At 40.2% G+C, this 288358-nt stretch overlaps 4 protein-coding genes across 6 annotated transcripts in view; 2 read left to right on the forward strand and 2 right to left on the reverse strand.

Annotated features, from left to right (window-relative positions):
* Positions 1-23933: 23933 nt before the first annotated feature.
* On the reverse strand, positions 23934-32529 carry FBXO4 (F-box protein 4). Its single transcript, XM_030470148.1, has 7 exons — positions 32323-32529; positions 31991-32226; positions 30095-30315; positions 28997-29072; positions 28287-28465; positions 27188-27363; positions 23934-25650 (listed from the first exon to the last, which is right to left on the reverse strand). Exons 1-7 carry the CDS (start codon positions 32503-32505, stop codon positions 25561-25563), a joined length of 1161 nt encoding a protein of 386 aa, XP_030326008.1. The 5' UTR covers positions 32506-32529; the 3' UTR covers positions 23934-25560.
* Positions 31594-36543, reverse strand: CZH5orf51 (chromosome Z C5orf51 homolog). 2 transcript variants are annotated; one of them, XR_003989158.1, is made up of 7 exons: positions 36347-36529; positions 35729-35829; positions 35178-35324; positions 34675-34806; positions 34363-34471; positions 32323-33074; positions 31594-32226 (listed from the first exon to the last, which is right to left on the reverse strand). XR_003989158.1 is itself a non-coding variant. In XM_030470150.1 (6 exons), the coding sequence occupies exons 1-6, from the start codon at positions 36474-36476 to the stop codon at positions 32785-32787; spliced, it is 909 nt and encodes a 302-aa protein (XP_030326010.1). In that variant the 5' UTR covers positions 36477-36543; the 3' UTR covers positions 31594-32784. The 2 variants fall into 2 exon arrangements, 1 of the variants encoding a protein (XP_030326010.1); XM_030470150.1 differs by having other exon boundaries at positions 31594-33074; positions 36347-36543.
* Positions 36544-50469: 13926 nt separating this feature from the next.
* OXCT1 (3-oxoacid CoA-transferase 1) lies at positions 50470-142663 on the forward strand. Of its 2 annotated transcripts, XM_030511885.1 has the most exons (17): positions 50470-50794; positions 53380-53488; positions 54922-55012; positions 67911-68046; positions 70692-70841; positions 72539-72645; positions 76131-76191; positions 94566-94673; positions 97290-97401; positions 97891-97985; positions 98650-98698; positions 101935-102007; positions 102770-102845; positions 124834-124923; positions 130151-130231; positions 131699-131800; positions 138834-142663. In XM_030511885.1, exons 1-17 carry the CDS (start codon positions 50711-50713, stop codon positions 138867-138869), a joined length of 1560 nt encoding a protein of 519 aa, XP_030367745.1. In that variant the 5' UTR covers positions 50470-50710; the 3' UTR covers positions 138870-142663. The 2 variants fall into 2 exon arrangements, with proteins under 2 accessions (XP_030367745.1, XP_030367746.1); XM_030511886.1 differs by lacking the exons at positions 124834-124923; positions 130151-130231; positions 131699-131800; positions 138834-142663 and adding an exon at positions 117056-118022.
* Positions 142664-204375: 61712 nt separating this feature from the next.
* The window catches only part of PLCXD3 (phosphatidylinositol specific phospholipase C X domain containing 3), a 90351-nt gene continuing 6368 nt past the window's right edge, over positions 204376-288358 (forward strand). Inside the window, exons 1-3 of the mRNA XM_030470235.1 lie at positions 204376-204610; positions 255744-256452; positions 288190-288358. The exon at positions 288190-288358 is cut by the window's right edge and continues 6368 nt beyond it. Of these exons, the coding sequence (XP_030326095.1) occupies positions 204508-204610; positions 255744-256452; positions 288190-288346 (969 nt within the window). The 5' untranslated portion in view covers positions 204376-204507 and the 3' untranslated portion in view covers positions 288347-288358. The remainder of the gene's footprint in view (positions 204611-255743; positions 256453-288189) is intronic.

The following is a 288358-nucleotide window of genomic DNA, read 5'->3' on the forward strand; positions in this document are numbered from 1 at the left end:
TCATGTGCAACACAATTTAACGAATCAGCAACCAGCAAAATACACTGTAAGATGCTTGGCAGTTTTTTATGATTAAGGAGCACTTGGAGATTGCTGGACTTAATACTTTAATTTTCTGATTCTTTGAAAGTATTCTGATGGTAAATTATTTGAGGTAGAAAACCACAACAGCCACTTCAGCTGAATTCTGACTTCATCTAGGGTCTTTGCATTACATAAGTAAAGCTGGTACAAGTAAAAGTTAAAGCAAAACTTTTCCAGACATTCACTCTGTTGCTTTTATTTATACTCACAGTCGTGTGACTATAATTTTTAATTTAACATACAAAACCAACTACCTATAACAGCAATTATTGTCAAGATGAAATAAAGGTTCCACTTTATATTACATCATTAGCTTTTTAAATAAGATGACCTATAATTAATTAGTATGTAAGAATAACAGTTGTGACATGCAGCATCCTAACACTTTTCTTCTGAAAATTTAATTTCCTGCAAAGCTTCTGCACTGATTACAAAAACACATGAGGAAGATGACCATGCCCAGTCCTGAAACACAAAGTGAAGATATCTCATAATAGTGACTGGGACTGTCTAGATGCAGAACCAAGAACTCATCTGAAAGAAAAACATGATTTTTTTTGGCTCTATGAAACACAATGGCAAAATCCGCTAACATGACTAAGGTCAGAAATTCACCTACATTGAAGAGATGATTAATAGTACTGATCAATATTCAAAACCAGCAAAAGCTTTTGGAAGCCTGCTATGAATATTTACAAAACATGTAAGCTTCTGCCAGTTTCCAAACGAGGTTTCTATTTTAGCCACAAAAAAAATTTAAGTATTTTAGTAGGTTTGTTGCAGAGCTGTGAAGTGCCTGAACTACTGACTGCTAGCCGGTAGACTTCATGCTTAAAGAGAGAGCAAGAGATTGCTAAGTGCTGTTAACATCTGTTAAAGTGGATTACACATATAAGGATGCTCACTCAATGAGTATGACTAGAAGGAAAAGGAACTGTTGCAGACTCTATATTGCACATGTGAAGTGAGGACTGTTTTTCGACACATGTCACTTTACCTCTACAGTTCATTTACTGGTTTAGTACCTGGTCATTATTACAAGACTTTTCTGTGAGTCTTTGCTTCACTTTGTTTTCAATAGCCTAATACTAACAACAATCTAACCTTGATACTCATCAACAGAAATTTCTTATTGCTGTATCACAAAGCTCTAACATTTAACTGCCAAGAATATATATAGTATATCTGGAGATGCTCAGATGGATATAATTTTATCAAATCAGATCAAATACAATGTTGTGTCTTTCTTTATACATAAAGAGGTTTCCACACTTAAAAAATCACAGCCAAAATCTCTGAAGAGCCCAGCAGGCTACTTTTCCATAACAACAGCAGATACTAATGGAAGCCATGAATCCAAACTCTTCCCTTTCACACCCAGACAACGCCTGTTTGCTGTTCCCTTCCCCACCCACTCTAGGGACTTTTCCGATGGTGGGCTCTCAAGTTCTCCACCTTAAAGTAGGAGTCATGGGAGAGGGACCCAGAGTGGACTATCCATTTCCTCATGAGCATCAAGACAATTTTTGTTCCCATAAGGAATAAGTCATATTTACATTATTAGCATTTACCAGCTATCCCCAGTGAGTTCCATTATTTTGCCTAGATTAGATATAGGTGGTGTGAATGTTGCTGAAAGTGGCACCAGTTCCAGTTTTGGTTTCTTTTTCCAGTGCTTAGCCAGGAAATTTAACTAGAATTGGTAGCCTCCATATCAGAAGAAGTTTAAGATACTTGAAGCCTCTTTTTCTAAGAACAGATTGGTCCCTCGAGAGAGAGTGTAGGACTGAGAAGTGGTTTGAAAGCACATGTGAAAACAAATGGGAGGAGTTCCTCCAGCTTTACCAGGCTGTCAGTAGAGAAGAAATCATTGAGAATAGCAAGGGGAGAACTACTGACACTGCACTGTTATAAAGAGGCAGTTTAGGGTGACAGCTGTTCTGTCCTTCATGCCCTTGGGTGGAGAAGTGCTGAGTATATACACTGCAAGCTGTCCTAAGAGACCTGCAGATATAATTCTATGATTCTATGCTTCTATGAGTCTACTCTACGAGGATTCTGTGACTTGTAGAGGGTGGGAAAAGGTACGAAAATATTCTAACTAGTAGCTCTTAGAGATAATCTGATATTTTTAATGTGTGGTCTCCAGGCAAAACCGAAAATGAAGTGGAAATCATTAATATTTTTAAGCTGTGTGTATGTAGACATGTCTAAAAGGTTTTATACAGTTTTAAAATAATGCAGAAATAATAGCACTCAAATTGACATTAATTCACTTAGGAACTCAAAAGGAATATAAATTCTGAAATTATAGTAAGGTTAACTTCAGATAGGAACTCTGAGAATCTAGAACTCAGGAAGGGGAGAGGCAGTCTGTAGTAATTTCCATAACATTAGAAAAAGACCATAAAACCCCTGGCTCATAAACACATGAGCTGCTTCACAAACTTACACTGAGACCTGGACTCTTCTACAGGTCAGAAAAGAAGGTATGCATGTTGTGTGAATCCTTCTTACTTGGTATAACTTACCCTATTCTATTAAAAAGCCTGCTACACTAAGGTACCTAGGACTTACGATGTGAGGGTTCAAGACTTCAAGAAACAAATCTGAGCTATCCTGACAGGCCTTTCAGGTTCTCTCTCTCCATAGTCAGAGTTGAATTATTCTTCAAAGTGAAAGTGTATAGAGCAAAATGCCAAATAGATACACACTAGCTTTGCTTCATATTCAGCTGCCTGAAGATGAGCTGGCAGCATGCCCGGGTGACCAAGAAGGCCAATAGCATCCTGTTTCGTATCACAAAGTGTGGCCAGCAGGAGTAGGGGAGTGATCATCACCCTGTGCTTGGCACCTTGAATACTGTGTGCAGCTTTGGGCCACTGTCATGGCTTAGTCCCAGATGGCAACTAAGCACCACAGAGTTTAATACGTAAAGCAAAAGCCAAGCATGCAAGCCAAGCAACGAATACACTCACTACTTCCGATGATTAGGCAGGTGTTCAGACATCCCCAGGAAAACAGAGCTCCACCACACGTGGTGGTTACTTGGGAAGACAAATGCCATCACTCCAAAATGTCCCCCCTTCCTTTTTCCCCCAGCTTCCTACACTGAGCTGCCCCAGCAAAAACCAGCAGAGCCCCTCACTGCAAGCCAGAAACTGAGGTGCTGAAGCGGGTACAGAAAAGGGCAACAAAGCTGGTGAAGGGTTTAGAGCACAAGTCTGATGGGGAACAACCAAGGGAACTGTGGTTGTTTAGCCTGGAGAAAAGGAGGTTCAGGGGAGATGTTACTGCTCTCTACAGCTACCTGAAAGGAGGATGGAGTGAGGGGGGTGTTGGTCTCTTCTCCCAGGTAAGAAGTGGTGGGAAAGAGGAAACAACCTCAAGTTGCACTAGAGGAGGTTTAGGTTGGATTTTAGGCAAAACTTCTTCATGGAGTGGGTTGTCAAGCGTTTGAACAGGCTGCCCAGGGAAGTGGTGGAGCCACCATCCTTGGAGGTATTTAAAAGACACGTAGATGTGGCACTCAGGAACATGGTTTAGTGGTGGATTTGGCAGTGTTATGTTTAAGTTTAGCCTCAACGATCTTAAAGGTCTGTTCCAACCTAAGTGATTCTATTTTTCCATGATTCCAGAAAAAGGAGATTTTTTGTCTTATAGAATTGTGCAAACAACCAGGAAGCATCTTCCTGGGCAAAACTCTTCCTTTAATTTTTAATCTTATGGAACTCTTAAGGTAAATACAGTGAAGGAAATTCATAGAAACGTTTTGTGAAGTCACCACTGTAGATGAAATTAATGTGTCTTGGCCTAAAGAGTCACAGTGCTGCACAAAAGGATAGAAAAAGCAACTGCAGGACAGCTCTCAGGGGTCTACTCAAGAGTTTACGAACTATGATCTCTCTTTATTAGCTTGAAAATATGAGCATCTGGAGACCAAGCTCACTGAGTTGTCTCACCTGCTAGTCCTTCACACTGTTTGTTTCTTGGCAAACAATCCACATTAAAAAGAAAATGTACCTCCGGCATGCTCTTCCATGAGACAATTTACAGACAAATGTGTGTAGACCCACTGTGACTGCCTATTTTATGAAATTAACATGCCACAGCAGAATAGCCTATTTTGTGTTAAAAACCTGTAAAGCTGTATTCAAGTAATAGGAATGAAAAGATTCCTCTAAGCTGCAGTGTAAGCTGAATGGCATCTCACTACAGGGGCCTGCTTCTTATTGTGGCTGGACTAGGTAGGTGTTTTCTGTAGCTGAAGAAAATCTGAAAATCATTGCAGCTCACTGTACCAGTCTGAAAACTACAAATAAAACAAAAATTCTACTGCCTAATTAGGCAGTGAGCTGGATAGCACCACAATACCAGGCACACATGAAAGCTTGGGCTTCTTTTCACTGTGTTCAGAGCTCTGGAAGCTAACCAAACACCTGAAAACATGACTAAAGTTTTGGCCTCCAGCCAGCTGTCTTCAACAGAGACCCCTGTTGAAGACAAGGCACGAAATCTCGAGCATGCTGCAAGATGAGGCAGGAGTACTGGATTTTTCAGTATCTTGCAGATTCAAGGTCTTTTGAAGAGGTGAAGCCCTAAAGCCATAGTAAATGAGAGATGAGGAGAAGGTAGGAAAAAAGAGAGCATTTAATCTGAATTTCCAAAATAGGTCACCCAAGAATCTCAGACTCAAGTCAGACACACTGTTCTGCTTGTCAGGCTGGGTGAACAGGTTGCTAGTCCTATCCAGTACTGACTACAGCATCCTTCCAGAAGTTATCACTCAGTTCAATGTGCCATTTTTGCTGGTTCTGTAGACACTGTGTGGTGTTTCTTGGTGTAGGTTTAGGAAACCTGCTACTACTGCAGATGCATTAGCCAACCTGGATTGGTTTAATAGAATCAGGTGAGGCAGAAAAAGCACACCAGATTCTAGAAAGGAGCCCAAAACCTGGTGTGTTTGTAATATCCAAACAACAAACTGCAATGCCACTAAAATAATAGATAACATGTCATCGGGGAAGGTGTCCCTGCCCATGGCAGGGGGGTCGGAACTAGATGATCTTTAAGGTTCCTTCCCACCCTAACTGTTCTATGAGTCTATGATCTCATTTGAGTTATAGCATCTGATCTGCAACTGGAATCTTTTGAATTAATCAAAGAGATTTAAACCAGTACCTAGCCTTTTAAATGACAGCAGGGATCTCTTTCTGTTCCGTTATGCGCACCTAATTGCAGTCCAAGACTGCACAGGCTTGTTCATCAATTTATGCTTTGCTTTTCAAACCATTCTGAAGAGTCAGAGAATGAGTCAGAGAAGGGAAAAAGGCATGCTGATTGATCCTCAAATCAGTACTTTTTAATGTTCAGAGAAGCGGGGAGTTTGAAGGCAAATACTGCACAGTAGAAGCCTCCTTCCTTGTTTCTTTTTCTAGAGAATTACCTGATCTGACTTAGAGCAAGGCCAGTAAAAATAAATGGATTCCTGTAAGATGAAACAGAAAAGGAGATGTTTAAAGTATTCTCAACACTGTTTGGAAACAGTGTAGAATTTAATTTCAGAAAGAACAAAAGAATCTTTCATCTTTAATAGGAACAGAAAGATAGGGCAATTCCAGGCTCCAACCAGGAGACAAATGAAAATAAGAAGAAGAAAGGGTAAGAAATGGTTAATGACAATGATCCCAGTATGAACCTTTCCTTTAATGACATTAATTCAAAGCATAAGGTTTGAATTAAGCCAGGTTTGCTCTCACCCTCAAGTATCTCCTCTGTTGGAGAGTTTGCTGCTTCAACAGTTTTATTAGAAATAGTTTGAGGGAAATTTTCCTTGAATCATTTACGTATTCTTTACCACCTAGGTTATGAATCTTGGTCCAGTACCTGAGTGTGTCTATGCTGAAGTTAAAGCAGTGACCATGGAATAATGGAGAAATTCCTGACCTAACTCTAATTTTACTATCTTGGATACTGCTCTTACCATAAATACATAGAACTCAGAAGGGTCAATTTAGACAAAATTGTTAGCCTCAGATAAATCTACACTGAACTTCAAGCTAATTTCCCATTATCTTAAAGGAATAAAGGTGATTTTGCTTTTTGAACTTGCCATTCAGAAACTGATCCAAACAACTAGTTTGTTTTCCTACCTAAGTCAGGAGAAAACAGTTAATGTGCCAAAAGACTGCAAGAATCTCAAAGGAAGCAATATAACCTGTATAAATGTCATTCTAATCTCTCAGACTCGTTTAAGCATATTATATTTGCCATTTTATTAATTTCTTATGGCAGCAAACTCCACAGTTCATATAGGTGTTAAGATTCCAAAGAGTTAAAAAAAAAGGGTAACATATCAAATTCATCATAAAGACAAAAGATAATGTCTCACTAAGTCCTCCTGGAAGTTTGGAAGAGAGTCAAAATACCTGATTGAGAATATTTAGGCCAAATACTTACTACACAAATTATACAGGATCTCATGTTCATTAGATGTTGCATTATGTAAAGCATGGTGCATCCACACAGAGGTTGCTGAATATTTTGAGCTAGACTTCTAAAGTAGGAATAGATGTACTGGTTTAAATGTGATCAGTAGTAAGTAGTAAGCCTCTGATGAAAGAGGCAAAATAAGCATTTAAGTACAAAATTTATTACAGTTTTGCTAGAGTACTTCTAAATGTGAAATGAACATAGAGCAAGTTCTGAAATACTGAACTGATGAAATCTTGCATGCCCATTCCCAAAACTGAGACCAAGAACTGCATAGGTTAGCAAATTAAACTTCTATTTTGTTTCCTAGCTTTTGCTTCTGCTTATATTTCTACTAACTTCCTCCTATGAAAACAATGAAAGGCAGATTTTTCTCTCTTTACAGGCGCAAACTGAAAATAGAGAATAAACTTTGTATAAAGTTGTGATATGCTCAAGCTTGGTAAAACTGAAATCTCCTTCTTGGCCAGCAGCAATTAAATTGGAGATTTACAGCACTAGGTCTTTTATTAGTGTGTTCTTATAATTTGTAAATGCATAATAATAATAATAATAAATATCTATCTTGCATTTATCTTCTAAACATATTTGTTGTAGAATATTCATGCTAGTAATACTTTCTCTTTTATATGTACTCCTTTCATTTATGGGTTTTTTTTTATAATCCTTTTACTTTTTATCCAGTCTTTCAAAATAAGACATATTTGCTCAATGAATTTCACTGAACACTTTTCAATGTCTTGTCATTCAACAGGTCTTTCTCTGCCTTTTTTTTTATTTCTTTTTTTTTTTTAGTTATAATTCTGAGTTATTTCTGAGGGTGTGCTGTGCATACTGAATGTGAACATTAGCAATGCAGGGTATGTGTTCCAGATATGCATATAGTCACAAGCACACTTCTTAATATTTAAAGAATTCATACCATTTTGACATGAATACTTTGTTTATAAAATAGACCCTGGAAATTAAACCATCTTGCATTTGCAAGGTTTTAATTGGATCAGAAGTTAGGTCCAATGCCTGATCTGTGAGCAAAAGCTCCCTCTGCCTATGCTTGTGAAAGACAACAAATATATGAATACATCAAAGAATTTACTTCCTGTGTTGTAAATATTTTTTTCTAAAACCACTGAAAAGTAAGACATACAATCCCCTCACTACTACTAATTAAAGAAATCTCTAACAGGCATTGAATGTGGGCACCCACATACCCTTTTCCAAGGGTTAGGGGAAGATAAGAGCTGCCCCATGACCACAGCTACAACACCTCCACCCCTCCAACGTGAAAGGTGCTCAGCAAAACTCTAGTCATGTGTCCTCCTCACCCAAGCTGAGCTTCGTCGATTGTTCTAGCTGCCAACGTTCGTACATGACTGTAAGCCACAATAAAGTAAGCATATAAACAATGCAGTCCAGCTTAGCTTGCTCAGCTTGGGAGCACCAAACTCATGGCCTGGTGACTTCATTACAGTTATTACTGCATTATCAAAGCTTGAATATTTTCCTTAAAAATAATTAAAAAAAAAAAGCATGAGGCACTCTTCCCCACACCCATTCCTCTCTTCCCCACAACTACTCCTTTCCAGGAAAGCCAATCCTTATAAGATTGAAGGTGGACTGAACATCCATCTGGTGCCAGAATATAAAATAAATATATCCAAAGAGAACAGATTTCCTGGGCTAGAGGGGTAGGGACAAAAACCAAACCCAGCTTCCGTGGTGGGTAGAAAAAATCTGAAGTTCTTTAGTACTAACAAAATGTTTGTCACAGCTGAGGTTCTGAAGTAATTAGTCTCTTAGAGCCAGGAATACAGATGAAAAGTCTGCCCATGAAGGTGTTATTACTTTGATCCCTTCACAATTCATAAGCTTTTTTTTCCCTAGAAGATAATACTGAATTTCTAAAGTCAAAGTTTCCTATTAATGCCAGTTAGAGATGCAGGCTTCTGAGGAAACCCACCAATTACGCCTTCAACATCCTGTTACATTATCAGTAAATGCAGGTATTACAGTGTTAAAGAAGATCTTGTCTTCCTTGAAAAATATTAGATAACTAAGAAAACCCCATGAAAATTATGCAATTACTTAAAATAATATGCAGTCACATTGACATATGTACATATCTGTCCAAATAGGAATGTTAAGCACACACAGTAAGTGCCTTAGAGCTGCCTTATATGCATACAATTTATTTAGAATAATGGTTTGTATCACCTATTTCACTCCAGAAAAGGAGAACCGCATTTCTGTGTGTAGGACAATTCCATCTGCAGTGACCTCATGGGGCCAAACTGCTCCCACGTCTGTTGTCAGATGATTTCTGTTGTCTAATCTCAGACATTTGTGTTGCACGTAAGTTAGAGCTTTATGGCAGCTTCTGGCTTTCTGATACCCATATAGTCTGACAGGTATTCCAGCAGAGAAGTAGAAGTGGCACTGCTTTCAGCCCTTAAGCTCTCTGCCCTTTAGACCTTTATGATTGGTTTAAGTGAGTGTAAGTGATGTGGCAGGAGCACTCAGCAAGGGTGGGGGATGCATATCTTGACACCCAGCTTTCACATAGTGCAAGAAGGAAGGAGAGGGAATGTTGGGTCTGTGTGATTTGAGAGGCTGCTGACATGTATTTGAAAACTTTATAGTGAGATTTCTTTTATTGGCATTCTCCTCTTGCTTTATACCGGGTAAATGCAGAGCAGCCTTGAGAACTATCTTGCAAGCAAAATTATGGTTTTAAGTACTGCAATTAGTAAAAGATCTCTGATTTGCTCATTTTAAAACACCTCCACTGAGGCGCCCATGGTCTTCTGTGTTACTGTCACAAATTACAAGGGCTCTATAAATTCAGTCTCTGACTGTACCTTAATCCAGTGAATGGGATTTTGCTGCCTTCCAGTACATCACCACCTCTGGGACATCATTGCCACAAACCAGATGTAGTGCTCCAGAAGTAGCCTCCAAAAACATGGCACAGGAGGGACACACCACTTCCCTCAGCTTGCAGGTTCCTGCCTTGCACTGCAGCACAGTAAACAGGTAGTCTTCCTCACTGCAAGGGCATGCTGCTGACAAAGAGCCCATACAGTCTTTTTTCCAAATTATTTCAACTTATTTTAGTTCTGTGTGTAATAAACAGCTTTATAGCCTCCATTGCTCTAGAGAAAAGACAGTAACACCAGAAGTGAGTCTTGCACGTGCCTCACTTCTGAGGAGATTAAATGGTGCAGCTGAATCTTTCAATTTTATTACTACTTGTTGGTTCAAAGTGCTAAGATTCACCTCCCTTCTTTTCCATTCCCCTCTGCCTCCTTAGGTGCTGTCTGAAGGCAAAGCAGAGACGCCGGTCAGGAAACAAAATGGACGAAAACCAGGCTCCTCCACTCTCTAGCTGCATTGCTTTAATACTTGGCAAAGCCAGCTAATACTTTGCCTTTGTAAAGGCGTCTGTGCTCTGTGCGAGCCCTGGAGAGAGCAGCAGTGGGAGTGCTGCCTCACTGGGAGCGCCATGTCGGCCGTAGTCACTGCCAAGAGCTGCCTCACAGGGCGGCTGGGTCTGGTACCCCTCACAGGCTTCGTGTGAAAACACTCGATGGAACATTCCTGGCAGCCAGCTGGGACCTTTGCCACCTAAACACAACACTTTCTGTCTTTTAAAGCCTGGCCTCTTCCCTCAGCAGCAGGGTCTGCAGCTCAAGGGGAGGCTGCAGCAAGACACCACAGCCAGCCCGGGGCTCGCTGAGGCAAACTGAACATGGCAGGTCCCTGTGGGGTGGCACAGGCCAAGGGCCCTCACAGGAGCAGCCAGGAGGCAGCTGTCTTCTGTGGGCTGCATAAAAGGGCCTGTTGTAAGCAGGCATAAATTTAAGTAATGTGATTTCTAGCCAGAGTAATACTACTACTGTGACAGAGGAATGGTCAGACCTGTGATGTAAATGGGAATGGGGCAATCAGTCTTCAGAGCAAACTTCTGTATATCTGTCACTGCAAACAGGCCAAAAGGAATTTATTACCTCTTTCCTCTCTCTGTATTTGCATTTTTCTCACTCATTAAGCTTTGTAACCTAACATGCAAGTCAAATGAAGATGACATAGTCATTTCCCATACGGCAGAGAAGCCATAGGCATAGCGAAGCACAGAAAGTGCGCTGTGTTTTTTTTTCCCTTTTGCAGTGGGGCAGTTGCAAGTTTTGGTGGTGTTTTGTTTGGGGTTTTGTTTAACTTTTGGTTCAGGTGGTAAAGATTGCCTCAAGACAGTGCTATTCCCCTTGAACTGGTAAACAGGAATCACTGAGCCTCTCACCCATGTCCCTGTCCTCCCCACAGCCAGCTCCAGCTCCTGCTTTGCACTGTCTGTCATGGGGCCTCTGGTGCAGACGAAGGTTTGAGGTCCTCTTCCAGTGAAATGTACTTTCTTCTGTAATTTACATAGTATAGCATTTCCTCTTTTGGCTAAGGTAATGGCAGGACATGAAATCACGTTCTGAAGTTTAATTAGTGTTATAAGAAAATTGGATAGAAAAGCAATTTAAGATTCTGCTGAGGGAAAAACTCCTTGCTGACAGCAGAGAATTGGACTCATAATGTACTATTCACATAACACTAACCTCCCTGCCTCTGAACTGACAAAGATGAGTTTTCCGTAATTTGAACACCAGCTGGAGTCAGGATTTTGAATAATATGAATACTTGTAATACAATTCTTATTGTGTCTTATTAGCTCCTTTGCAGTTAAGCGAAATTTTATTATGGGTTGATACCTACTTTCTCTACAGCGAGGGAATCCAACTTGTCATTCATGTTTTCACTTGACATACTGTCTCCAGCTGTTCAATAAGTCACACAAATTTAAACTGAAAGTATAAAACTGCCACTGAACTCTTCAATTCAATTGTGTGGATTCAATTCATTGCTCGTCTTGCTCATCTACAGACTTTCTGTGCTACCATGAGCAAACTCAGGCCATGCTCAAGTGTCACAGCTGGGACTTTCTAAGAGGTGCAAAACAAACCAATCACTGTCAATCACCTCCTAATTGTTAAAGTTGCCTGAAATGCATTGTGTCTAAGTTCTGTTGCAATTCAGACATACATTACCTACATCCCCTTTTACATGCCATCAGACCCTGTTCAAATAGAACACACTTAAAAATGAAAGAGGAGGTTGACAGGACCTTTCCAAAGTAGCTTAGTGGCAAAAGACTTGCAAAGGAAACAGGAGATTAAGGATCAAGCCCTTCAGCTTGGCATGACAGTGTGTGAGAGTGTGTTTCCTCATCAGACTGAAGCCAAGGAAGCACCAATACACAACCAGAAATGCAAGAGCCTGTGATCAACTTACTCTTTTGTCTGGTTCGGTAGATAAGGAAAGAAAACGTTTTCCGATCTCTGGGAGAAGCATGTGTATGTTTTCCACTTAAAAGCAGTTGAATAAATAAGCTCCGGGAGTAAGAAACAGAACTCAGACAGTCTTCCCACTGAACGGCTAATTCAGAATTTCTCTTGATTATTTTCTCTTCAGTGCCATGAGTTTTGCATTCCCTTTGCACTGGCTTAGCCTTGCAGAGGGTCGTCTTGTTTCTTTAAAGCTGGAGCAATGGGGTAAAGTCTCTGCAGGCAGAGGGTCAACAGTGTGCTTCCTCATGTTGGGACACATGTCATAGCACAAAACTATTGAACTAAAGAAATATTTCTCCTCCTTGAAAGCTTCTCCAAAAAAGAAATTAAGTTCTGAGTCCCAAACTCTTTGTTCTTCAGTCCTATTTAGCTCTTTCCATTGGAAAGTATCTCCCTGCTCTCTCAGTATTGCTGAGTGGGACTGCTTTAAAGACCTTACAACTGCTGTTTGTACCACATATGCTAGTGATGCACCTGAAATACCTTATTTCATGTATGTTCAGATTTTTCAGTTGTTTGCGAGACCCATTTGAAGACTACGGTTTGTTTAGAGAAATCTGTCTCGTGCTTGTCTAGCCCTGCTTGTCTCTAGCCAGACAAGCATGGCTAGACAAACTGATTTTTGTTTTTAACTGAAGTTTAGGCATAGTTTATTTGACAATGATTTTTTCAATCTCAGTGATGACTGGATTCAGTGAATAGTATTTGCCAAAGGGAAAAAGAACAAGGAATAAATGTCCACGGTGGCAAAACAATTAATTTACAATTATCATAACAGAATATTTCAAATGTTTAGACCGTAACTAAAGAAATGAAGCTGAGGAAGAGGCAGTTGCATCAACGTTGTTGCTGTCTTTTACACAGTATAGACTTTAAGAAGTTCACCCAGTCTTCAGAAGAAACAGAAATTCTAGCTCCTTCTCTGCCTGACTGAGTGCCTGGTTTGAACCAAGATTTCCACCTTCCGGAAGAACAGGCCAAAGCTGTCATTAATAGAGAGGTTCGGCTCAACCCTTTAAACAAGTCATACAAATTCTTGTCATACAGTCATATGCAGCCCTAGAGACGTATATATGAACTGACAACTGCATGAGACATGCAGGGTCTGCCATATCAGAACTGTGTCAGCTACTTCTGAGTAAGCTCGTATGCCTACATGGCATTCCATGAAGAAAATACCACTGGGTTCAATCAGGTGCAGTGACGTAGATCTCTTGAGGTACTCAGTCTGTCTTTCTGTTAGGGCAACAGGATCCTGTTGTGTCATACCCTGATATTCCAGCAATCACACTTCGTGACCCAACAGTTTCTAATGTATCTATGCCCAAGGTTTAAAAAACTAAATGGAGACAGAAGTATGAACTTATTTTTCCAAAGAAACCTGAAAATACATTGTACTTAGAAGGCATTGAAGTCTGATGACCTCGCCCAGCTCAAAGATAAAAGCCATGTTTTCCATTTAATCCCTGTCTTTTTCCTCCTACTGGCAATGAAGACCTCCAGAAATAGGTTGGAGTGATAATTAATTGAATTTATGTTGTTCAGATTATTAAGTTTGTTTGGTTTATTTGCGCTTCAGGAAATCTGTATGTGAAAGGACTTTATAGCACTGTCTGCAGTCAAGCAGCCTATTTACAATGCTGGTATTAAATTACAGGTGGTTGTTGTTGCAGTGTTCCTATACAACGTGCCAAATTTACAGCAGATGTGATTTAGCTAAGACTCAGAACTGAAACACAGAGTAGTATTCTTAAATTACTAGATTTTGCAGTCTTCCATCACAGGTCCTTACTTATTGAGTGACATAGGCATGTTAGTGACACTTAGGATCAATAAAGCTACATGTGAAATACAAAGAGAAATATTTGAGGATGCACACGAAATCAGTAACAGCAGCTCTGAGTGCTCTGACTTTTAACAACCAGTTTCTTTACAGACCCAAAGACAAAACAAGGAGCGTGCTCTTGAGAAGGCAGAATGCCACCAGGCCTCTTGCGTGGTGTAGATATGCATTTTCTTTCCCATTAATAATGCTGCAGGGTATCTATCTCTACACCTAAAATCTAAGAACAAAATAACCAAATAACAACATCCAAAGCAAGCGAACAAGCAAACAAACAAACATCCTGCTGCAGGTAGGGTATTGCTTTAGTTCTACATCCTTCATGAGAAAAGTCATCTAACTTATTCTCCCTCTCCCGTCTTCCAGTTCATCGTATTTGTATCCTTCCCAAATAGCCTAAACAATATTATAAAAACTGGAATCAACACACTGCCTAACATATCAGCCTGTATGTGTGGAAAAAAAGGCAAAAAGCCTCTTTATTTGTTTGTAACTAAGTGGTAAGTTTTACTCAAAATTAATTCTAGGATTTAATAATACTCATTGGTCTGGTGGAATTGGTGCAACTTTTGGCTTAAACCACCAGTAATCAATATGAAATAGTAAGCATTCATAAAGTAGTTAAATCTATTTTTATGGTAAATTCTGCCACTAGTCACACAAGAGTAGCTGTACTTGGCTAAAAAATAAATGCAAAATGTTCCCCGCATTGCTGCACTGCTGTTTGTACGTTTAGTAATAAGCATACCAATCTCAAACTCTTCAAGTTTCTTTTTTACTTCTAGGTAAATGAAAGAAAACACTGCAGAGCCAGTACTGAATTACCTCTTGCCATACTGGTAATGACCCCTTTGAAGTACTGGGGCTGTTTTTTACAGTACTCTCTGAAATACAGAGTCTTCCCTGTCCAGTGGTACTGTTCAGGCTTATTAGTATTCCTCCTGCAACATGAGGGCTGGACTAGATGACCTTTAAAGATTCCCTCCAACTCAAAACATTCTATGATTCTATGGCTCTGTGTCACCACAGCGGCAGCTATTTGGTTTAGTGCTTTCTGCTCTTTTCTCAGTGGCAAGCACATCCACTGTCATTTCTGCAGCAGATACAGAACTAATTAGGCAGCAGTGATATTCTCCCTCAGTGTCAATAAGGAGAGAAATATTGATAGTTTTGTGTAGAATTCTGTTAGAAAGATAGGCTTGAAGCCTGTGGATGTCTGGGTGTTGATCCTCACTTCGAGATGTGCTGTCTGCTATTACAGATTGCCCCAACATTTCCATACTCCATTTTCCACACACAGTTTTGAAGATGCATATTCTTTCCATCAAAATGGCTGCAGACAATGGAGGAATTGTTACCATATCTTTAAAATTCATTTTCCAATATTTTCTGCACCATTTTGCTGTTTTGTTAGTTTTGGGGAAAATTACCATAAGCAAAGTCTTTTTCTGGATTTAACAAAATAAATGGAAAAAAAATCCAAAAGGATAAATTCATGTATGTCCCTTATAAGAACGAATTTGTAACTTCTTTACTGAGTAGTTTTCATTAGGAGTATCACAGTTATTTTTAGGAGCACAAAGGAATTTTCTTGTGTTCAAGAAAGAGCTATATTTTCATATTTTCGTATGAAAAAAGCACATTTGATGAAATTGTTTAAAATAGCTCACAGATTTTCTGGAAATAAAAATCTATTAACTGACCTTTTACCTAGCAAATAGAAATAAGCAAATAGAGCAAATAGAAAGTAAGAGATTGTCAATCTGATATTTTTATAAGAATTCATTCTGAGCTGAGAGGGAAGACTCTGCTAAGACATGCATGGAATACATCTGATTTTGCTTGCCTTTTAAATTCTAAGAATTCAGTGAATCTCAGAGCAGCACCACAGAAAAAAATATGTCTAGACGATCCAGTTTCTCTTCCAGCCTCCAGCTCATGTTTTCACTTAAGTCTTCAGCTTCAGTTTTTATGATTTCATATTAGCCAGCAGATCGTTATATGGCCCAGAAACCCACAAGCTCTTTTCAAGGGCAGTACATGAAAAGGTTCTCCTCATGTACTGTGTAAAACTGGTGATCATCAAAAGAGTGGGACGTGAAAGGTCTATTCAGATAGAACACTTCTAAAGATAGTCTTCAGCTATCAAACATAAGTAAGGTAGGATTTTTTTTAGGTAGTAGAGTTTCCAGCTTCTTTTCACGGCCCCTGATTTAGTGATGTGAACAGGAAAATAAGCTTTGATTCTTCTCAGTGAAAGAAGCAGCAATGGAAGTTTACGCAATCTGGTTTTGCAAAGAGAAAGAAGCCATCATGAAGATAACTAGCAAATGAACAATCCTGAAACACAGAGGAGGTGAGTACTCAGAAAGGAAGTGAGTAAATAAAAAATGTCTTTAAAACTCCGGTTTATTGTGATGTCTGCATCACTGCACAGAGCCATTCACTCTCATCCTACCCAAGCACTCCCACTTACTTTTATCTACCTGTGTTTCTCATCTTATAATTAAATGGTGAGTGCACTAGATTTACCTTGCTGCTTTGTGTGTGAACAATACCTTGCACATATTGCTCCCATGTGTCTGGCTGAGAACAGTAGATGCTGCAGAAATAGAAATAAAATCTGGATCCAGAGATGCTGATAAAGAGATACTATGATTCACCTAGACAAAGACATGATAGATGAGCTTGGTTTCAAGAACATGTAAAAGGAAAGGAGACAGCCATATAAGAAAGGGGAAAGAGGATAAATTATTACTGCTAATAAACGCAAAAATATAATGACTGCTTCAGAATGTCTGAAAAACGAATAGCTGAGGGCTAGGAAAGCACATTTCACATCCAGCCACTATAGATGATGCATCTATCTGCTAGAAATGATGGGCTGATCCAAAACAGCCATTTTGATGGCCTTATGTAAATGACGAAGAGATACTTGAAGAAAGAAACAGAGCTTTGGTGAGCAGTCAAAGAAGGAAAAGAAAACTGAAAAGTCTGGAAAGCCCAGGAAAGGCGCAATTCTGAGAAGTACAGGTAATGGCAAAAAGTCAGAGCTCAACCTAAATTGCAACTGTTAGAACTGAAAAACAACCAGAATATCTGAGATAGGAGGAAGAGGGATTGGGGACTGTCAGGTCAAGCCCTGCTAGATTTCACCCATCTTGGTATTGAAAAGTCAGATAGACTCTGCATGGAGAGAGAGGAGAATCAGAAGTGATAATCAATGTTCTCCCTGGGCTTGGGAGGCCAGGATTAGGTCTGGTGGGAGAAGGAGAAGGCCAGAGGAGTTGTGAGGCTAAGTGCGAAGCACGGATATTGCGTGCTGGAACAGTACATATGCTGAGGATATGGAGAATGCGAGGAGATACACCTCTGTCTACTATTCAAACCCACTGAAAGCAGGTTGGAAGGAAGGAAGGAAGAGGAGAATGATGGTTACTTGAAAAAGGGTCCATGCACAGATCAATAACAATGCATTTGGCTCTTGAATCAAAGTAAACAGCCTTCAGTAAATAGTGCCTTGAGTAGATCTCTTTCCCTTACTGGTATCGATTTGTGTCCTCTAGCAGAAAATTATACTGCTAATTCACTTTAATTATAAAACCTAGTTCTTCTATCCTTCCCTGATTAGAGAGATTCCTCATTATGCTGTTGACTGTTTGGGTTATGCCAGTAACCGGCTGAATGCAAAGCTAAAGCTTCGAAATCAATCTAATTAGAATACTTCAACTGAACAAGGAATAAATTTAGTAAATTATGACATCTACATATATATATATCCCTTATAATTTCTAAAGGACAACCAAGACACTCATTTGGCAAAGACTCACATACTAAATTTAAGGCATGTGAGTGCTGTTGACTTTGATGATCCTTGCCACATATGTAGTACTTGAAGGATTTAAATCTGTAGTCAGATTCTAGAGCATATTAAGCATACTAAAGGAGTAATAACACTGACCTCACTACATTTATGGCAAAACTGCACTCTGATGTTCTAGACTTTAAAATAAACAGTCTGTACCAGAAGGCCTTATTATTCTGCAAACAATGGGGTAATTTTCCGGAGGGAACAGCACTGTGACCTCTGTGTGTGATTGATAGCAAGGAGCAAGACACGATATTGCCAGTGTCCAGACAAAAGCAAAGTATTAGCTGGGAGAGACTCCAGCACTATTTTACTCAAGACTTTCAGGCTGTCTCAAAGAGATAAAACAAAAAATAATTAAATATCCTAAACCAAATTCTTTAGGAGCAGTGATGTTGCAACGTGCTAAAGTAAAACAGGATCTCTAAAATGTTCTCTGGGGATACACCTGTCTCTCTCTGCCCCCTCTCTGTCTCTCTCTCTCCCTCTTCCTCTCCCTCCCCCTGCACCCCCCTTTCTCTCTGCATAGGGACTGTGGGTTACTAACTTTAGATAATCTCAGCACCACCCTACTTATTTACCCTTGAATAGTGGTGTGATGAAAACCTGTCTTTAGAAATCTTGCTGATAAATATAAGGGGGCAGGGGGGAGGAGAAAGGAGGGTAGTGGGGTGACACACTATTTAATGATTCCTTAATCTAGACTAGCAACCCTCTCTTAACTTGAGCCAGAAGGAACATGCTTTTAGCGGATTCAGGCCATATCAGTGTTCTATTTAGGCACTGGCTTACTATCACTATGACTAAGTTTTAGGTTTTCAGGGAGTCTGGTGCTCTGGTACCTCAGAGGAGATAAGACCAGGTTAGTCCTTGTTATGGCTTACTGTCACCCTGGAGGGACTGTGCAAGCTGTGCCTTCGGGACCTGCGTGCACAAAATTACAGCTCACAATGCACTCTCTTGACAGTAAGCAACCATCCAGGGCTGTCAAGCTGCGAGCGGTGCTGCAGTACATCTCTCTGGGATGTACTGCAGCTGATGTACAGTGCAAGCATGGCCTGCATGGGGCACAGGACAGGATGTGTGCTTCACAGGACCCTTGTGATCACAGTGTATCAAACAATGATTCAGGAAGAAATAGAAAGACTTAATTCAAAGATTTAACTCACTGCATTTGTATTTTGGAAATACAATATTTGTTGATCTTACAGGACATTATTATTTGAGGCTTATCTTCTGTGAATTTATTCTGGAAATATTTCATGACATTTTAATCCTGAGTTAAATCCAGTGTTCTGATGCTCTTTTCCCAGGATGGGAGTATGTTGTTCTTGTGTAGTTTGGATGAACAAAGTGCTCTTATTTTGGAATAGTCATGCGGTAATAAACTTGCAGTTGCTCAAGAATAGCGAAATTTTTCTGAATTCACTCTACAACTGGAGGCAGCTTTCAAATGTGGACAGTCTGTTAAGATTTTTCACAGAGGAGGCAGCAAGATACCCTTTCTTAAGAGTGGTGCCCTAGCCGTCATGCCAGCTTCTACCTGCGCTCAGATAAATATGCAGCCTGACACTCTCTCGGTATGTTGGCAAGTGCCTCTCTGGAGCAAACTGGCCTTTCTGCCATGCAGGTAATGGTGTGACAACACTGATATTCCAGCATCCAAATATCTCCATTCCACCTGGATGTGCACAGAAAGAAATTGAACTAGCAACATACAAATGCACAGAAATACCTGAGCAGCATTTTCACTATGAATACAAGATCAGACTTTTGGAATTTCACAGGATATTTTGACACGCTGTGGATTTGGCTCAGTTCTGCATCTTCTTCCACTCCTTACTTCAAGATCATCTGCTCAGCAAATCACAGGTCAGGCCAATGAAACTAATCTGGTGCACAGAATAACAGAGCAGGAAGGAAACTGCTGTGCCATACTGCTTAGAGATCAGAGACACATGGAGTATACCCCTGGGGGAAAGTGAGGCAGGAGCTGACCGTGAGTCTTGTACTCAGTGTGTGAGACATGGCGGGTGACTCAGGTGGCAGTAGGGACACCCACAGACAATGGACACCATGGAAATATCAGAATCAATGGTTTGGATGTTAGGCAGGATTTTCCATTTTTGGTGATTTTGGGCGCCTATCATGAATCTTGTCGGCAACTGTGGCAGCAGTTTCCAATGCCTCCTTTTAAGTTGGGCCCCTCTGCATACTCAAGCATACCAAGACACTCCTAAAAATCTTTATGCCAATACTTCTTTAAGCTTATGTAAGTTTATCTCTAAATGATTAGCTACTTGTGACTGGAACAAGTGGTCAGAGAATTGCTAGGGGGAATTATGTGTCATTGTGTGTCTGTACACCAGCTGATTTATATCAACCGACTTCCTGTGGTGAAAAGCAAATTAAAAAACATACTTAGTGGAAGTTTTTGGTTTTAGTGAGTCCAAAAGCAGTTCAAGTCTATCAGCTGAAAAGAAGGATACTGATATTTGCTCAGCAGCAATTCTTTTCAACAAAATACTGAAAGATGCGTGAATTCAAGCGCACAATTCAACCACATGTTAATTATACTCAAGAGTTGCCCATCTTATTTTATATAAATGTAGCAGTAATCAGGTAATTAGCTTCTTTGCTCTCAATAATTTATGTTTTTACAAAATTTGAGTCTCTAATTGCAGAAAAAAATACAAGATTCTTTTAAGATTTTTGTTAGTTAAAATTGTAATTTGTATTTATTGTCTTGCAAACAGCTTGTGATTTTTAGAAAAAGCATAACGTGCAGCTGTGTCAGTGCATGTTTATGCTCTACTGTGCAAGGTCTGGACATGTGAATTAAGTTTATATTCTAAAACGAGGATTCCCAGGCATCTCATTTACTTAAATCCTCGTGATTCCGATTCATGGCAAGATTTGGAATAATTTATCCCACAGAATTTAATGTATAGCACATATGCAGGTTAAATTTAAACTATTGCTTTCATATGAATTAAAGGTAATCGCTCTAAGTCTCCACAAAGTATAAGAAGAAGCCAGCTAAATTTCAAAGTTAACTGGCTTTGAATACTATCATTCTTACAGGAGAACTTTCTAAGCTACTGCTGTTTCTACATTCATTTCCTTAGGAAACCTGTATAAAAACCTTTCATAAAAGACAAGCTGGATTTGATTCAAAGTAGAGAAAAAGGCTTGGTTTTGTTCTTGGCAAGTAGCCCTTGTATGCTCACATTTGTAGAACATGTCTCCCCTGACACCAGGCTGTGGAATTGCCTTTGTAATTCAAGTCTGTGGAGAAGATATGAAAGATGCTACGCTGAAATTATACCCTTTTATCAACAGAATATTACGATAAAGAAATACAGTCCTCTCCCTCAATCTTTCCCTATCTAACTAAGTTCCTTGATTGTGATTCCGGAGAACAGAGAGTTTAGTTTATGGTTATCATTTTGCAGACAGTAATACTAAATAATTTAATGAATAAAGTAGGTGTTTCTGAGTTGTCACCAGGATCATTTCACAATGCAACACTTTTCAGAGCTTGGTGAAATGTACTTCTGGGACAATATCAGCCTTTCATACTCACAGCTCTTATCTCCCTGTTTGCCAAACTATGGAATTTATTTTGAGGCTCTAATACTAGTATTGTTCAATCTTTTTGATGAAGCAGATGGCTTGATAAGTTTTCAGCCATCTGGAAAAGACCGAATGCCTTTTTTCTCTCCCATCAGGTGACTGATTCTGCATGCTGCCATGTGCACGGCCAGTCTTCCCAGAGACAATAGGGTCCTTGTGCATGGACAGTCAGAAAGATTGTAAGCATGCATTCAGTGGGCCAACAGGTGCTTCAAGAACCTCCAGATGTTCAGCAAAGATGAATGTGAAGTCCTGCATCCAGGAAGGAACACATTATGCACCAATGCAGGTCAGGGACTGACTGTTTTGGGAGCAGCTCTTCAAAAGGTACCTGAGCTCCTGGTGAACCAGTGAACCTGAATTCAGCAGTGTGCCTGTGCGGTGATAAAGGCTCACCACATACTGGGCTACATTGAGGACAAGTTCTCATTCTCCTCTGCCCAGGGCTTGTGGGTCTCAATCTGGAGCGGGATGCCCAGTTTAAAGGCTGCAGTATGTGAGATATAAACTACACAGAATCCAGCAAAGGGCTACTAATGCGGTCAAAAGGCTGGAGCACCTGCCCAGGGACCTTGGCCAGCAATGCTCAGACTGGTATCTGCAAGCAGTTGCACAGGACAAACAGACAGGGCTTTCTGCCTGACCATGGACCAGCTGCGACCTCCCTGTTGGGAAGGGTAAAGATAGCAAACATAATGCTGGAGTGGGGGTGAGTTATCATGGGAGATAATCTAATATCACTGGTTCCTAAATATACCCCTCTATCCAGACCCACTTTGTTTTGCTGCTCGCTCCGTCTCACCTGTTGAACATGTCTGCTATACGCCTGCCTACATTCTTGATTTGTAGTTTCATCCTCCCAAGGGAACTGAGAGCAGCTTGTGTGCAAACATCCTTTGGCCTGAGATTTAAGCATAAGTTCTAGCTATAATATCATCTTCTGCAACTGGCTGAGGAATATTCTTTCTTTTCTCATACATGAGAAAAATAATTTATCCAGAACCACTAGTGCTAAAATGACATAAAAGACAAACTAAATTACAGATGAAAGCATCAATCACCTTGCAATGACGCCAGCAATTACTTCCATACAGCTTCCTGACAGTGACTCCAGCTATTTTCTGTTCTACTCATCCTACCATACAAATTGATATTGATACCCACCAGAATAAAAGAATAGGCAGCACATCCCCTGTCTATAAGCCTTCGAAAAGCATGCTGATTTTCTCACAGGCTTTTCTGCAGCTGCAGCTGCTTCTGCCACATCTGAGAAGGGATAAATTGATTACTTGAAGCAGTTTTGGCACAGGGTGGTATAGGGATGCTGCCTGGAGAGCGTTAGAGGCTGATGTGGATCAGGAGTGCCATCCAGTGGGACACAGGGAGACACAACTCCCTTCTGAAGCTGCAGTGGAGCACGGGGTCCCCACTGCTGCTCCCAGTTGGACCCCCCAGGTCCTCCCCATCAGAAGAAACGGCGAGACACCCCGCAAGTTTTGGGAATACTGCCAGTGTGCTGCCGCCTGTGACCTGTCAGCTGGGCAGGTACCCTCATGTACTGCCTTGGAGATGGCAGCAGGCACTTTGGTTATTCAAAGTTTCAAAGACTTGAAAATTAGCATCCCCACAGCCCCTTTCTTTTTGGGAAAGCTGCTCAGGTGAAGCCTCAGTAATTGAGTTTTATAAATCACAGGTATTGTCATTTTAACATTTTGCTTTTATTTTATTACTGCTGTTTAGATAAATGTCCTGGCTTAGTGGGTAGGAAAGTGATTTTCTTTATAACACCATTAGAATCCTTCATCACAAGGAGATTTCTGGGCTCCAGATCCTGATTTTTTTTTTTTTTTAATTTCACACAAACCCATCACAGTTGCCTTTACTGTGATAAATACAAATCCAAATATATTTAATATATATCTAAGTGTTTTAAAAGAAATTTTGGTGATGTTCTAATCCCATGCCAACTAATTTTGAATTTGTAAAAATTTAAGTGGCAAGCATAACTGACTTACACTTCTGAACTCAGCAGACTTGGGAATTTAAATAGTAAGAAGGCTTTTAGGTGAAATCAAAGAGGTAGTGCTAGGTGAAATCTGCAGTGCACCCATCTCTGCAACTATCTGGCACATGAATTCTTACTCTTAACAGGCCGGTTGCCTCTTCCATAGCATACCTCTGTGCGTGTAAGCTGTTCCTCTGCACAGCACACACACTCATCTTCCTTGCCTGCACTGATCCACCACAGTACTCAGTCACACAAGCTACCGCACCATCAGCTCTGCAATGCCGACGAAGCTGGAGCACCATCAGCTCTGCACGGATTTCCTAGGTTTGTTTCCTAGGTTGCATCCTTAAAATTCGCAATTCTTAATTCTTTAAGTTATCCTATCTTTAAGCTAATACAACTGATGTTCTTTAGATTAAGAAAAATGAAAACCCCTACATTAGCTTGACCTTTTAAAATTAGTGAATTAATATGTTAATCAGATAACGTACAACAGCATTGTTCATTAATAACTAATGATGACAATGATAATGTTATCTGACAACACAACTGCAGACATTGTGAGTGTGCACACATGTGTGCGGGGCTTAACACACGCAGAAAGACTGTAAATATATTCTTTAAAAAATAATTTATTCCTTATGAAGAAAGCAGAAGGAGGATCTTGCATAAAAAAGTGTATTTGTTGTAGTTAACATCGCAACTGGTTGCTGGTTTCAACCCTCTACAGACAGATCATTACGGAATTATGAGGACCAGCAGGAAAGTCCCATACACCCAGTCACAAAGCACAGAATTTTCCCCCAGATACTTACAAGCTTTTGTGTCTTCTCTATTTTGAAGGGCAAAGCACCTTCAAAAGAAATACCCTACTAAAAAAAAATTCCCAAAACCAAAACAAACGAACGAAGGATAAAACACAGAATTACCATATTACAGCTTCCCATGAATTTTCCCCTGAAACTCCCTTATGTCCTGGTTAGAAAACATACAAAATTATCTAGAAAGCTGAGTTGTGCAAAGATGGAAATAAAAAAAAGAAAAAAAAAAGAAATACAGTCAGTTCCTGCGTCTGTCCTATTTCATTAAAAAATAAAAAACTTCTCAAATGTCTTAAATGGAATGTTTCTGACATAGCTGTGTTGCACATTGCACATATACCAGATTGAGGGCACTTACAGCTGAATATAGTCATGTATTTAGGTACCAAGAAAAAATGGTAAGATTTTTATATTTCCATGGATAGAGATGAGAAAACAACAACAAAACACCAAAAAAACCCCACAAAACCAGAAAAAATAAATGCACAGGCAAAAAATCCAAGGTAAGTTTCGAAACATTCATCCAATAATTAAAAAACATTAAAAAGGTGGAAGACTAGGACTATTCCAAATGACATTAACATAGAAAACGCAATTCCAGCTCTAAAATGTTGTTGCCCTTTTTATAAAAATATTTGTAACTATGTAGAAAATTTCAAGCCACAACTATTTGAGTAACCGATAGGTCCTATGTATTCAATGAATGTCCTGAAGTACTAACAATTCTATTCAACATTTACTCATGACATCAAAGGTTCAAGCTAGTAATTTCACTGCCACAGAAAACATAAGATCAATTGAAGTCTTTTGTGGTTGGTTAGTAAGATCACAAACAAGAAACAATTCATATATGGTAGCTTGTTTGTTTGCTTCTAAGAATTTTGGTCTGGAATAACTTATCGTGTAGGTGCTATTTCTTGTCTTGGTATTGTTTCTGGAAAAATATATGTGAATTTACTCTTTTGAAAGAGATAGTGTCTTTCTGTCAACCTGTCACTGTACAACATACAGGACATCTTCTTTGGTTGGGAACCAAACCCAACTTCTTTGGTTGGGAATTGTCAAGATCTCCACTGGAAGTATTTACTAAATGAGTGATGCATGCCATAGTGTTAGGTATACTTACAGAAGAGATTAGATTATTAGATATACTGAGGAAAGAATGAACCTTAAATGCCCCATCTTGAAAGAAAGAAAAAAAAACAGAACACCCAGGGTGCCCCCCAAATAACTTCTGCATCAGCTGCTGGAATTCAGGTAATCCTACTTGTACTTCTAATTCAGCACTACAGTTGGAAGATCATGTGTTATTAAAGTACGTGCAGAGAAATACATGCAGGTTTGCCTTTTAAATCTCCCTCTGACAGTGCTCTTTCAGGAAATGAAGTCTCTACAAAGTAAAACAATGCACAGTTCCATTACTGTGAATTTTTACAATTTGCCTCTTCCAGGAGCCACTCAATTCCATTTAGCAATCCAGCTAAAGTTGCAGCTACAGTGTCCTGCACCTGTGAAAATAAAAAAAGCTATAGTGGAGATCACAGAACTACAGAATGGTGGGGGCTGGAAGGGACCACATCTAGTCCAACCCTCTTGCTAAAGCAAGTTCATTTGGAGCAGGTTGCACAGGATTGCATCCCGGGGGGTTTTGAGTATCTCCAGAGACGGAGACTCCACAACCTCTCCGGGCAGCCCATTCCAGTGCTCGGTCACTCTCATAGTGAAGTCCTTCCTCATGTTCAGGTGGAACTTCCTGTGTTTCAGTTTGTGCCTATTGACCCTTTTCTTATTGCTGGGCACCACTGAAAAGAGCCTGCCCCCACCCTCTCTATGCCTGCCCTTAGGATATTTGTATGCATTGATAAGATCCTCTCTCAGTCCTCTCTTCTCCAGGTTAAACAGACCGAGCTCTCTCAGACTAGAGAGACAACACGTAACAAGATCTAACAGCATTTTTGCATCACTCCATTTATCCTAAAAGTGAGAAATACTCGTACCACGTCTAAATTTTTATCACTGGTTTAAAGGTCCCTTAGACAAAAGAGGTTTCTTAAGAGTTAGGTACAAAAAGAAAACACTACTCCACAAAGTTAAATATAAGATCCATTAGACAAGCCTTGCATTCCTGATACCAAGGTGAATTTTCTCTCATTCATTCAATCAGCTATTCTGGAACATTATACTTACTTTACAAATGAGAATCTACTTGAAAATTCTTCTCATAACTCTTAAAGCAAAAGTGCTGCTAGCTTTACAATTCAATGCACATTCTTCTCAGATTTTGTAATGTAGTATAAAGAGGCTATTAAAAATGGTATTTTTTTTAAAAGTCTGTAAACATTTTCCTTATGAAAACAAAGGAATTAAATCAGAATTTTGGGGGGTTTTATTAAGTATTATTCTTCAGCTACACATCATCACAAGAAAGAAATTATGTGTGGCTGAGACATACTGATACATACAGTACTTGACAAGCATAAAAGAACAGGTTCAGGGCCTCATATGCTAGGTAAAAACTGATATGTCAAAAATTCATCAAGTGAGTGACAATTAACTGTCTCCTCAAAATGGCAGAAAAATCTACCATGTGTCCAAGACCTTGGATCATGACTTAGAAAATTCATATTGAAATTAACTGAAACTCCCTTATAGTTTCTTCATGACCAGCATTTTGTCCTCCTTTACATTCTGGGTCCATCTGAACTTTCTTGTGTGTACCTGGGCAAGCCACTTAGCTCCCCTACGTTCAGCCAGGCTAATGCTTCACCCCAGAGGACCAGGGAAACAAAATTCTTCACTTCAGTAAAGACTTCACATACTAGTTTTGAAAGCTGCACACTTGCTTAGGCAGGTACAGTTCAGGAAATACCATAAGCCTAAATTAAACTCAAGCCAGAGATACAGGGGGAGAAAAAAAAACAAACAACAAAAAACCCCCCAAAACAAAACCACCAAACACACCCCCCCTCCAAAAAAGCAAAAAGCAAAACAAACAAACAAACAAAAAACCCAACAAAAAAAAAAAAGAGGCTTAAAAGCAAGTACCATCCAGGGCTGATGTAGCAGATTTAGTTGCAACTGATGTGCCATGTAAACACATGGAATTCTTTTCACATCAGTGTGAGAGACACAAGACAAAACCAGTAGAGGTCTGTTCGGAGGTCCGAGGGCTGGATCGATCATTGCCAAAATACGAGCCAGTTCCTCTTGACGATCATGCTCTAAGAAACAATTTTTAATACAAGAGTATTAAATACATGCAAATTACAAGGTTTAATTTTATTTTTTTTTTTTCACTTTTCAAGTATTTACGATTTCATAGGTGAGGAAACAAAGGGCTGGAAGGGAGATGACCTTGCTAACCACAAGGGTGGATCATCCACATTCATGTCGCACAGATGATCATGTCACACTTAAGATGTATTTAAACATCTCCATCGATTCTACAGGCAGCCTATTCCAGTCCTTAGCATCAGAGTGTTTCCCACGTACCTCAAAGAGATCAAAACTGCAATAAGCCACTAGGAAATACTCACACACTGCAAAGTCAGCAGCCCTTCCCTACTGACCATACTTTTCTCCTTAGTACATCCCTTCACTGTTTTTTACCCTCTTCTTTTCTGAGCTTACCCTTTCTCTCCATTTAAAGTTTATGAATGTAAAGATAATTACCAGAATGGGTATTTGGCTTATCCTCTTATCCTGATTTGGACTAATTGCATCTTTACTGCAGTTTGCCTGGTGAAGGTTCTGTTTCAAGGCTATTAAGGCTATTACACCACCACCAGTGCATTTCAGGCTGCTTCTCCTAGCCATGCGTAGGTTTTTTGGGGGTTGGGTTTTGGGTTTTTTTGGTTATTTTGTTGGTTTTGTTCTGGTTTTAATCGAGATCATTTCCCACACGTAGCTTAGATAGCAACTGTATCAGTATCTGCCATAAAAAGGGGCCATAAGTCCTCGAAGGGAAATGAGGAAGAGCGTCTCAGATAGGGAACCTCTTTTACCGGATAACCCATGAAGGAATAGCATTAGTGAAGCAAATTTTTAAATAATCAGAACATGGATTTTGATGTATTGCACATGCTTTGTATCTTTTATGATGTTCCAATCATTTGCAAAATATGAATAAAGAGAAACCCCTTACTTTTATGAGCTTCTGCATTAGCAACGTAAATGAATCCATCCACTACTTCGCACACCTTTTTCACTTGAGCTATTACACTGTAGTGCACGGCTTGCTGGTTCCCTACGATGCTGTTCTCTTGGTAGAACATCTTATTCACAGCAACAGCTTGCTCTGCCCTTGCTCTCCTCCTTTCCACACTGAAAGATATTTCAGTATTTCAGTAGTCAGTTTATTTGAGAATTCAAAAACTGCATTTTGTGAGTTTAGGCAGCACAGGAGGGGGAAAGAAAACTGCCTGAGCCAGCAAAACAGTTTCCTTTCTCCCTGCCTGCTCCCATCCTCACTTCTTTTCTAGTGTACCTACGCAGATGGTTAGCAATCTGAAAGATGCATATGAAAATACATCCCAGGATGAGTTTATATAGTGTTGCAAAAGGGAATCAATCAAGGTATCAGGTGAAACAGAAGCACCTGTCATGTATTTGTCATACCAACCTGATGCATATAAGGTTTGGAAAAGCTTTTCATGGACATTTATTATGTCCACATTAAAATTTAACAGTTGGAAAAAGTGAAGATACGCACTGAAGCTTCAGTTTGTAAGGGATATCCATGCATGTGAACGCACACATAAAAATCACATAATGAAAACATGAGGAAAAGTATAAACTAAACTAGAAATTGTACTTTGTAGTTTGTTTTTTTTTTTGGTGGAGAACATATCTTACCTGGTGGTTGAATACAATGTCAGAATATTGAATTTTTGATTGTTATTAAGCTGAAAACTGACTCCTGATCCAATTCCTACAGGGGAAAAATGATTATATGAGGTTACAACTATTTGGTTACTGAATTCAACTAAGTGGTAGGCTGAAAATTTCAGTGGTGCTATAAAATGGGTTCATCCAAGCCTAGGTGTTGCTGTTAAGGGTAGCATAGTTTCTATTTTACAATTAAATTTTATACGTGCTCTAATTGATCAGACAATTTAACTAAGATCAACTAAATGATATTAAATTATCACAAGGAGGCATTTCCATGTTTCTAATACTCAGATTGAACCTTGAAACCTAAGTCAGAGAGGAGCTAGACTTGGTTCATTAGCTGAAACAGATACATGAAAGGCTCTAGTCTGTTTACTACAAGCTGTATTGAAACGGACATGAGAGAGAAAAAAGATACTGCCACTAAGAAATCAAATTCTTACACCTTCTATAAATAGTTTAATTATTAAAATTCTGCTGTGCTGAAATAAACTTTAGTTAAAATTAAGAAATATTTTACTCTGGTTTGAAGTAAATTTATAGGTGTTCAAAACAATTTTTCAAACACTGAAAAAAATCCTTCTCTCCTCCTGTAACTCTTCTAAATTAAATTTACACCATTTGACTCCAAAATATTGAATCATATAAAAATCATATAAAAATAAAGGATGAGTCTTGACTTCCCGTATGAAAACACAAGTGCTGTCTTCAGCCACTTATTGCGAGCAGTATGTAAAGAAAGTTCTGCCTACATTTATCCATTACAACAGCCACTGTGACGTGGAATTCAGGATCAAAATAGAACTACAAGGAGCAAAATGAATCCTCTGCCATTGTCCAAATTTAATCATAAATTCCCTGAAGCTATAATTTTATCCCAAATGTTCACTGCAATTATCCAAAGCAATACAAAGATAGATTATGTTTCTACCATTATATTTTCTACCATTATTATGAGTTTCAAGTGAAGAATAAAGCATCCTTTTTTTCCATTTCTCCCCAAAGTTTTTTGTGCTACATGTATTTATGAAATAAAAAAGCTGAAAACAAAACCAGCATTACCATGAATTTGTCTTTGAGGTAGGCCAGCCACCAGTAGAATTTCTGGGCATGTCATCATCTTTTGCACTAAAGAGTCGTCTAGCTCTTCCAAACCTGGCCCAAACATAGCAAAGCGAGGTTCTGCCTGAGTGACCAGTGATTGCAAAAAGGAAGTCACAGCCCCATACCGGGGACGGCTTGATTTCAAACTTCTTCTGCTCTGGGGACAGCTTTTTTTGTATCTGTGTAAAATAGATGCAACTAGAAATTAAACACAAATACAAAAGAGATATTAACCAAACAACATAAATTGATTTATGTCCCACACTTCTCATGATTTGTTACAACTCAAACACACGTCAAAAATAATGGAAGTTCCAAACTGATGGTTTCAAGCAGGTAAAGGCATCAGTCTTTCTCAAGTCCAAATACTGACTTCGCATACCTTTGTGCACTTCTTTCTATGGATCTTTTAATTTTCTTTAAAATAGAAAATCAAGTTTCAAATTCCCTCACCCTCACTGAAAACAATATATTGGTAAAATAACATCAAAGCTGATGAGTCACATACAGTATAAAAAGTATGAGACTTCTTTCAACCTTAATTAGACTGCTTTTGAACGTATGAACCAGGAACCAGGTGACTCCACCTAAAAAGGACCATTTGCCCTGTAGGCACAGAGAATGCACGTTGTGAAAGGAGACAGATGTTATCTGCAAGCTTATGATGTGCTCATTTGATGCAGAAACTGGAAGGCATGGAAAGGCTTTGGTAATCAAAGGGAAGAGGTAACAGTCATGCAAGTGACATACATCCTACAGAAGTAGCTTCAGTCTCTGCTTCTGTGGTCACAGTAGGCTGCTGCTGGACAAACCTGTTCTAGGAAAGCTTAAAAGATGTGCTCCCCTACACCTAAACTGAGATGCTTCAGTTGACATCAGCAAAATCATTAAGTGCTCACAGACACAATGGGAATCAGTGATAGGTGGTTCCCAGTATGCGGTTCAGCTGAACAGTATTCAGGCCTGTTTGGCTGAATTTAAAGAGATTTAAATCCAATGTTCAAAATCAGTAGATACTTTGCACTTCAAATTCTGGTTGCGTCTCTCCCATCTGTAAAGCACAGGTGAAGAGCAAGAGATTGCAGAGGGTAGTGCACTTATCCTGAAGCAACAGCTTCACGAAATCACTTTTGGAAAATTTAACTGCAAATTTAAAAAAATCCAAAAAACAAACCAAACCTGCAAATTAATTAAGAAACACCCCCCCCCCCAAAAAAAAAACCCCCACCACACAAACTAATCTGCTTAAGAGATCTTCTCAGTCATCCAAATACACTAGGAGTGTTGCTACGCTGTTCAACTGCACTAGCTGAAACCACAGTCTGTCTTACACCCATTGAGCTAAAGCACTACTACTTGTTATTCTGTGCACATTCAAGGAAACCCTCTTTTTTTTTCCCCTAGGTCTGCCAGGTAAGATGAAAAAAAAAAAAAAAATGAAGATTCATTCCACTTGCTGTAATTTTAAGACTTCTTAGTACTTTTATTAAAGTAAGAAATCATGTCATTGTACTGAGAGTGAAGAACACATTTTTACCACGATTAACAGTACACACAGCTTCTGACAGGACTGTATTTCTGTGGTATAGTAAACATTTTACAGAAGGTTTTAATTTTTTTGTAACATTAGCTTTGACTGTTCCAACATTTTACATTGTTTTATTCCAAACAGAGCTGAACAAACTGTCAAACAAAACCAGGCAACTGTATTTCCAAATTAAAAAGTGGATTTGAGACATATCACAAATTTAAGCGGTGGCTTAGAGCACAGAGTGTTACTGCTGCAAATACAAAACATGCCTGTAGGCTATCACTGCTGTAGTAAGTTGTGCAAGAGAATATGGAGATACTTACACTGCCATGTAATCATACAGCGCATTATCGCTGACCTCTGAAAAGGCTTTATTAAAAATCTCCACATCTGGGAGCGATTTCCAATCAACAGATGTCCAAAAAGGGAGATCCCTCAGGAGAAAATACCTCCATAACAACGGATCTTGCACAGCAGCCCTCCAGTAACAACTCGTGCTTCCCAAATGGCACAAATCTTGGGGCGAGAGATAGGACATGATGTTCAGCTGCACGTCGATCTGAAAACCGTCGAGAGTAGCGGTTTAACAACCCGAGAGGTGAGCAGTGAAGATGCAAGAGGCTTTCCCCCCTAACCCCGAACGGGCCTCACTCACCGGCAGTGTCTGCAAGGCGCTCACCTTCTCCGCCTCCTCCAGGAACGACGGAGGCGAAGGACCCGCGAACGCGGCGCTAACGTTCGCGGCGTTCCTTCGCCTCCATCGTTCCCTAAGGATATGGAGACGACCCCGCACGGCAGCCTCCAACCCGCCCCGCTCCTCCGCTCCACCAGCCGCCATCGCATCGAGCCCCACTGCCTCTGCCACCGCCCCTCGGAGCTATCGCGCCGGCGCTGGGGCGGAGAGACAGGCGGTCACCCGGGTGTGCCAGCTCACTGCGGTCGTTTGTGGTTTTGCTTTAGGAATAGTTGATACGGACCTGTATTCCGGGAGCTCTCTGAATGCCCGTTTTTAATGCAACAAAAGTGTAAGTTTTTATAGGAGGATGGTCAGATACTGAAGCAGAGAGCTCTCTAAGCGAGCTCTCCAGACATAAGGTTTCTTCCAGCACAGCCTATTTTAGTTGTGGGGTTTCATGAGGTAACACAACATTTGTTTTGCAGCTGCTGTGTTCCACCCTTGGCCTTTTAAAGGTCCCTCGCATGCAACCACATATTTCTGTAACATGTTTTTGCCCGTTTCTCGGAAATCCAGCGACACACTCTTTGATCTGCAGCCCAGGTCACTGTTAGAGGCAGGATCTGTTGTCTCAAGGCTTTCCTGCTTCCCTTCTCCACAGTGTTGCAGTCCCCAGTAGCACATTTCTCCACCGTACATCATTGCCAGTAAGTGAGTGTCACTAAATATACCTGCAAAAGCAATTTAGATCAAGGACTTCATTGTTCTAAGTCAGTACACAGCTTAACAACTTCAATTTCTCTTTCCAGTTAACACTGAAAAAAAAAAAATCCAAAAAGGTAACATAAGCTTATTAAAGAGGTACACCAGAAAAACCCAAATTTTAACCATGGGATGACTGACTCTGCCCTTGGTCATTACTTTATCCATTTTGCCCCTCCATAATGCTAAAATGTTTTAAGATTGCCATACAAATGTTGTTCTGGTAATTGTGTTTGCCTATTCATCTTAGAGAATTTCAGTATTTCTTTAAAAGCCATTTAGCACAGGCACGATTATGCGTATTTATTTTAGAATACTTCTGTGCCTTCCCCAATTTAAGCCTAAATGATGCTGTTTGATCATCATCTTAATTCGGGTCAATCAGCAGCAGTTTGAATATTTTAACAGAAAGCCACATGTGTGTCCATGGTCACTGAAAAAAAAAAAGAAAAAAACCAACCAAAATATCCTGCCAAATAAATCTACAAATCAGTTACTGAACTTGGCTCTGTCTGTGGAGCTGAAATGGAGCAATGCCACTTCCAGATGAAATTAGCAAGGTGGTGCTCCAACACCCACAGCTAGAGTACAGCTCGTTTTAAGCGTGTGCAACAAGGGCACCACGTCCTCAGCACCAGCCCTACAAATCCCCTCCTCCTGCACCACCCTACCTGCATCACACTGATGCAGCCGCAGATCCTCATGTACATGTACTATAGTAATGCAACTTACCTAAAGCTACGTAAAGTGCATATAGACAGAATAAAAGTTTGCCAAATCTAACCAATGCTGTGTGTACTTTCTTCCTGTGTGAAGTCAGTAATTCTGTCCTTGTGTCTGTGCTTCCCTATATGTAAACAGGAAGGCCAATATGAGAACATCTAGCACCCTCTGCAGTCATGTTCGTGCTTTCGACATTTGTCAGTTAACATCTGGATGGCTGTAAAACACTCATGCTGCGTATAGAACATTCATTTCCTCAGTTCATTTTCCTGCAGTGCACTCAAAAACATAGAGAAAATGAGCACTGCCACCTCCTAAATTCTGTGAGTCAAAAAGAAAAGGGAGAGGCCAGGACAGAGCACTGCTGGCAGCTTATCCATTTCATGTGTTTTGTTTTGTTTTAAAAAATGACAGTTTTCGAACACAAACGAAGTCAAACAACAAAAATGTGCAATAAAGCATTTCATAAAGTGGAGCAGTTAGTAAGAGCAGCTTAGGGTTGTGGGGGTTTGGAGTTGTTTGGGGTTTTTTTACCTTCACTGAGTAATCTAGCTGTGTCTTGAAGTAAGACATCTTCATTTAGCTGAAGAGGGCATCTAAAGCTAAGCATCTTCATCAGGTAATGAACTCCATCATTAAGACACTGTGTACAGTTAAAATAAAAAAAGGCAAAAAATAAGTTCTAATTAGTTTAATGACAGCCAGAAATACTTCTTGCTATAGATTTCCCAAAATACTATTGAAAGGGGGGGGGAGAGGAAGGGGAGGGAAGCTGTATTTTAAAAGCAAACAGTCAAATTTTAAAACTGTATTCACATGCTCATAGAACTTTTCAATCTCCTTTACCTTCTTAAATATGTCAATGTTTTCTCGTAGCCACTCACTCCTTTCTTTTGCTGTATGACAATACATGTAAAGCAGTGCTCCTTTTCTCCAGTAAAGACATTCTAACAACTCTGCACCAAGGATGTTCATGGGCTGAAATACAAAATCCAACAAAGTGGTCTAACCCCCAAAACCACCTGAACTGCTCATATACACACTCACACATGCAAACAGCATTATATTAAGCCTCTAACTTTAGAGGCTGTACTTAACAGCAACAGTCACAGACGCAAGCCCAACAGTTTGGATTTAAACTGCCTAAAGCGCATGGAATCATGAAATGTTAGCAAGAAAAAATGTGAGCATTCAACTAGTTGCTTGGAAAAAAATATTTTCAGGAATTTAAATACAAATAAGACTTGAAAATTTTTCAAAAAACCTTAAATACTGCCATCCTGTTTCAGATTTTTTATTTTAAAGTAATGAAATAGCTAATTCTCTAGCTGAATAATGTCGGTACTCACTTCTTCATTTATGTTGCATTCTCTCACTAGGACTTCTGGATCTGAAAGAATACAAGTAAGTTCTTTAACTTTCTGCAAGGAGGATTCTTCAGGAAAATCTTCATCCACAAGCTGATTCTCCTCAAAAAATGTAATGTCTAAAACAGCCTGTGAAAACAGGAAGATAAACAATGTATAAATGCTACCACCAAAATAATCAGATGGTAGCATGTAGCAACATACAAGCTTGTTACAGTTTATAGAATGCTATGATTTTAAGGTATTTTTTAACATTTAGGTTACAAATGCTCAAGTTAGAAATATTTTAAGAATGTGTCAGCGAACGTAAACTCAAACCCCTTTCTGTCCTTCAGTACCAGTACAATTATTACCAATTCTAAGTTATCTTCTTCTTGAGACAAATGCAGCCCTGCACTTCATGGATGTGCACTGCACACACCAACTTATAGAGATGCCTTTCTGCTATACCCTCTTTCCTACTCCCAACCCTCTCTCACACCCTACACAGCAGACTTCCTTGAAAGGGAGTTTTTAAGTCTTACATATACTACCTGTGTATAGAGGTGCAAAAGCGTGCAAGGATGTTCTTTCCCTTCGTTACAGAGGTCCTTCAATTTGTCCAGAGTAGCAGAGCCCTTTGCTAAGAAGGTATCTGAAGGAAGAACACAATGCTTCCTTAGCACTGGAAAGCACTCTGAGAAAGCCTTGCTTACCCTCCCGTTTCACTTCATCTGGTTTTATCCTCCCTGGCGCTATCTACAATACAGCTCAATACAGCATTTCAACGGGCCCGCTGTCCTGTCAGACTACACCTTTCACTACTTAAGGGCATTCATAGCTGTGGTCTGATGCTTCAAAACCAATTCCACACACTCCGTCCCCAAGCAAGTCGTGCCCTACAGGCACGGCTCGCACACTTCGGGCCTCAGCCGCCTCGCTCCACAGCAGCCTGCAGAGGGCGGCCCAGGCCGGCACCAGCCGCGCTGCTCCCGGGCCGAGTCTCTTCCTGCAGGAGGGAGGCCCGGAGCCCTCAGCCGCTGCCCCGGAGCGGGGACCGCGCCTGTGCCCGTCCCGCGGCGCTCCGAGACGCCCCACAGCGCGGCGGCAGCAGAGGGCGGAGCCGTCCCGGGCAGGGCCCAGCCCGTCCCCTTCCTCCTGCGGCCCCTCACCGTCGCCGCCCGCTCCCCCGGGCGCCGCCACCCGCCGGCCCGGCGCCGCCACCCGCCGGCCCAGCGCCGCCAGCCGCGGCCGCAGCGCGGACACCGCATCCTCCGCCTCAGCACCGCCCGCTGCCGCCATCGCCGCCGCCCGGCACCGGGAGGGAGGGCGGGCCTGCCGCGGCGGCGGCCGATAGGGCGGGGGGAGGCGCGCAGGCGCGCGGGGGCCGCGGGCGCCGGGTGTTCGCGCTTCACCGGTGGTGGGCAGCGCCTGCCCCGGCGGGGCGGGACCCGGCCGGGCGGCTGCTGGTGCAGCTCCGCTCCCCGACCCTGGCGGCTCGGCCTTCCGCAGCGGCGGTGAGGGCTAATGGGCCTCGCCTGACCTCCAGGGCGAGGCCGCAGGAGGACCAGGGCAGCTCAGGCCACCGGCAGCCGGGCCTGCTGGGCAGGCCTTGCGCGGCCTGGAGGCGGGACTTCGGGATTGGTTTTATGTGGGCTTTAAAGCTCTCTTACAGCAGACATCTGTCTATGGTTTGTGCAGATCTGTTTCGGGGCCCCTAGAAGCACATGGCGTGTCCGTGTGTTGCCGCCAGAAGGATGCTCTCCAGCCCCACTGTGAGATAGGTCTTCCAAATAAGTGAACTGAAACGAAAGGCAGCGGCGTTTTTAAAGATCAAACCGTATTTTCTGTCAATAATTACGTTGGTGTTTTTAACTTACATTTTCGTATTGGATTACTTAACAGCTAGAGGTTCAACTGTGAACGTACACTTAAATCATCTTGAAACTGTATAGCTTTGGTTAAAGGCATGAGAGTTTTGCTCCAGTGTTTTGTCCACCTTTAAATAGAACACCTACTGAACTTGAGAAGTGCCGAAGTAGATTCCATATTATGAGAGGAAATTAATAAGTTTTCCTTTTGTTTTTGACAAAGTCTTGTTAGTACCCCCTCATCAAATCATCTAACACAGTTACAAAAATGCTATAATTCACTACATTGCTTCTCTAGCTTTCTCCACCTCTTTACCTGCCTGGAAAAAACTAATGCCTCACTGTCCACTGGAGTAATGTGTCAGCTCACACAATATTCTGGATTTTGTTAGCTTGATTATTTTAAAAGAATAATTGACCAAAGAATTTTCTTCAAGTCATAGTGTGCATTATGCTTCTGCCTGTGTCCTATTGAATTACTTAAAACCAAACTAAACCCCAAAACAACATTAAAAAGTGCCATTTACTGGGGTACTTGAGGTAGTTTACTTACAGACATAGATGTTTTTGCTATCGCCTCTTATTGCCTCTTACAAAAGAGTTGCCAAACAGATCAAATTCAACAAAAAGTAAAACCTAAAAGGCAAAATTGTGTTTACTTCCAGAAATGATTTATTTCTAGAAGAAATCTCTTAATGTTTTGGTTGGGTGTGTATTGTCATTTATTCCTGCATAGTCTGTAGCCAGATAGAAGTTTTCATCTAAGGAACAGCTGTGTTGCCAATACCAAAAATATTATGGTAGTTAACCATATGATACCTAAGAGTAGAGGAGGTGGTGCTTCATGTTTGAAGTGAAATACAAGACTTTTCCTATTGTCAGTTTTGGGACTGAAGAATTGCTTTTCTTCAGATCCTTTGCTTGCTTGGTCCTGCCTGTTCTTTTCTGTTTCAATACCCAGGTATGATTTTGTGTTGCTTTGTTAGTTTCTTTCTTCGTAACTAGTCGAATGAGCAGGTGAGTCATCCCTTAATAGTGAAGGAGATTTCGTCCAGCTTTCAAGATGTCTCTTGAAAGACAAAACAAAACAAAACATAAAGCTAAAACTTTGTGTGCTGAGTCATTTGATTAAGGAAGTGGTATCTTTTTTTCTTACTGTGCTTCAGGCACTGCTGCAGTTTACTTTAGCTGTGTTTGTGGTAGATGTTTGTGCAATAACTTTTTTCTAGACGTTGACATATACTCTTTGTTTAAATATACAGTGAAATCTGGTTTTGACATTTCTCATAAGTGACTGAGATGAGAAGTGTGTTTCTGTAAATAAGCTGGTAAAATAGAACTGCTACAAATGTTAAAAAAGGAAGCAATGTCCACTTCCCTGAGGAAAAGAGGACCTGGAGGATTTTTAGTGAGTTGATTTGTTTGCTTGTTTTTTGTTAATTTATTTACACACACACACCAGCCTGATTTTGCCATGAAATGTGTGAGGGAGCAGTGGAGGAGCATCAGAGCTGAGCAGGCTGGGGTGCTGCCTCCTCACTGCAGAGGGTAAGCCCTCCCCACGGGCTGTGCCTCCCTCCAGGCTGCAGTGGCCTCTGAGCAGCCCCCTGACCATCATTCCTCAAGCTGTAGTTCCTCCAGCACTAGGCCCCCTAACTGCATTTTGTAGTTTGTGAAGCTGCTATGCTAGAATTCTCCCCACACCTTACAAAGTGCTTTGGTCTGAAGGCTGGTGAAAGACTAGGTGTCTGATATCCGAGAGAACAGTGACCTCGGTTTGCCTTATATTTTTGTTTTTGCTTAGAACCTATTTAGATATAGAATCCCTGCTAAATATTTGAAAGAGAATGGTCTGTTTTGGGATCTGCTACCTCTTGCTGTTCTTTTCCTAGCTGGGAGATCTTAAAATTCAGATTCTCAGAGCTTCATACAAAGATTTGCATCCAGTATTTCTCTGAAGAAACAGTCTTTCTGGGTGATACTTCACATAAATTATTTTGAAGCAGGAAACTGCTTTACTGCATAGAGTAACTTTAGGGAATAATTGCAGTATGGTAAAACGATCTGAGACGAAAGGATTCGTGTGGGATTTATGATGTTTCAGTTCCTGGCACTACCTGTTTTTAAGGCCACTGTTACTAACAAGGGAAGGCATAATGCGTTGGCTGTTCAGAGGCAGGCTCTATTTCTGAATTGGTGGAAGCACAACAGGAAAAGTGTTGTGGTGTGTAAACAGTTGTGGTTGGTGGAAGATGGAAAGCTGTTAGGATTTTTCCTTCAGAGCCAAGAATATGGCATTGCCACAGCTGTTCTGTTATTTTTGGATTTATATATGAATACATCTCTGTGTGTATGTGCATGTATGTACATACAGTGTGAATGTAAAGTAGATTCTGGAGATTGCTACAGTAGACTCTGTAGCAATCTACAAATCTTTTTCCTTCCAAACCACATATTCTGTGCTTCTGAGATCTGTGTGTGTAAATGTGTATGCTGCTAGAGAACACGTCGTAGCAAACAAAGGACAAGACGAAATAGCCTCAAGTTAGTTGCACTTGGGGGAGGTTTAGATTAGACGTTAGGAAGTATTTCTTCACAGAAGGGGTTGTCAAGCACTGGAACAGATTGCTCAGGGAAGTGGTGGAGTCACCATCCCTGAAGGTATTTAAAAGATATGTAGATGTGGTGCTTCGGGACTTGGGTTAGCTGTGGTAGTTGGTAGTGCCAGGTTAATGGTTGGACTTGATGATCTTAAAGGTCTTTTCCAACCTAAGCAATTCTATGGTTCTATGATTCTGTACACTTTGGAATCATTTTTGTCCTGTAGTATTCCATAAACACTACCTGTCCTGATACATGTAACTATGGAACTGGACTAGCCTCACATCTCTGAATATTTGAAAACTTTGAACGAGCAGCTAATGTCTTGGGTATACATAATCTACCTTGCTATAGATGTCTGTGACATCTTTTATTTCTGAAGGTAGAGAAACAATACTTAAACAGAAGTGTGTTGTTGCTCTATGTTTAGTATTACCCAAACTAGATGTTTTTAGCTTTAATCAAAAATACATAATTGTCTAGAGAAAACAGCTTTGCTTTTTTCTATTTGCTTTGGTTATGAACTGACTCTTAATGTTTAACAAAAAAATAAAAGAAGGAAAAAAAAAGAAAAAAAGGATATTTGTGGAGGTGGAAGTAATAGTGGAAAAATTGAATGGAAAGACAGAGATGGAAAAATTAGATTAGACCTGGTCAAACAAGACCCAAAAGATGTCAGAAATTATCTCTTATGTAGCAGATTCCTAACAGTCATAGAGTCTGTGATCAAAGTTTGTCTTTGAAATGAACAGGGAAGACATCATGGATATTAGTACAGATGTATTATTTGAGTTTATAGCAGCATGCTTCAAGTCCTGTAGAACCTGGGAGAAATTATAATGCTGTGTGTGGTACAACGTCTTAGAATGACACTGAATTACTATGATTTCAGAATGAATTTATGCCCTTATTTTGCAAGCATGACTGATGCGTGATCCTTGTAAATTTTTGTAGGTAATTTAAGTGTCAGGCAACTGTTTCTGAATTTGATACAGTAATTGTAACTTGAGACAGATGTGAGTTGACTTAGGAAAGACGAGGTAGACTTATTCAGGTGTGCAATAGATTTCACAAATGTATTTGATATCTGGTGAATTAATTAAATTAAGGAATATTTGTAAAATTTTAAGTAATAATGGTATATTTTGGTCAGCAAAGAAATTAGAAGTAAATGACCTTTGGTGGTTTGGTTTTTTTTTTTGGGGGGGGGTTGTTTTTTTGTTTTTTATTTTTTCGGTTTTTTTAAGAAAGTTACAAACTTTGATAGTGTAGAAAAGCATCATTACCTAAATTAGGGACAAATTCCATTCTCTTGGGTGTTAGTATGAATTCAGGATTTAATCACAATTTTTGTGTGTTGTGGGCATTATACTGACTTGGCTGTCTTAGAAATGAGGCTTTGCTATTGTGGTGTACCTCTAGTGACTAAGGAGCAGTTTATAAAAATTAATCCAAGGTACATGCTCTTTTTACTGGTTTATATGGATTAATGACATTTAGTCATACTTGTCTCCTGTGAATTTGAGTAATAGAAGTTTGCTCAAAATAAGTGTGAAGTTTTCTTCAGGTGCATCTTGTTTCATTTTGCATCAGCAAAGGAGCTTTAGCAAGCAAAAGGTGAACTGAAGGAAGGTGCCAGCTTCAAAATCTGTTTTGTGGCTCAGCTGGTCAGAGCTGCCTCACTAACAGCTGGATTGTTGTACTCAGATGTCAGGCTTGCACCACAAACTGTGTTAGCTGAGGATTACAAGAAATGTTGTTTATATAAGTACCAGAGAGAATCTGAATTTATTAAAATATGTTGTAAAGTATTCTGTCCTTCTCATGACTTTTATCACTGCATTCTTGGAATAAAATATTTCTGCTCTTGGAAAAAAAAAAAAAAAAAATTACAGAAACTAATAAGCAAGGGTATTTATTGTATGTGAGCTTTGTGAGTTTATCATATCTAATAATATCTGTAAGGTAATTATGGTATTACCTTTCAAATGTTGTTCAGATTCAAAAAAGAAGCATGTTCTCTCTCTTTCACTGTGTGGCTTTGTGGCTACCAGAGAAGGTTAAACTGGAATTTATTCAGAATAATGCTAAGAAAGTGGAAGATAGTTACCAAAGATTGCCTCCATGTTTGTGAGATTAAGCACTATGAAATAATTTCCAGAACTCAGTGTCGTAGTGGATAATGTCATGGCACTGAATAAAGAATTATCAAATTTAGTTAGTTCTCTTAAAATAAGGCTATCTATTCAGTCTGAAGTATAGCCAAATCAGAGCATTTGATATTCATACTGTTGATGCCAAATGTGAAATCAGGGCATAAGTGTGATCTGTAATGGAATTTTCCCTTTGTGTCAATAGATGTGAAATATATTTGTTCTGGAGGGCCAACTATTAGTAGACATTGTAGGTGTGTGGTGTATTTGTTTGCATAACCTGGCATGACTGTTCTTTGTTCTACCTGCTTTCTGCTCTGTGTATAGTTCGAATGGTGCCTTGGCAAAATGTAAACCAGCTGCTTTCTTACAATGTAGCCAACTGTGACCAGGACAACCAGGTATCTGATTCACATTTGGATAGGTTCTGAATGTGCAAAATGATTTAGCAGTTTGATTTTTGGTTAAAAGTAGCATACACTGAACTTTGATGTTGGAACCACTCTCTTCTGAAAGTGACCTCCCTACAGAAAGAGAGCATTAGGGATGGACAGACAAGAACTGCTTCTTGCTGCTTGAGGGAGAGCTGAAGTAGTGTCTTTGCGAAAAGCAAGTATAAAGTGTACAATATGCTATAAGGGAAGGAAACAGTTTATTTGCAACAAGGAAACCTGTGTTTTTCTATTACAGTGTTAATAATCAAAGAATGGTGTGTACTGTGGATGCCTTCATCCAGAAGAATGCTTGTGTCTGCCACATCTTATTTATGGTGTATGTGTCGGTCTGGGAGAACTTGCTTACAAGCAATCTTCACCCCAGTCTCCAGCTGATTACTGTGTTTGTAATTTAGGATGTATGTATGTAATGCATGGCTGACTTCTAGCTAATGCAGAAGTAATGTCAGTAGGTCACAGTGTCCAGACTCATGTCCCTAACTGCATGTTCCCATCTGTGACTGTATTAATCCCAGAGTCATGTGTTGGTTTCGTGTGTAAGGTCAGCTTGCTTATCTGGCTGAGTGCTGCCCATTTTTTCCACAGACCTAGCCTGCAGTTGGATCACCAAGCTGATCTGGGTGGCTGTAAGCTGAGACTTTAACTTTCTTCTGAAACTGTAATGTGTAACGTACCCTTGGAAAACCTTCAGCTGGCTTTTAGTAAAGTTTTGTGCCACCATAGGAGGCTTTATAAAGTTAATTCTCTTGGATAATAGCAATATTAAATTTACTAATTGGGGTATTGTATTAATCTGTGTAGGATTATATTAATCTGTGTAGCATTAGCGCTTTTCTGGTTCTTCTAGAGTTTCTCTTGAGAAAAAAACCAAATGCCAAAATTCCTGAAAGGATCATGGGATGGTTAAGAAGCAATGCGTACTTGAGAATGCAAGACAGATGTGTGATGCTGTAGTTTAGCAAGCGTTTATCTTGAAAAAGTACTAGTTCAAACAGCTGCTCTGCTCTCCTGCCCCTCCTTCCCACTCTTTACGATGCTGCTTTTTAAATTGTTCTCATGTAATTGTGTCGTTGAGATGAACATGACTGGGAAGCTCAGCTGAGTTAAAAGTTTCCCCACCCCTTTTCCTGTGCTGCAGTTGAATGTTCAACCATGCAAATGCATGTACTGTCCTTGCTAGGGCAGGAAGTCCATGTTTCTTGTATGTTAAGCATGGAGGGGGATCTGAAGTGTCTGGAGCATTCTGGTTGGCTTGCTGGAAATCTGCTATCGGGGAGCGTAACTGTCAGGACAACTCACTTAGACCTATGTACAACCAAATACCCTAACTTTTAAAGGCATAGGAAAATATATACAAGCATACTGATTTTGAAGACCTATTCTTGTCACAGGTAATTCCTCTTTTATGATGCTCAGCTGCTGGGGTTGCAAACCATGTTAATGGTAATGAGGGTTTTACCCTGTGAGGTAATTGGGAAATCCAAGATTGTTGACATATGTTCTGATTCCTTGTGTAGATAACTTGCAGGCTGAATGAAATTCAGGAAGCACTTGCTTTAATTTATTGACAATTTAAGTGCACTACAACCAAAAAGCATCATTTTTATCACTTGGGTAAATAATCTACGGTCATGTGAATGATACATTCTAAAGGTGCTTTGAAATTGTGAGGGATCTGAGACCTCTTTTGACATTCACATAGTAGTTAGCTTCAAAAAATCTCTGTGCTAAACTTGCTACAATAGTAGCACCTTATTATGGCCTTCGAGTCTCAACTGAGGAGAGGCATTTGTGCTGAAAGAAAACGAAGTGTCCAACACCTTGAAGCCCTTTCTGTTTGAGAGTTCAGCAGGATGCCACAGGGTGTCACCAGTGCGCTCAGTATCATCCAGCTTTTAACTGGGATGTTCCGTGGTTGTGATGTCAATATGAAGTGATTGTGTTTCCTGAAACTCTGCAAAACCCCAAGAGCAGGGTACAGAAGTCTTCAGTGACCTGTTAGGATATGGCTTCAAACGGGCCCTGAAACAAACCATCTGGACCTTTGACGAAAGCTGGTGAAATCCAGAGCGAGAGGCCCCAAAGCTTTGCAGCAAGCAGCCTTGTGCTTGTAAATGCAGAGAACGTGCTGGTTAGGCTTAGCAGGCTTCCAGGCTCCTTTTGAGTGTGTATTTGTAGAACTAGGTTAGAAGTCAGACAGATAAACTTTACCAAAACTGGGGAAGAGGCAAGGGAAACTCCAGACTGACTGATTCTAAGAGGCCTTTTAAAAAGACAGATGAGTGAATGGTAGGGGCTCATTTTAAATAATTTTATAAAACATTTAACAACAAAACTTTCATATTTTACCATACATCCCATGGAAAAGGTAAGTTACCTTCATTACTAATTTCTGTTCATTCAATTGTGACAGAAATGAAATGTCACAGGAAATGACTGTCTGCTTTTCTTATTAGTTTTGGACCATTGAGAATATTAACCAAGCCGTTGATGAGCTGCCCACTGTAGGGCGGAAACTCTCCTGAACTCCAGCCAGCTGTTCCTCCAGCAGCTGGATGGACTAGAAGAATTAGACACATCAATTCAGATGAGAATGGATTGGCATTTGTTTTTGTCAGTGCGTGCAGGGAACTGTCTTCCTAGTCAGTAGGTGGTAGTTACAAGGTAGTTACAAGGGCTTGGATTGCATATGTGAGTTTGCATACTAGAAGACTCTTGTAGCCAAGAAATGGTGCTTGCCAATAAAGCTCCACACCCATGAAATGGATGGCAAAGTCCAAGTTTCAGAGAGGAAACCAGAGTTGGGTGAAACTTGCAGACAGGCAGGTGTTGCTTTTCTTCGTTTCCGCGAGCCCTGGCAACTGTCCTGTAGTGTTACTGTACGGCACTAGCTGCTATGAGGTACAGGGGTTGTGTGTGTGATCTGTTTACTGTGTACATCTGCAAACAAAGTTCTGCATTATCATCTTAAGGCTCTATGTTTGTTTTCCTAAGTTGTGCAGTGAATAAAAGAAAGAAGATTTCTTCACTAGTAATTTTACAAAGTCCTCCTAGGTTCTGCATTTAAAGTACACTTTAAATGTGTACACATTAAAGTACATCTCTTGCTGATGAGGTTTGTTTGAAAGCTCATTAATGTAGAGTTCCATTGCAGAATCCAGAAAAGCTTGTTACAGTAGTGCTACCAAACATGAACTGACTTGCAGTGTGACAACTGCTCAGGATTCCTGTTTGCAGTTCATTATTTCTGTAGGCCCTTTTGCTATGTTTACCTTTACTCTTTTACAACACTGTTAGTATGGACTGTAACATAATCCCATTCTTGCGGTTTGGCTGAGGCAGTGGGTGAACAGACTTTCCTGTTCTGCTGCATATTCTTGCAACAAAAAAATTCCTGGCAAAAGTGAGGAATAAGAGATTAGTAAGGTTTTCTGAAAAAGAGTTTAGAGCAGCCTCTGTAAGTATCAGTACGCAAACATGTGGAACTTGTGCAGCTGTTGGCTGCAAGTATCTGCTGAATAGGCATTTTGTTTTTTCCTCACTCCTGCTGTAAAGGAGTGATAAGTCCCTTATCTCTTCTTCAGAACTAGTAGGCATACTGACTGTCACTGTTGAAGGTTATTACACTTAACTAATTTAGACAATGTTGACGACAGTTACTAACTAAGCAGTATATGAACATGAATAGGAGTGCCAAGGATCATGTTGAGTAACAGACTTTGTGGTTCTATTTAAACAAAAATTACTCCTTAATTTTAAGTATTGTATAATTACACCTCGAAATACTGTGGTTTTGAATTGAGGTGCGGCATTTGCAGTGGACAGAAAGTCTGAAGTTTTGTATTTTTAAGACTACAGAATTGTTGTAACTACTTAACTTTTAACTTCTGATATTTCAGTGGCTATTTCTCAGTGCTGTCCAGGTTAGTAAGTGAGTAACTTGCTGCAGTAACTTTAATTCTCCGATCTTGACCAAGTATAAAATGTTCAGTGGCTTCTAAGTTCTTCGTAGTTGCTTATCTTAGCTTGTAATAATGACATGATAATCTAACATGATCTAGAAACTTCTGTATTGTTTATATGAAAGTAGGGCATCCTGCCTAAAGTATAAGACTGCTGTAATGGTAACTGGATTAGTATGAAACAAAATCATGCCAGATTATTTTTCACAATGTCCAGCTCCTCATCCAATTAGGTTTTTCAAATGTTCTTAATTAGGTGAGCTCCTGTCTTCTACTATGATACTCACTGTAACAAAAGTAATTGTTGACCTTCTATTGTTTGCTCAGAGTTCCCCCAGGGATAAAGAACTTCGCTTGCCAAAAAGAAGGTTATTAATTCTTCTTATTATGTAGCTTCAGGATCCTTTCATAGTTTGGTGTTGCCTTTCATCTTAAGCTTAGGACTGTGAAGAGAAAATTGCCAGAGTTAGTCAGCAACGGGATTCCTCAATACCTCACATGTTGTTTCCTCTCAAAAATCTTGGCTCTGTGGTTCTCTTATTTGCTTTACATTTCCATAACTGCCTTGAGGATGTCTTTTGAGTATTTTGTTTTGTTAGTTTCCCAATTGAATTTTGCCTTTGGTGTTTATATTTAATTATGTATGAATTTTCGTTTGCCAAATTCCTGCTGATTTTTAACATGTATAGTTTTCACTAAACCTGTAAATATCCATTTTTCTTTGTAATGACGTTCCTTTCACTTGAACCTTGTTAATAAGTTGAATATTTAAGTTCATGTGGCTTACTTGTGTAATCATTGGTGATGCAGGTGGCAGCCCTTTTGTCTTTCCTAGTTAAATATATCTCCTGTAAGCACTCTGAGTTGATCTTAAAATCCTTGAATGTATCACACAGGAGCTCGTAATTATTTCTATGTTCTCAGCTGGAATACATTTATAACTATATAATGCTTTTAGGTCTGTATCATAAGTTTTATATTCTTTCTTTATTTGTTTTCCCTGTAGTACTCCATCCTTGCTGGAAGATGAGGATGCTGTTAAATAATATTTCAATTTTTTTTCCATCCCATACAAGGGAATCAGGTTCATTCCACTTTATCCAAAGATGGGTTTCAAGTCCTTTTAAATAATTAATATGAAAAATAGTTTAGTATTTTGAGTAATACTCAGAAGTATTTAAAACCCCTTGTTTCAGGACTGGGGTCTGTTAACACATTGCATGTAAGTTTAGGTGTTCTCTGTGTGTTCTGCATAATTAAAAGAACTTTCCCTTCTATGTGACTTCATATGAGATTTTCTTGCCTCAGTAACTGAATTTCCTTGCCAAATTGCAATGGATCTGAAAGAAAGGTAAATTGCTAAATTTCAATTAACTAGAATCTGTGTTGAGGATAAACAAATTTTAAGAAATTTGTCTAGAAACAAACTTGCTAATCCCAGAGTTTTGGTTCCTTTCCCTTTACAAGTGAATCAAATGTGTAAAAATAGCCTGCCTATCTGCTGACTCTTTGGTGGCTTGTTTGGGAAATATTATTTCACTGTATTGGAGTGCTGACTTTGACATTTTATTATGCTTGGTAATAGCATAAGTAAGCTGGGGTTGTACAGTGTATATAATGATTAACCTGTGGGAGCTCCAGAATGTCTCCCTGCTGACATGTTTTTGGCACCAAAGGCTAAAAACCCTCCCACTACTCATTTGTAAATGCTATTGACCTTGAAAAGTGTTTGACTTGCATGCTACCACTGTCATATGATTTACTTCAATGAATAAATAAGATCATATTTAAGTATTCTTGATCATTTTAGAGGTTGTTTCATGTTGGCTGCTTAGTTGTAGTCCTTGTATGAAGAGCTTTAAGACATCTTAAAAATTAAGACAAAGTAGATGATCTACTATCCTTTATAAACTACTCTAGAACAAATACTTTTATCTCCTCATTCAGGTATGCTTGAAGCTTTTCTGAGCCAAAATAAGAGGGCTTGCAGTCTGAAGCATGTGGACTTTGCACAATTTATTATTTTTTTTTTTTTTAATAATTTTGGATTTTAGGTAATCCATAGCACCTTATAAGGAAAAGGTATATTCTCCCAATTTTCTAGTTCAAAACCTGTAATTCGTATAAGCAGAATTACCAGCTTTGCAAATAGTTGTTACAGGGAGGTACTAATACTCACCTACTGCATGCAGTTAGCCCCCTTCCTCCAGCCTGCAAGGAGGAGTGCTGTTGCAGTCGCAAACAGCCCAAACCCCATGCAAAATAAATGCTATCAGGGTATGTAACAAGTACTCAGGAGTGAACGCTTTGGTAAGTTTGAGAATGCACACTGTTGGTTTAAAGGAAGATATTTATAGAACTTAAGAGAATAAACTTATTTTACGCAAGTTTTTCAATGCTCAGGATTTTTTTTTTTTCTTATGAAAAGAAACTTGACTTAAGGAATATACGTGTTTATATGAAATTTAGGTAGAACTGAGGTTCAGCAATCCATCCTGTAAAATGTTTATGCTGACACTTAGCCCTGGAAGAATACAAGCTGTGCTGTTACTTTGTTTTTCAGTTCACTAAGGCTGTGTGATTTGTAGCTTTTTACACCTGAAACTGCCCCAGACTTAACTGACTGGTTAGGTACAGTGAATATCTAGGAAAAAAACTAACCCCAAACCTTCCTGACAGCAAGGGTGAATTCACCATGCTTCACGGGTATGTGCAAGGTTTGTCTATGGGAACTGTAACAACTGGTACCACCACCTTTTAAAATGCGTATGGTGGGGGCCACAGACAAGCACCTGCAAGGCTTGACCAGTGCTCTGAATACAAGGGGCTGGGTGTGCACTAACACTTTGGAAACTGGCAGCGCTCTTAAAACCTTGGCTTCCTCATTGTAAACTATCCTGCTTCATGTTCATATCTCAATGGCTAAGTACAGCAGCTGTGTTGGAGACAGGCTGGAAACAAAGGAGAAGCAGCGTGACCTGCAAGAAGTGTGACCTCTCATCACGAGTGTGAGGGGAATTGGGTCTTCTCCTGCTCACATTTTTCTGTGAATCCTTCTGTTCCATCAGGCATCGTTATGGCATGCACTAATAATTTGGGGTATTTTTAGACCGCGTAAATGGTGGCAGAGGCATGCTTTGAATTTTCCTTCTAGCAGCAGCAGAAATGCCAGCAGTTCACGTCACGTGCCTGCTTAAACGAGTATACGTCTATTCTAGTAACATTTTCCCACCCAAACATAGCATACAAGTGCCCTGTGGAAGACCGTGTGCTTACTGGACCCTGGCTCACCCCGAGGGCTACAGGGTGGAAACTTAACCATTCAAAGCTCCTGTCCTTCCTTTGTCTTTTGTGATGTTAGTACTTAAAGGACTATGAGCTGTCAGTGTGCCCTTGCGGCCAGAAGGGCAAAGAGTGTCCTGGGGTGCACTGGGAGGAGTGTGGCCAGGAGGTCGATGGAGGTGATTGTCCGCCTCTACTTGACCCTGGTGAGGCCACATCTGGACTACTGTGCCCAGTTCTGGGCTCCTCAGTTTAAGAAAGACAGGAGCTACTGGAGAGGATCCAGCAGAGAGCCACAAGAATGATCAGGGGTCTGGAGCATCTCTCCTATGAGCAGAGACTGCAGGAGCTGGACCTGGTTAGTCTAGAGAAGAGGAAACTGAGAGCGGAACTCATGAATGCATATAAACGTCTCAAAGAATGGTGCCAGGAGGATGGTGCCAGACTCTTTTCAGTGGTGCTCAGTGACAGGATGACGAGCAATGGCCATAAACTAAAACATGGGAAGTTTCACCTCGGCATGAAGAAGAACTTTACGTTGAGGGTGGCTGAGCACTGGCACAAGTTGCCCCAGGGGGCGTTGTAGAGTCTCCCTCTCTGGAGACATTCAAAACCCGCCCGGACACGTTCTCATGTAACCTGCCCAAGGCGGCCCTGCCTTGGCAGGCGGTTGGACCAGATGATCTGCAGAACTCCCTTTCAATGCTAATGATTCTGTGAAAATGATAGGGCAGAAATTTAAACCGCTTTGGCTTCCCAGGGGGACATCTGCACTGCCACATCCGAGTTGCCCGTGAAAGTAACGGAGGGGGAGATCCTCATCCTTTAGAATTGAAGGGACTGTAACACTGACGGGGTTTTCCACATGCCTTTTCCGTGGCTCTGAGGGGCTTATAGAACAAACCGGGGGTACCCGTGGGCTGCGCAGCTCCCGCGTCCCGGCCTGGCCAGGGGGGGCCGCCGTCGGAGAAGCGGCTGTCGCGTCCATGGGGGCTGCTGCCTTTCCTCCGACGGCGGCCCCCCGCGTCCCTCCATCGGCCCCGCCTCGGTCGCAGCCGACGTCAGGGCCGAGCCCCTCACCCTCCCTCCTTTCCGCCGTCCCGCCCGCCGCCGCTCCTCTCTCCCGGCGTCGGGCAGCAGCAGCCGCCGCCTCGGCCCTGCCCCGCTGCCTGCCCCTCCGCTCCCCTTCGCCGAGAGCCCAGCAGCGCGAAGATGGCGGCGTACAAATTCCTCCTCCCGCCGCTCCGCCGCCGCATCCTCCTTTCCGCCGCCCGCGCGCGGGGCGCCGCGGCTGAGGTAAAGCCGAGGCAGCAGGCACAGACCACGGGCCAGCGCTCGGCCCCGCGCTCCTCCTTCGCGGAACCCTGCCCGGGCGGGCGGCCGGAGCCCCGGGGGAGGCGTTCATGGACAAAACCGACGCAGGGGCCTGGTTTTCTCTATGAAAACAACGGGTTTGGTGCCGGGTTTGGCCCGCGGGCGCTGCGGGAGTCGGGCGGTGGGGAGGAGGGCAGAGCGCAGCCCCAGGACAGGCCCGGCCCCGGCGGCCTGTTGGGATGCGGTGACCTTGGGAACCAGCCTGGAGGTTTGGCTTTGAGGTTTAGTTTATTTCCTTCCCCCCCCGCATTTGAAGTCGCTGCACCACTGCAGTGTGTTGCTGCACATTCCAGTCTCGCCCTTTCACCACGATGGTGTTTCCTGAAGGTAGGCGCAGGTGTCCGGAGGGAGAGCCCCGGCCAGGAGCACAGCTCCCTGCAGCCCTCCGTGCACTGCCATTCATACCGTGTGGAGTTCAGCCGTGCAGCTTGCTCCTTTGCTCTGTTTCCTCTTCCTGGGGGAAGCTTCTGCCAAACCTCACTGATATAATGGTTTCCAGCCCACGTGTAACCATAGCCAAGTTAATTTTCAGTCTCTTCAGCCAAAATTGTTCATGTGGCTTTTCTTATTTTACTTTAATTGAAGCAGCTCATCTGCTCTCCTCATGCCTATGTTTACTGTTCCTGATGTCTTTATGGACAAATAATCATAGCTCTTTCAGTCTTTTGTTTTGCTAAGTTGTATTTTGCTCTTCTGTAAAATTTGTTTAGATTTTGTTCATCATTCTAGAAGCTCATCTGTCCCCATGTTACTTCTCTTTTACGGCTGGGATGCCAGAATTGCAGCCAGCTCCTGAGGTCTTAGCTTGCTGCCTCGGTGTGCGGGGGAACATGGGTGATCCCTGGCACCTTGGTTCCTTAAGAGCTCATTGCTCTCAAAGAGCAGAGTGGGTGGGAAAGGGACTGGGAAGAACCTGTTTAGTGTGGGAGGGCAGGTACCCTCATTAGCGACACCCAACCTGGGAACGCACGCATATGTAACACATGCTGCTCTGTTGTTCCCCACTGTTGCGGGCATTTGGGAAGATTAAGGAAAAGGTAACACGTGGTCTCTTTAAAATATTTTCCGATGTGTGGGTACAGTGACATAGCAGTGGCCTGGCCTCTTCCCAGCCCTGGTCCTCATGCCTACTGGAGCCCTCTTGGTACTAAGTCTCCCAAGGCTGTCAGCACTTAATATTAATTTTGTCCCTTGCCTACTGAATGTGACCAGAAGAGATGTGCTTTGCAGCCTTACTGTCCCTCTGAGAAAAATATTTCTGAAAGAAACGTGCCATAGTTGAGCATGGAGAAGAGTCTTTTACTCTTGCTCACCTGGCACTATTCCTTATGGCCCATGTACTGACTTTTCTTCTTATTTTTGAGCCCACCAAAGCAAAGAAACACCAGTGTTTCCACTGGGAAACAGATAAGCCTCCATTCAGAAAGGTTTTCTTAATATTCAATATAAACTCTTGCAGCCTTAATTTTTTTAAAGAAGGAAGTTTGTGTCATCTTGAAACTGAGCCAAAAATTACTGCTCTGGTTGCAACCGGATCTTCAGGCAACTCTTTAGGGAAAAATTAGGCTATTGTCTTTAAACAGTGTGTAGATTAGTTTGTTTATTATATATTTACTCATTCTTCACCCTCTTCCCCAGTTTAAAGAAAAACAAACAGACAAACAAAAAAAAACCAAACCATACCACATAACCGTGACCTAAGAGTTCAATAGATGATTTATGATGGTTACTGTGTAATTGCTTTGCACTGTGAAGTCTAGTTTTGGGAGTGGGATCTGTATTGGTTTCCCTTTTGCCCTCCTTATTTCATTAGTTTGTTAGAGTCTTCCTGATTCTTCAACAATGCAAAGATCTATAAGACTGTGTTAGGAAGCTGGGGAAAGATTCACCTGGTTGAAAGGGATCTTTTATTACTGTGCTGCCATCACAGTGCTGTACTTCATGTTGTTCCTTGGCCTCCACTCAAATTTTGTGGTGGTGTTGGCTCTGCTTCAGCTATTTCTGGTTATGTCTGGTGTCTGGATATCTTTGAAGCTAAAAGTAACAATATATCGTTTAGAGCAGCCTTTGTGTTGCTCTAACTTGTGCTGAAGGGTTGCATTTGTGGACCTGTACACAGTAAGTCACAATTTGTCAGCAGTTTAGAATGGAATTCAGAAATATAAAATCTGTTTGGATATTGTCAAATCTGTGCAGCTCATATTAAGCCTAAAGCCTTCGTTATGCATGGAAATGTTGTAAAATATGGGTGCAGGGAGGAGACATTAGAGTCCTTGTTTTGGAGACCTCAACCCTTCTCCTCCCCCCCAGTGTTTACTGTTTATAGTAGTATTTTTTTAATGTTTAATATTTTTAATATTAAACATTAAAAATGTTTAATATTTTTAATTAATGTTAATATTTTTTTAATGTTTTCCCACTTATCTATCCAGAGGGATGGTCATCATTGTAAAGCTACTATGTAATGCTTTTTATTCATTCACTTGTTTATTTTAATATTGTTCCAGATTTTTGGATGCTATTTTTCCACCAGCTGTCATCGCAACACCAAATTTTACACTGATCCTGTTGAAGCTGTAAAAGATATACCCCATGGGGCAACTATACTTGTTGGTGGTAAATATTTAAGTTCTTTCTGGATGCAACTGCATTCTATTAATGAGATACTTTTTACTGGTTTACCATGTTTGTTTTAATATTAACGACTTTGAGAATCCATATACTTGTGTGGGTATTTTAAATAAGTGATTTCCTAATTGTGCTAGAAGGAGGGCAGACACTTTCAGTGAGAAAATGCCACTTTGTGCCTTAGAGGAGGGAAAAAGTCTTAGAAAAATTATTTTTTTTTTTTTTTTCCCTGAGTAGTGAAGTGTTAGACTTCACTTATGCCAGTTTGAATGCAGAAAACCAACTTAGGATTTTTCAAGTTAGCATTGTTATTTCAGATGGTGAGGAATTAAAATTTAGTTTGATTTTTCTTTTTTTCTTGTGGTAGCATTCTCTATATTCTATATCTGCGAAGTGGCTGGATCTCTGTGACCTTGAACAAATCATCTAACCTGTTTATGGCTATAGGAAGTGAAGATAATACTTATCAAAAGTATTAACTTACACTAAATGGTTATGTGTAGCGTTTCCACTGGAGTGAAGAAGTTGTGTCATACTACTTTCGCTGTGACTTGAGCTTTTGAATATTCTAGATGATTTCCACAATTTCATGCTATTTGCTCTACTGAGAGGAAAATGATCTCTCTATGTAGTAAGTTATAAGTGATTTTTAATATTGAAGAAGTAACTAATACAATGTTTTGAAGCATGGGAAACCTCATTGGAGATGTGTAATGAGGCAAAATGCCTTCTAGGAAGAATTATTGTATTTATTTTTTTTTGTTGTTGGAGCAAAAGAAGGCCTGGGGCTAAGTGGTTGGGAGGAAAATGTTGGTAGTTGTAGTGTTAGGACCTGGTCTAAGACTTAAGCACCTCAAATGTGGCATGGTGTTTCATTTTAGGTGTACTGGGCTCTTGCATAATAGGTAGGAGTGTGAGGCACCTCAGCCTGGGTGGAGATCTGGGTTACTGTGCTTCCAGTTACACATCTTCCTGAGAACATTAAGTTTCCCAGATTTTTATCGCCTAATTATAGGCTAGGCTGTATGGAAGAACTCCTTGCTCCTCCTGTTTGATGTCGTTATGTGCAGCAAACAACTGAAGGTTAGTTGGGTAGAAAGGGAACAGGGAATAATGAGTACACTAGATAAGACACAAATCAGGAGAGCCAAGGTCCTGGAGCCCTTCTCCAAAGGCCACTTGTGTGTGAGCAGAGATGGTTAAATGGCTTTCCTCCAAACTGGGAACCATCTAGAGACTGGAAGATTCCAGTACTAGGGTACAACTCTTTCCAGAAGTGTTGTTTTATTGAAGTCAACTAGAAGGAGCTTGTTCTGCTCAAAATAAGTTTTTAATTAATCAGTGCACATTCTCAGACTTCTGATTAATCTGTGTTCTTTCAAACACTTGTTACACGTTCAATTTTCTTTTATTTTACATAGGTTTTGGATTGTGTGGGATTCCTGAAAACCTCATTGCGGGTTTACTGAAGACTGGGGTAAAGGGAATAACAGCAGTCAGTAATAATGCAGGGTAGGTATTCATATGTCTGTGGTTTAATAAGTACAGACTAAATATTCTGTTCACATGAAAAGGCTGATACATATGAAAAAGTCTTACCTTTTTTCATAAGAATTTTCATGTTAATCACATGCTTTGTTTGAAAGTGTTATTTTGGAATGAGCCCAGAAAGTTCAGTACTTTATGTTACTTATACGGAGTTTGTCAGGGAGCAACAATCACTGTTGTAGACAGTTGCAATTATGTATATTTGTATATATAACTGTTTGACTGTAACTGAAAATTCTGACTTAGATGCTTTAAATGTAGTATCAGTGATTATTTTTTTTCTTTTTGTATGTGTGTGAAGTTCTAAATATGGATTTTATTTATTTATTTATTTATTTTTACTACAGTTTGGTGCTTTCTGACTTTCTTATTGTGATTCTATTGCTCAAAAACCCTTCCAAACAGCTTGTCAGTGGAGAATATCTATGATGAAAGAACCTCTTTAGTGGGCCTTGGAATTTTTTATTTCTTTTAAATGTTTGCCCATTAAGAAATTCATGTGGGGTTGCCAGTGAGAATAATTCTTTTACCTATAATCCCTCAGCTTCTCATTAGGGTTAATTTTTACAAAAATTGTTCATTGTATTAGACTCCAAAATACCTAACCATCTTTGTATAGAGAAATAACTATAGCCACTTCTGTTGAAGTGCATTGATAAAATATAATAAATAATGAAATAAAAATATTGATATGCAGAATATAATGACTTGTATTTAAAATCAGCCTTGTCAAGAAGACTTCTGTTCTGTTCCTTGCAGTGTCATTGGATGACTAGCTTATGCAGCTAGCCATAACCTCAGTTCATTTATCCTATTAAATGTCACCTTCAACAACATAACAATTCCAGCGTAAGTTAGTTCACTGTAGATTTAAAGACTATTGGAAGACTGATGTCTCCTAATGGCACTGTACTTTCTTTAGCAAATTTTCTTGCACCAGGGAGCTCATCCTAAACTCTGTCTTGTGAAGTAAGAGTCTTCTCACAGCTAGATGTACTGGGGTTACACACCCCAGTTGGTAAGGAAGGTAGTTTGAGAGCATTCTTTCCTTTTTTCTGTATTTTCTTTTAAAAAATTTTTAAAATGTTGCTGACTTTCATCAAATATTAGTATCTGTATTATTACATTTTCTGTGAAGTTTTTCCTTTTGAATTCTGTATTTCTGCTGAAATAATAATGATAATTTTGTATTGTTTCCATGGAACTTCATAATGCTTATAATTATGAGCTATTTCCTTATGTAGGTAGTCTCCCATCTGTTCTGTAGAAGCTCAGCCTTTATCCAATTGCAGAACAAGAGCTGTAGGGAAAAAAAAAAATCGCTGGGAAACTGTTTTCTTCTGTACCTAGATTAGAATAAAAGAGAGACAAGTTTATGTGAGCCAGCAAGGTTGTTTGGGTATAAAGAACTTTGTTCTTCATACAAAATGAAAATAGATGTCAAACCTTGCTCCTTCAATTCCTCCAGCCTTGCCAAAGAAGTGAATTAGGTAGGATTTATCTAATAATGCCTTGTGCTATTTTCAGCTGCATCATTACAACTCCCATACACTTTCTCCATAGATTTGCATCTCAAACTGTTTTGTCTTAACATTTTAGCTTAAGTTAAAACTGGAATACCATTCAAAACCCAAAGATCTAGTTTATATGTATATTTCAGGCTTCTGAGGCTGAAGTTCACAATATGTTTATCTTTTTTTTTTTTTTCAATCCTTCCTGCTCACTCTTGCACACTGATTTGGGTAATAGATATGATTTGTATTGGTATTTGGCACATGCACTGTCAAACTCAAACTCCTTAGACTCTTGTGGATGTCCTGGGTTCAGCCGTAACAGTTATTTTAATCCTTCCTAGTAGCTGCTGCAGTGCTGTGTTTCAGCTTTAGCCTGAGAACAGTGCTGATAACACACTAGTGGCTGGGACTAAACCATGACAGTGGGGAGCTATTTCTGCTGGCTGATAAAAAGGAGATAGAAGGAGACAGAAATAATTTGAGTGGAAATATCAATCATGTAGAGATCATTCACTTTCCTCATACTCTTATCTCTGAACGACACACATATATGTAGATAGAGAGATTGCACAAATCCTCCTGGATTGGAGGTGAGGGTTTGAGTGTGAGGAAAAGTGAAAAGAGAAACATTGTGGAATAGAATGGAGAAGAAGGCATTTTGTATTTCATTCTGCATATTGGTGGTGGTGTTACAGGTTAGAATAAATTTTGATTGAAATAATGTTATCTTTTCTGAAAATTCTTCGGAGTTTGAGGCTGGAATGATTACTGTAAAATATTTAGTTGCTGGCAGAAAAACAAAATTTAATTCCTTTTTTCTTGAGGCTAGTTTTCCATGATCATTCCTGCTAGTCTGGTAAGTTCCTCACACAACAGTGTATTGATCTGAAAATGCCTGAGGGCGTTTAGGTTTTCATAAAGTCTAGTTTGTAAAAGTCCTGCTTTTGCTCTCACGTTGAACAGCATAATTTATTTTGAAATTTAACTCATAATAAAATATAGTCTCGTCTATTGCTTGTTTTAATTGTATTACTGTTATATGGAACTCAGCCTGCTATAGTTCATTAGGGTTTGGGAACCAGGTTAGAGCACCAATGTCATCATTAAGAGGGTCATAATCCTTATCACAGCATTTTATACCATTTAAGCATCTTCTAATACCATGTCAAAAAGTATAATGATATTAAAAAATATTGCAATATTAAATTAAAATTTGAAGCTGAAGTAGCACAGCAATCATGTACCCTGCAGCAATAGTATTCAAAGAGTGAGTTGTCAGGTACTTTGTGGGATGAGTAATTTGCTACTTTCCAACATGCCTCAGGATTCAGTGTGTTTCCTTTTGGTGCTGTTGTGCTGCACTTGGTGCCCTGCTGTGTTTCATCTTCCTGACTTCAGCTGTTTTCTCCAGCTTTTCCAGCAAGCAGGAGGTAATTGGTTGTGGTTGGGTTTTCTCATCCTGCAGCAGGGTTAGCAGGCAGCTTGAAATTGGAGCAGGGAAGGAGCCTAGTGCATAGACAGACAACCTATTCTGGAGAACAGTGTAGCTGCATGGATTAAGTCACGTCTTTCAATATGTGTGAACCACAAAATGTGTTACAGAGCTATCTGTTCATAACTAAAATAGCATCAATGAAGACAGTGCTTCACTTGTATCTAGGGGAAAGCAGTAATTATAAAGTCCTGAAGCACTCTTACCAACTCTCTTGGTCTTGGAAAGAAGGTTCAGCAAAGCCTAGAAATGCTTGGCAGTGTCTGGAGACAACTTTAAAGGAGTAGGGTGTTCTCAAGTTCACACCCTACTGTTCTGTGTTGCAGTGTAATAGGAATGAAATTCATCCTGCAAATCCTTGTTCAAGTCACATAATTGCTGGCAGGTAAAGTCCTTGTTCCAGCCTTTGAAAGGCTTGCCAAGGACAAGTTGTACAGTAGTGTGTGGAGTGTTCTTAGGTACCCTAAGTTAGAACATCATACTGCTAAACTTACTGTCTGTTGCTGTGGATTATGTTAGTGAGTATGCTTTGTGCTAGCTAGTGAAACAGCACCATACTTACTCTCTGCAAAGCCAAACAAAGCAAAGTGTTTGAAAAGGAAGCAGTACAAATATCCAGTATCTCTGGTATTTACACAACTTGCTTCAGGAGAATCTGGAGCTTGTGAACCAGGGAGATAGTGAAAGATACCATGGTGGGTGGTTGTGCTTCTAAAATACCACCTGTCACACCTTCCCTTATAACTTCTTTTGCCTATGTTGTTCATATTTTAAATACTTCCTTGATACTATGTTATTATAAGCCCTTTAAATTTAGAGGATTCTGTCTCACTAAGCCACGAAAATCCATCTGATTACATTTTTTGCTACATTATTGTTTAAATTTGACTTGCTACACATATGTCAGTAGGTCCTTATTTTAAACCTTGATCCGGATTAGCATACAGTACCTTCTCACACATGGCTGTTTTTTCATCTGCTTGATGATCTGCTTGTGCTATCTTGTTGCATACTGATTTCAAGTTAGAGTGGACTTGGACGTTTCAGGTCAGCCTATGCCAAGACTTCCCTAATGCAGGCCCATTGTTTGAGGATCTTTGCTGCAACAAAAACTATGTTCTTGTCAACACAGCCAAACATTTAAAATGAAATCTTAATAAATTGGCACCAAATTATTATTTTTAATTAATTTTGTTTGACGAAATGGATAACTGATTTTAGCTGTAATCACATTGAGATCAATACTTCCATTCTGTCTCTACCACATCAATAGGTTGAATTTGTACTTGGTAAAAATGAAGTCCATCACTCGAGTAGCTGCACATGTGGTCTGACTGTGTATCAAATGAGCTACTTCCCTCTGGACTTTGTCTGCTTTTGGCACTTAAATACACATTCTTCTTGAACAGTAGATCTTCACTTACAGTAAAAATAGAGAACTCACAGTTAATATCTTAATTACTAATCACCTGAGTGCTCATCTAAAGGGAGATTGACAGCATGCTGTCAGATTATCACAGGTTCAGACTGTCTTCTTAAAAGGCATTACCAGCTTTTTGAACCTTTGGTCTGTGAGCTGTTTTTGAAGTTCTTTTTATCTTAAAATGTTATACAATAGAAAGGAGAAAATGGCTTTGAAATAAACATTTGAACTGTTGATCATGATGCCTGAGTGCACTGTTATTTAGTTCTGTTGAACACAATACCCCTGTTTTCCTAATGGGCTATTTGCCATTGCCAAACCTCCAGGTAATGCACTACATGGCATAAGATGCACTGGTAGACTTGCTGGACCCCATATTTTGAAACATAAAAGGTATTTTTCTGTTCTTAGCATTTATCAATCCTGTCTTAAATTCAAAATATTTAACTGCTATTTGTGTTAAAGTTTAAGGTTATCTTATCTTTGAGTCATTACTTTGAATTGTATATTTCTGTTAGAAACAAAATGTCAGCCACCTTTCCCACAGATTCCATATTTGTTCTTGCATCCTTATTACTACTTTTATGAGGGTATATATATCTCTCTCTATATCTGTTATGTATACATACGTATATATACACAGGTATTTATATTACTTTATATATATTAAAATATATTAAAAATATATGTAAAATGTATGTTCAGGTGTAAGTTGCATTCTGAATTCACAGAGTTTAGAAGTTTTTTCACATAAAGTAAGGTGGCAAGTGGTTTTAATGGCATGAATTTGACGATCCCTTGATTCAAACAAGTAAAATATTACTGAAAAAGTCTCTGAAGGACTGGGGAAAAAAGCTTGTATGTACATAAAGATGTGATCAAGGTGATGCTCAGAGTCTCTTACCTTGTGTGAGTCATTTTTGTATATGCATAAAGAAATTCTTTATACATCTCAAATATACTTTCTGAAGTGAAATCCAAGGTCCCCAATACCTCTTATCTCTCTTGATGGAGAGAGAAAAGTGAAGTTAAGTGAAATCCTGCACATGGCAAGTTGCCAAAACAATAAAGCAAGATATTTAAGATATTTTCGGTGTTGATTACTTGAAGCCATTTACTTTTTTATCAATTGGCTTAATTCTTTGTAACATATCTAATCAGATGCTTTATTACAGCTATTAAATTAGTGGCACTGTGTGAACTGCAAATCCCTGAAAATCTGACTAGGTCATGTTGCTGATTTTAGTATGGAGGTTAGTTAGGATTTTAGCAGCGTGAATTGTACTAAACGTTGCATTACATGGAACATGATTGAGAAATCATCTGTGCATGTAACTTTCTGGTTGTGATTACAAATGAAAACAAAATAGGTATAGAACTCAGCTTTGTTGAGGAGCTGTTTCAGCTTGGTTTTAGAAAAGTGACAATAAAAGTTTAACCTAGGTTTCAACCAGGAGACTTTTGAAGTATGATGCATTCATGATGAAATTAAAATACCTATCAGGTTAAGTCTATACAATATAACTTCATTGAGAAGGAAAAACATGGTAATTTTTTAAAGTTTTGAATAGAGCTGTTTAATTTATTGAACTAAAACCACAGAATGTGATTTCATAGCTGAAATTTATGTGGAAAGAGGAGACTTTGCTACTGACCTAACCATGCATCATATAGTACTTGTCCTCTTCAAAAATTGCCTGCCTTTGCAGCCTTTTGATGGACTTGACCTATATGCTTCCATCATTCCCACAGGAGTGGAGCATTGTTTTTGGGGGAGGATTGCAGGGGGAGAATACTATCGTTTTGCTGTGAGGCTGGAGCTGAGATGAAGTTAGTGGAGCAGAGAGGACAGAATTCACCTAAGAAGCTTTAGTAGTGGAGGCAGAAGAGTGCAGGGCAAACACTGCGGAGAAGGAGCAGAGGGAGTTTAAGGCTTGGTCACTCCGACTTGCACACAGGGCTTCATGATTCCCACAACCATGGGCTCCCTTATTTTCGTTATTCTTTCTCTCCTCGGGAGTGGAAGAAGTCCCAGGCTGCTGAGCTGAGAGACATTCAGTGCACTGTTTCTTTTGTCCTTTGCCATGGGCTGAAAAGGGGGTAAGACAGCCCCTGTGTGTGTGCCTGTGTCTGTGGCTTCTGGGACCCACTGTGGCCCACTGCCCTGTTTTCTGTCCTACCTCTTCCTTCTCCTGACCAAGACTGCCTTAGCATATGGCAGCACCCATACTTCTCTCTTCCTTCTCTTCTCTTGGTCGCCTTCCCTCAGAGAGATTCTATCTCTCCTTTCTGCTTTCCATTAAGAAATTCCCATTAGGACAGGTGGGAAAATGTCCTAGGAAGAAGGGAAGAAAAAAGGTGCCTAAGACAATGTCTCAAGAGTCAACAGGGCAAATAAACATTATGCCTTTGTATAGTTTACCTTCCTATGAACTGAAACTGCTTTCCTCTTTGTGTTAGTTGATTGCCGTTCCTCATCTTGCTCTCATTCTGTTCTCCACTTTCCGGAAGTGGGGGACAGAAAAGGAGGAGAAATGGAGTATCTGAGCTGGTTCCTTAGTAATCTTCTAGTGTAACATGGGGGTTATTGTGGGACATAGTCTCACTGTTAAGAACCAACTAGAAGACGAGTAATGAAAAACTCTTATGTGGGTGATTGTTCGCATTTATTTTACTCTTGGTATGCCTGCACTTCCGTGCAGTGTCTTCTTGCAATCACCATCTAGTAGGCATCTACTCATTTTCTGCACAAAGCCTAGAAAGGATCACTTTGAGGTGCTTCCAGGATTATACTTTAGGATTATTTTTGTGGACCTATGAATGTGCATCACTATGAACTTGGATGGTATCTTCCTTCATACCTTCTTTCATGTTGGTAAAGTTTCATGCTATAGTCAGGCACCCCTGTGAGCCTGAAAGCTTAAAGCTGTGTTACTGAGAGATGTCAATCAGGTAGTGATTGAAGCATTCCTTTTAGCTGGGGGACATATCTGGACTTCCGCAGGAAGTGTGGACCTATCGGGAAACATGATTGCATTTAACAGACCGAAAAGTTGATGTTGCAAAGTAAAGCAGACAAGATGAAGACTCTCTTAATTGGAGAATGATAGAGGGAATGTTTCCCTCTCCCAGTCCTAGCCTCTTGCCAGGAAAATGTCTAGCTCTGGAACAGGTCCATCGGTTACCAAATCTCATGCATAGTTCTGTAGCACTCGAACCTGCTGAATGCCTAGAGAGACTGCTCATGGTTCTCCAGAAGCTAACTAGTGTCTTTACATGAAGCAGTCTCCAGGAGTAGGACTAAATATAAATATGCTTTTCTGCATCAACCGCAAATATCAGGAAACTTGAGTTTCTGCCTGAGGTGGAGCCTCGCCCCAGGATTCTTACTGCATTCTTTTCTTAATCCATATTCTTCAGGGGTGATGTAGTTACCCTCCTGTCCCTCCAATCACCAAATTATGAGATGAGCAAGGTCAGGTAGGTCCTCATGTTATCTCCTCTTTGGGCAACATTTTTTAATTCTCCAAAACACATATATTTATATTAATCTTTCATAATCAGTGACTTCTGGTCTTGGTGGGATCTCCCAGAAATGTCCACTGTGGGTTCTGGAGAATCTTTGAACAATGAGTATAGAGGAAGACTTCTCTTTAAGAGATGTGGAATGAAGCCTTCGTGCTAATTGATGCTGCTCACCATTGTTTTTCAGTGTTCCCAGTAAGGGCAGCCAGTCTGTCCTGACCATCCCCATTTTTCTTGGGCACATATACATGTCTTTACAAAGGCAGAGAGAGAGGAGAGCATAATTATCTCCTTTTAGTCACCCCCACCCCTCCCCTTAAGCCATCTTGTGTCTCTTGTCAGAGTTAGCATGACATTCAGGTCTTTTTTCTGGAAGTCATCTCTGCCTAATTTTTTGTTAGGAAAGACAGACATTAGTTTTTGACAGAAAGGTTTTCTAGGTGTAAAAGGGACAAAACAATTGGAAGGAATGTGTCACTAAACAACCAGATGTCCTTAATGTTTCTTGTCCACATCAGTAGAATGGGAAAATTGGGTTACCTATGAGTGCCAGGTTAGGTCTCTTCTTCTATATGTTTCATGTATTCTCTTGATTCAGATTTCATCCTAAGGGGTGAAAGGGGAAAGGGGAAAATTCTAGAAATCTTATTATTTTTGAGAGCTGAAGAACGCATTCTCTATCCAGCCCTAAGGCATACTTTCCCTCCCAACAGCACACAACTATACCAACTTCCACCATGCCTTCTTCCTTCCTATCTAGGGAAACACGGTTTTATTGCACTCACCTTTGTTTAAATTTTTAAAGGACTCAATCCAACTTTTAAAATAGATATACAGGATGCATGCCATCCATGCACTCAGTAAAGGATCTGGTTTTCTTTTTATGGTTACTATTTGATAGAAAGGGCATTGCCTGCAAGACAAATATTTTAGGGGTAACATTTTCAGTATAAATTTAATTTAAGTTGAGAAGTTCAAAGACATTTCTATGCATAAAACAACAGAACCACGGAAGCAGCAAAATATGGAAAGGGAGAACAGGTAGCTAACAATTGCCATGAAAAATGTTATAGTGAAAGAAATTTTCCTAAACCAGGAATTGTTTTTTGTTTGTATTCTGGGATATCCATGTCAAGTGAGGACCAAATGGAAGGAAGAATAATAGTGTCAACAGCATTTTCACTGCTATGTGAAATGTTTGTTTCTTAGAACATTTAAATATAAGAAAAAAACGTAGGAAGTGTGAAACTGCCTGAAATGCTCAGAGTGAATTTTTGGAAGGATGAGCATGGAAAGCAAAAGGGTTATTTTAGCTGGAAAGTTGAATGAAGATTGAGTCCTTAAAAAGCTGGATAGCGCTATATTTCTTTTAAGAAATTTGCATCTAAAAATAAATATATAAGATGAGTAACAGCAATTGGATTTTGTGATGCTGCTCTGAAGATGAAAGGTGCCTGGGAGTTGAAGTAGTTTTGTGTTGTCAGGCAGTCAGAGCCTCTTGGTGCATGACTTTCTGAAAGTAAAATTCCTGTCCTCATTGTGCTGGGGAAATAAGGTTGTACTGTGTGCTCCATGACGGCTCCTCACTGCAGTTTTGTTTTTTAATAAATTGACAGCCTTTGAGGTGAGGAGCAAGGTGAGGACTTAAGATGTGAAGAACAACTTGGGATAAGTGTGAAGAGAATACCTTCCTTACAACTTTCTATTTCGTTTCTACAAGGGACTTTGTAACAGTCCTAAGTTTTGTTTGAGAGAAGATACCTGCCTGTAGCAGATGATGAAATCGAGCGTATCCATGTGGGATCCTGGAGGATGATAAGCAAAATCCTGTTGAGGACAGTGTACTACAGTAGCTGCTTCTGAGACTGCAGGAGGGTGGATTGTAGATCTTAATAAAATGAGGCAGAAATTTCTTTAACCATTATAAATCTGCTGCTTGCCCTTTGTTGCCATCCCTTTCTCATGTGAACACACACTTAGAATTTTGTCCTCTGCATGCAGAAGTCTCTTGTCTGCCTCTTTCTATTCAATAGCCTGGAAATTTGGCAGTGATAACAGGAATGTTAACCACCTGAGTGATATGCAGAAGTGGCAGACTGGTTTGTAACTAGTTCGAGCTGCTCCTACTTGGTACTGCACTACAAAGCACTGCACAGCTTTGTTTGATTTCTGTACTTTTGCTACACAGTACTCTAGTTATACAAATCCATTAAAATGCCATCAGATATTAGCTAGTCTGCTACATTTGCTTGCTACTTTTTATAAGGACAGGTCAGGGTTTAATGGTTTTCTTGTAAGAGAGATTGTCCTGCTATGAGTGACCCTATACAGGAAGTTTTGGCATTTTTATTTTAATTCATTTTTTTAAAAATCCTTTTCTTTGCTCACAGGCTTGTCTTTCTTCTCTATTCCCAGCTCCTGAAACTGCTGGAATCTTTTCCTGTGGGGAGTTAGAAATATAGGTTGTTTCCAGGCAACGCGCATTTTAGTCTCAAGGCTTTCGTACTGAGGCATTTTAAATGTTGCATCAGAGCTAGATTATTTATTTATTTATTTATTTATTAATAGGTCAGAGTTGGAGAGTGGAGCAAGCTTTCATAATAAGCCTTTTTCAAATTCTTTGCAACTAAAACACATAGAATAAATTCAGAGAACCAGGTCAGAGAAGCTTGTTTCATTTCCTCTCATGCAGTTTTCAAAATGCCTGAGTATGCATAGAAGTGGGCTATCTTCTTAAAATAGTCTTGACCTTAAAATAGTCCTCATTCTGCATGCACTTGAGAAGTCTTTCTGGTTGCACGTCTGTCCATGCAGCTATTGTGAGTATTGCGGTAGGAGGTAAAGAGCTGATGCTGATACTGCTCTGCTCAGCCCCAATCCCTTCATGTGCAGCACTGCAGCATGTGATATGGGACACTGATGCTGGCAAGCAATAGAATAGTGGTGCTGTTGTAAAACTGGGTTCATCATTACCACTTTAATGTTTAAAAATGAATATTGCATATCAGTAAACTTTAATCTCACATTTTGAAAGGAAGTTGCAGCTCGGATGTCTGACACAGATCCTGAAGTGGTGGGGTATTAACGTACGTTAAATGAGATTTCGTTGTGGCTTGGTGGGTTCTTTCGTGTGATCTACACTGTTTCATTATGCAAAACACATACATTTCAGCTCACTTAGCAGCATATCTTGGTTTGTAAGTTGTTTTGTTTTGTTCCCCCCTCTTTTTTGAATAACATAGGGTTTGTTGGGTTTTTTTGATTGTTTTGTTTTGTTGTTTTTGTTTTGATGTTTTGGTTTTTGTTTTTTTGTTTTTTTGGTTTTTTTTGTATGGGTACTATAGATTTGTATTGCTGTACTTATACATGTCTCCTTAACATTCTTTTTTTTTCCCCATCACCATAGCTTACACAGCAATGGTTAGGAGGTATATTTACTGATAATTTGGGTAAGGCATAAGGAGAGATAATAGAAGGAAAGCAGTCTGATGCACTACTTTCTCCATCTGGTCATTAGTGGAAAAAGAGTTCATTTCTGATTACATAGAGAAGGAACCAGTATTGGAGACATGATGATGTAAGACTGCAAAAAGGATAACATGTGTACAGGAAAGGGATATATTTCATTAAAGCTATTAATAGAATTACAAAAATACGGACAACCTTTTTGGAGCTCTTCTTTGGAGGTAGTGCTTTCAATAGGATGCATATGTTATAAGTACATGTGCATGCTAATTACAGCATGCTGGATACTGCGTTTGGTTTCTCAAAGGATTCTTTTGCTATTTTTCAACATTTCATATGCTGAAATCTCAAGCTATTATGTAGATAATGAAGTCATACTGAGTTGAGACACCTAGTGGTAGATATACGTCACTTTTTGTGGGTGCTTCTGGACCATGACATCTTTCCTGTAGTGCGAGTGGAAGGTCTGAGTTCTCCATTCTTCTGTTGCAGAGAGCAACATAAACGTAGTGGAGCTTTGCACACATATGGCAGTCTGCCAACATCCTGCATAATGTGTTGGGAATGTGAGAGAAACACGCCTTTGCAATATAATCTCTGATTTTTCCATTTTTGTATTTTAACTCTATGTTTTTTCAAACTGAAATAGATTCTTTTACCCTTGGTCACAGGAACTCTTGAAATATCTTCTTGTCCCGTCAGCACACGATAATGGGTGACAAGCATCACAAAAATTCGAAAGACTAATAGAGAGTAATGTCTTCAGAATATCAGAATTTAGAAGCACTGGGACAAGAAAAATGTAGTGTGTTACCTTTGGCATTCAGTTTAAGCTGATATTATGACACAGACAAGAAAATCTTGACCTCAATGTTAATATCTTTTGCTGAAGTAGGCAATTTCAGATAATTTACTGTAATAAGAAAATTTAACTGCAGATATTCTCTTGCCTTGTATACAGACTAGCACTATAAATGTGAATTTTCTTTACTCATTGAGCTGCTAAGCAATCACTTGCCTTTTTCCCCAGGAGCAAGAATCTAAACAAAATACAACTCTTTGTTCACTCAAAGCCAGATTATGCCATGTGTGACTTTTTATTAATCAGTAAGACTTTGTAAGGAGCAGGTATGTAAAATAACGCCTCTTGTTAAGTTGGTATTTGTAGCTGTTACATGTTACTTGTTAAAGGCATATGAAATGTCTTTAAAAGGAAGTTTTGGATGTATTCAGTGCCTTGGAAGAGGTGAGGTCTGAGCATTGGACTCCTAAATTTTAATTGTATCTTTGATGTTTCTCCCCTAAAAGCTGGAATTTGGTTTTTATCTCCAATTCCTTATGTCTAAAGTGGAAGGAGATACCTTTGTTCTATCTTTTTAAGTCATTAAAATATCCCAAATCTCTGTTATAAATGATGAGTATTGTCTGGCTTTTTCCACACAGCGTTGACAATTTTGGACTTGGTCTTCTGCTTCAGACTAAACAGATAAAACGCATGGTGTCATCATATGTCGGAGAGAATGCTGAATTTGAACGCCAGTATTTATCTGGTGAGCTTGAAGTGGAGCTTACACCTCAGGTAAGAAGTGTCTCTAGGAGGCTGGTGATTTCTTTTCTTCTAAAATACTGAGTAGAATAGTGCTTAAGTGTTCTTACAAAACAATTTTGCAGCCTAAATGTTTTGCCTGTGTGCAGATGTGCAGTAAAGACAGATAGCATTTGCTGTCTGTGGTGGGTTGACCCTGGCTGATGCCAGGTGCCCACCATAGCTGCTCTATCACTCTCCCCTGTCAGGTGGACAGGGAAGAGAAGATATAACAAAAGGCGGGTTGAGATAAGGACTCAGAGAGATCACTCACCTGTTACTGTCACGGGCAAAACAGGCTTGGGGAAATGAGTTTAATAGAGTAACAGCCTCCTTCACCATGGTCTTCACCATGGTCTGCAGGGGTGCCTGGAGCAGCTCCTCCCCTCCTTCACTGACCTTGGTGACTGCAGACCTGTTTCTCACACACATTCTCAGTTGTCTGACAGCTGCTGGTGTTGCACAGTTCCCATCCCCACCCCACCCGTCTTAAAAGTGTCATCCCGGAGGCCCCGCCACTGCTTCTGATGGGTTTGGCATTGGATAGTGGTGGGTCCATCTTGGAGCTGGATGGTTTTGGCTTCATTGTACACAGGGGAAGCTTCTAGCAGCTTCTCATAGAAGCCACCCTTATAGCCCTCCTGCTACACAAGCCCAGTACACCTCTCAGGCTCCTGGGAGCTTGCTGCAACTGGTTTGTTAAGAATTGAGTGGTTGTATTGTGTGAATTCCTTTTATGGCTAGTTATATTCACTTTGAGTGTATGTGCATGTATGTATATACACACACACACACATACACACATGCACACACATATATATATTATTGTACAATATTTCATTTTTGGTAGTTCTGCTCAGACTGTAGAAAACCACATAAAGTATGCTTGCTACTGTGGCCTATGTAAGGGGAAAATAGGGAGCTCGTGAATTCGCAATATTGGTGGCAGCTTGTGTGTGTGTAGGGGGGACGTCGTGTGCGCAGTGTCTGCCATCTACTGGGTAGACACCAAATTGGATTTCAGTTCATTGTGAGACGTAACTCTGTTGGGCTTGGTCATTAAATCTGAATTAAATCTCTGCATAGTATTATCAGCCAGTATTTACAACTTTACTTTTTAGCAACATGGTTTTAATTATTTTTAACACTGCCAAGCTACCCAGATAGCCTGAATGCAATGAGATGCTAAAATGATGAGTATCAGTCACATTCTATTGAGATCTAGTTTTGTGAAATCAGTGCTCTAACTTTAAAGCCTTACAGTGTGTTAGTGTGTGGCATTTCCAAAGGTGACACATAACCTTTGGGCTTTAAACAGGTATTGATTTAAGCCTCTGGATAAAGCAACAGTCCTGTGTTTTTATGGAGAAGAATGTCCATCTCTTGAGAGTATCTCTTAGAATCGCAGAGATGGACAGAAAAGCTCCTTTTATACCCAGTCAGCCAGGAAATAACCAAGCACCTGTCACTTCCCATGTTTCAAAAGTCACCAATCTCACAATTTTTTTTTTTTCTTTTTCCCTACTTAATGTTGAGCGCTTTCATCTAGAAGACCTTGAACTCCTTAGGCATGTAATTGGTTTTGTGGACTGCACAGACAAGCTGTGTAGATCCAGCATGAAAATAGTGGGTCTACAATGTGCAATGGTAAACAGGTGAATTAATGACCTGCTAGAGTATGTGGGATTTGAAATATTTATGTCAAGATAAAATAGCCTTTAGGAAAATGCTCTTCAAGTTTGGTATGACTTTAGGCAAAATGGGGGACTGTTGTGTCCTTGTTACACCATAAGGGAGAGGTCATGGTGAGATCTTGAAACGTGAAGGCTGCTTGGAAACATGTTGTGTTTCTTGCAGGATAACTGGTGAAAATGCAGTCTATATTTTGGAGGCTGCCAAGCTAGATGATTGACCATGACAGTCTTGTCTTGCTTGGAATCCAGAAATATATATAAAAAAAGAACAAATAATTGGGAACGGATAGTAATGAAAAGCAGACAGACATATCTTTCGCCAGAAGTCTGTAATTAAGACTGATGAGGAATTTGGGCTGTTAATATCCACGGTACAGTTGAACATAGAGCAGAGTGCAGATTTGGTGGTCAAATAGAGCAGAAATGCTGTTCTCTCACCTTCTTGGTATTCTTAGCATGGACAACCCAAACCACTGGACTCTCGATCTGCTGTGTGTGCCTACTCAGCTTGGAGTGAGGTATGAAGTCTTTCTGAAGATGTTGGAGAATGAAACATATTTATGTAGGGCTGTTAGAAAACAAAAATCTTCTAGCATATTTAGCCAGTTGGGAAAGAGAAAAAGAACTCTGTGCTCTTCTCAGAGTAATGAACTAGGAAACAAGCTGAAGGAGAGGAGGTACAACAAGTGCCACGGCTTGGGAGCTGACAGCAAGTTGTGTGCTCTTGAGCAATGTATGGCCATGTGTGAAGCATTTCTTGCCATATCCAGTACCAATCCCACAAAGGAGAGCTGAAACAGGAGGAACAAATAGATGTGATGGTCTGCTGAGTTCAGAAGGAAAAGCTCCAAATGACAGGATATAAAAATAAGTTAATGTTGATCATTCAGCAAAGTTTGATTTGTTGTTCCCAAGTGACTAATTCTTAAATATGTATTCCTGTAGGGTACGCTTGCTGAACGTATTAGAGCAGGAGGAGCAGGAATCCCAGCATTTTACACCAGTACTGGCTATGGGACGCTGGTGCAGGAAGGGGGTGCTCCTATCAAATACAACACGGATGGCACCATTGCTATTGCCAGTCAGCCAAGAGAGGTAAGACATCAGTTGTTACTAGGAAGCTTTCTTCTTTGAAAACTGAATTTCTTACATATTTCCAAGATAAACAGTAGTTTAAGCACCTCCTGTCCAAGTTTAACCTTGGTATATTGCATTAGGAGGTTGTCTGTGGTACCAGATGCATTAGTTTTGCTGCCACTGCTTCTGTCCTCTGTGATGTGTTAGGCATGTTTTTACAGCTTCACGATGACTGATCGAAGGCTGATCCAGGTGAAAGCCTGCCGTGATGAGTTACTCTTTTCTTGACAGTTTTCTGACCAGATTCCCTGTGTATTCAAAGAAAATCTTATACCAGGTCACTGCAGTGCACAGTACGGATTGAGAACAACATCCTGCTAGTGGGGCAGGTGCTTCTTAAATACTGTGGTACGGAGTAAGGAGCCCTGCCGCTATACATAAAGCTTTAGCACTAGCAGAGATGGGACGTTTTCCTGTTAAATGGGGAAGAGCTCAGCTGACACAGACTTTCGGAAAATACATTTGCCCGGTTGAAGTGCAGGTTAGTCTGAGCATTTGAAATTTCAAAGAAAGAATAAAATGTGTGGCTTCCAAGTGAGAAATAAGGGGTTCATATTGAAAATGGATTCTTGGTGCTATAACTGTACTTCAGGAAATGGGTGGGGCTAATGCTGTATGTTCCAAATAGGCTGCAAACTGCATTAAATTCTACCTCAAGAACATGTCTTGAGGGGGTAAAGGTAATTTCCCACCTCATGTTTTTTTATATTTTATATGTGGCCATTTTCAGTATCCAATTAATAACTTAGGTTTTTCCTTCCCCCTTTAATTTTCCTACTGATTATGTCATTATGATGTTTTACCATTTGAAGGAATGTTTTGTTTATTAAATAGCTTATAATTTTTATAACATTTTTCTTCTGCTTTTAACAATTGTGGGATAGTCATTCTTACTCTCTTCAGGCTTTTGGGAGGCTAATAACGTGACTAGCATGATTTGATCAAATCAACTTTGAATACAACTGTCAATTTTAAAAGTTCAGATCTTCTCTTACAGAACCAAAAACCTGACTTCTGACTTTTGTCATACTTCCTCCACCTCTCAGAAATTTTAACCAGCTCTCAAGTATTTGTGTACATTCTAACCTTCTGCGTTGTTAAGAGAAATGCTGTTTCATGTTTCTATATAGGATTAAAGTATGAGCTGTTCATCAGTTACATATTCTCACTTCAGGCACAATATCATTACAAATATTGATCATAAATGCAGACAAAACCAAATGAAATTCACCCATCACATGTGATTGAGTACTCTGTCTCACTTTGTCCACTTAATTTTACATTTGAGGTGTCTGGTGATGGTCAGTGATTATGAACTTACTCAGTACTTCTGCTTTAGCACTTCAGTTTTTGGTTAGCTGGGAGATGTGTAGAAAAAAGCAAGTCTAATTCCAGCAGGTCGAGCAGCAGCAATATGGATCTGTTTCTCTTACAGTTTCACTAAACAGAGATACTGTGATAAAACCGGGATTTATAGCCTTTCCGTGCTACTCTGTTATTATAGAGCTGAGCTACGGTTTTTTTCAGATAAAACTTCATGTAGTACCAGAAGAGGTCTAAATATAATAGTTTGTAAAATTAACCCCATGAACAAATATTACACGGGAGATCTGTTCAAAGAAACCTACATCTCAATAGTGTACTTTTCTCTATAGGTGCGAGAGTTTGATGGCCGTCACTTTATTCTGGAGAAGTCAATTACAGGAGATTTTGCTCTTGTGAAGGCATGGAAGGCTGATCGTGCAGGCAACATAATTTTCAGGTATGACTTGTTTACCAGTGGGAAAAGATTCTTTAACAGTTCAGATAATGAAAGAGAAGGAGAATCTTGTCTTCTGTGTGATGGCAAAATAATATTTCACTGATTTCATTTTCTTTCATATTGCCTTTCCCTACTGTCAAATTGTATTGCTTTAAAACCAAAATATAATTGCTTTTTCTAATGACTTTTGAGAATTCAAACATAGCTGTCAAATAAAGTATTGGTAGTTAAAAATGAGACTTAGCAGACCAGAGTCATTATGATGACTGTGGAGAAATGTAGTGACATTCTTTTAATCTCCATTTTCATGTTAGTTTGGATCTTTTTTTCTTGCGCGACTGAAGGCTGACCCAAGAAGTGCAAGTTTATGTATGTCAGACAAGTCAGTGTCCTGGCCAGTAAGTAATGGTAAAACTTGATTCTGCACCCAGAAAACTGTATTTACAGTAAAATTGATCTCAGTGATACAGGGAGAGGCATCATATGAATTTAAACATCTTTTTTAGTGAAAAGTTTGGGTGTTGCACTAGTGATAACATCATGTATCTGATGTTATCATTAGTTGATATTTGACTTGTTGATTTATTAAGTTGCTGTATTTGTGCCCTGGTTTGTCCTGAACTGAAGCAGGAGAGGTTTACTTGTGTTTAATGCCTGGTTTTCATTTGTTTGTTTATGGTTATCAGATGAAAAAGTAAGTGTTGTGGTAATCAGTTGCAGTTTACTACAAGATGCTGAATCATAGAATCACAGAATGGTTTGGGTTGGAAGGGACCTTAATGATAATCTAGTTCCAAGCCTACTGCCACGGAGAGGGACATCTTCTGCTAGACGAGGTTGCTGAAAGCCCCATCCAACCAGGCCATGAACACTGCCAGGGATGGGGCAGCCACAGCTTCTCTGGGCAAGCTGTGCCAGTGTCTCACCATCCTCACAGGGAAGAACTTCTTCCTAATGTCTAATCTATATCTCTCTAACCTAAAACTCTTGACATCCTGTCTTGCCCACTGGTTTCCGATTGAAAACTGAACTTTCTTGTGTGTGTGTACATAAATTTGATGGCCACTAAACTTCTACTCTCCTTAGGGTCTGGGACATGGAATACAGGAAAGTCTTCCCCCTTCGGCTTGTCTTTGTTTGATCTTGAGCCTCTGATGTCTGTGCTTTTACCCCTGATACTGATACTTATCTCTGAAACACTCTTTCATTCTTCACAGTAACAAACTGGCTGCATCTGTTCCCCACCTCCTCCTTCCTTTATGTTCTGTTGGTCTCTTTTTATGCCTTTTCCTCTTCCCTCCCGCTCCTTTCAGAAGTCGTCATATATCTCCAAGTTCACACAATACAGTTGATACCAGATACTACTTCCTCCTGGAGTAGAGACCTGAAAATCTTGATTCCTTCTTTCAAGTGTAACTAATCAAAGGTGGGAACATCATCACCCAGTGTCTTATTCCATGCTGAGTATTGCTAGCTTAAAAGAATTTGCTCATAATAAGCAGTGACCCATTCTGGTTTTGGATGAGACAGATTGCCTGATGGCCTAGAACAGAGAAATATAGGCTCATCTGAGATCCTGTGGGAGACAACAAAGGAGTAAATTGTAATAGATAATAATGTAACAACAATATTTCTGTGATCTGCAGGATGAAAAGGAAAATGTGTTTCTGACATCATGTCACATGGCGACTATATATTCACTGCCAATGGGACTCTTACATACTTTCTTTTATTGTATGACTTCTGTTTTTGTTTGCTGAGATATGCCTAGATAGGCATAGGCTCTGTTTACTCAAATCTGCTACCGCTTTCACAGCAGTGTGGGACTTCTTCTAGAATGTTTCCCATGACATGATGTGTTCTTTAGAAGTAAGACCTTTGATCTTGTAAAAGACTGCCGCTTCTAAAACAACTTTACTAACACAAGAAAATTCTGAATTGAATAAGCTTTTATAAATAGTCAAAATCAAGCCCATTAACTCTTCATAATTTGACATTGAAATGTTTTATTGTAACTTTTTCCCCTATGTAAAAATAATTTCACATCAGTTTCTTTTACTGGCAGACCAGTTACTACTATCTTGATAAAGTCTTTGGCTCAGAAAAGTGGTCACATCTGCCTTCCCCATCTGTATCCATTTCCCTACTCTTTTAATTCAGATTTTGTAATTCTGTTTTTCTTCTCATTTTCTACTTTACATAGTTTAGGGTGGCAACTTACTACTAGCTAGAAGAATAGAAATTCGGGTCTTTTTTTTAATGGTTTACTCTTTACTTTTAATGGTTTACCTCCCTTTGTGTTTACACACAGAGGAGACCCATGTACAAAAGATATTGTCCCTTCTGTAGCCTCCGTGGGAGACTTACAGCTGCTGCATATGGCCAGTAAAACAGGATTTTCCCAAGATATGTGTCTTTGGGTTTAGCTTTGATTCTGTAGGTCTCTGCAGATTTCTCTAGAAATCCTGTTCAAACTGCACGGTAGTCTCAGGGGTTGGCCATTTCAATTCGCTACCTCTTCCGAAGCCACGAGGTGGCAGCAGCATCCCAAAGTTCAGGATGGCTATGGCATTAGGCATGATCATCACGCAGAAGGGTGAAGAAAGGAGGAGAAGGTGTTAAAAAATAAGGATGTTCAAGGAAAAAAATATGTTTGTGTGGAAAGGGGATGGAGGGAAGGAGGTTTTGGCTTCTGAGCCCCTAGTTTCATGATTTTGATGAAAATTTTTCAAGAATTCTACCTTTTAAAAGAGAAAAAACCTAAGATGGCATCAGTGGAACCCCATTAAAAACATTTTTTCTGAAATATTCTGAAAAATACATAGAGGTGTTGGCACAGCTCACTTGTTCTTCCTTGTGCCTTCTAGAATCTTGGTGCACACCCCAGCACTATTATACATGTCATACGTTACTTTTATTCCCTAGAGGTTCTTTTTCCTTGTTACAGAAATAGTGTGTGGGAATACTTAGGATGAATGCCAGAGTTTTGCAGTGAGTGCCAAAACTGGCACAGCTTTTTCAATCAGAAGAGTTGGATTAAATTTACTACTGCGAAAAGCGCTATCCCAAGTCTTAGTCTGAACTATGAAGGCATATGTGGGATTTGAGAGGTTGCTAAACCTTGTGCTGCCCCCCCGTGGAGATTAATTTCATTCTTTGTGCAGTGAAATAATAGGAAGGAATTTTGTGCAAAGCCCAGCTTGCTGCTGCTCTTGGATCTAGTAAATGAAGTTATCAGTAACATACCCAACTCCAATCAGAGAAGGTGCTGATTGAAAGTCAAAGAGCTGTAATAAATATTTTCTAATGTTGCAAAATATGGTTTGCTTTCATATGTATTTTACACAAGTCCATAATACTTTTTTCTCCTTTCTGTTTATTAGTCTTCTAGCTATTTGTCAAAAAGAGTTGTGATGTTTATATTACAGAAATACCTGTAGTAGCTTATCTCTTATAGTATTCATTCATTTTATATTCTTTTGCAGGAAAACTGCAAGAAACTTCAACCAGCCTATGTGCAAAGCTGCCAAGACAACTGTGGTAGAGGTAGGAAATTGAAACATAGTAAGCCCTATACCCCTATAGTCAACATACCTCTTGGTTTTGCGTGGTATTCTGAGGACAGAGTTCTCCTTTTCTTGACTCTTTGGGGGATTTCATATCACGGACAGTGGTATAAGCTGTATCCTTGGATTGCCTACTCCTAACACTATGCTCTGTTCTAGTAATTAGTTCAGCATGATTCCTCAGTTTATTATTGTTCATCTTATCCTGGCCAGGACTTTGTGTTCACTGTGATCAGCCTTTGAAAGGGAAACAGAGCAACAACCTTCAAATTTGTTAAATAACATGTGGATGAAAGAAGAAACAATAGTCTTAGCCTGTGCTTGAGAAGATAAACATAATACCTTATGCAAAACTTCCTGTAAATAAGTACATAACAACATAGATAGGGCAAATCATGGAGGTATCACAGCTGTGGGCCCTAAAATTTCATAAATTACATAAATGTAAGTCCAGAATGAGATACAGACATTTGATTATGCCTTGAGAAAGGGACTGGACTAGATGATCTAAAAGTTTCTTCCAATCTTTTTGTTCTTTTTCCTTGTTATCTAAACCAATAATGTTTAAAACATTGGAGCAGCCTACACTGGAAATATATTGGTGACCAAGGAGTTGCTAAGGCATAGCAATATCTAAAAGATAGAATGCTCTGTTTGCTTTTTCATCTCTGTTAAGTTTTTTTACATGCCTAATGAAAGCTACATAAGATTTGACAGTAAGATCAAGAAAAACTCTTCAGTTCTATTTGTCATAAATTCTAAATGGAAGAGGCTTGTGTTTCTTCAGGAGTTCTGTTTTGGTTTTGTTTGGGTGTTGGGTTTTGTTCCGTTTTGGGTTTTTTTATAAAATCTTACATGGAAAACATATTTGTTATATAAACATCTCTGGATAATTGGTTTTGGAACTTGAGTTATTTCTTTGTGTTTAAAAGAACTATGGCAAAAAGTACCATAGAATTTATCCCATGATTTACAGCGGCAATTGAGCAGCAGTACATGAATTTTCACAGTTGGTTTTCAAGAGAGGTTTAAAATATTTTTCATTTAAAAATGAAATAATTTTCTATCATTCCCTTTCCTTCTAGACAGTTGCCCTTCATACTTTGCTCAGTCTGGCATTTAGAGAATTTAAGTAGATCAAAGCCTTCCACCTACATTCCATTTCATTCTCTCTGTCTGCTCTGCTATCCACGTGTGATAGGGTAGAATTTTCTTGTCAGTGAGCAACAATTATGAGACATCCTTCTTGCTATAATTCCACTTAGTAATCTTAAGCAGATCTGCTGTGAACAGTGTCCACCCTGAATCTTGTTGCACTTTCAATACCACTAAAAAACTGACAGGTGTCTTGCAAGATGGTACATTAATGTTACTTCACAACTCTATTTTTTATGGACAAATTAATGGGTGAAGAGGCAGAATCAGAGATGTAGGACTAATATATATTTTGAACCAAATGCAGTGCTTTATTTGCTTAACTGTTAAATGGCTTTCTTCTGAAGTGGAATTCAGAATGTTGTGTTTGGATTTAAGAGCTCGAAACCAGGGAATCAGAAAGATAGACCTCGTTATGGCATTTAGCACTTTCTCAGTACAGAGCATTGTGAGCTTGCAGCTGTTTAGAGCTAATCGCTAGGGAACTGAGGTGACTGAAAAGAGTTTTGCCTGACTCCTTAGTTAACGTTGTTCAAGACTGAAGTGTGAAATACTCAATACCACTTACAGGGAGAAGAAGAAGGTTTGTGTAGGGTAGTAATTCAGATACTCTCTTGTCAGAGGGATTTCTGATTTCTGGTTCCTGTTCCCAGCTCTGTTTCTCTTTATCACCCACTGACCATTTAGCTTAATTCAAGCAGAGAGTCCTATAAGCAGAGATTTGAAGTCATCCATGCTGCTTTCCATAAAACTAGCTACAGGTCAGGCTTGTCTTCAGAGTCATGTATCGATTAATTGGGATTTGCAGGACTGTAGTTGCTGTCTGGCATTCCCATCCTGATTTTGATGGTGGAGCTTTCTACCTGTTATGCAACCAGACTTACGCTGTCGACATTTGCTTGTCTAGCATGAAGAACCAAGCTGAGATATGTGGCTAGGAAAAATTAGAAGCATATCCCTCTAATATTTGATTCTGATTTTTGAGTTGCTGAATTTTTTTCTTTAAAATGAGTGCTATAAATACAAACAAAAAAAGAACTGTTTTTGTTTTTTTTGTTTTGTGGGGTTTTGTTTGGTTTTTTTGGGGTTTTTTTGGGGTTTTTTTTTGTTTTTGGGGGGTTTTTTTGTGTTTTGGGTTTTTTTTTGTTTTTGTTTTTGTTGGTTTTTTTTTTGTTGTTGTTGTTTGTTTTCTTTTTTTTTCCTCGTGGCTACTCTGATAGCTTATTTATTTCTCTTTTCTTGCTTATTTGCATACATCAAGTTTTATCTAGTCCTTTAGAAACAATATCTTTTTCAGAAACAAAACTTCATTTGTTAAACTCTAAGTTAGAAGAATGGGTGCTAGGCTGTTCACTTATGTCACTATTAAGCCAGTAAGTATATTCAATCAGAGTATAATTTGAATTTTGGATGATAGGTTTAGTCAGAAAGTTATCCTGCCTTGATGCAAATAAAACAAGAGGTGGAATTAACATCCTTCTGTTTGTGCTTATTCCAGTGGTTAATCATCCTTGCTGGTATAAATATGTCTTCTTGCTGTAATTAGTTTGGCTTTAGGTTCCATCCAATGCTTTTACTCTCTACTGCTAGATTAAAAAACTTTCTGAAGCTGGCATTTCCTTCCCACTGAGTGACTTCTCAGTGCTGTTAATATGATGAACAGATTGAGGTCTTATGGATTCTAACTATAAAATATTTTCTTCCGCTCTCTTACCCTTTTTATGCCCATCTCCTTCTTGCTCTGTTTTTTCTGAAACTTTACAAATGTGACCAATTGGTGTGTCTTCACCAATTGTAACACTGCTGCCACTAATGTCACCTGAAAAGTAGAGTTACTCTTTGGTCCTGCTGCTTCCTTGTTTGCATACCTGCACTCTTTGCTGATCATTATATAGGGACTCCTATAGCGTTGCTTACATCTTGTTGATCCATTTCCAGCATTCTTCAGGAAGTGTAATCAGTGTTTTCCAACATACATGCTGTAACTATGGCAAATATTTCTTCATCACAGATGTCTGGCTTTGTGTTTCGTTATAAAACCTGTTATAGTTGAATAGACCAAGTTTACCTGTATGTCTGGTTATTGTCACTTCCTTCTTAGGGTTTAGTATTTCACCAATCTTTCTCTCAATTTATTTTAGTTTCTGATACTTGATAAAAATATGGAATGGCACTTGGCATAGTAAGATCCCATAGCAAGGCAAGAATAAACTACTGGAAATCCAATCTCAAGGTATCTGTGAATTTGGTGGAAGTGGGACGTGCCCTAGGAATCAATTACATTTGTTAACTTGTCCTTCTAAGTTAACCTGGGGACCTGTGAAACCTCCTGACATGCTTAAACAGTAAAAGACACTTTTTTCTTTAGTGTAAAGCTGCTGGTTTCTTAAACTAAAGTGATTGTGGCATTTTGCACTGTCGTAGGTGAAGTATGTGAAGACAATTTTTGTGACAATTCAGACGTGGGAGAACTTGACAGCATTTCTTGTAGGTATGGAGGATAAGAGTAGAGACCAAAAAAACCCGACCTCACAAACCTGCAAACTGATAGCTATTGCTTGCTTATGAACTATCCCGTGTTGGGAGGAGCAGGGCTTCTCACCCTTTTAAAGGAGGAGGAAATCAGGCTGTATCATCACCAGCTATGTCCATGGCAAACACTGGAGAGTTATTAATTTTTAAATTTCCCTAGAATTAATTTGGAATTAAAGTGTCTGACCCTCAGCCTTCTTTATTTTGACTAGACAAATGGTCAGAAGTAGCTGTCCAGTACCCTTTTTAGGATCAGAGTGAAATGCAAGAGGTGTTTGCTGACCTGAACTAATATTTTGAAATGCTACATGCATTTCTTTTGTTTAAGCAATAGGAAATAGAACCTGTTAACATTCAAGATAATAAGGTTATATGCTGGGGCACAGAAGATCCAGCTGTGGCTGAGACCAGTCGAATTTCTGCTTTAATTTAAAGATGACTAGTATTAAAGGTCAAAAAGAAGTTTTCAACTGAACTTCATGATTTCTGTTATTTGGAAGATAACCTTTGCAGAGAAAAAGGTTAAATAAACCAGTATTGGCAGCATTAGTTAGTTCAGTTTTATCTGTATGTAGGCAAAATTATGAAGGGGTTTATTTGGTTTTTTAGTCACACAGTGTTGCACTTAAAAAGTTCTATGTGCACCTGCTTCTCACTTCATCTTGCAGAACTTGTAAGAGCTAGGTATGCAGAGCTGTATCTTTGTCTGGCCCTCACACACTCAGCCTGAGGCTTTCAGTTGATTTTCCTATCTATAAACACTTTTCTTCTCCTATTGCAAAAATAGAGGAAAGTTGAGAAATCAGCGGTGGCAAGTTATACATGAGCCACCAGCCCTTGAGAAAGTGCAGAGAAAGGGCTTGGTGTGTGAAGAAACTTGAGGGCTTGTGTGGCCTTATGTATGCGGTAACATTTCCAACACTCTCTGCTGAATGAAGGAGGCATCTGCTGAATTCAGCAGCCAGCACTGCTGTCAGGCCCCTCAGCAGACCTGTTGAATGATGTGATGGGAAATGAAATGAGTGGCACCTCAGAGTTATGGGGAGGCCTCCTGGATGTGTGCCTAAAGTGCTAGAGCAAGGGCTGTGACATTAGGATGCTCCCTAACATGTGCCTGTTCCTGTAGAGGCACCTGTGAGCAGAGCCCCACTGGGAAGGTCAGCTTTTGATGATAATGCCTCTTTTATGGAAAAAATAGGGGCAACCCAAAGCCACAGGAAAACACATGGTGCCACCTTGCCATGTGTGGGCCTTATGACAGCATGGGAGAGGTGAAGAGTGATAGAGACTTCAGCTTGATCTCTGTCATGGAGGAGTACATAAACATTCATAACAGCCCCAAACGTCCCTCAGCTGTTGTCTGCTTTCTTGCCCTTGCTCTTCTTTGCGGTGAGACCTACTGAATACTTGTTGTTAGTGAAGTGGTTTGAGATCTCAGCCACTACCATGATGTAAGTGTTTGATAGTGGTAATAGTCAATATGTTTAGAAATATTTATTGACTGTTTGAATATCCAGTTTGAATAATTTTCTTGTTCAGATTGCAGAGGATGGCTAAATATATCTTCCTATGTAAACAGCGTTTCCACCTCAAATAATATTAGGGGAGGTAAAAAGAGAGTGTACTTTCTCATAAAAATGCATTAAATAAAAATCATTAAACCTGGCATTTTATCTCTGGTTGCCTAGTGACAACACAGCCACGTCAGTGAATGCCATTATTTCAGGTACAATGAACTGCACCACACTAAGGGACAGAAGTAGACTGGAATAAGCTATTTGTATCCTCTTATCTGTGCTAAATCATGGCATTGTGTTTTATTGAGGAGACTAGAAAATGAATGCCCTTTTTTGGTGTCTATTCTATTAAGTACTTCAACAAAGGCAAAACTTTCCTCAGATGCATAGCTCTATTCTGAGAAGTTCTTCAAGGTTTTTACATAGAGGCAGTTTACTGTGAAAAGCCTGTAAGTACTATTTAAAGTGGAAAAAAGAGTCTAAAAGAATCTTTTTCCTTACCTGGATGCCCCAGCCAAGGAACTTGAAATTGAACCCTGGTACAGGAAGTGGTTCTGGATTTGGGATAGACACAGACTCTGCATTAGGATGTATTTGTGGGAAACCACAGATCAAGATTTGAGGCCAAGAAGGATACAGAATTGAGGTCTTTCTGTGCAAATGCTGTAACCGTTGTGTTGCTGTAGCCTTTTCTGATATTGTTTAATTGTTCAGTGATGAGACTGTGTGTGCTGAGGCAGCGGTTGCTGAGGGAGTGTCCCACAAATCTGAAGTGGGGGAATGTTTCGTTTGAGAATCATGTTTGGCACAGGATGGATACTGATCTATTTAATCCTGCCACCTTACTAGAAGCATTTGGTACAAGTGACAGTAAAATTATAGTTGCCATAATACATTAGTATAATATATGCAAAAGTTATGTTATATATATAAATACATATTATTAACACAAGTAAGGAAGTCTTTGCATCTGAAACATCTAGGTGGTTAGTCAGGTCTTTTGATTGCGTGATTGGATTTACATGCCTGGGTTTTGGCTAAATCCTGAATCAGAAATGCTTGTGGATCTGAATTTAGATGATCAATTTATATAGACATTGCAACATGTTTTCCTAAAGGAACCTTAGATAAAAGATTTGAGTGAACACTTGTTGAGAGTAACTGTGAACTGCAAGCTCATTATCCTTAGAAACCGTAGAAGGGAAAATGGCAAAATATCTCTTAGGAAAAATGATTTAGTGAGCTCAAAGACTTGGTAGATGAAGGCTTCTGAGACATATAGCTAAGCACAAATGAAATTTGAGAAAGACTGTGTTTAGAGCTTGAGAATAAACTTTTGCAGCATGGAGAAAACATTGGAAGAGCAGTGGGAGTTTGACCTTGATCACAATCATTGCAATCTCAAACACAGAAAAGAAAAATGACAGAAAATAAGATCAAGATCAGATGTCTGAGGCTAAGCATTACAAAACCCAGACAAACAAAAAAACAGGCATAAAGGAGCAAACTCAGAAATCTCCAGCAAAATAAAGTAGACATGAAAGCAGCAAGAAACCTTTCTAAGACTACATACCAAGATATTGGTACATCACTGCTCCATGAGGAGGGTAAAATTACCAATACAGAGTACAAAGAAGGCTGAAGGGTTTAATACCTTTTCTACTTCAGTATTCAACAACATTAAGAAGCAGTTTGGTGGCTATTGTGGCTCCAGTTGTAGAAGGTTACAGAATGAGTCAGAGAAGGATTGAAATTGAAATCCAGGGGCTGCTAGCACTGATTTGGAAAAGCAGCCCCTAGAAACAGTTGCACACCATTGCCACAGTAATTTCAGTTTTCCAAAAAGAATCCCACCCCCAGACTTGAATGCTCTTTTGTAGTTTTCATTTCACTTCATTGCTTTTGATTCCTTGCTTCTGCGTGTGCATATGTTTATTATAAGACAGAACAGAAAAACAAAATAGTTTTACAGCTGTTGTGCCATCCATCTTATGATGATTTGAGAACCACTTTAATAGGCTGGGCTAGAAGGGAGTTCTTTTTACATTTAGTTAACATGCTTCTGACTTTCTTTTATAGTTAATTTAGGTATGTGGTCTTGTTTTATTTTGTTTTGTAGTTTGTTTGTTTTTTTAATTTGTTTTGTTTATTTTTCTTTTTCTTTTTTCCCTACAGTTGCTTTTCTTTTATGTATAACCTCTAATTATGTGGGTACAGATTTGGCACTTCATTGCTGGAGTAGTGAATGTTAAGTGGTTAAAATTCATAGCAGATCAAATTCTTGCTGACTGCTGTTCAGATAGTTTTACCTTCACACAATATTGTGCTGGAAGATTTGATTTTTTCAATCTGTCTCTCATGTTTTATTCCTTTCTAAATCAATACTTTCTTGAATGAGTATCATGAGCTCTCTCAGCATTCAGCTTCAGAAGCTCATTGCAGATGTGAATATAATTGTCAGTGAAAAAAATCCTTTTATCCTTGTCACATATGTTAAGAACAAATATGACATTCAAAAAGCACAAGCTAAGGCAAGTCCATGGTTGATCAGTAGATACTGCAGATTGCGAGGAAGTCCGTGTGCTGGGGAAACCGACAGAAAGCCTCTCTTTGCTTCAATAGCTAAATTTAGTTGGGGTTTTTTTATAACAATTTGTAGAAAGCCTGATATGCTGTGCCTTTGAAGTATATTTCATTAACAGTATTCATGTCCTGCATCATGGGAATTTGAAAATTAATAGGATTTAAAATACTCTAGATTTAACTTTTTATTGCATATACTAATATGTACAATAAATTAATGATAAATCTTATCCCCTGCTTTGTGTGTAAGATGTGTTAATCAATGATTTATCAGTCTCTGCATTTTAAATCTCATATGATTATATCAGTGAAAAGATGGTACAAAGAGTTTTAGGCATGATTGAAGGATTTTATATGCATCTATATTTTTATTTATGTCTTAAAGCAATAATTTCTTTTCTGTGCTATTAATAGTCCTGATGGAGATTTGTAGTACAAAATGAGAAAGATTTGACATTCAAACTGAAAATCATACAACAAGCTCACAATGTGAGTGCCGACTGACATGAAGCAAATGCATTTTTGCAGGTGGACAAATGTGGAGATTTGAAAAGCTGCAGCTTTGTAACTATTGCTGCAGTGAGAATTTTAGAGTAATGGTTTGAACCAGTAGCTCAGAGTTTAGTCTTCTTTTGCAGCATCCTTCCCTGCAAATGCTATAGAATAGAATTATTCAGTGAAGAAAGTGATGATTTAAAGAGAAGTAAAAGGATTGAGATACCAAGACTATCTTGACTTCAAATCATGTTTATTTTTCAGGCTGCAGAAGATGGTAAGAGAATGGATGAGGACCACAGAGTAGTTTTCTGTTTCTGTCTCCCAAACAGTTTCCTGGTGTTTATTTGAAAGTCCTCTAGTCTTCCATTTTTTTCTGAAACTGCATTACATTACTATATAGAAAACCTGCGCTCATGAAGTCCAGTGTGTGGACATGCACTCCCATTGATATTCCCACAAATTAGATACTAAATTCCTTAGTTTGCCACATGTTTTATATGTGTTTTATAAACACGTATTATACCACATTTTTTCCTTCTTGTTGAAAGAAGCAGGGGAAAGCAGAGAGGAGAGCTGGGATATATTCTGGTTGAAAATGGGGGATCTATGTAGCCAATTGGCTGTGTAAGCAACATGCTAAGGAGCACTTATGTCCCCTAGGCTCTCAAAGTGCTAAATTTCTCTAGCACAGAGCATCAGGAGCTGCAAATAAAGGTACAAACACTACTAGCAATTAGTTGTTTAACTGATTTTTATTGAGAAATCTAGTAAACTGGATTTCTCAATAAAAATAGTTTGTATTACTAATTTTTCCACAGTACCTTCAAAATACAAACTTGCTTTTTTATGCCAAAATCTTTGCCTATTTGAATTCCAGGCTGATGGAAGTTGTACTGATGTCTCATGGTTCTCCTGTGTTCTTTTAAGTGAATTAGGCAAGTTCTTATGCACCCTTGTTTCTGCTGCTTTTGCGCGGCTGTTTTTTTGGTTTTGTTTTTGTTTTTTTAAATTGTGTATTTTGAAAAGTCTTGTAGCTTATGTAACATTTTAGGATGAGGCCAGCTGAGATAGGGGCTTCCTAGCCTGGACAGCAGCTCATTCTCGATGCTGTGGTATTTGGTTACCTCTTGTAAGGCATTTAGGAGGGGTGGTGCTTTGTGTTTGCCTTTGCCACCAGCAATTAGAAAAGATACTGTCCACCAAATCAAAGTAGACTATCCCTTGATTTTCCTCAGCTATGTATACTCTCAGTGTCTCCTGGTGTACATGCATTGCATGGTTTTGATCTTAAATTTTACAGAAATGTGATAGTAGATGTGCTTCATTTGTTCAAAATTAGAACTAATTTGGGGTTTTAAGAAAAAACAGATTTAAGGGACTAAATTGAGTGATCATACAAGTAGGCATGAATTGCTGTTTGTTACGGATTCCATCACATTCCATTAAGGTTGAACATACACCCAACTAATATATCCTATTTAGAAGACTGCCAGGAGGCTTTTGGGAAAGGGGAAAACCATGTGGGTTATATGAAGTTGGCCACTTAACTTTAAATCATCACCTATCATTAATATGCTTCTATTTTGAGGGGCCTGGGGAGGGAAGGGTTGCAAACCCAAATAAACAGTTTGTATAAAAATAAGTTTAAATAAGTTGCAGAAGAGTTCTGTTTGTAATTTTAAGCCAATTAGTATTGGCTTGATGTGCTTCAAGGTTATTCCAACTGATTTATAAACACAGAGAGAGAATGGAAAACTTGATATAATCAGGAGATTAGAGATCATACCTGTTATGACTGAATATCAGGTGTGCTAAAGACAATTTTTCACCATTGCTAGAGGAAAAGAAATGAAAACTTTCTCATTAGGGTGTGATAAGCAAACACTTCTTATTTTTATGGTGTGAAGAACTGATTTATGTTTCTGTCAACTTCATCATCAAATAACATTTTTGGTTTTGCGAAGCACTTTATTCTTGTTTTTTATTTCCGTGCATGTCTAGTGCTTTGCTTTCCAGGCAGATTTTAGGAAGGATAATGATTAAGTATATCTAAGTTTTATTTTTCTTAAAGTTTGTTATTTGCAATCTCTTGATACCCACATTCCTGTGGTTTCAGATTAATCTGTTGGAAGTGTCGAAGCCACGTGACATACTACAATCAGTTGTTTTCTTTCTTCTGATCCTTTCCTTTGGAAATACGCTGACTACCTTCCTCCTTAACACTGCAGAAAAGTTGCATTATGGATATTTTCGGGTTTGCGGGTTTTGAAGGTGAAATGGACCACAGTGATCCCTTGTTGAGAAAGTGGTAGCATGTAGTTTTCGAAAGTCTTTGTAACTACCACTGTCTATAATGAACATCTGAAATAAGGATGATAACTAATACATATGTGCATGTAAAATGCCATTTAAAAATGATGAGTCTCTTTATTGCCTTTATTGAGGTACAAGCAGGGTTTCTTTTGCTTACCAGAGAGAACCTGCAACATATTTGTTGCTAATAATAACTCATAAAATAGCTGCTATATGGTTTTGCCCTGATTACCTTCCTATATGTCTCCTGCTTAGTGTGCTCTGGTTTGATTCTGAGAGGTATTCCTTGAATTTGAGGGTGGTATGGTTGGACTTGCATAGCCTGGAAAATACGAAGAATTCCCTCTTGGATGGTGCAATTATGTCTGATTTATTTTGTTGTTTTATTTTTTGGTTGGTTTTGTTTTGGTTTTGGTTTTGTCTTTTTTTTTTTTTTTGGCTGTTTTTTTGTTGCTTTTTGTGTTTTGTTTTGTTTTGTTTTTTTTACCTTCAGTACTTAAATACCTCTTAGTTCATGTTTGAAAGTAAAGCTTAAATCTACCTCCTGACCTTTAAGTTATATTTCCTTGAATGCATAGGAGATGGGATCTCTTTCAGTCTCTTCATTTGTCATTTGCCAGTTATTTATTTTTACCTTCTAATAGCTCACAGGCTTTCAGTCTTCATGTATTTTAAAAATAAGTACAGGAATAATGTATTTAAAGCAATGTACTTTTTTTTTTTTTTTTAATGTTGAATTATATCATTCCAGTAAAGTTAATTCTATTAGCAGCCCTTCTGGAGTGGAGGAATTAGAGATGTGGTCAGTTACTGTATTCAGCAGGGGTACCTAACACAGGTTAGGCAAGTTCTTCTGCCATTAGCTAGCCCTTAACAGATGAAGCTTATGTTCCACTGATTGTGGGGTTTTTTGTTTTCTTCTGGCTCTTCTCCCATTAATTAACTAATTGAAAAATAATTATATGATGTAATCTAAAAAAGTATCTTCCAAAATTGCCTTTTCCAGATCTGAGAAGGTAATTTTATGTATTCTGTGTGGATGGTTATGTTCCATTTTGTGTTAAGAACCTAGGTTGGATAGAAATTTGGCAGTGTGTAATTAAGATGTAAGAACAGAGTTATGTTCCTGGTCTTGTTGTCAGTACTATCATGCAGTTCAGTATAGTAAAAATAAGCACTGAGTACTATGAAATCACCTAATTTCATCAAGAAAGCACAAGTCACAAAACATGGTCACAACCAGCATGAGTTCACTGATGGTTTATATAAAACCAACCAGATTTTAAGAAGGGATTAGGAAGGAATCACTACTTAGGTGTGCCTGCTGCAGGAGGCTGGGTTGGTTAGTAATATGGGACTGAGAGTTTGCTCAGGTAATCTAGGTAATTTTACAGTAGAAAAATAGTGTAAAATCCAAACGAATGAATTTTAGGAAGCAAGAAGATTGCTATCATTTATCACTTCAACTTTTGATGCACACAGATTTATATAGACCTACTCGTGCAAATTGTCAAACAAGCAATTCCATCAACTTAATGGAGTAACTTTAGTGACCAATAACAGTTCGCAGACTTTGGTTTTTTCTTTATTATCTACTTTATTATCTTTATTATGTACTTTGCAAACATCTTGAGGAAAACCCTGCAAGTTTCATCTTATACTTCGGAAATACATTCTTACAGTACATCTTCATAGGCATGGTTTATAGCTACTCTTTTATAAGATCACTTCTATTGTGATTTAAGTGAATCTGCCTGAGTGAGTTTTTGTTTTGGGTAGAACTTCCCAGTTAGAAAGAAAAGAAAGATGAAAATACTTTGTTTTGAGAATGTTATCTTCTTAGGGTTATACCTTTGAGAAATCTCAGTATCTTCTCACTTTGATGATGTTCTTGAAACAAGAATATTGCCTATTCTGGCTGTGCTAAAATGTGACTAGCTAAAAAATCTCTGAAGAAATGTAGTTCTAGGCTTATGGTAGAACTTTTTCAGAGGCTGGTGTTTAAATTTTTCATACTCTTTCATGCATGCACAGAGCTTTACATATAGATAGTTTTTGCAGTTAATAAGTATGTTTTCTCTTTCCTTTGCAATTGTTATTCCAGAACTTAAGTGTGTGAGTACCTAGAGCAGGTATTTTAGTAGAGACTGTTTTCTTCTGTCAACAGTACAGCATGGAGGAAGATATGAAATGCATGGAACAGAAAGGGTGGTTAGAGGAAACCAGCAGCAGGTGCAGAGAAGTATGAGAGAAGAGATTAAGCCTGAGGCAACTAGAAGTGGAGGTAATTGAAGAGTTTTAAAACAGAAAACAAAGGTGAAATGAGTATAATCTAGCAGGGGCTCCTAACTTATGAGGATCTATAGCAACATAATAAAAAACCTGGAGACAAACCTAGGAGGCATATGTCAGCCTTGCTTCCCTGATGATGAGATATGACACACTGGCAACACAACCTACTGTTTTTCTCTGTGGTATTCACAGAGGATAACAGTCTACTAGGAAACAGGAAAAAGTATAAAAGTGCATAGGATCTTTATTGGTGTAGAACAGTCAAAGAAGGAACAGCTGCATGCTATTCCTGTCTTGCAAAGAGAAGGAAGCACACAGTGAAATTACAAGAGCTACTGAGGAATGTTTTTCGTACTACTTTAATTGTAGGAATTAAAGTATTGTAGGAATTGTAGGAATAGGGTCTCTTAGGTTCCAAGAAAACTATTGGACAAGTTTATGGTCCATTAGAAGCTATGAAGCAAGGTGGTCTATGTCCAGCCTCTGATAGGACGTCCTTAAACTGCACATTGCTAGAAGCTGGAAAAATATAACCAGAAGTACCACACTTTTAAGCTCCCATTCTTTGTCAAAAAGAAGGGTTACTACACTAAATGGACCTTCAGTGTGGCCCAGGTCAGTCTCATTAGGTTATTCTCTAATAAACCTGAACTTTATTTTTTTTTAACTGATTTTTACTGTTCCCTTACCCCTCACTGTGCTCATGAAGACATTTATTCCAAGTCTGATGTGAGTATAATGTGGTGATTATTGACCAAGATGTGCTTTTATCAAGACTACTTAGTGGTTGCTTGTTTTTTAAAGTTGTTGAAAAAGTCTCTTCAGGATGACTTCTGACTGACTGTCATTTCATTACCATAGGAGTTTGGCAGGAATAGAAATTTCACAATCTGACTGATTTTATAGTCAGAAAAGGACAGAAAGGAACTCACAAGATCCTGTTTCACATCACTGCATGCAGGCAGAACTGAGTAAATATTAATCTGCTTTGCTCTTTCCTGTAGTCCAAGAAGTATATATGTATAGTGTGTTTTTAATTTCCAGTGACCTGTTTTCAGAGTGTATTCCACTGTTTTGCAATATCAAAGTTTCTTGTGAAATTCAGTCTAAAAAATTGACTTTGTACCCTTTTTTTTTTTTTTTTTTATCTTGTTTGTCTTTAGCTATGGGAATGGTTGCACATTCTGGGATCTTGAGTATAGCAGACATACACAACTTTTCCTCATAGCCCCTATTTTGCTTTTAATTTTTCTTTTAAATTTGTATGATTTTATAAATGTTATGATGAATTTTGCAGCGACATGCTGACTCTTCCAGTAGTGAAATGGATGACTGCTCTAATGAGTTTGTCTTGAGCATCTAATGGCTGAATTTGATTTCATTCTTATGTTGTTTTGAATATTTGACCAGTTGTAATGTTTTATTCTACTTATGTTCTGCTGGGTAGTTTTATTATTTCAGTTTGAAGATCTGAAGTGTACTAGGATAATTAAGATAGTGATAGAGAGATTTAATAAAGCCAGTGTAAAAATAAGCTACTTAAAAATGCATAGGTTTTGCTAAGCTCTCTTTCTCCACCAGTCTCTTTCTCTCTGTCACCCACCCACACATGCACGGTTTTGATTCCCCCCCCCCCCATAATAAAGAATTATATTGTCATTTCTGGTTATAGCTTAGTTTTACAAAAACTGAGATTTAAAACCTAAACAGCTGAAAATATTTCATGTATCATAGCGGACCTAATTAGGCTGCAGAAATAGGTTGAAAGGTACATACTTAAAGGAAAGGCCTTTTTATTTTCACCTATTTTGTCATGAATATTTGTGTCCTCGTAATTTCCTTGCCAATATTTGGTCAAGAACCAGAGTTTTTTGTCTTTCTAATGGAAGTCCATAACCTTTGAGGTTCCTTTTCTCTCTCTGGAAGCCATCAGAAATTCTGAGATAAAACTGTAGAAGTGTAGCTAAATTTCCATAAGCAAAAATAAATCAAACTACTTTAAATAGGGAAAAGTAGATGTAAATTACAGAAGGAAGTGATATTGTGAAACAAATGACCACTAATTCTATGAGTGCTGATACCAAAAGGAATGGCAGAAGGCTCTTGTGAATCATAGCGGAGAACAGCTTTTGTGTTCTGGGTGTACTTGCAGATAAACCAGTATTCAAGAATGATTGAATTTATTCATTCTGCTCCCATTGTCAGCAATCAGACAAGATTTGCAAGAACATTTATGCCCAGGAAGAAAACCAATACTGTGAAACTCTTGAAACAATGAAAGGACTTTTGAATCACGCACGCATCAGAGCCTTCCCAGAAGAGGGAACTCAGCCTATATGGTCTCTTGATATCACTCTTTATCTTTACCTGTGTAGCAAAGATGTAAACATTTTCTATCTTCTAGCACATTGATGAAGTTAAGATTTAAAATTAACAAATGTGATCAAAGCAATCTTGAGTATATTGATTTGCTAATTTAAAAAAGTGCAGGAGGTGGTCTGCCCTGATTAGTTCCCTCTTTATGCTTTCCCAGACTTTGCGTCTTTTGAGTGGGATGCCATAGAATGATTTTTGATGCTTACAGGGATTCTTCTGTACATGACAAAATAAAGCCTGAGGCAAGGTAAGTAGAGAGACGAAAGTACAAAAGGATAGATAAGACGAAGAGCAGGTCAGGAAGAAAACTCACACACACCCTTTTAATTATTAATATAAATGCTCACCTGCATGTCTCATTGATGTTTAGCAGCTTTCTGTTACAGAAAACTCAATAAAGGAATATGAAACCTGAAAGGGAAATGAATATGCCCAGATATGAAACTATTTTTGCATTATCATTCTTATCTAGAAGGGTGCTTGGGGTATGTCTTGCAATGGTCACAGATAGTTAAGTTGCTAATTCCCATAGCCATCAGATTTCCTGGTTTCACTTTTGTTGGCACAGCTTCATTTGTGGTAGCAGAGCTGGCAATACTGATGAGGTTGCTGGCAGCCCACCTACAGTGTCTCAGCTGGAGTACCTTCTAGTTCCCTGTGAGCAGAGTTGGGAGAGAGGGTTGGAGCAATCAGGTGACATTTGTACTTCCCCTTTATGAATTCTTTCTGTTTCATATTAACATGCTGATTAATTTCACTTGCAGAGCTGCATGATATGTATTCTTGCAGAAATTACATGCAAATTTTTAATCCATTTTCAAAATTCCTTTTTATTGCTAGATGGATATTTGAATATTCTTAATTTTAATTACATTTGATGCTTACTTCACATAATTGTAGAACATGGAAATTGCGAAACACCAGTAAAAATAGTACGGGGGCTACCTGTGAACACAAAGATGGTCCAGTCTGTAGGGATCCTTAAGTGCATTTGAAATCCCTGGAACAAAATACAGTTTGTCTCTGTTACGTTCTTTTAGGAAAACATATGGAAATAATAAATAATTATGTTAATGGATCTTGAGGGGAAAAGCTATCACACTGACTGCTGTTTCCAAAGAGACAAAATACTAACCAATTAAAGGAATGGGGTGACTAACAACAAAATCCAATTTATTGTTGAATAAATTATTTATTCTGTGTATTCTATAGGGAAAAGATACAGTGTGTCAAATTTTCTGATGGCATAATTCTGTTGAAGTTGGTTGAATTGTGCCAGCAAATATTCTGGTTTTATAATCTCAGCTACTGCAGCAAATAAATGCAGGTCTTTTATGAGAAAGTTTGAATCAGTAGCAATTAGTATTCATCAGGCCTAATTTTCCACCTGATAAATGAGCACAAATTTAATTAAAAAAGGTGAATTTTGGAATTCTGCTGGTAGCAGATCATCTGCTTGTGTATGGCTTCATTGAAAAGTCTTTTCTCTGAGCATGTTCTGATAGTAGTCACTGCACCAAGAGTGCAGTGTCCTTCAGCTGCTGAAAGACTTCAGCTGTCCTGAAGCTGTGTGCTTCAGGACTTTTTCATTTTACCCTGTATTTGACTTGGTCTCCATCTTAATTTTAAGATTCATGTATAAAATAATAAACTTCAAGTGAGACGGGATGAATGCGATTGCATCATTTTTCATGAAAACAGTAGTTTGACTTCTTAAAATACTCCTTCTGATTGTCTCTCCTTATCTTGTGGATAAGGACTTTCTGGAAGTGTGATTCTGCTCACCATGGACACTGAGGTTGGTGTTGCTGTTATTGCCTCTTCCTTACAGCCTTTGCCTTACAGATTTCACAACTTGTCTCATCCTGTCTGTTTACTCCAGGGCTTCTTTTAAGGGTCATCTGAACCTGTTCCTCCTTGTCTTTAGTTTGTTAAGTTTTACTCTCCCTCGGCCGTTTTTAGTGTGGATTTGTTTGTTTGTTTATTGTCAAACTGCAAGGCACAGTAGGAAGGTAATTGTTTATCAGATGTACTATAGATTTTATTTTTGATCATATTGTGCAGTAACAGTAGGATGTCAAACTGAATTTTAAGCTCTTTAATGTTGCTTCACAGGTGATGGCTGCTAAATAATGTCCCCATATGGATATGCCATACCCTGGGTCTTGTTTTTTGGATTCTTAGACTTCAGGCATTTCTGAAAGCTTAACTAGTTCTAGAAATTTGATACAGCAGTTTGGAAACTTACTTAATTTCTTTTTTATTAGCTTGTTTCAGATGTTGTCTTTGACCTGTTGCTTTAACATTATACATTGTCTCTGTGGTCAGGTGCAGGTACAGCCCTAACAGTAGTGTCTGTTTCATGTCAGAGAGAAGTGATGTCTCTGCACTTAAGGCTTGTGGGGAAAGCACCAGACATGGCTGAGGGTCTGTGCTGCAGGCATCTGGCCAGAGCAGGGTCTTCAGATAGACCACCCTGAATTTGTATATAGAAGGAAGGAAAATCTTATTGTCTGTGGTGCCCCAAATAGGTGACATTTCAAATATACTGTGTGTGGAGTGGTGTAATTTTTGCTGAATCTCTGCTTCAGTAAATGTAGAGACTTCTACATTTTCACATCTTTCTTGCAATCAATTATTACAGTTCAAATATTTTCAATTTTATTTTCAAGTACACCATAGAGAAACTTCAAGCCAGCTTCTTTCTTTGTATCCTTAAAATTCACACTTCTGCTTTATACTCTGACATTTTGTTACCAGCACATTGTTTCTCTCTGTTTGAATGGAAATTATTTGTAGGTAAAACCAATTCTGATGTAACTGTGTATTGTATATTTTTTCAACGTGGTGATATAAATTGTCGTTTTAAAATGTAAACTATTTTCAATTTGTATGTAGAAATGTCCTTTGAAAGAAGAGGAAATCTAAGCATCTAAGCCAGCTTATTTTAAAGGGCATATCTATTTTGTCCTATTCCTTAGTTTTCTTGATTTGATCCACTGTACATTTAATATTTGAAACCTCATGGCTAATCTCCTCTTGGACACTTCTTTTTTAAATATTTTCACTTTCCCTTTTCTCTCTGTAGGTAGAAGAAATTGTTGATATAGGAGCATTTGCCCCAGAAGACATTCATGTTCCCAAAATCTATGTTGATCGTCTGATACAAGGAGAGAAGTTTGAGAAGAGAATTGAAGTAAGTAGCTGAGTGTTTGGTTACAACATATTTCAGCTTGGTGGGTATTTTAGAATTTACAGTGTTTTTACTCTAGCCACCAAGTCTTAGCACTGAGAAAATAGTGTGGGAAACGCCTGTTGAGTTTTGATAGGAGCTTGTGTAGGTACTTACGTAGCTAGTAGTTAGGTCCTGAGAATCAAGCATTGTTTCCTACACCTCAGCCTCTCTGGTTCATTCCCCGAATAACTGAAGAGCAACAGCCTGTAGTCCTGGGGGCTCTAATGCAGCTGAAATTTTGATGGAAAATGCTACCTCGTTCTCCTTCCTTCTCTCACTTCACCTTCTGCAGACACAACAACGGGAACACGTAGACTGTATGAGCTGTCTTTGATGATCAAATACTTTCTTTTCTACTGGAGAGCTTTTGTCGTAGGCATGTAGGGCCCCTTTTGTGCTGTGTATTGAATTGCGTTACATTGCAAAGACCTTTTTCTTTTTCTTTAATCAGTGGCATTTCTGGTCTGAATAAAAGATGTCAATAGCAACATCACAGCAATAATATTCCGTCACTGAAAATACCCAAGAAAATGAGGATTACATAATTGTTCTTTGTTTCTGTGGCTTTGCCCACTCAAGCTGTGTCCCTATATTATTCATTTTGGTGATTTGACAGTGCTCTTAAAGTGTAATTGAAAATTCTGTATTTCTCCTATGTCTCCATACTCTGGAGGTGGGAATTATTCAAAATGTCATAAGAAGAGCTGGTGGAGGGGGAGATATATGACACAAGGAAAAAAACATCTCAAAAAAAGTGCAGAAAAGAATAGTAATCATTAAACTTTTATTATTAAAATCAAGTCACAAAGTCCTAGAAGTCATATAAGGCCTTTTCTCTGAGTAAACTCTTTCATGAATGTTAGGTTAAAAAGCTTTTTTTTTTTTTGTCCTTCCATCTGTTCATTCTGTAAAAGCATATTGCATGTTTTTGAGTATTTCACTGGAAACAGATGTGTCAAATATTTTTTGTTTCTTCCTTTTTTTTTTCCCTTTCTTTGTGCATATTATGTTATACTGCAATTAATGGCCTGTATTCCTATTGAGGATGCAATATGTCGCATAAAAGCTTTTGCCTTTTGTGAGCAAAAACCATTTTGCATTTATTAAACTGCTGTTTTTACTGCAGTTTGGCAGTGGGTGAAAAGGTGACTCTCTGTCCAGAGAAGACCTTTGTACAAACACCTGATTTTCTTTGGGGTAGCTGTTTAAGTGAATACACCTACCTAGTCAACTGCCCTCTTCCCTATATGCTTAAGGAAAAAATGAAGGGGTGGGGGAGGAGAACTACTATAAACGGCACAGCAAAGTAACAGAGATTATTTTTGTTTGTGTAATCTTGTAATTCTGGCAGTGGTGCCTTTCATTAATAGAAGCATAGGAAGGAAACAGTAGATTTATTTACTCTTCCATAAAAGATTATATGCAAGGAAGTGGCTGTACATACAAAAGTGTGGAGGATGATAGTGGTAAGAAGAGAGATGAGAAATAAAGAAAATAAAAGAAGCTAGTCTGTTGTAATTCTTGCTGGATTTAAATAGCAGTTCCTTCCTAATTCGGCCTAAACGTGGTCCCTCTAGTGCAAGTCATCCTCTCTATCCAACCTTCTCATTGCTGCAGAGAAACTCTCTCTGATTGTTCTTTTTCTGTAACTTGCAAGTGAAGCAATTCTAGGGAAAATAGCCAAGGCATAAAAAGAAAGTCTCTGGGGAATTCAAGAGGATTTATACTGACTGTTTCTGGCTGCCTGAGAGTAAAGTGACTTCCAACATGGGGAAAAAAGACCCTGCAAATTTTTTTTTGTGGTGATAAAAAGTAACAGAGGATAATTTTGCATGATGTGTTCATTATGGCCTGAAGTAGGAAAGGATGTGAAAACATATAGGGGTGCAGGACATGGTGCTGCCCAGAGCAGTTTTATATGCATGGGAGAGACGTGCAAAGAACATAATCTATGTAAACAATAATTTTCAAAAAGGTCTTACGAACTTCTGGTATGTCATGACATTTTCACCAACATGTGATTTAGATAGCATCAACTTAAGGGCAGAAAATCTCAGGAAAAAACTTCAGGCAGATTTTGCAGGATTATACAGATTTTTGTTTGAAAATTTAGTTGTTTATCTCCCAGTATCTTCAGATGACTGGCATTTGTCTGTCTCATGCATATAAATCTAGAATAGCACCACTGAATTAAATGTAGAAAGAGAGCAGTATTTGTATTTTAGGCTGACATTTAACAGATCTATTTAAGTATCTCTGGGGTAATGAATCTCAGACTTGCTAATATTTGCACTAATGCTTGGTGCCTTCTTAACCAGTTGTCTGTGTATTACGTCAGCCATGGCAATACAGACAAAGAAATAACATTTTGCTCTAAGGCCGTCACTGGGCATAGTTGATGACTTCATTGGCTTAGATAAACTGATAGAATAAAAGGTTGTTTTTTTTGTAGAAGATGTATAAATAATTTTATTCTTAGACTAAGTATCTCTGAGCAATCACACGTCAGCCTTTTGTGTTGTTAGAAGCAAGAATCTGGATTCTAATCTTTACTTATGATTACTTCTTTTTTTCCAGCGCTTATCAATTCGAAAGCCTGAAGACTCAAAGGCCAAACAAAAACAAGGAGACAATGTGAGGGAGAGGATCATCAGACGGGCTGCTTTAGAGTTTGAGGATGGCATGTATGGTATCCTTCAGCTGTGTTGTAGGTTAAAGTAACGACTCACTAGAATAATACCACAGCTAGTTTGTTTAAGACGGGCTAATTACCATGCTCATTGTCTTTCGCAGATCCTGGGCTTCTGTCATTTTATTAACACCTTATTGAAATATATGGGATGTTAAGGCACAGGGTACATGGAGTGTTTTTCCAAGCATATCTGAAAAGTTTGTTGGCAGTTGAATGTTTTGAAAAATTTCTTGAAAAAGTTACGTGCATTGGAAATGAAGCTTACTTGCACTGTGGATTTTTATATCATGTAAAGCATTTGACAGAATGCAGTTAGACAAGCCAAATGATAAAATAATTCATCACAAATATGAGGCATCTAACTAAAAATGAAAGTGTTTCTGAAGAGAACAGTTCTAATCTAATCATAGGATAATGATAACTTTTTTTAATTTACTGGTTTGCAGTAAGTATGTTCCTGTTTGTGCCTTAACCTATTCTCTTCAGCTAATCTGGGTATCGGAATCCCACTGTTGGCCAGTAACTTCATCAGTCCAGACATAACTGTTCATTTACAGAGTGAAAATGGAGTCCTGGGTTTGGTAAGAATATATCTCGGTTCCTTACTGCGGTGTACTTACCTTTCAGGGGGCGGTTTTATTCCCCACCCACCCCCAACTTGATAATAATTTTACTAAAAATCATGTTCAAATATATGCCATGTTTCATGATCATAAAATTCTCACTGTAGTGCAGGGAAGTTTTTCAGGAAATGTTCATTTCAGGATTATAGCGCTACTTTGCTAAATATGTTCTTAAGCACATGTTTTGCTGGAAGGAGTCAGAACCTTCAGCAGTTTTCAAGACCAAGCTTGTAAGCCTTATTAAACATAATTTTAAATAAAGCTTAAAGTGAACATTATTTTCACTGTTGTTTGGTTTTATGAAGTTGCACCTATCTACCTTTTCCTGAAAAATGTCTGTCACTTTGGTTAAAATCAAATCAAAACAACCAAACAAACCCCCAACTTGCTGGTTATCTAGTCATTCTAACAGTCTCTAACAATATGTCCATCGGTTCTCATATTATAGTTGATGTAAATTGTGGCTTCTCTTGTCAGGGACTTTGTTCTGCTGAAGATTAAAAAAATGCATGTCTGTGACGAACTCTTTTCAGTAACAAGCATTAGAAATAATAAAAAAGTTATGAATTCTGTCTCTGATGTATTTTAATATAAAGCAGAGATATATCTATGTTGTTTTCAGGGTCCTTATCCGCTAGAAAATGAAGTAGATCCAGACCTGATTAATGCAGGTAAAATATTTTAAATAAATTTTATTTATGGAAAATGATTAATCATTGTTAATCTAAAAAAATAATTCTGATTCAGACTACTGAAAAGACTACTGTTTTATTTGTTTATAAATATTAATGTATTTGTCTTGTTTTAACTGAAGGTTGGTTTTGATCAATGGAGATGTTTGACATTCTAGTTAAAGAGATTATGCTTTGATGCATTCTAGTAACTACTCAAGGAAGCTGTCCTCAAGGCCAGGCAGTAAAGGGTCAAATCTTCCTTTTCAGAAGTGAGATTGTTTTGTTAAGCCTAGATGTGAATGCGGATTTGTTCTCCCGCTATTTTTTGCTTTGTGTCTTCTAGAAAATGGTTTGCAATGATTTGTGTTTGGCAGATGTTTTAAAATATCCTGTGTATGCTGGTCTGCTTTATTCCAGGCTAGTAAGTTGCAGGAATGCAACTCATTTGCATTTAGAGAGAGAACAGTGGCCAGGGCAGGGGGAAAGCGCTCCTCAGAACAGGACCTGGCCACTCAAGGACTCTGCTGCAGATGGTTGCTTTTGCCACTTTAAGGGGGAAATGCCAGTCCTCACATACTGTTTTCAGCCAGCTGTTTGGGCGCATGACACCTCAGAAGTAGCCATACAATGTAAAAATGTAAGCTTTTTATTGTTTAATGTGTCTTTCTGATTTCTTTTTCTTCGTGGAAAGTTGTGACTGCATCTGTTCTCTGTTTCCATGTAAAATTGCACCTATATATTGCATTGTGACAAACAAAAGTAGGCCTTGGCACCGTATAAATTCTCACCAAAGTTAATGGTATAGACCCATAGCTGTCACCTTAGAGCTGGTTTTTTTCACATGGAAAACATGCATTTTATATTTTTTAGTTATGTATACATATACATACATACACATGTGTGTATAGGGATGTAAGTATCTATCTAGACAGTACCTTTGTCAGCGGCTGTTAACAGGTACAACTAAACTGTGAAAAGTCAGAGGAGATAAAGCACTGACATCAAACAGGCTTTTAATTTAATATGAGGGTGCAGCCTAGCAGTTGTTCACTGACTTGAAACATTTGCTACCTGGCTTAACTAATTGATACCATTATCATTCTGCTATGTTATTGCCCCTCTTTCAGTATTATGTTTTAAATAAGGAATTATTTAAGGCTATCGTCTGATTTGAAATAAGAAATTATTAAGGAATTGAGTCCAGCATTTCACCAGTAGCCAGGTAACTGTTGTGATAAGCTGCATGAAGGAAAATGTCATAGAGATATGAGAGCTGTGTTAATGCTTGAACTGAAAGTGTTTTGTTTTGTTTGTTTGTTTTTAAAATTGAAGGTATCACTGGAAGAAAAAAAAATATTTAGAATAAAAAACCAGTTACTATCAAAGGTGACATTATATGCATGCACATTAGCATTTAAGTTCTAATATAGGCACATTAGAAATAAACACATTAACAAAGTGACGATGGGAAAAATATCCCAGAACTTGATAAATGCTCTAAAAAATCATTGAGCTGTCAAATAACAAATCAAGATCATCTTATGGATGATAAATATTTTTAAAGAGATAATCTTGCAGGGATGAAGCTAATTTAAAAGGTCAGAATGCAACATTGGAAATAAGATTATTTTAGTATTGTTAATCCAGTGTTAAGCACCTTTACATCTTCCTCTGAAGCTGCAGTAAACAGGACACAGGATAGGTGAAACTCAGCTCTACCACCAAAATTATCGTTATCATTGGTGAAACATTCGGTAGCTGCTCACTGACACTTAGTTGGATTAAGACCATTCTAGATGCTTTCCAGCTAAACATACAAAACCATGTGAAGAAAACAGAAGCTGCATGGCAAAGCAGTAGGATTTAATTCTGTTTGTATTGATCTACTGGAATGGTCCTGTATCAGCCCCCAAAGTCCACATTTTCAAAATACACTCCTGGTTTAGGTTTTTGCCAAATATTTATCTGCAAATGTAGTTGTATTTCTCTGAAATATGTATGGGTTCTTTGTCGCAAGGTAGAGTTCTATCTTACAGGGAAATATGGTACTGTTGTTATGTTATTCTGTGGTCCTCAGCTTGTGTCTCTTTCTACTCACCATTGTCTTAGCTTGTCACTTTATCCCAGGGTTCTCACTCCATCTAGCTGGTTGCAGGCTATGTTGCCTCTCCCACTGCCTTGGGTGGGCTCCTGGTAGGGAAAGACAATTCAGGCAGTCTTAGCAGGTGTGGATGTTAGCAATGTGAATTCTTGAGGTCTGACTGCAGGACTGTTGTATAACCTTAATTCTATACCCTTTTGTGTGCCGAAATACAATTCCCATGCAATATCTTGGCATATAATATACACCAAGTGAACTCAATAAATTAAACCAGGTAACTTGGGTCTCCATTTTAATTTCCTGAGCTTTTCCCTTCCTTTTTCCTATCCTCTTAATTAATCTCATTGTCTTTTCCCCTGTTTTCTGGAAACTTTAAAGATTTCTCATTCCTCTTTCCCTTTGTTGTTACACTAACTTTTTCTTCTCAAGTCATCTGGTGATAAAGACTTGCTTGGTTTATATTTTCACCTTCAGCTGTGTTTCTTATGCTTTTCTAGAGGCACTCTATATCCATGGTTGTTGCTTAGGCTGATTCTGTGCTGGCAGGAGAGGACAGAAAGGGCTCTGGACAGAGTCAAAAAAGGCACTTCCGTTTATGCTCCATTGCTTGATCCAAGCACTGTGCAAAGAACAGTACAGAACACAGAAGCACATTCTCTGGTATCCTTTAACAAAGCAAGAGTAGACTAGATCAGTAATTTATTTTTCTCTATTGTACATTGTTATCACTCTAGACTGTTCAAAGTGGTCTGCTCACTCTTCTTTGCAACCTCCCTCTCTCCTGACGATGTTCTTTCTCTGTTTCAAAAGAGTTATCTCTCACTTTTTCTGTAGGTAGAGCAGAAAGCTGAAATGCAGAGATTTCTTTCTTAGCCTCTGGTATCAGCAGTGTCTTGCCTGGAACTGTTGGTAGTCAAAGAGTGGGCAATCCTATCACTAAAAACTGTAACAAACTGCTACGAAATTCATTATGATTGATTAGGTTTACATGTGACATAGTAAGTGTAATCAGGTCCATAGTTGTACAGAATCCAAAGGAATTTGATAAAAAACCCTTATCTTGGTCAATAGCTGCGACTTCATTTGTCAAAGAGACAAAATACGTACATACTATAGCTTATTTCTTTTACAGGTAAGGAGACAGTCACTGTTCTTCCAGGTTCTTCCTATTTCTCTAGCGATGAATCATTTGCAATGATAAGAGGGTACGTAACAATACAAACCCTGATCTTTTGAAACATGAAAAGAATAAACTGAGTCAGTGACTGAACTCATTAGTAATTCTTTGAAATGTGGTTAGCATTTAACAACCTGTAAAATAAACATGGACTTAATCAGTGACGGTTTACAGAGGATTAGGTCACGCTGTTGGAAATAGAAAAACACTGTAACTAATAGATACTATAGTGATGTTCATGTCTACCACCACCTGGCCATATATAAACACATTTGTAACTATGTTTTAACAACTGCTTTTTGGTCATTTCCAAGTACCTAATCTGTACTTGCACTCTGTATATTCTCTTTGCTCAGCTTGCAACTGTGGTCATCATTCCACCTCCCTAATGGAAATTCACCGTCTGCACCTGTTTTTTGTTTGTTTATTGGGGAAGGAGGTTGGATGCAAACAAACACTAAATCCTAATGGCTCTGAAAAGATAATGAGTGCATGTAAATATGCGAAGGAGTGCACTTAAAAGTATGAGTTCAAAACTGATTGACTGTGCGTGCAGTAACCAAAACCAGACAAAAAGTAGTAACATTTTTGAGGCTCAGTAGAAAATTTGCATCAGCAATACATCTGCAGGGGAAAAAAAACCAGCTACATGTGGGAGAGAATGGTTGCTACCTCTGTGGTATGCCACCTTTTTTATATTGATGTAATAAGAATGCTAACAAAAGCTTGTTATGATCTGTAGGTTGTTACTTGAACATGATAATGCTAATTACACACTTTCTGTTGCCAGAGGCCATGTTGATTTGACAATGCTTGGAGCTATGCAAGTGTCTAAGTATGGTGACCTGGCCAACTGGATGATTCCTGTAAGTAGATGTTTGTCCTACTGTCAATGCACTATATTTAGGATAATATAAATGTAGCTGAGGGTCAGGCAAAGGAGAAAAGGGCTGAGCATAATGGGTGTTGTGAAGCTCAAAGCATTAAAGTATAGGATATATTCAACTTTAAGGTTAGTAAGTTTTCTTGCCTATTTCTCGCACCAAGCAGCCAAATATAAGGAGTGAGCCCCCTAAAATTATGCCTATGCTAAGCATTGTGAAAAGCTAAACACTATTTATGCAAGCCTTTTTCCTTCCTCTTGGGTCTATGTCTTTCAAATGTTACGTTTCTTTTGCTAAAATCTGATGCTTTTTCTTGAGAGTGTCAACTCTTGTATAGTTGTACCTGGAGCAAGAACTTGAAGGGAAGTGTAAAATAGCATGTACCTCATAATAAAATTATATAAAAAAAAATCTGCATTATTTTTCTCAGTGTTCCTGTCAGAGGATCACAGCATTGCCATGTTGAATAAATATAGAAGGCAGCAATACTATTGTGTTCACCAAAAAATTCCTACAGGTTTCAACCATAAAAATACAAGCTAATCCCAGTATTATTGAAGCAGTTGATGACATTAAGCCGTTCTTTGAACACAGTTTATGTTTTAGCATGAAAAAACATACGTATCTTTCACATGGTTTAAGAGTTTGATATTTTCAATATGAGACTTTCTGGTACAGTTTGTATCAGAGACGTCTAGAAACAAATTTTCTTTTTAGCCTGGTTTAAAGTAATATGGCATATTTCCATCTGTCTGAGCAGTGCTAAAGGTTTCAGGAGAGTCTTTTGAAAACTGAAAGCTGGGTACAGGAGGTAAAAAACCCAAGGAATGTCCTGTCTCTTGGAGGAGTGTTAGTTGAGTCTAGCAGTCTGTGTGACTTTTCCAGCAGGCTTGTGAGTGTACAAGTCATGGAGCAGTGGCTGGAGCATAAGCTGCTTTTAGGAAGAGGGGACAAAGAAACGACCTGTACAGGCAGACGTGGGAGAATGGAATTTGTGAAGGGTGATAGCACAGAGGAGATAAATCCATAAGAAAACAGTCTTCCTTAGATGTTCTCACAGCATAACATGATTATATGGCCACACAGCTGAGAACAGACGGATTAGTGCTGCCTAGATGTTTTTCAGACCCCACTGATTGAAGTGCTAGCTTTTCAAGACTCTCCTACTTGTGCTGTCATCAAGTTTGTAGTATGAAAAATGGGGTCTGAAAATTAGTGCTTCTGTTAGTGCAGCACTCTGAGATCCTGTGTGTACTCCTCTATTGCTGTTTTATGCATTTTAATGGAAGTCTGTGTTTTAAACATAATCTGACGGTCAGATACATTGTAGGAGTGCGAGTATGACATGCATTAAGATAATACTGGTTAGCTTTGCATTGTTCAATTCCAATTTCTTTTTTTGTCTAGAGTTAGAAAAACTTGTCACTAGAACCCAGACTAATGAAACCAGCCTCTGTGGTGGAATCACCACGCATTTTGAAATATAAGAGGTAAATCAAATTAAATTTTAACCCTGGGTTTGCTGTTTGAGCCAAGGCAAAAGTGTGATAGTGTATGTTTTCAAGGAGTTAAAACCTTGGTTAACTAAAATTGGATTTCACCAGATTTATGCATGGCTTTGTATCTCAAAGGTGTGGTAAGTCACCCAAACTCAAATTACATAATTTAAATAGCTAACTTTAAAACACTTACATTTAGTAAAATGTGTTTTTTTCAGATGATTGACATAAATAAATGTACTCTGTCAGTCCAGTACTGTAAGTACATGTCACTGACAAGCTGAGTGGGATACTTTTTCTTTCTTGTCAGTGTGAGAACTACTTCCTTCTTTCACTGGATGAAATAGTTCTGTTTTTGTGAAAGCACTTCTTTCATGTTAATTTGGGGTGGCCGTAGTGTTTTATACAAGTAGAAATTACTTGCTTCCATAGTGGCTTTTAAAAATGATTCTGGATTATTACATTCTCTGTCAAAATTTTAAAGATAGAGGAGAAAAAATATTTAAAGGTAGGTTGTAATGTTGTTATAGTATAAACTTTTTGTGGGGGAGGTTAATAGTATTTAGAGTTTTTCTTATTGGCATAGTTCAAGATTATTTTAATCTATGCATCTTCTTCTTTCAATTGTCACATAAGTTCTAGGTTTTGTTTAGCTGGATTGCCTTAAACTGACGTTCTCTTTATACTTTTGCAAAATGAAAGTCACTGTACATATAAATGTGTCCCTAGACTATCTTTTGTATTCAAGATTACTTAACTCCTGAGATTTTCTTCTTTGACAATCCTTTGGTCCTGCAAAAGCAGTGTTAAATGTTCCTGCACCTATTAAAGCCTTCTGTTTACTCAAGCTGTTTTTGAAAGACCTAGCAGAAAGTGGAAGGGGGTAGGCTGAATTTTAGGTAGGAAGAATAGCTTTATTTGCTTTTTTGTTGATTTTGTAAATTGAAGTGGCAAGAGAAGTATTCTTCAAAATACCCAGTGAACAAGTAATAAATAAAGATTCCTGCACTAAAGTGTTCCTATTAAACCAGCAAATATGTACCTCTGGTGAGAGCTCATGAAGCTGAAATGTTTGAAAAAAGGCACTCCTGAATAGGTGAATAGGTTTTAATGCCAAAAAATCCCCATAATTTCAACTGACCATATTGGTATCTCAGGATATGAAATTTTATGCAGTTGCATAACAGCTCTGAATCTAAAAGCTATTCACTAGAGCATTCAATTTTGAAAGGTAATGTCATGAGCCAGAGCAATTCACTACTTGTTTTCTTGCTTTTACTTGGGGTGGGTTTTTTCTTTCTTTTTTTTTTTTTTTTTTTTTCAATGTCCTAGACTTACACTGAACAAAAGCACAGCATTCACAGGCACCGCAGGCACAAATAATATGTACAATATCATACAATGCTTTCAGGATCTATGTAATATTAACTTTTCCAGTAGCTTTGTGCAATTCTTACTTTCAGAATACTTTTTGCCATACAGAAGTTAAACTCATTTTTCTGATCATGATGTTGAAATTCTTTAACTGATAGTTTTTGTGACTTGTCTTTCAAGATCTGACCTATCAAAAGATGAAGCTAGCATTTAGCATTAGTAAAACAGGTTCATTTACAAGTATATTTCGTGAAATATTGAAGTTCAGATTGTATTTTAAATTTTTCTTAAAACTATACAGACTTACATATTCCTATCTTAAATGCTTTATGTTCTTGTCGTGGTTTGAGCCCAGCCGGTAACTCAGAACCACACAGCTGCTCGCTCACTCCCCCCCCCCCCCTTCTTCCTCCCCCCGCTCCCGGAGGGATGGGGAGGAGAATGGGAAGAATGTAACTCCCACGGGTTGAGATAAGAGCAGTCCCGCAACTAAGGTATAACACAAAACCACTACTGCTACCACCAATGATAATAACGATTAGTGAAATAACAAGGGGAGAGGATACAATTGCTCACCACCCGCCGACCGATACCCAGCCTGACCCGAGCAGTGATCTGGGCCTTCCGGGTAACTCCCCCCGGTTTATATACTGGGCATGACGTGCTGTGGTATGGAATACCCCTTTGGCTAGTTTGGGTCAGGTGTCCTGTCTCTGCTTCCTCCTGGCTTCCCCTCCTCCCTGGCAAAGCATGAGACTGAGAAAGTCCTTGGTTGGAATAAACATTACTTAGCAACAACTAAAAACATCAGTGTTATCAGCGTTGTTCCCAGGCTGAAAGTTAAAAAACACAGCACTGCACCAGCTACTAAGCAGGAGAAAAATGACTGCTATAGCTGAACCCAGGACAGTATCCACCCCTTATTCCATACCATTCACGTCATGCTCAGATCCCACATCTCTCAGCACACCATCACCCCTGTCCCATATATACACATATATATACACCCACACCCACACACAGAGAAAGATATCGTTCCCTAGTCCATGGACCAATCCCTGTAAAATTGCTGAACTTATCCAGTCCATGATGTCAGGCTCCATCTCTTGTAATAGTCTTTCAGGGCAGGAGGGACGGTACATAGTGTTGGGTTGTTGCCTGCTGATGATACCGCCAAACTCATCTGGTCACTGCTGAGCTCGTCTGGTTTCCTCAAAATTCATTCTTTGTTGAGGTGATGATCGGAGGGAAGTCAGGGTCAATGGCTGGTGACCTGAAGATATCTAGCTGGTGGGCTATAAAAGTGTTATAGAGCAGGCAACAGCGTACAATTGAGTTCATTGGCTGTTTTCCCCCAAAATCAAATCCCCTTGAGGTACACATCGGACTTCCCCATCTTCCCGCATTACCCACCAAGTATATCCAGGTCCCTGAGCAAAAGCAACCCCACGAGTGGGTTTGCCTTTACCTGAAGCAGGAATAACCCAGACTGTCTTCCCCAACAAATTCTTTATGTGCACCACAGGAACTTTATCCCCCTCTACAGTACGTAAAAGTTCTGATTGGGCTGGGCCAGCCCTGTTGGCAGATCCCCTACTGTTGACCAACCAGGTGGCTTTTGGTAAATGTGTATCCCAGTGTTTGAAAGTCCCACCACCCATTGCTCTCAGTGTAGTTTTTAACAGCCCATTGTACCGTTTGATTTTCCCAGAGGCTGGTGCCTGGTAGGGGATGTGGTATACCCACTCAATGCCATGCTCTTTGGCCCAAGTGTCTATGAGGTTGTTCCGGAAATGAGTCCCATTGTCTGACTCAATTCTCTCTGGGGTGCCGTGTCGCCACAAGACTTGTTTCTCAAGGCCCAGGATAGTGTTCCGGGCAGTGGCATGGGACACAGCGTATGTTTCCAGCCAGCCGGTGGTTGCTTCCACCATGGTAAGCACATAGCGCTTGCCCTGGCGGGTTGGTGGGAGTGTGATATAGTCAATCTGCCAGGCCTCCCCATACTTGTACTTCAGCCATCGTCCTCCATACCAGAGAGGCTTTAACCGCTTGGCTTGCTTAATTGCAGCACATGTTTCACATTCGTGAATAACCTGGGCAATACTGTCCATCGTTAAGTCCACCCCTCGATCACGAGCCCATCTATATGTTGCATCTCTGCCTTGATGGCCTGAGGTGTCATGGGCCCACCGGGCTAAAAATAATTCACCCTTATGTTGCCAATCCAAGTCCATCTGAGCCACTTTAATCTTAGCAGCTTTATCCACTTGCTGGTTATTCTGGTGTTCCTCAGTGGCCCGACTCTTGGGTACATGAGCATCTACGTGGCGTACCTTCACCACCAGGTTCTGCACCCGAGCAGCGATATCTTGCCACAATGCAGCAGCCCAGATGGGTTTACTTCTGCGTTGCCAGTTGCTCTGCTTCCATTGCTGCAACCACCCCCACAGGGCATTTGCCACCATCCATGAGTCAGTATAGAGATAAAGTACTGGCCATTTTTCTCGTTCAGCAATGTCCAAGGCCAGCTGGATGGCTTTCACCTCTGCAAATTGACTCGATTCACCCTCTCCCTCAGCAGTTTCTGCAACTTGTCGCAGGGGACTCCACACAGCTGCCTTCCATCTCCGATGCTTTCCCACAATACGGCAGGACCCATCAGTAAACAAGGCATATTGCTTTTCACTCTGTGACAGTTCATTATATGGTGGGGCCTCTTCAGCACGCGTCACCTCCTCTTCTGGTGACATCCCAAAATCTTTGCCCTCTGGCCAGTCCATGATGACTTCTAGAATTCCTGGACGACTGGGATTTCCTATTCGAGCTCGCTGTGTAATTAGTGCGGCCCACTTACTCCATGTAGTATCAGTTGCATGATGTGTAGAGGAGACCCTGCCTTTGAACATCCAGCCCAGCACAGGCAACCGGGGTGCCAAGAGGAGCTGCGCTTCAGTTCCGATCACTTCTGAGGCAGCTCGAACCCCTTCATAGGCTGCCAGTATCTCTTTTTCAGTGGGAGTGTAGCTGGCCTCGGATCCTTTATATCCCCGACTCCAAAAGCCAAGGGGTCGACCTCGAGTCTCCCCTGGAGCTTTCTGCCAGAGGCTCCAGGTAGGACCATTCTCCCCAGCTGCGGTATAGAGCACATTTTTCAGATCTGGCCCGGCCCGGACTGGTCCAAGGGCTACTGCATGAACTATTTCTCGTTTAATTTGTTCAAAGGCTTGTTGTTGCTCAGGGCCCCATTTGAAATCATTCTTCTTCCGGGTCACGTGGTAGAGAGGGCTTACAATCAGACTGTAATTTGGGATGTGCATTCTCCAGAACCCCACAACACCTAAGAAAGCTTGTGTTTCTTTCTTGTTAGTTGGTGGAGACATTGCTGTTATCTTGTTGATCACGTCTGTGGGGATCTGGCGGCGTCCATCTTGCCATTTTATTCCCAAAAATTGAATCTCCTGTGCAGGTCCCTTGACCTTATTCCGTTTTATGGCAAAACCAGCCTTCAGCAGGATTTGGATTATCTTCCTCCATTTCTCAAAAACTTCTTCCGCTGTATCACCCCACACGATGATGTCATCAATGTATTGCAGGTGTTCTGGAGCTTGCCCCTGTTCCAGTGCAGTCTGGATCAATCCATGGCAGATGGTAGGGCTGTGTTTCCACCCCTGGGGCAGTCGGTTCCAAGTGTACTGGACGCCCCTCCAAGTGAAAGCAAACTGTGGCCTGCATTCTGCTGCCAAAGGGATTGAGAAAAATGCATTGGCAATGTCAATTGTGGCATACCACTTGGCTGCCTTTGACTCCAGTTCATACTGAAGTTCTAACATGTCCGGTACGGCAGCACTCAATGGTGGTGTGACTTCGTTCAGGCCACGATAGTCTACTGTTAATCTCCACTCTCCATTAGACTTTTGCACTGGCCATATGGGGCTATTAAAGGGTGAGCGGGTCCTGCTGATCACTCCTTGGCTCTCCAGTCTGCGGATCAGCTTATGGATGGGAATCAAGGAGTCTCGGTTGGTGCGATATTGCCGCCGGTGCACTGTTGTGGTCGCAATTGGCACTTGTTGTTCTTCGACCTTCAGCAACCCCACAACCGAAGGATCCTCTGAGAGACCGGGTAAGGTGGACAGCTGCTTAATTTCCTCTGTCTCCAAGGCAGCAATACCAAAAGCCCATCTATACCCTTTTGGGTCTTTGAAATACCCTCTCCTGAGATAGTCTACGCCAAGGATGCATGGAGCCCCTGGACCAGTTACAATGGGGTGCTTTTGCCACTTCCTCCCAGTCAGGCTGATTTCAGCTTCCAGCATAGTTAACGCTTGGGATCCTCCTGTCACTCCAGAAATAGAAATGGGTTTCACCCCTTGATACCTTGATGGCATCAGAGTACACTGTGCACCGGTATCTACTAGAGCCTTATACTTCTGTGGGACTGATGTGCCAGGCCATCTGATCCACACAGTCCAGTAAACCCGATTATCCCTCTCCTCCACCTGGCTGGAGGCAGGGCCCCTCTAATAGTGATCACAAAATTCTCCACTTCTGTCTTGTAGAAAGGGATTAGTATTCCTTATCACAGGAGCTGGAGTAAAATCAGCTCTTTCGCTCCATCTGGGAAACTGCTCGCCAGAGACTGGAGCAGCAGCTTTCCTGGGAGGATCATCCTTGACCATTGTTCTCCTCTTCAGTTCACGCACCCGTTGCTCCAGAGCTGAAGTAGGTTTTCCATCCCACTTTCTCATGTCTTCTCCATGATCCTGCAGGTAAAACCATAGGGTGGCCCGTGGCGTGTACCTCCTATATTTTCTTTCTCGAGCAGTAGGGCGCCTTCTGTTAATAGCTGAGACATCGGTTGGTACGCGTGGAGAGCTGGATAGATCGGATAAATCGTCTCTCAATTGTTTGAACTCCTGGGACAGTTTTTCCACAGCTGAAATGATGGAAGGGGTGAGATTGTCTTCGAACTCTCGGAGTTGACGAATCAGGCAATCCACTGTTGGTGATACTCCGTCATTCCAGGTCATTGATGCCAATGTGTGGGCATATGATGATGGCGCACTCCGTGTAAGTTTCCGCCACATGGGTCGTGTACATTCGACTTCATCTGGATCTACGGATGTGTTCCTGGAATCCGGCCTACGATAGATCATCTCTATAATGGCTGATTCCCTCAGGGACTGGATGCCTTTCTCTATCGTGGTCCAGTTGGCTGAGCGATTCGTAATATCGTCTTTGTAGGGAAACCTTTCCTTCACAGCTGCCAGGAGCCGCCTCCAAAGACTGAGGGCTCGCTTCTCTCTTGCAATCGCTTTGTCAATTCCTCCTTCCTTAGCAAGTGATCCCAGCTGCTTGGCTTCCCTACCTTCTAGTTCATGACCGTCGGCCCCATTGTCCCAGCACCGGAGCAACCAGGTGACAATGTGCTCCCCTGGAAGACGGGTGAAATCTTTTCGCATATTCCGTAGTTCGGTTGAGGTCCGGGGTCGAGAAGTGACCTCTTCTTCTTCTTCCTCTTCCTCTGACCCACGTAGTAGTAACTCTTGTTCAGGTGCTGTTGCATATAGTAATGGCACTGGGTCTTCATCTTTCTTCGCTTCGCGGGTTGCTCTTTGTGCCTTTCGTTTGCTTTTGCTTACAGGGGCAACAGACATTGTCACAAACTGGCCATTTGGTTTAGCTGCAGTGTTTGTCACTGTGGTTGGAGTGGCTGCAGTGTCTGCCACTAGGATTGGAGTGGTTGCAATGTCTATTGCTGGGGTTGGTGCAGCTGTTGTGCTTGGGAGTTGAGTAACACCAACAGCTGCATTATCTGTTGCTGTCGGGGTTTGAGTAGCTGTTGTGCTTGTCACTGGGGTTGATGTAGCTGCTGTACTTGGAGTAGCTGTGTTGACTGTTGTGGTCAGGGTCTGAGTAGCTGCTGTGCTTGTAGTTGGCATAGCTGCGTTGTCTGTTGCTTTGCCATCAGATCCAGAGCCATTTTTTTCCCTTTGAAGGTGCTGGATAGTGTTGAGCAGGGCTCTGTAGGCATAGGCCAAGCCCCAGCACGTTGCCAAAATTTGTCCCTCTCTGGTATAACCAGGACGACAGCACACCTCGTTTAAGTGTTTTACTAGTTTTTCCGGATGTTGCACTTGTTCAGTGGTGAAGTTCCAAAGCACTGGAGGGGCCCACTGGCCTAGGTACTTGCCCATACTATCCCACACACCCTGCCACTCATAACTGTCCAGCCTCAGGGAAAATCTCCTGGTGGTCCTCCTATATCGTCGTCTAACCCTAGACCAGATTCGAACCTGATACTGCTGAATTTTTGACATTAAACAAAATAGGATGTTCCTACGACGGGATGGCCGTGGGTAAAACGCACTCCGTATGTTTGCCAACATGCTGATCCCCAGCACAATCAGCAGGCAGGTTTCAAGGGTACTCAAAGGCCATCTAAAACCTTCAGAACTCTCAATTGCTGTTGCAAATAGGCTGGTGGGGGAACGGGGGGTGAAAGAGAATGCTTCCTTCGTAAGTTTACCCCCCGAGGAGAAAAAAAAAGATATGCAATTGCTAAAATATTTCATTATATACCTCCCAAAGTATAGAGGTGATGGCCACGCTGGAAGCACAAACCAGACCAGTTTCATGATCAACGAGTCTATTGTATTACAAGTCATTACCATGAAGTACAGTGAAACAAGAACCTTAGCCCAGGCCCCCCAGCCGATAAACACTAAAACAGCAAATAGTGGCTGTAAGTAAGGTACAACATGCTGAAACTCTGAGATCAAGCGCAACACGTCTGAGAGCCAAATAATCACCATTGTGACGAGTAGTAACAATGAATGCTTATCACAAATATGATTAAACACACTCTGGTCAGATCTGTCATTATCTCAACCTTTCGAGCCCCACGTTGGGCGCCAAAAAGAACTGTCGTGGTTTGAGCCCAGCCGGTAACTCAGAACCACACAGCCGCTCGCTCACTCCCCCCCCCCCCCCTTCTTTCCTTCCCCCGCTCCCGGAGGGATGGGGAGGAGAATGGGAAGAATGTAACTCCCACTGGTTGAGATAAGAGCAGTCCCGCAACTAAGGTATAACACAGAACCACTACTGCTACCACCAATGATAATAACGATTAGTGAAATAACAAGGGGAGAAGATACAATTGCTCACCACCCGCCGACCGATACCCAGCCTGACCCGAGCAGTGATCTGGGCCTTCCGGGTAACTCCCCCCGGTTTATATACTGGGCATGACATGCTGTGGTATGGAATACCCCTTTGGCTAGTTTGGGTCAGGTGTCCTGTCTCTGCTTCCTCCCGGCTTTCCCTCCTCCCTGGCAAAGCATGAGACTGAGAAAGTCCTTGGTTGGAATAAACATTACTTAGCAACAACTAAAAACATCAGTGTTATCAGCGTTGTTCCCAGGCTGAAAGTTAAAAAACACAGCACTGCACCAGCTACTAAGCAGGAGAAAAATGACTGCTACAGCTGAACCCAGGACAGTTCTCTAGAACATACTGATTTTAGTTTAGCATCCATATCAAGGGCATTATTTTCCATATCTGGAATTGTATATTTTGCTTATGAAAATGCCTTTTCCTTCCGTTCAGTCCCAAATTTACAAATAATGTGTACATTTTTAAAATAGGAAAGTGTAAAATATAACTTTTGGCAGCTTTTATGTATCATTTGTTGTCTTCAAGGTGTACCTTTTTACTAGCATACATGCCTATATGTGACTTTTTGCTGTCTTCATTTGCCACTTTTGCCAAGCTTTGTCTGTCTGCACATTTCATTTGCAATGACTTTGTATATACTTCTGAGTAAATATGCCATATGACTCTCTCTAAATCCAGCCTTTCAAATCATCAATCATTTCCCTCTGGTTACTTTGTTTTGAGATTTGTTGTTCAGATGATTTTTAATCTGCTTTACTGGTGTTATTACTATTCTACAGTACAGATTTTTAAAATGGGATTAACCAGCATGCAGGCATTCAGATCTTCCCGCTTTTCCTGTAAATAAGATGATATGTCATTGTCAGTTAAGTTGAATTATGAGCATGATGTGTCTTTTTTTAGTCACAAGATTTGCGTGGGGTGATACAAAGATTGACTTTGCTGAAAGCTCATGGTGTAGCAAAACTAAACTGTATTATTGTAACATTTTTCACTTCGCTTTGTATTTAGGTCTGGTTAAGTATTTCTTATACACTAGTAGCTTTTGGATTCTTGGGTTGATGGTATTCACCATTATTTCAAAGGCAAGTAATAACTCTAAATTTTGTGTTTTGAATAGTACCATCAGGAAGCTACCCTTCCTCTCCCATAAGAGTCCCAGTGCGTGCATGTGTGTATTTACTTGCTCTTATTATTAGGAACTGAGCTAAGGAGGCTCATTGCAATAATAGCCCTTTCTTTGCTCTCATATGCTAATCTCTAATGCAGAGGAAAATCCCATGAGTAAAGGAAGAAGAGGGTGAGAATATTTTAAGCACATGCAGTAAACAATGCTGTTTGCTTATGCAGAAGTTACTTCCTAAATACTGTCATTTATTGGTAGTTTTATTCTGTTAAGCACTACTACTTAATGGCTTTTTGTGTTCCTCCCTTTGGTATTTCTCCAACTAACAAGAGGGTTTCTGGGGAGGGAAAGGAGAAGGAGGTTGCGAAGAAGCAGGTTGTTCCCTGGGGAGTCCCTGGGAATGTAGTGCAGCTGGGAGAAGGTGGCCAGGAGAGGCGGAAGATAAACGGTTAGGCCGCAACCATGTAGTAGGGCAGAGAGACCAAAGCAGATGGGAGCCCATGGCTGCTGGGAGCCACTGGAGGGAGCCACGTTTCACTGTGTGAGTGACAGGCACAGGATCTGACCTGTCTGCATCTCTCAAGCAACTGTCAGAAATTGCTGCAGGCAGGGTAGCAGCATGAACCTGTACTGTCACAGGAGTCCTGGCTCCTGTGGTAGTTTACATTGTGTCACTTGGGATTTTAAAAGTTGTGGGATTGGCTGCACATCTCCCTGCCTTTACTTGCTTTGTCTGTAGTTCCTTTCTACTGGTGACTTTCTGAGACCCTCAGAATAGAAACATTTTATGAAACAGGTTTTTGTGCCCTTTTCGTGGCTACACCTTACTACGAATGATGGCTTTATTTGCTACAGCCTTCCTAATGGAAGGTACCTGGTTGCCACTGTGAAGTGTCAAGAGACTGGGCATTGGTCGAAACAAAACACCAGAGCTTCTGAAATGTTCCCCTGTGACACCAGAGCCTCTGTCTTCTTAATATGCATCTCTGAACATCCCTTAGCCATTAAAACATACTAATAATATATCTACTGATACAGCTGACATGCTGCACCAGCAGAAAAACCTTTGAACCAGGCAGAGGAGCCTTGCAGCTGGAAGTTCATGAATATGAAACAGCAAAATGGATGAAATGTCTGTGTTGTCATATTTCAGTAGGCAGAAACTTGTTATAGGTGAAAAGTATACCTATGAAACATATCATTAATGAGAGGGTAACATACTCAGGAGGACTACAAGGTTGTCATAAGGTTATGCAGGGAGAAAATGAGAAGGGCCAAAGCCCAACTAGAACTTAATCTGGCTACTGCCACAAAAGACAAGAAAAAGTGTTTCTATAAAAACATTAGCAACAAATGCAGGGCTAAGGAGAATCTACATCGCTTATTAGATGGTGTGTGTGTGTGTGGGTGTGAAATTTAGTGACAAAGGATGAAGAAAATGCTGAGGTACTTAATGCCTTCTTTGCCTCAGTCTTAAATAGTAAGACTGGGTACCCAGCCCCCCTAAACTTGAAGACAGGGACAGAGAGCAGAACGAAGCCCGGTAATCCAAGGAGAAATGGTTAGCAACCTGCTACACTTCAGTGAGGGAGGGTGTATAGTGACCATTGTACAAGAGGAATGGGGACTGACTGAGTAAGCTGAACACGTGTAAGTCCACAGGGGCAGACGGGATACATTCAAAGGCGTCAAGGAAGCTGGCAATTTCCTAAACCACCAGGTTCACAGCCTAGTGGCTTGCATTTCAGTTAAGAAGCAGCAGCCTGGGAGGTGTTACTGAGACTGATCCTGTTTAACATCTCTGTTCTCTACAAACAGAATAAACTAATTGCAATTCTGAGCAAGAAAATGAACTCTAGCTTTGTATATTCTTCTGCTGGATTATAAAATTCATGTTTTGATAGGCAATGTAATGCAGTCAGGGGGCTGAGGAAGAGGGTGATGTGATTTGAGCAGGATGATGCAGTTTGGATACATAAATCTTGATACTTCTAGGAAAAAATAAATAATCCTGGAATTTTAGAAGCAGCAGTCTTAGTTTTTAATGCTCTGACTTGTAACAGTCAAACCTAAATGATTAAAGCATTAACAATAAAATAAATTACAAGAAAATTATATAAAAATTTTAAACATTAACAAAGAAGATTATCTGAAAGGAAGGCATGAGGGAACCCAATTCAAATTTAGAAATAAATATTTTAATTTGTTAGCTGTAAAGGTCAGTATAACCTAAGGTTAAGAATATAATTTTATACATTTCTGGTAGTTTTTCTACAGAGCTTCAAATTACATCTTCTGGGCAGTTTTGGACACGTTGGCCATGAGGTGAACTGCATGTTCATTGGTAGACACATTTTTAAAATGATAGTAATCTGGCAGAGGCCAGCTGAGTATGTGACTGTGGGATGGTTTTTTGGAGTTGGTTTTGGTTTTAATTACTATCTGTAGTGCCAAATCTGAGAGGAGGGGGCTCCACAGCAAGAGATTTTCTGACTTGAATTTATAATTTTTAATGATGGGAGAAAGGACATGTATCCCTGAATGCCTGAGAACACTGCAGGTCTTCTCCAAGAAGCGCTCTTGCTAGTTATTTGCCACTTTGCTTGAATAGAAGAGTCTTCGCACAAGGCTTATTATACTTCTGACTCAAAATGCACTGTGTAGTAACTCTCTTAGTTCTGTGGCACTGAGTGCATCAAACTGTTGTTTTAAGTTGTACAGCATTACAAGAAATTTTAGAAAACATTTTTGAGCTATGAACTGTAAGATGAATTAAGCACTACAAATTAGCTAAATTCTGTATGAATAGAAAATGTGCAGGTTAATTATGCTCAATGACTGTGTTTCTCATAGTAGTAATGTGAAGTTGGCTGATGTTTAGGACATGACTGACTAAGGGATATACAGCAGTAGTTGAACAAACAAGGACAGGACCTGCAGTTACTTATTCTCCTTGGAAATCTACATTTCAATGGGGTATTATTTTAATATGAAAAGCTATTAGGTATTTACAGGCACGTGTCTTGAAATAAAGCCTGCAGTAGTATATTGGCTTACTGCTTCTCTCCCAACAAACATGTGCCTGGAAGCCCTGCAGAGCTCTTGCAACACATAATTACCACCACTGAAGAGTCCTGGAGCCTCAAAGGAGAAAGGAAGCGTATTGTGTTAGCTCTACTTCTTCCACCTTTTTGAGGGCTGTTCTACCAATTTTATTTTTATTGATTTCTCTTCAGACTGCATGGAGGGAATGTAGGAGCTCACTGTTGGTGTTTTATTCATACTTTCTTAAATTTTCATGTGGGAAGTGGCTGCTTTGCATTAGGCATCTGTAAAATGAGAGCAGCTGAAGAAATTCTGCCAAAAATACAAGCATATGTCAAAAGACTCCTAATCTGTGGGTTAGTGGTAACAATTGTGACTATGATATGGAACCATCACTTTCAAGTGAGACTAGTATTATGCTGGCAGTAATATTTAATTAGTGCACGCTATGCTGTGTGTTTTGGAAACAGTATGCAAAGGTAAATGGAAGGCTTAACTGTCCTATTATTACACTGAAATAACATTCACCAGTGTGAAGCACATCCACTTCAATAAGCATGTCACAGACTGTTTTGAGTTGCTCTTGAGATGCAGTTTCTCAATGTATTAATTTGAATTTCATTCAGTCATTTGAATATGCTGCCAACGGTTATTTCAAATTAATTTTATGGGAGAATAAAGGAATAAAATTTCACCAACTAATAAAGGAATAAAATTTGACCAACTTTCTTTGCTCATATTTTATGCTGCCTTAATTTTCTGGTTATAGCAAGTAAAAATATAAATATAGTTAGTGCACATATTTGTGTATATTACATTTTCGGGAACAGTTATTAATAAATTTTGCCAGGAAGTATCAGTCACTCAAGAACTTCTGTTCCATTCTTTAAAAAAATTGTATTTTATTTTCAAATTTTTTTTTCATTGTGTGTGTGTGTTAGGAGATATCTGGTTAGCATTCTGGAAAACCAGGTAATTTTCTGTATGGATAAGCCATAGAACTAAATCTTTATTTTGGCCATCCTTTAAAAAATATCTTCACCCTCATGCATGTAGAGTCTGCTCAGCTTTGTTACATACAGCCAGTATTAACTCTTTGTTGTGTTGTTGAATTGTCAGCTCTACTGATTCAAAAATCCAGTTAATGATTTCCCATTGTTTTTTGGTAATGTTTAGTCAGTCACATTCTTGGAGTAAAATCTAATCTAGCTGTCATAGTTGACAGCATAATTACAATAATTCTGTAACTGTGCCATATAAGGACATCAAATCAGTGGAAAATAGGACAAGGAAGTATATTTTAGAACACTTAATCTTCAGCTTTATCCATCATTTTTAATACAGTCTTTATCCAGTCTTTTTCACTGGAGAAATGGGAAGTGAAATCTGGAAGAGTTGTGGCCTTCGTTTTAAAATCAACTATAAATGTACCTTTCCTTTAAACACTGGACAGGACTATTAACAATGGGCAAAGGATTTTTATGTACAGTCTTATGTAGTTAGAGCAGATTTATGCATATGTATTTTTTTAATATTACCTTCTGCTTGATATCTTTTTTGTACAAAGCTAAGCTCTGTGCTAATATGCAACCCCCAAACAACAACAACAAAACAAAACAAAACAAAACAAAACAACCAAAAAACAAACAAACAAAAAAAAAAAACCCAAACAAAAAAACCACAACACCCAACAAAACAAACCAGACACATCTAACCCCACAACAATTAACGAGACACTTTTGTTAATAATTATTTATGCCTCTGGTGACCTCCTAACTTGTCCTATGCATGTCATTTGAAGTTGGCACATCTGTGAAGACAGACAGTACCTATATGGATAGGGGAACCTATGTGACTAAGGCATGTTAGTGCATACACAGCAACTGCAGGGAGGGCCGGAGCAGGAAACTTTGAAGTTCATCCTGTTGACTGCAGCATTAACACCATTGATGCTGGTCATGGAAGTACCTTGTATCTACTGCATTGCCTTCATTTCTGTTTCCCTGCTCATGGCAGAGGTGTTGGAACTAGATGATCTGTAAAGTCCCTTCTAACCCAAACCATGGTCTAATTCCATGAAGTTCATGCAGTTCCAGTTCCTGTGAATTTTAGTAGCCGTCACTGGCACGATGTAATTATTTCCTTTCATAAGGAACTTGAGACTGGTGATGGATTCCATACATGCCACTTAGTCTGTGTTTGTAGCTGTCAGAGACCATACTGACATTTTTAAAATCTTCACTCTCTCATCCTAAGTAGCTTGTTCAAAGTCTTCCAGGGTGATGACTGAAAATTCAGATTGAATGGGAAGCCTGCATGGCAACTGTAGTTTGAACCAGAAGCATTCATTATCTTCTGTAAGAGTTTTTGAAATAGTTTTTACTAACTTTGAGCATAGTGTAAAGCATATGTATTCTTTCATTTAATGGAAGGAAAGAGAAATTTCAGACTAAATGGTATTTATTTAATACAGTATTAGGACAGTTGGCAACATAGGCAGGGACTCAATAGGGAATTACCTTAGTTCCTTTTCAAACAGGTGTACATTTTCACCTTGGCTGTTCTTTGATATTCAGTTTTAAATGGAATTATTCAAGCTTTTGTTTCCAACTGCATACTAATCCTTCAAACTCTGCACTTACCACAGTTTTCACTGTTCCTTGAACATGTCGTTAGCGTTTGCTTTGCTGTACAGTGATGTGATATCTGTTTGTCTCAAAAGTTCTCTTAACACAGTCAGATCAGTTCAGGTGCATTTTATCCTATGATGTTTTGAGTAGTATAAAATTCAGTTATGGAAGAAAAGTCCTTCCCCCTGGGAAAATAAAGTAAAGGTGTAAGACATCAGCATGGTTTCAAGACCTTCAAAAGCTTGGAAGGCTCCTGAGCTTTCCTCTTTTCTCTCAGCCACTTCTTTTTAGTTTGTTTGGATTTTCATATAAGTTATTTCCTGCATGCTATACCATTGTGAAAAAACTTCACGTTCTCTTGAAAAATATCTTTACTGTCTCACCCACCTTCAGGTATTCACAAGCTTCTGCCGGGATGCCACAGATTGTCTTGGGTGCCACAAGTGACCAAACCAACAGGAAGGTTTCTGTTTACGAATTGCTATTAAGCTAAATTATTTTTTTCAGGCTCTTTCATAGAATCATAGAACGATTTCGGTTGGAAGGGACCTTAAAGACCATCTAATTCTAATGCCTCTGCCACAGGTGGGGAAACCTTCCACTAGACCAGGTTGTCCAAAGCCCCGTCCAGCCTGGCCTTAAACACTGCCAGGGATGGGGCAGCCACAATTTCTCTGGGCAACCTTTGCCAGTGTCTCACATGCTTATAAAGAACTTCTTCCTAATGTCTGATCTAAATCTACTCTTTTCCAGTTTAAAGCCATTTCTCCTTGTCCTATACTTACATGCCTTTGTAAAAAGTCCCTCTCTAGATTTCTTGTAGCCCCTTTAGGTACTGGAGGCTGCTTTAAGGTCTCCTAGGAGCCTTCTCTTTTCCAGACTGAACAACCCCAGCTCTCTCAGCCTGTCTCCATAGCAGAGGTGCTCCAGCCCTCTGATCCTCTTTGTGGCCTCCTCTGGGCTCACTTTCCACATGTCCACGTCCCTCTTGTGTTAGGAGTCCCATAGCTGGATGCAGTACTGCAGGTGGGGTCTCACGAGAGCAGAGTACAGGGGAAAAATCACCTCCCTTGACCTGCTGGTCACGCTCCTTTTGATGCAGCCCAGGATATGGATGGCTTTCTGGGCTGGAAGTGCACATTGCCAGGCCATGTCTAGCTTCTCATCAACTGGCACTCCCAAGTCCTTCTCCTCTGGGCTGCTCTCAATCCAATTTCCATGCAGCCTGTATTTGTGCTTGTGATTGCCCCAGCCCAGGTGTAGGACCAGGGACTTGCCCTTGTTGAACTTCATGAGGTTGGCATTGGCCACCTCTCAAGCATGTCAAGGTCCCTCTGGATGGCATCCCTTCCCTCCAGCATATCAACCAAACCACACAGCTTGGTGTCGTTGGCAAACTTGCTGAGGCTGTATCAATCCCACTGTCCATGTCGCTGACAAAGATGTTGAACAGGATCAGTCCCAACACCGACTCCTGAGGAACACCACTCGTTACTGGTCTCCAGTTGGACATTGAGCCATTGACGGCAACTCTCTGTGTGCAACCGTCCAGCCAATTCCTTATCCATTGGGTGGTCCATCCATCAAATTTCCATTGATGTCTCTCCAGTTTAGAGACAAAAATGTCGTGTGGTACAGTGTCAAATGCTTTACAGAAGTCCAGGTAGATGACATCAGCTGGTCTTTCCTTATTCACCAACACTGTAACCCTATTGTAGAAGGCCACGAAATTTGTCAGGCATGATTTGCCCTTAGTGAAGCCATGCTGACTGTCACCAATCACCTCCTTATTTTCCATGTTTTTCATCAGAGTTTCCAGGAAAATCTGTTCCATGATCTTGCCAGGCACTGAGGTGAGACTGACAGGGTTGTAGTTCCCTGGGTCATCCTTTAAGAGTGTTATTTTGACCACTCAAATGATGTTCAGATATAAAGATATCACATAAGAAGATTCGTACCCTTCTCTCATATTTTCTTAAAAATGCTGCATCACCACAATAGCAAAATAATTTATTTTGTAAAAAGTAGGTATTATATAAGAAATTCCACTAATTTTGTGTGTTTATGGCTGTGAGGCTGCAGAAGATATAAATATCTCAAATAAAAAAACGTTTTAAATTAATTTCCACATCTTGTATCCCAAGATTATTTGGACTGAAGCTTAACAAGAACTGCTGATTAAGCGCAATGGGAAAAGCAGAATTCCTCTCTGCAGTATGGACCTTTTCTGGAACTGAGAAGCTACAAGGAGACTGTCAGCTTTTCTCTGTCCTTTTCCTCTCCCTCTGTGTAAATATTGCCAACCTTGGACCCCTCAGGAAGCACATGGCCATTTCAAAAATCTTTTCTTCTCACTTCAAGCTCTTGCCAATGAAGTGGGCTTTATAAGAGTGCTTCAAATTAGCAGTGATCTGCCACAGAATTAAGTCTTCCTTTCTGGTTTCTTAAGCTAGCCCCACCAATGTAATTGGAAACTAACAAAAATAGTCTTAAATAAATAAATGGGGGTGTAGGGGCATGCAAACCTTACCAACATGGTAAGAAGGAGCAGGAAACCTGCAAATGAGTTGCTTATTTGAAATACCTCCTTTTATTATAACTTTTTTTAATTATTAAAACAATTGAACTTTGTACACATTATTACATTACACTTAAACGCCTTATTGAGTAACCAAGAGTGAACAGTTTTACTGTCTGCAATTTTCCCTGTTCAATAAAAAATAAATAAAAATTAACACTTTATTGAAGTGAAATGTGTAGTTTCCACTTCAGCTAGTATCTAGCACTATAAACCAGAGATTTCACCTCAGAAGTGGCTGTTGCAAGCAGTCTTCAGGAGGAGAAAACATTTATTTTTATGACAGACTGCATATCACATTCAAAGTATTCAAATAAAACAGTCTGACTTATGTCAGATGCAATTAAATATGCTATTAAAATTTAAAAGGAACAGAAATTGCTTGTTGCTTGTAAATGTGCAGTGTTTATAAATATCAAAACTGTTTTGTTCTGCGTACTTATCCTAGGCAAAAAGGAACAAAATGTCTTTGGGGAATCACTTTGAGTCTCAAGCATTTTAATTCAAATATAAAATGTAGCTGTCCCCTAGACCAGGATGGTGTGGCGGAAAGAGCAAGTTGTGGGAGTTTGGTAGATGCACTGAGAGTGATGTAAACCTCTTATGCTTTGGATATTCCTCAAAATAAAAGCATGTAATTACTTGGCTAGTTGGAGGTAATGCTTAATTGATTTGCTTTACCAGGCAGCCTACAGTGATGAGTATGTTTGCTTAAAAAGGAGGAGTAGATGTAGCAATTTAAAGGTACACGAGTCCTACTCTTGAACTTAACTTTCATTTTGTGGCTTCTGCATACACAAAGGGATGACGTCTTTTCTCTGAGTCCTGTATGACATCTTCTCCAGAAGTAGATTTGTTGTCCTTCATCGTCACGTATTTCTTCAGATACTTCCTACTTGCTGTAGGTCTTTACTAGTTAATAGAACTAAGAGGCCTAAAAAATGAACTAATGTCAGGTCAGATGTATTGATAGCATAATCCTCAATGCAAACACATTCTGAGTTACTAGGGAGATAATCTGTTGTATTCAGCTATTCTGCATTATCTTGTCAGTGAGCCTTTGGCAGACAGGTGAGAAGTCATTGTAGTCTCTGTAAGAGCTCTGTATTTCCAGGTAGGATGGAGAATTATCTGAGTGCTAGGAAGTTAAGGACAGAGGTAAATATTCTCACCCCTTTCAGGTTTGTATTTGCAAAGAAATACTTAGTGGTAATGTTAATTAATATGATTAATGTTTAATATTATTCTGATGAGAGAAATTCCAGAGGGGTTGTTTATAGATACAGGAAGATTTTATTTATTCTTTACAGTGCAAACAGTAAGAAAATATGGTTGTTTTTTCTTTGTTTGTTTTGGGTTTTTCTGGGGGGAGGGGGCATGCATATTCCCTTCATGATGATCAAGAGACCATATGTTTTATACGTACCTATGTACATATGTACCTATGGACCATGGGTACTGATACTAGTAAAGTACTGAATCACATATAGCTAATAAAATGAAGAGAAAAGGTTTGTATTAGCAAGTTTTCCAGTCAATTAACCATTTACTTTTAGGTTATAAAACGTAAAATAGGATACATGCTATTACTGTCCATAACTTACTTTAATTACAGAAAATAACCAGTCAAAAGAGAGCAAATATATGATGCTTGAGACAGAAATTGATTTATTTTAAGCTGTAAAATTCCTTGCCTTGTGTTTCCTACTGACCTCCCCTATCATGAAGGTACCTTGATGTTTTGCTCCTCTTTTGCCCTCCTCAGCAAGTGGAATATGAGGTTATTGCTTTGTTTGTAGCATTACAGAAAGTAAAACTAGAGGTAGTTGAACACCAAGCCATAATACAGCTGCTGTGATAACAGGTGAAATTCTGACACTCTAAGAGAAGAATGAGTCACAGATGCAGAAAACATTGTGTGATTTGAGGGACAAACAGAAGTGAATACTGATCCACATTCATTTATTTGCCCATGTTCTGAAATTACATCCACAGACATCTGGAATAGAACGAAAAGGTCGGTTTGTGCTAATACAGTGATAGAAGCTATGGGTTTCTAAACTGGCGGGTGGAGGGTGCTCAGATGTTCTTGTTGCTATATTTCATAAACGAAGGTTTCTTTTGAGGAAGTAATGACATTTCTATCAACAGGAGAGTGAATATTTTGGTTTTTTAATGTCAGAGCCATTGGAACTGAATTCATCGTTCCTCATTGTCAGGGCTTCCATTAAGCCAATAGTACTACTTAAATCTAAGTTACACACCAGGGCACTAGCCCTGGCAGTAGGTCCTTATTCTACACATCATTCTTCTCCTATTTGCATCAAACAGAGCCTAGAATGAGACTGCTGGTTTTGCTCTGGTGAAGCTCTGTTAGTGTTTGAATATAGTTGTGATGAAACAAGTGGGATTTCTATTCAGGAAAGATAAATATCTTGTGCTGTCTTTGCAGCCAGTATGTTCTATCTTTTTTCTTTTTTTTTCGTTTTTTTCTTTTTATAGTCAAAATGTTACATGTCCATTAAAAATTTAATTTTAGGGTAAGATGGTGAAAGGAATGGGAGGTGCCATGGACCTGGTATCCAGTGCACAGACCAAAGTGGTTGTCACCATGGAGCACTCAGCCAAGGTAAGGCTCTGTCATTTCTTTCTAGAAAAGTGTTTTGTACTGTATCAAAAAAAAAAGAAGGACAAAAAGAGAACAAAAAAAAATAAAAAGACATCTTACATTCATTCTACTACTTTGTAAAGATTTGATAGCTTTGCTGTTAGTTATTATGGAGGTGCAACAGGGGGCTAGGTTAGTATGGTTCCTTTCCTCTTGTAAGTGAATCATTCACTATGAAAAAAAGAAGAAATATTAAGTTGATGTTCAGAAGCTGCACACAGTTTTTTACTTAGTTTATACAAGTTTAATGAGGGTGGCAATTGCCAAAGCTACAGTAGATGCTACCCCAGAGGTTTTACTCTTTGCCTTAGAGTAATTTGAAAAAAGAGGTTCCCCATGATTAAATACTTGTTATGATGGAAAGGTATTTGCCTTTGAAGTTGCCAATCCAATTGGTACTGACAGCTTAATAACACAGATCTTTTTGGCATGATGAGATGCTGACTGCCTTACAACATTATGTTGTAAGAGGTTAATCTAGAGACTTCTTTGTTGAGGGAGTTTTATAGATATAAACAGTTTCCTACAGAAGGTCAAAGAAACTTGTCATTTGAAACTTCTAAAATGGCACTGTCCAAACTATGAGAAAAATGTAATGAAGGACAAATATCTCAATTTTCAGGGAAGTATACCAAATGTTTAGGAATGAACTTTTTTGTTTTATTCCTGTGTTTTTGTCATTCCAAGTTTGTGGAATATCTGCAATAAGAATTAGTTGTGTGTTGTTCAAGATAATATCCCTGTCAGCATGCATAAGGGCAAGCATAAGGAATTTACATGGTAAACTATAGTAAATATGTAAATATGAAAGCTAAATATATTAACAGTTATGTATTTTTACATATTGTTTGAAGAATGAATTTTCACTTTAAAAAAATGTTATAAAATATAGTAGTTTCACAGTTTATAGTAAGCTGTGATCTCAAGGAGCGCATTTTTAGTAGAAGGGCTGAGTCTGACCCAATAGTTTCTGTGTGCATCTGTGTAAATAAGTAAATTAATGTACAAAGTAAATTCATTTATATGATTCACATCCCTACCACAGCAACCCCAAAACTGGATATGTAATTATCCATTTACTCAGAGAGGTACTTCAGGTACGAATTCAGGTACTATGCTCTAAATAAATATTTATGCTAAATTTCTAGTTATTGTGGAATTTGGTTAAGACTCAGAGTCCACACCAATGTAATTATTCATGCCAGTTTTTCTCTTAAAAGTAGTATTACCAAAATCTTTTTTTCACTGCAGTTGTTTGGAAGTTTTTGTCAGCAGGAGTACAGAAACCTGAAAAAGATGGAAACATAGATATGTTCACTGTTACAAACAGTCCAGGCACAGACTTATTTTTATTGGTATATGTATACCTGACTTGGGCTCTTAAGTACATGGGATGCCTGGTGAGCCAGTTGTAGGCTTTCAAAAATTATTTCTTCTGCTTTTGTGAGAATGCACTGCAAAACTAAACTATATGCATGATTTTTAATTTTATTCTTATTTTCAAAGAAGGTATTCTTAGCACTCTTTCCTCTTACCTAGCTGTTTTGCGGGTCTTCATACTGCTGCTTCTTATTTGCTCATAAATGAAGATGATACGAAATATGAAAATCTTATATTTGAAATCCAAAGCTGCTCTTAAAGTTTTCAGGTGCTCCTGTTTTGTTTTCTTTTTCCTCCATTTTTTTTTTTTTTTTTTTTTGAACACAAGCAAATATAGCACATGTGAGACCAGTTCTGAAAGACAGAATCTTTTTGTAGGGGTGACTGTTCGTTACAGAGCTGATTTTATATTCACAGCTTTCTAATTCTTTACACCAAATATTTTCTCACAAACTTACTGCATCTGTATCTATGCATCAGGGCAACATTCTTCCATCCTACTCAAAGCCCAGCATGCTACAGAGTGAAAGAAATGTCTGCATGTACTGTGACAGTCTGTGGTGTCTGCTGGTTTTTTAGCATAGGGGCATTTTTGTCATCTTACTCTCCAAATAAGTAATAAGAAATCTGTCATTAACACCAAAGTCTCGTGTAAATCAACAGCAGTCAAGATTTGATGGATGGAAATAAAGTGAAAGGCTTGGGATGTACACAGTACTTTCAATGGACATATTTAAGAATGGCTGCAATAGGTAGTTCTTGCAGCCAGTTTTGTCTGATTTGTGATCTTGTGAAGAATATTTCAATCCTTTTCAACTTTTTTTGTGTAATAGTAATGGATTGTTAAAAAGTAAAATAAGTTTTTAAGAGTTTAAAAGTGCATTCTCCTTTCAGTACACGTTACAGTTTTTAAACATAGGGATAGGCTGAGTCCTTGCAGGGGAGGCAAAATGTCATTTAACTTAATTATGAGGGTGAAACTAGAATCTGTCTTAACACTGATAAACTCTGATGATGATACACAATATATTACAACTAAACCTAAATATGCTCTGCCCCAAAATATTTGCATTTTTAATTACTAAAATTTTTACTTGTAATGAAAACCAAAAGGTACAGAAGAAAGATGACAGAGCATAAAATTAATTTTGTATAAGATTCTTTGGCTTAAGAAATGCTATTTTGGAAGGGTGACATACAAACAAAAAAGATAATAACGGCATGGAGGAGATGGATGCAGAATGCTAGTCACTGCCTTATAAAAGAAGTAGGAGTAGTTGACTGAAATTAGCAACCACCATGTTTAAAGAAACAAGAAACAGTCAGCTAATGAAGTTGTGGATGATTGGCAGGACAATGCAGGAGCTCAAAGAATTGAGTTTATATGAAAGGAACTAAACTGTTTTATGATCTTAAGTTCATCAGTGACAATTAAATAGCGTTGCCCAAAAGCAGTCTCTAGCTCAGAAAATCTATACATCACAGCATGGCAGGAACCAGGAGCGCATGTCTGTGGAAGGATATCTCAATTTTTGCTCCATATGCTTAGGCCACTGTGAGACACTTTGCAAACAGACCTTAAGTTTAATTCATTAAGATATTTCTTCATGTACTTTTTGCTAAATTAGTTTTTTGTTTATAACCATGAAGAAAAATAGTATGATGTAAGGTTGTTATTTGATCTTTAAAAAGTCACTGTGCATCTGTGTCTAATCTGCTAAATACTGCCTAAGAGAAATAACAGTCAAGTTCTTACCCTCATAGCATTATTGACATGTTTTGCAAAACATAGTAAAGTAATGGCTGGTAATTGTTCCCTGTTGTGAAATGAGTTGTCTACACTATTCAGAAAAAGAGAATGAAAACTAGTTTTAAGCACTTGATTTGGACGTGACTGAAACATGGAGCACTGAATTGAAAACTCCTTCCTATCATTGTGAATAGTTTTGATTTTAATGTAATGTATTGTGGAAGATTAAGGACAGTTTTGTTCTTCAACAACAGAATTCTTTAGTTAAAAGAGACTAAACACCTTAAGGCTTTACGTATTTACACAACAGTCTTTTCCTTTATCTGAACAAATCCTGTATAAACTCAAGATGATAAAAAATCATGCAGTTCCATTTGGATTCCTCTTCTGTTAGTGCCCTGATGAATGTCTTTCAAAAATGGCCTTCTATGCCAACTGGTAATACAATGATCTTCAGCTGAAATGTTAGGAAGATGGAATGTATCAGTTCTCAGGGTCACAGGAGATATTCAAGCTGTCACTTCTGCAAGTCCATACATTTCAATCTCAGTTGAAGATACGCTTCATTTCATATGACTGAAAAGTATACCTGATATCTTTCTGAAGATATTACAAATAGCACAGGTTAATCTTGGCTCTCAGGCAAAGCACACAGGAAGGTCCCCAAGATGGATGAGATATAAGTAGTTCAATTGAAAGTGACAGTGGCAAGTCATTATTTTCATTAAGAGTGAGGGAGTTTCATCAGAGTAGTTGCCTTGATACCTGATGTGGATCTTGCCAATATAATTAGAATTAGAATGAAGAAATAGTTCTTCACAGAAAAAGATAAATTCAAAAGCTCGTGGATTGCTCATTTTGTTATCACTCAGGAGTCAAACTGGCTGAGAGATGGTTCCTGAGTTTATATTAAGCCTTAAGGCAAACTGATGATTGTCAATTTAGAAAGTATTGGATTCAGATGGTTAAATGAGACATGTAATACTCTGAGAGTTTCAAAATGCATAGATGAAAATTGATAATTAGGGAAAAAATAAAAGCATATGATACTGGGAGAAACGTGTACTTAATGCTACCTCTGTAAAACGCCTACAAATACTGACTGAAAATATAATGATCCATCACTTTTATATCCATTCAGAGCTTTTGCAGCCTACATTCATTTAACAGGATGTAAATCCACTTGTGAACTCCTATTAAAAAAAAAAAGAAGAAAAAAAAAGGAAAAAAAGAAAAAAAAAAACAAAAGAGAAGGGAAAAAACTCCCCAAACTCACCACCCAAATCTTGATGTCAGAAGTTATTCCTTCTCAGTATGTAGTATTTTTTCCAGGGTTTAGAGGAACTGGTATTTAATGCCCCATAAAAAGAAATGCCTTAAAATAAATCCAATTATATATATATATAATATTTTCCTTTATAGTTGCATGCCTATTTGTTCTGTCTAAAATGGAGATGTAACTTCCGTGTAGAACTTGAAGATGAGCATATTGCACTCATGTCTTATGCTTTTGGGCTTTCCTGGAGAGATGGAGAGACTGGGAATGCAGTGTGGGTAAAGAATCTGGATTTAGTATTTTCAGAGCATGACTATGCATTTGAGTCCTAGGGATTTGAAATGCTTGTGTGCATGGCTGATCGTGCACATACTGTTTGTGATAAAGTGTAAGACACAAAAATGTCATACCTGTAATGTCTTTCCCTAATTTTTGTCCTTCGTCAGTGAGGTCTTAGCACGTATCTCTTATCCTCACATTGCAGCAGGAAAGAGAAATTATTAAACAGAAGAATACAGAAGTTCTAAACTCAGGAACCCACTCAGTAGTACAGTGAGATTCTTATTACTCATCTCCCTCTATGTGGGATTTAAGTAATAACTGTCCCAAATTGCCAGAGATGTAATCTGCCATAGAAATTAATTCAAAGAGTGTTCTGAGTATAGTGGATGTTTCAATAACACTGAATGGCTACAGCTGTGATTTTCATGTACGTATTTGAATTCTAAGTAAGTTGTGTTGGTTTTTAAAATTAACATTTGTCTTTATATTGTTAAACACAGGGCAATGTCCATAAAATCTTGGAAAAGTGCAATTTACCACTTACTGGGAAACAATGTGTAAACCGCATCATTACAGAGAAGGTAAAGTACTGTTCTTGAATCCTTGTCAATATTTTCCTTTTCTCCAGTGCAAGTACATGTGAGCATCTGATAGTGCTGCTGCTCAAAGTACATTAGTGGATCTTTTCAGCAAAGGATAAGTGACTTACTTAAGTTTTTTTCTGCAGTCATACTTTTATTATCAGTGTTTACATTTTTAAGGGCTTAGAGTAGTCCCTCTATGACCCATCTGTCATACTAAATAGAATTCATCAAAGGTGCTGATGTAGAATTTACTTTCTCTTGGTGGTATATTGCTATTGTAATTTGAAGCGTCAGTTTCTTTTTTTTTTTCTCCTCCACAAAGTAAGGGAAAACAAATGAAAACTGAAGTTTTTCCAGTCTTCTACTAACTGACCTCATACAAATGTAAGGTACAAAAAAAATTAGAGGGAACGAGGACTGATTGATAGAAAATAAACAGCAAACAGAATTTTCTCTGAGTTCCCAGTTGTTGTATCTGGTTGCCTTATTAGATGATGACACAAACATACAACAATATTTAAATAGTGTTACAAATTCTGTTTCTTTTCTACTAACTTTCTCTTAAAAGCTCAGCTTTTCTTTTAAAATTTAGAGGAGCTATTGTTTTTCAGTCCTATAAATCAGTCTCATGCCCAGAGGACAGCTGGACTTAAGTACAATTCTGTGATAAGCTTAAGTCTTTGCTTTAATTTCAAGTTCAGTCTTCACCAGTCTTTTGCTACTGACTCTTTTTTTTAAAAAGGAAAATCACTATAGACCTTATGGTTTCCCTGGCAACTAGCTTGCAACCTGTCTATTTCCCTCTGATAGGCACCGTTAAAGTGCACATCATTTTACATGTGTTTTTATTTGATGCACTTGTGAGCCTTGCAAGTGGAAAGAACAACCTTTGCTCCTTCAGCCACTTCCTCCAAGGCTTTCTATTAAAAATACAGCAAGAAATCTTCTCTTCCACTGCTAGCTTATGGAAATGCTAAAACTTGTACTGGGTGTGCAATAGGTGTTGGAAAATCTTATAATCTGATGAAGGTGATCAACCACACTGTACCTCTCTACTGGCCTTAAAATGAAATAGAAGAGTGAGGAAGGCATTGTCTTTTCCTGTTTTCCTGCATGATCTCCTGGTGAGCATTATCTTGCAGCGAAGAACGTCTCAGCCGTTTCTTTTGGACCTAACATTTCTTACCAGATTGGTTGCAAGCATGGTCCTTATTTTGTGCAGTTGCACGCTTTCCCCACAAATCTAGTCTCAGACTCTAGATTATTTCACGTACAAATAAAGGCAGCAGAAATCTTAACTGGTCAGTCAGAAAAGTGAAAAGTGAAACTCATTGATAATGGCATCTTTTGTTACTGGCAGAATGCTGCCTACTTCAGCACACCATTTTGTACAATATTACTACTTACATCCTCATTTTCTCATTATTTGATAATAAAAAATTGTGTGCTATTTGAACCTGACAGGCTGTGTTTGATGTGGACAAGAAGAAGGGCTTGACCCTTGTGGAAATCTGGGAAGGACTGACAGTGGACGACATCAAGAAAAGCACTGGCTGTGACTTCGCAGTAAGTAATTTTACAAACAGATATAGTTAGTCTGGTGTCAGAACGTATACTCTCCGCAAATACTCATCACATGAAGTCTTGGAGACACAGTAAGTTTCCTCCTTACAGGTAAGGGCTGGTTAGATTGCCTGTGGGATTTACAATGAAAATAGGAAGACAATTTAGGGCTAATCTAGTATGATTATATTGGAAACATTAGAAGCTAGGATGAACAGAAGAGGTGGAGAAATGACTAAAAGGATGAAGTGTAAATGGAACTTTCATGATGCTTTGAAGAGAGGAGCTTATTCATATCTGGGAGGTGGATGAATATTTATTTTTCCACTGTGTAAGTTAGTTTACCTGACTCTGTTGCTAAGTTTTCATGCTATCTTTGGGTGGGGTTGTGAGTCTTCTCAACGGGTAGCTACACATCACTCTCTGTTACTGGTGCCAATCAATTAAGTGCTCTGCTGTTGATATCTTTGCTTTTTCTCTCGCATTGCCTTGCACAAATGAAATGTATGCTCTGCATCAGTCTAGAATGCCACTGACTTTTGACTTTCACTTTCATTCTGAAGTCTTACTCAATGCTAACATAAAACTGGTTTATCAGTGGGAAAGCCAGTGGAAAAGCTGTAGCGCACTAGACTGTAACTGATGGTGTATGTGTGTTTGAAAACATGCAGCTTCTTCATGGTCTGCTACATGCATATTGCAAAATTTTTTCTTCCATGATGTGAAACCTCTTGAGGCAGGTCAGCCCTCCTTCGGCAAGGACAGAGCGTATGGCAGTGTACAAACTGCTCTAAAAATAGTTGGGGAATATCTGGTAATGAAGTGCTAATACTCTTCCTGTTTGCAGTTACTTGGCAGAGCTAGGGCACACAATTGAAAGATTGCAGAGCAGTTAGTATGTGAAAGAGTTTGTTATTAAGGGTTAAGCATACTACTGGTAGTAAGTAAAACTATCTGAGGAATGAGCTTGTGGAATTTCTTACATTTCCTGTGTTCATAAAAGAGAATTTCTGATAACTAAATTAGATAGTGTATGGTTTTCTTAAATATTCTAAATAAAGGACTGTTTACTTCTGAAAATACATTCATTTATCTGAGAACAATTGTTTAGTTAGAGACAAGTGTCCTGCAATCGCAGAAGCAGGAAACTGCTACAAAATCACTTTGCTTTTTTATTAATTTTCCATGTAACATTTTATAGATGTCATTGTTATTTTTTAATTTACACTGGAAGCAACTTTCCATGTTCAGCAATTCTGTGTTCAAAAGAAATTATTCCTTCAGCATCTGGGAAGGGTAGGGAGGAGAATGGAAAGAATGTAAACTTCACGGGTTGAGATAAGAAGGATCCAATAACTGAAGTATAATATAAAACTACTACTGCTGCTAATAATGATAAGGGAGATAATAAGGGGAGATAATGTAAGACTAAAATGGGAAAGGAAAAAAACAATAAACACAAGCGATGCACAATAAAATTGCTCACCACCCGCTGACCAATACCCAGCCAGACCTGAGCAGCTATTGGTCCCTTCTGGTGACTCCCCCCAGTTTCTATACTGGGCATGACGTGCTGTGGTACGGAATACCCCTTTGGCCAGTTTGGGTCAGGTGTCTTGTCTCTGCTTCCTCCCGGCTTCTTATGCCCCTCCTCACTGGCAGAGCACGAGAGACTGAAAAATCCTTGATCAGTATAAGCATTACTGAGCAACAATTAAACCAATCAGCATTATTCTCGGACTGAAGCCAAAACACAGCACTGCACCAGCTACTAGGAAGGAGGAAAAAAAAAACAAAAAATCAACCTGTTACAACTGAAACCAAGACAACTTTCTAGGTTTGTATCTACTGCAGTCAGGCACTTTGTTTTGTCCTTGTATATTTAATTTGGAGATGAACTTCATGATTTAAAGGTATGATGTTTAGTAAGCATTTAAATAGACTGAAATTACAGTAGACACCAGTCCTTTTGTATTCCAAACCTGCTTTTTGGAAGCAGTGAATTCTTTTTGGTTCAGGTGACCAGTATATACGTCTTTAATTGAGAATGAGTTACTCAAAATCCAGCAGCCTATGCTCAAGACAGTGAAAGCAGAAGCAACCAAAGAATTCAGAGAAAGGAATGATAAGCTTAAAATGATGGGCTATGAGATTAAGCTTTGCAACAGCATGGCGGCTATGACAGGGGAAGGCTATTAGGACCAAAGAAAAGATTAGCACCACCCACTCTCCCTTAGTACTTTACTGTAGATGTTGCAAAACAGTGGTATAAATTTTGAATCTTCAGGGTAGCCTGAAGTTAGCAACTGATGAGAGGTATTGCAACAATCTGCCATTTAGGTCCCTGGGATCTGTCTCACTGGGATCAGAAAGGGACATTTCACAGGCACCATTTCCTAGTTCTCCTGGAGGCAAACTGGTGCAGTCTGTTTTGTACAGCTGCCACGGTCAAGCATGAAATCATGAGCTGCACTAAAGGAGATGTGGGCATGAAAAATGTAGATACTGCTTGGTTTATGCACTTTTATATACTTATCTTAAAAGCATGCAGCTTGCATAAATGCTTGCGAAGCAAATCTTGCTTGCAGGGCATGTGCCTCTGCCAGGAAATGTGTGTGGGTCAGTGTTACGTACTGATTGCTAAATACGAAAGTGCCTGAAATCTCTATAGCACTACAGATAGAAAGCATGAACCATAATGATTTCTTTAATAAAGCAAGCAGCATCCTTGGTCCTTTTTTCCACGTTTCAGGACTCTGCCTTAGGCTTCCTTGCAAGAATAACAGTTGTGCTTCTGATTATTTATGTTCACTGAACGAGACATCTTGTTCTTGTTTATATCAGTGACAGGAACTTTAGTGATACTGTGTTGCTACAGTTTTTTGGATCATATGTTTTGCTAGTTTGAAGCAAATGATGGGTGGAAAATGAAGAGTTGACTCTTTTCTAGCAGCTTTGTTCCATGGGTGCAGTGAGTGATCTGAACTGAAACAAACATCTCTCTAGGTTCATTACAAGTGAGATTGTAAGGGATAGCTGTAACTTAGTATGTAACTATCTGCCCCATGCAGACTACTCTTTTTTTATAGCCTATATAACTCCTATAGTTCCTACTTTACAGCCTATATAGCTTTCTTAGAGACACATTCAGCTGTACATTCCCATTTTCACAGCCTGCTTACTTATTTGGAAAAACATCTCCTAAAGGATGTTTGCAGCAACAGAATCTCAATGAAAACGTGATTTAGAGTTAACAATCTTTATTAAAGACTGGCATCACATAAAAAATAAACAATTCACCCTCAATTTTACTGTGCTGTGAAGACAAAGATAAGACTGGCTTATCTTGCATGCTTAAATCAGATTTGCTGTAGCCTAGCATATAGATCACCTTGGCAGGTAATCTGTTTGGGCTAGTACTAGTTTACATAGTTGAGGACACCATGAGAAAACCATACTTCTGAATTTGTATTTCATTATAAAAATAATCACGATAAGTCTATCTGGGTAAACATTCTCCTCTTTTTTCTTTTTTTTTTTTTTCTTTATTTAAAAACTCAGTTTTACAAAATGATCTTAAAAGATAATAGAGTTCAGGAAAAGCATCTGCCAGTGACTAAAAGAAACCCAGAGGATATGGTTTTATTTTCTAGAAGAACATTTTCCTTTGAGGAAACAGGCTGTTGAGGGTTGAGTCTATCTTTAAATGAATGTTGTATTTTTTCCTGATCAATCACCCTGTTCCAGGGATCGAAGGATTCCGGGTGGAGAAGGACGTAAGCCATGCACGCACACACACCAAATTGCTAGAAAGTTTATTACAAGATCCAGAACAGGTATAAAATCCAGACATATTGCCAGCTAGAAAGAGAGATACCTAAAGGCTACCAGAAACTAAGTTAGGCACAGATTCTGACGGACCCACACACTTATACAATGACCAAGTGGCCAGCTCCAGGGTTCATCATGACGAGATGGGGTGGCCGGCACTACTTTGGTGGGCGTCCCCACAGAGGTAGTGATGACCATAAAAGATAGTTGGATCCGCCTCCTTCTCGATCTCTTTTGAACCCCGGGCTTTTTAAATGCCAAAAGTGCAGACTCATCCTGATGCAGGGGGCCAACCTGTGTCAGGAGCAGTGGCCTTGCTTGCTCTTTTTCCCCGCGCACACTCGTGCTAACGCAGGGGGCCAGTCTGCGCCAGGAGGAGAGCCCTTGCCGGCCCTTTGCTATACACACTCATTCTAGGCGATCGGTGTGGTCCACCATGGACCAGTTTCACAGTGTTAGATCCATCTAACACACACTCCTACTGCAAAAGTCAAATTAGGAACAGAGTTTTGTACAAAAGTTGATGTTGGAATTGTGGTTTGCTTTTATCTGCTATTTCAAATAATTAGAAGGGATAATAATTAGTTAATAAATAGGAGGGATAATAGTTAATAAGGGATAAGCAACTTTATTTTAACAAATATGCTAACGCTAGTCATCCTTTTGTTTTGGTTTGTGTTTTTTTTCTCTGATTCTTTACATTCCTGAACAATAACTTGCTTTTGCACACCTGCTGAGGTCATTAGAAGTTATTAGGACTCAGCATCATTCAGAACCAAGTCTTGAAAGAACCGGATCTTTATTGCTATAAAGAAACAATCGTAAATAAGCATAGGGTTGTGTTGTGTAGCCGAAAGGGTAGTTTGGGTTTGAAATCAGAGTCAATGAACTTGAATTGCAGGAAATCGTGGAGGCTCTGTGTCCTCTTACCAGTTTGAAGGCTGTGTACAGGACTGCCCAGGCAAACTCATGCCTACCTGTTTAATGTAGCAAAGTATTGTGAAGCTTCCAAGATAAGCTGTTCTTCCTATAGGCGAAATAATATTAAGAATGTGTTGCTTAGGAGGTACTGTAAGAAAGTAGCAACTCTGCGACTCTGTGTTGTAAAAGAGACGTCATTAAGCACATTCAGCCCTTACCAAATTGACTGACTCTTCTGGGATTTAAAAGTCAGGGGGCTTTCTGCATTTCAGACTTGATTAGCCCTTATTTTCCAAGCACAAACCATCCTTTTTTTTACATTAGCAGTTTTATGCTTATTTAATCACATTTTATTTAGAGTAAACAGTTGCATTTGGGTCCAGTTCTGAGTGGTGCTGGGCTCTCACCACCTCTACTATCTTCAGCAGACATTGTGGCACTTCAGCAGTCATGGAGATCAGACCATGTCTGAAGCGGACAGTGATACACACAAATGACAGCTGTTAGCATCAGATGTGCAGACATTACATTTAGCATAATATGCTCATTCAAATGTAAACGACTTGAGGTTTTGATGGCACCAAAATCTACGTCAGCAGAAAAAGAATGATCTCCTCCAGTAATTGGCTTTTGTCATTATTTGCGGAATACAGATTTTAATGGTGCTATCCTCATCCTCTAGTTTTTGCCTTTACTTCAATGGAACTATCCCTGCGTAAGGCAGAAATAGGCACAAATTAAGTGAGGCATGTAAGCATTTAGAGTTAGAAATGTTGAAATATTTCTGGAGTTAGTCTAGAAAAGCTGGTGCACTCAGGGAGTTTCTCCATCTCCTCTGCACTTGTACCTCTTACATCTATGTATTATCCTAGTTCAGACACAACTTTGAAAAATCAATGAACAGTTTCCATCTACAGTTTCCATCCAAGCATTTCATTAGCATTTGATACAGTAAACACATTCTTCATGAACTAAGCTTTTCTTGGTGGTTATTCTCAAAAGATTATAAATAATGATAGATAGTGGCTAGAGGAAGGAAAACACAGAAATCTAACTGATAGAGGAAATACAGCCCTGTACCTCTAAAAGAAGGAGTCTTTAATGCTTGGAAAGGCCTTTATATATCACTTTTTCATGAGTTAGCTTGTTCAGTACTCTTACGTGAAAAAGATGGGATTAGGAGGGAGAGGAATGCAGTATGTCATATTTCACAGGAACACATTAATGAACTAGGAGCCAGATTATCTATGGACGTGTTTTTCATCCTGATCAAGTAAGATCACAAGTTGGTTTTGTTTTTGATCCCGGAGCACATATTTAAATAGGACTGAGAACAGGAGATATTTAAAGAGGCTTGGATCTTCGGTGCAGAGCTTTTCCTCAGGATATTTGTGTAGACCTGCGGTCCAGGTTCAAACACTGCTACTCTTCGAAGTCTTGTATTGTTTCCATTTACACCTTCTTTCCTCATCTAGTTTCCTATTTAAGCTTACTGTCTTTTATTTTTGTCCTGCTGGATGTCTTCCAATATCACTAATTTATTTTTACAAGTATATGGGATTAAAACAATAGAACATGTGTGTTGTCACACAAAAATGAATATGAATGGAAAAAGGCAAGTGTTTTTAAAAAAGGTAAAATTAGAAATATTAAACTACATTATCATAAAACAAATCAAATGTGACTGAAAGAAGGCAGATTTTTTTAAAAAATGGTTAAGAAGTACTAAATTATCAAATCAAAGGTTACATATACTGTAAGTACAGTATATGTATTGTATATATACATTTGATTGTATATCCTCTGCTAATGTGCATGTCCCAAAAGTCAGTTGACTACTTCTGCACCCATAACCATTTATGGGCCAGTGCAATTAACTAAGTCAAGGCCTATTTTTGAGTGATGTCCGTGCAATGTACACATGAGTACAGCTATCTCTTCTGCTGGCATTGGAAGCCATGCAAGAAGACCATGCAGGTAGCGGGGGCAAGTACAGGTTCAGCTGTCCAAGTTTATTTAATCTGCTTGCATTCTTATATCAATAACCCAACTCAAGATAAATGAAGTTTAGAGGATGGATACTAGCACACCACACATATCTTGTATTCCTGCATCAGAAAATTTAGTGGTGGGAGTGTTTATCTCAGAAATACTGCAAATATATCAGTTTAAATAAATACAGTATCTCTAGTCTTCAGTGACACAGTGTTGGTAGAGGTTGGTGGTGGGTTGTACTGCTATTTCTGTGTGTCAACTGTTGTGTTTTTTCCCTCCTTTTTGCTAGGTTTCGCCAAAACTAATACCAATGAGGCAGATTTAAACATGAAATACAGACTGGGCTTAACTTGCCAGAAGGCTTGTTTCCAAACAGGAGCTCAGTGAAGAGAAATCGATGTCTGTTTTGCAATTTTTCTTGTTCTTTGTCTTCTTTTTTTTTTAAGGGCTTTGTAAGTAGTTTCCAGGTAGTTAAACTCAGGCTATGATTATCAGAATTGTATTTTACTTTCATTACATTACCAATTTTAATGGAAAGGTGAATTTATTCCCAAAATTTTGAATGATGTTATGCTAAAATGTTAACATTGTCAAAAACCAACAACAAAAAAAAAGCCTTGTAGTCTCTCTGCCAAATATTACATTTTTTACACGAAACCAGAAAATGTCCATGCAAACTTACAATTGCTTCTGCTTTTCCTGATGTCATTAAACTTACAAGTCACTCCATTGCTCTGGAACTACAGTACTTAGGATGTCCATTCTCCTGTACCTGTAAAGGTGTGTTGTTTTTTTCTAGAGTGGTCTAGAGCAAATGTACACATCTGTAGAGAGATATCAGGAATATGGACTTCCCTCTTCCTGAACCTTTCATGAGTGACAAAACTCTTTATACTGGTGGAAATAAGTAGGTCCTTAGCCCTGAATGTATCTGATATTTCACAGTATGTGTCTGTTGACATTAAGAGTCCTACACCTCCCGCAGTCCGACTCTGATCCCTTATAATTAAATCACACAAACTGGAATGGGGCTAATGTGAAGGAGGAGGATTAAAGTCTCTATCCCCATGCAGACACATGGTAGCTGCACAACTGTCCCACTTGTACCACTCTTACTTTCCAGATACAATCCTTCTCCCTCGCCCCCATTCAAAGGCAAATTAAGATTGTTTCTGGAGTGAGGTCTGTCCTTGCAGTGTTACACAGAGAAATGGGAAGATAATGTTCTGGGCACTTGGGAGATTCTTTTGAAGGGAATACAATTGGTGAAGTGTAAAAGCATTAAGTTTGCACCACTTGTCAATCAAGGAATCAACAAAAATTAAACAGTTTGGAACTTGAACTCATGATAACTAGAATGAACACCATGAGAGAATCAAAATGAAAAGTCATTCTCTCATACTGGTTCTGCTATTTGATAAAGATTTTCCTTTCCCTGTTATTAATTACAAAATTACTATTATTTTTGCAAATAGGTAACATGACAGCATTAGATCTCACATCCCAGATCAGCACAATATGTCTTTATTATACAGATCATAAATTGACTGGAGATCTGCATTTACTAAAATACAGTGTTCTCTACAAGTATAATGGTTTCTGTCATTCATGTAAATAGGAACATGTTAAACACTTCAGTTAAAATAGTTCCTGACATAATGTTTGGCATCAGGACTGGAGCAGACTAAGTGACTGAAAAACATGTGAAATGTCGATGCACAAATGAATATGTATATATATATATGCCTATCATACCTGTGATAAGCAGTATGGGGATATGGTATGGAAGGCATTCGAATACTAGATAGGTGAGGTATTCACCATAGACAGTGTTTGTTGTGGAAAGAGTGTAACTCATTTCTAGGGAACCAAAAATTGAATATGAAAATCCAGCAATGTTTAGCTCCTGTACTAGCCTTTGTACTGCATTTTTCCAGTCTAAAATAAGAAATGCTTCTCTTTTATGGGACAATTTTAACATTTGTCTTGATCCACACATGGATTTTATAGCAGTAAAACTGTTTTAATTAGAGAGCTTATTTTGTTTAGTTACACTTACTCTAAACAGTTCTTTTAAAATCTCTTGTCAATACCAGAATAGGTTATCCCTCTTCCCACAAAGGAATAAACAAAATGCCTTTGCAAGCACTTCTATGCTAGTGCAGAATTTGTACTCCCATAGTACCAAGTTGTATGACCAGACCTGGTGGGTGCTAATGGGTGATAGGCCTTTGTACAGCCTGAATGTGTAGGCAATGCCTGATGCTGAGCCCATGGCAAAGAAACGTGTTGTACAAAGGCTAGCGCTAAACATATGCTAGGGATTTTGCTGATAGCTAATTTGCATGCAAGACTTGAAACTGCATTGATCAAAGTGCTTTAGAATATCTTAACACAGGATTAGCACAAGTTAGTTTTTACCTAGATTTAGTTTTCACCTATTATTTTCTCTGTTTAGGTGTATTTGCTATGTTACTCACTCATTCCAAACAAGTGATATTCTTAAAGTTTGGCCATTTCTTTTGCTATGGAGGTGGTCTGAAGTTCTGCTTACAGAGGTTTTGCAGATTAAAATTCTCTATATAACAAAAGTTGACTCCAATCAGTATGAAACAGTTTTGGTTTTGGATAGAGCAGACCAGAGGCCTCTTCCCAATCCATAAAGACACTTCAGTGACAATTCTAACCCTTGTGGAGTGCTGTACACAGCAAAAGGTGCCTGCCTTTGCCTTCAGGGCCAAGGATGGGTGAAAAGCTGCTCTGATGGGATATGTGTGATCCCTCAAGGTGTCTTGTTCGTCGTCCCTCAAAGGTCTCATAAAGAATACCCAGAATGGATGCTGGTTTTAGGGGAGTATAAAAACTATTATACAGGGGAAGGGAGTAACTGTCAATGAATCCAAACAAACAAAAAAAAAAAAAAATTATGTATTTAAATAGCTGGGAAGTCTTTAAGAAATCTATAAGTGAAATGTGGATCTGTTGCAATTACCTCTGCTATATTAGTTGTAGGACTGATAAGTTAATTGCAGCGAACTTTTATTGACATATATAGAGTACAAGAGAAGTGGTTAAGGGCAGCATCAGGAGTATGCTGCTTCTGCCATAGAACTATGCTTTGCTGGCATACGCACAGAAGCCATATCTGTTATTAATGTATGGCTATAAAAAGACTGATGACCTGATGTCTGGGAGTTTAGCACCTTGGTTTCTGATGCAAAGAATTAAGAGCCAAGAACTCCTGAGTTTCAGTTTTTCCAGTTCTCCACATGCTGCCTTGAGAAATGTCATCTGTGCTCTCTGCCTTGTCTCCTGTTGCTGGAAAAGGAGATGTTTTAATTCCTACCTCACAGGGATGTTGTGAGAAATAACCAGCAAAGGTCTGTGCAACAGGTTATTTTTTCTCTTCAGCTTGCAGATCGCACTTGACCAAGAGTTCTGTGTCTTCCCTTGTTTGTATCAGTGTTAATTCAAAAGAGTGAACATCACTGTAGTGCTGAAAACTGGGGAAGAAAGGAGAAAAGGCTATCTCCATATATAAGTGGTGCAAATATCTGCATGTCACCCTTGAATTTTTTTATCTTGAGAGCAATATGCTGTGGTAGAATATTGGTATTGTTATGAAAATCTCATGTGTCCGCACAAGCTAATTGCAACAAGCTGTGACTCCAGTTTTTTAGTTAATTTGTAAAGTAGGATTAGATATTAAAGCACTCCTAAGTATCTCTCTCTCTGTGGGGGCAAGTGTGGTTTGTAGGTGAGGTTTACTCTGAGCAGTAGTTGCGATGATCGGTATTACACGGATGAGAGTGTCTCATTCCTCTTCAGTGGTTGATGATATCCATGAATGTTTATTTGGGACGTCACTAAGATATCCTGTGCTTGACAGCACTTCACAAGACAGGACAGTTGATATCATTTGTCCTGAAGAAGATGATGATTCTGCTATATTATCACATTGGACTTAAGTTTATATTTTATTGACTCTTGCCCTGAAAAAGCAAAAAATGAAATATTATAGAAAATGTAGTTGTACTGTAAACTCTGCAAACTAAATGTTGAAGTCCTTCTATGTATTTGAAAAACAATCAATAAAATAAAGATTAAAAATCTTGGGTTTCATCTATTACTACCATTTTTCGTGATGTACTATTCTGTCATTTGGGGCAGTAAAACATTACCTCATGTTCACACCAGCAAGTCACATCTCCACACGCACAAAAAACTTGAGATCTTGCCTGAAGATGGAGGGATTTGATAAACAGGAATAATGAAGCTTGAAACTCAGTTTACAGCTGGATTCTCCATGTCCTCTCACCTCACTGATGTATCTGTTGGGTCAATCTCAAACATAATTATCACATTCATTTTTGCAATTACTTGTTTTTCAATCAAGTCAAATAATGGACTACATATGTAGTGATTTTTTACCTTTTGATTAAAACTGCTGTAGAAATGGTAGCAGTTGAGATGTTAATCATTGATGATAGTGTGTGGCTGCACTCTGAAAATAGTACTACATGACACATGAAGACGAATTCCATTAACCACCTAGTGAATGACAAAGTAGATGATTGCAAAGTGATGAAAATGCTTGTCTGGGTTATCCTTCCATACGTGCATAAGGTCATGAGTAAATATGTCATATTTTCATTTTATCCTTAGTATCATCAGAAAGCAGGTTGATGAATGTGAAGAAGAATGTTTAGGCTCAGAAAAAAAACCCTTGATGATTTCCTCTGAAATGAAACTGTTGAGTAATTTATATGCATGGTCAAAATCCAACAGTCTGTCACCCCCGTGACAGAGGATACGAGGTAAGTGCCAAAACCACTGAGACAGATAATGTAGCAGTCTTGCAGCTCTAAAATCCACTCATGCAAATGTTGAAAGCAAAGTTTTACTGGACAAGAGGGAAAAAAGTTGATTACAGCTATATCTGGGCAGTTTTGCTCTATTTTGTATTTCTTCTGTTGTTGCCAATTGTTCATAGTAGCTTGTGTGGGGCTATGTTTTAGATTTGTGCTGGAAACAGTGTTGATAACACAGGGATGTTTTCACTATTTCTGAGCAGTGTTTAGGCAGAATGAAGGCCTTTGCTCCTCACACCACCCTATCAGCGAGTAGGCTGAGGGTGCACAAAGAGTTGGGATGAGACATAGCCAAGATAGCTGACCCCCACATATCCCACACTGTATGGTGTCATGCTCAGCATGTAAATCTGGGGGAAGAAAAGGGAAGGAGGACATTTGGAGTGGTGACATCTGTCATCTGTCTTCCCAACTAACCACTACACGTGATGGAGCCCTGCTCTCCTGGAGATGGCTGAACACCTGCCTGACCATGGGAAGTAGTGAACGAATTCCTTGTTCTGCTTTGCTTGTGTGTGCAGCTTTTGCTTTACTCATTAAACTGTCTTTATCTCAACTCATGAATTTTCTCAGTTTTACCCTTCTAATTCTCTCCCCATCCCACTGCAGGTGAAACAAGCAAGTGGCTGGGTGATGCTTAGCTGCTGGCTGGGGTTAAACCACAACAACTGTTCTACAATATCCCATGATTTCTTTGATACACTGCAGTATTCTGTGCCTGTCTTCTGCCCATATCCATCTGCTGCTATAGGCCATGGGGTTTTAGCTCTGAATATACTTACACCACAGGACGTGTAGCAGTTTTTAATGGAACAACTTCAGGAGACACCTGGGGAGAGGGAGGGGGGTTGTGGGAAGAGAAATTCCTTTCCCGAAAGCATTTACGTAACATGAGATTTTGAGGCTCCAGCAAAGGTAAAAGTAGCTGTTGTGTTTGTGTTGCTCTGCCTGGGTCATGTATTTATGTACATATTTAGAATAAGTGAAAGCATGGAAGAAATGCTTGCCTTCAAGGCCAATGGCTTCTCCATCTGCCTCCCATGGTACTTTGATTTTATTTATTGTATTTTATTATTGTAATGGCATGCAAAAGCAAGTAGAACATTACTTATTTGTGGGAGCAGTAGGGTCTAAAACTAGAATTTCTATTTCCATTCTCTTAAACTGCCCCCTGAGCATGCAATAAAGAGAAAAACTGTTAAATTTGTGTAAAGCTGTGATAGATGCTTAGACTGCAGCTGCTGCAATGCTTTTGGCATTGCCAGCACTGCTGTTGCACAGGGTGAGAACTGCTGCTTTTGGTGCTGTGCAAGTCATTACGTTTGTCTCAAACATGTGCTTGTATAATATTCACAAGCTGGTGTCCCTCCAGCTGACTGCTGAAGGCTCTCACCAAGTAGGTACATTTGTGCAGTTTTCAACACAGAAGTGGCACAGCCATAGCTCCTTTAAAACATGGCAACACTGCTTCTGTCCATGTATTAACTTAACAAGGAGAGCATGTGTGAACGTTCAGTTCTTAACTCTGTTGAGAAAGATCCAAAGCTCATCTCACTTGTTGCAGGAAAGCAGCTAGTCTGCCACACTATGAGGTGAGCTGGGTAAGAGAGCTGCTTTCAGGGGAAACAGCTTATTTTACAGACAGGATTGCAAGGGCTACGACGCTGTGAATAGAGAAGTAAAGAAGGAGCAGGAGACCATCATCTAATGTGTAAAAGTCATTCACCCAGCAGTGGCAAGGTCTGAATTATCCTGTGAAGAATGGCTTTCGTTTTATTGACATGGGCTTTAAACCATGAAAGCAACTCAGTTCACCTCTTTTCTGGGTTCCCTACACGTGGGTATCTATCTGCATTAAGCCAGGTGTTTCAGGGCAAATGCAGAACAGAAACGTGAAGGCACCTGTATAACTGGCAGGTCAAGCAGTGTGGTGCTCTGGCACCTCAGCATGGCACAGAGTGGGACTTTACCTTTCAAGACTGGATTGCCCAACTTGTTGGTGCCTATGTCAATTACTTTTATTTTTTGGATGAGTTCCTGAACATTCCCTTTTGTTCTGTCAGCTGGAAAGTGCATAATACATAGGTAGAAAAGGAAATTGGAAAAATTTTTAAATGCAGGGAAAACATGTTACAAGAAGCACAAAAACTGCAGCCAGGAGGAGAATTAGTTTGCATAAATTGGGCAAAAGCAACTTGGATGGCAAATTTAATATGTTAACCTCAAAATATAAAGGCAAACCACAGAAGCAGCACATTGGCACCACCTACAGAAAGCATACATTAATTCTACGACAAATTTAATCTCATCTCTTTGGCTGGTTAGTCAATAAAGACTATAAATTGGATCTGATGCCCATACCCTGCAAAATAGTGCTTCCACCACCCCTTTGGAAAATCCAGCTCCATGAGGAATTAACACTTTCTCTCAGATCTGTCCAAGAGTGAAGCAAGCAGTGCGAGCCTATAGCAAGCAAAGCTGTCTTGTCCAATGGACATCCCTAAAAATACAAACTTTAAGGCTATAATAGGGCACTCTTGCTACCAGTCATTTCTGTCTAGTTCCATCTTGCATTTGCTTCTATAAAATCCATCACCTGTGCTTTCCTCCTTTTGGCACCCTCCTAACAGTAAAGGAGTAGCTCCCTTTGACCAAGGAAGACTGCTCGATTTTCATTAGTCTTCCTGCTTGCCTGGTCTCTTTCTCAGCTGAAGAAGAGAGGGCAGAAGCATGTTTCTGCGCATTAGCTGAGCTGTGCCTGTGGGCGAAGCAAAGCCAGAGGAGCGGAGCTCGTGTGTGCAGCGCCTGGCCGGATGGCTGCAGAGGGGCAGTGATCAGTCTTTGTGCTCTCAGCCAAAACATGGCTGCAGTGGATGGTGTGGGCAGAGATGGTGCTGGGGAATGGCGTTACAGAGCTACTGCTGAGATCAGCATGTCTGGTTTGCTGACCTGTTTATAATGCACTGCTACTCATGCGCCTCCTGCCAGGTGCATGGTATGTTCTTCTCTCTGTTCTTCATTTTATTTCGACTTGGAGATCACATGGATGCCTGTGTTTGAAAATGAACAAAATGCCGTCCTATGAAGTGGATGCATCTTGGCGAAGAGCCAGGAGCTGGCTGGCCCAAGCCCTGGGCATGCTCCTGGCTGCAATGCCGGCTGAGGTAAGGGGGATGATGCCAGGCTTGGACATGGTTCTTCCCAGATCTTAGATGCTTATCATATGGGACATGCTTAAACAGTGGTAGGGCACAGGGCTATACCACTGGGTCTGACTGCCCTGACTGAGGATGGCTTGGGATGTCTTCGGAGCAAAGGGCAGGGCTGAGATAGGGACTGAAGTGGCACAGAAACACTTCTCTGCTCTGTGCGACGGACCTGCTACTGAAGCTTTGGCTTACACAAGAAGATGCTTATGGTATTGATGATATTCTCTTCTGCTTCAGGCTTACAGGCTCATATTTGCTGATTCTGTGCTGCTGTATCGATTAATACCGACATTTTCAGATTCTTTTTCAGGCAACCTACAGCCCGGAAAACTAAAAAAAAGAAAGAAAGCTAACTGCATAAATCCAGTAGCTATAAAACTGAAGGATGGTGGAATTAGTCTGCAACAGCATATCCATGTTCTCATTAAGAGCAATTCAGCATTTTTAGGACATGTTAACTGCTGCAGTAAGGAGAAGAGGCTGCAGATCAATATAAAACAAAACACTGCCTTGCAAAATCCCATTTATAATTTCCAAAGTACTTTCCCTCAGTCGTGTAGGAAAGTCATTCTCAGTACATCAGTGGGGCAACAGTTGCAAAGAACACGTTGCAGACCAGTTCGGGTGTGGAGTTGTAAAATTCATCCAATCTGAAAGAAAAATCCGTATGTTCACATGGACAAAAAATGAAGGTAATGTGTATTATCACAGAGAAACTGAGAAAGGGTAACAATCACTGATAACTTCACTTCAAAAGCAGGAGAGGTCACTCCCCACTAGTGGCCTCTAGTAATTAATTATCCAAATCACCGCTTCTGCATGTCTCTACCTAACAACCTGCCTGACCCTTTGCAAAACAATCCCTCTGAGTAGGTATCAACTTGAGAGCTTGTTTCTATGGGGATTTTAATTGTGTGGCAGATTACTTTCGCAGCACAGCTAAAAAGGGGTAGAGGGACCAGGGAGCAGCAAATGAAAGCCGAATGCAGCAGATGGGTCACAGGCGAACAGCCCCACGCATCCCATCATGGCACTGCTGGTCCTGGGGACCAGTAGGGGGTCCAATAGGCCCACCCTGCAGAAGTCACTACTCATGGCTATCGATTTAGATGGAATCCTTTTCGGGTGATCTCTACAAGTGCATGTTTAGTTTAACCATAAATCCAAATCTAATCAGATTTAAACGTGTGCTTGCAGACCTCCAGGGGCATGGGCTTGGAGGCAAAGGCCAGAGGAAGGCAGGTGGCGGGCATCCTGTCATAAAACGGCTTTTTGGCTGCAGCAGACCTGCCAGAAGCCAGGGGGCACTTGTTTGCCATGTGTGCAGGACATGCCGCTGCCCTCGGGGCAGAGCAAGTGACAGTGGACAGGAGAGCTGGGAAGCGCTGTGCAATGCTGCTGCTGGTGTGACAGTTGCAGCATGCTGTGAAAGCCCATCTCAAAGTCTCATCAAGGCTGTGCAGAGCTGTTTGAAAAGAGGAGGCACTTCAGCCTGTTTTGCAGAGATTTTGCATCTTCCCCGTGAGAAGCTGAGTGCTGAACTCTGGCTTGCGTGGGGCATTTCTGAAGGCTATCATAAAATACTCAGAAAGCGTTCAAGGCCAGGTCGGATGGGGCTCTGAGCAGCCTGGTCTAGTGGAAGGTGCCCTTGCCTTAAAGGCGATGAAGATCTTTAATCATTATGGAGCTGTTGCAGAGATATTATTCAAAGCAGAGGGTCTTACTTCTATTTGAGTGGTTCAAAGTAAAATAGCAGAGATATTTGCTAATCCCAGTAAACAAGAAATCTTTGCAGCGGAGAACCATCTCCAGAAAGCACAGGCAGAGTTGGCTCTCCCACGCCATTTCCTCACAGTTTTCCTTCCCTCTCAGTCATGTACAAACAGAATATTTATTTTTCACCTGTGTAGAGAAAAAAAAAAAATCAATTTTTTTCTTGAAACAAGAGATAAGGGGGGTTTTGTACCTTCTCTTCCACAGATGATCAGGATCCACAGCATGTGTGCATCTGCATGAGTGTAAGACAAAGGGAGAGAACATTGCAGTCAAACATGTTGCAGTGATACTAAGAGGCATGGGGCTAGATATGCTGTGGTTAAGGATAAATTTAAAATCTCTTTGCCCAGGTCACTGCCTTGCTACCAGTCCTAGAAAAGGGACTGCACATCATGTTAAGAGCCATAGTGCCTGAAAATCCTGTGGCTTGCTGTTGGAGCCATTTGAAATGAGGGAAGAGTGAGGCAGCAGGCAAATCTTCAGCTTTCAGAGTCTCAGAGCTTTTTAAATAGCCAAAAAGCATACATAAAGTTTGCAGCTTAGTATTCTGGACAACGCTAGAGCTGACGGAGCATGTGAAGTGCTGGCAGGGCAAGATCTGGTTTCGGTAGCGGAGACGTGCACTGCTCCCCATGGATTATATTTGGACAGGTGAAAAAAATTATTTCTGATTACAAAATGAGGCATGTGTGCGGTGTCAGGGCCATGGGTACTGATGTGAGCTGCCCCTGGGGCAGCTGAGCCTGCAAGCAGGGACCTGCTGGGGCTAGGGCTTGGGGCAAGGATGCTCTGTGTGCAGGGCTTTGTCTTTTAATCAGGTTCTGGAATCATCCCCAGAACATCCGGTACAATAAAAAACCAAAGGAAAATATGATAATATCCAGGAGAATAAACTCGTTTTAAAATTCAGATGAAGCTTGGGAGAGGAGTGGCTCCCATAGTCCCAAGGCCAGGAGAACAGTTTGTTCACTGCCCATGCCAGTAGCTGGAAAAAGTCTCATTAAACTTGTTTTAAAGGACATTTTTGTGCAATGGTGGTAGTTTTCCTGTTACCAGAAAAGTTATTTCCCATCAGTTATGTCCCATCTGACTGCATCCTTAAAAGCTCATCCTCTCGCTTAACCTTCACTTCAGCTCTTAATGAGGGTAAAGTAGGTTTGACCATCTGTATATTCCCCCAATCAAATGCTCTTTTCGTAACAAATTATACAGTAACTCCCTCAGGGGTGGTAAGTCTGGCACAGTAACAGTTTATTCCAATGCAACCATTCTTCTGATAGAGCAAACCTGCCCCAAGAGAGCAGCTACAAGGGACAGTGCAGCCTTCACCCACGACCCTACAATTGGCTTATTTCTCTGTTGTTTATGGCAAAACGGACTTTTGCCAAAATGTTGTTCAAGGCAATTTCTCAGGCTGCTCACAACGGAAGTCTTCAAATAACCCTGGAAAAAGATGAGGATATGACTGTTTCTTGGGATTTACCATGCTATATATATCATTACAGGGCCAGAGAGAAGTGCTGCATGAAATGCTGGGAGAGGTGCATGTTCCTGAGTTATCAGCAAGGGGGTTCTAACAGAGAACAGACCTGCTCTGCCACAAGACAACGCAAGAGGGAAGCCCTCTAGTCAGGCAAACGGAGACTGGTCTCAGCAGGAAATGTAGAAAATTCCTGATTTTTTCCCTTATCAAAGCTGAAAGCCTTCAGCCCTGCCAAAGCTGTGCCACCTGATCTTGGGCACCGACCCACCTCAGCCGTGCCTGGCATATCATTTATCTCCAGCACATGCTTCAGCAACAAAGAAATATTCCCCAAGGAAGCTGCAACCCTGGTAAAAGCCTGGGAACAAGCACTGAAGGCAAACAAGTGTGATTTCAGACCATATTTTTCCTTTTAGAGAGTCACTGGAGCGGTTGATTACCCTCCCACCAGTTTTCAGCACAGCTGGCCCAGGACCCTCCTCCATCACACTCGCATGGCTTCACCCCTGTTTGCTTCTGTGGTCGGGCCCCAAAGGTGCCGGTTTCAATTTTTCCTCTCAGTGGCCTTTCATGAAATTATATTATTTATAGTCCTGTGACCATTCACATCATCTTTACTCTCTAACAATAAACTTAACAATGCCTTTGCAAGCCTTTGTTATTTGCTGAATGCTGTGGGATGCTGTGTTTCTGAGCTAACAAGCACTTCAAAGAGCCTATGATTTGTCTCTCGGGCATGTTATCTTGCTATTAGCTGTAAATAAGGATGCAGATAATGTTTTACATCTGTACCATTAAGAAGCAACAAATTAGACTCTTCCCCAGCCTCTTCCCCTAGCTCACAAATCTTTGTTAACTCCAGGAAAAACAGAATAAAAAAATCATTGTTTGTAAAGATACAGGCAAAACTCTGCAATTCATATTCTTGTGATTTTTAACAAGATCTGGTTGAAATTCAATATTTCTTTGCCTGGGAAAGCTGCACAATATTGGTACTTGTTTTCACAGCAAAATGAATAGTAAGCCCAAAGCATCAAAGTTTCCTTTAGAAAACAAGATAAAAAGCAATTAATTTCAAATCAACCATTTAGAACATTTTGTTACAACGAAACAGATTTTCTCTTTTCAGTAAGGTGCAATACGAAATAAAACACTTCAGAATGAAAAGCCACTTAAGAATAAAAAAAACCCCAAAATGTTTCTTTTCAGTGCAACTGAAACATTTCTTTTCAATGCATTTGCGAAATAAAACAAGCAGTTTCTAGGTACCCTCTGGAAAGTTTTGTTTCACAGTCTCAGCTTTCCGCTGCCCTCTCCCAAGCCAAACGCCTGGCAAGCTTCCTCCACAGGCAAACTAGAGGGCAAAGGCAGGTAGCAAGGAGTTGCAGACACTCGAACAAATAGTGTTTCAGTTCTTGCCAGAGAGCTTTTGATCAATGTCCAAAAGGCAGGGGAACAAATGATTGTTAGATTTTTACTTTCACATTGACATAACTCCAGCGTTTTGGCTTTTCGAAAGCAATGATTTGGTAGGTGAGGTTTTGGGGCTGGAAAGCACAGCTTAGTTTTGGAGAGAGGGGCTTTCCAGAGACACAGCCTTTGCTGGATGGTATGCTGAGGTGGTGGGACAGACAGACTGCTCGGGCTCCCAGCTGCCCTCCGGTTCCTTGCCCTGTCAAGAGGCCAATGTTTTCCCTGGCCTCTCTGCAAGCGTGCATCCCACTCAGTATAGTGTTTTCAGAAGTGATGTTTTCAGAGGTTTGAAATCCCATCTGAGCGCTCCAGAATCTGGTTTAAACACCATGGATAGTTTTTGGAGACCCACAGGGGTTGACATAATCTTATTGCCTGACCTCCAGCTTCTTCCATAACTTCTGCATCTAACCCATAACATGTCTTGCTTAGTCTGGGAGTTCATTTCAGCTAAATTGATATCTCAAGATTAACCTGCTATCAAAGAACCCCTGTTGGGGTTTTTCACTAAATTAAATTGCTTTTTGAAACTGATTTTTGTTAAAATAGGGCCACTTCCCACATGCACAAAATTTCCATGGCTACAAACATGTGTTAACCTGCCCAGAGACTCCCTAAGCCTCCCTCAGTAACTGCCTGATAGACCCCCTAAAGCAGGACAGTTTCTACACAAATGCTATGTAAGGAGACGTGCTCTCTTTTGCACACACCAGAAGTTTGTTCTGAGAACACCTCCCTCCTGCATGGCTAGGTGCAGCTTCTTCTTCCTGGATCACTGGATGAGTGTGAGGTGTCCCTGCCCATGGCAGAGAGTTGGAACTGGATGATCTTTGAGGTCCCTTCCAACCCAAACCGTTCTGCGAGTCTGTGGTCAGCTCTCTAGTCACCAGGAAACACCCCATGAGCAGTTTTTTGCCTCTTTCTTCCACACTTGATTTCCCCCCTAAGTTTTTCCAGCCTGGTAGCAGTCTCATGACCTGGCACTGGTGGAAAAGGTCTTGGGAATACACTGCCAACCCACCTGCTTGCTGGTGGGAGGAAAGGATTGCAATCCACTAGATATGCTGTTTTTTCAATGAATTCACATTTGTCCATCTATGAACACATTAACCAGTGGTAAGATTGACAGGAGCCAATCTCTCTGCTTACAGCAACAGACTGATTTTTTTTGTTGGAAGCCACCACCAGGATGGAGAGCAGATGTGTTCACAGCCAAACAGACATTGGTGCCTGTGAATACCTAATTGTGGGTGAGAGAAATTTTTTTTTATCACAGGACCATTGAAATAGCTTGAATAGAGCCATGGTTGCCCAGGGAAGGGGCATGACGGGGGAGGCGGTGCTTGGGGTAAAGCTCTACCAAACACAACGAATGCCCACTCTCCTGGTGTCGCCTGTGAAGGCAGATGTGGTTCAGCATAGCTTATCAGGACCTCGCAGTGCCAGGCACAGTCGTGCAGCACCGCAAGCTATGGACAGAGCACAAAAGTTGCCATCTCAACTCATAGGCCCCAGTGACGTATAGGATTGTACCTGCTGTAATGATGACTGATGGAAGCAAATCAAATTTCTATGCAATATTCATAGCTTTCTGAACTGTTCCCTTCCTACCACAAAGTGATCTCCTGACATACTGGGCTAACTTTGCTGTTCTGGTTTTACTCCCTTCCAGTTTTCACTGCCAGATTTCAGCTGCTCTTCCCTCTGGCTCCACAGTGTTTCTTTCTCATTATCGGGGGGAGATCTATTTAGTTTTAGTAATTGGGAGACTTGCTCTTTGTTGATTTTAAGTTGTATTTTCTGTGTATCCAAAGCTGGTGGGATTGGCATTTCCCAGCAAATTTTTTATGACACAACGATCGAAATTCAAATATTTTAAGAGAAAATTGGAAATATCTGTGACAAACGCCATGAAAAAAGAATCTGCCCAGTTATAAAATCATAGAATCATAGAATGTTTTGGGTTGGAAAGGTCCTTAAGATCATCTAGTTCGAATCTGCCTGCCATGGGCAGGGACACCTCACACTAGACCCAAGACTTTGTCCAACCTGGCCTTGAACACTGCCAGGAATGGAGTATTGTTAAGAGTTGCTGAAGTTTTGTGCTTTGGCTGGCTGTGTGTTTTGCTCTTTTTTTTTTTTTTTTTTTTTTTTGTTGGGGGTAAAAAAAAAAAAGAAAGAAGACTGTCAAGAATCTTCCTAGAAACTGTGCAAATTTGCAAAAGAAATTCACAACAGACTTTGTGGAATATAAATCTTCTCTGAACAAGTATTACTATGGCCACAAAACAATAAGAAAAAGGTAGTGTGATAAAAACAATTGAAAAACTCCATGAAACTCAATTAAAAGTGGAACTTTAAGATATTTATGCTTTTGACTGGGCAACAAAAGTTACTGTAATAGTAATGAAAGCACAGAACCAATTTAAAATATTAAAAAGTTACTATTTAATATCCTTAATTTCTGATGAATTCAGTTCAAAACATTACACACACTTTAAAAAGAGCTCACTCTATGCAAATAAACAACAAAAGCACATGCATTTTCAAACGGTAATCATACTTAGAATGGGAAAGAGGGTGGCTGCAATGGGGATTGTGTTGTGGACTGTAAGTGAGCACCTGAACTTGAAATGCCGTGCAGCCTCCTGAGAAGCAATAGCTGCAGGAGTGCTGCACTTCTGAAAATCACATCACAGGCTGCGTGCAATTCTGAAATGTTGTAAGGATGCCCGTGTGAACTTGTGCAAGGTATCTGACACTGTCCTGCACAACGTCCTTGTCTCCAAACTGGGAAGACATGGATTAAGCAGATGGACCACCAGCAGATAAGGAATTGGCTGGATGGCCACATGCAGAGTTGTGATCAACAGCTCAATGTCCAACTGGAGACCAGTAACGAGTGGTGTCCCTCAGAGGTCAGTGTTGGGACCGATCCTGTTCAGCATTTTTGTCGGTGACATGGACAGTGGGATTGATGTGCCCTCAGCAAGTTTGCTGATGACACTAAGTTATGCGATTTGGTTGACATGCTGGAGGGAAGGGATGCCATCCAGAGGGACCTGGACACGCTTGTGAGGTGGGCCGATGCCAACCGTATGAAGTTCAACAAAGCCAAATGCAAGGTCCTGCACTTGGGTCAGGACAATCCCAAACACAAATACAGGCTGGGTGCAGAACGGTTTGAGAGCAGCCCTGAGGAAAAGGACTTGATTGACAAGAAGCTCACCATGAGCCAACCATGTGTGCTCACAGCCCAGAAACCAACCATGTTCTGGGCTGCATCAAAAGGAGTGTGATCAGCAGGTTGTGGGAGGTGATTCTGTCCCTCTGCTCTGCTCTTGTGAGACCACACCTGCAGTACTGCATCCAGCTCTGGGGGCAACAACATAAGCAGGACATGAACCTGCTGAAGTGAGTCCAGAGGAGACCATTGAAGATGCTCCAAGGCCTGGACCACCACTCCCATGCAAACAGGCTGAAAGAGTTAGGGTTGTTCAGCATGGAGAAGAGAGGGCTGCAGGCACACCTTATGTCGTGGTTTAAGCCCAGCTGGTAACTCAGAACCACGCAGCCACTCACTCACTCCCCTCCCTTTTTCCCCTCTGCTCCTGGAGGGGTGTGGAGGAGAATTGAAAGAATGTAAATCCCATGGGTTGAGAAAAGAACAGTCCAGTAACTAAGGTATAATACAAACCTGCTACTACTAATAATAACGATACAGGAAATAGCAAGGAGAGAGAATATAAAACTATGAAGGGAAAGGGAAAAAGGAAAAATGAAAAACCAAAACAAACACCAGTGATGCACAATACAATTGCTCACCACCCACCAACCAACACCCAGCCCGACCCGAGCAGTGACCAGTCCCTTCTGGGTAACTCCTCCCAGTTTATATACTGGACATGATGTGCTGTGGTATGGAATACCCTTTTGGCTAGTTTGGGTCAGGTGTCCTGTCTCTGCTTCCTCCCAGCTTCTTGTGCCCCCCCTCACTGGCAGAGCATGAGACTGAAAAGTCCTTGATCAGAGTAAGCGCTACTTAGCAACAGCTAAAACATTGGTGTATTGTATCAGCATTGTTGTCAGACTAAAGCCAAAACACAGCACTGCACCAGCTACTAAGAAGAAAATTAACTGTTACAGCTCAACCAAAGACACCTTATAGTAGTCTTACAATAACTAAATGGGTCTACAAGAAAGCTGGAAAGAGACTTTTTAGAAAGGCGTGTAGGGACAGAACAAGGGGGAACGGCTCAAAAAGGGTAGATTTAGATAAGGTATAAGGAAGAAGTTCTTCCCTGTGAGGGTGGTGAGGTGCTGGCACAGGGTGCGCAGAGAAGCTGGGGCTGCCCCATCCCTGGCAGTGTTCAAGGCCAGGCTGGACAGGGCTTGGAGCAACCTGCTCTAGTGGAAGGTGTCGCTGCCTGTGGCAGGGGCGTTGGAATGAGATGGTCTTTAAGGTTCCTTCCAGCCCAAACCATTCTATGATTCTTTTAGGCACGTGATGAGCTGTGCGTTAATCCTGCCTCCATGGGTACAACCTCTCAAAAACCAGCTTAGAGTAACTGGCTTTTTCTCACTGAATATTTGCTAAAGGAGACTCACCCCCACTGTAGAGCCCTAAGGTGCTTACCTCCTGCTGCTGTTTTCTCGAAGACAAGTTTCCATTTATTTACTCCAGCTGTGCATTATGCAATTAAAAACAAGACTAAGTGATGCTTTTTCAGTCCTTCTTCTTTAAATCCTGCCTCTTCGTTTCCATCTGTGGTAATTGGTCATATCTGCTACTCAATTTCTGGCTCATATAAGCCAACAGTCAGAAGGGTTACCTGTTCTTTTACTCCCTTCGCATACCCAGAAATGTTTCTAGGAAAAGCAAGCTAAGGCTGTGATGTTGCATATCTGCATGCAATAAGAAAAAAAATGGATTTTTCTTCACAGAAGTATGTGCTATCTCATCCACAGGGTAAGTTATTGCACAGTGCAAGAATATTGTGGCACTGGGTTTGCAAATGTGGAGCTGAAACCATAATTTTTGTACCCTAGGGGAAAGCAAAGCCAGCTCTGGATGCGAGCCTGTGCTTGCTGGATGTGTTAGAGCAGGAGGGACTGGGCAGAAGTTCCTGTTGTTTTAATAAGTCCAAATAGGCTTCTTCACAGGGATGCCATGGAGCATCTCAGAGAAGCATGAGTCAGGATAGGAACATGAAAAACTTCAGGCTCAGGTACTGTGTTGTCAAAATTTGAAAACAAAGGTATAACTTTTTTCTGTGTCTTTTGTTTCTTTGCCATCTCCCCACCACGACCCTTTTGTAAAAACACTAAATTAAAAGATCTCTGAAAGATCAGGGGTAAATAAACCCACAGCAAATGTTAAGGCTTTAGCCAGGGGTTGAATTGTGCTGGGATCTGGTGGAGGTGCTGTGCCCACTCCAGCCTCAGCAGCCTGTCTAGGGAAGGCAAACTGTCCCATATATTACTGCTCCTCACCAGCTTCTGCACCTTGGTCTGCAAGCCAAAACAGCAGGAGTTGCCCCAGGCATTTATTAACGCACAGGCTTTGTACAGATCCCCTGCAGAAGGCACCTGTACTCCATGTCAGGCAGAAGAAAGATCCTTCTTTTAACTTAGATGCAAACCTCAGCAACCTTAATGCTGTACATCAGGAATCACACACTCCTGTACATCCATCAGCTGTGCAAGGATGTGCCAGTGAGCAGGTTGTGCTCTCCCCTGGTATTCACTTAGAGGTGCTCGCAGGTGAGCTACAGGCATTTAGGCAATATTATTATTGAATTAAATGAACACCAAAAGGGATTCTAAGCAGACCATCTGCATTAGGTGATATAAGGACAGTGATAAAACTGATTGGGTGCAGCAGGGCTGGCATGGTTGGAATGGCTCTGGGGAGAGCAGTAGAAAGACAGATGTGTTGGCCCCTGCTCTGCTTCCTCCAAGCATCCCTTCCCCTGCAGGTGAAAAAGCTAAGGAAAAGAGAAGCAAAGACTGCCCTAAGCTCACAGACTGAGGGCCTTGCTTTTACGGGGTGTTAACGATAGCAAGCGCCATGCCCAAGCTTTGCACTGACATCCAGACTTCAAACTTTCCAGATCACTCTGTCCAACCAGCTGCTCCCAGGGGCTGGGCTGAAATGGTGGGCTGAAATGGTGGGGATGCAGCAGCGGGCACCTGGTTGGAAAGGTGTTAAATGTCTTTCCCAGTATTTCGGGAGGGCGCTGCTGCAACAAACTGAAATCTCAGCCGGCAGCTCCCCCTGGGGCTGTTCTGTGTGGCACCAGGGGCGGCTGGGTGCTGCAGAGAACCTGACAGGCTTTGGTCCTCTGCGGGCACATGTTTACTGGGCAGGCCACCGAGGCTGCAGCCACCAAGCACACTGCCAGTGAGGGCAACGGGATGGGACAGTGCTTGAGTGTTCCTGCTTCTCCCTGGGGCAGAAAGGCACCGTGCATGGAGGATATTCTGGTCCTCTCTGGTTGGTATCATATAAAGTATTTGCTGGTGCTCAAGTCTCATTGTAAGCAAGCAAATTCACAGAATAACAAAAGGATTAATATTTGGAAAGGGCAAGCCTGAGTAAAAGACAATATGTGGTGTTTGTAGTCTGCTTGTGCTAATAAACCCAAGTGTAGGATCTCAGCAGGTCACGGTGACATGCTTATGTGCAGCAGAGCCTATGCTTGTAAAGGGCAGCCTGCTCTGCTTGCTTCAGGGCCTGGCAAAGGGGTCGGCTGCTTCTGGAAGTATTTTCATATAAGAGGAATCACGGATTGCACACAGCAGCAGACACTTTCTAGTTCTTTGTATTCTTTCATCTATATCTCTTACAGTTGGACTGCATGATCTTAAAGGTCTTTTCCAGCCTAAATGATTCTATGATTCTAGTCTTAATTTAGTGGGAAAGATATTTCATTGTATGCATCTGAAGTTGGTGGAAACTGACTTTTCTAATGGTGCTAAGCATGAGCATAGAGAGAGAGAGTTTCTACTTTTTATATTGCCGTGTGTTAGAAAAGCTGAAAACTGAAATACTTGTGATAATGATATCAATCATACCTGTCAGGCCATGCCTGATGCCATGGGCAGCCCAGAAAGGGTGTGCAGTCTCCACCTTGGGAGAGGTTCAAAGCCTGACTGGGTGCTGCACTGAGCAACCTGTTCTGGGTGAACTGCTTGAGCAGGGGTGTTGGACAAGACGATCTCCAAGAGGTGCCTTCCCACCTCATCCAGTCTGTGATATTACAAATTATGAGCTTTTAGAAGCTTTAGTATTCTTTGTATTTCTGAAGTGCCTTCATGTTATCTTTGAGTGAAAATGAGATGCTCTATGGATCAGACCCCCCTTCCCTCTGGTGAATGGCTGTGGTGGGCCTCTGGCCAGTGGCAGCTCTGAGGGCAACTGCGGCACCTCTCCAAAAGTCAACCTCTGAGCTCCAGCAGCAAACTGAAAATTGATGAAAAACCTTAAAGTGAGACAGAAGAGTTAAACAAATGACCAAACCAACCAAAGCAAGGAACAACCAAGAAAAAAACAACAAAACCCCCTACCAAAATCCCTTTGCTCCCTAGTGCGCACTGCTGACTGGTCTTTTTTTTTCAGGCTTTACTCACTTTGTATTGGCTTTACCTGTTTCCCACAACCTCCTGAGTAAGTGATGGCCCTATCCCCAAAATGTGTCCTGCCATTCCCTTTGATGGAACATGATCAGCTTGACAAACCCATTTCTGCTGTGGATTCGATTGGGCTGTCTGCAAAAAAACTTGGGATCTTGGAAGTGGTCAAAACTGGAGTGTATTCCCTTCCAGCTGGGTTTGTGCCTTTGCATACAGACTGCACTGAAACTACTTCATTAATCTCTTTTCTCTCTCACACCCACAGCTCACAGGCAGGTGCTGAGGGAGAGTGTTTGCTGCAGGAGACTTACAGAAGCAGAGGAAAGAGCTAAAAAGGACTTGACTTCTAGAGCGGCAATAGCTGAAAAATCAGACTATCCTGTGTAAAGGTTTACCTGATTTAAAAAGAAAAAGATATCTTAAGAAAATAAATGCATTACAGACTAATATTTGACATTAAGGAAGATTGACCTCTGGTCCTTTAGACGAAAGAAGTTTTACTGTTTGGCTGTGTCTTACTTTAATACTGCTTTTAAATCACCTACTTTGAAAATAGATTCATATATTGCAGTTTACGCACAGTGTAGGAAATTGATGGAAAAATCCTTTTCTGAAGGAATGGCTGTCATTAATGTGTAGTAATAAAAGGTTTGATTGATTTGTTCTAAAGTTTGTTTTAACATGTCAAACAACAGTGTTTTCTGGTCTAATCTGTCATTTCTTAGAAGAAAACCAGCAACTGATGATTTTAATCACTCACTCGTTGCCTAAGTTGGCTGGTCATGAAAACTATGCCTTTCACAGGATTTGGCTTTAATTAATATGGAGTTACAGTCTGCTTTCTTTAAGTTAAATCTCATATTTTTCTTGGTGTCATCAGGAGGATATTCCTCTGTTTTGGCACCTCTCAAGTGATTCCCTTTGTGGCTGAAGAAAAGGCAGATAACTTTTTTACCTACTCCAGGATATTTCCTGAGGGATTCAGCAGCTGTATAAGATTACAAGATCTTCCAACTGCAAGATCTTGGTTGGCCCTTCATCCTCCTATTAGGGTCCTGTTTAGCAGAAGGAGAAGGAGAGGAAAATCAGCCTTGGCCGAAGACTAAATGATGCATTTGAACCTCCTCACATATGCTTGTGTTCGTGTGCTGTGTTCAGCAGATTGAGGCCAGGGGCTCTGTGCAGGGTGCTGGGAGGGTGCATGGGGCCATGCTGAGGATCTGAGGGCCTTGCAATGTTCAGAGGCTGGAGATGCATGTGCTAATGAGACCCAAGGCCACGTTTAGAATCCTTTAACTGCGAAATATCATTCAAAGCCAATAGTAAAAATCAGGCAAAAAGAAGACAGGAATTATTCCTTCTGGAAAATAATTTCCATTCTTTGTTTATTAACTCATCATAGAATCATAAAATGGTTGAAAGGGACCTTAAAGATCATTTGGTTCCACCCCCTCTCCCATGGGAAGGGACTCCTTCCGCTAGACCAGGTTGCTCAAAGCCCCATCCAACCTGGCCTTGAACACTGCCAGGGACGGGGCAGCCACAGCTTCTCTGGGCAACCTGTGCCGGTGCCTCAACACACTCACAGGGAAGAATTTTTTTCCTTATATCTAATGTAAATCTCCCTATTTAATCTCTAATATAAGTCATTCACCTTCCATTTACTTTTTTAATGTATTAATTCTTCTGTGCGTAGTGCTGTAGACTTCTGAAAATGTCTGTGAATTTAGAGTATGATTTGAATGGAACATAAAGACTAATTTTATTTAAAGTCATATTATCTTCAAACTGAAGTCCAGTGTCCAGATTATATATTGTTACTATTTATTGCTTGTACCGTCAGTGTGCCACAGTGACCCTAAATCCTCACTGTGTGAAGGGCTTATGGAAAAGGGTCCTCTCTTCTCTGTCTTCCCATCTCTTCCTCCAAGGCGCTGTCTTTTTTCTCTCATGCAGTTTATGTATGCTTTGTGAGCAAGGCAGGTATCACACTACGTGGAGCCAGGATTAATCCAGTGAGAAAAGAGATGCAGGGATGCACGCCATAACATGATCAAAGCCCAGTCCTGGCATGCCTTCCTGGGCAGCTCTAGCACAGATTGCCGGGGGTCCTCTCCAGGAGCAGTGGTGTGCAGCAGGCTCAGGCAGCACGCTGCGAGCGAGCCACCTCCACTCATCTGCACAGCACCCTTCAGCCATATGGTGACATTTGCATCTTCATCCATCGCTCAGTATAATGAAAATACAGGCATTTGTTTTGCTGCAACACTTGTCTTCCAAGAATGTCTTGACATTTATGTACCACCAAGAGACATTATGTTATATCAGGATTTTATTCTTCTGGCATTATCTACCCTAATTAAGGCTTTGCCTACCTGCTTCAGCCATATAGCAAAGTAACAATGAGGTGCTTTTAATTTCTGAGTCTTTTGAAGTTATAACAAACGAGGCAGTTGATGACAGGAGGATGGGCTCTGCATCCCTGCAGCCTGCCTCGAAAACTGCTCCTGCAGCGCCCTGCAGTAAAGCTCTCTGTGGCATGTTCAGAGGAAACCTACATCCTCAGGTGTGCCTGGCACTAAGCAGTCCCAGCACTGGAAACACTATGCCTGAGCACTGCATCTCCATTGTAGATTAGGTACTATAAAACAAAAGAATTGAGTTTATATGATATTTTGGAAAACTACCAACAGCTAGGCTGAAGTCAGCCTGAGCAATCGGAAAAGCACTCACCATGCAGATGAGTGCAGGCAGTATTCAGGGGTGCATAAGACTTCTTATTGTCCCCTTCTCCCTTTCCTGGTGTGTAGCCTGGGTGGGCAGTGGGGCAGGTAATAAACAAGTCAGCTCTGTGGAGGTACTCTAGGCTCTTGTGTAATTCAAGTGCCTCAGCACCTCCTGTAGACAGTCCAGTTGTCATCTGGTGCCATTTGTTCACCTCCAGCTTCTGCCAAGCGCTGCATGTCGTGTCCTCTCTTCTAACCTTCCTGAGGTGCACCAGGGCTGGTCCAAACACACATAAGGCCACATGCAGGATGTAAACCATGCCATTTGCTACTGAACAGCTGTATTTTCTTACTTTTGCTCATGGAGGAAAATGTAATGGTTTGGAAAAAGTGAACCACATTTGAGGAAGAGAAATGATCTCCTATAGCTTTTACAAGTTTTATCAGGCTGCAGGGCAAGCACATTTTTCTTCCTTTATGCAAATGGAAGCAGCTTCCTCTAGCATTTATGGAAGCATCTTTTATACAGATATGTATATCATCTACATGTAATATATTTCCTGGACTCTCAGAGATGCTGTAAGAGTCATCACCAGGATTTAAGCACAGTGAGCCAGAGCAGGTAGCTGATTAATCTTTCTTGCTTGACTAGATTTGTACTAATGAGGACCCTCTCATTAATTCAGCCCTGAAGGTTCTAACTCAGACAACGAGACAAGTACCTCGAGAGTGTCCTCCCATAGCATCTCAGCCCAGGCATTGGTGAGCGGTGTTGTGTCCCAGTCATAGCTCTGTGTCTGTTCAGCCACTTCTTGGAGAAGACTGTCATCAAAATTGGATAAGTTTTTTTCTGCTGTTCCTTTTTGGAGATTGTTTGGCATATTGAATGCTCCTGGTTTAATGACAGGGCTTTTCACCAGTGTGGGGCCAGATTTCCCAGTTGATTCACCTGCCATTAAACCACTGAAATGTCAAAGTAAAACCAGAAATGTCTTAAAATCACAACTTGGTTAAAGAAAAGAAGGGATTTTTTTTTCCTTAAAAATGTTTGAAGAAAGACTTAATTAAAATGGAGCCAGGTCAGCCTGACAGTCTATGTCAGTGGAAAATGAATTCAATAATAACCTGTGAAATGATTGCTCCTCAGCACAGCTAGTCTTCTGCTCCCACCGCAGCTAGTGCACTTGCCTGTGCCACGGCCGGAGAGACCTCCTGAGACCAGTGCTGGCGAAGACCAGAAGCAGGCAAATTGCTGCTCCAGATGGAGGCTGGCTGGATGCCAGGCAGGTTTGGTATTGTGGAGCATAAACAGAACTATCCTTATCTTTAGTGGGAGACTTGTTCATTGCTGTGTGTCACGGGGAAATACATATTTGGGGAATTAATGATTGTCTCCAGCTAAAACCTCTAAGGCAGATACCTTCATGTTTTAATTGTTACTACTGAAATCCCCCTGTCTTTGTAGTCTCTCTGTTCTCTCTTGTTAGCAGAACTGGTAATTGTATTTTAAAATAATTATAACTTTTTCTCTGATGAGCTTAGCTCATTTAGCCATGGAACAAAGGTTAGAGGGGATGTAATATCTCTTAATAAACATGTTGGGTGGTAAATGCTGAGGAGAGGAAAGAGCTCTTTGAGTTGAAGGATAATATTTGCTCAGGATCAAATGGCTACATATTGCTCATGAATAAATGCATATGGTAAATTAGAAGACAATTTCTGAATATCTGAAAAGACAAGTTCCAAAAAACTCATTTGGTCAGGGAAATGAGGAACTTGGACTTGTTTTAAGATGGAGCTTCATGGCCCCACATAAGGGGCAGAATAGGTGAAGGAGGGATTGCTGGAGAAAAGGGATGAGGTTTGTCCTGTGAGACCTGTGAGGGTGCAAGAAATTAAACCAAAAGTGTTTTTGAAGAGACGCTGGATTCCTCTGCTAACACCGTGCTTGTACTGTCATTACCTAGCGTTTCAGCTGTCTTGGGTGACAGGAAGAACACATTTCCTTGGCCTCCCTCGGTCCTGGTGACTGGTGAACCTGGGTGGTGGCAACATGCATGGTTGCTGCTGGGGCGTTCACTTCGAAGGTGTCTCAGTGCACATCTTCTTTCCTTCTCTGCTTAAACTCATCACCAGATCTACTCTGCTAGAACTCATCACCAAAACTTGATCTAGATAGAAGCGATAACTGAGGGCTTCTCATGTCTGCTCTGGTGCCATGATCCTGGCCTGTTTGTTGATCCATTCAGGTGGGGGTTTTTCAAGTATTTTTTTGCAATAGCACATCAATTTGCAGTTACTGGAGAGCCACTAGTGTGAGTGATGCCCCTGATTTCTCCTGTTATCTTCCTGTGGGCAGATCTCAGTTTATTATCGTGGGCTTTGAGTTTCTTGCAGAGGAGGGTGCTCTGTGACTCACAGCATATCCTGGCAGATAGGTGGATGTCCTGGGGTCCCTCTACACTTGACGCTCTCTGCCTGGCACCTTCTGATCATGGCAGTCCCCCAAGCTTGGTATTCCTATATGTGCTGCATACCACTGCCCACTGCCCTGCAAATAGCTCTGGAAAACCAGGGATGTTGCTTCGTAACGTTCTTAGTCCAGGGTGAGTTTTTACAAGATATGTATTATCTTAACTAAAATTACCTTACTGAATCTGCTGTGCACTTTTTTCCATCAATCATACATGAAATCACAAAGTTCTATTTAAATGAAGATATTTTTGCTTAGAATAAGCTGCCAGAAGGACATGGAGCTATTGGAGTGAGCACACAGGAGGCCACGAAGATTCTCTGAGAGCTGGAGCACCTCTGCTAAGCAGACAGGCTGAGAGAGCTGGGGCTGTTCAGCCTGAAGAGAAGGTTCAGTAGAGGCCTTAGAGCAGCTGCTTATATGAAGGTGATTAGACACTGGAACAGGTTGCCCAGAGAAGCTATGGATGCCCCATCCCTGAAAGTGTTCAAGGCCAGGTTGGACGAGGCTTTGAGTGGAAGTTTTCCTTGCACACGGCAAGAGGGGGCAGAACCAGATGATCTTTAAGGTCCTTTCCAACTCGAATCACACTGTGATTCTACGACACAATCTGAGGGTGTGGCTTGTCCTAAAAAAGCAAGTTCTTTTCATATCCTTCTGCACTCGCTTTTTGAATTTCTCTTCTGGAAACTTCATACATAAACAACAATGGATTGAGAGCCAAATATAGAATAGGATGCAGCACCTACAACTTCTGGGACCATGAAGAAATGTAAATCAGGCAGTGTGTCAATTTTCCTAACACTTGTGCTGCTGTTGCATATGTTTTGCCCACTCTGTGTGGAAGACTCTTCCTCTGCATGCAGGAAAGCTGTGAAACTTCCTACATGGCATCACTAACATGCAACCCCACTTAGCCTGTTAACACTCCCAAACAATATTTTGTGTTTTGTATTTGTTTTTTGGTTTGGTTTTTTTTCGGTTGGTTGGTTGGTTCATTTTTTGGGAGTTTTTGTGTGTGAGTGTGTTCTCTTCTTTGTTAGTTTGGTAGGTTGTTTTTCCTCCTCTTTCAGAGCAGGGTACAATAGAAGTATTAAACTCTAGTGATCAGTTTTGGTTAATAGAAGATGAAAGTCCAAACTAAGTAATCTATATGGAAGATTTCTTTTGGAAATGCCAGCGGAGAGAAAATGAGAGTGACTGCTCCGGCAAGGAGATAACTCTGAGGAAGTTGGTCCTGGAGCAAGTCCGCTATTCCAAAACCTGGAGAAGTATAAATGCGCCTGTGCACATGCATGTGGTAGACGTGGTGTGTCAACAGCAGTATTTGTCTGTTTTTCAGAACAGTATTTCATACCAATATTTTCATCTTCCAGTAGGGAAGAATTTTCTGTTTGGAAAATACAGCTTGGAAATAATTATCCTTACTTTAGGTTACACTTTTAATTTTAAGCACTTTACCATGGGCAAGCTAATGAATTAATCATGGATACCTCAATAAAGAAATCCAGTAGGTCAATAAATTGTTCATAATCATGGCTACTAATTATCTATAACCATAGATGTGCATAGGTCCACCTCTAATGCTGGCCATGGGAGCCTGGCATGTTTTTTAGGGACACTTTATAGGTAAGAGTCTGCATAGAAATTGTAACCACATATTGTTAAAAACCACCCATTTCACAATCTACCACCTGTCTAAAAATCGTGTGGGTCTGTAACATCAGTGTCCCCAGTGGGGGCATGCAGCCATTTCTAAGTGTGTGGGGGGCTTTTGTGTCTTAAAATACCAGAACTTGCTGTGCCAGGTGAGTTTTTTCTGGACGGTTTTGCCATTGTCCATAAATAAAATCAAATCAGTCTGGATTGTAAGGAATACTTTTGTCACTCTTCCCAGTTTATAGGATCCTGCACATTCACTCTCTGCACGAAGAGTAATTGCCTTGTCCTTTGAGGATAGCCTTTCATTACATACGAGCCAAGATGCACATGCCTGTAACTCTTAAAACGTAATTCCCTCTTTCTACTCAGACCATACAGCAGTCATACTGTGAAGAACAAGATCAGTGCCATCACTCAAAGTCTGTGGAGTCACTAGTGTAAAATGAAGGTTTTTCTCAACTATCCAGGCAGTGCATGTAGCCTGGTGTTACTTGATTATTCTTCAAAATCACCTAGTGTTCATGGCTGTTTAGTCTCTCATACACAAATCATGCACAAAGGCACTTACTATAAATACCTGGGGCTTTTGGTTCCATTGAACAGCCTAAATCTTTGTGAACTTAGCAAAAACCACATGGTACCCACTGCCAGGTCAAAGCAGGCTGTGAAGATGGTGCTGTGAGAGGTCTATGGGCTCTCCAAATGATATGGCTGCAAAAATATTTCAAAAAGCCCTTGAGTCTACAGAGTTTGTCTGTTTTATGCAAGAAACAGTGGGCTTGTAATTCATTCTTATACAATATTAATGACATTAAACAATCTTTTCCCGGATGATCTGAACAGAGATTGCTATTTACTTCATTACATTTAGATTTACAACAGAGAATAAACTTTAGAAGCCACTACATAAAGTAGTTCATATTGTGCTTCTGCAGAGGTGTTAACTTTACTTCTCCCTTCTGCGTACACATATCTAATCAGGATTTCACAGATTTTATACAGGTTTTTATGCAATCCCTGTTATGGTAATATCTGAAGGGTTTCCATGATACTTCAGCGAGACATGTGCCATTCTGTAATATGTCTTCAGAGAGAAACATTGTCACAGAAAAGCATTTTATTTAAAAATATTTTTATTTAGAATTGAATCTTTTTGAGTTCCAGGTCCTATTAATGTTACACTGCTACAGTTCTGGTGGCAATAATAAGAAGCTGTGAAACCAAGGCTGGGTCATGTGTGAGGATGGGAATGAGCCTCTTACAGAGGCATCAAAGTTGAAAGCACTGTTCATTAATGTTATCTGGAATCAGGACTGTGAAAAAAACATAAATTTCAGAGTGAGATTTTCCACCTGCAGATATGCAAATAGGATCCAAGCCTTCCTGAGCCATCAAGTCTAGTCTCATAGAATCACAGAATGGTTTGGGTTGGAAAGGACCTTAAGATCATCTAGTTCCAACCCCACTACCATGGGCAGGGACACCTCACACTAGACCGTGTCACCAAAGGCTCTGCCCAACCTGGCCTTGAACACTGCCAGGGATGGAGCATTTACCACTTCTTTGCGCAACCCATTCCAGTGCCTCGCCACCCAAGCAGTAAAGAACTTCTTCCTAATATCTAACCTGAACTTCCCCTATATAAGTTTGAACCCATTACCCCTTGTCCTATCACTACAGCCCCTTATGAAAGTCCTTCTCTGGCATCCTTGTAGGCCCCCTTCAGATATTGGAAGGCTGCTATGAGGTCTCCCACTATCCCTGTCCGTCACTTCTTGTTTTCCCAGTCATACGTCTGCCAAGCCCCACTTCAGCACATTGTCTTGCCCACGTTAGAGGCTGAGGGGCTGCTCCACAGCCTCTAGTGCCTAGGGACTCTCATGTCTCTTCCAGCCTGCTACCATTAGTGGCAGTTTGCATCTTTTGCTGTAGTGCCAAACACAACTTTTGGCTTTAATAATTCTTTTTCTGGTATTCAATTTATCCGTACTGAGAAAAATCCCCCCACTCCTTGCCATGATTAACTGTTTCAGGATGTTTCATGCCCTTGCAGGGACTGGCCAGCCACTTTTACCATCTCACTGTGTGCCTGCTCTAGTTCTCATCCATTCATACTGCAGATAAATGGCTTTCAACATATGCTATTGCATTTAGAAATCAGATTATGTTAGCGATTCATTTTCTATATTTTATAATAATATTGTTTAATGTTAGTCACTGGATGAGGTAAGCCCATAGCCTGATGGATGGGAGCTCTGACTGCACTTCTGTGTACGGTCATGTTCACCCCCTTTCCATCCTCAGGAGAATTCATTGTCCCTTTCAAAGTGGTGCTTACAAAGTTTTGCTCCAGGAGAGCACATAGCTGGTGATTTGGGCACTCAGGCAGTGCTTGTGGGTTCAGACCCTTCTTGATGAGGGTTTCTTGTGAAAACCCTTGCTATGGTGATCTTGGCAGGCCCTTGGGGTCCACAGGGTGTTTCCAGGTGTCAGCAGGGGCACAGGGTGTTGATGAACTACTGTGGCAGATAAGTAAGCAGTCACAGGTTTTAAACTGGTGACTCTACACCCTGGAGTGGCAAGTTGATAGTTTTAGGGCTCCAGTGCTGCACTGTACCTTGAGCCATTCCCCTAGTTCATGGGTACCAGTCCAGCCACAGTGACCTGGACACCTTCACTTCTTCTGCAAAATGGCAGAGTGCAGGGAGCTCAATCCATGGTTGCCTGCCATGGTCTGGGAACTCTCTGGTTGAAAGGCATGAATGCAGGGGCAAGGATTTTTGTTGCACCATTGCCTTCACAGGGGAAATATTGCTGAAATAGAATGAGCAAGTGGTTCAATGTTACCTGGAATATTTTTGTAGAAACCATGGCAACAGTCTTCCTCAAAATAATAGCAGCTTTGCTGCCTGGGAGCTTATCCTGCACCTGCATAAACTGTTGCTTGTGGCTAATCCCTTTCCTGCACTAGGGCTGCCTGAGCAGGTGAAGCCAAGCACCTGAGTAATTGCTTGAGAGGTTGGTCATTCGACCATTATGGCTTCAGAGGAACAGCTTGAGAGTAATTTTCTCAGTGAAATCTCTGCATATGCATATGAGTGTGCGTGTCTGTGTATAATTTCCACCTAGACAATTTTAATTTATTGATGTATAAAAGCCCTTGCTGTTTGCAGTTCATCCTGCATTGTTCTTGTACAGGCAAACCACTCTTCAATACTGTGTTTGAAAAACGTTATTTATGGCCTTGGGAAGGACTCATTTTTCATTATATTTTATCATTCTGCTTTATATTAATTACAATCTGGAACCCTGTTTATTTACTCAAAACATGGTGGTTCAACAGTATTTTTAGGCACCTTGCAAAGCAATGTGAAATGTAGAGAAAAGAGTTGCTCTCCAAGACGGCTCATTTTCCCCATGCATAGGGATACCAGCATTATGGATGCATAGAGGCACTTACATTTTGCTCATTCTGCCAACTTCTGTGTATTAATGCTATGTAATGTTCACTGGGAGAAGGGTATTTTGAGGGACTTCTAAGGAGCAGTTTGGTCTCTCAGCTGTTTTATTTGCTGAGGTCTGTAAAAAGCATCTTTTCATCAGCTCTTACAAGAGCATTTTCTGTTGCACCAAATGGGTCACACTCTTCCCTGCCAGAGCCGTTTTGTACCTCGGGGGCTATGGCAGAGCCATATGCTTCTGTGTGTGGGGAGCTGGGCGGTGCTGTGGCAGCTCCTGTGTTTGTCACTGGGCTCTTGTAACGGGACAAAGCACAAAGAGAAGCCACTGGGGAAGAGCCTATGAGCTCTTGTTCTTCCTTCCCACTTTGCTACAACCTCCCAGGCAGCTCATCTGTCATGTTAGCCTGAGGAAGAATAATAGTAAAAGTAATTATACGATTTTTTCTCCACAGATTTCTGAACTGCATAGCCATATTCAAATGGGAGAATAATTGATAAAAATAAATAAAATAAAAATCCAAGCATTCCAGGCCTACTTTTCTTGAGGATTTTTTATTAACATGAGTCACTGAACATTGTTATTAAAATGAAAACTATTGTCCTAGTTGGTACGATCAGAGCCAATGTTTTGTAGCTGAAGTTCCTTCAGCTGCAGCTGCATAGAGCCTGGTGCTTTTTATTGAGTCCAAGAGAGCCAGGATTTGAACAATACATTAGGGCAAAAGGAAAATCTCATAATTTTGTTGCTTGACATGATGATCCATCTCTAATTCAATATCATCATTCTTAGATGGTAATAAAATCATTTTGAGCCAAGGTACAAATCTGATGGTAATTTTTTTTTTAACCGAATGGAGACCTTTTCAGCTATTTTTAAGGATCTCTCATTGCTAAGAGTACAGAAATTGCTTTTACTTGATCCAATTTCACATTAGGACTAAAAGTAAATTTCATGCTACATTTCATTTTCAGATGTAGGATATAAAATCATGAGCTACAAAAGAAAGGCATGTACTCTTCCTATCCTTTGTCTCATAAAAAACCAAGAACAACAAAAGCATGGAGAGAAACAGGAAGTTTCCTAGGGAAAAAAGCTCCGCCACGTAAGGGTGAAATCAAGAAGCTATGCACCTTCCTATAGAATACGTTGTGGCTTGCTTTAAGGAGAAATTATTTGCCCACTAGAAGGTCAGGAGATTGTATCTCCTGCCTATCTTCGTTCCTGTCTGTGGTTCTTATTGAATGCACAATCTTTCATCCACTGCCCTGATCACCTGAATAATAGATATTAAGACTGAAAGATATCACTACTTATTTCTTCTGACCAACATGCCGTGTGCTATAAGGATTCATCTTGGTCCATTGATCTATGATTTATTTTCCAGAAAAGTACTCATTTTTGATACGGAGAGACCAAGTGATGGCTGAACATCAATGTCTCTTGGTGCTTTGTTCCTGCTGTCAGCATCCTCACCTGCCAGACTTTGTGTCCTCATATCTCTAAAGAGGAGATGTCTGCCATCCATTATTATTATTAGCCTATGACAAAGATGGCTTGTGTTTACCGATGGTTGTATTTCAGCAAGCAGTAAAAGGAGCCCTTATTCACGTTCCGAGCTCTACAGTTCTAGGACTCCCTACACTTTTTTATTCCACCAAAAAACAGACATTTTTTTAAAATTTATATAATTAATATCTCATGTTAAGATTATCTAGATATACTCAGAAGTTTGTCCCTAATCTTTGGCTGAGTATTAAACCTCAGAGGAACTACCACCTAGAAAAGGACAGTTCAGATAAATGACCTTTTCTTTGAACGCTTTGGAACAGTACATTACTGGAAAAACATAAACGGAGCATTTCCAAACAAGAAAATTCACTACCAGATAGATTAGCATACTGGTACACTGTTGAAATACTACAAATTCTGGCCATGTCAGATCAAACTCAGCTCCACTTCTTTAATGGCCACACATTTCTTCATTGTTTTGTGAGGAGTATATTAAAAGTATTAAAAAAAAGGAAATTGGAGATCATAATCACTGCAGAAAGCTCATTCAGACTGAAACTAAACACAGCTGAAAACTCTTTGCCATCTTTCTATGTTGCCATTATAAGAGGTACATAAATAATCTCTCTCCCAGGCACAACTGTATCACACAGATCCTTACTATAACAGCTCTGTGTGATACACAGGTAATTAGTACTGGCTGTCAGTATGCTTTCAGGGGTTCTTTCATTTCTAAGGCAAAATAAGAGTGATTTTTGCTTAAAGGTAACAAAATGCAAGAAATGGCTTTACTGAAATTTAGACTTTCCCTCTCAAACAGAAACTCAGAAGGCTGTTCACGATCTACTGAATCTCAGTTTATCCGTAACAAGGAGGTCGTATACCCCAGGTGACCAAGGGTACCAGCACCTCCATGGAAAGCTGTAACTGGCCTACCATCTGCAAACCTGTGATTGTCACTCTATACAGCTGGTGCCAATGACCTCCTGTCACTGCCCAGATCCAGGTTGCCATCCCTGCTGCAGTGGCAGCTTGGTCTGCAGGAGTGCGCATCTTCAGGGTCCCAGCCCTTGCCTTTGGATGAGGGTTTGCTGATGTCACAGGCAACTTGCTGCTGGCCTTAAGCTGCAGGTACCATAAGCAGATGCTTTGAGAGGCTTCTGGCAGGATTTTGATATCAAGGGTTGTTAAAGACCTTATATGAAGAATTGTGGAACTCCATGCATATATCTTTTTGGATCTTGGTTAGGCAGATACTTCTGGCTATGTACACCTGTATATTAGTGAGTTACCCAGACTCTATTTCTCCCCCTTTGTTCCCTCCCTTACGTTGTCTGTCCTCAGGGAGCTTGAGAGAAAAGACTTTATGCCATACTTCTGTAGAGACAGTAATGGTTTTCTTTCCTTTCCTTCTCTTTGCAGAAACTCCAGAGCTTGGAATATCTAAACTGAGTGGGAGAGATCAATTGATGGAAGTTTTACTCAGCATGAGCATTAAGAGTTCTGTACCAGTATTAGGAAACCCTTCAAATTTCAACTTCTCTCACCTTTGAGCACCTTGAAGCTATAGCATTGTGCTCACATTTTGTATTTCGGTCAGGAAGTTTGCAGGTGGTCCAGAGACTTTTTTTTTTTCCAGCAAGGAAGCATCTCTACTGATCCACATTCCTGTAACTCCTAGTGTAGACTCTTACAACTTTTTTCCTCTGTCTTAGTATGAATGCTATAGGAATTCTGAAATTGTACAGCATGCAGCTACATGCCTCATAGACAATAATGGCCAATGCAAGCAATTCACGTCTGTGCTTTGCTAACTGTGTTTTATCCTCCTTGATTTCAAAACAGAGTTAAAAATCCTCCTCATCATCTTCAAAGTCATCGCTAGAATAATGATGAACTCTCTGCTTTAGGGACTTCTCCATTCTCCAGAAAGCTCCATGTTCAAGGGAAGATATTCTGGCACAGGTTTTTGGTTGCCTCACATTCACATGCACAAGGCATCTTCAGTTGAGTATCCTGTAGAAAGAGGAGAGTGAGCTGAGCATGAGCCTGACTGTGAAATAAAGAGCACGTTCTTCTTTCAGAGCAGGGATTGGTACTAAAGCATATACAATGGTGAGGTGAGTGGTACTAGATGATCTTTAAGGTCCTTTCCAACCCAAACCATTTTATGATTCTAACGCATGCTAAAAAAAAAAAAAAGGACACCTAACCTCCTCCAAAATATATTTATTCACACACTGCGGTAGGGCAAGGGAATGGTCCAAGCAAGCAGCAATGTGAGTTGTGATCAAGGTGTTTACCCCAGGCTTTACCTCTAGGCCCCTCTTGCCCAATTTTTATATCTTTCTAGGCCTTCCTATTTCATCTGTAAAATGATGGCTTGAAATACTGCTTTTGTCTTTTATCCAGATAAAATGAGATTATGTTAATCATAAGCGACTGGGATAATATGATGATGGGGAAAATATCATTTGCTTTTGAATTTATGGTCCTACTTGGATAAAATCAAACTTAATGCATAAATATAAAAGATTGTTTTCTAAAATTACAAATGGTGGACAAATGAAAAATCCAAGATATGCTTAATCAAAGCCCTTGGAGCAGCTTGGGTGAAAGTGACCATAAAATTTCTCATTATCGTATTTCTAGACTGGACTTTTTTAGTTTGAGCTTTCCCTTTTTTTTTCACTTAACTTTGCTTTCTTTAGAAGGCATATTTGGTGTTTTGATACTGCTTCTTGCTTAAATAAGAAGAATATTTTTTCTACGTAACGGCACAAGTCCAGAGCACATGTTCCACTTGTGCTTTTCTAAAAAGTTACCATGGTGGTGTCATGCCGTGCTTACAAATGTGACCAAACCACTGCTGCCAGTAGCAGTCCATGCCCTGGTTAAACCTCAAATAACAGCTAATGCTGAAGAAGCTGCTGAGCTGAAGAAGCCAGCCCCTAACCGTGCTTATCACAAAACAGAGCTGTTAGATCTAGTTTTACATGTAGCAGCACTAGCAGTGTGTCTCAAGTCTGAGGAGATGTTCAGCTCCTTTTATTTTGTCTTAGAAAATCATAGCATAAGAAATTACTCAGTCTAGCTGGGATTTAATAAAACAGCTATATTTTATGTTGTGGAAAATTATGTTGATGGAAGAACATATTCTATAGGAAAGAGGCTGTGCCCTCTCCTAATCATTGTCTCCCTTAGGAAAGAGGGCTGTTGGCTGTGAGGACTTGCCATTGCACTGCTTTGTGTCACAGTTCTCACTGCTATCAATTAATGGGAGCCAGCAAGCCCTGCTTGAAGCAGGAAAAAAATCAACTCACTCCTTTCCCTCCCTTCTTCAAAGTTTTTGTAATTTTGTGAATGACTGCAATTACTATTTTGGAATCAGTATGCTCCAAAATTGTCAAATTACATATATACTTATGTTTAAAAAAAAAAATAAATTGTGGTAATTTGAATGTGTTGGTACTGGTAACAAGTACAGTGGTGCAAAATGAAATTAGCCATGTTGCTACTGGAAAATCTGTGGTGATTATCAAGCTACTAGAAGGTTGGGGGATTATTCCCAATTAATTTGATATACATGATATTCATTGCCTTTGCTGTACACACTAGTTATTTCTATATTAACCAATAAAATTAAGCTATCCATAAGCCTGAAGGCTCTGCTTTCATATGCAATTTAATATGCCAATAAGGACAATGCAATTTCCTGAGGATGAATAACTAGGGGCTTGCTGGGAGCTAATGTGCCAAGGTGTGCACAGAAACAATCACACCCTTCTGGTCATTAATCCCTGGGATCAGCATGTTCTGATTATTACTATGTAATTAGTTAATAAAGCTCCTTTCAAAGTGGAAGAGCACTGCTTTTTCTGAGAACAATGTGCATTGCATCATCACAGTTTATTCATTCTGAATGAATCTGATTCTCATTTAAGAGGATGTACTCTGGGAACTTAACATCTCTACTGACATGTTTCTGTTGTTTTCCACACTGCAAAACAAAACATGGTGATGATTATTGATTATTTTAATCTGAAGCAAATTTTTCAGAAGCAGCTTACATCGGGAACTGTGTTTGGGTTGGGTATAAAAAGTAGAGGTGAAGGAGGGAAACTGGTATTTCAGAGACAGACATTTGCATATGTGGCTTGGAGAAGATGATGTATAATCTGAACAACAAATATTTTCATTTTCTGATGTCCAGAAATGGAGTGATATTTGATTTAATATTTACTATTAAATTACTATTTACTATTACATTTATTTTTTGAAATAACTGCTTTGAAGAGTAGCTAGTCTTCACAAAAAAAAAAAAATGGAAAAAACAGAAATCTTGATCTGTTTTAATTTAATGCATATGTTGCATGGCATTTAAATGTAAGTTGCCGACTGAAAGACTTTCGAACTCAAAACAGCTTAATACTAATAGTGCTTTTCATGTCAGCTCACAGAGCAAATTCTTTGAACAGACTATTCACAGAAACAAATACAAAGAGACCTCCTTGTAGTCAGGTAAAAATATTGTAAAATATTAAATGAATATTCACAAATAGGGGCTTGGCTTTGTTTTGTTTTGTTTTGGTTTAGTGGTTTTTTTTGTGTTTTGTGTTTTGTTTTGTTTTGTTTTGTTTTGTTTTGTTTTGTTTTGTTTTGTTTTGTTTTGTTTTCCCAGCACTACTTGGCCCAGGTTAACTGATTAACTTCTCAAGCTAGATAACAGATCCTTCCCATTCCTCTGTGGAAGTCTGATGAGTCCAGAAGACGCAGTGACCACTAAATCCAGCCAAAAATTGTCTCAATCCCCAATCAGTAGCAGCCTCATCTTCTTCATCATTAAAAGGGTCTTTTTCAAGATACAGGTCACAGAATCACAGAATGGTTGAGTTTGGAAGGGACCTCTGGATATCATCTAGTTCAACCCCACTATAAAGCTTCCCACAATAGAGCTGTAATGGGTTTGTACAAGGAATGAACAAAAATGTCTTTCTCCTAATACCATCAAATCAGTAGTTTATTTTAATTACAAATCTCTGCTGGTATATTAATGGAAGCACCTTTGTAGCCTTTTATTGTATAGCAAAACCTGAAGAAAAGGTTGATGAGGTGGAGTAAGCCCAGCGTAGGGCAGCCAGGATACTCAGGGGCTGAAGCATCTGCCCTGCAAGGGTAGCAGGCTAGCCTTAGAGACATGGCTACATCTGCCTGAAGAAGGGAAGGCTCTGGCGACACCTCAAAGAAGCCTTCTTCTGCCTACAGACAGGTCACTAAGAAGCTGAAGCCAGGCTCTCCACAGGAGTGCAAGGCAGCAGACAACAGACTGAGAGTCTAAGCTGAGACAGAATCAGCCCACAATATATGTAAAAGGAAACCTTTTTCCCTGTGGGATCAGTCCAGGGTGGAGCAGACTGTGAAGCGATGCATAGGGTCTGTGTTCTTGGAGCTTTTCAAGATTGGGCTGAAGAAAACCCCAAGCTGTATGGTCTGGCCTTCCTGCAGCTGCTGTTACAAGCAGGTGGTTGCTCTGGGATTTATCTTGGTGAGGATTCTGCTGTGTGTGTCTGCTCTCTACTGACTTCTCAAATGCACTGTCCCTTACTTACAGTCTTCTGCTGGTAACGTGCAGACTTTCTACATAATTGAATTCGTTTCATGTTTTAGCTCATTGCTTAGGTTATAAGCAAGCTGCTGTGCACTAGAGCTCTAGAAACTAAAGCTGATGATGGTTTTTCATATTTCAGGCAATATTTTTCCCTATTATGTTGTAAGAAACATTCCAACTCATTAGCCAGTTCATGTGCTTTGAAGATATTTTGGAGCACCCATTTTTCAATCATGACTTTGTGAAGAACAATGTCAACACCATTCAAGACTTCAAGCCAGTTACCTTCAACCACTCAATAAATTTAAATCAACTGTCTGGCAAGACTTGTTTTCCATAAAATCACATTGACTCAAGTTAATTATTGTCTTCCTCTAATTCTTTATCAATTGAATCCTGTGACAGATTAGATAGACTCTACCTAAGAGCAGCCAACAAAGGTTTAATGAATAAGATGTTTCTCCAGGTACAACTAAAGAACATTGAGTCAGAAAAAAGGAAGAAGGAGAACAAGGAGCACAGAAAAGGCAGAAAGCTGGGGATAAGGCCAAAAAGGCCTCAACCTTTGAGATCAGCTGTATCTTCTTGTCTGTAGAGCAAAAACCATTGCTAAATGTTTGGGCAGAATAAAGAGCAGCAGTGGCGAATGTGTTGCCATGGCAGATGTAAGATGGCTCATTTTCTGTGGGTTGAATATCTTACAATTGATTATTTGATTTCACACTATTTTGCCTGAGATTGCTATCAAATTAAGCCACCATCTGTCATTCTGTTTACTCCTACTGAAGTGTGGACAACGTTGCAGCTCTTCCAGCAGGTATTTTCTCTTGCCTCTCCTAAAATTTATTTTAATAGAGGAAATCAACTGGATAGAATCTTCCTTAGAAAATTTGTTTCTTGACTTGTAGAAAAGTTATCTGATCTTCTGACTTATGAGTTTGTCCCCTACCTATAACTTGGTGTCCTTATTTGGTTACTGCTGGCCTGGGAATCATTTCACCATTGTCATGAAAATACTTCATCTAGTACCTCATCTTGCCTTTTGCCAGATATAAAGCAGTAGATGGTTATAGCAAGGCTGTTACTAATGAGGTAGAAAGAGTTGTTTAAAAATTGGGTGCCCATCTTTCTTCTTTTTTTCTTAAAACACTTAAATGGAATTTGCTTTGTTCTTTGCCCTGCCTGCCATGGATTTTTATCTAACATCATTAACTTGTCTTATTACACCTTCCTATTACACTCTGAGCTAGACATTATATTCATTTTACCTATTCCTCCTTGTTTCCTTATTAGATATCTAGTGTCTAGCTGGCCTTCATTTATCCAATAGCAACTTTTGCTCAAAAAAAGTTCTCTGCCTTGACTGTAGATTTTTGACCATCTAAAACTTTTCTTAAAGAACTAATTTATTCTTATTCCTTCTCTTCTGTCTGATCTTTTCTTTCAGATGAAGTTGCCTAAAACTTTCCTTATATACAAGAAAAGAACTATCTCCTTTGTATCAGTACTGATGCTAATCCATGAATCTTAACTTACAGGATTTAAGAGGAACTGGAGGAGGTAAAACATTTAGACCTCGACAGAATTCTAAGTGGGAATGTAAATAATGAAATTTCTGGGAGAAGAAAATCAACTTTGTTCAAGTATGTTTTAATGTTAACTTCAAATTTATGAACATTAAAAGAAAGCTCAAAAAGACCCCACAGAAACACCAGTTAGCAGTCTGAAGGGGCGAATAGATAAGGATAGGATCTAGCAGCATGCCAGGTAGCATCCGTGTCAAAGATGCAAATTTCAGAATAGCAAATTGACTCAGACAACAGTCTTATTGTCCACGTATGTAATCTTCTAATTGGTCTACTGTGTTCAAGATACTCGTATGTGTCAAATATGGAAAAATGGAGCTAAAAAACAGAAAAGCAAACCAACTCATAGATGGTATAACCAGCTTTCAAGCTGCTGTCTAGTCCAGTCCAGTTATTACTATTGTTATTATTATTACTATTATTATTATTACTATTATTTTTATTGCTCTGGACTTCCAGTCCCTAAGGTGAGCAATGGTGCCTCTGACACATGTTGTAATTCTCCTACCTACATTATACCTGCTTTACTCCTCTTAACCAGGTTAAAAGCAATGTTTTGAACATTCCAGATATGCAATTCCTCCCACTAGATTTCTGTAATGCCAATTATATTAAATGTCATCTTGTAAATGAGAAATTTCCAACTCTTTTTGCTTCTTACTGCAAGTTCTAGCAATTTGGATGATATTTCTTTTCACTTTTTCTGTCATTTTAGGTCAATTTGTTCATGATTTGCTGAGTTAATGTCTGTGTTATATTTGTCTCCTTTGCATAATTCCTTCTATTTTTTAAAGTACTACTTTCTTTACTGCTGTGCTTGCCTCCTTTCCCAAAAATTCTTGCTGTGACACATAAGATACTGGTCACCCTGTCCTTCAAAAAACTCTTCTGTTTAAGGGTCTGTGAAAAGAAAACCCATTTCTCTCCACTAATATGACTAATGATGTGCTCCATTACTTTTACTCTGTTTCCTTCTCACTCTTGGGGACAGAAGAAATGGATACAACTTTCTTTCTCGCATCTGTCTAGCTTTGTTTGACATGACATTGGTTCCAGGGTGTGTCATTATTAGTAGCAGTTTTCTGGATGTCTTCATAATTCTATCCAATTACCGCAGTTCAAATAAAAAAGTGAGGATTTGTGCTTTTCTCCTCCAAAAAGACAGCACAAACTAACCTGTTGTTCTTGTGCCACTGAAAGGAATGGTGTATAATCATGACATTGACAACGGTTATTTATAATCTTGATATAGGTGAAGAGCTTCTCTTGATTAATGCTTACTTCATGTTACAAGGATGACTATCAGGTTATGTCCTGTTAAGCTGAGTTTTACTTCTATACAGACAGATTTCTTGGCATTTGACTTGCCAACAACCCAGTAACCATCTGTTGTCCCCAGCCACGTTGAAAAATGTTTCTATTTCTTGTCTTTGGTGAGCAGTCTCCAGTCTGCACTGTACATGAGTACGATACTGAGGTATGCAGGAGAACAGTGATTTTATCCAGTCTTGCGGAAAGTCCTGAATATCACCCAGGACTTGAAGTGACTTTATTTTGACATTTCAATTAGTTGTTTATTGAAATGGTCATTTGATCTGGACTAACATTGGCATCTGCCTAGTTTTGTAAAGGACACTTTTAAACTGATAAAGGTCTTGACTGAAATTTCCTCAGTGGTACGGCTGAGAACTAGAAGGTCACAATTTTTTCCTACAGCTTGAGAAACATAAGGTACCAGTGGGGTTTCCACACAAAACTGCAGAGCACATCTTTGTTATTTATGCATAAGCAAACACAGAGAAGCTAGCAGAGTTAAAAATCAAACCATACGAGTCTATAGTGATACTTTGTTCTTATTATTTTGTTCATGCCAGTGGATAAACCAATGCAATCACAGGGATGAGAAATACTGGAAGTTCGTATATTTGGTCGATGACTGTTAAATACCCTCCAGAGAAAATAATTCCTTCAGAGGAAGGGACTTGAATAACTGCTTTTAAGTAAATATTATATCACCTGCATAGAATTCTGAGCTGCCACTGGGTGTATGAGAAAAGCTTAGACCCATGGTTATTTTGTAAGCAGTGATATTGCAGCATTAACTGTGAGACATGGTCTTGACCAGCATAGAAGAGAAAGGGAAAGAACTGTTCATAAATGAGTATAAACCAGCAAAGGCCAAAAATTACTCTGCAGAAACAAAGTTACATTTCAATCGTGAAAGACTGTGCTTTTTATTTTAAGTGACAGCCTGCATTTCCTTTCACACAGGGAAAGGGATCGCGTACACCTAATGCTGCTACTCCTCTAAACTCTGAGTATCTTCCTTCTGAGCCACGCTGCTGTTCTGCCAGCTTCAGACATAGATATTGAAGAAAAGAAAAAAGGAAAGGAAAATAAAATAAAATAAAAGGTTCAGGAACTCTTTAGGATCTTGAAGCTTATCCCTACATGCTGGTGTGAAGATTTCCTTAGGTGCTTACTTACAAACGGTGCAAGAGGCAGCCTCTGCCATGCCTGGGGATCCTCAAGGACTGCAAAACTGATCTGACTCACGTCCCTGCACCCCAGTGCATAAAGGCAGCAGTAGATCTCTTTCCTTGTTGCCTGAAAATCTCATGCCTGATATATTCCTTGAGCAAACCAACCATAAAAGCAACTATACTGGGTAGCAAAACAATGAAATCAGTGAGTTTCTGACTGTTTTACCAGGACACTGTAAACAGCAAGCCGGAGGCAGCATGCCTTGGCTTAGCGGTGTGGCTGAGGGACTGGATATTGATATGAATGAGAGAAAGGAAAGATTAAGAGAAGTTGCTAAGCAACCAGGGGAAATTATTCTTGGAAATGACATTTGGACTGAAAAGGGCCAATGTCTGACCTAAGCCTTCCTGCTGCAGAGGGCTTAACCTAATAAGAGTGCTATGCACAGTTATCTGCAATGGGCTATTCACTGTCTTAAATGGAAGTTACTTAATAGCAAGAGAACTAATCTGAAGATGGAGAAGCTGTAACTTGCAAAAGTGAAATGGGCTAAGATAAAACTACGGCAGAATAATAACTGCTTGCAGCGAGAGAGCTAAAGCCCTGTCATTGCTACAGCTGGAGAGCACAGGCAGCAGTGGTAGAATGAGCACGTAGCTGTTCAGCACATCAAGTTGCATTGTTATGTTTGCAAGTGGCATGTTCACTATTTTTTGTTTAAGAATACAATAGAACAGTATAGTAATATCTTGGGAACCATAATACCATGCAAAAAGGAACAGAATTGTAATTGATTGCAAGAGTCACTTATGCATTGGCCTCCTAAATTCATGTTCAGTATAAAGAATGGCTATTGCTTGTTCCCAGTGGTGAAGAAGAGCGCTACTAGTCCCCTCATAGCACTGCATAGTTAACCCGATAGCATGCTCATATACACTTGTGTGTATGTGTGTCACACACAAGAATGTATTGCGCAGTCTTTCACTGGCAAGACCAAGATGTTTAAAGGAAGCTAGGGAACACATTTGATCAACTGCAGTGGCGAAGCACCTAATCTACCACTGATTTCAATGTGAAATTGAGTATTTGGTATCTCAGGGGTTTGACTACAGTCCCTACCAAATGGCCTAGACTCTTCTCTCCAATTCTAGACAAAGTAAAGAGTACAGGTATGAAGCTTTTATTTCAAATAGCTCTAATGATCAATATGTGTTATGGACAATAGTCTGAGCTAATAATGTCTATTATACTACTGTAAATTGCCTTATGGCATTGTGGGGATAGAATTAGTTTATTTTGGTGAAAGAGAGAAGTGCGAGAGAGCTGAGACAAGTTCTTGCTTTCACCTGGTCAGAAGGAAGCTGTGGGCAGCCCCAGGGAGCAAAGAACAGACTCACACTAAGATGATGAAAGATCCTCTTTCTGTGGTCCTAACTTTTACATGTCTGGTTTAATCATGCTGTCTTGCACCAGTCCTTTAATCTAGCTCCATGTTTTCAACTACATAATGTTAAGTTTTTTACTAACTGGAACCAAGAAGCTAATTTTGCACCTTTCTCTAGTTCGGATGTTTGCACTGGTATGAAAAGACCATATCATACAGATGTTCTTGTAAAACTCACTGACAAGGTAGCGGTCTTTCTGTTATGAAATCAGAACATCATCATAAGGAAGGAAAAACAGATTTAAAAACAAAGAACATTTTTGTGGTTTAACTTTGAAGTTCATCTCATGAAGTGTTAAGGTCTAAATGGACTATCATCATCTTATCCCCGTTTGCTATCCCTGTAGCCTTAGCGATAGACAAAGAGAGATGGCATCTCTTATTCTTGAACTTCTTGCTTACCTGTCTTCTACTTCAGCATATATTATATGCTTATATCTCTGCTCCACCAAGAAAAAATAATGCCAAGCAGTGCATGCTGTCAACATTTTAAAACATGTCAAAATCCTGAAATGTTATGCACTGACTATGCATCAGAAAAAAAAGTGTTTGAAATGATGAACAAACTTTTGACTGAAATATCCTGGTTTGCATCCACAGAGATCTCGTGGATGAGAGACTAATCTATTTTTCTCAAGTAGTTCTACCAAAGATGGTTTCCCTCAAAACCAAAAAGCCAGCTGGGAGCAGAAAAGTAGGCAAGCTTGTTTTCCAGTTTATAAATAAAAATGATGTCTGGAAATAAAATTTATTTGTTCTAAAATATTGAAGGGCACAGTCACCAGGAACAATCTCTTCAGTTCATTATATTTTTTAATAAATAACCTTTTATGCCAGAATATGATTCAGTAAGCTTATTTTTTATTACGTGTCCAGCAAATTTAAGGCAATTTAACAAATAATACTACTTTTAAATTCTGCTGCATATAATTTAGCTGACCTCTAATTTCCATCTAAGTGTTGCTTTGACATATCACGAATACAAAGTTCTTAGAGAGAGGGCATACGCTATTTACATTTATGTAAGCAGCTATTGAATTGTAAATGGTTATATAACTTAACACAATTATTCAGTCTTACTTAATCTTGTGAAGGCATTGTATACATCCTTGTCTTATGAAGAATTATGAAATCTAATGAAAGAACTAGAGAAGTTGAGAGAACTATAACAATTGAAATTTCATATATAATTATAGCTTCACAACAGAAATCAACTTTTCTTTAGGAAAATAAAAAGAGAACAAGACTAAAAGGCACGACAACAGGAATGAGGATGTATTTTGTGATGTTGATACGGTATTTTACATCAATTCATCCTGAAAACACTGTGTAGATCAGGCTTTTGAGTCATAATTTGAACATTATGAAATGTTTGTTATGCTAAAGCCGGCACGGAGGGGTGAAGTTTTGCCTTTGCTAAGTATCAGTGAAATGTACCTATTGCTGCTAAGGAGCCAGAAAAACCAACACAGCAGGAAAAACAGACGTTGGAAGTTGCTGGAATAAAAGTGCTAATTGAGCTTGAGCACATGTCCATTTTCACCTGCACATCCCAATTCAGGGAGCTGCATCTCCCAGCCCGCAGCACCGCAAGCACAGGGCTTGTGGCAGTGCCGCAGTGGGACGTGCTGCAGCCCTATATGCACAGCCTGCGGTCTGTGTTGGGTTAATGGCTCTGCTTGAAACTATTGCAGGTCCAAGCCTACAATGACAGAAAATTGCTAGAAGCAAGTAGTACCAAAACTGAAGAAGCTAACCCTCATTCTTCTAAGATTAAACCAGTTCTGAGAAAGTGTGGATAGAAAGTAACTCTAGCCTTGCATGTGGCCAGTGTCCTTGCAGCCCCAGGGACTGAGGCAGAGGGCAAGCTGGTAGCAATATTGCCTTAGCGTTCCCCTGAGTTTTAACACCAAAGAGGATGATTTGGGCCACAGAGCAGTATTGAGATTGCTTTAATACATACAGCTAGCAATTTTTACCAACAATGTGCTCCGACTGCTCTTCTTCTAGCTGGGGAGTTGATGTAAGTGGCTTAACTCTGGGGTCATGCAGTCTCTGGCATTAAAGCTGTCTCTCACTCGAGGGAGATATCCTCCTTCCAGAAGGGTGGCTTTATGGCCTTTTCTGACATTAAAGCAGTGCTCCCACTGTAATGGGATTGACCTAATTTTGATTAGGTGCTATAGTAATATCTACAGTCATGAAAACAAAATAAAATGTAGAGAAGGAAAGAAAAAGGTAGAAAACGTATCAAGAGTTTTTACCATATATTTTTTTCCTATCTTTATCCATTTACAGCACCATGTCTTTCCAGCATAGATTAGCAGATGAAAGCAGGAGTTTGACACTTGGTTTCTTTGCTAACACTAAACGTTGTGCCTGGCAGGCACATGGTTCAGCACCATGCAGCCACCTTCTTTGTCCCTGTCAGGGAGCTCAAGGAACTGGCAGGTCACGGGCCATGTAGGGGGTAGTGAATACTCCCATTCAGCCTCCCTGTGGCCATGGCAGGAGATAATCACAGGTATAAGGTCACCACTTGGGTCTCTCCATCACTGAAATGTTGTAGCATCAAAACATTAAAAATAATGCACTTCAGACTTAACTCTATAACAAAAATCCTTAGTGAATGAATCTGCTCAGATTTAAGACAAGCAGAAACATCCAATGAACAAACAGTGCTTTAAAGTGTTACAGGAAAAATTTTAAAATATGTTTGCACACATCAGGTTTTCGTACCTTTGTGGTTTCTAAATAGTCATGAAAAATGTTGATAGCAAAGTTAGGCTTCACACACAATGGCATGAAATCTCAGAATACCCAGACTGGTTTCACAGGAGGCTGTAACCTGTCAGCTATGCTGCTCAGGGATCGCAGCCACCAGCAGCCCAGGTTGTTTTTCAGCTGCAGTATCTGCCTGCCTTCAAAGCCCTGCTGTGGTGTTTGTGTCCCAGTGTCACACCAAGGTAGAGCCCCCCGAGGAAGGTGAAGGATGGTGGGTGCTGGCCACACAGCCTAGTGACCAGGAGGGAGGACATGCTCAAACAGGTTGTTTGTTTTTGGAGGACTCTGAAGGATGCTCAGCTATCTGCAGGAAGAAGACCCCCGGGCTCACTCGAGGGATGCATTAAACTGAGGCGAAGGCTGGGGCTCTGGGCAATACCTCGGTGTTAGATGGTAACATCCTGCTGTTTCTTGAAATTTTCCTTTGCATCAGGCAGTTGCTAACCTGGTTCTGACTGCAAGTTCAGTGATTGCTTTAGACAGTAATATCAGGAGCCTTAAAATTTTCTTAAAAATCAGGATCAATGAAAACCTGAATAGTAACATCATATCAGGTCTTGCTTATGTGTCAATAAGGGGAGTTTAAACTTCTGAAGTTGTCATTGGAGTTGCATTAGAAGATTGCGACTATTTCGTCTGACACCACTTACAGGTTCAAAAATTGAAAACCATAATGAAATAAAGTGTGGTTTAGCTTGTTTCCTCCATACTGTGTCCAGATTTCCAATGCAACAACCACAATATTGGGGCCTTTTGGAATAAGAATGCTAAACAGATTTGAACCTGGCAATACAAGTAATATTTGCTTCATCTTATTTATGTTTTCATGCTGGCATAAAATAAACAGCATATCTAGGTACACACAAACACCTGCTGCTTATTTGTTTATGTCTTGGTAATGGCACTCAAGCTTGGTTTTGGCTGCTTTTTCCCCCTTTGAGCAGCCTAAAACTTAGAAAAGCTGGCTCCTGCTGCCCTCCTCCAGCATGCAAGTTTCTGCACCTTCACTCAAGATGGGCCGTGGGGCTGCTACAGCTCTGCAGAGACCCTCTTTCTGTACATAAAGACTCCAGGGCACAGATGCTGGAGATCTCATCTCCCCACTTGCTAACACTTGCCTCTATCATGTTGAGATTTTAACCATTAAATGTGACCATTTTATATTGCCAAACAGGGTAATTTTTAATTAAGAAGTTTAAATTACCAACCCAGGGAGTGCCTCTCTGTTGGGATTGCTTTTCCCACCTGTAAGGGCTCATGCCTGTGATTCCCAAGGGTGCAGTGCTGCCCATGAGCACGCAGTCACAGCTTGTCCAGCTTTTTCCCGATTGCCGCTCCTAGTTCAGTAATCTTTTGGTTTGCTTTTTCAGTGCATGTTCTTAGTAGCAAAGTGCAACTCCAGAGTCACCCAGGCAGTAATTGTGCTCCTCATGAAACATAATAATGCTATTTACCAGGGGCTGAGGCAAATCTTACACTTTTCAGTTCCAACCCCAGAGTGAAAAGAACATTTTCCTTGTGTTATGAAAACACAAGAGCCCCACACTGTGAGACAAACAGTGCTGGGGCACTATTGGATATGATTACTTTAGTGATGCTTTTTGCCTCTGCTTTCAGGAGGACTGCAGAACAGCAATTTGAGGCCGGGACTGAGTGCTTGTGTTGGGGCTGGAGTGAAGGTTGTAGAAAGGAAATAGGGACAATGTAGAGAAGAACATCTTTAGATGAGTTTTGCAAAGAACAAAGCGTCTCACTTCCTTTTAGTTTTTGTGAAAGAAGCACAAAAAGAAGTTTCTTACTTTATAATATGGGTAGGAGTGTACGTGTCTGAATGTGTGTATATATGTATGTTTGTATATATATACTTCTTTTATATATATACACATAAAAGTCTTGAATAATTCTTAAAAACTCTTCTCAGGGAGGAAGGACATATAAAAATAAAGCAGCTGGAAATTGAGAGGAAGGAAAGTAATCCAGGCTGTTCAAAATCCTAAGTCTCATTTATGGTCTCTTTTAAAACAGGACAATTGAATATGTGAATGTTCCTTGTAATAAATAGATGTATTTTATTGTGCTGTCAGATTATCTCATGGGAAAGATACCAGAATCTTAAAAGCAATCATAATCTGGTTATCAGTTACAAACTCTATTGATTTATTTTTTAAACGAAAATGAGAAGTACAATATTTGCTTTTAAAAGATGACAATTTTACTGACTTGTGTGGGTTGAGAATAAAAGAAGTAGCTGATGAAAAGTCTGCAGATCTGATTGAAGAATCAAACAAAAAATTATTCCTGCATGAGCTGAAGCATAGACAAATAGCCCAGTTTGCTGTGTTTATGATGGCTGTTAGTGATCTGGGACCAGAGAGGAGGCAGGGATTAATAATATGTCATTGCTGTTTAGGGAAATTTTAAATGGAGCCATTGTGATACTTTACTGGTTAAAGCTTCATCAGGGAATGAGAAATGACTCTTCCAGATAGTTAGTAAAGAAGCAGGAATTTCTTGCAGATGGGTTTTGCATGTCAATTGGGAGTTGATACTTCTAAGGCTAATGTGTGTGTTTATGATGCAGAGTAGAGTCACAGAAGACTACTTCATTAGGCATTTTTTTCAAGCCACATAGGCCAGAGAAAAATGTTCAGAGAGAACATACATGTCATTGAGAGAAATTTGCAGATCTGTAACACAGTTCAATGGGAACAAAAAAAAAAAAACCAAACCCAAATAAAAATTAATAAATCCCTGGATACATTCTTAACTGCTGCTGGAACAGGCGTAACAGGGCTGGAAATTAATCTCAGAAGTGTCAAGCGTAGACATTTTGCAGATGATTTTCTTTTTCTATAGCAATAAGAAAGGAAGAAAAAGCAGAAAGTATAGAATTCAAGACATAAACAGTCCAGTGATGACCTGCCTCAAAGGGTCAAGCAGCACAGTCTCTTCGCTGTTTCTTTCCTGAGGTGTAGCGAGTCATTCTGGGAGGGAGAGTATTACTCTGCTGTCATCCCATCTGAACTTTTTGGTCCAACAAATAGAGGGGACATAGCTATGTGCTTTTCTCTTGGCCTCTTTCCTTGTGACACACTGTTGCTTTGTGGATTTCTGGGGAGAGAAGGGTGTCTGGTAGATCTTAGGTTTGTTTCAAGAGTTTTGGGAAGAGGCGAGGATACAGGGAACATGCAGTTCTGCAGTGGGCATCCACCAACCTGCAGTCACTGGCTGGTGCTCAGATCCCCAGATGCTGCAGTCCAGCCCTGCGTGCCCCCATTTCCATACAGACCCTGTGGCTGTGTCTGGGTTTCTTTGAAGTCATCTTCTTTCCAGGCTTCTTAGATGATGGATTTAGTCGTTACTATTTTGCATCCACTTACTCCTAGAACTGGGGTGGTATAGCAGTTATTGATGAAAAAGACAGTCTCCAACTCCTCTAAGGGAACCGCAACATGCAGACCTGCTGACAGACTGTTTTGCCTCTGAATTTAATTAGTTTTACTAGGACTGATGCAAGGCAGCGTCGAAATCAGTCTTTTATTATCCCATAGTCTGTCTGCTTCTCTGTGCAGCACTAAATATACACTGAAAACCCATGAGCAGCCTCAGTAGGACACTGAGGATATTAGTATTTGTGAACAGTCTAAGAGGTAAAAGATTAAGACAAAAACTTCTAACCACCACAGACTGTTTATTTTAATTAAAATAACAAACTAAAATAAAGTTTTGTCAATTAAAATTAGTTTGCCAGAAGTAAACAAATGCACAGGAGGTATAATGGCTACTAAAAAGGATAGACTGCTGATGAATAATAAAATTTTTGGCACTTCTAGCTTATCCTTTAAATACTTCTATAAGGAAGGGTTATCATGTAAAAAAAATGTTCCTTGAACCATTTTTTGACTCTTTCAAGTATAAAAAAACTGCAATCCAGGGAAAGCATAAGATACAGAAGTTTCTTTCCATTGTGCTCCTTTCAAACTTCATATTAAAAGTATATAAAAATTCATAAAAATACATATACAAAGAATAAGCAGGTGAGCACTAAACCAACTGAAATGGCTTTGTATTTTCCACAGGCTTTTTTTCTCATTTTGCAAAGGTTTTATACCAGAAAAGCCTTATTCACATCTGCATATTTACATATGCAAGAGAGACTTTTGTGTTTTTCACTTTTCCAGAAGGACCTAAAGATCCTTTGGCTGCCCGGATGAGAAGGACCCAGGCAGCCTTTCCTTTTGTTTTTAAGATTATCTGCTCCTTGATTTTAGAAATCTGTGCTACTTCAAAGGGGACAGCAGCATGCCTCTGTTTAACTATTTTGTAATGATTGGGCCAGCTAGCATTTCTTGAACCTCTGAGAGATTGCTCTTTGATGTAAAAATCTGTGTTTGATTATGCTGGATTAAAAAGGCAATAGGAGAACAAGCTTGAATTTGGTACTGCATTAGATCTCAAAGATCAATTTTATTTTCTTTTTAAATATGCAAAATTGCAGTGACACCTGATCTGCAGAAGCAATGTCAACAGGAGTGAGTATCTGCAGTTCAGGCAACAAATCTTAAAGTTTTTTTAATTCAATATTTGAATTAAATACAGGCTTATGCTACTGCAAGAATTTACCATTCCAGGGCAAAATGTTATTAAAAAAATTTCAAAATTATGCCTTACAGTTTTATGCTCTTTCAAAACTAAGGAACAGCTGTCAGCTGATTTTTTCAAGAATTTTAGTAGATTATCATAAAAATTTTCAAGTGAGAGCTTTCCCAGAGAAGCTTCAGATAAAGATAGATAACTTTTAAAATCAGGACAAAAATATGAGGTAAAGGGGAATGTCCTAAGAAGTATGCTGGGGGCCCCAACGTAACAAGGATGTGGGCTTGTTGGAATGAGTCCAGAGGAGGCCATGAAGATGATCAGGGGGCTGGAGCACCTCTCCTATGGAGACAGGATGAGAGATTTGGGCTAGCTCAGCCTGGACAAGAAAAGACTCTGGAGACACCTTACAGCAGCCTTCCAATATGTAAAGGCGGCTACAGGAAATCTGGAGAGGGACTTTATACAAGGGCATGTAGTGACAGGATAGGGGGAATGGCTTTAAACTGGCAAAGAGTGGATTTAGATTAGACATTAGGAAGAAGTTTTCTACTTTCAGGGTGGTGAGGCCTTGGCACAGGGTGCCCAGAGAAGTTGTGGCTGCCCCATCCCTGGAAGTGTTCCAGGCCAGGATGGGGCTTTGAGCAGGGGCTTTGAACTTTCAGGTCCCTTCCAACCCAAACCATTTATGATTCAATTCTATGAAGTAGGAAATACTCTGCAGTAAGTGAAAATAACCCCAAGCAGTCTAGAAATTTTTCCAAGTACAAGGCAAGACAGCTATTACCTAATGTGCTGAAATTAATCAGGTTGGCTTCAGAGGTAGCCAACCTGATTAGGTAGCTAACCACTTAGGTAGCCCACTAAGAAGTAAAAAGTTGAAAGCTTGAAGGATCATGCTAAATTAATTCCTGCCTGGGAAAGGCAGGAACTGTGGTTAGCCAGGCTAAGATATACCCTGACTGGTATAAACTTGATCCCGGCCAGCCAGCTCTCTGGAGACCTGCAGGCAACCACGTTGCTGCAATTTCAGAGATGATCCCTAAAAATGAGGGATGGTCTAGCGTTCTTTACTACGTCTTTCCCCTCTGTTTACAGATATTTCCAGGCTTTAGATGCTGGCATTGCACCCAAGCCATGCAGGTGGCCTGGACATGTTTTCTATGCTGCAAAGCACTGAAAGAAAAACCATTTCATAGGACAGAATGTAGCAGGGAAAGGCCAGGGAGAGGCAAAGCTTTCTGCCTGCTCTGCCGCTTCATCAAGCCTGGCATGGGCAGCATGTGCTCAGGGATGTGAAACACACTGGTGAATTGGTTACAGCACCAGCGGGTGGTGACTCCTGAGGAGATCCCAGCATTTCTGTGCTCCATCCTCACCATGTTGGTTAGCAGGTCTTCCCTGATTACATCATCCAGCAATTCCTACACAATTGCTGCATTTTCGGCAGTAGAATGAACACTGTTATTTCAGAGGTTTTATGGATTTCCAGTAACAGTAAACTAGGCGTAGGAATAAAATGTTGGCAGGAGGGACTGCAATCTTGCTTGCTTTTTGTAACCCACAGGTATTATCTCTATACCTGAAAAGCACCTAGAAAATATCGGTGCAGACAGACTGATGCTTGCAAAAGCTCAGGTTCCACAGCAAATTTCACCTTAACTAAAACAGTAATTTTTTTCAGAAAAACAGTGCTATCTGTCATGATTGCAGTTGGCAGGCCTCACTAGCTTTACAGTTGTTATTTAGAAGCACAATGTTTGCCAACATAATACAATCGTAGAGGCAAGCCTCTTTACTTCAAAGAGGAAACAGCTTTGAAATGGCAAATGAAGTTGGGCAAATTTTGGCAACTACTCTAACAGTGAATTATTACTGAAAATATATTTTTTGCTACACAAATACTCTGTTCTTCATGAGAACTCTTGCTTAGGAGCAGCAGACACAGTGGTACCACTTTCATAAGCTAAGGCAAAGCCTTGGTAAAGTATTAACACACATCTACAGCTGCCACCTAGGCGCTGACTGGTTTAAAAGAGATTATTCTTTGCATGCTGAGCATTTGGCAGGCTGAACTAAAATGCTTAGATTATTTGATTGATTTCCATTTCTATGATAATCCCGTGTTTGTTCAGTCTTCCCTCCTGCTCGATGCCAGGGATAGGTATTTGCACCCTCAGCCCCCTCCGTATACTGCGCGTACAACAGTTGGCATTGCAGTTTGGTTTGTTGCTTGGAGACAGCTGCGGGGACGCACAGTGGCATAAATCACACCTGACTCTGTTGCTAAGGAAATAAGACCGTCTCCTGCTTTTCCTTCAGGCTTTGTAATAAGAGAGGCAAACAAAATTCGTATTCAGGATATTTAAAATATTGCTTTAATTTGACAAAAGTGAAAAGGAAACTGTGTAATGCACATCTGTAATAGCTTTCCTGGGGAACAAATACTGAATTTTCTTTCTTCTGGAGGTGATTACTGCAGGTCCAGGACACAAACACATTGTATGATGGAAGAGACTGGACAAAATCTGGATTTGGGACATAAAACCTCAACAAACTTTCTCTTGGGTTTTTAAACTTGCAGAGTGGTGACTGCTCCTCACCCTAATGTTTATAGTGTTTCAAATAAAAAGAAAAACAAAAAACCCAACAAAATTTTTTCTACTAAAAGCTTGACTGTAAAAGTGAAAATCTGACTTGAAAAGCTAGTTTTTCTTCAGGAAGACCGTAAAATAAATGAATTTGTCAAGCTAATGAAGAATCACAGGTGTATACTTCAGTTGTCCTTGACAGAACGCTTGTTAGAGAGTTAGCTAAAACAATATATTTGGGGAACAACAGAGCATCTGTGAGCACATTTCTTAGCCTCTCCCACCTTTCCCTTAGGCTTCGTTCCTGAGAGGAAACTGGGAAGTGGTGCAAGCACAAAGGCTGGTTACATGGACCTTCTGCTGCTGGTGGTCCCTCAGAGCAACAGGAAGACTTTGGGCATTCTTGGCTCTGACCTATTCTCTCCCCGTGGTCAAAGCAGTGTGCAATTAACTCACTTTTTGTAAACATGACTTCACAGTGTGTGGTGTATGTTATTTTGCACTTTTTCAATACAGACAAACTTTCTCATCTTTTATTCTTTGCAAAACCCATGTAAGTTCCTAATCAGCACAGCATAACAAATTTATATGTTGCATCATGTTGAAAACAAAATTCTTCACCACAGAGAAACACATCCCTGGAAATTTTACTCTTGAGAGATATTAAGAGGTTTAGAGGTACCTAAACACCTAGAGTCTGTTATCAGTACTGGGACTGATTTGCAGGTCTTATAATTACTTCTTTATGTCTCATTGTTTATTTTGATTTATACAACCAATAAACGAAGAACATATCCCTGTCCCTAAGCATTCCTCTCAACTTTTGAGATGCATCTGAAACTTCCCAAGCTTTATCAAACAAACCACAAGCAACATTTATTCCCTCTTAGGAATTTTTCAAAGACCCCAGCTTAAATGCTCGTCATTTATCCTCCTGAGAAATTTCGCTTTCAAAATTCAGGAAGCAGAGCTGGCTTTGAAGTCTTGGCCAGAACACCTTTCTTTAGAAAAATAAAAATGTCAAGCACTGCAAATCTTTCCCAGTAATACCTCCTCTCCGAAGCAGGGTAAGGCTGATGGCATGAATGGTGCTGGTGATGGCCAGCAGAGGGTCAGGCGGGCGGTGGGTCCTGCAGCTTTCCTCACCACGGGGGACTTGCAGCTGCGGGAGCGATGAAGGAGAGCTGTAGGAATGACAAAGCAAAAACCCACCCAGGCTTTCACGTGCACATTTAACCACCTGAATGCTTGTATGCTACTTATTCCTGCAGGTTATTAATTTGTATTGCATCAGTGAGTAGAGGTCCCTATTAGCATGCACCAGTGAACAACCCCTGAGCTGAAGAATTTACTGCTACAGTAAAGAAAGTGAATTGCAAGGAGACAGAAAAATGAGGAAATAGTGAGGGTCAGGGCAGTACATAGTGCTGCCACAGCTGTCTGCCTAACCATTGCAAGGTGTTCTGTAGGCGCTATGCTGTAAGTGGATTACAAGACGAATTTTAAAGAAATTACTGTTCTCTCTGCTTTTTCGTGACCTCTTATCTCTCACAGACACAGGCAATTTCAGCAGGAGATTCATTGCCTTTTCATACTTACATTTTTAAATATTTTCTTTGTGTGTGTACATGAAATGACAGAAATTCCTCTTGTATCTAGCAAGACTTCCTTTTTGCAAGTTTTGGTTGTGCATTAAAAAGACATTCAGATTATACCAATGTACTTTTATGAGGACTCTTTTTTTCTGAAGGTATTATTCCTTCGTTGGCAAACCATTTATCCCCTGCTGGCACACACACAGTGTCTGAAATCCTTTGCTCTCATGTTTTTCTTAATTACCCTCCTCCACTGTGCTACAGCTCATCTCCATGCAGCAGAAGAAGGTGGCACTTCAATCTGAGCTGAACTTCTCTAACTTCCTGAAAATTGCTCAAATGGCTTCTCACAATAAAGAGAATTTTTACATTATTTTATAGTAAGAAGTATTAGAGAAGAGAGTTGGAATGGTGACTAATAGGTATTCTTCTCTCAGAGTGTTGAAATCTCTCCAGTGTGGGTGATGAACCATGTCCCAGCCAGACTTCCAACTTCAAGTATGCATGAAGCACATTTCTCAAAACAGCTTTGCTTTTCCTGGAGGCAGCAGAGTTTCAAAGTATTTTGTTTGCCCTCTGGTGTGCCTTTAGTCTGGGGATTAAGGACGTCTGCCTCCAGACAGGTGAAGAGAATTTTCAACCAGTTTCCAGGAAAGTAGAATGATTCAGGGAATCGGTGCATATTTCTGAGTAATTTGCAATGGAAAAAGTAGTTCCTACTTTTCCAATCCTTCCACAACACTCTGTCTGTTTAGTCAACTGTAACTTGCAAAGCTCTTGCAACATCCTAGGGAAAGCCAAAACAGCGCTCCTGAAGGCTGTCTCTGTTCTGTGCCATGCCAAGCTTCCCATCGACTTCAAAGGGGTGAGGATTTTTCCCACTATGTCTCCTCAGTCTGTGTGTGATTCAAGTTGTTTATCATGCAGACCATTCACTGCTGCCACTTCCTTTTCAGCAGTGGAAAACTCAAAAATAAAATTGTAAAAATGGGACAGTTTTTCTGACTTTTTCACTTCATACGGCTAGTGGAATCAATGCTGCTGTTTCTCAGATGGCATATACTTAATTTAACAGTGAGGAGACATTATCAGCCTGTATTTACAGTTTAGCTGCTGCTGAATATGCCGTATCATTTCCACACAGAGATTTTCAACAAAATACTTATGCCCTGAATTAATGTTTATTTTCTTCATTCAAAAATACATATTGTCTGTTTCTGATATGCTTACATATGCTTACACTTACAAAGGTCTGTTGATTTACATATAATTGCATTTTACCACACTTCAACTCAGAAAGAATCTTGTTAATAGAAAAGGCTACTTCAAGTGTTACTGAACCTAGCACTTAAAATGACACTAATTAAGTGTAATAATAAATACTTTGTTGTGTTCTGCCACTGTGCCTTCCTTAGCAAGGTCTTTTCATTTGTCCAGAGAGTGATGAAATTAACCACCAGGTTTTCTTCCTGTCCAGCTTCTTCCTCTTCTCCAAGTCTATCTGTGCCTCCTTCATTTCCCGGTGCCTCTGCTAGTGCTGAGGACTGCCCTCGCAGCTGCTGTGGACACAACCCAGCCATTTTCTGGCTTTCCAGGCCCACGGTCCATGTTAGGCCCAGTGCCCAAGGAGCTTTCTCTCCACTGCAGCCCACTAGTGCTGACATTCCGAGCACCCCTCCTGCCAGCCTTGTCTCAAGTCTAGTTTAGCTTCATCCTCAGGTATGTGGTCTTTGCAAAGATGTAATTACCACAAGGAAAACACCCTCCATATCCCCTTAGGGGAAAGAAAATAGCATGTGCATTGTCTGGATTAAGTTTCTGTTTTCCACAGCAGCAGGAACTGGAAATCTGTTGCTTTCCACAAACAAGAAAGGGTATTTCAGTGAAGACTGTACATCTGTGTGCAGATTATAGTCATGCTCTAACCTACTTAGCCCCTGCAAAAACACATGTTGAAAGCAGCTGGCTCTCAGAAAGGGAGTATTTATTGCTGTAAGGAATTGCTTTTCTCTATTGTCTGCAAAAATTGTAATGAGAAGACCAAGTACGTGAAAAAAATCAGAAGAACTAAAAGATCAGATATATATTAAGGCAAAGTGATGGTACGCTGAATTCAGGCTGTAGGTCAAGGAAAAGAGCTGCTCAGCGCTATTGTGGGAAGCACTGGAGCTTTGATTTGTCGTCAGTGATGTTCTGGATCTGCAAGGAACGCTTTGAATTCAGACTCCGCTTTAGATGAGACATCCTTCTCGCCTTAAAAAAAAACCCAACAAAACAGATGACCTCTAGTGTTCTCAGTGGGCATTGTGAGGTTAAGGCATGAACAGTGGTGCTTACAGCCCCAGCACTGGTTCTGCTGGCAAGGGTTTGAGCACTGCCTTTTCTCCCAGCTGCTCATCCTGAATGGCACCATCCTTTCCACAACTGTCCCACTTGCATGTGTCTTTCCTGCCCCCTGTTTGATTCAGTTGATGGCAAAAGACAACTTTTGAAGAGATGATTTTAATTTGCCCGATGTGTATTTTTCAACAGAGCTCTGGATATATCAGGAAAACATGACCAGACTTCAAGGTCTTGAATCTAAAATGCAGGTGCTGATACCCTTGTTTGTTAGACTATGATTACACGTAGGTGCTTCAGTGGATCAAGGCCTTATTCAGATTTCTAAGCTACTGCACCCAATAAAAAATAGCTAAAAATGGGTAAGATGGGAAACCGCTTCTAAAATACTAGCTCCTACAGTGAGAAGCACTGCATCAAAGCTGCAACATGCATGTGCTGCAGTGCTTGCAGCATGTTGAAGGTGGTTTGCAGTTCTCTCTGGTAGACAGCAGTGAGAGGAGGCTGGTTGGAGCCAGATGGCACCTTTTGCCCTTTGCATTGGTTTATGGTGCTTGTGGGTTATATGGAGAAGTCTCTGATGGCCTTTTAAACCCTGGTCTTTCCCAAGAGAATTAGTCAAATATTTTAAAGCCTAGGGGCTAAAATGTGTGCCTTTATATTAAAAAAAGAAAAAAAAAAAAAAAGTTTTAATCTTAAGGTGATTGTATTTTTACTAAAAATTCCTCATATCTTTCATTTGAATGGTGTTGTATGGATCATTACATTTTCAAACTTAATTATCTTTATAATCCAGAGCTGCACTGCATTTAATAAAATTGTTTTTAACAACTTTTTTTTCTGGTAGCAAGTCATGATGCACAGCAATTAGAGCCCAATCCTGTGTGCAGAAAACTCTTTTGGAAACTGATGCTTGACTTGCAAGCTCTAGCTAGAAATATTTACAGCCTTTTGAAATGGTTCATTAGGTACAGCCCTCTCAGGCAATTAAGGTGTTAGGTGCATAATTTAATTTGCCATATATGTCAAGAGTGAGGCAGCAATTCAAAGCAGAGGGAAACATAGCCGAATCCACAGGAATTGGGAGGATCTGGATGGCAGAGGGACAGATGCTCTCTGAAGGAAAAGCAAGACCAGATCTTCCGCCCCATTGCCGCAGAGGATGGAGATCCAGCTGCACAGGTAAGCAGCAGAACTTGGTCTCTAACCTCTTGGTGATACCACCAGCTTTGGATATCAGCTTTCTTCGTGTCCTCAGGGTGTTGTTTCCCTTCTCTTTATTATTACCCACGTTTTTCATTCTCTCCTCATATCCTTTCTCTCTCACATAATTTTCTTGTTTTGGAAGAAGAAATATCCCCGGTTTCAGGTAAGAAGCTTTATGTTGTCGGATAAGATATTACCTTTGAGCAATGACCACATAGTATGCCTAAACATCACAAGGTGGGGTAGGGCACGCCATGGAAATATTGACTTCCCACAGTTGGTTGTCATCTCTGTGTCTCTAGTGTCCATGCTGACCTTCTCCTACCTCTTCCTCTAGAGAAGCCAAATGTACCACCTCTTTCTTTGTGGTTGAGACACTGCCCTGCATCATGTACTACCCAACCTGCAAATACCAAGCTGGAGCAACTGTACTGTTCACACTTATCACGGGCACTGTGTAACTGAAAAGGAACATTGCCTCTCATCCCTCCAGCAGGCACTGACTGCAGCCTGTGAAATGTGGCTAGCATACCAATTTGAGTAGCGTGCTAAAATCTCATTAGTCCTGATCACCATTTTCAACACCTTTTGGGAGTGCTTCATTATCATGCAAACAGCAAGAGCCTGTTCGGAAAGCCTTATCCAGCAGGCAGAAATGCAAATTTCATGAAACATGACTCCAGTTACCAAGAGTGGAGCTGACCACTGCTAACTCTCTGCAGCTCCTGTTGGAAAGTCTGTGTCATCCATCACCCTTTCTATTTAAAAATAGAAAAGACTTTTCATCTCCACTGGCTAAGGATATGAGCACAGTAGATGCATCAACTATTAACCAACTGACACTAGTTTTCCATTCAAAGGATCTAAATCCCACTGAATTCAGTGGAGTATTTTCATTATCTTCACTGATTTTGGACTATTCTCCAAAAAGCACAGAAACAAGAATGATTTGTTTATTATTACTAGTATTCATTCCTTAAGTAGATATACATTTATTTGCTTTCACTATTTTCTTATTAAACGCAGTTCCAATTTCTTTTAGCTTCTTTTAAATAACAATTACTACAGAACAGGAATAGTTTGACCGATGTTCACTATTTTTATAAAGCAAAGAAATGGGAACTACATAATTGTGCCTCTCAGTCATAGCCAAGATCAATCACGAGATGTCATGCTTAATAGCTTGATGGTAAAGAAACAGTTGCAAAATCTGAGAGTCCCTTTTTATAGCACTTGATTTCCATATTTTAATAAATTAAAAAGTACTTTACTACCTACTTAGAAATACTATTTTCCTCTTCTCCTTCAGCTGCTAAATAACCTGCCTAGTAAGTCTGAACTACGTCCCAAATGGCTGGCTCAAACAAACTGATTTCATCTTCTGTTTCTGGTGGCCCACTGTAAAATCCTGTAAGCAATATCCATTTCTGATCATCCATTTAATTTCTACTACCTTCACTGATTTTTCTGCATATGGGTTTGTCTTTTTTTACTTCTATGTGGTAGCATAATAAATATTGTCAATGAAAATAGTTTTTTTTCCTTGACTTGGTTCTGTTTTGCATTTTTTTGCAGGTTTTAATCTGCCTTGAACATTCCCAATTTGTCTATGCTAGCTACAAACCTGAAAGTAAGTTCTCAGTATCTATATAATCTGAATTCTTCAGGAATGTGTTGTATATTATCATATTACTTTTTAGTGAGGATTTTTGTTAGATTGGTCAAAATTTTCTATTTATTCAAAGAGCTCTCTTTTCTGACAAAACTGAGTCATGAGACTATCTGACTACCTCGAAAACTTTTCATTCTTTTTTGCTGTTGCTGGAAAACTTAAAAATTAGAAGGGAAGAGCTTGGTTAGGAGCTTTGAACTCTGTTTGGGGTTTTTTTGTTTGTTTATTTGGGTTTTTTTAACCAAAAGTAGGTATATTTATATCTATAAAGTCTTTTATGACCACATGAAGAATGCATTTGGTGGCTATACAGATTATGATCAGTATTGGAGCTTGCTTTTGGACTGCCTGTGGTAACTTCACCACTAAAATAACTCATTTAGTTCCTGTTTTTGTTAAAACATGTTTTTCTACCTTGAGAATATGCTGAAATTTAAATGCTTTCTCTACAAGTTTTTTACCAAGCTAAACATGGGGCCTTCAAGTCACAGAGATGCTTGTTCATGACAAAATGGTCATGTGTTTCTACAGAAAATTTTTAAACATTGTCAAGTCTGTTTAGAAATAAAAAGCAACCTCTCTCTCATTCCGCCCTGTACCGAAGTTGCATACTTTGCTATGACCTTACAGCACTGGCTAGAAAATAGGGGTTTTCATGTTCTGCCATTGTTGTTCTCAGTAATGCCATTAGAGGCTCTGCAGTAATGCCAACATAACCAAAACTGTCTCTTTTTAACAAGGCAAAAAAGTAGCCACTGTTGTGTTTTTAAGCAAACGTCTTAGGTGAGACAGCATGACTCTGCATGACAAATTAAAAACGAAAAAAACAAACCAAACCTTCTTACATAAACAAAACAACGCAAACTTTCTTCCAGAAACCTGAAAAATCTCACCTTCAGAGAGAAGGTGAGATTTATTCCCTCTCAAGGACTAGATACAAATATTATCATTTATCTTTTAGCCTCTTTATTTCAAATTTCCAGAATTTGGTTAACTAAAAATGTCTTGCCATACACTTTAAATATTTCATTTTGTTCTAGTAGATGTACTATGCATTTTTGACTTGATTTTTATTTATTTGCATTAAGACACGTATACTCCCTTGAGTCCTCTCTATATAATTGCAATGTCTCTGCTTTGGTTATAAAGTATGTGAGTAAAAAAAAAATAAAATATGTTGGCTTTTTATATTAACCCATCATGTTCACAGTCTCTTTAGTTCACAACAACAAAGAGTAAGGATAACATTAATATCCTGACATTTGTCAGCTGCCTAGAATAAATACGGATCCTTCTCCATTTCAGTATCGGCACCAGTAAAGGATGCTCAGATTTTCTTAGAAGAGAGTAACAAATTTGAAAGCAGGATAAACCATATTTTCTTTTGCTTGGAAAGCAGAAACAGACATATTCTTTCCCATTAAATGAAGAAAAGACATTTACCTTATTTCTACATGGCTTTGTTTCTTTCTCCTAATTTTGTAAGTTGTTTTTGACAGGAAAAATACTGCTGAATAGAGATTGCTTAATAAATGCAAGGTGAAATTGTCAAAGTAGTCAGATGAAGTATGAACTGACAACAAAAATACTTGTTACCTCTTCCATTCAACCATACGATCACTTAAAAAAAAAAATAAAATCTCTTTTTGTTTCATCAATCTACTTACTTTGACTCTCTAGGGATTAATGTGCTTGTCTTACAGGTAAAAATTACTTTTTACACCTGTTAGCCGTGAGGAGTAATGAAGTTGAGAATACTGTGGATCCACTGCATTCTAAAGTAACAAGAAGATAATTGGAAACTCAGCTGAAAGCAACTGGAAGGGCTTTACTGGCCAGATGTGACTGATGGAGTCATTTAAAGCCATGAGAGCTGTGAACATGGGATAGGAGCCAGGATTTGTTCTGAAAAATGGCTATTAATAGGAACGGGCAGTAAGAAGGAGGATGAGACCAAACCTCAGAAGCAGAATCTACTGAAAAACTTCAAATATTTAAACAATAGTAATTCTTCTGTTCAAAGCCTCATTTTGAATTCATTAACAGATTTAAAGTATCCTCTAAATAAATCAGATATAATAGGAAAATTACAGAGAGAGACAATACCCTATTAAGCAATTTTTTCTTTTACCTTTCAGAGTGGAAAATGTACTTTATGTAATTTAGAGAAAAAGATCCTGTTACTCTTTTGTTATTCACATGATTAAAATAGATGCCAAGGACATATGAAAAGGCAAAGTGTCTGTTAAAATGACAAAGTGTAACAGTGAATATTTACCATTAAAATGTTAATTTTTAAGAGAATAAAAACTATGGAAAGCCTTTTTTTAACAATTAAATTCATTTTGAGTGCCGAAGCAACGATCCTCCTGGTGAAATTACTCTGTTTTTCTGTTCTATAGAAGCAGAGATGTCACTATTCATCCATGCTGTTACAGCTGCAGACTGGAAAGAATACAATACATGATGAACAGATAGTATGATTTCAATTTTCCTTCTCTTCATGGCTTCTTCAGTGAGTTGAGCATAGCTGTGAATAAAAGCGAAGATGGTCTTTTTCAGTATCTTAGCACTGCCTTTCATTTTAGATGTACCTGGTCTCTCTTGAGCTTTTAAAGTATTTGATTCCTGGAAGCCACTTTCTTTGACAGTTCAGACTTATGTATAGAGATTTCAGTAATTCAACCAAAAATGTTTTTTTGTTTTTTTGGGTTTTTTTTTTTTTTTACTATTTTTACATAGGAACAAAAGGTTGTATCGATACTCAGATTTTGATTTATAAGCTTCCATTGTTTATAAATCAGTTAAAGTTAGTAAAATGGCAGGTTCAAACTAAACCACATTAAGCTGCTCTTCAAACCAGATGCACAAGGAGTTTTTATTAAATTCTTCTCAAGCAGATATGTAGACAAATGCTGAAGTTTCACACCACTGAAAAGCTCCAAGAAGCTACCTTTTTGTTTTACATCAAAACTTCCTCATCAATGTTTCTTCAGGTTGCTGTACAAATGTTTCCTTTTTTCTGTCCCATAAAAGCTTCCTCTCCTATCCCACTTCCCTCCAAATTATCTAAGCCTGCATTCCCAGAAGTTCATAGAGACCCACTGACAGCTCTTAAGCCTGATATCTTAGCAGTTACAGTGCATTAGAAACAGAGGCAAACCTGTTCAAACAGGATTAGTGTGAGACATGTGAGAGGCGACTGGTTTTTACAAAGCAGAGTAGCCATGGTTTGAAAATCCAGACTATGGAGAGTCTTACTTTGGGCATTAAAAAACAAAAAACAAAAACCAAAAAAAACCCAAAAAAACAAAAAAACAAAAAAAACAAACAAAAAACAAACAAACAAACAAACAAAAAGTAGTTGTGGAAGCAAAGGCCAACAAGTTTGTAGCCAGTGCAGAAAAGGACATTTAGAGTTCTCCAGTAAAGTAGAAAACATTACTGAGAGACCTAGAATGACCAGAGAGTTCAGATGTTATTATACATTTTAAAATGACAGCATTTTGCAGGTATATATTTTGCTCTGAGCTACGCCCAAAGCTTTAGAGACTGGAAGAGGCCAACAACAGTACTAACAACATGTTTAATCTGTCAAAAAGCTGTATACTTCAGTTTTATCTCAGAAAACATAGAGCAAATAGTGGGGAAGGCAAAAATTCAACAGCAGTTTTCCAGGTAACCAGTGCAATCCATTAATTATTTTGCCACTCAAATGCTGACAATCATGTTGATAAAAACATTATTTGCTCCTTACTTAAGTGCTCTTTAAAATGTTGACATTTTTTGCTATAATTTCTATCTGTCCTTTGAAGGTGACGTGAAGTAACATCTTTGATCATTAGGTTATTAGTGAGTTTTACGTCTCTGTACCCAAAACATGGATTTGTCCTTTTTTTTTTTTTTTTCTTCTTCCCACATTCACTAATAGTAGTGATTTTGGAAATGGACAGATAAGCACCCTAATAGCCAGGAAGTAACACTGCAAAAATTAAACCTGTCCCGTGTCTCTCAGCTTAATCCTCTCCCTTTTTAATTTGCTACTTGATTTAGATTCAGTAACCCCCCTGAAGTCAACCATCTGTTCACGTTTCCTTACTCAAAACCCACCTTAAGAGTTATTTCTGTAGCAAAAGTGAGTCAGCAAAATTTCCTTTATTTAAATACCTCAGAAACATTCACTCATTTTCAAACACATTGTTCCTTTATTTTGTGGCTGAAGGAAGAGCTTTTCTTCATACTTGTTCTGGAAACTTGGACAGAAAGAGTAAAGTGGGTTGTTATTAGTTGTTCCCTGCATTTTTGTTCCCAAACCCAGATGTTAAAGATGATGTCGAGTGAGAATAGAAGCTACAGGACCATAGCTGACCCTCCCGGGAATTCAAGGTGAGCTGGTAACTGGTCCTGGCTCAGGTGTAGCTCTCTCCAGGCTCAATTTTTGGCAGATCTAGCAGATGAACTTCCACACATGTATCAACAACTCTGACAAGAGAAAAAACAGTTATGCTGAAGTAAAAATATCAGACAATCAAGATCAGGATGGCCCACAGGACTTTATCAGGTTCATTCCTTCATCGTTCTGGAGGCAGCAACATAAATGCTTTGTTAATGTCAGCATTTAAAATGCTTCTCCAAAGACGAGTAGGTGGGATACGAGAATGAAAGATACTAGAATCATAGAATCCCAGGTTGGAAGAGATCTTAAGGATCATCTGGTCCAACCTTTCTTGGCCTAGACTAGATGTCCCAGCACCCTGTCCAGCTGAATCTTAAAAGTATCCAATGCCGGGGAGCCAACCACTTCCCTGTGGAGATTATTCCAATGGCCGATTGTTCTCACTGTGAGAAATTTTCCTTGTGTCCAACAGGAATGTTCTCGGGATCAATTTGTGCCTATTGCCCTTCGTGTTTTCCAGGTGACTTCTTGTGAAAAGGGAGTTGCCACTTTCTTTGTAGCCACCCTTTGAAAACTGCAACAGTACTACTTGGATTATCCCCAGGGGACAATGAAAAATAATTACCCCAAAATTTACGGATGTCCATGAAGTGTTCAAGTAAGGAACAGTGTTATTTCAATGTGAGTAACCCCACTGCAAAAGGAAAGGTTTGTCTCGGAGGGGGCTGGAGGCACCGGCTGTGAAGTGTGCCCATGTCCCAGCGCAGAGGCATTCCACACTCAGCCAACCGCCAAGGGCAGGAAGGGCACTGCGGAGCCTCAGGGCTACGGGGGAACAAAACTCAGGCAGGGCCCCTCAACGCCACCCCAGGAGAGGTCGCCTACAGCGCCGTGGCCGCAGCCGAGCTCTCAGGCGGGCTCTGCAGCCTCCCCCGGACCCGGGGTGCGGCGGTGGGGCGGCCCCAGAGAGGCCCATGCTGCGGGTACGCGGGGCCGGTGCTGATGCTGGGCCGGTGCTGACGCGGGGCGCGCCGAGGGCCTGGGCCGGACCCTGCTCCCTCCCGCAGCCCGCGGTGTTATCTATCTGAGGCGAGTTCACTCTCCCGGCCACCGGCTCCGTCCGGCCTCGCCGGCACCCGCCGCTGAAGGGGAACGAGGCGGCACCGGCAGCTCTGAGAGGGTCTCACCGGGCCCGGCGCCGCAGGGAGGCGGCCGGGGACAGCGCGCGGGCTCGGCGGGGCGGGGAGAGTGGGCGTGGGGCGGTTCCGGGGGGCGGAGCTGGACAGGATTTAGTGCTGGGACCGGGACCGGGTTTGGGTGCGTTGGAGCGGGCGGCGGCGGCGACAACAACAACGGGAGAGAGGTAGGGGTACGGCGGCGGCATGGCTTCGTCGCAAGGGAAGTACGATGTGCGGTTCTCCGACTGGATGGCAGCTCTGCCCAGCAGCATCCACCGCATCCCGCTCACCAACCTGGCCATCCCGGGTAGGTACTCCCCATTCACCTCGCCGCGGGCTGGGATGCGCCGGGGCGGATCGTTCGGCGCGTTTCACTGCCAGTGCCGCTGAGAAGGCAGCGGGCGAGCCCCGCGCTGCTCGGCGTGGCTCCGCTCTCCCCGCGAAGCGCCGTGTCCCCTGCGCTGTTCCCAGGACAAGCGGGCGGACAGAGGCTCCGGGGGTGCCGGCAGGACGTGGTTCTGGCGGCCCCGGGCTGTCCTCAACTCGGAGGCGATAGCGGGCAGCGTGCCTAGGCTGCACCCGCTGCCTCTGTGGGAAAGTAGCGTGTCTCTGTACCGCTTTTCTGGGGTAGCAGTCCGTGCACCGGACCTCACCCATGACCACAACGCCGCGTACTGCCTGTTTCCTCATAAACTCGTGCGGCGGGGCCGGGCGGGGCGCGGGGCTGCAGTGCGGACACACACATAGCTGCGGTTTCACTTGTTATAGCCCTCGGAAAACATTCGGACTCGACACTAGTTCAAACGAGATGAGAAATGGCAGGTTACGGTGCTCTGACTGTGAACTCTTTCTTTACCGAGCTCTCTGCCTTCTCTTGGTAAGGTATTAACTACACCTGTAGACTTACACAAAATACATGTCAGAATCCAAACCAGTGGTTGATTCAGATGATCCCTGGTTTGATGGAGCACCTCGTTTGGCAAGACCTCTTTACCAGCACCTTGCCCCCTTTGAGTTGTCTGAAAGGAGTGAAGGAGGTTTCAGAGGTGCTCAAACTGCAATGTCGCTTACTAAGCTCCTTGTGAGAAATGCTCACTTCTTGCAAGTTTTGTGTAGCAGCTGCTTGTGTAACAACAATTTTTATAGCACTAGTTAAAAATAACTTTTTAAGACAATGTAAATACAGCAGCTATTTGCTAGAATATGTTTTCCATAGTTTTCTTTAAAGACAGGCGTGCCCTTTTAAAGTCACTTCTCTCAGTCTCTTACAATTTACACAAACTATGTCTAGTATTGTTATTGGTTGAATATATCCTGCATAAAATTGCGTGCCTTTAAGGCATAGAATATAGCATCCATAGCTGTTACGTCAAATTATGTAGGAGCTGTAAAAGCTTTTGGTTTGTTAATAACTTTACGTTAACCCCCAAAACTGTGAAATGTTCTTGGAGAGCATGGGCTACAAGGAGAAGTGAGTCAATGATTCATTGGGCCCTTACAGATTAAATGTATTGCATTAGAGACTTTTTCTCGGTTTTGAGGAGATCATGATCAAACTTGCTTACTTCCAGGTGCAAGAAATTGCCTTTGATATGTGTTACCTTCAACTGGCTTCCTTGACTGCAGCATCATGACACTGTTATTGGTGCATCTATCTCACCAAGATCTCTTAATTACATTCTCATAGCCTCTTTGTAAAATAGAGGGCAGTTTTTCACAACAGACTTTTTTTTTTTTCCCCCTAAAGCTTTGACAGTAATAATATAAGCTTGCACACTTTGTTAACATGTTTAAACAAACCAAACAACAATAACCCAAAATCAACCAACCATCCAAAAAACAACAACAAAAAAATCCCGGTACAGCATTAAGCAGCGGGCAAGTTCTGCAGCCTGTAAGTGCAAAAACTGACCCCTTGTATTGGCAGAAAGGTTTTGTTCAGGTAACAGCCATGCATAGTCTTGCTTTTTGTGAAACTAGCAGCAAAACTTCCATGAGTTGAGTGGCACAGTGTTCGGATCTTTGAAATTTGTACTTCTGCTAGTGTAAATTGACACATACCTCTCATCTGCCTTTCTCACTTTTAAAATGCCAGTTTTGGCAAACAGAGCCCTATAGGGAAGGAGGCAATATGTTTTGTATGAATTTGTCAGTCAAAACACCTGGCATACAGGCTGTAGGTATCAGTGCAGTTTATATGTTATCTTCTACAATAGATTTATAATTATATTGAACATACAATGTTGAAATATACAATATTAATATTAAGGTAAACATGCGATTGGTTTCATCCTTTAAGAAGAAATAACCTGTAAGACATTCATAATGTTTGTTTGAAGGTTCCCTCCCATATGACCAGAGCTGAACACGTATGCGTGTGTGATAGCTGTTAACGTACAACTGCTATTCAGGTAGTTTATAGAAGGAATGTGTAGAATGCAAAACCTCATATGTCAAATCTTCATAGTTTTAACTTGTGTTTTCTCTAACTCTTCTGGAAATTAACATTTAATTGCTAATGTATTCATAGAATTACTGCTGTATCTTGTAAACTGCATTGTGTTTCCATTGCTGCATTTTTATTTTTTTTTTTTCCTTACCAAAATAAATAACAGTACATCTTTATTTTTTTCCAGCAGGATGTAATCTTCCCTTGCTTGGTAGGAATACTGATTTTGACCTTAATTCAGCAGGATAGAATTCAGTTCCGGAGCCAGAGTAACAGTCCAATGTTTATGTTGAAGATAACAAACTATTAGCTTGAAAATGTTTGAATGAGTTTTCCAAATGAATGTATTTTCACTTATCCAACACAGAGGATGTTCCACTATATTAGGGGAAAATGTTGTTGTTTTATTAGAAATCATCGGTACATTTCCAATTGTTTAAAAGGAATGTTGGAACTGAAATGATACACTGTGTCATTTGGCACATGCAGGTAATGTTTTAACTGCTGCAATGAGAAACACAAACCCCATAGTATTCTGTCAGGATTGTACTTCAAACAATACTGTTGAAGTTATGTTCTGTTCCTATTATGGTTAAAACCATGATTGATCACACTTTTTTCTTTTTTTTTTTTTTTTTTTTTTTTTTGGTCAGTCATTAAGCTTATGCAGGCACACATTTATACTGTTTATCACCACTTCCATAGCTAGTACTGGATTTTGTTAGTATTTCAGGAAGTTTATTTACTTGTTTCATTCTCTGCAGTTCAAGACAGCTTTTCTTGTTTTCCTGAGACCAGGAATCCAGTAGATGAGGCAGAGACACCTAATATAACTTGTGCCAGCTTTGTCAATCAGAAACTTTTCCATTTGAATTTCTTCCAAATATGAGGATGATGCGTTATACCATGATATTTTTTCTTTCATTGTACTATGTCTGTGTTCTCATGAACTGCAAATGGCAGATTTTCCTCAAGTGAAATACCAGTAACAAATTATAGTATACGCTATTTGAAAATAAAATAATCTCTTTGCTTCCAGAAAATACTATGCATGTTTAATCTTCTATTCCTATGAGAATTACAGCAACGAGATGATATACTATTAGGATTTCAGCCCCAGGTATGTCTCCTAGTGTTTGTAAACTACCTCTTACATTTAAAGGTCTGCCTGGTTAAACTCGCAACAGTCTGGCTACGAAGAAGAGAGTTGTGGATTTTTTGGTTATTTTTGTTATTGGGGGGGGTGGTCTTTTGGTAGTTGGTAAAGTGTAATTTTGTTCCACGCCTGCATCCCTTTGACCAGGAGAAGTAGGTTTTTTTGTAGGTAATGTACGCTTATAGACTGAAAACTTTGTGCCCCCAAGTTGAGGCTAGAAGGTGAGCTATAAAAAGCCTGTGTATTCTGCTGTGTTTAAGCCCTCCTCAATCCAGGTTGAGGAGATGAGCTATCTGCAATTCTGTACAAGAGACATCAGTAGGCAGCATTTCCTTATGAATTGTCCTATGTACTGATCAATTAACTTCCTCCTTAATCTGCAAATATGTATCTCTTTTTATATCAGTCTGAGTTTTTGCACAGATCATGTGTAATTCATGTTGCCTTTTCCCCTGGTGTCATATTCCAAGCCTCTGAGAAATCTGTACAAATAATTTGTGATGGAAAAAAATACTTTCCTCTCCAAGCAACTCATCCCTCCACCCAAATTGGTGCTAGCCTAAAATCTGCAGTATGAGCAGTCCTGATGAAGGACATGTTTGTCCTTCATATAATTTAGATTAAAATCTTCTGAATGAATTTGCCTTGAGAGTATAATTTTTAGAGCTGGAATTCTTCAAGCTTTTTTTTCACAGCGGAGTTTTTCTCTGAGCAGATGAAATGTTTGGCCTCAGCATGTGCTCTTGTCAGTGACGGATTCAGTGAGCAATACATTCTCTGTGAAAATTATTTTCACAGTGATATCATCTTGCCAGATATGTTTCCTTAAGAGGAATAGACAGGACCTCACAGGCTTCTTTGTTTCTCAGATGATTTTTTTTTTTTACCTATAAAGATCTTTGTCCATCAGCCAGAAAGCAATTACTAGACACAACGGAGCTAATGATAGCTCATTCTAAACAAGAAGCTGTTGGCAGGTGGAATTTTATGGTACTGGTCCTCAGAAATAGTCTCTAAGACTTGAAGTTTGTGTTTCCCACTATCCCACCATCCTCATTCTTTGAAAAGAAAGATCAAGACCTCATAGAGTTTACAAAAATGAAGTATGTGTGTTAGTGTCAGAGGTTTATTAAAACTCAGAGATGGTACGGGGAGACTTGGGGAAAAGCAAGCATGTTATTGTAGCTGGAATATTTTGGCCATTTTGTGAATGACAACACTGCTGAGGTAACGTAACAGCACAGTTTTGAATATTTTAAATCCCTGTCTTCTGTTATAATACCTTGCAGATGTTCAAATTATTACTTCTTGGGCGGACACTTGTCATTCTCACCCCCACAGGGAAATTCTTTCATCTTAAAAATGGCTAGAAATACTTCCTTGCTGGTTGTATAGACATGCAACATTTTCACTGCTTAAATGTTAAACACAAAAAAAATATGTTTAATTTTGAGCTTGAATAGCTGATAAATTGGATGTTTTTAAAGTGAGAGTGATTGTGTTTAGGAAGCACTTGAGACCAGGTTCATCATTGTCTACCATCAGTTAACAGAGTACATCTGCTTCACTTGACAGGGTCCGATTCTGTACAAAATTAGCTCTGCCTAGAACCATAAACTGATGATGCAGGTAAACTTATAAATAAACCTATAATGCAGGTTGCCTATTAGCTTTTTGAAATGCATGTGAATATCTGGAAGAATTGCTTCTTTTTCCAGCGCACCCTGTACTCTCTTTCAGCATTCTTCTACGTGATCTGACCTTAACTTTTTAGAATATCTCTCTTCTTTCTTATTGACAGTTTTCTTTTTACATCACTTTTATCCACAAAATAGTGCCTCACTGACCCTGCTAATGTGTTGTTTCCAACCCTGCAACCCTTTCAGAAATATTTGTGTGATACTGTTTTCTGTGGTATTCATAATAAATTTCCCCTGCAGTGACATGTTTTTAGCATGCACAAATCAAACCTGTTTTGTTCCTCACACTGCCGTAAAAATCAAACAGTTCAAACTCTTCACTCGCCCATCCATTATACGAAGTAATTTGAAACTGGTTTTGCTTGGTTTCCCAATAGGAGCTATTTATTTAACCCAGCAATCTCTGTCGACTCTGTCTCCTGAAGCTTAGCTCCAGCAGAGCTTGCTTCTTCTCTGACCTGCCTTGCATCCCACCATCATGGCAGGTGCGGCACAGGGAACGGCTTTATTAATTACCCTGTGTAACTGTTCCTCTCTTTCCACCTCACTGAACTGCTGTTTCACTTAATGTCTTGTCTGAAAACTTGTAACTGTTCTGTGTATCCAAATGCCCTTACCTTCTGACAATCTTTAAGTTTGTGTTTGATGTTTGTTCTATGTTTGGTAGCTTTCTACCATTCTTTGATAGCACAACTCATGCTGTGTCTTTCGCACAAGATAATATACTTGCTTTGAAGATGCTCAGACACACTCAACTGCGTAAGTAATTAAAAATGCAGATGTAAAGTAGACAAAGTTATGAAGACTATAACTTGTAAGCCCTGTAAGAGGGCTATGCAATCTCTTCTACTGCTTAGCACAGAGATATTAACGTTTTAGCTAGTGAATTAGAAATGGATTATATATCTTTAATAAATATTTCTCAGATTTAATAAACAGACTTGTGTTTAACAGTTCTGCTCTTCAAAGAGCAGGCAATTCCAGAGAGACTAACCTCCATGTCCATCTTGTCCTTTCTTCAAAGTAGGTACAAATTATAGGTGCTTAGTTTGTGAATGGATGTGCTTGTGTAGTCCTTACAGTAAAGCTCATAGGACACTGCAAAGAATATCACTTGGAAGAAAGATGGTTTGAAATCTGAAAGTGTTTATTTTAATCTAAACTTTTGCAAAGTTGATTTTTTTTTTTGTTTGACTTACTGTAGCATACCTTGGTTTAATCTTCTCCATTATTTTCAATAGCAGTGTAGTATCAACCAGTAACTGTACAGAAATGCTAGGGTAAATCAATGTAAACAAATGTGATGAAACACTTCTTTTTCCTTCTCAAGTAGCCTGGCAGAAATGGGAATCACTAGTGATTTCCTCTGGGGGATGGCCATCTACAAGCAGGGCCAGAAGGAGGATCTGAGGAACTACAAGCCTGTCAGTCTGACTTCGGTGCCAGGAAGTTTATGGAGCAGATCATTCTGAGTGCAATCACATGGCACATACAGGATGGCCAGGTAATCGGGCCCAGCCACCATGGGTTTATGGAAGTCAGGTCCTGCTTGACTAACCTCATCTCCTGTGACAGGACAACTGCTTAGTCAATGAGGGAAAGGCTGCAGATGTTGTTTACCTAGACTTTATTAAACCTTTGACATGGTGTCCCACAGGATTCTCCTGGAGAACCTGGCTGCTCATGGCTTGGATGGGTGTACTGTTCACTGAGTAAAAGACTGGCTGAGTGGCCGGGCCCAAAGAGTGGTGGTGAATGGAGTTAAATCCAGTTGGAGGCCGGTCACAAGTGGTGTTGCCATGGCTCAGGACTGGGGACAGTTCTGTTTAATGTCTTTAGCAATTATCTGGGTGAGATTATCAAATGCACGCTCAGTAAGTTTACACATGACACCAAGCTGGGCAGGAGTGTTGATCTGCTGGAGGGTAGGAAGGCTCTGCAGAGAGGTCTGGACAGGCTGGATTGATGGGTTGCGGCCAATTTTGTGAGGTTCAACAAGACAAAATGTCAAGTCCTGCATTTGGGCCACAACAACCCCATGGAATGCTCCAGGCTTGGGGCAGAGTGTTTGGAAAGCTGCTTTGTGGAAAAGGACCTGTGAGTGCTGATTGACAGAGCTGAACATGACCCAGCTTGTGCCCAGGCAGCCAAGAAGCCAACAGCATCCTGGCCTGTATGAGCAATATCGTGGCAGCAGGGCCAGGACAGTGATCATCCCCCTGTATTGGGCACTGGTGGGGCCACAGCTTGAATCCTATGTTCAGTTCTGGGCCCCTCACTACAAGAGAGATATTGAGGTGCTGGAGTGGGTCCAAAGAAGGGCAACGGAGCTGGTGAAGGGTCTGGAGCACAAGCATGATGAGGAATGGCTGAGGAAACCGGGGTTGTTTAGTCTGGAGAAGGCTCAGGGGGGACCTTACAGCTCTCTATAGCTACCTGAAAGGAGGTCATAGTGAGATGAGGGTCAGTCTCTTCTCCAAAGTAACAAGTGATAGGATGAGAGAAAATGGCCTTAAGCTGCACCAGGGGAGATTTAGACTGGACATTAGGCAAAGTTTCTTTGCAGAGAGGGTTGTCAAGCATTGGCACAGGCTGTCCAGGGATGTGGTGGAGTCACCATCCCTGAAGGTATTTAGAAGACAAGTAGATGTGTCACTTAGAGACATGGCTTAGTGGTGAACTTGGCAGTGTTGGGGAGTGGTTGGACTCAATGACCTTAAAGGTCATTTTCCATCCTAAATGATTCAAAGATTCTATGGTTTCAGTGATAAATAGTTTGTATTCTTATTTTCATGTATTTATGCTTCTGATAGAAAACTGTACCAGTGCTGTATATATTTGCACAGCTAGACCACTTGAGGTCATATTTCACATTTTTATAGTAAGGGTTCAGTTTTCTTACTGGATATAGATAGGTAGCAAAGGAATAGTTTGTGCTAAGTGGTTGGTCCCTGCTTCTGGGACTGGGCTTAGGTGTAGCCTGGATTACAGTGTCCAGTTCTGGGCTCCCCAGAACAAGAGAGGCAAGGAGCTCCTGGAGCAAGTCCAGTAAAGGGCTACTAGGAATAATTTGAGGGTTTTTTTTAACCATTAGCTACATGGAAGAACAAATGAACAACAAAAATATAAATTTCAATTTATAATACCAGTAGTAACCCCTCCTTATTGTCATCTGTCCAAGATGCTTCAGGCAGAGCTAAAGATTTTTCTTCCCTTGTAATTTAGTGCTTGGTAGATGGGGACTAAATGCAAAAGTGTGCTGAGTGCTGCCAGCTCCCCTGGAAGCTGAGGGTTCTCAGCCTTCTGTCAGCTCAGGTCCAAGTATCCAAAGAAAATATTCACTATATTCTATTCACATACAGTTCCTACTGTAGCAATATATCTTACCCACTTACAAGAATGGTTTTCTTGAGGTGAAATGGAATATATTGTTTCCTCTGTTTGGAAGTACAAATTTGGTCTTTTTCTATCTATATTAAAACCACTTCACGGTTTCACTGTGATCTAATTTAAAACAAATCACTAAAACTGTTTTCAGGTGCTTTGCCATGTTTTGAAACATCTCTGTTCATATTAAATTAAGCTTAATCTTTGCTTCATCTTATCTCTTATCTGGTTAGCTTGTATACCTCTTGCTTAAATACTTCACCTTAATGTTTCAACTATGAAATAAAATATTGCAGAATAGCTAAAAGAAGAGAAAGGGAGGGAAGAAAAAATATATTTCCTTAATTGTAGTTCCAGGCTTTGCTCCCGTTTGTGTGTGACACTTCAGGATGTTTCATATGATTTGAGAGGTGACATATGCTGCTGTTATGAAAGTGAAAACCTGTCCATGAATTTTATTGGCTTATAAATTTTGCTTGTAATTTAAAAAGCAAGGACAAAGGCCACTGAACTAACCTGGCCTTTTAACAAGTTCTGTAGTTTTTTGTTTTGTTTTTGTAAAACCCAGTGAGACAAATAGTATACTTTATGCTTTACCTTGTTGTCATGATATCATCCACAATCTTTTTGTGTTTTGATAGAAGATTTTTTTTTTTTTTTTTTTTTTTTAATCTTAAACATTTGGCATGTATTTATACTTTGGCACCTATGTGACTTGGTTTTGTAACTACAAAGGGTTGCTAAACTGGGACTTCAGTGAGAGTTCAGTGGGGCTTCAGGAAGAATGTATGACAGATGAGTTATGTATAGTTCTATGCAATCAAACTGATGGCTTAGGGCCTGAAAGTGTATTAGTTTAAAAAAAGTTTTTTGCTAAATCCTTCTCTTACAACTTCATATTCTTAAAAAATGCATGCTTTAAACTAGACTGGATGTTCATACCAGAGTCAAATGAACCAGTGTGTGACTGGTCTTGTCTTCTGATGTTTCATTCATATGCTTGCCATTATCTGTGAAGCTGTATGACCATAAGGAATAATCCCTGCCATGTGTTCCTCTTTGTAGACTGGGGTCAGTAATCTCAAGAATACTACTGATACTGAAGCTGGCCTTGTTCTTAGGAGGAGAACTGGGTTAGGAAGTGTGCTCCATGGGTTGTGGAATGATTCACTGACTCCTAGGTAGTGCTTTGTGAGAAAGGCTGTTTGTTTTATACTGCAAAGGTCACATAAGCTTTTGGTGGAGCGCTGCTTTCCAGCCATGTGAATGCTACCCAGATGTTGCTTTGTCAGCAGAGGTGGTGTTTGAGTAGGTACTGATTCTAGTTGTCAGCAGAGGAATCCTAACTGTACTGTCTACACTAAGTTCTTGGTTTCCTTTGAGGTTACATCCTTAAGAAAACCACAATTATTCTCTGCTATTGGAAAGTGACTTCAGTTTTGTAGCAGAGACCTGTTGATATACAGACAAATTAACACAGTGAGGATTAAATGGATCCAGGGTTACACAGTGTGTGAGGGGCAATGGTGGAGATTTAAGGACAGGATGAGAAATGCTGTGCTGAGGGAGATGAAAGGTGTGGTTATTTTCGAGCACTGGGCTCTGGTGCGTACTTTGGCCAGTGTCAGGGTAAAGGCTTAAAGATTAGGTAAGAATAAAGCAATATTCGCTCTCACAAGCACCCTTTTATTCTTCTGGCCTCTGGATTTCTTGAGCCAAAATGTTGCATTCAGATTATTATGTTATATAAACCCCGATGGACTGCTTTTCCAGAGACTTTCAAGGGAGAGCTGTGTCCTTTATTCTGTAAATGAGGCTGGAGTGGGGACTTCCTCTGTTCTTCTTGGCTGCTAGAGAGTACAAGGTTTGTGTGGCATGAGAAGAGGGCACAAGAGGGTTTGTGATACTGGGTCAGTAATAGGAGAATGAGACTTGGACAAGAGAGGACTGACACAAGTTCAGTACCAAGACAAGTTTGGGTCCCTGCTTCTGGGACTGCTTAGGTGTTTGACACTGAATAGATACTGGTTAGAGCAACAAAATCTGCTCTGTGGGCAGTGGATGCAGCCTGAACACCTCCTTCCCAACCAAGCATGAATGTTTATCTTGTTTGTGGTCTCCTGGGGCCTGTGAATCTCACCCACCACTGCAGAGATGTAGTAACATGGCTGGAGGATGTCCTGTTCATTCTGCCAATGCTCAGTAGTTTCTAACTATTTACAACCTATGTAAATAAACATTTTTCTGCTCTAGAGGAAACATACATCTTTCTGAATCACATACATTGTGCCACCTGCTCTAGAGGAACTAATATTTGTGGAGGCCTCTTTCCAGCCCAGCATGCTTTTCAAGTAAGTCTTCAGGCAACAATAATCAAGCAGTGTAATTTTTAGAATTGGACTTCACCTTTCTTTGGCACTGCTTTCCCAGCAATTTCCAGTGCCAAGAGAGCTAAGGCTTCTTAATCTTTAAACCACCTTTCTAGGCTGTGAATTTTATCAAAAAAGTGGGAGGTGATGGTGTTTTGCTGTCATTTTAAGGTTTGGGTGATTTTTTTTTTTTTTTTTTTTTTTTTAAATATTTAAATGGTATTCAGAAGTGCCAATAAACAAACTTAGTGCCTTGAAAGCAATCTCAGCCTGGAGTACCGTATCCAGTTCTGGGCTCCCCAGTAGAAGAGAGACAAGGAGCTCCTGGAGCAAGTTCAGTAAAGAGCTACTAGAAATATTAAGAGTCTGGAGCACCTCTCATATGAGGAAAGGCTGAGGAAGCTGGGTCTGTTCAGCCTGGAAAAGAGAAGGCTCAGGAGGGATCTGATCAATGTATATAAGCATCCGAAGGGAGGGTGTCAGGAGGATGGGACCAGGCTCTTCTCAGTGGCATCAGGTGATAGGATGAGAGGCAATGGGCATAAACTAAACAACAGGAAGTTCCACCTGAACCTGAGAAAGAAAGAACTTCTTCACTATGAGGATATCTGACAATTGGAATAGATTTCCCAGAGAGGCTGTGGAGTCTCCTTCCCTGGAGATATTCAAGAGCTGCCTGGACGCAATCTTGAATAACGTGGTAAAAATGACCTTGCTTGAACATGGAGATTGGACTAAATGGCGCCCTGTGGTCCCTTCCAACCTCAATCATTCTCCAAGTGAGAGATACCACCCTTTTCTTTCAAAATTGCTATTGTCTGCAAGAGCATCGTGCTCCTGGAACATAGAAGCCAAGAAGCTAAATGTAATCTCTTTCATGTCTCACTTTCCTTCAGGTGTGATTTCAACTCTGTCCTAAGTGTGAGGTATCAGACAGAAATTTAAATAGAGAATACATAAAACCAGTAGAATATGGAGAATTATTCTTTTAACACGGAAATCACATTTAAAAGTAAGTGGGAATAGACTAGCAATCATGTCTTAGATAATAATTTGTGAGCACTGTTTTAATCTAGGAGGCAAAGCTATGTGTTTTATAAACACTCAACTTACAGACAAACCTGGAAAGATCCATGAGGGAGGAAACACTATGCTTCAAGTAAGCTTTTTGCATGAGTTTAACCCAGTTCACAGTTAAGTTTGGGTGGGTTTTTTATTTGGATTGATTTTGAACAGTTCATTTTTTCACTTTGAAGATAGATTATTTTTCTTTGACGTAGCTATGTAGTGAAGACTGGAAGCAACATAAGCTGGCACTCATGACAAATGGGTTGCATTGGGTATTTTACAGGGCCACATTTAAGTCCATCATTCAATCACCATTGCTTTCTTCAGCTGATCAGAGCAATTTATTCATCAAGACCTAACCCAAGACAGACTCAGTTCCAAAATCACATGATTTACAATTCAGCCTTCTCCAAGAATTCCACTGTCTTTGATATACATTAAGGAAAAACTAGAGAAAAGCATGCTTTTGGATTTCACCTATTGCAGGTTGAAGTCAACTGATGCTGTGATGACTAATAGTGCTGGATCAGGCCTGTAGTTTGATATTGTAGATATTTAGTAGATATGTAGATAATTAGTTTGATATTGTAGATATTCCTCCTAAGGAACATACAAAAGAGGAGGAAATAGCATATAATCTTTTTTTGAGGCAGTACACTACTGAAACACCAGTAAGTAATATTTTGATTTTGGTCTGCGTTATAATGATACTGCAGCCAGCTGGCCTTTCACAGACTTGCTCTTTTTTACTGTAAAACTAAAAAAATATGAGGCTTTCAAATGTGTTAATATCTATTTATAATAATATGGTTTGGTATTTAGGCAGCAGTATTTCAAAACCAAGCTAGCTTGTTTTCAAGGTCTTAACATATGTTTTAAGATGTTCATATAACTGAAGTCTGGAGAAGTCTTGGGACAAGTAAAGGTTGTAATTTCTGGTTTTTATTTCAAAGTTCAAATGTAGCAATCTGCTCCTGGAATTACTATGGAATTGAGCTATGCGTAGAATCGGAAAATACTCTTCAAGAAAAGGCTTTAATATGCCTGTTGTTTATTTGAGGCCATGAATAGTTGTTTCATGACAGCAGTATCAGTCTGTTTTCTGAAGCCCTGGAACACCAAGGCTGTTAATATCACTATTGAACAGCTTCTTACAAAAGACCAATCCTCTTACTTTGGTATCTGTTCTTGCCTGTATTTTCACGTGAAGTTACTAACTGTGGGGTAGTTTGAAAACAAGTAGTTCAAATAATACTGAGGTGCAAGGGGAGAGCAGAAGACACTGCATGGATTTGTGTATCACATTTAAGGTTAGGATTTATGGAATTTTTGATGCCTGGTCTGAGTGCTGAGAAGAGCACTACAACTGGAGATCATTGCAAGAGATCATGCAAGTGACCAGACAGGGTGACTTTGATATTAGCCCAGACCATGTGCAGCAGACACATCTCCATATGAGTGTGTAAAAACACTGATGATCAGTGGCATGGCTGATTTATGACAGGCCTCCTGTCTTTTGCTGATGCTTGGAGAAGGAGATGTGAAATCAGATTCAGTAAAGAGGACTTAGAGCCAAAGACATGTACATAAAGCTTGTCTAAGAGAAATAGTCAGAGCATGGGAAGTGGAACATCATTTAACCACCTCCATGGTGCCTGTCCTAAACACAAATTGTAAACAATTCATAATCTTTATTACGACAGGATATTTTCCATGTTTTATGGACCAGAAAACTAAATGGCTTGCTTAAAATGGGGAAGGCTGAGGCAGGAGTAGGAACTGAACCCAAGTTTTATAGATCTTAATTTAGTGACAAAGAACCATAGTGTGGGATTTGTTTCCTGAAATGAAGATTATTGAGCCAGTTCTATATCACTGTAATCTTTAATATATGCTAGTGGGGAGCAGAGACAAGTTGTGAGCACCCAGAAGCCTCCTTTAGCACCATCTGAAAGCTTGAAGGCACCGATAGTTTCATCCATTCACCCAAAATCATGCAAGACAGAGATTATAGTAAGTTAAAAGGGGAATAAATACAGTGAAGTCTGGAGAGGTGAGTACAAGCCATTTAGGTTACTACCCTAAATCTCTGCAGATTAGGGGGTGAGTCTGCCAGATTTAGCTCCATCTCTTTGCAAAGCATTGCTTCAGAAAGCATCTAGAGTGCAGTCCAAGAGTGGTTTGCTGGCAGATTTCACTTCTCAGACTTGAGCAAAAGTGAAGAAAAATACATGTGCAGAAGGAGCAGGCACAGGTATTATTCTATTGTTGGGAAAAGAAGTTAAAGTAGCAAAACCCACATTTTTCTGCTAAACAAAAGGATATACCCACGCACTTTACCAGCTGCTAATTTTATTTGTGGGCTCTGAAAAGACTACATTACTTCTGCCATTCTTAAGTAATTTCTGAAAATATATATCTCTGATACCCCTATCTATTAAATTTTGACCTCAAGACCTCTTGAGGAGGGAAAGAACTCCTCAAAAAAAGAGGAAAGAACTGTCTTTATACCATTGCAGCCCTAGTGTTTCTTTAAAAAATGTGAAAGTAACAGAATTTTCTGTGGAGTAGTTGAAGTAAAAGGGATGATAGACCATGCAGAAAAAAGATTTCTGTGAGCTCCCAGCAGAATGGGGCTGTGTTGTGACGATTCAGCACTGAACTATTTTACAGTATTGAAATGTTCCATGAGTGCCAAGCTGGAGTACTTAGAGTGGAAACTGTTGACAAAAGACATTTATTCTTTTTTTTCGTTGGTTGGGTTTTTTTGGTTTTGTTTTTTGTGGTGTGGGTTTTTTTTTTTTTGGTGTTTTTTTTTTTTTTGTTTGTTTGTTTTTTTTGTGGTTTGAGTTTTTTTGTTTGTTTCCTTTTGGGTTTTTTTTTTGTTGTTCTTTTTGTGGGTTTTTTTTTTTTTTAGGTGCCAAATTTAAATCAAGTTACAGAACTGTTGAGGGCCTAAAATGATGTTTGCCAGTAGGCCTGTACGTGCTGTAACATGCATTTTGCTGTTCTCCTTCACAGTGAATTCAAGTTGACTTCGGAGAAATAAGCTTCAAGTAATTCCTTTGAGGTGGAGGGAAGGGAGCTGAAAAATGACTTTGGCAAAATCACAGGTTAAAACTAGTTTACTGTTGTCCTGTTTTGCGAAGTGCTTGCCACAAAGAAAATAAAATCTTAGTAGTGTTTGCATCCAATCAATCTGAATGGATTTCAGGTGAACACAGCATTGAACTGATAAAACTGGATTCTGAACAGGGTGTTTTTTCAGTGCTGCAGTGTTTGAGTCCTGTTTCATTTAATGTTTTTCATTAACTACCTAGATGAGAACCAGCTCATTATGGAAATATGTGAGTAATGACAATTGAAAGAAGCACATGAGGAAAACAGTAGCTCATATTGCACCACAGTGAAATGAACTTCATTTGGATAAAAATAAACTAATAGGCTGGGGTCGAACTGTAGAATTATTCAACAGGCAGCTGTTTTTTTAGGAGGAGGATTGAAAACATGATAATTCAAGAGGAGACCTGGAGGGTAGCAATGGCTGGGATTTTGACAGATAAGGCAGGTGGGAAGAAAACACCACTGCGTGCTTCAGCCACATGCTCTGAAGCATGGTGTGTAGCATAGAGATGGTAGTCTGATGTGGGTGTAAATGAGGTACGGTATTCATTGTCACTGGAAATACAGGCAGAAATGGAAGCTAGAAGTGAAGTACAAAGCCCTTTGAGATAGCGTGTCAGTGTGAGGAGTAGTGAAGCAGTTGGATACAACTCTGGAAATTGGGCTGAGATCAGCATGAGGTGACAGCAACTGGACAAATGTATCAATGGTGGATTAACTTTACATGTAATTAAAAAAAAAAAAATAAATGAGGTATGATCACTTTGAGCTCCTTTAATCATGGATTGAAAAAGTGCCTCAATGTAAAATAAAAAGTTACTACATTACCTGGTGGGTGTCCTGCCTGATGTCAGAAACCCTTTCTTCCCATCCTTTACTCATCTTCAGGAAATCTAAGTTGAAATGTATTTTTCAACCAGCCTCAGTTGTAGTAATGAGTGATAAATCATTGCAGTTCAAGTACAAAAACTTGGGGGCTTCTGGGGCATCAAGCTTATGGAATAATCTTGAAGCTGCAGCTTAGAACATCTTCACCATCACCTGTAACTATCTTCAGACCTTCCTTCTCTTTCAGCAGCTTTAACTGTCAGGCTTCTTGGGGAAGTTACTCCTCATGTGGATAACATCAGATGGATTCCATGGCCCTCAGCTGTGCAGGTGACTTTCTGATGCAGGTTGGCAGCATGTCTGTGCAGGTTTACTCATGAGGGAACCTTACATTGAAAACTTCTAGAAAGGCAAGAAACTTCATCTTAAGAGAAGTTGATTTCTCTTCAATTTGAGATCACCTTCTAGCAAAAAAATATTTAAGAGAAGTAGCATAGAGAGTAGCAATTGAGATGCTTTCATAGTTCTTCATTAGAGACAAGCTTGGAGTGGTGCAGTAAATCCAGAGAGTTTGCTGCTAGGGCAAGCTGTGGGTGAGTTAATGAAACAGTTGCTCTGTAAAATTTGACACTGCTAATATCTAGGTAATGTCTGGTTTTGCCATGCTGTATAAAATGTCTGGGCAAGTACTGGAGGAGTGAATTTTCTTACATGGCTTGACCTGCTCTCTAAGCTCTTCTCTGCAGGGAGTTTCTTAAACTCAGTCAAAATGCAGTGCTCCTTTTCAGTGACTTTTCAGTTTTGTGCTGAGAAGCTCCATCTGAGTAAAGAGCTGAGATTTGTGACCTTGGAGCCTCCCTCTAGATGGTTGTGTGTGGCAGAGCCTGGCCAATCAAATTACAGCCTGGTAATTATGCAGAGCTCATTCCTCATCAAGAAGCAAATTCTGGATAATTTTCTCTTGCCAGTAGGGTTTTTTACATGAACAAACCCACTGGTAGGACTATTTACACCTTAAGAAACCTTTTACAAGTTGGAGAATGACAACCACAGTTTAGCCTTAACCAGTCATGGGTGTAATTCAGATGGGAATTAAATTCATGCCTTAATGATTTGCTTGAATCAAAGCACATTCTGTCTTAGAAGAAAATCTAAATCACGGAAGATGTGAGGAAATATATTAACAATTAAATGCAATATTACTTTCCAAGGTACAGTAATACTTTGAAGTTAGCATTCCCTGGGCCATGGGGACATACTTGACCAAATACTGCAGCAGGGCAGTTCCCTGATAGCCATGCTGCCTTCAGCTTGCTTCCTATCAGTCTTGATCTAGGCAGACTGAAACATTATTTTTGGCTTGTGCCTACACTGTCCTTACTGCTCTGCCAGCATTTCAGCCTTAATCACATGGAAGAATCTCTTCAAGATCCAGGCACAGAGAAAATTTGGCCTCTCCATGTGTGGTTCTGGGGCACTTGTCATGTCCCATGTTGCAGAAATACTTCCATAAAATGAAGGCAAACTGGAGGTTTGGTGATGTGGAAAAAATGAGTAGCGTCTCCCTTTCTGAAGCTTATCTCGTAAACATGTATACTTTAAAAGAATTTCTGTTAGTTTTGTGTGTGTGTGTTCAAATTCTGTGATGCCTAGTAAGTAGCCCACATTACATCAAAATACCACCTTCTTTAGAGAGTAAAGCTAATTTTCCGAGCTGCCCATGTACCTGCAAAGAAAAGAAAGAACTAAGCTAAACTCCACACAATTACCACAGTGTTTGTTACTCTGTTCATAGTGTTTGAACAGTCCTTCCATCCCTGATACCTTTTGAAGTGCCCTATAAAGGTACTCTTTTTATCCTCATAAAGATACTATGTCTTTCAAAGAGTATTTGAGGTTCATGTATGCAACAGTGTTGTTCTGTATAGAAGTGTGTTTCTGTCTGTGCTGTGCTAAATAATTATAATTCTCTAGTTGCCTAAGAAGAGAGTATTGCTGGAGCAAGAGGTCAAAGCCTCAAGAAAAGTAAATGGTGAGGAATCGCTTACCTCACCCAAAGGGAGGACAGGGAAGCTGATGATATCAGAAGAAGAGGCTGAGATCTTTGCTGCTCCTGTACATTTAAGTCTCAGTATCCTTAGGGGTCATTTGAAGATGATGTCCCATAAATCATTCCATGAGCTGCCCTTTTAAAGTTTTTAATGATGCATTTTATTCTAACACTAGAAATCATGAAATCCTGAGGAGACCATTTGCTATATCAACATTATGAAGAAGGTTTGTGTTCAAGACCCTGTGAGATTCAGATTTCTGATGGAACTGTCTCTTCCTACATGGTACGAAAATGTTTCTGATTAAATGTTTCTGAGTCTGATTAAAGAATATGAGCAATGTTTCTTCAGGATAGCTCTCCGGTAGCAGCATAACTATCACAGCATGCTCTGGGGCTAGTCAGAAGTGAAATATAAATGTCATTTTTACTCTATGTATATTCAGCTTGGAATTAAACTGTGCATTTTTCCCAATGAGACTGCTAGCACAACTTATAGATTGAGAAGTGAAATCTGTTAAAGTGAGATTAGAGTTCTTTCCAGAAAAAGCACAGCATCTCAGCATGAGGTTTCAGGTTTGCTGTGGAGTCTGTTGCATGGAATGATTCTGCGGTTTGAGCTGGTTTCTTCTTCAGTACTATGCAACAGTCCAGCACAAATAACCATTACCTATTCTGAACTTAGAGGTCTGTAAAGAAACCATGATCTGAAATCCCCCAAGACTGTCATTGTCTATTTTCCAGTAAATTCTATATTATCAGGAACACAAGTTGGAAGTAACACATGCTTTTCTTCATTAGCAGTTGACAAAAGCCAACAAAACCCTGATACTTTATTCAAGATGGAAAAATAGTCATTTCCTCATTCAAAATGAAAGTTTTATTTCAGTCATGAGCCAATTTAAATTTATTAACTCAGTAATGAAAAGATACATAAATCCCAAAGGATTTATTTCAAACCAAGGTATTATGTTTAAAGCACCATATAAATACCTTTACTGCCATCTCCCCATTGTTCTGCTCTCCAGCAGTGTCTGCATGCAGAGTTGTAGGGAAGAGGAAGAACAGGGGCAAGCAGATCTGCTACTTCCCTTGTATACTCTTGCAGTTTCCAGGTACTAAAAATGGCATAAATTTTGTTTTTGTTTCACTGTAATACTTGTGAAACTTCTAAATCTTTTGGTGATGCTAGATGGAGAGGTGCATGCTTTTCAAGACCATGAAAAATGTTCAGCTAGTTCTGTTCAGAAAGTCTCTAAGTCAAAGTAGCTTTATATTCTGTGAGGTTTTCCACATCTTGATGGTTTTCTAACTTCTGTCTGGGTCATTTTGCAGTTGAGACATTTCTTGTAAAGGATTCATTTGCAGGGAGCTGAATGCCCCTATACAGAATGCTGTACTTCACGAAAACTGCACATATTAAGCTCCTATTTTAAATCCGTTTTTAAAAATTGAACAGATTTCTTGTCAAAAGCTTCCCTTTCTACGAAATCTGTAACCTAGGTTTTTGGTTTTTTAAAAACCACTTATGCCAGACATTTCAGGTTTTGGTGAGTGTGGACTTAGATCAGAAGTAGGACTTATAGGATTGAAACATTTGGCAAAGAGTCAAGATGAGCAGGAAATACTCGAGATCTAAATCCATTTCTGCCTTCAGTGTCTTAAATCCACTTCTCTTGTAGAGCTGGCTGTTGTAGGCTGTTTTTGTTTAGCAGCCTGTATCTAGTTCTAATATGATTTTGGTGTGAATCTGTAGATATTGTCTGTCAATTCCTTTGGGTGTTTCTATTCTGTAAACCATCCATGTAAGATTACTTTCTTCTAAACTAATACCTTGCAGGCATTTTTGAACAATAAAATGTGTAAGCTTAGATTGATCGGTGATCACACATAAAAAATGTGTTATGTCTTACAGATTTAAGTAAGAAAAAATATTATATGAAATGGACAACATGTCTTGTTCATTTAGGTCCAACAAAAATAATCCTTTTTCTGTTACCTGCAAGACCTGGGAAGTGTGGCCATATCACCACTTTGCAGAGGCTTCTGAGAACTCTGTCAGAAACCAAACTATTACCATTTTATTTAAAAAAAAAAAAAAAAAAAAAAAAAGCCCACAATCAAAACTGAAAACCTGAAAGAGGCAGAGGCTACTTCTGACAAGGTTATGGAACAATATTCTACTGCAACACTGATTTTGCTGACTGCTTCAGGAGGAATTTTACCTGGATAGCTAAATGACTGGTTACTTGTACGTGCCTTGAAGTGCTGAGTCTTTTTCAGTCTTTTAGGAGCAGAGGTGTGGGTTTTAAGAGCCAGAAACAGACAGCAATGTCTGAAAATACTCAAATATGCAGAGAATACATAGGTTGACCAGTATTGCTCTCCAGATTGAACAAGGATCGATTATTGCGGCACTGTTAATCAAGGGCATTTAATCATGGCTACAACAATTTCTTATAACTAGATATCTTTCTCACTTTAATTCTTTCTTCATAGTCATTAGTTAGTTGACTTAACAGATAGTTCAGTTCCATTGACTGGTAGAATTTTTGTTTTCCTTACTCTTACTGTCTCTTGACATTATGAAATGTTACGAAATATTTCATCTTCAATTTTCTAAAAATCAAATCATTGTTTTGTAGTATTGGAATTAGGTAGTTTCTTTTGTCTTCATCCTGTTATCCTTTTTTGGCAGAAAAAGTAATGTTCAGTAAGGGTTTTCCTTTGAATGTTTATATTCCCTGCAGCAGAGTAATATTACAAGTATGAACAGTTTAGAATGAATTTATAAACATAGTCTGTCTTGGGGTGGATTGGGGTAGACAGAGCAGGGTGTAGCAATGAAAAGCATGTTTTCAGCTGTAACTTGCATTTATTCAGCTTTTCTGACTAAAGTATAATCCTACCAATATCACAGTTGCTTAGGTTGAGCTTTGTTCTCAGGATATTTTATAAAAGCTCAAATTCTAAAAGCCTACGCATATCCCCAAAACAGAAAAAGTCAGAATGCGATCCCAGTTCATCAGGTTAAAAACATTTAGAATATAGTAAATTAAAAGTATGAAAGGGTACTTCTTAATGCAGTGACCCAGTGAACTTTCCTGAACGCTTGCATAACATTTCTTACAAGCAGCAATTATGCGTGGGAAACTAATTTAAGGGAGTTTACTCAGCAGTACTCGTAGGAGAATAAATTGATGAATCTGACTGATAAATAGGCTGCAAAATACAGACACTATTATTAGTCCCATGTAAATAGATGGTTTCAAAGCAAACTGTGGACTAAGCTACATGATACGAAGAGTGAATCTGTATGCTGGGAATATGTGTAAGCACTAGAAGCATGAACAGCTGAGCTACAAGACAATGGCAGGGAAAAATGTCTGTAAGCCACATAAAGGCAGTGAACCTTCTCAACAGGAGATCAACAAAAGGTTAAGGTAATGTGCGTGAAAACACTTTTTAATTACTTGTTTTCAGCACAAGCACTGGACTCCCAGGAAGCAAATTATGTCTGTAAATATTTTTTTAGGCTTCCAGGTGTTTAATTCAGGTGGAGATTTACAGAATACAAATATTTTTCTGTGGTATCCGACATATTTAACACTGCATACCTGCCAGTTTGGGGTTCTTGCTGGCACTTGCTCAGGTAACATGCGTGTATGAGTTTACTGTCATGGGAACTGGTAAAAGTTTGAATGTGGATTTCCAAATGCACCTGGAATTTATGAAACCATGCTCTGAAAGCCAGAATTAGGTCAGTGCTGAGGGCCGTATGTGTGTTGCCCTGAGCTGGCCCACTTGAACCCTAAGTAAATGCACGTGTGCTTCCCTGAGGACAGCAAGTTTTTTCATGTTATCAAGGCATTTTGACAGTGTCCCTATTATGTCACCATGTTCCCTAACATTCCCCACTGTCTGTCTCTGTCTGGGTGTGCTGTTTTCACGCCATGTTCTTGAATTCCTGGAAAGCACAGTGAGTAGGATTAGGATGTAACAAATGATTGCAAGGATCCGTCACGACCTTTTAAAAGTGGCTGTACATGTAACAGAGTAACTCCTTAGGCTTTCATTCAAATGAGTCATGCACACTCTCATTTGTTTGGGGGTGTGTGTGTATCTATATGAAGAAAAACATATTTTTTGTGTATGTGTGTATATATGTATTTTTATATATGTGTATGTATATAATCTATCCATGGGTTTTTTTCAGCTGTTGAGCTAGGCTTTCACCCATAGTGATCTTCTCAATTATCCTCTGCCTCTTCAAGGTAAAGAGCTAAAATCACAATATGACTTTTCTGCTTAAAATTTATCACTACTTTATTGGTACATTGGAGCTGGCAACTTTCAGTGTCCTTACCTCTGTGCTGGACACCAGCTGTGCCACTGATTTGAGAGGTGTTTATTAAAAGTACCTGAAAGACTACCTTCTCTTCATCAGATAATGTAACCAGCTGAACACAGGGCTTTGTAGCTAACTTACCTCATCAAAGCTAAATGAAAGTAGTATTATCATTTGTATCTGGACTTGAAGACTACGCACTCACCTTTCCTCCAGAGAGATGCTGTAGTGATGAGGGTTTCTTCTTCATTTCTGGAATTTAGCTCTTTGAAACACACTGTTAAAAATGGACTCCCAGGGGCTGGTGTGAGCAACCTGTCCCTCTCCCTGCTGTGCATACTCAAAGGGCCTGAAGAATAAAGAGCCTGGGCTTGCTCTGCACTGGACTTGGGCACACACCTTGCATGCTGAAAAGAATAGTTAGGACACATGTTATTTCCAATCTGTTTGAATTTGTACAGTTATATAGAATCACAGATTAGTTCAGTTTGGAAGGGACCTTTAAAGGTCATCTTGTCTAACCCCCTGTAATGACCAGGGACAGCTTCATGATCAAACGCTTCCTAGTGACACGTACAATGTTACTTTGGTGAGTCAGGTTCTTGTTAGACCAACCCTCCAGGTAGTAGAGCTGAGAGTGTCCCTGGCAATAGATGTGTTACATTTCCTGGGAACACGTATGCAAACCTGACATAAACATGAATGGGGGGGTGGAAAATTAATTTTCTTTCCATTTGTGGCTGCCACCAGTAGTGTTACAGAGATTTGTCTTTTTATTCCTTTGCACTCTTTTGTCTGCCCATCTCTTGTCCCTGTTTTAGATAGTACAATGCCCAGGACAAAGGCTGCCCATGGCTTAGCATGCTTAAGTTATGTGCAGAGGTAATTTTAGTAGAATCCCAAATTCTTTAAGAGAAACAAAACCCAAACCCAAACAAAACCAACCCAAACAAACAAAACTCCAAAAGTAGGATAAAAGACGACATTTGGTGTTGCAGTGGCTGTTGGGCTGATGAATGAGTAGTGAGAGTAGAGGTCTCAGAAACTGAAGAACTATCATGGGCCAAATCCTGATTGTTTTGGAGTATGCCTTTTTCAAAACTTTTCCTCCCCAGGAAAGCAGAAAACCCTTGCAAATAATAAAGATCTAGGTTTCATATGATGCTAAAGTAATCACTTGGTTAATAGCTATAATAATTTGGACATGCATTAATCATTGCATTGACTCCAACACATATGCGTGTATGTCTGTGTCATATATGTATGTATGTGTACATATATTTTTCTGCATTAGTTCATTCAGGTGACAACTCCCTGTTGAAAGTTCATAAAGGATGAAATTAAAATTTATTTTGCAATCTGCACAAAGTTTATGGGGCAAATCATGTTATAGAGGAAAAAGCTAGAAAATGAAAACTTGTTTATAAAGTTCTTTTGGTTTTGTGGGAAACCCTCAGAAGCTAAACAATCCTTTTTTCAGAGTAGATATTGCCACTGTGTTCTCCAATTCCCAGTTCCTCTGCTCTCTGTGTGTGTGGCAGTGTTGAGCACATAGGCACACTACACTGTGATGCAGAAGCAGGTGAACAGCAATACCTGTCTTGCTCTAACAAGCAGCCATGTGTGAACTCTCAGAGAGCGTACATAAGTTGTGTCTGTTCAGGTACTTTGTAATAGTGACTGCTGTACTGTTTGACAATAGAAAAAGAGTATTTGTCAATGTAAATTACTTTTATTTACTAGATACTTACATTTACAAGAGGTAGAGATATGAACTACTGCAGAGAAGTTAGGTTCAATTACCAGATCCTTGCAGTGACATCCTACTATAGTGTCTAGATATCTCCCAGGTTTTTTAAAGATACATGGAAATTATTTCCTTTCTCTCAATTTAATTTTCTTTCCCAACATATGTACATAATATATCTAATTCTCCAGCTCCTTTACATGAGAGCGGCAGCCCACGTTCCTGCTGCAGGTAGCTACCAGGCACTTGTAGCAGTCCCATGCTTTGATCTTGCATGTTTGCAAGATGACGCTTACGCTCAGTAACCATGTGTTGAGGCACTTTCCCTGCAAGTAACTCAGTGTTGATACTACTTCTTAGTTTATGAAACTATTGGATATAGTTCCACAGGTCAAGTGCCATTTCTCTGCATCAAAGCCTCCTTGGTAGCTAAAGCATGACTTTGCCAAAGTTCTGTCTGTGTGTGGACAGCAGCGTAGAGTAGGCTCCTTAGGGTCTCTAGCCAGTAATAGCAACTTCAGACAGAAGCTTGCCTGGAACACACGGATTTTATATGAGGACTGCAGCATGGGGCATCTGAAGTAAAATAACAAATGCCTATATGCAAAATCTCCACCACATTTCCTTAGCTTTGCTGAAGATCCATATTGTGGGCAAGGTTACTATGACTCTGTTTCTATTTCTGTCCCATTGCACAGTCTTTTCTGTCCTTGCCTGGTCTGTTCTGATATAGATGATCCACTTTATTGCATTGTCTCTTCCTGTCTTTTCTTTGAGGTTTTTTCATTTTCTATCTATGAGTTGTGATTTTCAATATCTTCTGTTACTGTCCACCCAGTTTCCCTTCCCCCAGCTGCTGAGTATTTGTGTTTGGTACAATGGTTAGGAACCATTAGCAAGCCAGTCATCTTTGGCAAGGAATCATCATTGTCAAGGATCAGTATTTACTTTCTCTAGACAGACACAGATATTTCAACTCCCCTCTTAAGAAAAGAAGCATGGAGTAAAAGTTAAAAGCAATTCAGAGAGCTGCTACAGTGAGATTGGAATTTGTAAGATGATGCAGTCAGATTACCTACATTCACCTGGTGCCACAGTTTGTTTCCAGTTTTAGTGTTCTGGAGGGTTTGAAGGGCTTCAGAAATGGCATGGTTATGGACAAAGCAGTCACCCTTCCAGGGACAATATCATGAATGATGTGTACCAGTCAGAAGTCTACAAAGTATATACATATTATTGCAATTTCAAGCTGAAATACATGCCATATCTGTAAGTGCACATATCATCAGTTGGACTGAAAGAGGAGTCCTAATTAATTTCACTATGATTCTGCTTTTGAAATGAAATTCTTACATCTGTAGACTGAAGAAGATGGTTACACAGGAATCTTGTCTGCTGGGATTTATTAGAGGTAAGATTATTTTTCAAACTGTGAAATACAGATGTAGAATCAAACTTTTGACAGTGAAATGGGCACTGCCTTCAGAGGCTTTGGGCAAAAACTGTGTTCTTCTACTTTCTTCAATTAAATGCTTGTCATCCCCTCCAGCTTTGCTGTGACTGTAGGATGTTGCTACAGACATTCTCTGCTGAATGGAATCTAAAAGGGCTTTGAAATATTGATGAATAAAAGGTTAATTTTTAATTCTCCATCAATCTGGACTAATTGGAATTCAGTGTACTTTTGTCCAAGATACTTGCTGACATTATGTGGTTTAATATGTCTGCACATTTGAATAATCATGAAGGTCCAGGATTTTGCTTTGCTGGAGGCCAAGGTGTTAGGTTTAATAGAAAAAAATCATAGAATCATTTAGGTTGGAAAAGACATTGAGTCCAATTTTTAATCTAACACTGCCAAGTTCACCACTAAGCCATATCCCTAAGTGCCAAATCTGCACATCTTTTAAACACCCACAGGGACAGTGACTCCACCACTTCCCTGGGCAGCCTGTTCTAATGCTTGACAGCTGTTTCTTTGAAGGAATTTTCCCTAATATCCACTTTAAACCTCCTCTGGTGCAGCTTGAGGCTGTTTCCTCTTGTCCTATCACTTGTTTCTTGGGAGAAAAGACTGACCTCCACCTCACTACAGTTTCCTTTCAGGTAGTTGTAGAGAGTGATAAGGTATCTCCTCAGCCTCCTTTTCTCCAGACTAAACGCTCTCAATTCCCTCAGCCATTCCTCCATAAGACTGCCCTCCAGACTCTTCACCAACTTTGTTATTCTTCTTTGGACCCACTCCAGCACCTCAATGTCTTTCTTTCTTGTCATGTGCTTCTCTTTATAGTTATGCCAGTGTTCCAAATTTTGCTCTTGCATATTCTTTGACTGAAGTCAGATAATGCTCCTTCCATTGAGCTAATCCAGGCATAAGGTCTTAAAGGGCTTGTGCCTCAGATCATATAATATTAATAAATATTGAGCCCATCTGAACAACCATATCCTGTAAGCAGAGATGTAAATCTTGTTGGTGTATATTTATGTATTCCTTCCGTATCCTGGATTACTGATCTGTTATGGCTTCAGTCTTGAATGCCTGCATTTGTGCTTGTGGCTTGGAAGACCTGAGCCAGCTAGAGTGATGGTCATCTCACTTCTGTCCTCATTTGTCTTTTGGTTGTCTGATGGTTTTGCCTAATTAAAATATATGAATTTCTATTATGTCTGTGTTTGGAAATATGGAAAGATCCTGATTGTCTTTAGTGGGATAGAACTTAACAAAGTACAGTGGAAAAGTTAAGTTAATCCTTGTTTTTTGCAGTCAAATGTTGTTTCATTTCAAATGGATGGAAACAACCAACACGTTACAGCTTCTTTATGCTACCAGGATAAAGGAGCACAAGAAATAGTGGCAGAGAACTGAAGGACATGGGGAAATATTTCCTTCTGCCTCAGAACAATACATTATTCAGTGATTGCCACTGTGATATGTGCCTGACTGGGCCAAACTCCAACATCGTCGATGCTCCTCAGATTCCATTTCTCTTAAGAGTGAGCACAGACTATGTTTGTATAAGCAGCAGCCACTCAATAGGAATGGCCACAAGGAGAAGCTGCTAATGGTAGGTCACCAAAATATCTGCTTCATTGGTGGTTGTCCAAAAGATTGGTTCTAATTGTGTATGTGCCATCAAAGCATTTATGTGAGGCCATCTTTGGCACTACAAATTTAGCCACTCCACTGCCAGAGAAGATAAACTTGGACTGTCTTGCTCTTGCCTCCTTAATGTTTTTCTCCTGCAAAACTGGGTAGATGATTGCTGGTATGTGCACAGTAATAAAGCTTGTCAGACATAGCCAGCCAAAATTCTTCTGAATTCACATTTAATTTATTCACAGCACAGCATGCAGCAGAGCTGATGGCTGCAAGTTAATGTGCTGCACTTTAATGAGATAACTGTTTGCGTCCTAGGTTTTGAGGTTTATGCTAGTTTTATTTGTCAACCTGGCCAAAGCCGGAGCCATAAGGTGTCACAGCTCTACACTGAAATATTTTATTTACTTAGCCAATGCTTTTGTCAGAAGAGAAAACAGTGGAGAAATTAAATAGTGCTGCTTCTATTTTAGAACTGGAATTTTTTTTTCCTTTTTTTTTTTTTTCTTTCTTTTTTTTGAGACTGCAGTTTACAATATGTCCTTGTCAGTGTTCTGGCTTACAAGTATTACCTAGATAAAAATACTCTATTCACAATTCCTCTGCACTTGTGGAATTAAATTTCCACCTGTCTTTGAAATTGGATCTCCTCTTCTTGTTTACTTTAGAGGTGTCCATTGGTGGGGAGGAGGGGCAGGTGAAGAAATGTAAGAACTCTGTAATATCAAATGCCAATGCAGAAATTTCAGTGTGGCAAGAGCTGCAAAGTCTCCTGTTAAACAACAGATTATATGGTTCCACTTATGTTCATGACAATTGAGTTCTTGTGTTACAACTCAGTCTTTCAACAGTGGCAGTTCTTCCTCACTAACTGTTTACTGCATCCATAATGAAAAGATGAGCCCTAGTCAATAAAAAAGAGGTTATGATGTGTCACTAATGACACCATTTCTGTTGTGTGGTGGGAAGATGCAGGGGTCGGGAGACACTGGGAACACCACTGCAGCAGATGGCTGTCCAGTGTCAGCCCTTGCAGCTCTGCTTTCCAAGACAGAACCCCATTGGAGTGGGCAGCAAGGAGACAGTGTGTGGACATGGTGTCTCTTACAGCAATCTTGCAGTCCTAACTGCTTAAGGCAATGTAAGTGTTCTCAGAGGCTCGCATTAACTTAAAAATATAAGAAAATATAATTATAAGTCTTACATGTACTCATGTCACACTTTGATGGACTTGGCAGTGGTAGGTTACAAGGTGGGCTCAATGATCTTCAGGGTCTTTTCCAACCTAAACGGTTCTATGCAGACACATTGTTTCTGTACACAAAAGAAAGCAGTCTTTGAGAGGAAGCTGACATCTTTTGTGTGTATTAACCTTTAATGTCTAAAACCTGTCAAAGTGAACATCAGATTGACCTTTCACTTCACCAGTGTACCCTTGCACTGTGTATTCTGCAAAATCAAACCCTGTTAGACTTGCCACCTTTTGCAGTTCTCTGTCAGTGTTGTGCACCATTCGTGACACAAGCTCTTCTCTGTTTGGATGCAAATGCATAAATAATTACTAGAAAATAACTAATAGATTTGCAGCAAAATGCTAGAACAAGCTTCAGTTGAAAAGTGCCTGATGTTACTTATCATCTCCACTTCTCTTGTTTCTTTTCTGCTAACAGAAGTCTGGGGGAGTGGAGAGGGGTGGGGAGGGAATGCATAGGAGGGGATGTGCCACTGAACATAATCAGTTTCGGGAACAGGGACAACCAAATTTGTGTCCAGCCCTTCACTGAGAGACTTCAGAAAAAGACATACAGGGGCTATATTTGGAACTATTAAACTGTGTTTGGCAATGGAGTTAGGTAATGTAATCCACAGAAAGCAAAAGATTGATCTGACCTTGTATGTATTTCTTCAACAAAATTTAAAAAAATGTTGATTTCTAATGCTGTGCAGGTGGAAAGAAGCACAATAGACAAATGTGCTAGTATTTTATCTATGTGTAATGCTTTTTATTTATAGGCATCTCTTTTTTCTTTTGGAAAAGCTGCTTGTTAATGAGTGTCTTCCCTGGATGCCAATAGAGTATGAAAAGGAAAAGTCATGTACATTTGCAGGGAGGGATAGTGGAGGTGGCTGGAGCAGAGGGGCTTTGCCTTTGAGCAAGTGCCATCTCTGCAACAAGACAGTTCATACAGCTTCTGGGGCTTCTTTCTCATCTTAATAATGGAGCCTTATGTACTAGAGCAGCCTGAGATTAATAGTTATTTACTTGGCAAAGGAAAAGGTAAAATACTGCCACAGATTGCCAAGTGCTGTTTCCTGTATCAAGAGCTGGCAGCTGAGTTAGTTACCTGTTGATCATGAGTTAATAGGATTAGCTTAATGAAGAAACTTAGGGTTCACAAAAATATTAAAAGTTTAAAAGGCCTGAGTTTTTATTAGCCTCCTACTGTTCAAGAAATAGCCTTTTTATGGACTTTGCTTCAAATTTGCGCCCAAGGGTGTCCAATCTGATGCTATTGTTATTTTGCTTGCTGCTTTCATGAGGTTTCCAGGTCAATTTGGTGCTGGAAGTAGGTGGTTTTATCATGTTAATGAAGTTTTTTTTCTTGTTTTGTTTGTTTTCAAATTATTTTGGCAGTATTTTGGGGTTTGCTGTATAGTGCTTGATTCTGTTTCAGGAATTTTTTTAGTGTGCTGGAGCATGCTTTTTGTTTCACTTATTTCTTGTGGAGTTGAGTAGTGAAGTGAAAGAGATGATTTCTAGGTGTTAGAAACACTTTACCTAGTTGTATATAGTAGTTAAAAATGAGTAATACTTAGAGGTTTGGAGATATAGGTCTTCTGGCTATGGTGTGTAAATCTGAGAACTAAATGATAATGTAGCTTCATTTTTCTTTATTTTGGGCAATCTCCATTCAGACACCAAATTCAGTATCTTCCCATATTGCAGTAGTTTCCTTACGGCTGTGATAGTACCATGCACTTAGAAAATATAATATATTTTGTGGACTGATGGCTATAACTAGAAACAATTGGATAAACTTCTAGGTATAGAAACCTTTTTCCAGGCCCAAAATGGAAGCAGCAGACTTCAAGCTAAGTACAAAAATACAACCTGACACTAACGCTAGTGCCATCTAAGAATAAACACAGTCTGAACTACTCAATCTGTGAAACATGAAAGTGTTAGTGTCTGGATATTGAATGGAGTACAGCCTGGGTTGTGCCGAGCATATCCCAAAAGATGCTTTCCCTCAGACTGCCAAGGACTGACAATCTGTGCACTGTTTTCTTGTCATGGGGAGAGAAATATCAAGATGGCTTGTGTAATTTCAGTTTGTCCAAAGCAGTCTTAGGGGGTGACGTGCTGTTACTCTCCATGGGGTGTCTATCTCCTGCCTTACAGAGAGCACTCAGGTAGGGTTTTGTGGTGACTCTCTCTGGGCTGTGACCTTCCTCTCTACACTGTTTGTGTGGAGCAAATGAGCAGAGAGAATGGTGCATTTTCCCATGGGTGTTTCTGCAGGACCTGTAACAGCAAGTCTGGTCTTGAAGGCTCTCCTTCTTTTTGTCCTTGCCCACACCTGCCTACCCATCACATCAAATGCAGTTCTCGCACCTGGTTTTAGATCCCAGCTTGCCTCAGCCCAGCTGGTGAGTCCTGGGAGCTGTACAAAGCTGGTTCTTGCCTGTCTTCCTGTAGTAATGACCCCTTCTTTTGAACCTGAGTCAGCATTGCCCACGAGCACCATGACCTTTGCTCTTATGCTTCTTCATGTTATTTCTGTGGGGGAGAAACACCGTTTCAGAGTGAGACTCTTATTCCAGTGTTTCCCTAAGAATGAGCTATTCTGTGATGTAAAGCATGAAGCACTTAACAAGCAATTGATGAGCTGTGATCTTTTTTTATGCTGTTAGTTGCTATCTTAGTGTTTCTTTCAGCTCTTCTCTTTTGATTTTTATTTCTACTCCATGCATTTCTTTTTATCCTTAGATGGTTAGATCCTTGCAGAGACACAGGCTGTCTGTGATGTCTCTGTAGAAGTTTCTCCAACTTGTACCATGTGCAAGGCAGTCATGCTCCTTAGTAAGGACTTCTGCAAGCTATCCTGATGCAGATGTCACTGCTATAATTGTACCTGATGAGACAGAAAAGAAATGGAGATACCAATGAATATGGGAGAATATATTTAAGAATTAAACAAACCAAACTGAACATTTCTGGTGCTCAGTTTGAAATATTGTGAGCCTGGATTTTGCGAACTTCTTGCAATCTCAGCTGTTTTTCACCCCTCTGCAACACACACTTGATTCCTTCTTCTAGACCATGTGGCCTTAAGTCTGGAGATCCTGAGCACCTTCAAGTCTTTCTGATTTTCTTCTGTGTGTGCTCACAGCTTACTTCCTAAATAGGAATTTAGAGCAAGGACACTTTAGGTTTGTGCATTCAACCAGGGATTATATACTGTTTGGCCACTGAGCTGCTCACCCATGAGACTGACTCATTTCTGGGCACCTCTCATTGCTGGGGAAATGCTGTGATGAGAAGTAAGACTTTCTGCTCATTGCATGTCTGCCACAGAAGGTTTTCAGGGTCATAGTTTAAACTTTAAACTTCTAAATTCCATACAGATGGACTTCAAATTCTTTTAAGGTATAACTTTCATTCTCTTGAGACCCTACTCACCCATTAGTAATACAAGGATAATATTTCCCTTCCCTTAAAGATACATTCATTATTAGCAGAGATATATATGCTGAGATTCGTATCACTTAATTTTAGCTGCATGAAGCAATCTGTTTGTCTCTTTTAAAGAGTGGAGAAAAAGAATTACCTCCATTGGTGAATTATTCTAACTTATATTAGACACCTATACCTGGACAAGGCAAGTACCCATCAGAGATCCCTCTATTTCTCTCTTATATCTGTAGGACTTTAGAGGACCACTACCAGTTTAAATGAGAGGTTTAATTTTAAGCAGCTACAATTGGGTGAGGTGGTCAGGGTGATAGACATGGATCATCTAAGTGGATGTTCATCTGTGTGATGAAATCAAATACCTGACCCATTGCAGCTCCTGCAGACAGCAGATGTTCAGATGGGGCAGTTTTACTGCTATAATTTTGTAGAGATTTCCTGCAATTTTTAATGTTTAATTCTGAGGAATTAAATCCACCCATACTGAGATCCTGGAAGTCTTTATGTTTAAATATCACTGTACAGTTGCAGGAGTAAAATCATAAAAACAATTCTTTCATTTGGCTTGGTTTCAAAGAGGGTGACATCATTTTTATCAAACTGCCTCTATTAGTGCTTTAATTCAGCAAACAGAGATTGCTAAATAATGTTCCTTTTCCAGCCAAAATGTCAATCAGAACTGCATACTCCATGGAGTACTGTACAAATCAACATTTTAACATTGTTATTATAGTAATTCTCCTGAGCATCTTTCTTTTATGGCACTCACAAGAAAAGGGATGACCTGTCACTGAGTTTCCAGACTTTAATTTTTTTCCCTATGTAAGAGTGCTCTGCCGACATCTTGTTCACCTCTGGCTTCACCAGAAACACAGGAGCAGTGTTTCTCCGCTGCTCATACTCAGCTGGGGCCTCTCTCTGTTAGTTATTGAGCTACCACAATAGAGGGCAGGAAGGATCCAAACAGCCTTTGTGTCTGTAAACAGGTGGTTTGAATGTTCAGAGGATCTGATGAATAGACAAACATATGATTTGACTGCTAGGGACATGATTTGATGGCAAACAAAAGGTCACATACCGGAGAAACTGTTAACTGCTGGCATGAGGGTGTGGACTGCTGTTCTGCTCACTATTCATTTTCCTCCTACACTGAGGGGCATATTCTGCCCCCACTACAGCTGCTCTTGCTGCACAAGATGAATGAGGTTTTTGGGCGATGTGCCTGTGTACAAACACTAAATAGAGCATGCAGCAGACAGGGATGGGGTTCGGCAAAGACCAGTTGCTGTTTGTCTCTCTATTCCTCTTTATGGGCCTTTTACGTGTGATATCATACACAAAACCGTACCTGGCACCTGCATTTGCACTTGCCATGTCATCCTTGAATGTGTCATTTACTGTCCAGACTGCAGTGCGTTTGTGTGCCTCTTTGTTGTTGCTTGACTGGTAAAGGTCAATCATTGCCATGAAATCTGGCTTTCTGTATGCAAATAATTGAAATATCATTTTCTGGACTTCTTCAAACGAGGCTTACTTGTGGAAGAGGAAGCAATTAGGGCATAATGTGGATTTGTACCTCTGCACAGAAAGGTATGTTAGTGAAATAAGGCAAAAGGCAGATTATATTTTTTGCTTAGGGATCAGGTGCGATTCTGGCTGTTTTGTGATGAGTATTTTTGACAGCTAAGCACCCGAAGTGAGCAGCATCTGTGTTTCAAGTGCACTGCAGCAAATAAAGAAGCCATTGTAGTGCCAGTCTGCTCAGACAAAATAGATTGTAATTCAAAAGCTTTTCTTCTCAAGTTTTTGTGCTGATTATTCCTTTGGCTTTCACTCACCTGCACCAGGTTTGCTTTTTATTCTTACTACTTAAAGGAAATTATGGTTCACTTAGCAGACGCAGCAAATTCATAAAACTCCAGATATGATAACTGGACTGTGTTAAACCTGACTGGAACAATGCTCAGAAATCAACTATGGATGTTGAAGAACTGTATAGTAGTGAGATCTGAACTTTAGTAATACCAACACCTACATCACTATTATAAATGGTAGAAATCTTTAATTTCAATTTTAAATTCTTGCCTTTTCAGTATCAGTGATACTGCATGTTGTAGTTAAGCACTGTCAGCCTGTCTGTCTCATGTGGAAGAGCCTAGGTGTCACTGACTCCCGGCAATAGACAGATTCCTGCAAGTTAGAGTTTCAAAGGTCTTTGGGAACAGAAAGATAGAAGAGTATGCTCAGAGGGTTTTTCAAAAGAACTGAGAAGATTAGTTTCTATGTCCTGTTGAAGTGAATTTAAAAAAAAAAAAAAAACTAGACCCTATAGCAAAGGAATCATAGAATCATAGAATATTTATGATTTCTTCCTTTTTTCTTTATTGTATTCAATGAAGAGAGATTTTAATACTTTAGCTATTGGCTATTAGTTTGCAGGTGGCTTTCAAAAAACCCGAGTACTTAGTTGGAAGACAGATATGTCATAATTCATGATGCAAGATACTTCTTGTTGTATTAGTGACTTCTGCAAGATTAAAGCAGCTGCTTTTTGATAAAGATGCAAAACTCTTTCATAACAAGTGCATCACAAATTATCTAGACAGTGATTATAATGTGTGAATTAGACCTAATTAAAGTATGTCAGTAACATAATGTACAAAATGGCTGATTGCCAGTTGTGGGAACAGATTTTGGAGCTTCCTGCAAATTTTAATTTTTGATGAATATGTTTAGATTTCAAAACATGCCCTCTGGTAGGAGGTATTTATTCTTTGTTATGTATCAGTGCAGTTGCTAATAACAGAAGATTATGGACTAGGTATTTGTCATAGGTGAGAAATAATTTGCCATGCAATTATTTTGATACTTTCTTTTTGAAATACCAAACATTTTCACTATGAATGTCGAGCACAGCACAAAATCAAACTTCTGCAAAAAGGCCTTTTGTGTCGTAGATGGGACCTGTCTGATCAGTGACAATGCTACTGGGGCAGGAGGGGATGATGAATTCCTCTTTGTGGCGCCATCTGGATCCACAATCTGCTTCCGAGGATGAAGTACAAGCTCTGCAGCTGCTGTGTGGCTATGTCCTGCTCACTTGAACTGGCAGCAGTACTGTGGGGCTGCCTGGTTGCCCGTGGCATGAGGGTTTGTGGGGTGAAGGGTGGCAATGCAGCAAGGCGGCTCTTGTGGGTGATAGAGACAACCTTATGTTCTGTGACAGGCACTAATTAACAAGGATATTGTTAAGCTGTTAGCTGAGTATCTACTTGCACCAGGTACTACCTCAACTAAAAATTCAGTGATGCCTAGTTCCTATGTGTCAATTTTCACTTGGGGACTTTTAATGGGAGAATGTGTATTAATATCCTCTGTTTTGCAGAAATGACAGTTGAGTGATGAAGTGATTTCCAGTAAAGCTGAGCACTCAACTTGTCTTCCACACCACTCTCTGGGTCACAACTGTGTTTTGGAGGGATGGGGTTCCTGAGAACTTTGGTACCATGTGCTCCACAGCTTCAATGATGTCCCAGCAGGAGGGCAGTTCTGCATCCAACAGGGAGGCTAAGGTTGTGAAAAAGTTCTTTAAAGTTAAATATGAAAGTCTAGGTCTCTGTCTAACTCAAGCTGCTTTTAGATAATTGCAGGTGGCTTTCTGGATTGATTTTTTTCCCAGTACAGCCACTCCTAAAAGAAGTAACATGGATTTTATTTTTTGAAAGCTCTGTTACTCAAAATTTGTCAAATTCCTGAACTAATATATATGTCTATAACTGGAAGAATGGCAGAGAGGAAAAAAAGCCAAAAAAACCCCACTGATAAAGACAGAGCTTTGACGGTCTCCTTGAAAAACTGCAATAATAGCAGAATGGAACAGCTGCCATTGTTTGGCTGTGGAGTGGAACTGTCGATCTGAGATGCTGTCTATCAATCAGCGCTGTTTTATCAAATAATTTCTTAATGGTCTAAAGCAAAGGGTCTCCTTTCACACAAGCCACTTGTGTCCTCTCACAGATGGATCAAAAATGGGTTGTCTTGAGAAAGTCCTTGCAAATGTATTGAATTAATAAATATTCAGGATGTCATAGAGCTAGAAAGTGGAGGGGAAGAGAATGTGAAGGCAATTTGGTTTGTCATATTCCTTCCTGAGTAATAAGGGCAATCTCTACCCCAAACAAAAGGGTGGCATGGAAGTTACAAGAGAATTCAAAGGAAGCATGAAATAATTTATGCTGGTAACATCAGTGCACTGTGTCAGCTTTACCAATAATTTCAGCTTTGCCAGTATCACCAGCTGTGGGATTATTGCAGATAACAGTATTTTGACTGTGAAAGTGTCACCTTACGGCCAAAACACAGTCAGTCTAGGTGGACTGCTGTCATTGCCATGATGTTCAGAGAAAACATGGCTTTTCTTGGCACATTCAAGACTGAAAACATTCTATGTTTGGATGCTTTGGAGGTCCTTAAAATACATTTAATAATTTGTAAATTTTACTGTATCAAAGTTAACTTTGAACCAGGGGGGATGAAAACAGCTGAAATGAGTTAAATGAAAGATAAGGGTAGTATCCAATTACATGTTAGGAAATTACTGCGAAACATTGTATTTATGTAGTGTCAGTATGAAACAGCTAAACTAATTATTATTTTTAAAGACATGAGCATATCCAGTGTAAATTAGATGTATCCTGTGCCTGTACAAAGTGCAGATCAGCTGACTATTCATTCAGTTAATCAATAGTACTGTCTGTGCTTTTTCATTGACTTCTTAATGCTAAATTGTAAACACTAACAGCCAGATCTGCAGCAGTCTAAATTGGCCTAATGGGTCATTAGAGCTATACTGATAAATACCAACTGGGAATCTGGTGTGGACTATAGACTGGAAATTTAGGAAATGGAATATTGCTATTTTATAACATGCCTCATTCATTTCTTATAGTCCTCTGTATTGCACAGTGGTTTATTTGATTGCCGTATCAAATAGAGCAGGTATACTGTAGCAACAAATAATGCAATAACAACTGGATTGAAATTGGATTCCTAGTGTGTTTCACAGGACTCTAGATTAATCTATGGTGTGGGATTTTAAATTGCCTATTCAGTGATGGTAGAAGAGACAACTAAAAGGCAGGCATTGACAGTTTGAATACTCTCTATTCAGTGTGTCTTCACTTGTTGCAAATCTGTTTGCAAAATGAAATGATTAATCTATTTATATTCCTGGACCAGGAAGGATGTGCACCAGATGATGTGGCTGATAGATGCAATATACAGTTATATATATCCTAGCTAAGACTTTTCCAATAGTAGCCGGTGTAATGCTTACCTGTATTACAATGTGTTGGGGGTATTTTGGTTTTTGTTGGGCTTTTTTGGTTGGTAGCTTGGTTTTAATCTCCCAGCTAAAATAGCATGCCAAACGAGTCCTATTCCCTGACTACTGGTAGAGATTGAGACCTTTTTTTTTTTTTTTTTTTTTTTTAGGCCTCTGGTGTTTTGGTGTTTTCTTTCCTCTTGGGCTTCAAGGTCAATAATGAAAAAAGTCACATGTGTGGATAGGAAAATTAATTATAGCGGGGAAGAGAGGACAGTTTGGAAAGGGTGTTATTAAACTTCATATTTTAGGATTTAACCTTATTCAGAATTCAGGTTGTGAACCTGTGGGGAACAGGGGGTGGCAGATTATCCCATACCTCTGTTTCGAGGGCTCTTAAAGCTCTGCTGAGGTGTAACCCCTGGCAGAAAGGGGGTACTGGCTCACCACAGCATGGCTGGTTTGACAATGCTTTCCTGAACTAATGGGCTGCAAACATGCTTGCACCCAGCTTGAATAGGATTTATGTTTAAACCTTCCTATTCGGTTGCAGGGAGAATAACAGTCAAAGAGTAAAAACACAGCTCATCTTTGCTTATGATTCCGTTTAGTAGTGACCAAATAAATAGTTTTATTTAAACTTGTTCTCTGGATTCTCCTTTTCCAGCGGGGTGCATCATTCCACTCTTCCCTTATATAAAGCTACTTAGCTCATAGTCTTCTAGTCTTCATGCCATCTTACTGCAAGAGGTGATTTTCTGGCATTGATCTGGTGTTCTACAAATGTTGTAGTTGTTTTTCTTCACTCAGCATGCAGCCACTCACATTTTAATCTTCTGTACATGCTGGTGAGAAAGCCTTGTTTACAGTGGCTACACATGGCTGTGGAGATCTCTTTGACCAGCAAAGCATGGTAAAAGTGGTAGAAGACATAAGAGCAGCATTGGCTGTGAAGAGGACGTGCTCTGACATCTGCCACAAATCCTGGGTGCCAGCCAGCTCAGTGTGTCATTGTCTGATGTTCATGATACCTTGCAGCCAACAGCTTATGAAACACAACTGTTTTGAACTCTCACAGACCAAATCTTTGAATGAGATTATTTTCCTTGTTCTGTAGTTGGACGTAAAAGTCAAATATCGATTATGTGGGGGAGACAGTGAGGCCTCCTAGAAAGGTTTTTTCCTCTGTAGTGCTTTCCTAGGGAGTCATTGCAAAGCAGTGGTTGTGTGTAGTAAAGCAGAGTTGTGCTGTATTTGCAAACCTCAGCTTGAAAAGGCTGGTGGTGCTGTGGACAGGTTATGTTAATGGCCAGCTGAATAAGCCCATGTGCTTCCCCATAGTGCTGCTGCTCCAGTTGCCTATTCTCTTGCACCCTGTTGAGGTATAGCAAAGCAAACTGATTGTGGGCAAACCCCTGGGCTGGATGGATACTCCATTTGTACCTATGTAGCTGGCGGCTTCCTAAACTTCAGGCTTTGGTGTTTAGGGATGTTTTTCCTGACTTTTGCAGGAAAACAAAAATGCTTTGGTGAAGATGACGTAGCGTTTTCCATTCGCATCTCGGGGCCCGAGGGAAAATATTTCATTATTTCCTTCCAGTGAACATGAAGTCAATCATTACGTCTTTGTTTATAGTTGAGATCTTGCATGAGAGAAGCTTCTTTTAGAGCACCTTGTCTTGGGAGACATGTCTTGCATTCAGCACACTGGCTAAGGGAGTTATTTTGTTTGTAGCCAGTTGTCAAATATGCCAGGCAATACATAAATGTCTAATGTGAAGATCTGAGGGAACTGGAGGATAAAGCAAGGTGCAGAGCACAGGGAATGGTCAAAATGTAACATCTTACATGCTTCCCTCTTCCTCTCCTTCCTTTGCAGTATTTTACATCTTCTTTTTGTGTTTGTGTGTGTCAGCCTTGGCACTGACAGTCAGCGAAGTTTACATGGGCAGTTTATTAGAAGTGGTCTCTTAAGAGGGTTTGTATGTGAAAGCCTTTGTGAACTGACTCAGAAAAGGAAGCAGTATTTCTTCTGTCTGCTTTCCCAATTTTCTCCCACAGGAATTGGATGAACTGCTCATATTTGCCCCAACTTCTCAAGCTCAGTCACTGAGAAAATGAAAAGGAATCTAGCCTGGATTTCTTACATGGTAATAGAAAACTCTATCAATATTGTCCCTAGGACAGCCCATCCTGGAGCGCAGATAAACTGACTGTCAGTGCACTCATTACAGTGCAGGAGGAGTCCTTATTCTCCGCATCACAGGTGTCCTTGCAGCAGAGTTTGATGCTCCTACAAACAATTGAAAAATCTTGCCTTTTAAAGTTCTTGTCAAGATTCATCTCAGATGGCAGTGGCTTTCTCGTAGGAATCTTAAAAGTAACGGAAAACCTGTTTTAAGACATCATTCCTCTTCTGCCTTTTCAATGCAATCTCATTTTGTGTAGCCACATCTCCTGGTTTTCTTTTTCTTGGCCTTAAAATAATAGGTAAAGATGCAGAAACGATGTATTCTGGGCAGCTAATTTCTGTCAGCTACAAGATCACTAGAACTGTTCCGTAGTGATGCTAAGTTTTAATAGAGAATACTTCACTGCTTGTAGTTTTTGTTTTAATTAATTAAAAAAAAGGGGAAAACACGATGAAATATGAACTATACTGAGGCTAATACACATTTCAATGCAGTCAGGAATTGAGAGGGCTATACTGTATATGCCAGAGGAAAAAAATCTTGCTCAAAGAAGAGAGGAGAGGCAAGAGATGGGGGAGAAATGCAAAATCAAGTATCCAAAACATTCTGTGTTGCTGAAATGATACAGTAAGTGGCAAGAGAGAGATCCATGTAAATCAGAAGCAATTATTTCAAGGGAAATATCTCTTGTTGCCGAAAGTATTAAAGGATGTTTTCTATGAAAAGAAATCAAATAAATAAAAGCACAAGAAGCAAAGGTTGTCTGATTTGATCATATTTTAGAGTGTGAACATTGAATTGCTTGTGGCTATACATAATAAGTAATGTTCTATGTGTGCATGAAAGGAAGATATGTGCACAAATCATTGGCCTGCTCTCTCTCTTATAAGCCTCTTCAGTTGCACACTGCCCTTCAAGGCTGTCCTGTCAATGGTAGCATTAGGGTTATGAGCAAGAATTATGATTGGAAGGCATTCACCATGGGGAGATACCATTTTGCATGCTCAGCAGAGCTGCCTGGAGTCGTCACAGCTCTTTGCTAGTCCTGAAGCTGTTGGCCCACAATTCAAGTGCTGCTGATTGCCCCAGGAGATAAGACTTGGATGCTGATGACATACTCAGGCAGACTGAGCTGGTGCTGGAATAAAATATGCCCCAAACTATTCCTGGCACATTAATTTTATGCTTAGAATCAGATATAGCTCTTGCTATTTTTTACCTCCATTAAATGTTCACATTCTTGTATGTTAGTCCCTGAATTAAGAAGAAAACTGGCTAATATGATACTTCTGAGACTAGTGTTAACTAAAATGTGAGCTCTGATAGAGGTATGTTCTGATGCATCTGAACATGCAACTTTGAGCCTGCAAAGCAAAAACAAAATAATAGATCTGTTTGCAGTGTTCCACCGAAACCCTGAAAACTTGAAAGAATTGTCATTTGCGGAGTGCTGGTGATAGACAATAGCTGTAGCTCTACCCCAAGTATTTCATTTCCAAGTGATTAGATGGCTAATTCATCTTCAGATTATAGTTGTCCTTAAAATACAAGGTTGCACGTGATGCTTAATAATGTGATACAGAATACTTTATTAAATCTTCATATATCTAGTGAAATTCATAAATGAGATGTCCAGGACAGCATACCTCTGACAGCCCTAACATGCATCATGCAAGCCATAGTGTTGTGTCTGGTCTGATACTGAAGTTGTAACCTCTGCTGATCCTAAATTGTATGTTGTAGGTGCTTGGCCAATCACAATATAAAGATTCTTTTTAAAAATTGGTAGTTACTCTTGCTGTGTCAGAAATAAGAGCTGATTTACTAATTTTTGTAAGTTGAAGCTTTTGTTCCATGAATCCAATGGGTTTTAGCCCGATAAGTGGAGGGAGCCTCCTTCTATTCAATGATTTGTGCTTTGTGTCTGCTCACACACCACCAGAAATCATGTTTACACTTTCACTTGACTGAAGAAATTAAAGTAACTTTTTTAGTGGCTTATTGTAGTACAGGTTTTAACAGTTTTAAGGCTATTGCACCTTTTAAAATTTTCAGGGCACTGCACAAATGTCCAGAGGGGGATTTTTTGCATTTTGTATACATACAGGCAATATTACTGCCTTTGCCTTCTACCTTTTCTTCTGTGTACAGCTGAGACATTTAGATCACATTTGGAAAAAATAGTGGGGAAGGCACACCAACCGATTTTCTGTGTCTCCAACATGATAATTTCCACTTCTACACCTGTAATGCAAAAATATTCCCCATGCTGTTTGCATTTAGATGTCTGCAGGAAATCTAGTGGCCTGACTTGCACTTGACAGAGCAGCTGGGTATGGCTCTAGGGGCTGTGGAGACTTAGTGAGCAGTGCTGCTGCCCAGAGCTTGCCCTGCTGCCACTATGGCATTGGGTGAGGTCTCCACTGAGCTGATTAGATGTGAAAATTAGTGTGCTCTGCTCTGCACGATAGCCTGATCTTACAGCCCTTTTTCAGGTTTCCAGTGGAGTTAATCTTACATTATCTGAGTAAAGACTGGCTTGTTTAGAAGCTACATTTGATGAAACTAATAATTCACTTCATGACAAGCTTTCAGAGTACAGTAATTGGGGTCTCTTGCAGAGCCCCTGCCATTCACATACTGCTCCACTATGCTGTCGGCATGAAGTCTGCAAGGAAATCTGTCTGGAGGTGGTTTGACTGAAAAGAGGTAGGAGGCTATCTACACTTAGCAGTGTCTCAGAAAACATTATAGCAACTCCTCCTACACAAATAATTACAGGACAGTAAAGAAGTTACTAAAAGAGAGGGGAAACAGGCTCTCAGGAGGGCAGCATGTACTAATTTTCTGTTAAAGAATAGTTTATTTAGCAGAATTGGCCTTGTGATGTCCATAGTTATGGATGTGCTCACACTGGAGAGCTAGAAATATAAACACAACTTTTTTTTTTCCTTATTTCTTTACTTTTCAACAGAGTGTTGAGAATTTGAAATGTGGAATTAACTGATATAATGTTCTAAAAGCAACAGGAGCTGGTCTTTGTGTTTGCAGAAGGGAACTGTTAAGAGATTGAATGTGGGTACTTTTATGTATACCAGACGTATGAGCATGAATTGAATAATGAGTAACCTAATCAGCTTTTTAGCCAAGCTTGCTTGTATTACTGCAGTAACTGCCAGTTATCTTGGGCCTTAAAGCCAAGTAGATCCTTCACCACCTTCTAATCTGTTTGATTTTAGAAGTGAGTTCCTTGTAAGAAAGAAGCAGCTTTTAGGAGAGGTACCAATCTTAACTCAGTCTAGTGACCAGAAACACTTCCACAGTGCAGTCACTGCCATGGTTCACAAGATGACTCTTAAAATACCTTAAAATGGTAACAGCTTCAGCTTGAGTCCAGCACACTTTGTCATGGTCATGGAGATTACTGGCAACGGCAACAGTTACAGGCTTCCCTTGGAGGCAACTGTAGCCCTGTTCAAAAGCACAAAATAAAATGATCCTCAGGCATATTTCATGGGTGATGCCAAGAGGAGCAAGAGTAAGTAGTTACTTAAAATCCCTTCTCCTGTGTGAAAATTCTATTTGTTTATAGAGAAGACAAGAACACAGTGTCACTCCAGATCTGAAAGTTGGTCACTACGTACAGGATGCCATCACCAGACTGATGGACTTCTTCCATCTCTTCCAAACTCAGCTACTCTGTGATTCTCTGAAGGGTAAACTCTCTGCTCTGTATAACGTTGATCAAAGAGTGGTTGTTTTGTGCTGAGTTTTGAATGTTTTGTACTTTGCCACATGCACCTCTAGGCTGTATCTATTGATCAGTAGTTGGTGTGTCTATTATAGTTGTACTATGACCTTCCATTTGCACAAAGGTGTTCCAGCTTCGATGTTTTGGCTGAGAAGTGCAGAATTCCACCTATGGCAGAAGTAGTATTAGAAACCATGTCTAGCAGAAGTGGACAAAATATGACTTCGAAGTGTTTTTTAGTATAAAGTGGTTCTGCTCACCCTTGCAAGGAAACCTTGTTAAAAGGTTTTCATACTAATTATTGTGCACCTATCTGGTCCCTTGGAGTGTCCCTTTGACATACTTTGCCTGAAATAACAGCCCCGATAAGACAGCACAAGCTCAAACCTGATGCCATGTCCCTAGGCACAGGACCAAGGTCCAAGTTATGGTTATGTGCAATTCCAATGGCTGCTCCAGGACTCACTGGTGGCAGAAGGAAAATGCGCATTTACATCCTGCAGGAGGGTGAAGAGAGAAGTAGGGGGTGGGGGAGGGGGAGTTAAGGAGGATGCTGCCAGTTCTGGGAAGTAATGGGGCAGGAAGGAAACAAACATTTCCTTTCCTTTTCCCACATTATCGCCATGGTCTTCAAGGCAGAAGAGGATAAAAGCAGAGGAAGAGAAGAGTCTGTTAGAGGTGGTAGGACTGGCACAGAGGATGTGTGCAGACTAGGGAGTGAACGTCTGATGGGGAAATTGTGATTGTGCTATATTTGCAGCAGCATCTAAATTCCTGCAAAGTTAATAGTAATGTAACAGATGTTGCTTTAACAGCTTCGTTCTCTCTCACTCCTGTCACCTTTTTTGCTCGCATTCTCAAACACAACCAGAATACATTTTCTTTTGTCACTGCCTGCCTCTTATTGCTCTCTGGTATTCGATAACTTCAATTTATCTGGTGTTGATGTAACTCCAAAGCAATTCAGAATCTTATTCTTCTGAAAGTAGCTAAATCAAAATGGGCCTCTTCACTGCAGACTTTCATGCACATAATTAAAATAATTTGAACAGTTAAGTGTTCTTAGAATTGGGCTCTGGGTTTGCACTTTGTTGGTAATCTCCTGTTGAAAACCAAGGCTAATTCATATCTGTAGTTATAGTTTAAAAGCATTAAATGCTTACTTAACAGGTTAAAACTGTTGACATTGGAAGATTTAACTGTCTGGATATAAAGTTGTTTGTGCTGTATGGCCTGGAAAAAAGATTTGATTTAAAAAGTGCAATGATTTGTGTTCATGTTACCTACAAAAACATTTCAAGTTTGTTTAATGGGCTTGTTTTAAAAATGTCTTCATTTTGGTTTCTGTCTTTTTTTCAATAGAAACTTCAGAGCTTTATCTACAGAAAGTGAAATAGCTCTTCTGTTTTCATCACTTGAGAGGGGGTAATTCAATTTGATTTCAGTTATGTATGGGCTAGCTCACCACCTACAAAATGCAGGCTTATAAAATATTTTTTTCTTACTTTCTGATCAGGAAATTCACTTGAATAAACCCCAGATGTTCTTACATACTAAGAAATACTCCTCTTTTATAAAGAAAATCCAACTTCTTATTTTTAACGAAAATCCTATTTTCCATGCTAAGACCAAATTATAAGAAGGTATGGTTTTTGGCTGCCCAGGAATCCAGAAAGAGCATCTATTGCTCTGACTTGCACTGAGAAGGTTTCCTGAGCCTTTAAAAAGCCAAAAGATTGGCATGATCCTATTCGTGCTACAGGCAACCTTGCCTTGAAAACCTGGCTAATTTATGGGCAGTGCAGAGACTTGCAGATAGAGAGTTGCAGAAAACCTGTGTGACTATTGGAGGTTGAGATAGGAGGATATGCTGTGGATGAGCTTCCTTGCCAGGTACTTGCACACTTAGTGCAAAACTGTGGCAATTTGGCTGGTTGTGGTCAGGGGAGTTGGGTGGGTGAGACCTGGGAGGTGGCCAGCTCAGTCTCTGCAGGCTTCTTAATTAGACACAGAACAAAACAAAACTTTGGGGGATTGCAGAGAGAAAGTTCACTGGTATCTCTGCAGAGGGGCAGTTTTGGGCTTCTCAGTTCCTCTTTACCAGATGTAAGCTGAATTGCATAGGGCTGTCTCCACGTTTAACTGTTTTACCTAGAAACAGCAGCATGGTGCTTGGGGAGCTGAACTGTTTCTCATAAGGTTTTGACAGTTTACGAGCCTAGAAAGAGGTTTTATGGGTAGCAGAGTGTTGGCTGTACGCATTACATCATAACTTATTGTGATCAGATACATAGCCAGTGGGCCTCTGTAAGCAAGAATGGGTCACACATGTACCCTTGGTCAGACTCTGACTTCTTCATTATCTGGATTTTTGTATTACATAAGGCAGTCTGCCTATCTTCCCATGCCTTTGAATGGTGGAGTGCTGAGGATGTATAAGTGGTTAAGCCCTGTGGCCTTTGATTGGCATCAAGAGTGCACAACTGGTGATGAACACTGGAAGAACAGCTGGTAAGAGAGGCAGCTACCTGTAAGGAAGCTAAGTCTCTGCAAAATCTATAATATATTTTTTTTCCCAGTTGTTTTTTTTTTGCTTTCCTGGGTAATCTTTGTATCAAACAAAACTTGTATCACCCAAGCAGTTTGAATGCTAAAGGTATCCAGACTGTGAAGTCAGAATCGCATTGCTCATGGCAGCACCTTTTGAGTTCCTTGGGATGTGCTGTGGCTTTGATGGAGAGAACACTGCTCAGCCATCTTAAAAAGAAGGTGAAACACAATACTGAAGTGCACCAACTCTAGTGGTCATGACTAGACTTTTCAATTGCTTGAAATCACAGTGCAGCTGGGTAAATATTCACAGGGCTTTTTCCTTGTTTGATTTTTAAGTGCAAACAAGACAGTAAGAACATACCAAATGAGACTGCAAGAACACCTGCATTTGTTTCCTGTGCGCCTGAGGTCATGAAATTTGTCCTAGCTGTTCTACCACAAGAGGAAATGTGTTGTGATATTCTGTCAGTCACTGTAGAGCCCTAATTGACAAGGATGTTTTTTAAAAAAGCAAGGCTGCACTGCATGTGACATTTCACCAATAGCCACCAATGGATGTTGTCTCCTATATTTAGCAGGTAAAGCCTGTAATGACATCCAGAGCAGTAGTAAAACAGTCCACTTCTGTTGGATAACTCCCAGCACAGAGACAAGAGGAGCTTGCAGCCTGTGGGAGAAGGTGAAGAGAGTAAAACATGCCAAAAATTGTGAAACTTTGCTTCTGTCTGTCTGTGTATTTTCTGTGACTTTTGGATCTTCAGGGTGTGATTGCTACTGTCAGGAGCATGTTGGGCAGCAATGTTCGTTTTAGTACCTTTATTTTAGGTGCTGTTTACCATGCTGTTGTTACGAGAGATGGCCAGATCCACAATGAGACAAGGGGAGGGCAGGGCAGGGTGAAGTTCAGCTACACTTGCCTGCTTTAGGAATGGCATGTTAAAGCTTAGCCACCAAAAATAGTAGCTTCACTGTGCCTCTGTGTAAATCTCTGTGGGACTGAAGAAATGATTCTGGACTGAAATGCACTCTCCCTGAGGGACTTTTTTCAGCACTGAGCCTAATTATTTTTTAAATGGGGGGTTAGCCCCCCAGGAAGCCATAAATATGTCCATAGCTAAATGTAGTGGGTTATATATTCCCAATTGTCCTATTATGGGAATTCAGTAAAGAAAACAAGAGATCGTTTTCCCTAGCAAAAGTACAAGTAGCTGTTTTCTTGCAATCTAAGTAATACTGCACATTTTACTCTTGAATATCCAAGTAGTGTTTGGCCACATCTAAGTTCATGAAAATTTAATGTCTTGGTGGTTGAAACTGGCCATTTTTGTTTTTCGGATCATGGCTGGTACAGGCATTGTAAGTGTCTCTTGATAATTGCTTCTAAGGATAAAAGAAAAGAAATAAATCTTTTTTATCTTCAGGGGCGGGGGTAGGGAACAGACACAGAATAATTTGTGTTGGAAAGGATCTCAAGAAGTCATCTGGGTCAATCCCCTGCTCAAAGCAGAGCTAACTCCAAGTTAGATGTGAGAGATGAGAATCAGGGGTACACAGTCCAGCCTCACTGAGCTCCCCCTCCAGGCTTAACTGGTCTTGGGGGAAGTTATTTTTTGCTTATGTCCAAGTGAACAAATCTTTTTCTGGAGAGCTGCTGTCTAGCCAGATGATCCCCAGCTACAGACCCTGTCCTCCCAGGGACCCTGTACCTTCTGTACATTGCTTTTTAAGTTTAAGGTCACTTAGAACTTATCCGTACTGCTAAACTTGCCTCCTGCCTTACCTCCTTGTTTTCTTCCGCACTGTCCATATGCTGGACATGAAAGACAATGAACATTGTCTTTCAAGTTCAGCCATTTCTCCTGAGCCCCATGGCATTTAAGGTAATTCTCCTGCAGGCTTACCAGTTTCCTTACCACTTACCAGTTTCCTGAACAAGCAAAGATGGCTGCTCTGCAGTCCAGGATCTTCAATCTGCTATTTGCCTTCCTTGCTTTCCTTAGTATTTTAAATTCTTATATCACCCCACATCCTTCATGTTCCTAGCCATTTCTTCCTTAATTCATACCATGTCTAGCAGTGTGCCTTGTCTGCTTAAAGAAGTACATGTAGAAACAAAGTCTTTGTTCTCCAGATTGCCAGCAAACATCTCAGTTCCCCATGAAAATAAGTCCTGTAATTACAAGGCTTCTCTCAGTTGTTAAAGTTTTTGTCCACTTTCTCCATTCTTGACTGGGCAGTCTGTACTGTATGCGTACCTTGTTTACCCTTGTTTGCCACCCTCATGATCTTGATCCACAAGCATTCCTGTTTGACTCCTTGGATCAAAAACATGTTGTGTTGTTGAAATAGTGGGAAAACAGTGTGCTGTATTTCAACAAAGTGCAGGACACTTAGTGCATTGGTGAGAAAATATGTTTGCATAGAAAAGGTATATTAGCTTACTCCTTCTCCTCCATCCTGGCATAGGACAACTAAATTCCCCTCCTTTTGCTTCTCCATATCTTGCTCTGTGAAGTCTCTGTGGTAGATTGTCACATAGATCAGGTCAGCATGTCCTACTATAGTAGACAGTGCGTAAGCACTGCTACTTTCCAAAGATTGCAGGATTCAATGCATTAGTATTTCATAGAATCATAGGATGGTTTAGTTTGGAGAGGACCTTACAGATCATCTAGGTCCAAGCCCCCTGCCATGGGTACCTCCCACTAGACAAGGTTGCTCAAAGCCTCATTCAACCTGGCCTTGAACACCACCAGGGATGGAGCAGCCACAACTTCTCTAAGCGACCTGTGCCAGTGCCTCACCACCCTCACAAAATTCTCTTCCTTATATTTAATCTAAATTTACCCTCTTCCAGTTTAAATCCATTCTTCCTTGTCCAATCCTTACATGCCCTTGTAAGAAGTCCCTCTTCAGATTTCTTGTAGGCCCCTGGAAGGTACCAGAAGGCTTCTATAACATCTCCCCTGTGCCTTCTCTTCTCCAGGCTGAAGAACATGACTGTAGCCTGCATCCTGTCTTCATGAGTACTGAGATTTTGTGGTACACAGAACCTGCAAGTCCACTTCCCAGAGGCAATATAGAATGGGAATGTCCCCATGAGTTACAATACATGGAGATGCTTCCTGCACTGCGTGCTTTTCTCTGTACCTTCTGTGGAAACATCACCATTTTTAGGCTCAACTATGTGCTTGAAGACCTTAATTAAGAGAAGATATTTTTCTAAACTATCCTGCTTGTGATGCTCAGTGTCTAACTGTGGTGTTTCCCACTTCCCTACCCTCTCTTTTCTGTTTTGCGCTACCAGTAGCTAAAAGCTACCTGCTGACAACTCTTTCTCCTTAGATTTCTGCTTTGAGAACTGTGCTGTCTTTCTTGACTTAAGTAATTTTAAGTAGTGATTGGCACCATTGCGTTTTGGCCATGGTGGTTGACATTGGCTACTTCTGCAATTTCAGGTTGTCAGTGGCTGTAGATCAGGCAAGAAAGGGTAAATGGTTTCATTAATCTTCATACCATTTTGAACCTACTCTGCAATCAGTTGATCATGGTTATACATGTGCTTTTTCTGACCTAAAATCCTACTGAAATAAAGGGGGCTTCAACGGACAAAGTGAGAGTTTGCAAGATCCACCCCTAGCTAATATCGATAGCTATGCCTTGGTTTAAACAAGGCTCAATTTACTTTGATTTCTAGATTAGTGCAGGTTACATTGAGCAGAACATTTAATGTATCTCATTGATTTTTCCCTGTAATACTGTTGAAACACAAGTCATTGCTCTAATCATTTGTTTTACCATTAAAATTCTGTATGCAGATCTGGTCCCCTGGGATATCAGTGTGTAACCAGATACTCCATGATCTAATCAGCTTCTGCAAGAAATATGCTATCTCTGCAACACTTTGCAGTAGAAAGCTTAATCAAAATGGAAAATTTATCTAATATTTAAAGTAAAAGGCAGTTCAAAGAGACAACCATGAAAAGCAGGGCTGTACAAAATCTTAAGACATTTCTCAGATTAAAAAAAGTCAAATCCAAGACAGAGTCTAAGATTATTTTTTTGTGACTCCATTTATTGTTAAGGAAGAAAATGTTATAGCTGTCACTTCAGTTTATAGGGTTTGTTCCAGTTCAGTTAAAATAGCATTGCCATCAGGAATGACTGACTAGCAGGATTTCATTAATGTGGTACTTGCCACAGCATGCATGCTTTGGAAAGTAATTTTTAAAGGCACCTAAAAAGTATCAGTAGCAGGCAAGACCTGTGATCTGAATTCATTTTAATGCTAGAATTTGAATCTCCAAGAGTCTAGTGGTATAGTCCATTTCTGAAATAGAGTCCTGCTGACACTGAAGGAGTTTTGCAAGCAGTGTTACATAGGCTGTGGAGCAGACCTCCTTGCTATAGTGAGTCTGACCAGAAGCATCTCCTCTAGCTGGGACAGCGAGACTGTGTCTCTGCCTGCAGCCAGGCAGTATTTCTGTATAAACTGCCAGATTTCACCATCAGTGTTCAGAAGGGTAGTGGTATTCGAGGGTGATAAGCATCTTCTAGTGTCAGCTCACCTCTCCATTAAGTAAGACAGTGTCCCTTAGGTATTCAAGGATAATGGTGTTCAAGAGTGATAAGCATCTTCTAGTGTCAGCGCACCTCTCCATAAAGACAATGCCCCTTACAGGGGAATGATCATGTGTTTGCTGATGTCCTTAGCTTTATCAGCTGCTTTCATGTAAATGTCTAAATGCTGAGCAAGATAAGTTGTTTTGTGGTTGAGGGTTTTTTTAATGGATGTACCTTAGAAACAGTATTTTGCATAGCAAAATGTCCCATACATTTTTATTTGTCTTTGTTATGTTGTGGACAGCGATAACTTCTGTACATAGGCATGTTAAGTACTGTGTCTTGATCTTGTCGAGAGCATGCATTGGAGTTCCTGTATTGTATCGGTGGCACTCAGTGCTATCCTTGGCTCTATCTATGTGTTGTACTTATGTAGCAAAGGAAAACAAAGAATTTGAGGCAAATTTAAGAAGGGAAACAGCATTCACTAGCCTTGTTGATGAGTCTAGAAATAAAGATAAGATCAGAAAGGTTACGTGTTCTTGGCATTTTCAACTGATATTTTAGTTGCGATGTTAAGCCAGCTATGATGTTGCTGGTTTGTTTCATGGGGTTTTTTTAGTTGTTTTATTTTTTTTCTTTGTTTCTGTAAACTGCACAGTGCGTGATTCAGTGTGCAGGGCCAGACTCTCCTCTTTTCATTGGCTCTAGGGATTTATTATGGGACTAGTTTTGCTGGACTTCAACAAGGATTGCTTTGGTGTTCAGAGCCCAATGACTTCAGTGACCTTAAAAGCAGAAGAATGAGAATAAAGTGAGGAAGAGCCCATACAAGCAGTGAAAGTAGTGCCTGTTTACTTCAAGTTTCTGCAAGGTGCTGTTTTGGTAAATGCCAAGAGACAAAAGTAGTATATTGAGAGAAAGGGCAGAGGAGGAGTCTGTTGGTGAGTGTTGGTACAGGTCAGAAAATTATGAAGAATCGCTAATGATTTTTAATACATGAATACTATATTGATGATTTTCTTCTATTGTGTTTTTAGGTTCTCATGACTCATTTAGCTTTTACATCGATGAAGCTTCTCCAGTTGGCCCTGAACAGCCAGAGACGGTCCAGAATTTTGTGTCTGTTTTTGGGACTGTGGCTAAAAAGCTGATGAGGAAGTGGCTGGCTACACAGACCATGAACTTCACCAGCCAGCTGGGGGCAGGTATACGGTATTTTGATCTTAGAATTTCCACCAAGCCCAGAGATCCAGACAATGAGCTCTACTTTGCTCATGGTTTATTCAGTGCCAAAGTCAAGGAGGGTTTGGAAGAGATCAATGCGTTTCTTGCTGACCACCCAAAAGAAGTGGTCTTTTTGGATTTCAATCACTTCTACGGGATGCAGAAATACCATCATGAAAAGCTTGTCCAAATGCTCAAAGACACATATGGAAACAAAATGTGTCCTGCTATATTTGCCCATGAAGTAAGTCTCCAGTACCTGTGGGAAAAGGAACACCAAGTGCTGGTGTTCTACCACAGTCCAGTGGCTCTTGAGGTAGCATTTCTTTGGCCAGGCCAGATGATGCCAGCTCCCTGGGCAAACACAACAGATCCAGAAAAGCTGATTCAATTCCTCCAGGCATCAGTCACTGAAAGAAGAAAGAAAGGTTCCTTCTTCATATCTCAAGTAGTGCTGACACCAAAGGCTAGTACGGTGGTGAAGGGGGTTGCTAGTGGTCTCAGAGAAACAATCACAGAAAGGTAAGTTTCTGGCAGGTAATGTGCTGCTGTGCTGAATGTGTGTCTGTGTTTGATGATGCTGCTTTTCTAATTCATTTTAAAGAAACTCCATCCTACTGTGGGTTAGTCAGAATTTGCGCATAATATTAAAATATTTAAAGAGACACACATTGAAAGACAAGTTTTTGTATCTTGAAATAAAAATCTGCTCCAAAGCCTAATAAGATATTATGGGATTGGGATTGGCTTAGCCTTTTTTTTTATTTCTTTTGGGGGGGGGTTGGGTATTTTTGTTTTGGTTTGGTTTGGTTTTTTTCTGAATGCAGGCTTTTCCATTTGTTTTGTTTTTCAAACGTGGTTTCTTATCATGAACACTGAACATCTTGTCTTGGATTTCCTTACTGATGTGGACAAACCTGTATGAATGATCTAGATAATTTAAGTTTTTATTTATGCATCAGGCTTCAGGTATTGGGTAGATTATTTTTTTTTTCCTCATGAGCGAAGCCTGAAACTGCAGAATTTGCTTCCTTAACTAGCTTTACACACCTTAAAGATGCACAGTTTTTCTCTCTGCATACCATCACACAGTATATCAAAGGTATCAGGACACTGTTAGAGTGAGTTTACCTCCAAAGAAGCCTTCATTTGTCACACAGAAATGAGACTGTAGACCACTGTAGAGACTCTGTATATGGAATACTGTGTTGACAGGCCATTAGTTGTTAGATTACAAAAAAAAGCAGTCTGCTCAAGACATGCGTTATTTATACCATTCTGACTTTGATAAATCACAGCAAGTTTTTAGCTTAAAGGCATATATGTATGACTGTTCTTGCCAACTTTGTAGGAAATGTGAAATTTAATGCCAAGGCACAAGAGCTATTTTTTCCCCTAAAAAAAAAAGAAAAAAAAAAAAGAAAAAAAAAGAAGGGTTGCAGAATGTAAAAAATTTATAATGGGGGTCAATGGCCTTCTAATGCTCTGCTCTCTGCATGGATGTGCCTGTGCCAGGAAGGTCTATTGGGAACGCTGTCCCCTTCTGTATGAGATGAATGATGTAGTGCCTGTGACACTACAACCTGCAAAAGAAAACATGCCTCATTTTTGAGAAAGATTGAGCCATTTTTATGGCAGCTTTCCCAAGTGACTGTTAACTTGAAAAAACAAGGAGAAACTTTATCTGAAATAGTAAAACACTGACATAGAAGGTTTTATAAGCATTGGAATATTATTCAGAAGTGCTTGTAAGACTGCATTTGCAGCTGTTTGTATATCCTTCACACGTTTTTAGAAGTCCATTGGACTAGGGCTCTCCCTTTCTGCAGAGTCTGAAGAGCATTTCTTTTACTGCAATACTTACTTGATGGATTTCACTGTTAAACACTCACTTTGTTGTTCAGGGATTTATTTTCTTTGTTAAGCATCTTTCTGAGTGTTCTTTAGACCATGAAGTAGCAAGATCAAGAAACTACCAGATTCTTTTTCAAACTTGCTGCATCAGTAAAATAGCCATTAAAAAAACCTTTTCTTCTTCTCTGACTCACAATGTGCTTCCTCAAAGCTGTTTGGAAAAGTAAAAATTGAAAGTGGGTTGTGGATATGTTTGTCTGAGGTCTGAATGACTTGAGCCTTTGAACTCTTAGTAAGCTTTTCTCTGCAGTAAACTTCGAGCTTATAACTTGAAATTTCAGTAAATAATTGGTCTGGAATACCTGGAAATGTTGTTTCTCAATTGCAACTGAGATTTTTCACAAGATCTCCAAGTGCGTAATCAATGGCTGCTGCATGAATATATTTTTTTCCTTCTTTGCATAACTTTTAACCACTGCAAAAGAAAAGGATCTTTAAAATTATCTCCAAAGCTGGTATTTAATCTTCCACATGTGGCATCTCATTTTAAACTTTTATTTGTATTTTTATTACTAAAATACACTGCAGAAAAATACAGGCTTCGAATGTGTGTTAATCAACATAGGAACTGAGCTTCTATATTATTAACTGCTCTAAAAGTAGACTCAGAACTGATCCTTATTTAATGATGATCCTGTTAAAAAATAAATAGACAAGCAATTAAAGGACGGAGCACAGTTAGTAGAATTTACAGAATTCACTTCAATCTCACTGCATTAATGTTGCAGTAACTTAGAAGCTAGGGCATATGTTCCAGCTGCACCGTTTGTTACTTTGAACTGTCTCGTAATTATTTATATAAGGATTATTCTGTCCTTTTCAGAATAAATATACAGACCAAATAAATACACAATTACTGTGTCCAGGTAGATAACATATGTGCTTTTGTTGTGAGTTGCTGAATAGTTTTGTACATTTTATACTATTTTCTGCTTATCAATTAATGCTGGGGAAGAGCTTTTCATTAAGAATGCAGTATTTTGCTTTTAGCAGCAGTTCTGTAACCATATTTGGATGGGGTTTTTCCCTCATACTAAATTTTGAAAGATCTGAATGCAAATGTGGAATAAGATTGAACTTTTCAAGTAATTCTGGTGTGTTTTTTTTCCCCCCCTAAATTAAATATTACATTGCAGAAATGTTTCCTTTGGCATTTTTAGACATAACCTGTAGCTATCCCTATTTCTGCCATCTGTAGAACAACCATTTTCATTTATGTACTGACTTAATTCTGAAAACAGAACAAAGTTAAGGTCCTTTTGGATCCAGAAAACCATACTAGGTTTTGATCTCTGAATTTGTTTGTTAGTCATGAGATAATGTACAATTTGAAAAGCAGTGGCCACCTTAGAGGAGGAACCTAGTTTCTCAGCTGCAGCATCCATCAGACCAGGAAAATTGCAAGCAGACACTGTGCAGCAATCCATGCCCCTTTCTGCTGTTTTGTAGCTCATGTTGTGAAAGAAATATTCCTCCATAGCCAAGCTGGTTGGTTTAATAGCTTTTCATTTCAATAGCAGCTGCATGTGGTGGTGGAGGTCTACATCTTCAAACTGCAGTAGAGAAGTCTCCTAAGGTGATACATTTCAGAAGGAGAGGTGATGTTTTTTTCTCAGCCTGTTCCCCATAGCACAGATAGGCAAGACGGGAGGCATGTGGAAACTTTGATTAAGAAAAGTTTCATGTTTCTGAGTTCAGTAGAAGATGTACCAGGACTGGGTTTTACTGACAATGCTTGCACACAGGCTTTGTTACCGTCACAGGCAATGCTCTGTGGGACAATAATTTGGAAGAAGGAGAAATGATAAAGTCATCAAGATTTCTATTCGTGCACAAATACAAGAAGCAAAAGCCATTTGTTTTATGCTCTTCTTAGGACCACAGCTCATCATTGCAAAACTATATAACACAGCTTTCATATTCATTACTTGAATGAGAAAGATGGCTTGCATGAGTGCATGTTATGTTTCTTGAATTTGATGAAAAACTTTGAGGACTAACAATATGTTTTTAGGCTTAACATTCTGTCAGACACAGTTTAGATGCCAAGAAATACTCTTTGATTAGCAAACAGAATGTACCAAATGAATTGCATTCCCACTGCTTATTGAATTAACTTCACAGTGAGGCAGCTGGCTTTAGTACATTTCAAAGGTGGCTGTGAAACAACCTTTTCGTGAGTGTAAAGTTGTTCTTCGTAATGATCTACTTTGTTTTCTGATTTGCAGTGGAATTGCTAATTTTATCTCTGACACTGGAGACAAGCATGATACTCTCTTTGTTGTCTCTGAGGTTGAGTAATATAGAACAGGAAAAAATAGAAATCCTTCAGAGGATGCAAAAGTCCTGTGGTACTTTTAAAGCTTTCAAGAAATAGAAATAAACACATACCCTGCCAATTGTCACTTGATTTCCAAATTAATCTCTAGGGATAATGTTCCCTGTATCCCACATGTGACTAAATCCTTGCCTACCATGCTAAAGCTTCCCCCTTAGCAACCAAAGCAAATTTAAAAAAACCCAAAAAAACCAAAACCAGAAAAAAACCCAACCTGCACATGAGAAGGAATCTTTGAAATAGAAGCAAAGCAGCCAAACTGTTGACAAAAAGGGTGGTAAACAGGCCACAGAAGCTGTCTGCAAAAAAGCCATCTCTGGGTGCAGTCATAAACCTAAGCAGAGTCAGATTTAGCTAGCAAATAGATGGATATTAAATGAAAAATAATCCCTGAAGTTTCAAAAAGTGGTATTTTTTGAAACAGTTGCTGAGGGTGCACTCATCTAAGCCATATCTCAGCCAGATGAATTTGTGAGGGTTTCTGTGTTGCTGGAAGAGTGGGATGTGATCATATTTTGATCCACACTTGATATTGACTGGTATTGACTTGTTATTGCCTATTTTGTGAAAAAGAAAACAACAGGAATGTCAGCTGTGGCAGCCGTATTTTCCTCATTGTCTAGGCATCCTTCCTGCTTGTAACCTTGATACCTGTCTCCATTATGGACTGCAGGAGACCCCAGCGAGCTGGTTTGCGTTCAGGATTTAGCGACCCCATAGCAACATAGGTGGTGTGTGAGCAGTTTAAAGAGACATAGGTTGTCTCTTTAACTGCTGAGAGACAAGTGTAGACTCCATCTCTCACTAATGTGTATGGCACAAACTATCATTCTGGTATATTGCTAGGGAACTCAAAATTACTCTGGGCACTCCAGCCGAATTCTTAGTATTTCTATTCTTCCTCAGACTACTCTTCATTACTTTTCTACTCTTTCCACACAAGAGGCAACCTTTGTGTTTGCATACAGAGCAGTGGAGACCTTGCTTCCATTTGAAGTATCTATCTGCCATGTCAACAGGTCTGCACAGTAAAATTCCAAACAGGCTGTGTATGCTCACCCTAATTTTGCTGGCAGGCATTTTAGTGGCATTTCACCATAAGAGAATCTGTCTGCACAAGGATTTTAATATAGTGTTCCCTTGGGAAGTGCTGGGTGGTTGTTTCTGGTGGCTTTGGTCATGAAACTGGAATAGGATAAAAATGCCCAAAATACATGAGCACAGGAGTTTTAATAACTTTGTTAGGGAAAAGTATTTATCTGCATACAGATTAATATCCTGTGCAATTCAGTCCAGAAAGGAAGTTGGCATAGTGATCACCAGCTCTGTGACCACCAGAACTATCAGTAGTTTAGCTTTGGGATGTGTGTTTAGGGTAGTTGGCATGGTATTCTCTTTGGGGAGGTTGGGATGTCATAGAGTCATAGAATCAACTAGGTTGAAAAAGATCTTTAAGATCATCAAGTCCAGCCATCACCCCAGACCTGCCACAAGACCACCACTAAACAGTATCACTGAGGGCCTTATCTACAAGGTTTTTGAACACAGTCTTTTCCCCTATTAGGCCTGCTTGTAACTTTTATCATGTTATGCACCAAAAGACCTGCCTGCAGTTGTTATATGCTGTGTGACTACTCGTAAAGCTATTTTATGTGATTCCATCATCACATTCTGAGCACCATCAGACCCTGCATATACAGAAGGCAGCAAGTGTTTTTCATCATGAAAGGAAATGTTCATTCCTCCAACCCTGCTGCTGTAAGCTGTCACTAATGTCTACTTGTCTCAAAGATTTCATGCTTCAGTCTGTGTGGCTCCTGTAGTGAAATTGCAAATGGATCATTAAGTCAGTTGGGATTTCTTTGATCTTTCTGACACTACTTAGATAACTAAGGAAACTACAGCTAATAGACACTAACAAGTGCTGACCCAGGGGGAAATGTATTAGTTGATGCTAGTTGCTTTTACCTCATTGTGAAGGGAATGGTTCCTTGGTGGGTTGGTCATTCTCCTCTTTGTTTATAAGATACAAAATGAGTACTGAGATTTACACAAACAAGCCTTTCCAGATTTATTCACAAGGTGGCTTTCAAGCTGATAATGAGTTTCTGTAATACAAAAACATATATATTAGCAAATACACCTGCTTAGTTTGCAACTTTCTTGAATCTATGTTGTATTCACACTTGCATGCTGCAAACAGTCACCTTCAGAACTATTCTAGTAAGTAGATGAATAGATGCACCCTTGTCAATTTTTGAGCAGAGAACTGGGCAGTTCTAAGAAGCAGTCACTGTGTGTTTGGAAGTTTGAATTTTTAATCTCCTCTAGCTGCTCTGCGGTCCTGGAGTGGTAGGATGTGGATAGAAATTCTCAGAAAAATCTTGTCAGCTCTTAAAACCCTGTTGCACAGGCTGTATTATTCCTGATGGATTAGGGCAATTCTCAGTATTCTCCAAAACCTTAGAGGGCTTTCTAGCCAAGACACATCTGCACTCTCCTTAGAGAAGTCACCTGCATATCCACAATTTCTGCAGTGGCTATGTCTGTTTTAATGGTAGGCTAAGGAAGACTTAGCTACAGAAAGTCTCTGGGATCCATTGTCAGAGAGTATACCAAGCCCCAATTATTTTATTAGATGATCCCCATGCTTATAAACAAATAGCCTTTGTGAAGTGAATGAGCAGGTGGGCATGCAGGCTATAGCCAGAGTTCTGTTAGGGCAAAGCCTGCAGAGGATGCAGTAAGGGATCCTGGCACCCTGGTGCCACATTTGTACAAATGGCTGCAACAGGACAAGCGGGAAAGGACTTGCAGATAAGAAAGGCAGCCAGGCCAAAGGTCCTGGTGATGTACCACCTTCTATATGATGCAGAATATGCACAAGCTATAAAAATGCCTGTGCTTTCCCTCTGTTAAAGCAGAGATGATAAAGCTTGTTCCCTAGGAATTCAGTAATGTCTGTGTGATGCAATGCAGTTGTTTCTCAGAGAGCAAGCTTATTTTCATTTATTTTGTTCTTAAAGCCTGGAAATGTTTAACCTCATTTTATTGATCTTTTCTCTACAACTTTATTTTTGGACAACTGTTTCATAATTCCATTTTTTTCCAGGATTTATTTTTCTGGGGGTGAGTGACGTGGGCTAAGATATAAACTTTATGTATTCAGAGATTATAATAAAAGATTGCCTACAATTATAATGCTAGCATTGCATGTATTGTCCCAGGCTGTACAACTGCTTCACCAGAGCACAGACTATTGTAATAAAACATCTTTCAGTATTTATCTCAGACACAAAGAAAATAATAAACCCCATGTCTTTAAGACACTGAATGATCATAGAGTGGGATTTGACCTTTGGCAATATTTTAATATTGTAGCTGTTGATCCGAGAGTTTTTGTAACTAAGCAACTGTCATCTAGAATTTATTATATCATAAAATAGTATTAAGATATAAAAAAGAGTGAGTGGTTAGAGTGGAGTAGGAGCCATGGTGAGTTGCAGGCACTTTCCCACTGAAAATTTTTGAGCTACAGCACAAAGGAGGAATCCTACCATCATTTGTTTCATGATGGGGTATTGAAACCTGATTATCTTTCAAACGCTACCATAGCACTTTCAGTTGTGCCAGCAAGAAGTGTTGTGTAGTAAATCAAGAATGAAATTAGATCTTCAGTGATGGCTTTCTTAATTTTGCTACTGGATGATGAAGGGGGACAGCCATAGATCTTTATTCCCTTGCTGCTTGGATTTACATACTCTGAAGTCTGAAACTAGCTTCTCTCCTTTTCCAATGAGACCTCTTCACATTACAGCTGTAGGGCAATGCCATAATCCAAATAATTGCTACTGCTGCTGGGCTTGTGACCAACATCCTTGTGTCAGGAGGAGGATCTGCCTTTGCTCATGACCACTGTTGTTGCATCTGTTCCTTAGCTACCTTTCACCATCTCTCTTTTCCCTCACACACTCTTTTAACTTGGTTTTCATTTCTTGCTCTGGGCTGTCGCAAGCAGTCAGCCCAGCAAGTTTCATTTCTACTTAAGTTGCGTGCATGGTGATGATTAAGATTTGGACAATTAAGAGGAAATAATTAAATCTGAAACTAGAGTGTAACCTAGAGTGTAAGTCAGCCTTTAAATTTGCCACTGGGAGGAATTAAGAAAGGCTATTTCATACACAGAGATGCTGTTTCAGGCTGTCATCGGGTGCTGGTTGATGGTCCTGAAGCTCACTGCTGGAAGGTCATGAAGCTACTCGTGTATTGTCTGAGACCAGTGCTGTTTCTATGAAGAGTATGAGCATGGGGCATAGTGAGCGTCTGCTCCTAGTTTGGTCCATCTGTTAAGCATCCTTCTACAGAAAGTAAAGGATAGGGCTGAGCCAAGAAAGGTGAGTAAGTTCACCGCTGCAGCACTGGAAATGAGAGCTATGCCTTCGTCCTGCTCTCACACCCTCACGCCATGCATTGTAGGTTCCTCTGAGCCTGTTACTAATCTCAGCTCAGAGAGTATTTGGCTGACAATGATCCGACTCACCTCTGCTGCTGGCTCCCTCTCTCCATCAGACAGCATTTCAGTGCTATTACTGCCTGGCTGAACTAGAACAGAAGAGACATAAATCCAGCTGGACAGTTTTCTCGTGGTGGAAAGCTCCGTCCTTTGAGCTCTGCAGTTGGAGGTACATTTGTGGAAATAGTAATCCATATGATTAACTTCTGCATTTTTTTTCTTTTAAACTATTTCTCATAAGAGTTATAGGTAGGCTGTTGCTTGAAAAATATTTTCCAGCTCAGTCAGGACTTCTTTTTATTTTCTGGTAACTGGAAATAATGCACTGGATGGACTGACCACAAGGCTTAGTTACTGTAATTCCCTCTCAGCAACCTCTTGGGCTTCTCTCCTGCTTATAGCCAGCATTGACCGTACTGGCTGTGCAGCTGTTCTCAGGGTACATCTCTTCTGAGATGCAGACTCACATCTACTTTGTTTTTAAAGTGATGTGTACTTTTCTCCAGGCTCATGCTTGTGAACTCTTGTCATCTCTAAATAATGTGTCCTCTGATGCACAATATACCAGCATGTTGTGTCACACTGATCAAGGCTGTGCTAGTAGGTCTCCCCCCAAGTCACTGCTGGGTGAGGGGTGCAGGGTCTCTCTGGCTAGTCTTTGATGCATGATGCGAGGCAGTTACTCAGCTGAGGCTGACCACCATAAGCATCTGGTGTGAGAGGTCTGAAGGAAGAAGGGTACCAAAGCAGCCCTATGGTGAATGTGCTTTTGTTTGTGCTCTTGTTTTGTGCTGCAAGAGGACTGCAGCAAGAGGAGTGTGAGGAGAACACTGCAAGAGGAGTGTGAGCCACCACAGTGACTCTCATGGTCAGTGCATGACTGATGCAACAAGTCACTGTTTCCTTGTGGCTGTGGAGCAGAGTGGTCCAGCATGACTCTGACCTCTTCTGGCACCCTCTCCTTGCACACCTCTTGAGTGGACGGACGTCAAGGCAGGGACGGGGGAGCAAAGTCCCTCTCACTGTAAGAGATGATCGTGTTCGAGACACCCTGAGGAACATGAACATACGTAAGTCTATGGGACCTGACAAGATGCATCACGGAGTCCTGAGGGAACTGGCTGCTGCAGTTGCCAAGTCACTCTCCATCATATTTAGAAAGTCGTGGCAGTCAGGTGCAGTCCCCAAGACTGGGAAAAGGGAAATATTGTACCCATTTTTACGAAGGATATAAAGGAGGCCACTGGGAGCTACCAACCCATCAGCCACCTCTCTGTGGCTGGGAAAATCATGGAACAGATTCTTCTAGAAGCTGTGGCACATGGACGACAGGGACATGATTTGAGACAGCCAGCATGGCTTCACCAAGGGCAAGTCCTTCCTCACCAACGTAGTGGCCTTCTCTAGTAGAGAGACTACCTCAGTGGACAGGGGAAGAGCTACAGATGTCATCTATCTGGACTTCTGTAAGACCTTTGACACAGCCCTCCACAACATCCTTCTCCTAAATTGAAGAGATACAGATTTGATGGGTGGACTACTCAGTGGATGAGAAATTAGTTGGATGGTTTGCACTCAGAGAGTGGTCAATGGCTCGATGTCCAAGTGGAGATCAGTGATGAGTGGTGTCCCTTAGGGGTCTAGACTTGGACTAGTACTGTTTAGTATCTTCATCAGTGACACAGACAGTGGGATTGAGAGCTCCCTCTGCAAATTTGCAGATGACACCAAGCTGAGTGGCGCAGTAGATGCCTGAGGGATGGGATTCGGAGGGACAAGCTGGAGAAGCGGGTGCATGTGAACATCGAGAGGTTCAACAAGGTCAAGTGCAAGGTCCTGCACTGGGACTGGGGCAACCCGTGGTATCAAAATATTTCCAGGGATGAAGAGATTGAAAGTACCCCTGACGAGGAAGACTGGGAGGTACTGGTGGATGAAAAGCTGAACACGACCCAGCAGTGTTCACTCACAGCCCAGAAAGCCAACTGTATCCTGGGCTGCATCAAAAGGAGTGTGGCCAACAGGTCAAAAGAGGTGATGCTGCTCCTCTATTCCGCTCTGGTGAGACCAGACCTGCAGTACTGCATTCAGCTACTGAGTCCTCAGTACAAGAATGACATGGACCTGTCAGAGAGGATCCAGAGTAGGGCTACAAAAATCATCAGAGCATTGGAGCACCTGTTCTCTGAGGACAGGATGAGGGAGATGGGCTTATTCAGCATGGAGAAGAGAAGGCTCCGGGGAGTCCTTATTGCAGCCTTTCAATACTAAAAAGGGGGCTTTTAAGGAATATGAGGACAAACTTTAGTAGGGCCTGCTGTGATAGGACAAGGAGGAATCATTTTAAACTAGAGGAGGGTGGATTGGGACTAGATACAATAAAGAAATTTATTATGATGAGAGTGGTGAGGTGCTGGCACAGGCTGCCCAGAGAAGCTGTGGTTACCCCATCCCTGAAGTGTTCAAGGTCAGGTTGGAAGCGGCTTTGAGAAACCTGGTCTAGTTGAAAATGTCACTGCTGATAGTGGGACTGGTTGGACTATATGACCTTTAAAGTTCCAGTTCAAACTATTCTGTTATTCTATGACCTCTTTGTTATGGCATGTCTCAATAAAATATTTCTCCTGGCTGCACTCCAAGAGGATTTTAGTCTATGGTTGATGTATCTGCTGGAATCCCTTGCTATATTTTTACAAGCTGTATAATGCATTTTAGTCTACCTTTTCCCTGATGGACTGTCATGTGGTCTGTTTCATTTGCGGTATAGCAGCCCTAGTTCTTCAATGCGGAGTTCTCATTAAATAAAATACCAGATCAATTCAGTAATACCAGTATTACTGGAAACACGAGACTTCTCACAATGTCTGCCTATTTTTAGTGCTGATCAGAACCAGTAAGAGCTCTCTGAACCATCAAAACATTTTTGTTTTTAAAGCTAATTTGAGATCATATCTGTGGTATATTGGTTAATGTTTTATTTACCTTTCTAAGAGTTTGGTCTGCAGTTGTTAGTTTTGTCAGATGAGACAGCAAGTGTTTGTGTAAATTGTTTCCATCCAGTGATTACAAAACCATTTGTTCTTTTTCCCATTGATGTAGGTTTTTATTGAAAAATGCACGTATCTTAAAGTTTACTCTTTTTTCCAAGAATGCATCTTTTTGTTTTTCTCCAGGGAGAAGTCTACTTTAGCAAAATGTGAAAACATTTCAACTATTGTATTTCTATTAATTCTGTCTTGTCTTCAGGTTTGTGTTGCAGTGTTAATTATACTTATAATATTTAATGCTGTTTCTATATTCACAGCTTTTCATTATTGTATTCAGAACTAAGTCTTGAACTTTATTTGATGGAACAGGCCAATGTTTTGTATTCGCTTTCAAATTCGAAACAAAATCACACTTTGAAATCCTGGAGTTTCTCACAGAATAACAGTTCTTGATTTCAGGTCAGATGTATTTAATACCACAATGGATGTCTAGCACTAAAGTACCCAGCTTTTACTTGCCCCTCTATCACTGTTGATCAAGCAACAGTCTGCAGACAATTTCATACCTCTTTTTTTTTTCATTCCTAATGTCCGTTTTAATTTTGCTTATGACTATTGGAAATTACAGTTTTATCCATTAGCTATAGAGTGTATACCACTGGCCAAGCAAAGTAGCAACATTATTAACAATAATTATTCACTTGTTGTGCATGCTAACAAACACAATAGAAGGACAGTTTTTCAAGGATACACTGTCCTCTAGGTAATACTGTGGCATAACTCTAGGACTTTTACTCTTCTGCAGGAAAAATAAGTTGGAACCTGTTTTAATTTTTCTCTAAGAAAGTTTAACCTCATTATTTTGTTTAACACCTTATTTTGGCCAAAAGTGAAGTGGCCCAAATGCTTCCTTTAAAAATTTAGAATTGTTTGAAGTCAAGGCAAACAGCATGATGGTAGAGGTAGTCCAGAGTTAGTGATTCGGGACTATGCAGTGCAGAAGAGTCTGACACAACTTTAAGACTGATCTGAATTTTGCTGTCAATCATGTTTTGTTGCCATAAGCTTCATCCTCTAGACATTCCAAGACTGTTGGCATAAGGTTGATTTAAAAGAAAAGGTGACTATTAGCATTTGATTACAAAATCTGCCAGTAATGAATGTTAAAAAGGATAGCTCAAAGGTCAGCAGAAATATCTACCAGGGTGAAACAAGCAGATTTAATCCTTTCAGTGAATTCTTTTCCACAGGGCAGTAAGTAAACTGTGCCGCAGTTGCCTTAATGATAGGACCTTGTGAGTTAGTTAAATAACTGCATTAATTCTGCTTATTGTCATAATAAGTTCTGCTATATTCAGCATGAATCTTGGATGTTAGTTTTTCATCCAGTGTTTGAATTATAAGGATTCCTCTTGGAGCCTTCTTTGTGACTTCTGGTGTCACTGGGGAAGATGTTTTATAAAAGCTGTAAGAAGGGAATACATTTAAACAGAGAGGAGAGTGATCTGTCTAATGCCCATAGCAGAATTGCTGAAGGACTAGCGTGAGCATTACCCACAGTGAAGGACACATATAAAAAATGTGGTTTAGAGTGGAGGGCAGCAAGCATAACAGCTATATCTAAAATGGCAGAGGAATGGTCTACGTTCCCACAAGCTTTCAGGAGAAGGCAAGAAGGAAACTGAAGAGTTTAACTGGAAGGAAGTGATAATTAAAGATACAGAGGTTAATGGAAAGTAGGATGAATATTGATGAGGTTTTGCCAAAGGTGAACAGTGTCAAACAATCTTCATTTGTTTTTGTAACTAATTCTATGGATACTTTACAGGAAAATTTTGCAATTTCAGTAATGCAGCTGGTGAAGTGTTAAGTAGGATATTATCAACCAAAATGGAATTTGGGAATTGGAAATGGAGTTGGGACTGGTTGGAAGAACCAGACTGAAAAGAAGGTAATAGTAACATTCTTAAAAAAAAAAGCCTGTTCATCTTTAATATTTCTGTGAAGGACCTTGGATTCAGCTGTAGGTGACTGCTAATGGTATCTGCTGATAACACAAAGAGGATATCATCATAACAGAGGAAAGCTGAGGGGTAACATACAGGAAGAACTGGATGCCTGTGATATTTCGAAATGAACTGAAATTCAGTGGTATAAAATGCAAGGTCATAACAATGGGAGCAAGATCTGGTAAGGTGGGATCTCATCAGCTGGGGTAGCCAGGCAAGGCAGATGCTGGTTAAAACTGAGCCCTCAGTGGAAAACATCTGGGAAAAAGAGCAGTATCCTCTTGATATGCACTGAGGCATCTCCAGCATGTGCAGAAAGGTGGTGATATTTCTGCCCAAGGTGTGGGCAGGATATATGTTTGGATATCCTATGCAATTCATGTTCTGGGAAGTAGAGGAAAACTGGCACAAATGCAGAGGGGGACTACTAACTAGGAAAATCAGGGAGTGAATTGCTGAAGACATTGAGAGAGCTTGTCTTGTTTATCCTAGCACAATGAGGCCTGAGAGGCTATGTGATTATTGTCTATAAATATCAAAGGGGAATAAATACCAGGGAAGGAAACGAACAGTTTAGGCTAAAGGTCAGTGTTCTCACAAAAGCAATACTTATACACGGACTAAAGAAATTCAGTCTGGAAGTGATAGAAGGGCTCCCTGCCATCAGAGCAGTGAAGTCTTCCATCAGTCTTACAGCTGGAAAACTGGGAGTGCGAAAGGTGACTGCTTTTAAGATGGGCTCTATTGGCTTTTGAAAGAGGACAGAGATCATTTGTAGATTCCTGCTAGGCCCCCTTCTACGGGAGAATGTCGCAGCTGCTAATCCATCTTTTCAAAGGCAGCTGTGCATGGTCTTGTCAATGCCACTGGCTTTGTCACTGGAGGTCGGAAGAGAGGACTACAGGACACGGCAGTGTTCCTCTGCCACCTAGATTGCCTGAGGGAGTCCCAGGAGCATTCGTGTCTCGAGGAGTGTGAGAAGTCACAGCCTGATGATGGGGAAGCAGGTGCTGTTGCATTATTAGTTCATGGCCCCACAGGCTACCAAGGAGTCAGAGAAGCCTGTGTGAGACAAATCCTGCTGGTGTGGGACCACCATGGCAGGAAGATAGTGCGAATTTGGCATAACTATAATTGGTATAATTCAGGGTTTATTGTATGAATGCTTTGGGTTTGTTAAAACTGGGTTGTGAGGAAAGCAAGAAGAATGAACAAAGAATAGCTCAGGGAAGGCTGCTCCTGGTAAATGATCCACAGGAATGCCCTGGATGCTATTTAGGATATCGCCTCTAGGATCCAGCTGATTAACAAAGCTGGTTTAGCTGTGTGAGGCCAGAGTCAGAAGCCAGAAAATGTATAAAGGATCATAAGCAGCTTAGTCTCCCTTTCTGGTTAGATGAAGCAGTTGTGGAGGAGTTACTGCATGTGCGATGACCCCAGACCTGCACCAGACTGCAGTGCTGGGTGGCAATGACAGCGTAATAAGGATCCTTGGTGCTGTGTATCTATTCGATACACACCTTGCAAGAGAAATAATAAAACTAGTTTTGCACATGAAGGCTTGGTGCAGAAAGAGGTGGAGGAAGTTCAGTCCATGCAAAAAGATAGTTGATAATACAATCAAAGGAAGCAGAAGAGGTGGTGCTGAGATGGGGAGTGGTACAGCGGGGAGGAATTCTGGTGCTAAACAGAAATTTGCTGGAAAAACAGATTTGTGAGCACCACTGGTACTATCTGAAAATTGGGTCACACTCGATGAGTAATTATTTGAAAAAAATACATAGGAAAACATTTCATCTTGATGTTTTCTAACTTCGTATTTCAGAAGCATAGAAGTGTTGCAACAGTTTCAAAATAACTTTTATTTTTAAATGACACCTAATTTAAAAGAATTTAAAAAACTAAAAAGTAAAAAAAGAATGTTTAATTGACGATGTTGAGCATTAACTAGACATTCAGGTTTTTTAATTAACTGAAAAACTGTATGTTCCTATTTAATTTTGTGCCCCACCATCTCATTTCCTGAGTTGTTTTAATCACACCATCATTCAAGTCAGAGCTGTAATTATGCCCAATTTCTGTTACTCGGAGGTGCAGCCTGAAGCTCTTAGTATATTCTGTGTTTCTTCTTGCTGTCCAGATAGCAGCAGCGATGAAAAATGACTATTTCCTTATATCTTTTTTCAAAGGCAATTATTTTTGACATAATTTTCAATTTAAACTTTGCTGGATGGATTGTGTCATTGTAATCTGTTCGATGTTTCACAAATAAAGCAGATTCCCACCTTCTCTGGAGAATCAGAAAGCATTAAATTTTTTGGAATGCTGCAAAATCCATTCTTCAATGCAGTGTTCTCTGATTTGAATATGGTTATTGTCTTTGAATTTTTCAACAATATATGAATTATTCTACAGTATGTCTATCTGAATAATGTATTGTTGAATATACTGAACAAGGTACTATGGCAAATTGCTATGTGCAGTTGTCTATACCCTGGTTGTCTGTCTTCTGCTACTGCAGACTGACTTTTTATCTCCATGTCATGAAACAAAAAAATCAGAACCACTTAGGGTTTTTTATTGGAAGGAAAATAGAAATTGCTTTGCTCTGTACTCAGTAGCAAAGGATTCAAATGTAGGTGAGATTTAGTCGAATTTTGAAGCATCAGCAGGAAGAAAACAATTTTGCAGGCTACACCATTAGACTTCAAAAAGAGAAACCCACCTTATTTTACATATTTAATTAATTTGGATTTACTGTTGTATCTATTTTGGTGGAAACTGTGCAACGATGTGTAAAATTCTGTTACAGGTCTTACAATGGAGTGATAGAGCTGGCAGCCAGAAGTTTCTTAAATAAACTCTGCCTACAACCTACCTGCTCTGCTTTCCCTGATAGCAATATGTACCTTTTTATTAAATTTTCCTGTTACTCAAAAGTGGGATTTTCAGAATTGCTCCCCTAATTCATCAGTGTTCCAAGGTTCAAGGCAGGGCTAGACAACAGATTGGTAAAAATCACTGCTGCTTCATTCTGGTAGACACTGTTTCTTTGTTCTTCACATTAAATTTTAAAGTGTCTCCTCCATGCAAAACCTTTTTCTTGTCTTTTTTTCTTTCTTTCCTTTTTTTTTTTTTCCCTCCTATTCATTGTCTTTTATTTCCTCTTTCTTTCTTACATCATTCAAGTTTTACATGTGCAAGAAAGTGAGTTTTTTAACAAGGGGCTGAGGCATCAGCAGCAAGTGAAACTGACCTGGGGAATAGCTGGGCAGCTGAAGTCCATACCAAGTTGTTCAGCAGGGGATTTGAATGGTTTAATATAGTGTTTCAAGTGAAATGAGTATATGAACAAAATGTGACTCATTTATCAAGAACTGGAAGACAGGGAGTGAGGTGAGAAGAGGAAGTCACAAACCTGTAGCTATTCCCCTGATTGCTGACAGATGTTTTCTTACATGAAGCAAAGGTTTTCTCTGTTTCAGGTCCTATTTCAAAGCTTCCTTATCCATTGAGTGGTCCATCTGTCAAATTTATATCTCTCAATTTTTAGAGACAAAGATGTAATGTGGGACAGTGTCAAATGCTTTGGAAAACTGCAGATTAGAGGAGCAGTTGATGGGTTTGTCTAACAATCTGCTGCATCACTGAGAAAAGCCAGCCTTTAAACACAGGCAGTAGTTTTCCTGTTAATTTGTGGACTATCACGTATTTATCCATATTGGCATAATTACATGTCTTACAAGACCTTCAGTTATGATGTAAAAGCTAAATGCCTCACTTCATGTGGTAGCAGTTCAAGCTTTTAGCTCTGGAAATGCCCACTTCAGTTCCATGCTATATTGACTGGGAGAATCGTTTCATTAATGACCTCTTTTATACTACTGAGATCCTTTCCCAGCTGTCACAATTCTTTATGTGATTGATTAATGCCCTAGGTGCAATGACTAAAAACCATTGCAGGTTTTGCACAATTGTGGGAAGAATGTTGAAGGATGTTGAACATTAATAACCTCCAGAACCACCATTCGCTCCTATTAAATATCCTCTGTCATTTTAATACAAGAATAGAGGTGTAGGTTCAATAAATTCAGCTGAAATGTTCTCTGATGGGAAGGCAGGAAAGGCCCTTTTGAGCTTGTTTCTGCTACCCCATAAAAATGAAACCTAGAAAGCCAACAACAGCTCAGTAGGAGAGCAAAGATATCTGGTCCCTGATGACTCTGCAGAGTACAGTACTACAATCAGTTATGTTAAAATATTAATCAGACCCCAGCATGGTAGTCTGTCGTCTGATTAGATGCATTTCCAAACTGTATAAAGCAATTGGAGATGACTGAATTATAGATAAGCATTTTAGAAGAATAAATCCAAGTCTGTCAGCCGTTTATGTAGGTAGCTCTTGCAACATGATAGGAAAGGAATCACACCTGTGTGTTTTCAAGACTATTAATAATAAAACTTCACCCAGTATAGTCCAATTTTTCTGTTTCTAGTCAGTCTGGTCTTTGTAGTGACAATTTTATGGCCACACTACTGCTGCCTACAGAGGATCTGAGGGGTAAGGAGTTGAATCTAAGGAGTTCCTTCCCAGCCCATTCATGCTGAACTCATGTAAATATCTGTGCTTCAGTTCATTTGTTCTTTGTTTGTGTCAATATGTTAGTTTGGGAGATCCTGTTATAAATCAGATCTTGTCAATAAGCTGTGCCATTTGGGAAAGAGAGATAGTAAAAAATTTTTATTTGTTTCTGTTAATCCAGACAATTTCCATGTTCTGGTTTTTATTTTGTACCTACAGATCTATTAGCATAACTGAGAGAATTGTAAATTTTGATCAGGGAGCAGAAACAAGCAGCTGGCATGTAAAAGAAGAGGACCCTTTAAACTAGTTTTCCACAGAGAAAATTATGGTAGCATGATGTACTGTGAAATGGTACCTAAGATTCATGTTCTGCCAGGAAGCTTATTTACTAATGAACAGTATATCTGCAGCAGGAGTAAGGTCACAGTGAACACTCTGGAGCAGCATACCTTAATGCCGTTATTTTTGGTGACATCTATTTGTGGGTACTCCAGTTGAAGGTAATGAAGATGTATAAGGATGTTTATGTAGGGGTGCTCTAAATACAGAGGAAGGTTGTGACTTCTCCATCACTGAGGGCTTGTAAGTACTGATTAAATTGAATATTTGCTAGGCGTAGTTTGTATTTCTGAACTTTGTGTAGCTGATCATGCCCAGGCTGGGCTGGAGGAATTTGAATGACTTTTCAAGGTTCTTTCCAGTTGTGATTTTTATGATTCAGTGACACACAAAATCTCTATTGCTCCCACTAGAGCAGTGAATTCTCAGCATCATTGAAAAGCCAAAGTCAGCATATGCTGAATTACAGCTGCAGAATTAACCAGTGTTCTTGCAAATGTGGGTAAAACTGGATGGAAGAGGGCAAAGTTAAAGGGATTTAGATTCAGATTCAGGCTCGTGTGAGTACATGCTCCTGCAGAGGAGTGCTGTTTTTCCTTGAACAGTGGCACCTCTTTGCAAAAGGCTGCAGGGAGGCAGGGTGTGTGCTTCGCTGGAAAGGGAAGAAATGCCACATGTCAATTCTGCCCTAAGCAAGTAGACCAGTTCTCACTGGTGTTACTGGTAACGGGCAATTAATGCTACGCACCATTGTAAATGAGACCAGTTTCTCATTCTGGATGAGGTTGCACTGGCTCCCTGCACTCCAGAAGAAAACTTGCTCTCTGCCTTTAGTGATCAAACTCATTAAAGACCGAACAGCCCTTTTGTGTTTATGAAGTTCCTTTTCCTTCTCCTTTCCCTTGAAGGCTGTGCAGAGAGGAACGGCTGTTTCACCACAGGAGGTCCTGCCTCAGAGCTCTGCTGTTGCAAGTCTTCTGTCACGTTGTCGAGCTTTGATGACTCAGGCATTAAAATAAAAATAAAAACCAACCAGCCCTCTTTCTGAACTAAAATAGCCAAAGAGCAAATTTTTTAAAGCATATTTTAATAAATTTATTAGATCGTATTTTCTTTCTGAAAGATTTAAATGGGATTCACAGTTTTGCTGCTTGAACTGAAGCTACTTGGATGTTTAATTATTATTTTTTAAACAAAAACCAGTTCTGTTGGAGTCTGCTTGAGATCTTTGATATGTTACCAAAAAAAAGTCTTGACTATTCAATAGGCTTAAAAGGAGTTATACATCTTTTGTAGATTAGGGTTGTTTAGGGCAGTGTTTCTCAGCTGAATTCTTCAATCCATCAGAAAATGGTTCCTGAATAAGTGGAAAACTTTGAAAGAAATCTGCACACATTTCTGTTTTATACAAGCAAGCAAACAGAACAGAGAAAATAGGGGCAATAAAATGCTTGTCAAAGCTGAGCCTAGGTTTTACTGGGTTGTAAATGAAAATCACTGAGCAATACTATGTGAGAAAGTACATGGTTCCTCAACAAAAAAAGGCTAGAAGCAGTGATGTATGGCAAGTTTGCATGTGTGATGTAAGCCATCCTGATACCTAAGCCACGCCCAAATCATTAGTACCTCTGACCCAGTAAGGGCCCACCTAGAGTTAAAAGCTTTGGTCGGAAAAGAAATATGGCCAAGTTAACTATCTTTGCATGACACTGTATTGCCCAGCATAAGCAGGTCCCTACTGCCCAGATCTCCTCCACTCTTCCCCTTCTCATGCAGACTTTTTGGCAGGTCGGAGAACTCGTGCTGGGCAGCCTGGGTGGTGGGGTGGGTCTGGCCACTGGGACTGAGGTGTAGCAGTGGGGGGAAGGGACTGGACCACAGCCCTTCCCACAAGGTCCTTCCATGTTGCATCCTCTCACATTGCTTCATCCTCCCGCTCTCTTGCTGTCGTGGGATTGAGGAGCAGCAGTCTGGTACTTGCTAGTTCCCAGTTAGTGCAAATAATATATTTTACGTATTCCTTCAAGACAGAAAATCTTTCACCAAGATTACTGATCTCAGTCCATAGTCAAACCCAGGTAACACACTGTTCCCCTACTTCCCCACCACTCTTCAAGCCTCCCAGTCCTGTGGCTTTCCCCTCCCTGCTCTCTCTTGCATCTAGCCCACCCCTCCTGCTGGGGATGTGAAAACATGGTTCGACTTCAGGTGCCGGTTTGCAGGGCAGTTCTGCACTGACCTGGCAGGGTTGGATCTGGCCAGCCCTGACCCAGGTCAGTGGAGCTGCAGCAGGATGAAAACCATACCCCAGATATTAGGGTGAGAGGAGGAGACTCCTCTTTTTCTTCTTGCACAGGTTTTGCTGACAAGCACACCATGGCTCTAGGCTAAGGCAAGCAGCACCTTTATGTGTGTGTGGCTCAGTGTTACACAGTGTCTTTTGAAGCTGTTAGGGGTTAGAAATGATTCCTTCAAGGACTGTGGCTGCAATGGCTGGACTGCACAGCTGGGCGATGCAGCTGACTCAGTAAGCTTAAGGGTTACAATTGAGCATCTGTCAGCTTTTCCAGCTGCCTGGCTCTGAGTTTGTAGCGTATTAAGATAGGAGATTTCATCCTGTACGCCCTACCATTTAGTCATGGTGCTGAAACCTCACAACACATCTCTGAGGCCAGTAGGACTGCTGATCAACTCATCCACCTTTCACCGCATTATTCACAGCAGCGGCAGCTGAGACACAGGAAGGCTGGAAAGCTTGATGTTGCCCTCAGGAGAGCTAGAGCCTTTCCTACATGCAGATTCAACAGTGACATTGCTGTCATTATTGCCAGCATGACGCTGTTTTATTAGGAAGAATCATAACACTAGCACAATGGGAGCTGTAGATGTAGTTACTGTGTAACTCTATAATTAGCGGGATAATAGCAGAAATACTAACCTTGAGAATCTACAAGTGTGGTCTGTACTGACATGGCTGGACTGTCCTCAGCCCTTGAGATCTGAACCATTGGTGCCAAGCCTCCAATGAGACCCTTAAGCACAAATATCAGCATCCTCCCTAGGAGAGCCAGGACCTGCCTAACATAAACGCAGTGATGCTCTCAGGATCTGCAGGCTGAGAGGCTTGCGTATGCTCATACACAAAACCATTCCTTATCACCATTACAAGGATATCTATGAGGATCATCACAACGACTGGGTTTCTGTGATCACAGTCATGTAGGTGGCTGCCACACAGCATGGTTTGTTCCTCTGATTAAAACCCTTAATGAGAACAATTACTAGTTTAAGACATGCAGAGACTGGAAATTACAAGGAAGGGTGAACAAGGGTTGTGCTTCTATCACAAAGGCACCTCGAGGAATGTTAAAGCAGGCTTATTCTAATAATTCTTATGAATATGTGAGGTATTTTTACTGAAACTGAGCAACATGTGGATTCTTACAGTAGTTGATGTAATCCACTTTCAAGATAGCATTATGGGAGGAAGACAATCTGTATGGGTTTTTTTCCATGTATTTCTATCATAAGCAGAGTTGCACAGCCTAGATAAAATCTTTAAGGTCAGTGGAATCTTTTGTTCAGGTATTTTTTCTCACAGGATTGTTTTCTTTGGTATTACTATGCAAATAATCTTTTTGTTGGATAATGTGATTCACTTTTTGACTTATTTTTAAATGCTCTCTAGTCTCATGAACAAAAGATTTCTGTGACTTTATATAACAATTTATGTATAAGCAAAGGATCGTGCAACTGTGTCCTGTGTGAATTATCAGCAGAATGTAAATTACCCACTTAACTACCAAGCCTAACTGGAGATGAAGTGGCAGGGCAAACTGAGTTAAAGACAATCAAAAGGAGGCATGACTATCTGTAAAGGCTGGCTTAATAAGAGCACAGAAGGAAAAGAAATCAGGATTTCAGTCTATATGGCTAAGCACATAGACAGCAAGCTGTATGGTCTGAAGGCAGAATTACATCAGAATCAGCTTCAGAACAAATAAAGGACACTAAAAGAAGGTAATTATGCCTCAAGGGGGAGTAAAATATCAAGGGTATCAGCTTATGCAGAAGGAAGGAAGAAAAAAGCTGTGCCTGCCTGCAACCAACCAGTTCACCTTTAAACCTTAAACTCTTTCAGCTTAAACAGGATTATATTAAAGACAAAGGCAACATACAGTCATCTTAGAAGTTCAGCCTTGTGTCTTTGTCCAGTGTTCAGCAGTATCTCTTACATGTGAAGATGCAGTGGAGTTTTCAGCTGCTCTGATTTGCCTTTTATCACCTTGGTGACCCATGCTGTTTTGCTGAGATCTGTCCTGGTTCTGGTTGCTAGCAGATCTTTTTAAACAGTCCAGACATTGCTGGATATTTAAAACCTGCGCTGTGCCTGTTACAGTTACATGGAGTGCAGCCTTTTAGGATTACATAAACTTAAATCTAAAGGTGCTGGGTGGGTTCTTACGTAGTGGAGTGCTTAAGCTCATTTTATGAGCTGCTATGCGTACATGCGTTTCAGTCACTGAATCAATGAGTGAAATAAAATGTGTTGCATGGATCTTGTAGATTTAAGCACATTTTGCCAAAGTGAAGCCTTAGTCTTGTGCATCTCCTGTAAAATCAGAGAGGGGGCTAATTATAACTGGTTGGGGTTTTTTTCTGTACTAATTTGCTTTAAAAAATGACTGATTCTGGTGGCCACTAACAATTACAATCTGGTTCTGCTAATAGTTCTGTTTTCTTTAGATCTGTTTTTTTCTAAAGCCTTTGGGATCTGGTTCAGCATGTTCAGGTTGATTTAAACTACTCTCAGACCAACATTTCATGTGTACCTTGCCTCTGTGAAAAAAGCTGTACAACATGCTGGCTGTGGGGGAATCACAGATTTATACATTTTAGAGCAAAGGGAGAACATGATGTTCAGCTAAACTGACTGTGGCCTTGCCCAGTCCATAGGTTCTTTTATTTAACCCAGCAGCTTGAGGTTGACTGAGAGTGTATATTTGGAACAACATCCAGGCTTGATTTAAAGACTCCAAGTGCTGCAGTTTGCCACAGTCATCGAGAGTTTGTTCCAATGGCCAATTACCTTTTCTCTGAAAAATACTCTTTCTCTGAAAAATCTGTACCTTATTTTTTGGAACTCTGTTAACATCAGACTTCTGAAAACTGAGTCTTGCTGCTGGACTTCCTCAGCAGGACTGGGAACCCTTTATTTTCCCATAGATATTTCTTGTGATCATTAATTTATATTTTCATGGTGTCAGAAAATATCCTTATACTCACAAACCCAGATAGGCAGACATGTTTTCCACCCCAGTATTCCTGTGCTAAAGGTCTGACATAATAAAAATATGCCATCTTAGAAAAGAGACAATATGACCATGGCGCTTTTTATTTTGGTTATTAACCACTGGTTTATGATTTTATATGATTCATTGCTAGGATGTTAACACTAGGAAAGAAAGGGTATACAGTATATGTTGCAGTTATATGGTAGAAATCACGGTTGCTCCAGTGGCCTGCAGGATATTATTTTCAGTATTTACTTGTATGTGTCAAATATGCTTTACAAATGGCTTGAATTCTCTGCTATTTCTTTTTCCTTAAAAAATCTCTATGGCTGGATGATATTGAAAAAGTATTGGTCTATGCCCTTTCACCTAGGTGTCGTGGTTTGAGCCCAGCCGGTAACTCCGAACCATGCAGCCGCTCGCTCACTCCCCCCCTTCTTTCTCCCCCTGCTCCCGGAGGAATGGGGAGGAGAATCGAAAGAATGTAACTCCCACGGGTTGAGATAAGAGCAGTCCCGCATCTAAGGTATAATACAAACCACTACTGCTACCACCAGTGATAATAATGATTAGTGAAATAACAAGGGGAGAGGATACAATTGCTCACCACCCGCCGACCGATACCCAGCCCCACCTGAGCAGTGATCTGGGCCTTCCGGGTAACTCCCCCCGGTTTATATACTGGGCATGACGTGCTGTGGTATGGAATACCCCTTTGGCTAGTTTGGGTCAGGTGTCCTGTCTCTGCTTCCTCCCGGCTTCCCCTCCTCCCTGGCAAAGCATGAGACTGAGAAAGTCCTTGGTCGGAATAAACATTACTTAGCAACAACTAAAAACATCAGTGTTATCAGCGTTGTTCCCAGGCTGAAAGTCAAAAACACAGCACTGCACCAGCTACTAAGAAGGAGAAAAATGACTGCTATAGCTGAACCCAGGACAGTATCCACCCCTTATTCCATACCATTCATGTCATGCTCAGATCCCACATCTCTCAGCACACCATCACCCCTGTCCCATATATACACATATATATACACCCACACCCACACACAGAGAAAGATATCATTCCCTAGTCCATGGACCAATCCCTGTAAAATTGATGAATTCATCTAGTCCATGATGTCAGTCCATCAGTCCATCAGTCCATCTCTTGTAATAGTTTTTCAGGGCAGGAGGGACAGTATGTAGTGTTGGGTTGTTACCTACTGATGACACTGGCAAACTCGTCTGGTCACTGCTGAGCTCTTCTGGTTTCCCCAAAATTCATTCTTTGTTGAGGTGATGATCGGAGGGAAGTCAGGGTCAGTTGCTGGCGACCTGAAGATATCTAGCTGGTGGGCTACAAAAGTGTTATAGAGCAGGCAACAGCGTACAATTGAGTTCATTGGCTGTTTTCCCCCAAAATCAAATCCCCTTGAGGTACACATCGGACTTCCCCATCTTCCCGTATTACCCACCAAGTATATCCAGGTCCCTGAGCAAAAGCAACCCCATGAGTTGGTTTGCCTTTACCTGGAGCAGGAATAACCCAGACTGTCTTCTCCAACAAATTCTTTATGTGCACCACAGGAACTTTATCCCCCTCTACAGTATGTAAAAGTTCTGATTGGGCTGGGCCAGCCCTGTTGGCAGATCCCCAACTGTTGACCAACCAGGTGGCTTTTGGCAAACGTGTATCCCAGTGTTTGAAAGTCCCACCACCCATTGCTCTCAGTGTAGTTTTTAACAGCCCATTGTACCGTTTGATTTTCCCAGAGGCTGGTGCATGGTAGGGGATGTGATATACCCACTCAATGCCATGCTCTTTGGCCCAAGTGTCTATGAGGTTGTTCCGGAAATGAGTCCCATTGTCTGACTCAGTTCTCTCTAGGGTGCCGTGTCGCCACAAGACTTGTTTCTCAAGGCCCAGGATAGTGTTCCGGGCAGTGGCGTGGGACACAGCGTATGTTTCCAGCCAGCCGGTGGTTGCTTCCACCATGGTAAGCACATAGCGCTTGCCTTGGCGGGTTGGTGGGAGTGCGATATAGTCAATCTGCCAGGCGTCCCCATACTTATACTTCAGCCATCGTCCTCCATACCAGAGAGGCTTTAACCGCTTGGCTTGCTTAATTGCAGCACATGTTTCACATTCGTGAATAACCTGGGCAATAGTGTCCATTGTTAAGTCCACCCCTCGATCACGAGCCCATCTATATGTTGCATCTTTGCCTTGATGGCCTGAGGTGTCATGGGCCCACCGGGCTAAAAATAATTCACCCTTATGTTGCCAATCTAGGTCCATCTGAGCCACTTCAATCTTAGCAGCTTTATCCACTTGCTGGTTATTCTGGTGTTCCTCAGTGGCCCGACTCTTGGGTACATGAGCATCTACGTGGCGTACCTTCACCACCAGGTTCTGCACCCGAGCAGCGATATCTTGCCACAATGCAGCAGCCCAGATGGGTTTACTTCTGCGTTGCCAGTTGCTCTGCTTCCATTGCTGCAACCACCCCCACAGGGCATTTGCCACCATCCATATAGAGTCAGTACAGAGATAAAGTACTGGCCATTTTTCTCGTTCAGCAATGTCCAAGGCCAGCTGGATGGCTTTCACCTCTGCAAACTGACTCGATTCACCCTCTCCTTCAGCAGTTTCTGCAACTTGTCACAGGGGACTCCACACAGCTGCCTTCCATCTCCGATGCTTTCCCACAATACGGCAGGACCCATCAGTGAACAAGGCATATTGCTTTTCACTCTGTGACAGTTCATTATATGGTGGGGCCTCTTCAGCACGCGTCACCTCCTCTTCTGGTGACATCCCAAAATCTTTGCCCTCTGGCCAGTCCATGATGACTTCTAGAATTCCTGGACCACTGGGATTTCCCATTCGAGCTCGTTGTGTAATTAGTGCAGCCCACTTACTCCATGTAACATCAGTTGCATGATGTGTAGAGGAGACCCTGCCTTTGAACATCCAGCCCAGCACAGGCAACCGGGGTGCCAAGAGGAGCTGCGCTTCAGTTCCAATCACTTTTGAGGCAGCTCGAACCCCTTCATAGGCTGCCAGTATCTCTTTTTCAGTGGGAGTATAGCTGGCCTCGGATCCTTTATGTCCCCGACTCCAAAAGCCGAGGGGTCGACCTCGAGTCTCCCCTGGAGCTTTCTGCCAGAGGCTCCAGGTAGGACCATTCTCCCCGGTTGCGGTATACAGCACATTTTTCACATCTGGCCTGGCCCGGACTGGTCCAAGGGCTACTGCATGAACTGTTTCTCGTTTAATTTGTTCAAAGGCTTGTTGTTGCTCAGGGCCCCATTTGAAATCATTCTTCTTCTGGGTCACGTGATAGAGAGGGCTTACAATCAGACTGTAATTTGGGATGTGCATTCTCCAGAACCCCACAACACCTGAGAAAGCTTGTGTTTCTTTCTTGTTAGTTGGTGGAGACATTGCTGTTATCTTGTTGATCACGTCTGTGGGGATCTGGCAACGTCCATATTACAATTTTATTCCCAAAAATTGAATCTCCTGTGCAGGTCCCTTGACCTTACTCCGTTTTATGGCAAAACCGGCCTTCAGCAGGATTTGGATTATCTTCCTCCCTTTCTCAAAAACTTCTTCCGCTGTATCACCCCACACGATGATGTCATCAATGTATTGCAGGTGTTCTGGAGCTTGCCCCTGTTCCAGTGCAGTCTAGATCAATCCATGGCAGATGGTAGGGCTGTGTTTCCACCCCTGGGGCAGTCGGTTCCAAGTGTACTGGACGCCCCTCCAAGTGAAAGCAAACTGTGGCCTGCATTCTGCTGCCAAAGGGATTGAGAAAAATGCATTGGCAATGTCAATTGTGGCATACCACTTGGCTGCCTTTGACTCCAGTTCATATTGAAGTTCTAACATGTCCGGTATGGCAGCACTCAATGGTGGTGTGACTTCATTCAGGCCACAATAGTCTACTGTTAGTCTCCACTCTCCATTAGACTTTTGCACTGGCCATATGGGGCTATTAAAGGGTGAGCGGGTCCTGCTGATCACTCCTTGGCTCTCCAGTCTGCGGATCAGCTTATGGATGGGAATCAAGGCGTCTCGGTTGGTGCGATATTGCCGCCGGTGCACTGTTGTGGTCGCGATTGGCACTTGTTGTTCTTCGACCTTCAGCAACCCCACAACAGAAGGATCCTCTGAGAGACCGGGTAAGGTGGACAGCTGCTTAATTTCCTCTGTCTCCAAGGCAGCGATACCAAAAGCCCATCTATACCCTTTTGGGTCTTTGAAGTACCCTCTCCTGAAATAGTCTATGCCAAGGATGCATGGAGCCCCTGGACCAGTTACAATGGGGTGCTTTTGCCACTTCCTCTCAGCCAGGCTGATTTCAGCTTCCAGTGTAGTTAACGCTTGGAATCCTCCTGTCACTCCAGAAATATAAATGGGTTTCACCCCTTGATACCTTGATGGCATCAGAGTACACTGTGCAGTGGTATCTACTAGAGCCTTATACTTCTGTGGGACTGATGTGCCAGGCCATCTGATCCACACAGTCCAGTAAACCCAATTATCCCTCTCCTCCACCTGGCTGGAGGCAGGGCCCCTCTAATAGTGATCATAAAATTCTCCACTTCTGTCTTGTAGAAAGGGATTAGTATTCCTTATCACAGGAGCTGGAGTAAAATCAGCTCTTTCACTCCATCTGGGAAACTGCTCACCAGAGACTGGAGCAGCAGCTTTCCTGGGAGGATCATCCTTGACCATTGTTCTCCTCTTCAGTTCACGCACCCGTTGCTCCAGAACTGAGGTAGGTTTTCCATCCCACTTTCTCATGTCTTCTCTGTGATCCCGCAGGTAAAACCATAGGGTGGCCTGTGGCGTGTACCTCCTATATTTTCTTTCTCGAGCAGTAGGGCGCCTTCTGTTAATAGCTGAGACATGGGTTAGTATGCGTGGGGAGCTGGATAGATCGGATAAATCGTCTCTCAATTGTTTGAACTCCTGGGACAGTTTTTCCACAGCTGAAATGATGGAAGGGGTGAGATTGTCTTCAAACTCTCGGAGTTGACGAATCAGGCAATCCACTGTTGGCGATATTCCGTCATTCCAGGTCATTGATGCCAATGTGTGGGCATATGATGATGGCACACTCCATGTAAGTTTCCGCCACATGGGTCGTGTACATTCGACTTCATCTGGATCTACGGATGTGTTCCTGGCATCCAGCCTACAATAGATCATGTCTATAACGGCTGACTCCCTCAGGGACTGGATGCCTTTCTCTATCGTGGTCCAGTTGGCTGAGCGACTCGTAATATCGTCTTTGTAGGGAAACCTTTCCTTCACAGCTGCCAGGAGCCGCCTCCAAAGACTGAGGGCTCGCTTCTCTCTTGCAATTGCTTTGTCAATTCCTCCTTCCTTAGCAAGTGATCCCAGCTGCTTGGCTTCCCTACCTCCTAGTTCGTGACCGTCGGCCCCATTGTCCCAGCATTGGAGCAATCAGGTGACAATGTGCTCCCCTGGAAGACGGGTGAAATCTTTTCGCATACTCCGCAGTTCGGTTGAGGTCCGGGGTCGAGAAGTGACCTCTTCTTCTTCTTCCTCTTCCTCTGACCCACGTAGTAGTAACCCTTGTTCAGATGCTCTTACGTGTAGTAATGGCATTGGGTCTTCATCTTTCTTCGCTTCCCGTGTTGCTCTTTGTGCCTCTTGTTTGCTTTTGCTTACAGGGGCAGCAGACATTGTCACAAACTGGCCATTTGGTTTAGCTGCAGTGTTTGTCACTGTGGTTGGAGTGGCTGCAGTGTCTGCCACTAGGATTGGAGTGGTTGCAATGTCTATTGCTGGAGTTGGTGCAGCTGTTGTGCTTGGGAGTTGAGTAACACCAACAGCTGCATTGTCTGTTGCTGTCGGGGTTTGAGTAGCTACTGTGCTTGTCACTGGGGTTGGTGTAGCTGTGGTGCTTGGAGTAGCCATATTGTCTGTTGCTATCGGGGTTTGAGTAGCTACTGTGCTTGTCACTGGGGTTGGTGTGGCTGCGGTGCTTGGAGTAGCCACATTGTCTGTTGCTGTCGGGGTTTGAGTAGCTGTTGTGCTTGTCACTGGGGTTGGTGTAGCTGCTGTATTTGAAGTTGGAATAGTTGCGTTGTCTGTTGTGGTCAGGGTTTGAGTAGCTGTTGTGCTTGTCACTGGGGTTGATGTAGCTGCTGTACTTGGAGTAGCTGTGTTGACTGTTGTGGTCAGGGTCTGAGTAGCTGCTGTGCTTGTAGTTGGCATAGCTGCGTTGTCTGTTGCTTTGCCATCAGATCCAGAGACATTTTTTTCCCTTTGAAGGTGCTGGATAGTGTTGAGCAGGGCTCTGTAGGCATAGGCCAAGCCCCAGCACGTTGCCATGATTTGTCCCTCTCTGGTATAACCAGGATGACAGCACACCTCGTTTAAGTGTTCTACTAGTTTTTCCGGATGTTGCACTTGTTCAGTGGTGAAGTTCCAAAGCACTGGAGGGGCCCACTGGCCTAGATACTTGCCCATACTATCCCACACACCCTGCCACTTATGACTTTCCAGCCTCAGGGAAAATTTCTTGGTGGTCCTCCTATATCGTCATCTTACCCTGGACCAGATTTGAACCCGATACTGCTTAACTTTCAAGATTAAACAAAATAGGATGTTCGTAGGACTGGATGGCCGTGGGTAAAACACACTCCGTATGTTTGCCAACATGCTGATCCCCAGCACAATCAGCAGGCAGGTTTCAAGGGTATTCAAAGACCATCCAAAACCTTCAGAACTCTCAACTGCTGTTGCAAATAGGCTGGTGGGGGAACGGGGGGTGTAAGGGAATGCCTCCTTCGTAGGCTGACCCCCCGAGGAGAAAAAAAAAGATATGCAATTGCTAAAATATTTCATTATATACCTCCCAAAGTATAGAGGTGATGGCCACGCTGGAAGCACAAACCAGACCAGTTTCATGATCAATGAGTCTATTGTATTACAAGTCATTCCCATGAAGTACAGTGAAACAAGAACCTTAGCCCAGGCCCCCCAGCCGATAAACACTAAAACAGCAAATAGTGGCTGTAAGTAAGGTACAACATGCTGAAACTCTGAGATCAAGTGCAACAAGTCTGAGAGCCAAATAGTCATCATTGTGACGAGTAGTAACAATGAATGCTTATCACAAATATGATTAGACACACTCCGGTCAGATCTGTCGTTATCTCAACCCTTTGTGTCCCACGTTGGGCGCCACAAAGAACTGTCGTGGTTTGAGCCCAGCCGGTAACTCCGAACCATGCAGCCACTCGCTCACTCCCCCCCTTCTTTCTCCCCCTGCTCCCGGAGGAATGGGGAGGAGAATCGAAAGAATGTAACTCCCACGGGTTGAGATAAGAGCAGTCCCGCATCTAAGGTATAATACAAACCACTACTGCTACCACCAGTGATAATAATGATTAGTGAAATAACAAGGGGAGAGGATACAATTGCTCACCACCCGCCGACCGATACCCAGCCCCACCTGAGCAGTGATCTGGGCCTTCCGGGTAACTCCCCCCGGTTTATATACTGGGCATGACGTGCTGTGGTATGGAATACCCCTTTGGCTAGTTTGGGTCAGGTGTCCTGTCTCTGCTTCCTCCCGGCTTCCCCTCCTCCCTGGCAAAGCATGAGACTGAGAAAGTCCTTGGTCGGAATAAACATTACTTAGCAACAACTAAAAACATCAGTGTTATCAGCGTTGTTCCCAGGCTGAAAGTTAAAAAACACAGCACTGCACCAGCTACTAAGAAGGAGAAAAATGACTGCTATAGCTGAACCCAGGACACTAGGCAAGATCAAGAATTACTGTGAGCCTGCCTTCCAGTGTTTTCTTTGAGAAGTTGAATGCAATCAACATGTTGCTTCCACACAGAATGAAAATTATAAAAAGAAAGGTTGCCAAAAAGCCTAAGCAATATAGAAACATAGAATCACAGAATGGTTAGGGTTGGAAAGGACCTTAAGATCATCTGGTTCCAACCCCCCTGTCATGGACAGGGACACCACACACTAAACCATGTCTTCCAAGGCTCTGTCCAGCCAAGCCTGGAAGACTGCCAGGCATGGAGCATTTACCACTTCTTTGAGCAACCTGTTCCAGTGCCTCACCACCCTCATGGTAAAGAACTTCCTTATATCTAACCTGAACTTCCCCTGTTGAAGTTTAAGTATCCTGTGTCCTTTCTCACATGGTTCCTTTAGAAACCAAGTAAATCCTGCCTCAATGCATTTGTCTGGCTACTTTATGAGTAATTACTGTTTCTGTTTCTCCTTAGGGCTCTTCCTGCAATGATGCACTGGGTCCGAACTCAGAAACCAGGAGAAAGTGGTGTGAATATTATCACTGCAGATTTTGTAGAACTCGGCGACTTTATCAGCACAGTCATAAAGCTCAACTATGTCCTGGATGGAGGTGAAGATGACACTACCTGATAGTCCTATGAT

The sequence above is a fragment of the Strigops habroptila genome, chromosome Z (assembly GCF_004027225.2).
Source record: "Strigops habroptila isolate Jane chromosome Z, bStrHab1.2.pri, whole genome shotgun sequence".
In the NCBI taxonomy this organism is placed as follows: domain Eukaryota; kingdom Metazoa; phylum Chordata; class Aves; order Psittaciformes; family Psittacidae; genus Strigops; species Strigops habroptila.

Coding starts and splice junctions, on each gene's coding strand:
- CZH5orf51 (XM_030470150.1), bottom strand. CDS start 36,476: ATGGCGGCAGCGGGCGGTGCTGAGGCGGAGGATGCGGTGTCCGCGCTG. Junction 35,830..36,346: donor CGGGGGAGCGGGCGGCGACG/GTGAGGGGCCGC, acceptor TTCTTCCTTCAG/ATACCTTCTTAGCAAAGGGC. Junction 33,075..34,362: donor AGCTAGATTACTCAGTGAAG/GTAAAAAAACCC, acceptor TTGCTTTTGCAG/GTATATTTAGTGACACTCAC.
- FBXO4 (XM_030470148.1), bottom strand. CDS start 32,505: ATGGCGGCTGGTGGAGCGGAGGAGCGGGGCGGGTTGGAGGCTGCCGTG. Junction 32,227..32,322: donor GCGCCTTGCAGACACTGCCG/GTGAGTGAGGCC, acceptor GACGGTTTTCAG/ATCGACGTGCAGCTGAACAT. Junction 29,073..30,094: donor ACCTCAAAGACAAATTCATG/GTAATGCTGGTT, acceptor TTTCCCCTGTAG/GAATTGGATCAGGAGTCAGT.
- OXCT1 (XM_030511885.1), top strand. CDS start 50,711: ATGGCGGCGTACAAATTCCTCCTCCCGCCGCTCCGCCGCCGCATCCTC. Junction 50,795..53,379: donor CGCGGGGCGCCGCGGCTGAG/GTAAAGCCGAGG, acceptor ATATTGTTCCAG/ATTTTTGGATGCTATTTTTC. Junction 55,013..67,910: donor GCAGTCAGTAATAATGCAGG/GTAGGTATTCAT, acceptor TTTTCCACACAG/CGTTGACAATTTTGGACTTG.